Genomic DNA, 288,358 nt, shown 5'->3' on the forward strand with positions numbered 1-288,358 from the left:
TCATAAGGAAGCGCACAAAAGTTAGGCTTTCTAAGAAAACACTAATACTTTTAACAGAAAATGGCAATTGGGGTTTGAGGAGATCAAGCATCTCCTCTTTTGCCCGCCCAAAAAACAAGGCCTCCGTACACTGTCCACCTTCCGGCCTGTCTCAACTGAAATTGCATGTGGAGTTGAATTTTGAACTTGCACTTTATGAGCAAGATATCAGGTGGTTACATTCTGCTTTTGACCGTACTCCCTTGAGGTTATCTCACATCCATACATTTTGGAACATGAATCAGTTGTGCAGAGTGATCCAGTTAGCTGCGGAGATCCCAGCAGTGCCTTTTGAACTAGCCAGTTAGTAATTCCTGCTTGGGCAGGAAAAGCTGAATGTGGTCAGTGCAAGTTCACCGCCAGTGCTGCAGATACTATAATTACTATCTACTGGCATTGCCAGTATGGCATCTCAGTACTGCCATACAGTGGCACCACTGATTTTAATATTTAGTCTGTAGTTGGTGTCTGATTAGATCATGGTGCTGATGAAAGCTGCTGGTAGGCTTTTAAAAATATTTTTGGGGGAATGTGGGTATTCTTGGCAGGCCAGCATTTATTGTAAACCCTACTTGCTAATCCAGGGGCAACAGTGCTATGGGTTTGGCATCATGTGCAGGCTAGACAAAGTAAGGATAGCAAATTTCCTTCCATAAAAGACATTATTGAACCTGAGATAATGGGAACTGCAGATACTGGAGAATCCAAGATAATAGTGTGAAGCTGGATGAACACAGCAGGCCAAGCAGCATCTCAGGAGCACAAAAGCTGATGTTTCGGGCCGAGACCCTTCATCAGAGAGGGGGATGGGGTGAGGGTTCTGGAATAAATAGGGAGAGAGGGGGAGGCGGACTGAAGGTGGAGAGGAGCGTATAGGTGGGGAGGTAGGGAGGGGATAGGTCAGTCCAGGGAAGACGGACAGGTCAAGGAGGTGGGATGAGGTTAATAGGTAGGAAATGGAGGTGTGACTTGCGGTGGGAGGAAGGGATGGGTGAGAGGAAGAACAGGTTAGGGAGGCAGAGATAGGTAGGGCTCGTTTTGGGATGCAGTGGGCAGAGGGGATGAGCTGGGCTGGTTGTGTGATGCACTGGGGGGAGGGGACGAACTGGGCTGGTTTTGGGATGCAGTGGGGGAAGGGGAGATTTTGAAGCTGGTGAAGTCCACATTGATACCATTGGGCTGCAGGGTTCCCAAGCGGAATATGAGTTGCTGTTCCTGCAACTTTCGGGTGGCATCATTGTGGCACTGCAGGAGGCCCATGATGGACATGTCATCTAAAGAATGGGAGGGGGAGTTGAAATGGTTCGCGACTGGGAGGAGCAGTTGCTTATTGCAAACTGAGCGGAGGTGTTCTGCAAAGCGGTCCCCAAACCTCCGCTTGGTTTCCCCAATGTAGAGGAAGCCACACCGGGTACAATGGATACAGTATACCACATTGGCAGATGTGCAGGTGAACCTCCGCTTAATATGGAAAGTCATCTTGGGGCCTGGGATGTGGGTGAGGGGGGAGGTGTGGGGGCAAGTGTAGCACTTCCTGCGGTTGCAGGGGAAGGTGCTGGGTGTGGTGGGGTTGGAGGGCAGTGTAGAGTGAACAAGGGAGTCACGGAGAGAGTGGTCTCTCCGGAAAGCAGACAAGGGTGGGGATGGAAAAATGTCTTGGGTGGTGGGGTCGGATTGTAGATGGCGGAAGTTTCGGAGGATGATGTGTTGTATCCGGAGGTTGGTGGGGTGGTGTGTGAGAACAAGAGGGATCCTCTTTGGGCGGTTGTGGTGGGGGCAGGGTGCGAGGGATGTGTTGCGGGAAATGTGGGAGACGCGGTCAAGGGCGTTCTCGACCACTGTGGGGGGAAAGTTGCGGTCCTTGAAGAACTTGGACATCTGGGATGTGCGGGAGTGGAATGCCTCATCCTGGGAGCAGATGCGGCGGAGGCGGAGGAATTGGGAATAGGGGATGGAATTTTTGCGGGAGGGTTTTTATGATCATCGACAATAGTTAAATGGTCACCGTTAGCCTAGCTTTCAATTTCAATTTTTATTGAGTTTGAATTTCACCATTTGCTCTGAACATGGGTTCTGGAATACTAGTCCAGTGACATTACCACCAGACTACCGCCTCCCTCAGGTAATGATGCTTTTATCCTGTGTGCCAGTGTTCTATTACCATAACCTTCAAAACTGAATCCCTGTCATCCAACAGCTGTACTATCTGCTGTCCACCTAGTTAATGACTTCTCTCCATAAACCCAACCATTCATATTTGAGTCAGAAGTCACCTGAAACCAGGTAATAGTGTAACAGGTTTATTTGAGATCACAAGCTTTCAGAGCATTGATCCTTTGTCAGGTGAAGTCACCCAACCAAGGAGAGCCACTCAAAGTTTCTGACCTCAAATAAGCCTGTTGGACTATAACCTGGTATCAGGTGACTCCTGACTTTGTCCACCCCAGTCTAACACTGGCACGTCCACGTCATTCACATTTGAGAACAGTGTTGCCATATGGAGCATCATTAAATGGATGACTCTGGTGCTGAAGCAAAGATTCCACTGCCTTGATTGCTCTTGTGAAATTCTCCAACCTATGCCTGAGGTATTCTGCCTTGAGGTGTCATACTGCATTCTCTACAGCCTGGAAATCATGAGGGCACAGCCCTCATGGATTCAGCAATGACCTAAAGAAGAAGTAATTGATACATTCGTATTTCATATGGGCTGTCTGCAAGTGCTTAATTAGAGTCCAATTCGCCTTGAATACACATCACATTCACTGCCAACTTTTTTTACATGTCCTGAAATTCCAGAGTCATCAGATATTCTTTTCAGTCGTACTTTCCATTTTGTACCATAATTCTGCATTCCGGTGGTCTATTCATGGCTCAGATCAAAGCACTGTGCTTTGTGAAGAACACAGGAGACTATTGGAAATGCTCCATTTGCAGCTCCTACCAGGAATTTAGTCTCAAATTTCCCCTTAGTGGAACTGTGCTATTGACCAGAAGTGGATGCAGCATTCCTTCAAAGAGAAATACTTGACTTCATTCCTCCATTTCTTGATTTTTTTTGTTACAAGGAGTGGTGTGGAACATGCCTTAAGAGATTGGCTGTAATAACCAACTTGCAGTTATATAGCACCTCTTAATTGTAGCAACACCTAGCCAGTCATTTTTAGCTGTATGCTAATTTGGTTTTCCTCTTTCTAGAAGGTGTGCAGAATTGATCACGGTGGGGGTGGAGATAAACATGGTGCCCAAGTTGGGGCAATTAGTCTTTCCCTAAAAGAAGCAACACAAGGCTCCAATTAGCTCGACCCAGCTCTATTGACTTAACAATTATCAAAGGACCTTTTAAAGTAGGTAACAGACTGATGACCCTTCTCTAAACCTTTATCCACTGCCTTTGTTTTTTCCACTTATGTGAGAAATATAAAGATAATTCTAGCCCATATCTGACCAGGATCAATTAGGAGAAAAGATGGTAGGGCTTGCTATATAGCAATATGTTCCTGATTAACTTACTGTAACCTTGCTGCAATGGATTCATTGACATAGGCATGGCACACTTCAGCATACAGATCCTTGGAGTTGCCTTTCTATAGTAGAATATGGCATAGTTAGTGTCTTTAACAGATTGCTGCAAGATACAAGCCAAGTTAGTAATTCTGCTTACAATCCATTTTCAAGTTGTTGATGTTGTTCCAAGCTGGTGTATGAGTTGGATGTTTCAGCTGGAGCACATCCATTCTGTCCATTTCTTTTGCTCCTTTATTTTCCCCCTTTGTTTGCTCTTCTTAGCCTTAGAATTCCTGGCCTCTGCTCAGGCTGAATGAGGCATCCTCTCAGCCTGTTGGCACAGTGTGGGGCCCAGCGGGCAGACACAGTCTGCAGTCGAGGCCTGGTATGGATGGGAGGCGAGACGACGGCATGAACTGGGTTGGAAGATCATTGTGCTGAACTTATTTTTGTTTTTTTTTTGTAACTTTATAATTTATTCCTAAAATTTGCAATGGATAATTTGCATGTTTTTACTTCTCTATTTTTCTAAGATCTGTAACTGAAGAAGCTGTACCTAGGGACCTTGTACCTAAGATGGTGCAATAAACAGCAACTTATACACTTTTTTTCACTGTACTAACTTGAGTACATGTGACATTAAAGCTAACTCTAATTCTAATGCATTGTATCAGAGATAATGGGAACTGCAGATGCTGGAGAATCCAAGATAACAAAGTGTGGAGCTGGATGAACACAGCAGGCAAAGCAGCATCTTAGGAGCACAAAAGCTGACGTTTCAGGCCTAGACCCTTCATCAGAAAAGGGGGATGGGGAGAGGATTGTGAAATAAGTAGGGATAGAGGGGGAGACGGATCAAAGGTGGATAGAGGAGAAGATGGGTGGAGAGGAGACAGACAAGTTAAAGGGGCGGGGATGTAGCCTGTAGAGGAGAGTATCGGTCGGGAAGTAGGGAGGACATTGGTCAGTCCGGAGAGGACTGTCAGGTCAAGGGGGTGGGATGAGGTTAGGAGGTAGGGAATGGAGGTGCAGCTTGAGGTGGGAGGAGGGAATAGGTGAGAGGAAGAACAGGTTAGGGAGGTGGGGACGAGCTGCACTGGTTTTGGGATGCAGTGGCTGGGAGGGGAATTTTGAAGCTTGTGAAATCCACATATATACCATTGGGCTGCAGGATCCCTAAGCAGAATATGAGTTGCTGTTCCTGCAACCTTCGGGTGGTAGCTCCTTTCCACCTACGTACATCCTTTTGTCAACTGTGACCTGGCAAATAGTTTCCCTGACATTGTCATCCAATAAATGTGTCGCATACTTGAAAGAGTCATTAGACATTCTGTCTGCAAGAATGTAGTCACTCTCTTATCCAATCCAAAATCTGCCTTACAATCTCTCTCTGTAATCAACTTTATTTCTAGTTCTTTGGGTTGTTTGTTCAAATATATTTGCATATTCCTTTAGTGTTTTACATGCTACTGTATTTTCTTGTTGTCTGTACCACTTAATTCAAGATTACTGACATACTTGTATAATTTGAATTATATTATGCTACATGTATTTGACAAATAGTCTCTCCTAGTTTCTCTTTCTCCTTACCTGTAGGAATTACCAAGTATTTTGTGAAATTGATGCCCTTTTTCAGTAATGTTAACTTAATTTGTATTCCTGTATTTTGTTCTGACATCTGCACTGGGAAATACATCAGTGCTGTGCAGCAAATCCATTCACAAAGGTGTTGCTACTTTGCTTAAATCATTTTGGTTCTGCCTCCCTCAACGATGTTTTTATTACTGACTGAAGAGAAGCTACTGACTTTAGAAAAAATCTTAAAGAATTACTTGCCAGCTGCAATAAAGGTCAGGATGAAATTAACAGCCTTTTTGCTTCGGGAACAAAAACAGAAGTTGCTGGAAAAGCTCAGCAGGTTTGGCAGCATCTGTTGGGGAGCGGGGTGGAGGAGACAAAATCAGTTAATGTTTCCGGTCCGGTGACCCTTCCGCAGAACTTGCTCATCTTTTACTTTGTAATACGGCGTGGGACCATTTTCTGGGTTCAGTTGTCATGAAAGATACTCTGTTTTATTGTTCTAGACTTACGGGACTATTCTAAGCATTAATAGAGTCAAAATACCTGATCTGGAAGTTATTGTTGACTCTTGGCCTGATTTCAATGCTGTAATTTGTCGGCCATGTGAAAAGGTATGCTATTATACTTTAAGGAACAATGCAGTTTATAACAAGTAAATAATCAGATTAAGTAATCCCTAGTAAAACCAGCAGGGCTAATGCTAAGATTTAGATTTTTCTCCCAAGTTTCTATTTATGTCCATTACTAATGGCTGTTTCTTAGAATCGTTAGAGGTCTACAGCACCAAAAAAAGGCTATTTGGCCCCTTGGGTCTGTGCTGGTCAAAAGCAACCACCTAACTAATCCCATTTTCCAGCTCTTGGCCCATAGCCTCATATGCCTTGGTATCACAAGTACAAATTGCATGTTTCCATTGGGAATACAAATTCACCAAAAACCAAAACTTTGTAAATTCAGAAAAGGCTGCAAATAGGAGTTGTATGCCCTCGTGGTAATAGTAGACTCTTGTAATGTGGAATTAAACAAGTTTAATTTGCGTTGCGTGGGGTTTTAACACACAGCAGGTTATTCTGATGGGCAGGGAACTACCAATCTGTCAGCACTTGGGCTAATTTCTGCCAATTATTTATTGAATGCAATATAATCACTTAGAATGAAAAGAAACAGGACACGCTTTAGCACATGCTAATTATTCAAACTATTTTAGTTTCAAAATAACAAGTGTTTGATTTCATTGTATTCTTTTAAAAATTTTTCTAATGACCCTTTATATGGAACTGATGTAGTTTTTTGTTGTGATATGGAAAATAAACAGATAAAACTTAAGTGAACAAAATATTAACTGCCCAGATTCACCCCTCCTTTCTTATGATAAAAGCCAGCTTCATTTGAAGTGATACCCAAGTCCTTTCTCAACAGGTCCTGGAATGTGAACAATCTAGGAATATACCATTCAGTTCCTCAAATCTGCACTAGTCTCTTATCTTTCCAGAAGAATCTTATAGTCTTATCTCATTCTTCTGTTCAAGTTTCTGTAACTTTTAATATCACACTTTAAATAGCTAATTTGTTTTAAATTAGCAGAGGAGTAGCCCATTTAAGTGGTTGAGTGTTCTGCAGTTTGTGAATCACTGACACAAATCTTGATTCTATCTTCCTGCCTTGGAAGGTGTGAAGGTTGTGATTTGTATGTGGTGGACAGGCTTTAGGGAGTCAGAAGGTAAGTTACTCACAAAAAAAAATCCTATCCCCTGTCCTCTTCTTGTAGCTCCTGCATTTAAATAATTATTCAGTTAAGTTTCTTCTAAATGATAATCCCCAAAATGTCAAAGCTGGTGAATTCAGCAATGGTAACAAAGGGTGAAGCTGGGCCCGAAACGTCAGCTTTTGTGCTCCTGAGATGCTGCTTGGCCTGCTATGTTCATCCAGCTTCACACTTTGTTATCTTGAATTCTCCAGCATCTGCAGCTCACATTATCTCTGAATTCAGCAATGGTGATGCTTTTGAATGTTGACTGGAGATAGCTAAAATATTTCATCTCGGCTATCATTGTTGCCCATAACTTGTGCAGTACAGATTTTACTTACTATTTATTAACCTAAGCTTGAATGTTGTCCACACTATATGCATGTGGATGTAGAATGCTTCAGTATCTGTGGAGGTCCAAATAACACTAAATACTGTATATTCTTTGGTGATCATCCCTATTTCTGAAACTTTATTGGAAGGGGAATATGAAGTGGGCAGGTGATGGCTGCTTAACAGTCATGTGAGAGGGCTGTTAAGATTTAAAGGAAGCCCCTAACTGATTTTTATTTTTGAAAAGAAGGTCAGTGTTCATAATTGGAGACCCTGGCAGTAGCATTTGTGTTTACTGTGCCAGGAAAGTGTTGGGAGTTGATATAGTTATACTTTAAAGTATGTTTGTTTATTTCCAACTTGAAACTGTCGTCATTCCGTCAGTGTCACTGGGTCAAAATCCTGAAACCTCTTTTCTAACTGCACTGTAGGTGACCTCCGTGAGCTAAAGGCAGGTATATGGAGTTAGGTCATAGCTCAACCAGGGTCTCATTCAATGAGGGAACGGGCTTGAGGGATTGAATGGCCTACTCCTGTTCCTTTGACCCCATGTTCTAGAAGGCAGGTCACCACTTTTCTTCTGGGGAGTTTAGGGATGGGCAATAAGTGCTGGTCTTGGCGGCAATGTCCACGTCTAATGAATGAATTTTTTTAAAAAAAGTTGAGTAGAGCATTTCTACCTGGTCATAAAGCCCATATGGGCTTTGAGGAAAGAAGAATTTCTAAGATGCCTCTGTACTCTGAATCAGAGGCATTCTATCAGGATCCAGGATAGAGGGAATATCTAGAAAGTGAAAGTCTCTGATTACAAATCAACCCCAAGAAGTATCAAGGCAGAACACAGCAGCAGAGTGTCAGGTTAATAAGTAAAGAAAGAGGCAGTCATTTAAACCAATGGCCGTTACTAACATTGTTACTGTGGAATTAGATTCCTTTTAAAATTTTGATGCAAAATTAAAACTTTAGAAATATGAACCATTGCTGTTGTAAAAGAAGAATTATGTAAAATTCTTACTAACTAGGAAAAAGTGTTTAAAGCAATCATGGAATCCCTTTAGTGCAGAAACAGGCTGTTTGGCCCACCGGAATCTTCACCGACCCTCTGAAAAGCACGCCACCTAAACCCTTCCATGTCTCTGTAACCTTACATTTCCCTTGGCTAATCCATCTAGCCTGGACATCCCTGGACACGATGGGGCAATTTAGCATGGCCAGTCCACCTAACCTGCACATCTTTGGACTGTGGAGAAGAAACCGGAGCACCCAGTGGAAACCCACATAGTCGTGGGGAGAACCATGCAAACTCCGCATAGTCACCTGAGGCTTGATTTGAACTTGGCCCTTGGGACTGTATGCTAAACGCTGTGCCACCCTAGTAGTCAGCTTAAAAAAAAATTCTTTTTTTTGAAGGTTTATTAACATGATCTTAATGAGATTTTTTTTAAAGCTGCAAAGGAGAATCATTGATATCCTGAATTTAAGCGGGAGGAAGATCGCTCAGATGTTTAGTTAGCTCAGTCAATTTTTCCAATTAGAAGCAGTAAAGAACCTACATCTCTGAAAGAGAATGGAGATCAGAAGGTAATACCTGCACAGTCTTCCAAAACTGTAGTAAAAGGTCAACCTTTAATGATAGTGTAAAACCTTGAAGAGGATCCCAGTCTGCATAGTGAAATAGAGGATAACCAAAATCCATCTCCACAAGGACTGTGATTTGGTCCCTCCTGCTCATACCATGAACAGATACATCCAAGATGGCTAGATTACTGACAACTAGATCAAGATGTTGTTTCTCCTCTCACTGCCCACTCTAGCTGCTGTGCCCTTTAGGATTTGTCTATCTTGGTTACTAGTGGTTCCAAACCTCACTTTGTAATGGACATTGAAGTCCCCGAACCAGAGTACGTTCTGTGCCTCGGGCATCTCAGTACTTCTTCCACTCGGTGTTCAACATTACATACTGTTTAATCATTTAGAGCTAAGATAAGTGGTAAGCAGCAAGAGATTTCCTTGGTCATCTTTGACCTAACACCATTTGCGTTCTTTGATTGGGGACCACTTGATGTGTCTACACCTGAGTGCGTCACTGTACTGACACCGGAGAAGGTGATTGGGGCACAGGACAGGCAAGGATTTCCTCTATGCTTGTGGAAAATCCTTCTTCCTTATGAAATATGAAGCATATCAAAGCCATCTCGTTCCACTTCATTGTATTCATGCAACAACTACGTGGTTGTTGAATTCCTAAGTAACATTACTAGTTTATAAACCCACCATTGTGTGCTGTTTTCCTGACATAGTACCAACCAGTTATGCTAACAGTCTAATTATTTATTACTTTGTCTACTTTGTTACGTGTTCTATCTTGTTTTCTTTCTATACTTCAGGTACTTTCAATTTTGCTGTTGGCCTGTTGCAGACCTTTTCTCTGCTCCTCCACTGATTCTGCTTTTGCTATGCTTCCGCAGGCAATTATACCTTTTCATAAGTCTCTATTCTTCCAATGCAGCCTCAAAAACTAATGTTGATAGGCTATCTTGGAAGAAATTGCAGCCAGTCTGTCCTTAAAGGTTGCTAATGTGTTGCATAAACTTTCATACTTACCAAGAAAGCTCAATTAGTAAGGTATTGAACTGTATGTTTGAATTCAAATTTGACGTTGCCATTAATAGGTAAAACTGAGGAAGAATTGTTCCTTGTTAGTTTAATAGATGCATTAATCATAACTTTTTGTCATGCTTTTGTTCTCAACTCAAAAGGAAGAAACATCCAAGGAAACTGAATTTACTCTTACAGTATTTTCCAGAGATCAGAGCAGTTTGCATAAACTGCTTATGGATGACAATATTGTAAACTGGAAAACCCGTTTCATGTTTGGAGGTATGATGTTCTACATGGACAGCAAAATACTTGTAACTGAATTTATAGAACATTTCATACAAAAACCTTTGCCAGTGTAACTGCCATTTTATAAACTGCACTTTTTTTTTAACTTCCCTTTTTATAACTTGAAACAAATTCACATAAGCTATAAGTGCAATTATGTGACACCTTAAATATTGCAAAATCAGGGATTGTTATTTGAAGAATTACAGACATGAATATATACAAGTATCCTGTAAAATCTTTACACTGGGTACGAGCTGCTTCAGGACTCAGTAAACCTACCTTATATCATGACTTTTTGAAGACAGCAGTGGTTTGTGAGTAAGACCCAGTACAACCGCCTTCTCCAGGCAGATACATTTGGGCTTTAAATGTGATGTCACCAAGTGTGGAGAACAAATTGAAAAGTTAATCTATAATCAATAACTCTACACTTTCTTGTTACAAGATGAATTAGTAAGATATATTTGTAATATACTGTCACATACTTGTACAACAGCTATTTACATTTCCCATATGAATTATATCTGTTATTAAAACTTTATTTGTTTTTGTTTCCAACACACAAATACTTGTCTATGACTTTATATTTTTCCAGCTTCATCTTCAGAATTGCATACACCCAACTCATGTGATCAGAAACAGCATTGTAACTGATTTTGGCTTTTTTAAAATAAAAAATTGCTTCCCACTTTTAAGTGCTGCAAGAGAATCATTAAATTTAAAAAAAAACTCAAGATGGTTACACATAATTTCCCAAGCACAAAGCCATATTGACTATCCCTAATCCAGTCCTTGCCTTTCCAATTGCCTGTAAATCCTGTTCCCCAGAATCCCCTCCAAGTTATCCATGACTGATAACAGGTCACCTGTCTATAGTTCTGTAGCTTTTCCTTACAGCCTTTCTTAAATAGTAGCACCACATTAGCCAACCTCCAGTCTTCCAGCACCCACCCATGGCTAATGATGATACAAATATCTCTGCAAGCAACAGAGTAATCTCTTCCCTAGCTTCCCACAAGATCAGGTATATCCCTGAACAGGTCCTGGGGATTTATCTACCTTTGAACTTACCCACTGTCCTGTAAATGCATGTCCTTAGAATTAGACATTTCAACTCTAGGAGAAAGGTTCTGACCAACCCTATCTATGCGTCTCATAATTTTATCGACTTTTATCAAGTCTTCCCCTCAGCCTCTGCCACTCAAGAGAAAACACATCTTTTCCTACCCTTTCCTAATAGCTCATACCTTCTAATCCAGGCAACATCCTGGTAAACTACTTCTCTCCAAAGCCACCACATCCTTCCTTAAATATGGTGACCAGAATTGAATGCAATGCTGTAAGTGTAACCTAACCAAAGTCTTTTAAAGCTGCAACATAACATCCTGACTCTTGTACTTGAGTGCCCGACCCATACATGCCACATGTCTTTTTTTTAACCACCCTATCTACTTGCATGGCCACTTTCAACGATATGTGGAAAATGTGAAGCACGTGTTTGACAACCCTGTCGAACACGTTTTGAGTGGGGCCCTTGGGTGCAGGGCAAAGGAAGCTACATCAAAAATGCTGGTATTCAAGCTCAGAATGGATGCAGCAGAGAAACTGGGAGAATAGAATGAAACCTGGCAGGAATGAAGATTTGTGGAAGCATTGGTGATGTAGTTAAAGAGGTTAGTGAGCTTATGGTGATTATTTGATGACAGTCCATTCCCAGAAAAGAGGGAAGGGAAGGTTGAAGTTGGAGCATGTGAAATCAAGTGTAGAGTGAAAATTGGAGGAGGGAAATCTTGATGAAGCTTTCCGGTTTAGTTTGCTACCTGGAGACAGCACTGACATACTTACTGGACTGATGGTGGTGGCTGAAGTGGTACTGTGAATTGGCTAATAAAGTTAATGTTCTAATGTCATGGTGATGGTGAAATTAGAATTAAGCAAAATCTGGATTTAAAAACCTAGCCTAATAGCACCCATGTAACTATAGTCAATAGTCATAAAAACCTATCAGTTTCGTTAATGTCCTTTAGGGAAGGAAATCTGCTGTCTGAAATCACCAGATCAGTCTTATATGTGGCTGCAGAGGTATGGCAATATAGTTGACTCCTAGTTGCTGTCTGAAATGGCCAGGCACATCACTTAGTTATATCTAATCACTACAGTGAAATTGGCCGGGCCAACTGGTCTTGACCAAGGCGCAGAAACAACAGTTCTGTCTACCCTACAAAGTCCTCCTAAACGACATCTGGGAAAAGTGGGAGATTTGTCCCACAAACTAATCAAACAATGGCCTGACATTGTATATGTCCCCAGCACCACACTCACCATCCCTGGGTATCTCCTAACCTGCCAGCAGAACAGAGGCAACAAAGGTGTTGACATAATTGATTACAGGTGGAACAATGTTGCCAGGGAGACTGCAACAGTCATACTGGATCTCATGAAATTGCACGGGTATAAAGTCACATGTGGGCCATGAAACTGCCTGCTGTTGTCAGTACTCCTCGATGTTGAATATTACTTGGACAAAGGACATTTGAATTCTCCCACCCAGAGTACGTTCTATGTCCATCACCAAGAGTAGCTCAGTGGTACCACTCCTATTCAAGCCCTAAAGGACATTGGTGAGGAAACCAACATATTTAACCTTGCACTCACCAGTTTGCATGCCACAGCTGCAGCTGCACCAGAACAGAATCAGTAGGAATACCCTATGCCCAATCTTTATGAAGACAAAATTCTCTTATCAGGTTGTGAATAAGCCCCAATATGTTATATGACATTACTACCGTGCTAAATGGGACAGACTTTGAACAGATTCAACAACTCCAGACCCAGGCATCTATGAGGTGCTGTGGGCTATCAATAGCAGAATTGTACTCCAACACAATCCTCTAACCAATTGGCCTGGTCTATCATGCCCCCTAGCCCCTACTATCATTACCACCAAGCATAAGATCAACCCTGGTTCAATGAAGAGTGTAGGGGGCATGTAAAGAGCACCAGATATTCCAAAAATTAGATGCCAACCTGGTAAAGCTGCAACAGAGAACAACTTGCCAAACTCTGCAAAGCAACAGACAGGACTAAGCAATTCCATAAATAGCAGATCAGATGTAAAGTCTGCTGTCCTGCCCACATTTGGTTGTAAAAGATGGTGGACAATTAAACAACTCATTGGAGAAGGAGGCTCCGCATATATCCTTGCCTTTAATGAAGAAACAACCAAGTACATTGGTGCAAAGACAAGGGTAAAGAATTTAGATCCATTTCAGCCCCCTCTTATTGCCCCTAACATCACCAGTGCCAGTCTTGAACCAATTCAGTTTACTTCACGTGATGTCAGGAAATGGCAGAAAACACAAAAAAACTACATTATCTTTGGGCCCTGACAACTTCCAGCAATAGTACTGAAGACTTGTCCTCCAGAATTAGCCAAGTCCCTGGACAAGCTGCCTCAGTACAACTAAACACTGGCACCTACCATATATACTATTTGTGTCTTCTTAGTTACCAAAGTAGTCAGTGTCCAAATGCAGCATAGAGCTGGACAATATCCAAACTTGTAGTAACAAGTGTAAAGTAACATTCACATCACACAATTACCAGGCAATGAACACTTCCAATAAGAGACAATCTAACCATCATTGCTTGACTGTTCAATGGTGCTACTAACGCTGAATGCCCTGCTATCAACATCCCAGAGGTACTATTGACCAGAAACTGAATTGGACCAGCCATATAAATAATAGAGCAGGTCAGAAGCTAGAAATTCTGTGGCAAGTAAATTTCGTCCTGTCTCCCCAATGATCATTCAAAATCGGCAAGGCACAAGCCAGGAATGTGGTGAAATACAGTAAATTCTCTGCATCTGCAAAATCACATATCCCGAATTTGCCTATCTGTGCCAAAAAGTACGTAACAACAAAAATCAACATCTGCAGACAAAACTTGACATATCTGTGACATTTAACTTATTTTTAATGAGCTCCAGAGTCACAGATTTCATCATTGGTGAAGGTGGAGGTTCTTTCGAATCGAGCCCTCACAGATACAGAGAAATGACTATACCATTACACCCACCCCCTCTCTCTTCCCCCTCGCCCCCGTCCCTCCCACCGAATTTCCTCAATGGAACTGATCCAACAAAACTCAAGAAGCTGAACACCATCTAAATCTAAATAGTCTGTTTTACTGGAACCTCAACTTCCTTCACTACAAGTGCACAGTGGTGGCAGTGTGTACCATCGACAAGATCCAGTGCTGTAATTCACAGGTTCCTTTGACAGCACCTTTCAAATCTCTACCAACTTATGCATCTGCTTATGTATTGTGCTGTTGTAGAATCTGAAGAGCAAATACTCAAGTTTCCTTTTTCTGTTTCTCTTAAGGGATTGACAGGAAGTTCCTTGAACTAATGAAGGCTGTTGTAGCTTGCAAAAAGTCTACAATAAGCTTCACATCCAGGTCCTACACAATGGTACTACAAGATCCAAAGGACCTCCTTGATATCACCTCAGAACAGTAGGCTCAAATTTTCTATAGCACATAAAAATTACAGCAATGTTGTTCTCACAAATGCTGCAGTTTTCTGTACCAGCATAATGGGATGCTACTTCTTTCCAAGTACGGTCCAAAGCCATGACCTGTGGGATGAAAGGAGAAAGAAATTAATCAAAACGACTAACTATTGTTTGACATTCATCTACTCACTTACTGACAGCTAGGGAAAGAATATCATTGGGACACAACTAGTAGGTGATCACTAGCCCATTATTTTTGATGGAGTGATTGTGGTGTGGGGGAGTAAATAAAAGAGAAATGTTAGAGAGATATGTTTATCAACACTTTGTTTCTCTCTGCTTTTACTGTTTCCGACTGAGTACCTGCGTTTTATTTCTCGTGTAGGTTTTTATTCTCAAGCAGTGATTCGCGGCTGATCCATTTCCCTTCCAAATACAGCAAGGAGATCGTAATATAATGTAGTGGTATTGCAGTAACCATGTCACTTGCCAATAGGATCTTGTAAAACACTATCAGCTGTAATAAGTTTGCAGATGACACCAAAATTAGTTGTGTAGTGGACAGTGAAGATGTTATCTCAGAGTACATCGGTCCCTTGAGTAGATGAGCCAATGGGCCAAGGAGTGACAGGTGGAGTTTAATTTAGGTAAGTGTGAGATGTTACATTTTGGTTAGGAAAATTTAGGCTGGAGTTATACAGTTAATGGTAGGGCCCTGGGGAGTGTTGCTGAACAAAGACACCTAGGAGTGCAGGTTAATAGTTCCTTGAAAGTGGAGTCACAGGTAGACAGGGTGCCTTCTTTCGTCAGTGTGTTGAGTGTGGGAGTTGGGATGTCATGTTGCGGCTGTATAGGATATTGGTGAGGCCTCTTTTAGAATACTGTGTTCAATTCTGGTCTTCTTGCTATAGTAAAGGTCTTGTTAAACTTGAAAAGATTCAGTAAAGATTTACAAGGAAGTTGCTGAGATTGGAGATTTTGAGCTACATGGAGAGACTGAATAGGCTGGGGCTTCTTTTCCTGGAGAGTCAGAGGCTGAGGGGAGACCTTATCGATATTTATAAAATCATAATGAGCATGGATAGGGTAAATTGCCAAGTTCTTTTTTCCCAAGGTAAGGGAGTCCAAAACTAGAGGACGTAGGTTTAAGGTGAGAGGGGAAAGATTTAAAGGGACCTGAGGGGCAACTTTTTCACACAGGGGATGATGGGTGTATGACACAAGCTGCCAAGGCTGGTACAATTACAAGATTTAAAAGGCATCTGGATGGGTACATGAATAGAAAGGGTTTAGAGTGAAATGGGCCAAATGCTGACAACTGGAACTGTGTTAATTTGGGATATCTGGTTGGCATGAATGATTTGGACTGAAGGGTCTGTTTCCATACTGTGTAATTCTATGACAGTATAGTTTGAATAGATCTTCTGTGCTGACACTATTGCAATTATGAAGGCCGTGCTTTCTCTTTAATAGACAGTATTGCACTGAACACTTAACAACCAGATCATCATCTGCCGTCCTTTTTTTTACTTCCTATCTTCTTAGAGAATTGTCAAAATCAGATTAAAAATGGACTAGAAGCGTAATCATATCATTTGAATAATTTGATTTTTGACACTTAGGTAGTCTCTGCATGCTATTGGGCAACAGGATACAAATAACACATTGTCCACCAGAAATGCCCAATTGGAGACCTCTTTGGAAAATCGATACTAATTTGTAACATTAAAACAATAAAACTGATCCCAAACAAGACTTGATTTGTGACATTCCCTAGAAATAGTCTAATTGGAATACTGTGGCCAAACAGTTTAAGGCTGGATTAAAGTTCCAGTCAGTGTTGGTTGTGGATTTATATCCACAGCTGCTCAAATTTGCATTGCTTCACCACAAATCAAATATAATTGGGAGGGAATTAATTTGCATGACTATGAGCAAAGTGGGATGTGGAACTGAAATGGCTTGCTTTTACTGCACACCCTGAATGCTTCTGTCCTGAAATTAATTTCAGTTTCAGAACTAAAAGTTTCACTCTTCACAATTTTCTCAGTCCTGCAGCTGCATGAGAAATGCTCTGAACAAAATACATTACCTTCATCAATCTCACTAAAGCATTTCACCATGTACACAAAGGCAAACTATTTAAAATAAACTGTGGAAGAAAATTAGATAATTGCCAAAACTGCTCAATGTGATTTACAGTTTCCATGACAACTTGACAACAGGTTAGCAATGCCAAGGTAACACCAGAACCATTTGAGAACTGCAGCAAAGAGATACAGGGTCACATTCCGGCATTGACATTGATATTCTCTTCTTTGCTGCATTATGGCTTCGGTTCATCTACAGGTGATGTTCTGTTATGATTTAACTGGGGAAAATATGCCCATAATCATTCCCAACTTGTCCACAAGTAAAATTTATAAATGTTGAAAATCCCAACGAGGCCAAAAAATTGACCAGTTTACCTGAATAACTGCTACTCCAGACAAAAGCAACTCTCATCAGATTGCTTCAGTAATAGTAAAAATAACTATTTATTGTAATTCACTTACCAGAGAAAAGAAAACATTTCTAATTCATGCAACTTAAATTTTCAAATACCTCAAATACTCATGTACTTACAATTTCAGGCTTACAAAAATCAGTAAAACATATATATACACCTGTCCAAATGTCTTTTACATATTGTAATTGTACTTGCTTTTACAACTACTTCTGGCAGTTAATTCCTCACACACACCACTTTCTGTGTGAAAAAGTTGCCCCTCAGGGCCCTTTTAAATCTTTCACTTCTCACCTCAAACCTATGCTGTCTAGTTTTGGACTCCCTTACCCTGGGGAGAAGATCTTGGCTATTCACCTTATCTATGCCCCTCATAATTTTATAAACCTCTATACAGTCACCCTTCAGCCTCCTGTACTCCAGGGGAAAAATTCCCAGGCTATCCAACCCCTCTTTATAATTCAAACCTTGCAGTCTTGGTAACATTCCTGTAAATCCTTTTTTGCACCCTTTCCAGTTTAATAACATCTCTCCCGCAGAGTGGCAACCAGAAATATGTAAATCCTCCAAATGTGGCCTCACCAATGTCTTGTACAGCCATAACATAATCCTATACTCAATGCTCTGACCAATGAAGGCAAACTCAATTTCCCATTATATTGGACCTTTTAAAACACATCCTGAGTTGCTTTGAAAATTGAAATAAGAAAGGAAATAAATAGTTGATATGAGAAAGGGGAGCCTGAAAGTTAGGCTGAATAGGCCCTTGAGAAGGTTCCAAAAGAATGAAACTGGAGTAAAAATTTCAGAAAATAACACTGGCAGACACAATCTCTACCATCAATAATGTACCCGCTGTAAACCAATTTTCAGGTAATCCTCCCTTCCAGGAATGAAATTTTTGTTCATGAAATTGTATGTATTTTGTTTTAAACTGAGTAGTTCTGTCTTTCAGTCAAACATACCTTAAATCACTTGACAGAACAGATGTCTTTTACAGCTTGTCAGTTACACTGTTTGATTAGTGAAAACCAAGCAGTTGAGCAAATGCCTCTGAATATTCACTGGAATCTTAACAGTAGCAACATAGAACTGGTGTTTTGGACTTTGTGTTCAACAAGTTCACATTTGAGCCTTGTGAAATTGAACAGACAGAAAAAGAAGGCATAACCCCATTTTTGAGCCATGCAATTTTCCCAGCATTCTCTTTTCCCTCAAAGACATACACTTTAGTGAATTTAAGATTGAAAACCAATGTAGTCTCTAAATATGACCATAGCGGAGAACATCTCCACTGGCGTGACATACCTCAAAATAGAAACCAGAAAGCATTAATTTAAGACAAAAAATTTATTAAAGCTAAATATCAGGTTAAAAATGACAAGATTAACATATTTCATGCAATGCCAGGCTCAGAAACATCTGGTTCAGGTGCATTACTTCACATCCAACATCTGCTGACTCGTGCGACACGAACTGAAGGCTGTGCAAATTGATAAGATGCAGATCTCCTCTTTCTGCTGACTGTGAAGATCCTGATACTGGACTTGGGCAGAAAATCAACTATTATTTAATTCCAATTTAGTTCTAAATTAACCATCTCACTTAAGACACTAGAATGATTGACACAAGGTTATGCTTGGACAGCAATATATATCCTCAGGTTGCATTTTTGTGCCTTTATTCTTTACTTCTACCACATCTGACCTGAAGGTGCTTTCTGCTTACATTGGTTGCTAAAACTTGAGCATTTTCTTTTCTGAAGAAATTACATGTTAATCATGATAAGACCGAATTTATACCCACTTATTTTCTTTTGTTTTTATAGGGCTTATGTTGCTTCCAGAATAAGTCCTCTAGACATGTCACATGCAGAGATAGTAAACAGAAATTGGAAGTTTGGAACGGATGATAACGGTCTCAAATTTGTGAAAAATATTATAGCAAATTTCCCCAGCTACTGCATTCTAGATGAAACTGATAATCCTGTTTCCTGGCTGCTGACCTATCCGTATGGCGCAATGGGATTACTGTACACTCTACCAGAGCATCGCAGGAAGGGCTATGCCAAGTTACTAGTGACCAAAATGGTGAAATTTCTGCAAAACCTTGGATATCCTATATATTGTTTTGTAGAAGATGAAAATAGCAGGTCGTACCAATTATTTCAGAAGCTTGGTTTTAATGAAGCCCCTGAAATTCATGCTATAAGGGCATGGTGCCAGCCTTCATAAAGGTAACCTGTTCTGTTTAAAAACTAACATAAGTATTTTGTGATGTGGCCTCACCTTACTTTCTGAATATTGAGAGCTTATAATTTTCTGGTTGTACAGTTTTTTAAGCAAAATATAATGAACAGATGGACTCTGTACAATTTCTGATGTTAGTTTTGCACTGTGAATAAATAAATGCTTACCATATCAAATAGCTCAAACGACTGTACTGTGTTTTCTCAGAAGTACGAGAAGTCCAGTTTTAAGGCACATCACCAACATTCTGAAAGTACTATGCTTGTTAACTTGACTTCATCTAAACCAGCTCACTCCACAACCATTTAATGAGTATTTTAATTGGCTTGAGGTGAGACTTGCTTCCCCATTAGGAAGAAGGTCCTGCCTTGGAAAGCTGCCAGCCAATCAAATGGGCAGTGCAGAGGGGTAGCAATAGACAAGAAGAAATAGGAACAGGAGTAGGCTGGTCAGCCCTTTGAGTCTGCTCCGCCATTCAATAGGATCATGGCTGATCCAACCTACTTCAAGTTCATTTTCCTGCCTTTTCCTTGTAACCCTTGATTCCCCTATGGATTGAGAATCTATCTCAGCCTTAAATATACACAAGGACACTGCCCCCTCAGCTGTCTGTGGCAAGGAGTTTCAAGACTTTCAACTATCTGAGAGAAGAAATTTCTCCTTATCGCAGTCTTAAATTGGTACCCCTTTATTCTGAGACTATGCTGTCTGGTACTAGATTCTTCCATGAGGGGAAATATCTTCAATCAGTATTTATACTGTCAAGCCCCTTAAGAATCCATTTCAATAAGATCACCTCTCATTCTTCTAAACTCCACAGTGAGTAGAATCCCAATCTGTTTAACATTTGCTCATAAGACAAACCTGCCATACCAAGGATCATCCTCATGAGCCTTTCTGAGCTGCCTCCAGTGAAACTATATCATTCCTTAAATAAGGGGACTAAAAAGGCTCTCAGTATTCCAGTGTTACTTGTATAGTTGCAATAACACTTCCCAGCTCTTATACTCCAAACCCCCTTGAAATAAGGGCCAACATCCCATTTCCTGATTACCTGCGGCATGTTTGTAGTAACCCTGTGTTTGTTGTTAAATATCCCCAAGTCCCTTTGTGTGCAGCTTTCTACAACTTTTCTCCATTTAAATAATATTCTATTCTTTGGTTCTCTCTTCCAAAATGGATAACTTCACATTTTTGACATTGTATTCTATTTGCCAATCTTTTGCCCATTAACTTAACCTATCGATATCTCTCTAAACTGTCTGTATGTCCTGTACAGTTTGTCTTTCCACCTATTTTTGTGCCATCTGCAAATTTGGCTAGAGTACATTTGCTTTCTTTCACCAAGTCATTAATATTGTAAGCAGTTGCAGGCCCAGCACAGATCCCTGTGGAACCTCACTGGTTCCAGGTTGCCAATGTAAAGAAAGAACCCCTTATCCCCACTAGCTGTTTCCTGTCCATTAGCCAATACTCTATCCATACCACAATACCACATCTAACATCATGGGCTGTTATCTTACGACTTAACCTTTCGTGAGGTACCTTGTCGAATGTCTTCTGGATGTCCAAATACAACATGTTTACTGCCTCCATTAGGGTAGTGGGATATCTTGCAGGGGGTGCCAGCAATGACCATGAGGAAGCCCATAAAAGAGGCACCACTCCCTTGCTCAGCCACCTGCTCATCAGTGGAACATAGGTAGTATTTGTGCCCAATGTCATCCGTCACTAATACAATTGCAGCATGGGCTGTTGGGGGAAAGAACAAAGGGCAATATTACTATCATGGTGCCCAATTTAATGGTATCCATCAGGCTTGTGAGGGTAGCAGTAAGAATGAAGGGAACCCAATTCTGGGTCTATGAAAGATAAGAAAGTGAGGCACTAAAAATTCAGGGAATCGGCACTTATGTTAACAAGGGCTGTGTCAACCAGAATAGTGCAGTCCTGGAGGAAAATGAAAGCAATAGTGGAAGCACTGATTATAGAGTAGAACAGAGTTCATGGAGTAAGCACAGTGGGAGCAAGTGTAATCAATGCAGCAGAGAGAGTCACTAGATTTGAAGTGATGTTGATGGCCAGCCTATCCCCAAAAATAGGATAGAGAAATTCAGGAATGGAAAGGAAGCAAAATATTGGATATGAACTATGTAAAGGCAAGGAATGGATGATACAGGTATTTTTCAGCACCTTGCACATCAAGTTATTAACTGAGCTGTTTCTTTATTGGCAAGTTTGCCTCTGATCTAGACAAAAGCATGAGATCAATTTAGTGATGGCGCTGATTTGAATCTTAAAATGAGATGGATAATGGTAGCTGGATTCTAAAATTTAATAGGATTTTAATCTTTAAAATTTTCTGTTCAGTAAAATGAACAGCACAGCACAGTGGCTCAGTGGTAAGCACTGCTGCCTCACAATATAAGGGACCCCGGTTCAATTCCACCCTCTGTTGACTGTCTATGTGGAGTTTGCACATTCTCCCCATGTTTGCATGACTTTCCTCCAGGTGCTCCAGTTCCCTCCCAGGGCCCAAAGATGTCATGTTGTGCTACATGTAACTCCATGATGCTTTTCTGTGTTTGTAAAATCTACCTAACTGTCCTATTTTGATACCATTACCTTGATTACTTGTGATTATCTCTCTGCCTTTATTAGTTTTTACAGTTTTTGATTACTTGTTACTTTTGTTAGATGCTTATCATGCAACTCTGATATCTCCTCACTGGGATTGTAATCTCTAAAATTTTCTGTTCAATAAAATGAACAGGGCAGCACAGTGGCTTAGTTATAAGCACTGCTGCTTCAGAGTGCCAGTGACCCTGGTTTGATTCCAGCTTTGGGCGACTGTCTGTGTGGAGCTTGCATGACCTCCCCATGATGAGTGGGTTTCCTCCAGGTGCTCCAGTCCGAAGGAGTGCGGTTAGGTGGATTGGCCATGGTAATTTGCCCATAGTGTCCAGGGATGTTCAAGCTAGGTGGATTAGCCATCGAAATGCAGGAATACAGGGGTGGATCTGGGTGGGATGCTCTTTGGAGGGTCGATGTAAACTTGATTAGCCGAATGACCTACTTCCACACTGTAGGGATTCTATGACTCTATGATACTCATGGTATTCGAGTCAGTTGATTTGTCTCTAGCACCATTTTACTTTCGATTATTTGTAATTATCTCTCTGCCTTAAGATCAGTTCATAGGTCATCCCTTGTTATTCAGCTGTTGACAATTTACTCACACCATTTGTATTCATCTGTTGACAGTCTTGATTACCTGCAAAGGTTTGTTATTCAGCCTGTTGGCATTGTATTCTCACTGTCTGTACTTATCTGTTGACACTTTTAATGACCTGGAATTATTTTGCCATTATCTCTTCACATACGTATTCTGTGTCTATGCGCTTCTCTCGACTTCACCTGATCACAAAGCAGTGCTTCAAAAGCTTGTGATTTTAAAAATATGTTGAACTATAACCTGGTGTTGTGATTGCTTAGTCCAGAGATGGGTAGGTTAGATGGGTTGGCCATGCTAAACTGCCATAGTTTCCACATGATGTGCGGGCTATGTGGATTAGCCAAGGGAAATGCAGGGTTATAGAATAGGGTACGGGGAGTGAAATGCTGTCTGGAGGGTTGGTGTGGCCTTGAAGGGCCAAAAGGCCTGCTTCCACGCTGTAAGAATTCTGATTCTATGAATGACAACGAGACTCAGAGATTAAACCTTGAAATTCACGGAAACTACCCTTATTTGTTTTTCCCCCAAGTCGCCTTCCTCAAGGAAATTTACAGGTGACCACATGGACTGCATTCAACATATTCTCCTGTATATGTATAGTTTTTGGTGTGTGTGTGTGTGTGTGTGTGTGTATTTATATATATAGCTGTGGTATTGTGCGGTCAAATGGGAAGCCCAGGTGCCCAGGGTATCTGTGGTTTGATCCACTGAATGTGGCAGTATGTGAGGGTGGGATTCTGTGGGTTCACCTGGCAAAAACAGTCACTTTGGGGGTGGTAATAACTAACTCACTGTGCACAGGAAATCCAATGAGAGTTCCACCATTTGTTGTATGAGGATTGGTGGGCATTTTCTATGAATGGGTGCACAGAGACAGGCTGCTTAGCCCACATCCCACAGAAAAGATTGGAAACAGGCATCAATGCCCAAGGAAGCCAAATCAGGGAGAGCTCTTACAATTTGAGATTAAAAGCAAACTAAAACCAGCAGTGAGGGACCCCATCCTAACCCCCACCCCTACTGCCACCGCCTCCCCCACACTCGTCCTGACATCACCCAAGGTGGTCCACTGAATGGACCTGTATTAAAACCCACAGGTAAGATCCTGTTTGACAAAAGCCATCACAAATTGATGCCTGTGATAGTGGATATGAAAGAGTTCTAACTATTAAAAGTATTTCCGAAAAAGGGTCTAGACCCGAAACATCAGCTTTCCTGCTCCTCTGAAGCTGCTTGGCCTGTTGTATTCATCCAGCTCTACACCTTGTTATCTCTAACTATCAAAGTGATGCCTTTCCCCACTTATGCTGTACCTGCTCCTGACTTGGAGAGTCTTGGGACTGGGAACAAGGAAGTACAAAGGCAATCCTAGAGAAGCCCCAAGTATTCGCAGGAAAAGAGACTGATCAACAACCTAGCTACTGTTTATACGGCAAGACAGGATGGAATATGGACACCTGATCATCTACAGGTGAGAAGGGAGAAAGACTGGTGAGGATTACTCTGAGCAACTGTGAACAGATCAATCGGACCAATGTATGTCCATATTCAGTGTATTCGAATTAACATGCACTTTGTGGATTCAAGACAAGCATTTAACTAAACTGTACCCTCAAGGCTCAGAACCTGACACCGACATCACTAGAGTTGACTGCGGGGGGAGGATAAGTACTGTGTCACAATGTCACTCAAGGAATACTGTATGGAGCGTGATATTTAATCTCCCATACCACCTTCTGTATCAATTCACATATCCCCACAAAAGTATGCCCATAAACTGACAGACATTCATAGAAGGGAAGTGGCTGTCTAAACTGGGAATCTTAATAAGAACAGCTGGGATGGCACAGCTGTCTAAACTGGGCATCTCAGTATGAACAGCTGGGATGTTCCAGCTTTCTAAACTGAGATTCCCAGTGTGAACAGGTGATAGGCAGAAGATTTTCAGGCAGCATCTCTGTAGCTTTGCAGTGGGGCTGGAGAAGAATGACTACATTTGACTGTGGGGAGACCCTTTAGTGGAAGGAGTCGATGGAGAAGAGTGGGAGAGTTTATACAGGAGGAAGGGTGTGTTGGTGGAGGAAGGGGTCTTGGAGCTGTTCAGCATAGAAACAGAGCATTCAGTCAAACTCATCCATGCCAACCAGATAACCTAAATTAATCTAGTCCCATTTGCCAGCACTTGGCCAATATCCCTCTAACCCCTTCTTATTCATAAAGCCTTTTAACTATTGTAATTGTACAGCCTCCACTACCACATTTGGCAACTCATTTCATATATGCACCATCCTCTGAATAACAAAGGTTGCCCCTTAGGTCCTTTTTAAATCTTGCCCGTTCTCACCTTAAACCTATACCCTCTAGTTTTGGACTCCCCAAACCTTGGGAAATGACCTTGGCTATTCACACTATCCATGCCCCACATGATTTTATAAGGTCACCTCTCAGCCTTCGACACTCCAGGGAAAATAGCCCCAACCTATTCAAGCTTTCCCTATAGCTCAAACACTCCAACCCTGGCAACATCCTTATAAATTTTCTCGCAATCCTTTCAAATTTCATAACATCCTTGCAATAGCAAGTAGACCGGAATTGTTGGTGGAGAGAGGGAGGATGTCAGTGGTGGGAGAGGAGGAGGTTAGTGGAGAGGTTCACTGGTGGAGGGAGGGATGATGTTGGTTGTGGGAGGGTAGGATGTTGATACAAGAGGACGTTGGGGGAGGGAGAGGGAAAATGTTGGTTATGGGAGTTGTTGGCATTAGTGCAGGGAGGATGTCGATTGAGGGTGTCTGTAAGTCTATAAACTCTGCCCCTCCCCTTCTGGCTTAGTAATTACAGAGGTGCTCATCCACTTCCATCCGCACTACATGACAGCCACTCGGGGGTTCCTACTTGCATTCAAACACCTGGACATTGGCCAACAACTGCAGTGAAGTATGAGTGCGTGCATCTCAACAACAACTCTTGTGAGGCACTGTGGACCAAGCTCTGTCCAACACTGAGCTGCAGTTCTCACTACACAAGCAGCACGGATAATGTAGTCAAAACAGTGTGCATGGAGGAAGTCACTGAATCAAGAAACTTGTGTGGAGAGAGGAACAGTTCCTATCTACAATCTGGTCTAACTCTTGTTCAAAACTGAAGATGCTGGAAAATGCTGCTTTTTATGTTGTAAACAGAAGGGGAGTAAGAATGAAGGGAACAGGTGATGAGGATGCAAACCCAAAGGCAAAGGCCAAAGGAGCGATTGAAATGTCAAATGGGTGTTAATGAAGGCATGAAATGGAGAAAATGTCTGCATTGCTCTGAGCAAAGTCAACAAACACAGCCATATGGGCAAATTGAAGAGAACTGGAGAAAGCAAAACACGGCAGGATTTAGGTAGTTAATAGGGCCCTGGGGAATATTGTCAAAACAGAGGTTTAGGCACTCAGTTCCTTGAAAGTGGAGTTGCAGGTAGATGGGATAGTGAGGAAGACATTTGGCACACTTGCCTCCTGTGGTCAAAACATTCCCCGGGGTCCAATCATTAACATATATGTCTGCCCAGGTTTGCCTTACGAGCTTGTAGCAACTCATATTAGGAGAACTGTTATCATGGTATGCCACACTCATCCTAAGACCTGCTTATCCACATATAGACTAAAAAAGTCAGATGGGCAAAGGTAACTAAATAAAAATTTCAGAGAATGCTTTCAGGATAGTTTCTTAGAACAGCATATTCTGGAGCCAACTGGACAGCAGTCTGTGATTTGCAAATGTGCCCTCGCCATAAGTTACAGTGACTTCTGCAATTAAAAGGTATAAATATTAATTTTGCTATTAATTTGACAGCACAATTTGACCACTATCATCACGTGGACCTTAGATTCACAGAGAAAAGTGAAACTTCTATTGTTGTGCCCCAACATTGTCTTTATCCCTACAATACCAAAGTTGTACATCCATATTGATGTAAACTTTGGCTGTGCTGCAAAAAAATGGGGAGCATTTCCTGCACATATGCAGTTGCAGTCTCAGTTGTGTTGGAGGGGTAAAAGATGAAATATGAGAGAAGTTTTTTTTAAGATATCTATAAAGAAAGGGAGGCATGAGTGGACATTGAACCACTGGAAAATGAGGATTGAGAAGTTGTAAAGGGGAACAAAGAAGTGGTGGAGGACTTGAATAGGTACTTTGCATCAGTTTTCACAGAGGAAGACATCAACAACATACCAGAACTTCGACAGTTGGGAAGAGAGGTGACTGTAGTTCCCATCACTAGGGAGAAGGTACTTGGGAAGCTGAAAAGACTGAAGTTGGATAAATCACCCAGATCACATGAACTACATCTCAGGGTTCTGAAGGAGATTCTTTTGTTATGTGTTTTGAAAGAAATAAGTGAGGAGATTGTAGTGGCATTAGTGGTGATCTTTCAGGAATCGCTAGAGTTGGGAAGGGTTCCAGAACACTTTAATACAACACCTCTGTTTAAGAAGGGAGGAAAGCAGAATACAGGAAACTATGGGTCAGTTAACCAGATCTCGGTGATTGGTAAGATTTTACAATCCATCATTAAGGATGAGATTGCAGAGTACTTGGAAGTGTATGGTCAAATAGGGCAGAGTCAGCATGGCTTCATCAAGAGGAGGTCATGTCTAATAAATTTGTTAGAACTCTTGAGGCAGTAACATGCAAGTTAGGCAAAGGAGAGCCAGTAGACATGATCCAGTTGAATTTCCAGAAGGCCTAGGGCAAGGGACTGGCATGGATAGAGGACTGGCTGACTGGCAGAAGGCAGAGAGTAGAGATGAAGGGCTTTTTTCAGCATGGCAGCTGGTGACTAGTGAGGTTCTGCTGGTTCAGTATTGGGACCACAATTATTCACATTAAACATTCATGATCTAGACAAAGGAACCGAGGGTATCGTTGCTAAGTTTGCAGATGACACGAAGATAAGTGGAGGGACAAATAAGTGTTGAGGAAATGGAGTGGCCGCAGAAAGACTTAGACACGCTAGCCAAGTGGGAAAAGAACAATGTGGTAAAGTGTGAGGTTGTATATTTTCACAGGAAGAATAGAGGCGTAGACTATTTTCAAAGTGGGGAAAGGCTTTGGAAATGTAAAGCACAAAGGGACTTGGGAGTCCTCGTTCAGGATTCTCTTAAGGTTAACATGCAATTCATCTGGTTCACTAATGTCCTCTAGGGAAGGAAACTGCCATCCTTCCCTGGTCTGGCCTACATGTGACTCCAGACCCATAGCAGTGTGGTTAACTCTCAACTGCCCTCTGGGCGCTTAGGGATGGATGATAAATGCTGCCTAGTCAGCGACGCCCTCATCCCATTAATAAAACAAAGAAAATAAAAATCTGGTGGTTATGAAGGCAAATACGACATTGGCATTCATTTCAAGAGGACTAGAAAAGAAGAACACAGATGTACAGCTGAGGCTGTATCAGGTTCTGGTCAAATTGTATTTAGAATATTGAGAGTTTTGGGCCCCACATCTAAAGAAAGATGTGCTGGTATTGGAAGGAGTCTGAAGGAGGTTTACGAGAATGACTCTGGAGATAAACGGCTTATCATATGATACAAGGTAAAGGAATTGCAATGTGTACTCGATGGAGTTTAGATGGATGAGGGGAGAACCTGAGTAAATTTGGAGGAGTAGACCGGACATAGAGAAGACGTTCCATAAGCAGGGGAGACTATGACCCGAAAAGGTAGCCTCAGGGTGAAAGGACAGCCTTTTAGAACCAAGGTGAGTAGGAATTTCATCAGCCTGAAGGTGGCGACTCTGTGGAACACGTCGCCACAGTCAGCAGTGCAGGCCAAGTGACTGTGTGCCTTTAAGATATAGATAGTTTCTTGATTAGTAAGAGGATCAATTCAGGAGAAAGGGGTTGAGAAACAGATCAGCCATTATCAAATGGTAAAGCAGACTCAATGGGCTGAATAGCTGAGTTCTGCTCCAATATCTTATGGACAGAGTGTTGAATTAAATTGAATACTCTTTTTCAAGATGGTGGCAATAGCAGGAAGAGAAGTGTTTGGGCTCTGTGTCCATACACTCCCATTCCCATTCACCTGGCTGGCTGTATTCTTTTTTTGTTTCTTCATTTCTCTTTTTTTACTCAAAGTTCACTTGTTTACTGTGGATGTGGTGAAATACGGCGGTAGCAAGAGCCTGCTGCTGCAACTGCAGCATGGTGAATCCGGATGACCGTTCCTTGTGGCCATTGCTATATCAAAGGCATCATTGTTGATGGATCTGGTCCATTAATCCTGGTGGCAGTGGCTATCGTCGTGGTGGCATGGTGGTTCCAGTTAATTCCTCTTGATTATGGCGGCAATGTGGTCATTTTGGGTAATCACTGAAGTGGCGATGGCTTGAGCGACAGATCCAGTGTTGGCAACTTAGTGGGTCCAGTCTGTCCCTCCTTGCTATGGCAGTGATGCAGTGTCCTCAGTGCAGGGTTCGATAGTGGCAGCATGGGGGTCGGTCTGGAAATTCTTGTTTTGGCAACTTCAGAGGTGGCTTTGGCCATGGTGTCCTATTGCCACTTCAGAAACCCAGGAGCAAAAGATAAATTTTGTCTCAATTATTTATTTTTATAATTTTTGTGATTAAAATGGCACCAAATTGTGGTGACTAATAAACATCTCACTGTACTTGCACAATTGCAAGTGATGGTAAATTGTTCTTCTCTTCTATTAGCTTAACAGATTCACCATTCAAGTTCCCATTTCACGTCTGTTCAGCCCCTAACCAACAGCAAATTCTCATATCCAGTCTACCTCTTGTTTATCAACTCTTTCCTTAGGAAAAAACAGTGCTTCTGATGAATCAGTAGATGACATCTAATCAGGAAATTTCAACAAATGAAATTCCCAACAAACATTAATCTAAGAGATCAGATAGTAATATTTAAGGACATCTTTGTATGAATGTGATCAATTAAAGTGGGTGATCAGTAAAGAATGTAATTTTTAACTCAAACCTTTTAAAATTATTAAATTAAAATTTCTTAATAAAATGTCACATACCAGACTTGTTTGAATGTTTTATTAAATCAAGATTTCAGATCTGTAATGGTAAATTAAAATTTCTTCCTTTGTTCAATTTCGGCTCCATTTTCTTTCAACAGTGTCTGCAATGAAAATCTGTCAAATTTCTGATTTTAAAATACCGATTCATATTACAATACAGATAAGTCAAAATAATTAGGTTCAGATTTTTGCCTTAGCAGAGATCTGGTGAAAATAGCAGAACTGCTGGATGATCTCGAATTCTGTCCTAGTACAGGCTTCGTCGGAGGCTCACTGATGATGTTACCTAGAATGGTGACGAAACGTCTGAAAACGAACCTTCCAGCTCAGCGAGCAAACTCACATCCAGAACCTCAACCTGAGCTACAAATCTTCTCAAACTCGCTAGGGGTAAATTGGGTTAGTGGCCGTTTAAATCAGCAGTAACAGGTGGGATTTTCTGAAGAAGGCTCTAGGACCGAAACGTCAGCCTTTCCTGCTCCTCTGATGCTGCTTGGTTTGCTGTGTTCATCCAGCTGTACACGTTGTTATCTCGGATACAACACTGGCTGTTTCCAACAATGTTATGGAAGTGGAAATTACCTTGGCAGTGACGCAGATATCAGCTGCTTTCTAATTACAAATACACAACGGCGGTGTTGTTTTACCTTACAGGTCAAACTGCTTGAGGCGAGGTTAAGAAGGCAGGACCTTCTTGATAATCTCAGCCCATGGGGGGGATTGAACCACCCTGTTGGCGCCACCGTGCATTGCGCCGTCCAGCTAACTCAGCTGGTATCCGTGATACCAACATCCTAATTTCACTCCAAAGTCTGCTGTCATTTTTAAAAATATATCAATTAACACAAATATTGATAGGTTCGCCATCGTTACAATCAGTTTGTGCCTTTCTCGGTAGAGGAAGGTAAAAGAGAATTGGAATAATCGCGCTCCAAAAACGAACGATTTTGACCCTGCGGGCTCCCCGTAATGTTAATCCCCCTCCCGTGGATTGACCGTTGCTGTAAGGGTTGCGGCGAAGTCTCGACGAGATGCAGAATCCCCACCAGTTCTCGGTTCTCATTACCTCCTGCATCAAAACCCCCGTAAATCCGAAGACCAGGATACCCTCTACTCTGTACGAGAGAAGGAAAGCGCCGACTTTACGAAACAGCCAGAAACCATCTGTCGCCGAGGAGGTGAGGGCCTTGCGGTTGTTGTGTGTTTTGCGGGGGGAGGCGTTTACGTCACTGATTCATGGCGGCCACGTTGTCAATGGTAACGAGGTCGGCTGCTCGAGCTGAGCTTTGGGTCCAGGGTTTGCGGTAATGTTTTTCTGAAAAAAATACTCAAGAATGAACACTGTTCAAGTTAGTGTGAATATTCTAGCCGCTTGTGTCTTGGAGCAATTTTTTTTTCTTAATATTTGGATTGATTATGCCCCGGCAACAAAAGTATTCGCTTTCGTCCCCCTTTCTTTCAAAGGCAGCACTCATATTCTATCGCCGCAGTTTTATTTGTAGAATCTGGCAGTTGGTTTTTCTCCCACTAATTTTAGACGATCGGAATCAAGTGTAAACTATTCGAAATGGTCAGGGTTTGATCGAATATGTGATTAGGGATTTCCATGATGATTATTGTGTTTATTGAATATGGCATTTCTTGGTAATAAATATCGTGTATTTTATGTAATTTTGCTCAGTGGATCAGGAGCTGAAGTCATAGAGTTGTACAGCACGGAGACAGACCGTTCAGTCTAACTCGTCTATGCTGACCAGATATCCTAAATTTATCTACTCCCATTTGCCAGCATTGGGCCCATGCCTATCTAAACCCTTTCTATTCATGTACTCACCCAGATTCCTTTTAAATTTTGTAATTGTCATTACTGATGATATTGCACCATGTCAGAGAGGGTAAATTTACCAGGGTTTGGCTCCAGGAGTTGTCTCTCACTTATAGTTAGGTCGTTCAAATTTAGTCTGTGATCAGCAATACAAGAGTGTGATTTTAGGTGAGGCAGGTATGGGGAAACAAGAGATAATGGGAACTGCAGATGCTGGAGAATCCAAGATAACAAAGTGTGAAGCTAGATGAACACAGCAGACCAAGCCTTCATCAGAGGATCTAGGCCCGAAATGTCAGCTTTTGTGCTCCTGAGATGTTGCTTGGCCTGCTGTGTCCATCCAGCTTCACACTTTGTTATTATGGGGAAGCAAGATACAGCTTTTAAGGAGCTTCAGTTCATGCAATTCTCCAACAGTTATAAGGTCTTTGAAATCAGCTTGAACCAGAGTGGAAACTGCAGGAAGGATGAGCAAACTAATAACAACATTGTGGTGCAGGGAGCCATTAATGTGGGTGAAGGAAATTGAAATGGAAATACAGGAGCAGTGGGAAACAGTACAGTTATGGGATAGATGCTGTTCTTCTTAGCTTGAGTCCCAAAGGCTGTATTGCCTGCCTGGTGCCAGGGTTAAGGACTTCTTTAGGCTGGAGAGGAATTTGGAATGGGAGGGGAGGGATCCAGTTCTCACTGTGCAATGTTGGTAACAAAAATATTGAAAAAACTGGAAAGGAGTTCTGCTGAATTATCTTCTGATATTGAACAGTTAGGAGCTAAACTAGAAATAAGAAATTCAAGATTCTGAGCCATAGCAAACTGACATAGGGTTAATAAAGTCAGAGTTAAATGCATTTCTTAAAGATTGGTGTTGGAAGAGTGCGTTTCAGCTCATGGGGCACTAGCACCAGTTTTGGAACAGAAAGAAAACGCCTTGTTGGAGAAACGCAGCAGGTCCAGTACCATCGGTAGAAGGAGAAATAAAATTAATGTTTTAGGTGTGTTATTAATTTCTCCAGTATTGAAAGGAGCTAAGAATGTTTTTTTAATGCTGTGGACTGACAGGGAGGAGGAACAAGCAGAACAGATTGTGAAGGCACCCTGTGCAAAAGTTGAAGGCAGTGATAATGATAGTAAATGAATATAAGTAAGTAATATGGATTTAAATGACAGCTGGTACAGTGACAATACAGTATGGAGCTGGAGGAACCCAGCAAGCCAGGCAGAAGAGCAAGAAAGTTGACGTTTCGGGCCGGGAGCCGCCTTCAGAAATGGGGAGGGTGAAGGGAGCTCAGAAATAGAGAGAGGAGGTGTGGGGCTGGGGAAGATAGGTGGGATAGTGATAGGTGAGTGCAGGTAGGGGTAGTGGGGATTGGTCAGTGGGAGGGGAGGGGCAGATAGGTGGGAGAGAAGATGGGCAGGTTGTGTCAAGTCAAGGAGGCAGGGGAGGGTTGGACATGGGATGACGTTGGGGTGGGGAAATTTTAAAACTGGTGAATTCCATGTTTAGGCCTCCGGGCTGTAGGCTACCGAGGCAGAATATGAGGTGCTGCTCCTCCAGTTTGCGGGTGGTCTCATTGTGACGCTGCAGAAGGCCCAGGATGGACATGTCACCAAGGGAGTGGGAGGGGGAGTTAAAATTGTTGGCAGCCAGAAGGTTGTGTATAGAGCACAGATGCTGTACAAAATGGTCTCAGAGCTGACGCTTAGTCTCCCTGATGGGGAGCAGGCCACATCAGGAGCAGCAGCTGCAGCAGACCAAATTGACGGATGTGCAGGTGAACCCCTCTCTGATGTGGAAGGTTTGTTTTGTGCCTTGAATGGAGATGAGGGTGGAGGTGTAAGGGCAGGTGTAGCACTTCCTGTGGTTGCAGGGAAAGGTGCCAGGGGTGGGGCGGTTACTGGGGAGTGTGGAGCAGATGGGGGAGTCGCAGATAGGGGTAGGGAGGGAAATATCTCTTTGGTTGTGGAATCAGATTGTAGGTGGCAGAAGTGGTGGAGAATGATACGCTGGATGCAGAGATTGATGAGTTGATATGTGAGGATAAGGGGGATTCTTTATTTTTGTTGGTGGGAGGGAATGTGAGGGTAGAGGTGTGGGAAATGCAAGAGATGCAGTTGACAGTATTTTTGATCACCGGAGGGGAGTAGTTGCAGTCCTTGAAATAGGAGGACATCTGAGATGCAGTTGATGGTATTTTTGATCACCGGAGGGGAGTAGTTGTGGTCCTTGAAATAGGACGACATCTGAGATGCTGTTGATGGTATTTTTGATCACCGGAGGGGAGTAGTCGTGGTCCTTGAAATAGGAGGACATCTGAGATGTTCGGGAGTGGAATGTTCCATCTTGGGAGCAAACGCAGTGGAGCCGGAGGAATTGGGAGTAAGGGATCGCATTCTTGCCCGAGAGTGGCTAAGTGGAAATGTAATCCAAGTAGCTGTGGGATGGAGATGGAGAGGTCCAGGAAGGAAAGGACGGCATTGGAGATGGTCCAACTGAATTTGAGCTTGGGGTGAAAGGTGTTAGTAAAGTTGATAAACTGTTCATGCTCCTTGTGGGAGCACGAGGCATCGCCGATACAGTCATCAATGTAGTAGAGGAATAGGTGGGGGATAGTGTCAGTTAACAGCGGAAAAGGGACTGTTCCACATGTCCTACAGAGGCAGGCAGGCCCGTGGCCCTCCCCTTAGTCTATAGGAAGTGGGAGGAGTTAAAGGAGAAGTTGTTCAGGTTAAATTGTTCTGTTAAGCGGATGAGGGTGTTTGGTGGAGGGGGACTAGTTGGGCCTGTGGGAGAGGAAGAAGCAGAGGTCTACAAGCATACAGGGATTAGATGTCCATAGCGAAGATGAGGTGCTGGGGGCCAGGGATTTGGAAGTTTTGGAGGAGGTGGAGGGAATGTGTGGTGTCCCATACATAGGGAGTTCCTGGACTAGGGGGAAGAAACAGAGTCAAGGAAAACAGAGATAAATTCAGTGGGGCAGGAGCAGGCAGGTATATGGATTTTGGGAAAGAGATAGAAATGGGTGGCACGAGGTTGGGGAAAGATGTGGGTGGGAGGTCACCTGAGATGACGAAGTTATGAATGGTTTGAGAGATGATGGTTTGGTGGTCGGGGTGAAGTCATGATTGAGGGGCCAGTAGGAAGAGGTGTCAGAGAGTTGGTGCTGGGTGTCTGCTATGTAAAGATCAGTGCGGCATACCATCAGCTTGGTCTACTGCATCTGCTCCCAATGTGGCCTCCTGTACATCAGTGAGACCAAGCGTAGATCCGGAGACCTTTTTGTGGAGCATCGGCGCTCTGTACGTGACAAACGACAACACTTTCCAGTTGCTGGCCACTACTGGGTGACATGTCCATCCTGGGCCTCCTCCAGTGTTACAATGACACCACCTGCAAATTGGAGGAGCAGCACCTCATATTCCGCTTCGGGAGCCTACAGTCCAGAGATCCCTAAACATGGAATTCACCAGTTTTAAAATTTCCCCACCCCAGCCTCAGCCCATGTCCAACCTCCCTCTCGTCCTTGCCTCCTTGACCTGACACAACCTGCCCATCTTCTCTCCCACCTATCTGCCCCTCCCATTTCACTGACCAATCCTCACCTCTCCCTACCTGCACTCACCTATCACCATCTCACCTACCTTCCCCAGCCCCATCCCTTGTCTCTCTATCTCTGAGCTCCCTCCCCCCCTCTCCATTTCTGAAGAAGGGCCCCGACCGGAAACATCAACATTCCTGCTCCTCTGATTCTTCCTGGCCTGCCGTGTTCTTCCAGCTCCATACTGTGTTATCTCTGACTGGCATCTGCAGTTCTTGCTGTCTCATAGAAGAGCTTAATATTATTTTAGTAGCGATTGACTGAAGAAAGCTGCAACATAGAGAGATTTAGGGGTCCTAAAATTCACCAGATAATAGGGAAGGCAAATAGACTGTTGGCCTTTGTTTCAAAGACAGTAGAGTATAAAAATAAGAAGCTCATACTGAAACTGAAAAAACACCCTCGTCGTGTCACATCTGGAATACTGTGAACCATTTTGGTCCCCTGATCTGTGGAAAGATATTTGGCAATAGCTGTTTGCAGTCCAGAGAAGGTTTACTACACTAGTTGTGCGTATGGATGGATTTTCGTATGAGGGGGATTTGAATAGTTTGGGTTTGCACTTATTGGAGTTTAGGAAAATGCAGATCTTTATTGAAACATTTAGAGAGACTTGTTTCCGTTGCTGGAGAGTCTAGGACCGGACGGCATAATCTCAGCATCAGGGGCTGCTCACTTAAGGCAGAGATTTCATCTCTCACAGGGTAATGAGAGGTAGACTGTCATGCTCGTTAGAGAGTGAATGCCTCCACCAATGAATCTTTTCATAGAATTCTTTACATAAAAGGGCTGAGTTGTTAAGTGTATTGAAGATTGAGATAAACAGAATTCTAATCAATAAGGGGACTAAGGATTACAGGAATAAGGCAGGAAAGTGGATTTAGTGAATGGCACAGCAGATCCAATGGGCTGACCAGCATACTTTTGCTCCTGTGTCTTAAGCACTCTGCTTCCACCACCTTTTGGAGGAAGTAAAGCCAACGATTCATGAGTGTCTGTGGGAAAAATAGTTTTCATCTGTCATAAATGGGTGACCTGTTATTCTAAAAATAGTTTTAGATTCTTTCACAAACATCCTTTTCCCACCCACATAGTCAGTACTCCTCAGGATCTAGTAAGTTTTCAAATAACTGGCCTCTTTTCTAGACTCCAGCGGGTTAAAGCCTACCCAGTACAATCTTTCCTCAGAGTTATCAGCCCATTGAACGTCTTCATATAGTAAACCTTCTGAGCCGCAACCAAATTGTATCCTTTGTAAATAAGGAAATTAATACCGTATATGTTACTTCAGATATGGTTTCACTAATGTCCTGTATAACAGAAATATATCATCCTTACTTTGTATTAAATTCTCCACATAATAAACAATAGCATTCTATTGGCTTTCCTGATTACTTGCAGTTCCTGCATACTAAACCTTTTCTATTCATGCAGTAGGCCATCTGCGTGGTTCTGCATCTTGCAGCTTTGCAATCTCTCACCAGTTGGATAGTACTCTTTTCTATTCTTCCTGCTGAAATGGGCAATTTCACAATTTCCAACATTATGCTCCATTTTCTAGATCTTTGCCCAATCAGTAAACCTATATATCCATTTGCAACCTAATATGCTCGGGGGAGAAATCATCTGTTCTTCCAATTCATGTAAATAGGCTGCAGTTCTATTTCTGTTTTTAATAATTTTTTTTTAAACATGGATTAAGGTTGCTAATGTAGAAGATGAAGTAATGTCAATAGAAACATATCAATTATATCAACAATTCATACATAGTTGATATTCCTTAAGGATAGTACTCTGAATAAAAATGAACTAAAAAATTGAATGATGCAGAATAATGTTGGAAATAATCAAAATTATCTGCAATTGAATTTTAAAATATTTTCTAATGCTAAGATTCCTCCTTTTCTATATTATATGAAATATATAATACCTGAGCAGTCTTGATCAGTATAATATGAAAACATGTCTCCTCTTGTGGGCAAGCCCTGAACCAGGGGACACTATTTCAAATTAGGGTTCATCCTTTCAGGACAAAGATGAGAAGAAATTGTTTTGTCTCTGAGGGTTGTGTGACTTAGGAACTCTGTTATCAATAGACAATAGAAAATAGGCGCTGGAGGAGGCCATTCTGCCCTTCGAGCCAGCAACACCATTCATTATGATCATGGCTGATCATCCACAATCAGTATCCTGTTCCTGCCTTATCCCCATAACCCTTGATTCCACTATCTTTAAGAGCTCTGTCTATCTCTTTCTTGAAAGCATCCAGAGAGTTGGCCTCCACTTCCTTCTGGGGCAGAACATTCCATATATCCACCACTCTCTGGGTGAAGAAGTTTTTCCTCAACTCTGTTCTAAATGGCCTACCCCTTATTTTTAAACTGTGTCCTCAGGTCCTGGACTCACTCATCAGCGGAAACATGCTTCCTGCCTCCACAGTGTCCAATCCCTCAATAATCTTATACGTCTCAATCAGATCCCCTCTCATCCTTCTAAACTCAAGAGTATACAAGCCCAGTCGCTCCAATCTTTCAACATATGATAGTCCCGTCATTCCGGGAATTGACCTTGTGAACCTACGCTGCACTCCCTCAATAGCAAGAATGTCCTTCCTCAAATTGGGAGACCAAAACTGCACACAATACTCCAGGTGCGGTCTCACCAGGGCCCTGTACAGCTGCAGAAGGACCTCTTTGCCCCTATACTCAATTCCTCTTGTGATGAAGGCCAGCATGCTATTAGCTTTCTTCACTACCTGCTGTACCTGCATGCTTGCTTTCATTGACTGATGTACAAGAACACCTAGATCTCGTTGTGCTTCCCCTTTACCTAACTTGACTCCATTGAGATAGTAATCTGCCTTCCTGTTCTTGCCACCAAAGTGTATAACCACACATTTATCCACATTTAACAGCATCTGCCATGCATCCGTCCACTCACCTAGCCTGTCCAAGTCACCCTGTATTCTAATAACATCCTCCTCACATTTCACACTGCCACCCAACTTTGTGTCATCAGCAAATTTGCTAATATTACTTCTAATGCCTTCGTCTATATCATTAATATATATGGTAAACAGCTGCGGTCCCAGCACCGAACCTTGTGGTACCCCACTGGTCACTGCCTGCCGTTCCGAAAGGGACCCGTTTATCACTACTCTTTGCTTCCTGTCAGCCAGCCAATTTTCAATCCAACTCAGTATTTTGCCCCCAATACCATGTGCCCTAATTTTGTTCACCAATCTCCTATGCGGGACTTTATCAAAGGCTTTCTGAAAGTCCAGGTACACTGCATCCACTGGCTCTCCCTTATCCATCTTCATAGATACATCCTCAAAAAATTCCAGAAGATTCGTCAAGCACAATTTCTCCTTTGTAAATCCATGCTGACTCTGACCTATTCTGTTACTGCTATCTAAATGAGTCGTAATTTCATCTTTATAATTGACTCCAGCATCTTTCCCACCACTGACGTCAGGCTAACCGGTCTGTAATTTCCTGTTTTCTCTCTCCCTCCTTTCTTGAAAAGTGGGACAACATTTGCCACCCTCCAATCCGCAGGAACTGATCCTGAATCTATAGAACCTTGGAAAATAATTCCCAACGCGTCCACAATTTCTAGAGCCACCTCCTTAAATACCCTGGGATGCAGAGCATTAGGTCCCATGGACTTACCAGCCTTCAGACCTAACAGTCTATCCAACACCATTTCCTGCCTAATATAAATACCCTTCAGTTCGTCCATTACCCTCGGTCCTTCAGCCACTACTGCATCTGGGAGATTGGATCTGTCTTCACTAGGGAAGACACAAGCAAACTACCTATTCAACTCATCTGCCATTTCCTTGTTCCCCATAATAAATTCACGCGTTTCTGACTTCAAGGGCCCAATTTTAGTCGTAACCATTTTTTTTCTCTTTTCACATACCTAAAAAAGCTTTTACTATCCTCCTTTTATATTTTTGGCCAGTTTTCCTTCATAGCTCATTTTTTTCTCTGTGTATTGCCTTTAGTTATCCGCTGTTGCTCTTTAAAAGCTTCCCAGTCCTCCGGCTTCCCACTCATCTTTGCTATGTTATACTTCTCTTAACTTCCCTCTTTAGCCACAGCTGCCCCCGCCTCCCCTTAGGATCTTTCTTCCTCTTTGGTATGGACTGATCCTGCACCTTCTGCATTATATCCAGAAATACCTGCCATTGTTGCTCCACTGCCATCCCTGCTAGGGTATTGTACCACTGAACTTTGGCCAGCTCCTCCCTCATAGCTCCATAGTTCCCTTTTTTCAACTGCAATACTGACACATTAGATTCCCCCTTCTCCCTCTCAAACTGCAGATTAAAACTTATCATATTATGGTCACTACCTCCTAATGGCTCCTTTACTTTGAGGTCCCTGAACAAGTCCGGTTCATTGCACAACACCAGATCCAGAATTGCCTCCTCCCTGGTAGGCTCCAGTACAAGCTGTTCTAAGAATCCATCTCGGAGGCACTGTACAAACTCCCTTTCTTGGGGTCCAGTACCATCCTGATTCTCCCAGTCTACCCGCATGTTGAAATCTCCCATAACAACTGTAGTGATACCTTTGTGACAGGCCAATTTCAACTCTTGATTCAACCTGCACCCTACCTCCTGGAGTACTGTTTTGGGGGCCTGTAGATAACTCTCATTAGGGTCTTTCTACCCTTAGAATTTCTCAGCTCTATCCATACTGACTCTACATCTCCTGACTCTATGTCCCCCCCCTCACAAGGGACGGAATATCATTCCTCACCAACAGGGCTACCCCACCGCCTCTGCCCACCAGTCTGTCCTTTCGATAGCACATATAGCCTTGAATATTGATTTCCCAGGCCCTGTCCACTTGAAGCCACGTCTCAGTTATCCCCACAACATCATACTTGCCAACTTCCAACTGAGCCTCCAGCTCATCCACCTTATTTCTTATGCTTCGTGCATTCATATAGTTTTTTAATTTCTTTCTCCCCTCACCCTGCCTATCAATCCCTATTTCACTTGGCCATACTGTACGATCCCTTCTTGAGTTCTCTGCTCTGTTGATTCTGTTGTCCTTCTTAACGTCTCTTATTCTCACTTTCCCTTTAACTTCATTCTTAAATTTCCAGTTTGGCCCCTCCCCCCCATTACTTAGTTTAAACACACCTGTGTTGCAGTGGCAAACCTGCCTGCCAGAAAGCTGGTCCCCCAATTATTAAGATGCAAACCGTCCCTCCTGTACAATTTATTCTTACCCCAAAACATACCCCAGTGATCCAGGAATTTAAATCCTTGCTTCCGACACCAGTCCCTCAGCCACACGTTCAGGTCCATTATCTCTCTGTTCCTGCCCTCTCCAGCCCGAGGAACTGGAAGCAAACCAGAGATAACCACCCTGGAAGACCTGCTTTTCAGTCTTCTTCCGAGTTATCTGAAGTCCCGCTGTAGAATGCTCCTCCTTTTTTTCCCCGACGTCATTAGTGCTGACGTGCACCACTACCTCTGGGTCTTCACCTTCACCCTCGAGGATTCTCTGCACTCTGTCAGTGACGTCCTGGATCCTGGCACCAGGAAGGCAACACACCATCCTCAAATCTCGCCTGTTGCCGCAGAAACCCCTGTCAGTCCCTCTCACAATGGAGTCCCCTATTACCACAGCTCTCCGTGATGTCTGACTTCTCGGCTTTGCCTCTACAGCAATTTTTGACTCGCAGACCTGTCTACCTCTCGGACTGGCAGTGTTGTCTGTCTCGGCAGTTTCCAAGACAGTCAGCCTGTTTGCAATAGGTGCTTCCCCTGGGGTCTCTTGTACTTCATTCATGTCTTCCTTTGTCATCGACATCCCCCTTCTCTCTTCAGGTATCCTCGGTGTAGTGACCTTGCTGAAGGTCCTGTCCAGAAAATTCTCTTTCTCCCGGATGAGCCTGAGGTCTTCTAGTTCTTTCTTCAGTGCTGCAACAGCCTCCTTCAGAAGCTGAATGTGTACACACTTAGCACAGCTATAGGAGCCAGAAACATCATCAGTGTCCCTGACCTCCCACATCATGCATGCAGCACACTGAATCAGCTTGGCAATCATGTCTTCACCCTCTTCAACAGTGGTGTAATCTCCTCACTGAGCCTCTTCACCGAAAACTCGTAGTTTACTCACCAGGCACTTCCCTCAGCCCTTGTGTATTTGCTGTGAGTCTGTGGACTCTTAATTAGGTTAGAGGAGGAGGGTGGGAGGGAGGCCCTACCATGGAGGACCTGGGGCTGAGAACACACCTACTTAAATAGCACTCCGCTGCAAAAAGGACCTGCTGGCTTCGAGGTAAGTACTTAAATAGCACTCACTTACCATCCCAACTGCCTCTCTGCCCTGACCTCACGTCTGCCCAGCTCGCGCCGCTCTCCGCTGCAAAAAGGGTGCTGGGCCTGGGATCGTTGATTATTTTTAAGGCAGAGGTTGATAGATTCTTGTTAGACAAGGGAACCAAAAGTTAAACAGGGATGTGAGTTTGCTCGCTGAGCTGCAAGGTTATTTTTCAGACATTTCGTCACTTGTTTTTTATTTGAAAAAATATACTTTATTCATAAGATGTACAAAAAATAAAACATATTTGTACACCTACCCAGTCATGCATCCGCTCCGGGTTACCCAGGGGTTACGTACACCAACTAAAAGGAAAATAACAAACAAAAAAGAAAAAAAAAGAAAATACCCCGGCAGTTGTCACCCCGCACAGTCCCAGTTGTCTCCCTGACCAGTTGGAGAAGGCGCCAGCTGGGCCCGGTTACCAGATAGGGCCCTTTTTTCTATTCTGGACGAGGGGTTTCATACGGTGGTCTTTCCCCACCGCGCCTTGGTGGCGGCTGCCCCAAGCTTTAGCGCGTCCCTCAGCACGTAGTCCTGGACCTTGGAGTGCGCCAGTCTGCAACACTCGGTCGGGGTCGGTTCTTTCAGCTAGCAGACCAGCAAGTTGCGGGCAGACCAAAGAGCGTCTTTCACCGCATTGATGGTCCTCCAGGCGCAGTTGATGTTGGTCTCTGTGTGCGTCCCCGGAAACAGCCCGTAGAGGATGGAGTCCTGCGTCACGGAGCTGCTCGGGACGAACCTCGACAAATACCACTGCATCCCCTTCCAGACCTCCTGCACGTAGGCACACTTCAGAAGGAGGTGATCGACAGCCTTGTCCCCCCCGCAGCCACCTCGAGGGCAGCATGCAGTGGTGCAGAGATTCTGGGCATGCATAAAAGGATCTCACTGGCAGAGCCCCTCTCACCGCCAGCCAAGCAATGTCCTTGTGCTTGTTTGAAAGTTCTGGCGATGAGGCATTCTGCCAAACGACTTTGGCAGTCTGCGTGGGGAACCACACGACGGGATCCACCCTCTCCTTTTCCCGAAGGGTCCTGAGGATACTACGTGCTGACCACTGCCTGACGGCCTTGTGGTCAAAGGTGTTTCCTTTCAAAAATTTCTCCATGAAGGACAGGTGGTACGGAACGGTCCAACTACTCGGAGCATTCTGCGGCAACGAGGCCAGGCCCATCCTTCGTAACACCGGGGACAGGTAGAACCTCAGTAAGTAGTGACACTTGGTGTTTGCATACTGAGGATCTATGCACAGCTTGATGCAGCCACACACAAAGGTAGCCGTCAGGGCGAGGGTGGCGTTCGGTACGCCCTTTCCCCCATTTCCCAGGTCTTTGTACATGGTGTCTCTGCGGACCCGGTCCATCCTCGACCCCCAAATGAAGTGGAAGATGGCCCGGGTGACCGCAGCAGCACAGGTCCAGGTAATAGGCCAGGCCTGCGCCACATACAACAGTACCGAAAGCCCCTCGCACCCGACAACCAGGTTCTTACCCGCGATGGAGAGGGACCGGAGCATCCACCTGCCCAGCTTCTGCTTAAATTTGGCGATACGCTCCTCCCAAGTCTTAGTGCATGCCCCAGCTCCACCAAACCAAACACCCAGCACCTTCAGGTAGTCTGTCCTGACGGTGAAGGGGACGAAGGAGCGGTCGTCCCAGTTCCCGAAGAACATGACCTCGCTCTTACCCCTATTGACTTTGGCACCCGAGGCCAGTTCAACCTGGCTGCAGATGTCCAACAGCCTACTCACCGACCGACGATCGGTGCAGAAGACGGCGACATCGTCCATGTAGAGGGAGGTCTTGACCTGAAGGCCTCCGCTGCCTGGGATAGTCACGCCCTTCAGGCTCACGTCTTTCCTGATGGATGCGGCGAAGGGCTCCACACAGCACACAAACAAGGCAGGAGAGAGCGGGCAGCCCTGCCTGACTCCAGATCTAACAGGAAAACTGTCTGATTCCCACCCGTTGATCGAGACTGCGCTAACTATGTTAGCGTAGAGCAGCCGGATCCAATTGCGGATGCCCTCCCCGAACCCCAATTTGGAGAGGACGTCCCTCATGTAAGCATGAGAGACCCTGTCGAAGGCCTTCTCCTGGTCCAGGCTGACGAGGCAGGTGTCCACCCGCCTGTCCTGTACGTAGGCGATCATATCCCTGATGAGCGCGAGGCTCTCGGCGATCTTCCTGCCCAGCACAGGTTTGGTCAGGGTGAATCACTGACTCCAGGACAGACCTGACCCGGTTGGCAATGACCTTGGCCAGGATTTTGTAGTCCACGTTCAAAAGTGAAATGGGACGCCAATTCTTAATTTCTTCCCTCTCCCCCTTCCTCTTGTAAATGAGGGTGATGATGCCCTTCCTCATGGACTTGCACACTTTCCCTGCCCGAAGCGCACTATCGTACACCTCCAGCAGGTCCTGGCCGACCAGGCCCCACAGAGCGGAATACAGCTCGACCGGTAAGCCGTCGCTTCTGGGAGTCCTATTCCTCTGCAAGGACTTGAGGGCTCTGGCCAGCTCGTCCAGGGATATCGGCCGGTCCAGCCACTCCCTCGTGCCGTCGTCTAAGACCTCCGTGATAGACGACAGGAACGACTCGGAGGCCGTGCTGTCCGTGGGCTTCGTGTCGTACAGTCCGGCATAGAAGGATCTGCTGATCCTCAAAACGTCGGGCCGAGTCGACGTCACCGAGCCGTCGTCCTCCTTCAGCCGGCTAAGCACAGAGCTCTCTTTGTGCACCTTCTGAAAGAAGAAACGCGAGCACGTCTCGTCCTGCTCCACGGAGCGGACCCTGGACCGGAAGAATATCCTGGAGGCCTCCGCGGCGTAGAGCGAGGCTTGCTGGCCCCTCACCTTGCGGAGGTCCTCCGTGACATCGACCCCCATCAACTGCAGAAGGAGCAGGTTCTGCACCCTTTTCTGGAGTCGCGACAGCTTTCCCCGCCTCTCTCTTGCCTTCTGAACACCCTTGAGGACAAAGAACCTCTTGATGTTCTCCTTCACCGTCTCCCACCAGTCGCCTGGAGACTCAAAGAGGGGTTTCACGGTTCTCCAACCGGTGTACTCCCTCTTAAGCTCCTCGACGTTCTCTGGGGTCAACAGAGTCATGTTGAGCTTCTGCGTCCCCTTGCCGGCCGGCTGGTCGTCCTGTAAGTGACAGTCGGCCAACAGGAGGCAGTGGTCAGAGAAGAACACCGGCTCGACACCGGTGGACCTGACTGAGAACGTCCGTGACACAAACAGGAAGTCTATCCTTGAGCGGATAGACCCGTCTGGCTGCGACCAGGTGTACCTCTGCTGCGCTCCGTCTGCAGGGGTGCTGAAGACGTCGAGTAGCTTGGCGTCCTTCACCGTGCCCATCAGGAATCTGGACGTGACGTCCAGTTGAATCCCCCCACCCGCTGTCCCCACGCCGGATCTTCCATCTGCATCAATGATGCAGTTGAAGTCTCCGCCTAGGATGACCGGCCTGGACGTAGCCAGCAGGGGTGGAAGCCGCTGCAGGACGGCCAACCGCTCACTCCGTACCGCTGGGGCGTACACGTTGATCAGCCTCAGGGGAGCATTCCTTAGGTGATGTCAGCCACTAGGAGGCGCCCCCCCACCAGCTCCTGAACTTGAGAGATGGTGAAGTTGCGCCCCCGCAGCAGAATAGCCAGGCCCGAGGAGCGACAGTCGTTACCCCCCCGACCAGATCGAAGGCCCACAGGTCCAGGCGCCGGACCATTTCCCATACCTGCCGAGGTGCGGTATCCCACACTCCTGCAGAAACAGGAGGTCCGCCTTGATGGTGGTCAGGTAGGCCAACGTAGACACACATCTCGCGGTTGACTTGACGCTGCGCACAATAATGCTCGCAATTCGTACCCCCATTGTGGGCAGTGACCGCAGTACCCTCCCCAAGTCCAAGGTCCAGCCGCTCCATCTGTCCCTTCATGCCCATTTCCCGGGCTAACTGCTGGACGCTCTCTGGGCTCAGGAAACCGTCCATGCTGCCTTCCGGGTGGCATCCCCCCGTCAGGGGTGCGGAGGCAGGAGGGTCCGGCTCCGGGTCAGGCTGGGGACGCGCTGTTTCCTCCTTCCCGCCTGGAAGTTCCGGGGGGCCCTCCAGTGCTCCAGCGGCACTTGACTGGGTGTCGGAGTGAGCCTCAGGACGCCTCCCATCATCTGGAAGCGGGGTGCTGCTTTCCTTCCCCCTCGAGACCTTTAACTTCTGCTTCGGGTGGGCCCTCTCCGAATCCTCCTCGTCAGAGGAGCTCTTATAGCCCCCCTGTAGCTGCCTCTTCCCGCCTGATTGTTGCGGTTCCTGGGCCCGTCGACGCACCTTCCTCCTCGCTTTCCGGACTGTTGTCCACTCCCCTGGGTCACCTGTCGCCGCCTCCATTGGCTCCGGGTTGTCGGGGGGGAAAATCGGAGCCTGCAGGGGTGCTTTGCTGGCCTCGGGGCCCATCCTGCACGGCCTGGCCCTCCTGCACATTAGTGGGGTCCTGGCTGGGCCCTGGTGCCTTCCTCTCCTCCGGGGGGGCTGGCCCCGCATTTCCCCTGCCGGCGACCTGGGCGTAGGTGGCACCCCGCTGCGGGCATGCCCTATAGAAGTGGCCCGCTTCCCCGCAAAGGTTGCAGCTTCTCTCTCGTGGGCAATCCTTAGCAAGGTGTCCCTCCTCCCTGCAGATGGTGGCTTTGCAGTCGGCCGCCATGTGACCTGACCTACCACAGGCATGGCAGACTTTAGGTTGCCCTGCATAGGTCAGGTAGCCCCTGCTCCCACCGATCGCGAAGCTGGACGGTGGGTGTGCGACATTCCCGTCTGCGCCCATCCTCAGCGTCACCTTGACCTGCCTCTTACTCGTCCAGATGCCAAAGGGGTCCACGATGTCAGTTAGGTCCCCTTCCACCTTCACATACCTTCCGAGGAAGGTCAGGACATCAACTGCTGGCACATGCGGGTTGTACATGTGTACAGTCACCATACGGCTCCTCTGTGCTGGCATCACAAACAGTGGGATAGCGGTCAATACAGAGAGGGGGCCCTCACCTCCTTTCTCCTTGAAAACCTCCAGGAAGCGCTCGCAAACTTGGCACTCCGGAAGGTCACATCGTAAAAACCTCCTCCGGGGAAATCCTGCAGGCAGTAAATGTCCGCAGCAGCGAACCCACAACAGTCCAACAGGACCCTCTTCACGAAGAAGGTGCGGTCCACAGGTGCACCTTCATCCACCTTCTTTACAGAAACACGGATGGTGTTCCGGACCCCCTGACCTGGGGCACGAGCACTTGCCGCAGCCATCGTTGCAGGTTGGCTGCTCCCCTGAACCAGCGTTAGGCCGAAGCCAGCATTAAGATCCACTGGTCGCAAGGGTGCACAGCCAACCCGACGTCCTCCTTTCACCTCCAAGATAGCACTCTTGTCCTCTCGGTCCACCAGAGAGTGGGTCTTTATTGTGTTCGAGATGTAAGCTAGTTCACTGAGCTTGCCGGTTTGTTCCCAGATGTTTTGTCACCATTCTAGGTAACATCAACAGTGAGCCTCCGATGAAGTGCTGGTGTTATGTCCCACTTTCTATTTATCTGTTTAGTTTTCCTTGGGTTGGTGATGTCATTTCCTGCATTTGGTGATGTCATTTCCTGTTCTTTTTCTCAGTGGATGGTAGATTGGCTCCAAATCAATGTGTTTGTTGATGGAGTTTTGATTGGAATGCCATGCTTTTTGGAATTCTCATGCGTGTCTCTGTTTGACTTGTCCTAGGATGGATGTGTTGTCCCAATCAAAGTGGTGTCCTTCCTCATCTGTATGTAAGGATACTAGCGGTAGTAGTTCATGTCGTTTTGTGGCTAGTTGATGTTCATGTATCCTGGTGGCGAGCTTTCTGCCTGTTTGTCCAATGTAGTGTTTGTCACAGTTCTTGCAAGGCATTTTGTAGATGATGTTCGTTTTGCGTGTTGCCTGTATAGGGTCTTTTAAGTTCATTAGCTGCTGTTTTAGTGTGTTGGTGGGTTTGTGGGCTACCCTGATGCCAAGAGGTCCGAGTAGTCTGGCAGTCATTTTGGAAATGTCTTTGATGTAGGGGAGAGTGGTTATGGTTTCTTGGTCCGTTTTGTCTGTTTGTTTGGGTTTGTTGCTGAGAATTCGGCGGACTGTGTTCGTTGGGTACCCGTTCTTTTTGAATACGCTGTATAGGTGATTTTCTTCTGCTCTTCGTAGTTCCTCTGTGCTGCAGTGTGTGGTGGCTCGTTGGAATAATGTTTTAATGCAGCTTCGTTTGTGGGTGTTGGGTTGGCTGCTCCTGTCGTTCAGTATTTGGTCCGTATGTGTTGTTTTCCTGTAGATGCTGGTTTGAAGTTCCCCATTGGCTGTTCGTTCTACTATGACATCTAAGAATGGTAGTTTGTTGTTGTTTTCTTCCTCTTTTGTCAGTATTACGCCAGTAAGGGTAATTGATGGTCTTGAAGGTTTCCTCTAATTTGTTTTATTTAGTGATGACAAAGGTGTCATCCATGTAGCGGACCCAGAGTTTGGGTTGGATGATTGGCAGTGCTGTTTGTTGACTAATCTGTGGGTTGGTGTTCCAGGTAGCGAGACTATGGGTCTGAGGGGGGCTCCTGGTTTGTGAATTTTTGGTAGTCCGTAGAAGCATGGTGTGTTGCTTCCAGCTCAGCGAGCAAACTCACATCCAGAAACTCAACCTGAGCTACAAATCTTCTCAAAACTCGCTAGTTAAACAGGGGTAGATAGGAACATATAATGCAAAGCACAAACAGATCAGCCTGAAATTATTGAATGGCAAAGAAGCCTCAAAGGGCTACTTGCCTACTTTTCCTAATTCATATGTTTGTATGTTCATATTTTTCTACAATTCTATGAATTTACATTTCTGCAGCTGCTATATCATAGTAAAACATTTCCACACACTTCACAGGAATATGACCAAATTAACATTTGCACAAGTTGAGAGAGGTTTACAGAGTTTATTGGAGGAGAGAGAAGCAGATAGATTTAGGTCAAGAATTCCAGAAATTGGAGCTGAAATGGCTGAACGTGATTTCCAATGGTAGGACAGAAACAGTAATGGATGCACAAGGGAGCAGCATTGGAGTTTTCAGTGTCGTGGGCAGTGATCTGACAAAGGTGAACTGCCATGCAGCAAACTTTCAGATTCTGCACAGGCCTTGCATAGCTCCCTTCAGGCATCTTACATGTACAGTTACACAAATAAAGCTCTGCACCTAAAAGAATTGGCTATGCATTCCAAAAGGTAATTAGAGGGCACATTGGTTAATGGCTGTAAGATGCTGCAGGAATAAGGAGACCAAAGGAGAAGAAAGATGAGACCATAGTTGAAAAAATTTAAATTGAGGTTGAGAATTTAAAAATCAAATCAGTAGATCAGTAACCAATGTAGTTTTGCAGTACAGGGTGATAGGTGAGAGTTCATGTATTGGCAGCAAAATTTCATAGTGAGAAACACATTCTACAGATGCTTAGAATTGTTACTGCTGAGGCAGTATTTATAAATCTTCTTAATATAGCTTCAACTAAAAGTAGAAAATGTGTATCACGGAGATAGCTTTTGTTTATTCCAAATCATTTCATGGCATAATGTGGTGTAATTATCTACATTTAATTTTGGTTATGAATAATGTACATCTATTCTGATTGATGTACTTTTTTAACTATTGCATTATCCAATCATCAAACAGCAGTTCCTGTACTTTTAATGGGCAATGCTAGGATAAAAATTACCATCTAGGTGACTATCGACATTTTGAGGAATGAAACTGTGGCCCTCAGCCTTATCCATTCTATTGGAACTCAAGACCCACAGAATAAGTAAGGATTGTACCTAAGTATTCTGTACCTAAGATGGCACCATGTGTTGGTGACACTGTTACATAGTAACTAATTTTGTAATTGAAGAAGCTGTACCTAGGTACCTTTCTACCTAAGATGACGCTGTAAGTGGTAACTTATTAACTTTTCTCTTTACTAGTTTGAGTACATGTGACAATAAAGCTAATCCTAAATAGGATTGATCCCTAACTGCCCTCTGAAATGGTCTAGTAAGCTGCTCAGTAATATCAAACTACACCAAAAATATAAATAATAAAACTGTTTGTGTACTACCCAGCATATTTCTAAGTTTGATCATGACCAATTTACCTTGTAAAGTCATCCTCAGTAACATTTGGGCACTGATTCCAAAGTAGAGAGAGGCATCTCTCAGCCTAATGAAACAAAAGCCTGAAATAGTTATATTCACAGAATAATAGTATTTTTCAGCCAACATTCCAGACTCCTCTTTCACAAGCTTTGGTTCTGTTTGTTCTACGTGTAGGTCAGACCACAGTGGTGCAATAGGGTGGTATATATTAAGTAAGGAATGGACCTGGGTGTTCTCAACATTGGCTCCAAATCATAGGAAGTCACCTGCCAGCATGTTAAACTTGTCAATAAGAATGCCCTGCTGACTTCCACCTACTCTGCCCTCCTTAGCCAATGAATCAGTACTCTTTCATGTTGAACTTATTTGGAAGAAGCACTGATGATAGCAAATGCACAGAATGTACTATAGATAGGAGACACCAATGTCCATCTCTAAAGGTGTTCAGTAGTGCCACTATTGGCTGAGTCCTAAAGATGTATTTGCCAGATTGGGTTTGCAGGAAAATGGTGAGAAGGCCAACGTGAAGAAGAAACTTACCTGAGCATATCCTCGATCTGCCTGCCACAGATAGATCCGCAAAGGACACTGCATAGTCCTTTTGGAGACAAAATCTCAACTTTACACTGGTCAAGTATGGTATTATTAACAAGCTAAGTAGAATAGATACAGAACAGATCCAGCAGCTCACAACTGGACATCCATGAGGTATTGTTACCCAGGAGCATATCTGTAATCTCACAACCCTGCATTTTCCTTGCCCAACCATTATCCACGATCCAGAGGATCAACTTGATTAAAATGAGTATGAAGGAGGGCATTCCTGGAGAACCACAAGGTGTACCTAAAAATGTGATACAAACCTGATGTAGGTATATTACAGGATGCTAAATCCTATAATGCAATAGTGCACACTAAACAGAGGATACAAATTCTGCAGACAGGTCTAAGTGGTCCTTTAAACAATGGAGCAGATTAAAGTTCTCAGTTATATCACGTTCAGTCATGAATGGTGTTGGATGATTAAACAACTAATTTGAGGAGGCTGTATGAAAATTTCTATCTTCAAAAATGGTGTAGGCTGGCACGAGTACAAAAATGAAAGCCAAAGGATTTCTAACCAGGTTCAGTCAGAAATGCTGAGAGGAGCATCAATTTCAGCCTCAAGAAGTCTCTACCACCATAGTCTGAGGCCAATTCAATTCGGCCCATCGTAGAATCATAGAATTTTATAGTACAGAAGGAGGTCATTAAAGCCCTTGGGGTCAGTACTGGCTCCTAAAAGAACCAGTCCTATTCTCCAGCCCTATCTATGCAATGCTCTAAATTCATTACTAAATGAAGAAGTTCAACAGTGTAAATATAGAAAAAACATTGTTAGGGAAAGATGAAAAAATAACATGCCATATAGGAGTGATCTTTCTCATTTAAAAGGACAGTCAAAATCTTGAACTCATTTCTCCTTAGGGTTCTAGATAATGGGAGAATTGAAATTTTCAAGGATAGTTCCATTTATTTATGCTGGGCAAGAATAGGGATATGGACCAAATGTCTTAAACTAATTGTCTGAATAATGGCCTGTTCCAAATGCACCTCACAGTTAAATAATCAACAGCCACTCTCTTGCTACTGTGGGTGCTAACTCAGGAATTAAATCTGAGTGAAAGTTAACACCTTCAGGAAGTGGGGAACAAAATAATGAATACATTTTAATACTCTGAGTAAGACTGTCTGGATTTGAACTTAATAACTGGCCACCAGTTTGGAAGTTAACATTTTTCTCAATGGGAGATCAGGCGTAACTATAGAAATCCCTAATGGATTACACATGCCCACCTGTCCTTATTAAAAGTGACAGCAACAGGGAACAATTATACACCCTTGCAACTCGTTGCAGAATCTTTCTCACAGAAACAGAAACATTAACAATTGCTGAAGTAGTATAATTGTTTTGTGTTGCATGGTGTATCAAACACACATTTATTCAGATAGATTTGTTCAAACATTGTTGCATTCATTCTGTAATGAACGATGTCCCTACTGAAAACTTTTCTATGTGTTAACAAAGCATTCGTCAGACCGTCTTTGAATAAGCCTGTTAAATTCTTCTAGTTCGTAACTACCATTGCTTACATCCTATTGTTTCAATGGAAACGTTTCCTTCAAAATTTTCATATATCCCCTTCATACAAATCCTATCTTTAAATCTATAATTTCAATTTCTTACTGTTCACATATAGATTTCTCTATGATCCAAACACTTCCTATTCCTGCCCAGTGTCCAATGTCATTCCTGACGCCAGCTCCTGATTCTGCAAATGGAACATTTTGCTTTGCTAAAGGTGCTGTTCAAATACAATTCATTTTTAAGCAACCCTATGAAAGGTAAATGTAAAAATGTGAACAAATAAAGAATCTCCACTTAATCAGTCATGATTTTAAGGCAAAGTCACAGAACTGGACTTTGGTTTTATTGAGCGACTGGTTTTGCTTACACTTAGACAAGAACAGCTGTTTCTTGCTTATGGATACAGTGTAAATCCATTAAAGAAATTAATCCATGTGAGATCAAGAAATGGTTCAGTGTACCAGATATGGCAAAGGCCATGAAGGTAGCAGCAACTCACTGGCATTGCTAAAAACCTGTGCTTTTTGAACTAGCTGTACTGCTAGCCAAACCACTGCGGTACAGCAACACCGGGATAACCTCTAATCTTGTGCTGCTAAGTGGAAAGCAAGCGATAATTGTCTCCAAACAAAAATTCTAGCTATCTCGCCTTAATATTCAACAGTATTATCATCACTGAAACTATACCATTAATATGCTGGGAGTCATCATTATTGAGAACCTTAACTGGGTCAGCCACATATATTGTGAAGTGACAAGAATAGGTCAGAGACTGAGGTAATAGTCTCCATTTGTCTGATGAGCATGTTTCTAAAAACACTCAGGAAGCTGAACAGAATCCAAGGCAAAACAACCAGTTTTGACTGGCACCCTGTACTCTTATCTTAAAAATTGTACCATCTGCAAAATGCATTGCAGAAGACTGCTAAAACAGCTCCTAAACCCATGAACTCCACCATCCAGTAGGATAAGGGTAGTAGATCCATTAGAAAACCCAAGTTCCTCTCCAACTCATGTGCCACCTTGAGTTGAAAATATGTTACTCTTCCTTAGTCAACATTGGATTAATATTCTGGAACTCCCTCCTTATCTGCACACTGGGCAAACCTTTATCACACTGAATTCGGTAACACAAGATTTCACCACTCCCTTCTCAAAGACAATTTGAAGTGGACAGTAAGATCATGGAATAAGTCATTTGGCCCACCAAGACTAGTCTGCCATTCAATGAGACCATGGTTGATCTAATAATCCTTAATTCCACTTTTTCGCTTTATCCCCGTAACCATCAATTCCCTTAATGATTAGAAATCTGCCTATTTCAGCTTTGAATATTATTTAACAATCAAACCTCTGTAGCCCACTGGGGTAAAGAATTGCACAGATTCACCACTGTCTAAGAGAAATAAATCATTCTCATCTCTCTATTAAATGGGTGACTCCTTAATCTCAGATTATGCCTTCTAATACTAGATTCTCCCAAGGAGAAACACGTTCCCCTCATCTGCCCTGACAAAAGAATCTTATGTTTCAATAACGTCACTTCTCATTCTTCTAAACGCCAAAAACTTCAAGCCCAGCCTACTTAAACTCTCCTCATAGGAAAGTACTTCCATTCTCAGGATCAAACTAGTGAGCCTTCTCTGGACTATGTCTAATCCCATAATTTCTTTCCTTACAAAAGGGTACCAAAATTGTTTACAGTATTCCAGTTATGGTCTGACTGATGCCTTGCATAGTTTTAGTAAGACCTCCCTTTTTTTAATACTTCGTTCTCTTTGAAACAAAAGCCAACATTACGTTTATCTTCACTATTATGTGCTGAGTTTAGATTCTAGCTTTTTGTGAGTCATGCACTTGGACCCCTGAATCCCACAGTGCTACAGTTTACACAATGTAAATAATATTCAGATTTCTATTGTTCCTGCCAAAATGGATAACCTTCCATTTTCCCACACTATATTCCATCTGCCAATTTTTTGCATGATAACTTAGCCTTTCTATATCCTTCTGTAGGCTCCTTCCGTCATCCTCACTACTTGCTTTTCCATCTATTTTTGTTATCTGCAAACTTGGCAGTATGTTCGTTTTCACTGTTCAGATCATTAATACATTAATAATTGTGGCTCTAGGACTGAACCCTGTGGCACTCCATTAGTTGCCATCCTGAAAAAGCCTTCTTTATCTCAACTGTCCATTTTCTATTAGTTAGCCAGCCCTGTCTCCATGCTGATATACTGCTCCTAATACTATAGGCTGTATTTATTAAGTATCCTTATGTGCTGTTCCTTATTGAATGCTTTTGGGTAATCCAAATATATTATGTCTGTTGGTTCCCCTTTATTTTAGCTGCTTGCTACCTCCTCAAAGAACTGTTATAAATTTGTCAGACATGATTTCCTCTTCATGGTGTCTTATTGGCTCTGCTTGATTCTAAATGCTGTGTGATTACATTCTTTATAATAGACTTTTAACATTTTTCCAGAAGGTGCACATTAAGCTACCTCGTCTATAGTTACCTGTATTTTTTCTCCCTTTCTTTTTGCATGAGTATATTACATTGGCAGTTTTCCAATCCTCTTGGACATTTCCAGAATCTAATAATTCTTGGAAGATCACTAGCCGTCCATCCTCCACTTCTGCAGCTACTTTGTTTAAAATCCTAGGGTGTAACCTATCATGCCCAGGGATCTTATCGGCCTTTAGCCCGAGTTCATTTTGCCAAGTGATAGTTATATGTGTTTATATCATCCTCCACCATGGCCTTTGATCATCTTTGGAATGCAAATGGTGTCCTGTACTTTGATGACTGAGACTGGTCTTGCCACAGATGCCAACGTGCCACGAAGAAGTTATATAGAAATTCCAAACTAATTTAAGCCTGATCTTAGTCGATAATTTTGATATACTGTTTGCAGTACTAAGTTTATATTTGTCACATTTTAAACCATATATTTGAGATATTTCATATTTTGTTTTGTATTGTCGTTCTTGGTGTATTAACCTAGTGTTGTCTTTTGTTCCATGTTTTTGCTCTTCTTGACATGTCATTTATTTTCTGTCTACAAACTTTAATTGCCAATAATACAGTAATAATATTAATTCTGTGAAATCGTGAATGTACATTATGAATAACAGAAACAGGTAACTGGTTTTCTCTGTGTTTAGAATGAAAATGACTCTGATCCTGATACCAGTGAAGCAGTGCAACCCAGAACAACTCATTATATGGATGATAGCGATTCCATAATCCCCAGTAATTTATGTGGCATGTCCAACGAAGACTACTACAAGAAGGTCACAGAATTAAAAAATGCACATGCCCACACTATAGCAATACTAGCAAAACTGTGTGAGAACAAACTATGTGTCAGAAGCATGGCAGCTACTTTGGAGGATCCCTGTGAGTCTTCAGTGCATTACAGGTAGATAATGATGTTTACAATATGAATAACTCACACAAAACACATCACATGGACTTCTAGATCTCAGGGCAACTATGACGTAGATGGCAATCAAAATGTTACTTCAATATGAATTTTAACTGAATAGTTTAGGTCAGTGGCCTGCTCAGGCGGATTTTCTTCTGAATTTTACCTTCAAACTTAAGTATGTATAGTTCACCTTTCCAGTTTACTTTGACTGTACCCCCGCTAGTCCCATTGTCTGCTATTTATTCACTTTTCCAGCACCCTTTCAACCTTCTACTCCATCTATTATTACACCCCTGTTGAATTTCTATCCTACTAGTGTGTGCTATGCTCTTTCTTTCCTAAATAGGACTACCTCTGATCATTATTAAATCTATGATCTTTTACAGTTATTCTATTATTCTCCCGATGATATTTCTTTTTACAACTGGAAGAACTATCCAAGAACTCTCATTAGCTGCTTTTTAAACTTGTACCTCTCCGTCCTCAAACCCATAATCTGTACAGATAGCAAGATCATAATTGACCTGATTATACATATTGTTTCTAAGAATATTTCTCAATATTCTAAGTAAAAAAAACTTACTTTTGTAAATTTTCATAGTTTAGGTAAGAAAAACAATGTCTACCTATCTCACTCAACAACTCAGGTGGGCAGTACTGCACACTCAAGCATGTCAGAAATGTCAAAAGAAGATCAGGAAAAAGGTGGGGAAAATCGCATGTCCTACGGAAAGGATCGAATTCAGGGAATGTGGGATGGATTTTCTGTGCAGGACTATATTTCAGATGAAGAGCCCCAGAAGCCCAAAAGCTCAAATTTACCATTTACAAAAATGCAGATAATGAAGAAGGAGCAAAAGCAGTGGTCACCGAAGATTACAATACCACAACCTTTCCAGATGACTCTTAGAGAGGCTGAGAAAAAACTGAAGAAACTGAAGATAAAATCTAGGTCTGAAATTGAAGCAGAGAATCAGATGCTAAGAAAGCAATTAGAGGAAGAAGCAGAATGTCAGAAAAAGTTCCGTGCTAATCCTGTGCCAGCCCATACCTACATTCCTTTGCTGGCAGAAATAGTAGAACGGAATGAAGAAAGAAGGAGGTTTGTAAAGATGAGAAGCCAAGAAATTTTACAGGCTATGCAAAAACCATTTGTCTTTCTTGAAAGAGAGGAGAAAAAGAAAAAAGTCAGAAAAATGCAAATAGAGGAACTGAATATTTCAGTAAGTAAACCAAAGAAATTTAAAGCAAAACCAGTTCCTAGATACCTTTATGATCAAACAATTAGTGACAGAATTAAAGAGCAAGAACTCTACCGAGTAATTAAAATGAAAGTGAGAGCTCAAGAGACATTACGTGGTGCGTCTCTTCCAAAAAATATGCTTCATAATACCTTATTGGAAAAGAAGAAAGCAATATGTTGGAACCCAGATAGAGAACTGAAATTCAAACCCAAGATTAATACTAAAGTACCAAATTTTGAGATGTTGCACAGAAAGTCTCGTAGACAGTTTATGAGAAAGGAGGATTTGAAATTGACAACCGTGTGTGAACCCTTCCAATTGCTCACTCCTCAGCTTCCCTCAAAAAAAGAAAAGGTGTTGAATGATATAATGGCAGATGAAAATCATTTAAAAGAGACCCGCTGGCCTTATTTGCCGTGCAGAAACCAGTGGAAATCACATGACAGCACAAATTCAAATCAGTCAGGATCTTTGGACTTGAAAATTACAAAGGTCACTGAGTGTGAAAAGAAGAGAAAAGAAGCTGTTAGGTAAGAACAACTTTTCATCTTTTATGATTCATTATTAAAGTAAAAGTGATCTATGCTGTAGTATTTTAATGAAAGACGTCAATATTTGAGGAGCCTTCTTGCCCAATAGTTGAAGTGGGATCGGGTGCAGCTAAGGGGGAGGTTGGCTTAAAAATGCAGCAAATGGAATTGCATCTGCGATTTGAGTAAACAGGACAAACAATTGTATAACATTCTAACTGTACAGCCTTAGAGCACAGGCACAATATAGACAGAGACTAATCAGGTGGACTTAACAGTGGCCATTGAATTTAATCCTTAAAAGTGTGACATGATGCATTTTGGGAGGAAGGCATTTGCCTTTATTAGTCAGGGTATTAAATATGAGAGCGGGGAGGTTATATTGGAGCTGTATATAACATTACTTCAGCTGTGGCTTAACCAGTGTGCCAAACAATAGGAAGAATGTGATAGCACTAAGAGAGGGTGCAGACAAGATTCACTAGGATGTTGCTTGGGCTGCTGAGACATTAGGTAGGCTGGAGTTGTTTACCTTAGAGCAGAGAAGGCTGAAGGGGGATCTGATTGAAGTGTACAAAGTTCTAAGGCGCATACAAAGGATAGACAGGGAGAAGCCTTTTCCCTTAGCAGAAGGGTCATTAACAAGGGATGCAGTTTTAAGATAAAGAGGAGGAGGTTTAGGGGGGTTTTGGGGAAAGAAATTTTCACCCAAGAGTGGTGGGTACCTGGAACTCTTTGCTTGAAAGTGTAGTAGAGGCATGAATCCTCAAAACGTTTAAGAATTATATAGGTGAGCAAATGAAACTCCATAGCGTACAAGGCTATCAGCCAAGTGCTGGAAAATGAAACTAGAACAGTTGGATGATGATGACAGGCATAGTTAGGCTGAAGGACCTCTTGTTATAAAATTTCTGATTGTGTAGAAGGGCTGTGAAATTAGCAGCAGAAAGACTGAAAATTGAATTAAGATTTCAATGTGAAAGCATGTGCAGAAAGAAAATAAAAGGACATAAGTATTAAGATGGAGTGAGAGAAAAAGGACAGAAAGTATCTTTAAACTATTACGTTTTACGTTTTTAAATTGCCAGCAATGATTAAACCCAAAGGAACATTTTTAAAGCTGACTTTTGATATTTAGGTTGTTTTATGATTGATATGATTAATGCTTATGTCATTATTAAGCAGGCATTTAGGTAAAAACAAAGTAGGCTTAACTTTTATCATAAACACATCGAATTCTGAAAATATTTAGAGGGTGTAAATAATAATAAACTCAACTGGGGCATGGAAAACTACACCATAAGATCATAAAATGTAGGAACAGAAGTAGGGCAATCAGTCAAATGAATTTCCTCCTCCATTCAATGAGATCAAGGATGATCTGATAATCACTTGTACTTTGCCTTTTCTCCGTAACTCTTCATTCCCTTACTGATTAAAATTTAATATACTTATTGACCCTCTTCATAGCCTTCTGCAGTGAAGTATTTCACAGATTCAGTGCCCTCATAGAAGAAATTCCTCCCTCATTCCTGTCTTAAATGGGTACCCTCTTATTCTGACGTTATGCGTTCTAGTCCTAGTCTCTTCCACAAGGGAAACAACCTTTCTGCATCTATTCTATCCAGGTCTCCTAGGAATCTTCTATGTTCAATAATTTCACCTCTCATGCATCTAAACTCTGAAAAGTATGAGACCAACCTACTCAACTGCTCCTCCATACTGAGGATCAGGCTAGTGAATCTTCTGTTTGATAATATGAATATAAAATCAAATATTTGGAACACCACAAGATAACGAGTTGAGTGATGTGGATTTATACCTGTTGTGGAGTACACCTGAATTTATCAAATGCTGGTAATAGACACATTTTCCAATGTATCAGACTTAATCAAAATTTTAATTTTTAACCATTTTTAATTTATTAAACCTTTTGTTTTGGCGTTTGTATTAAACTTTTTATTTTATCGTTTTATAGGAAATTGCTGGAAGAGAAAAAGAAGAAAGAAGAAAAAGAGGAAAACTGGAAACGAGAGCAGAAACTGAGGGAAAGAAAATTGAAAAAAGTCATATCTACCCGTGCCTGGGCCAATGATCCACACAAGAGCCTGGCTGAAGTCTCGAGATCAAAACTGAAACAATATAGGTGTGTTTTTTTTTCATCAATAGCATGTATGATATCCTCATCTTTTGGATTACTTTTAGTATGTCCACAACGTATTCTGAATTATCTTGATGTGCTTTTTCTTTGTTTTCATTTGTAGCTGTGGCCTTTAATACAACTTTATCTATTAAGTCAGGGCAACAAGGCAGTGCCAAATTGCAAAGTAAGTTTCACAGTTTCTGCTGGAATCTGGTTCTGAAATCCAAGTTTTCAGTTACTTTTCAACATTGCACTAAATCTACTTTTGATCGGATAATCTACAAAAAGTAAATCCAAGCTGACCAATTTACTGCCCATTCAAGTGACTCTTGATCATCAGTAAAGTGATGAAAGCATTGAAAGTGCTACGAAGTGGCAGCTACATAGCAATAACCTGCTGACCAATGATAATTGAAACTGCAGATGCTGGAGAATCTGAGAAAACAAAGTGTGGAGCCGGATGAACACAGCAAGCCCAGCAGCATCCTAGGAGCACAAAAGCTGACGTTTCGGGCTAGACTTTTCTGATGAAGGGCCTAGGCCCGAAACGTCAGCTTTTGTCTCCGAGGATGCTGCTTGGCCTGCTGTGTTCATCATGCTCCACACTTTGTTACCTGCTGACCAATGTTTAGTTTGGGTTCTTGCTGGGTCACTAAGCTTCTAATCTTATTAATACTGTGGACAAACATATATAAAATTGCTGAGCTCAAGAAGTAATGTCAGAGTGAATGACCTTGACATCAAGGGAGCGTCAGATTGAGTGTGGCATCAAGAAGCCCAAATAAAACTTAAGTCGATGGGATTTCAGAACTGTCTACTGTTTACTGTCCTATGTAGCACAAAGGAAGATTGCTTTTGGTTTTTACTGCTCGACCATCTAAGTTCAAGGACCTCATTGCAGGGGTTCTTCAGGGTAGTTTCTTAGGTCCACCCTTCTTCAGATGCTTCTTCAATGAGCTTCCTTCTCATCATAAGTCTGACATTGTGCAATCATCGGCAATGTTCATTATCATTCATGATTCAAACATTGAAGCAGTCTACGTCCATATGCACCAAAATCTGGACAACATTTAGGCTTGAACTGCTACATTGCCAGACAATGGCCATCTCCAAGAAGAGACAATCTAACTATCTGTCATCTATTGACATTTAATGGTGCTGCCATCATTGACTACCTCAGTAGCAACATCCAAATGGTGGTCACCATTGACCAGAAACTGAACTGGATAAGCCGTGGCTGCAAGAGCAGGTCAGAGGTTGGAAATGCGGTGGCAAGTACCTCATATCCCCACTGTGTGGTTCACCAGCTAAAAGGCATAAGTCAGGAGTGGAATGGAGTACTCTCGCTTTGCCTGGATGAGTGTGCTGCAAAACCACTCAAAAATCTCCAGCCATCTGAGATGAAGCAGCCTACTTGACTGGCGCTTCATCCAGTACATTAATCATTTACTTCTTCTGCCACTGATGCATAATGACATCAGTGCATACCATGTACAAGATGTACTGCAGCCAGAGCTCTTTCATTAGCACCTTCCAAATCTGTGATTCATACCATCAAGCATGACCATGGCAGCAGCTGAATGAGAACACCACCCCTTTCAAGTTACTCTCAGCCAAGTACCATACCAAATTGGAACTGTATAAGTCATTCCTTCACTGTCATTAAGTCAAAATCCAGGAACTCCGCTTCTCACAGCATAATAGGTATATACACGTACCTACACCAGATGGACTACAGTGTTTCCACACTGCAGCTCGTCATCACTTTCTCAAATACACCTAGGGTTGTGCAACAAATAATGGTCTTACCAAAGACATTCACATCCCAAGGAAGAATAACGTAAGAATAGGAGCAGAAGCAGCCCATTTTGCTCCTCAAGCTGACTGCGCAATTCAGTAAGGTCATAATGGTTTGTTTGTCCAAAGCTGCACAATCTACCATGTGTTCTCAAAAGAATTTGTGTGGCAGCTACAGCACCATGACGGAAGCAGCATTCTGCAGCAGGGGAGACAGTTGATAAGTATGATGTTCAGACTATATTTCCCATGATGTTTCAGCAGGGTTTTGAACTAGGCTAACCTTTCTTTAAATTTTGACTAGTATTGATGAGTTGAAGTCCATGGGTAAGCATTGTCTCCCAGGTTATTCTCAGATATTTTGCAGAGATGTCACGAGTCACCACAGAAGAAATGTTGAGCAATTTTCCTGCAATTTAATTGTTCAAGTGAAACTCAACTCTGTCCTCTGGATTGGGACAGCGGCACCAGGTCCAGAAGTAGTATCCATAATGCTAAGGTTCTATGTAGCATCTGACTTGTTTCCCCAACATTGATGCCTGTGTCAGCCATGTTACATCATTGGCATAGCTAACATGTAGGATTTAGTGCAGAAATATCCACTACAGCTGTTGAAAAGGCCTCCCCATGGCAAACAGTTTTTGAAAATCCGTGTTCAGCTGGAGTTGTCACCAAAAAATCACAGAACTTAGTGATTCATTAGGATGTTGATAAGCCCAAAGGTTTTCAGCAGTGAATAATTGTTGAAGTCTTTTTGTGCTAGGTAGTGCTGTATGCTGATGACAAGTCTTTGAAGGCAACTCCAGCCTTCAGCTGCTTCTGGACTACCTCAATCTTGGTAGTTAGCACAAAGATTTCATCAGTGTTTTCCTTCATCAAAATCTACCTGCTTGTTTGCAAAGGTAACTTCTCAAACAGATTTTAATAGTTTAAGGGTAAACCTTGTAAACCGTAAGCTGAATAATGATAAGATGATAATTTTTTGAATCATGGACTGGTTTTCCTATCTTTAAGATAGCAATCACATTGGAATGCTGCCAAACATATGGGATTATCTGTGTTAGGAGTTTTGGAGGTGAGTCTGCAAGCCACATCAATTTTGATCTGGATTGTGATGATTTCTGGATGAATATCTCTGATCCTGGTGGTCTTTCCAAACTAAGTAGTGGTCAGCATTGCCCACAGTGTTGAAAGCAACTTAAAAATCGATGTGTAATGTAACTACTTGCAGAGAGAGCTAATGCAGCCAATAAACAAACTGGAGAATACTACTATCTTCACACCACTATATCTTGGCTAGTTACAAAAGAGTAAGAGATTGCTGGCATTGTTTCATGTCTTTCAGATTCATATACAGCAACAGCACTGATTTGATATTTCAAAATTATTTCAAAGAACATGGGCTTCACTGGCTAGGCCAGCATTTGTGGCCCGTCCAGTGTGCAGTTCTAGTCGCCCCATTACAGGAAGGATGTGGAAGCATTGGAAAAGGTGCAGAGGAGATTTACCAGGATGTTGCCTGGTTTGGAGCGCAGACCCTATGAAAAAAGGCTGAGGGACTTGGGTCTGTTCTCATTGGAGAGAAGGAGGCTAAGAGGGGATTTAATAGAGACCTACAAGATGATCAGAGGATTAGATAGGGTGGACAGTGAGAGTCTTTTTTCGAGGATGATGACTTCAGCTTGTACAAGGGGGCATAGCTACAAATTGAGGGGTGATAGATTTAAGACAGATGTCAGAGGCAAGTTCTTCACTCAGAGAGTGGTAAGAGCGTGGAACGCCCTGCCTGCCAATGTAATTAACTCAGCCACTTTAGGGGCATTTAAACAGTCCTTGGATAAGCATGTGGACGATGATGGGATAGTGTAGGGGGAGGGGCTTAGATTAGTTCACAGGTTGGCGCAACATTGAGGGCCGAAGGGCATGTTCTGCGCTGTATTGTTCTACGTTCTATGTTCTATCCCTAATTACCCTTGAGAATGTGATAGTAAGCTGCCTTCTTGAATCAGTGCAGTTGATATGATGTAATTACACCCACTCCTAATCTTGTGAGGGCAGGCATCTCTAAAACATGTCAGTTGTCCTCTAGATGTCTTCTGCCACAACAAAGTTCTGAGGAGAGCCAATGGCTCGTGATGTCTGGTATCAGGTTTTCAAATTACTTATCCAGCCCAGTAGAATTAGTTCTGAATGATTACTGCTTTGATGCTGGGTATATTAGCTTGGGAGGAGACACTAGTGTCAGACTGCCTTTCTCAATATTGGTCTTAGTGGATAGACACCATAGGTGGTACTTCTGAAGTATTTGAGGTGCCTGTTGTAAGTTGTTCAAGTCTCCCAAGCATATAGAAGTGCAGGCATCACTGTTGTTAGTGACCAAGAACCTAGCCTTGGGTTTGAGATCCAGATGCTCAAGCACTCTTTTCCTCAGTTGACTGAAGGCCGAGCCAGCACGTTGATGCTAATAATGGATTTCAGAGTCTATTTCTGCCTTCATTGAGAAGAGGCTGACAAGATGTAAAGAACAGTCCACATTTTCCAGATGTTGTTGTTCAAGTAAAGGGGTGGGGGGACGGTGTGGAGTTTCTTCGTGGGATCTGGTTGGAACAGGATGTTCATTTTCTGAGCCTTTAGTGAAAAACCCACACAGTACCAGCCATACCCCTGGTGTCCATGCATGAATCCCTTTTATTTTGGACCGTTTCCTCCTTTTGCCACCTTATTAAATACCTAGAGAGGACTTTTAAATTCCTTAATATGCAAGCTGCCAGAAACTTCTTGTCCTCTGTTTTTGTTTCTCTTATTTGCTTATTCAGTTCCTTTCTGAACTCTCTATATTCTTGGTGGTGCCACCCATCTTGAATGTATTATTAGCACACTTTCTCTCAGGACATACCTGGGAAATTTTCCACATTGTTGGGTAAATGTCAGTGTTGTAGCTGTACCAGAACAAGTTGGCTTTGGCTGTGGTTAGTTCTGGAGCACCTCTTAAGTACAATTACCTGAATGTTGTAGGGCCTATCGAGATCAGTAGTCCTTATCTTATATCACAATGACATCACATACAGTGGTTGAACTGCAAGAGAGAGTTTGAGGAAGTGGGAAAGAGTTGTCATCTGGAGGTTGTTACCAACAGAGCATTTTTGGGCAGCAGATCTGTGAAAGAGCAGGTTGAAGAAGTATTCTGATGTACTGGAAATCCCTTTGAATCCTAGTAATTTGAACCATGACAGTGATAAGCTGAGCTTATACCACCAAGCTTTTAATGCAGCATTCAGATATTGTGAGTTTGCTGCTTAGGCTGCAGTGGAAGCTGACACATCAGATGTTGGATGTTGCATCAAGATTGGCTCCATTGGTGTTTTGATAAAGGGTTTTTAATTAGCTATAAACTTTGTGCGCAGTTAGATTTGTCAGTGCATCAAACATTTAAGTGTGCATACTCACTAATGTCATCTGAAGCCTGGACCATCCAATTTCTCATTTGAGTCCTTTACAGGAGAACTAAGGTGTGACCTCATCCTGTGGAAAGCTAGTGTTTGCACAATCCTTTCTCCTACTAATATTCAACATCACACCATGTGCAATCTTCTATATCTGTGCTATCTTCTATATCAATGTTGATATCTGAACCATAGGCTTCCAGTGCGAAATTGAGTGATATTGTTCCTTCATTTTCCATTTTTTCTTGCTTTTCCTCCACTGCTAATTCTTAACTATATGAAATGGAAAAGGGTTAAGACTTGGGTTGCAGAGAGGAAAGAAAAAGAAAGACTTGCATCTTTTGTGACTTCACAATATCCCAGGTGCTGTACAGCCAATTAAGCACACTTATTTCAAAGTGTAGGCACTGATGAAATGGAGTAACCAATTTTTCGCCCAGCAACTTCCTACAACAGGAAAGTGATAATAATCAGATAGTCAATTTTAGTCATGTTGGGGGTTAGATCTTGACCAGGGCACAAGGGATAACTGCCGCTTCATTAAAAAAAGGGGGTGGCATGGTGGCTCAGTGGTTAGCACTGCTGCCTCACAGCCCCAGGGACCAGGTTGAATTCCACCCTCAGGTGACTGTTATGTGTGGAGTTTGCACATTTTCCTTGTGTCTGCATGGGTTTCCTTCCACAGTCCAAAAATGTGCAGATTAGGTAGTTTTGCCATGCCAAATTGACGGTAATGTCCAAGGGTGTATAAATTAAGTGGATTAGCCATGGGAAATGCAGGGTTAGGGTAAAGGGGTAGGGGGATGGGTGTGAGTGGGATGCTGTTATCGAGGGGCAGTGCAGACTTGTTAGGCCAATTAGCTTGTTTCCGCAGCGTAGGGGTTCTATGATTCTATGAACTTACCAGCTCACCTTCATGGGATCTTTTATGCCTGGTTGAGAAGGCAGATAGAATCTCAAATTAACATTTCATTCAGAAGATGATAGCTCTGATCGATACAGTTCTGAGGGAGCATCAGCCGAGGTTTTTGTGTTCAGATCTCTGGGATGGAACTGGAACTCAATTTTCTGATTTCAGTGATAAGCCAAGGCAGACACATGCTTATACCATCTGAATTTTCTAAAGCAATAGATTGAGGGATAAGGGGAAGTGGGGTTGAGCAGTGAGGGATATGGTTGCTTGTAGTTTCCAGGACTTCAGTCATACTTTCCACAATAGCAAACAATGCTTCTTCTATGAAGTTTAATACATTGAGATGTGCCTGTCTTCTTTCTGTTAATTCCTGCTTCCTCCTATTGTATGCCACCTTCTCCTTCAAGGAAGCAGTATGTGTATCAGTGAGTTTCATGCAGTACGGTTAGTTGATATAGCAATTATGGGTGTATAGGTGCCAGTGCGTTCATCGTTTGACATGTGGATACCAAGCTTGAAACAGCACTAAGTGATCAGATGAAGGATGTGAATGTTAATATGCGATCTGATTAATGGAAATTATATGTAGGTGAGTGATCGGGGTGCAGTAAATTGAACAGGCAATGAGGATGATGATGCACTTGGTATGTTCTGGCATTTGAAGATTCGCTCACTTACAATTTAAGGGAGATAATTACTCTTCTTTCTTCACTGTATCTAGATCTTTCCACCAATTATCCTGGCTTTTCCATAATATCTTACCACTACTTTCTGAGCATGTATCTGAAGGAACTATGACTTTTTTCCTCCTTAAGAGTAGAGGACATCTGTCCTTTGTTCCACCTCTTCGACCAAGACCCTCAGTGACCCCAGCTGATGTGTGCAATAAATAGTATTTGGGATATTTATTGCACTGAGGCAATCGAGTGGAAAGAGATAAGTTACCATCAAACATGCATTTAATTATTGCATCATGAAAGCAATTCTTTCACCCATTCTCACGGATTAGTTAATTTAACTGCTATTTTGTCTTAACAGGAATCATCAAAGAAAAAGAACAAAAGAATACCTGCTGGAGCTTGAGGAGATGCAGGATAGGGTAAACAGGAAGCCTCTGCTCTTAGAAGAGCTCACAATGGTATGTTCTTAAAGTGGCTTAAGCTGCATAAATGTTCCTCAGCACAAATGTTAACGTATTCCAAAAGAAGAGTAATTAGTCTTGTTTTTGTGAATTATATTGTTTCTTGGAGTTTGTCTTTTTGTTTGTTTTATACTACTTTGGGAGGACTGCTGCACAGAGTGCCAGCCTGGTTCATTTAGTCAAGTCTCTGGAGAGGAACAGAAATTCAATTTTCTGGTTCAGTGGTGAGACTGCTACCAAATTAAGCCAAGGCGTACACTATCCAAAATTTTCTAAATAGATTGATGGATGATGGGAAGGTGGGTTGTTACTTTGCCTACTGGTTTCTCAATTTTAAGAATGAATGAGAAATTGATGTTTGTGACTTCTTTATATTTTTTAATTAACTGCATACCACCCCTTTATTCAGGATGACACCTACATCCCTTGAACCAGTTTTTTTAAAAATGAAAATGAGCAGGGAAAACATGCATGTGAAAGATACAAACACTAGACATATAGGGCTAACGGATGTAAAAATGAACTAAAATAAAAGTATTACTGAGTAAAGGAAACTAAAATGTATATTATGTTTAAACTGCACACCACTTTTCAAAACTTTTTTGTTCTGTGAAAGCTACCACTAATTATAATTTTATTTAATCACGGTACTCTATGTAGGAATTTAGGCTTCCTGGCCAATGAGATTGAAGTGCAAAAGATCTCTCAAAATAGGCAGTAAACGCATTACCAGCAATTTATGTAGTATCACAGTTCAGAATGTCTTATTGAGATATTATCTAGGCTATGAATAGTCAAATGCCTACTGTAAAGTTGTAAAAGATAATTTAGTAAAATATTCAGGTGAAAACAGAACTAACCTGTCAAATTTTATTGTACTTAGAGGAATGCCAGAAGAGCAGCAGAAAGACAATATGCTGCAGCACTAAAATTACAGGGATTGAGTGAAGATTTTGTATCTAGAAAAGGTCACTGTGTCCCAGACTATGTTTCACATTCCAGTGATGAGGAGTCTGAGAAAAGTAAAGATAATAGTAAAGAAAGGTAACTCTTTTCTGTACTAACAATTGAATTTTCTGTGTAATGTTTGACATGTTTTCAGCAACCTGAAAAGGCTATTTATTTTGTTATAATTCAACAATTAACAGGCAATTATGAATTGTGGATTTAATTTCCTTAAGTACTGCATACTTAAAAATTAAGACTAATAGTGGAAAAGGTTGTTTTAGTGCATGATATTATCTGTTTAATATTGCCAAATACGTGCAACGAAAATGTTGAAAACCTTGGAAATGAAAAACAATGAAAACCTTTAAATCATTCATGGGTAGAAGGAGATGTTATTGGTTGCTCTTAATTTCAAATTTTATCTTGTCTTGATAAGCTTGTATAGCTTCAGGTTTACAAACACAAAACAGATATATCTGAAAAAGCTCAGCAGGTCTGGCAGCATCTGTGGAGAGAAATCTGAATTAACGTTTCAGGTTTGGTGACACTCATTCAGAACCCTATGTAACTGGACTCAAAACATTAATTCTGATTTCCATCTACAGATGCTGCTAGATCTACTGAGATTTTCCAGCAATTTTTGTTTGGTTTCTAAATTCCAGCAATTGCAGATCTTATAACTTTTTACTCAGCTTCCTGTTTAATTCAGTTTTTCTTTTATTCTGTCAGGAAAAGTGAGTACTAAACAGTGACTAAGGTTGTTGTGAAACCTACTAACCAATTTTGGTTTCATTAATCTTTTACAGAATTCCAACATACAGAGTGTCTTTTACTACTGAAAAATTAATTGCACAATAATTAATTGTGATCAGAGATAATGTGAACTGCAGATGCTAGCGAATCCAAGATAACAAAGTGTGAAGTTGGATGAACACAGCAGGCCAAGCAGCATCTCAGGAGCACAAAAGCTGATGTGTCAAGCCTAGACCCTTCATCAGAGAGCTGTTGTGCTCCTGAGGTGCTGCTTGGCCAGCTGTGTTCATCCAGCTTCACACTTTGTTATCTTGCACAATAATTAATGTTATTTCAATCACACATTGTTTTACACCAGCTGACTATACCGTATTATTTAACTAAAATAGACAAGACATATTGTTGCCTTTTGCTGGACTAATGTTAGGAATTAAATTTTAAAAATCTTCAGGATCATGCAGAAAGAAATCTATTTCAGTTTATCCTGGCCACTGTTCTGTTGAAGATTTGGTGATAGTAGCACTTTGTAAGTAAAGGTCAGATTTGCCCAACTGTAAACTTTTCTAAGCTACATCAATTTACCTGCAATTACTAAGATTAGATTGTTGAAAGCTATTTGTACAAATCTAAAACACTTTTTCTCCAGTTCTCAGGAAGAAACTGATGGATTTGAATCTGATGATGACTAAAATGATAGCGAGCTTATTGAGGAATCAAGAGACATGGAAGAAAAGGGATTTAAAGAAAATGAAGATGAGTAACTACAAAGAAAGCAGCGAACATGAAGAATTTTATATACGTGGTAAATGTATAAGATTTATTGAATATTAATTATGTTTCTTTTATTACTTCCTGGTGATACTGTTTAGAGTTTGAAAATATGATCAGGAACTAGTAAATTCTAATATTTATGGTAGATCACCTCATGATGAAACTGATTCACTTTCATGACTGAAGCTTTTTAGCAAGTGTCTGACCAGTTTGTCGTATGCATTCTTAAACATATACCAGAATACCAATCAATACTGATGTCAACTATTTTTACTGATTTGTGAAAATATTTCAAGCATTTCCTATGAGGGAATCTGCTGAATGACTTATGTGCTGTATATTAGCATGAATATATACTTACATTAATGTTTGAACTGTTTTCTAAAACTTCTGCCCAAATATTCAGCCGATTTAAAATTGTAAATTGCGATGACAGAATCCAAATCACATGCGCAAGCACATTTGTTTTCAGATGCAGGTTCATTTAAAATAACTAGCCTAAATTACAAAATCACGATGATGAACTACAAAGTTAAAATGTCGACGACACTTTAGTTAATTCCAAATTGGAACTCATCAGATTCAAACTGTTCGCATCTGATTCTGATTTAAAAATTAAGATTTCAAAGCCTTGAAGGAAAGCAAGCACTCTCTTCCTATAGTAACAGAAAATGTGCTGATAATGTTTTTGCTGACCCACTATGAACTACTAAGGGTAAATTGGTTCATTATGTGTCTAGAATTCTTCGTTTGTATTTTGTAATGCGAATGGATCCTGAAAAATACAAAATAAGTGATTCAGTTTTGCTTAATGGAAAAAGAACAACATTTGTACATAATGTTAAACAAAGGGAGTAAGCTAATTTTGTGAACGGAAAATACTATGCAAGAAAATATAGAGATCAATAAAAGATACTAGCCTAGCCAGCACAGTCGTACATTCCATGAATAAATATAAAAACAACTTCTGCCCTTCAGTTTTCTCATTGGTAGAATCCAACAGCAAATTTATTTATTAAAAAATACATCCTCAAACCAGGGATAATATTTGAAATCATCAATAGAAGCTATTTTTCTTAGGCTATATCGAATGATCTTATTTAAGTCTATACACGTTGGTGTATTTGAGCCATTTAAACCTACTTTTGAGTGGTAGTATGTCCAAATAATCTAAGACACTGGATTCAGATTCCAGTCTCTTTGGAAGCATGGGTTCCAATCTCACTGCTGACAAACTATTAGGATAATTGGCATTCAGATGCTTTAGTATCTTCTTTGGGGTGTATCATAGCTCCTGGTAATGATACTTTGATCTAATTTTGAAAACTTTCTATTTGTAAGTTTCAGTTGACCTCTTGACATTTTGTTACAATGTCCAACAGAGACCTGTCTAAACCATGACTGTTAAATTAAAAGTTTCACCTTCTAAGGTGAACCATCAGGGTTAATTTAGAAAAATTGAAACGGGGTGAGACAACCCACAGAGACTTCCAGACTTTTACTCCACCTGGTGTGGAAATCTTGAACAAAACCTCCAAATGGACTATCCTTGAGTAGAGAGGACCAGTTCCTCTGTCTCAGATATTTATCTTCACTTAAAAATGCTAACATCAATTATTTCCAGTAATTCTTCGAGCCATTCATCAAGTGTTGGGTCTGTCAGTTCGAAAAATCGTGGTCTGGCAATTAAATGGCCATACAAACTGACCTATGCTATCAAATGCAACTTACGTAAAAATTACTGGTGTTGAAGGAAGCATCTCAAATACTAATGATTTTTATGCAAGGAAAGATCATTTACAATTTCTATATATCACTGAATCAAATATACCAGAGTATCTTTTATTCTCAATATTTCCAGTTTAATCCATTATATTGAATTTCAAACTCTTCAATCAGAGTACTTGTTTTTCTTTACAGTTATATTGTGTGACTGGCGAACTATGATTTACAGTGCTTACTCATTTGGCCCCACACTTAACGTAGTCTATTGTAAACTGGAACTAATCTTAGACACTTAAAAACATTTTAAACACTTGATTTTTGCAAAATTGAAAGCTTAGTACAAAAACTTAATGTATTTTCTTACAAATCTATTTTCAGTTGAAGAGCAATGATTGGTCACTGACTGCAACTATTAAGAAAGCTAATCTTCTAATGCATATTAACTTGTTTGATTTCAAATTGGTAATTCTCTTTATACATTTTCATTCATTGATTTTTGGTGAACTAGAACTACCTGGAAAAGCTTTGGTAGATTTTTGAAGGCTTAGGTTGATGGTAAAGTCCACGTCTGAAAATGAACCTTCCAGCTCAGCGAGCAATCTCACATCCAGAACCTCCAACCTGAGCTACAAATCTTCTCAAAACTCGCTGGTAAAGTCCATCTCTGAGGTGGCATTGATATCACAGCTTAGTGTTTGACGATCATTGTTGACGGTTGAGCTAGAACAGCCTGTATGATCTTGATAGTCCAAAGATTTAGACCCTAAATCTACATTTCGTATCATTAGCAGGATGCATCTGTAATATTCAATATAAATTTTAAAACTGCGAGTTAGCATTAACCAGAAACAAAGGATAAGTTTTATTGCAATGTACCAATCAAAAGGCTCCTCAGTAAGCTTATATTATGTAGCAATAGGTATAGTCTGGGAATGGAAAGTCTAGATGACTTACCATTTTCAATTTTAAAAACAATTGAATTATTTAGAATTGCGAAAGACTGAAGCATACAGAAATAATGATTAATAGCAAGAAGAAAATGTTCTGGTATGTAAGGCAGTTATTAAAGAGTGCTGCTAATCATTGAAGTAAATTAATGAAGAATGAATTGACTGGAAGGCAGATTGAATGAATCAACATGATTGTGCAGAGCACAAAATTTCTCAATGAGTACAATGAGGCAAGTTTTTAAATTGGATAAATGAGAAATAACTTTATTCTGTAAATTGCTGTGTAGCCACAAAATTGCCTCAAGTGAATCAAGATTTGATGGCGCTTTTAACACCAGAAAATGTATTAGTGACAAGGTTATATTGCATTAACGCTAAAGTTCCATTAGTATGTATTCAAGAATGTTCTTACATCATTATCACTGTTGAATGAAGAGCTAATTATAATTGAATTTATAAGTCATATAAAGATGATATGTTCATTTTTGAACCAACATACCCGTTGGAGAGAGGCATCTGTGATTTTCTAAAATATTTCTTTCACAACATTGCAATTTATTCTTTAAAAGTAAATTTATCTCTTATTGAGCCTTTTTCACACAGGGAATGAAGAAGATAATAATTAATAGTGTTGAAGTTGCTTTGAAACTAATAAATCGCTACCAAATATCTTTTCAATTATAAAACTCCTGAACGATGGAAGCTTCATTGCTGAAAACTATGGCAACTATTGCAAAGAAGGATTAGTACTCAAGCTTCAGGTTGAACATCTTCTCAGCTTCTTGTTGCCAGAACAATCAGCAACTCCCATTAGGTTAAACAAAGTCGAGTCAATGGGATTCGCATTTTCCCCAAAAATCTGTCAGTTTTCTTTAGGCCATTACCCTGTCTGTGCGCCAGGTTTCTTTGAAATCCATTCATAGAGACTAACAATCGGGGGCAAAAGAAAATTACCTCTGCCTACATTCAGTAGCGAAAATCTTAAAGCATTTCAAGCATTTACTCTGGAAGAGCAATCAGGAAAGTTTTTTAGTTTCGATCATGGATTAAATCTCAGGTACATGATCCATATAAAATTTTGATGGTGTATTGTTTTATTCCATTTGAAATTATTAATATATTCATTGACATTGCAAACACTAATAAAAAGCCACCAAAAATAAGCTTTATAACCTAACTAAAGCAGTATATTTATAAATTTACTATTGCTGTATATTTTTCCATATTCATTTCAAATTTTTTCGCATTTTTTCTTCAACCTACATCTAATTAACTCACAGTAGACTTACCTACCAAATCTCTCAAATCCAAACAAATAGTTAAAAGATGTGAAATGTGGATTTATAGTGCATCTTCTAATGTTAGCTGTGATGTTTATGTAGTCTTTTGTTAAAATTTAGTTGGGTTTTGCAGAAAAATAAGGCCAACCCACACCAGATACTCAGATAAACAACCTGTGAATTCGTTTTATTTATTTTTTTGCTTTTGAATAGTATAAATGTACAAACACTGCAATAATGCAAAGCTTTGCTTTATTCACCAAAAAAAACACTACTTTGTACTTGGAACAGTTTTTAAGGGAAAACTGTGCACAACAGACTGCATTGTTTCTCCAGATGACTGCTTAATGGGACAATATAATGCTGTTTCAGTCTTTTGTCCTGAACAATTGGTACATTTCAGTGTATTTTGTATTTTGAAATTCTATGACAATTCCTTTTTATTAAAATCAGAACAAATTTATTTTGTTTTTTGTATCTTGTTTTGATCTATTAAAATATTTATTTTGTTCTCCTTTCCTTAAAATGTGTTCACAATGTCCTAATAGCCTTTAGTTACAAAATCTCTTGCACTATGATGATAATACATGAAGTCTCCTTGAAAACCATTTATAAGAACTACAGGTGTTTAAATCAGTAGACCAGCAGTGTGTACAATACAAAATTTAATTTACTTAAGTACTTAATACACAGAGATGTTTAAGGTTCTTGTGAAGATTTGTAGCTCGGATTGTGGATGAGGTTGTTGGCTTGCTTACCAATTTTGCTGGTTATCGTACAGACGTTTCATCACCACGCTAGGCAACATCATCAGTGCAGCCTCCAATGAAATGATGCTGTTCTACTCTGCCTGATATTTATATGATAAGGTCTGTTAAGTTGGGTTGTCTGGATGTGAGTTTGCTCGCTGAGCTGGAAGGTTAGTTTTCAGACGTTTCGTCACCTTTCTAGGTAACATCATCAGTGAGCCTCCGATGAAGCGCTGGTGTTATGTCCGGCTTTCTATTTATCTGTTTAGGTTTCCTTGGGTTGATGATGTCATTTCCTGTTCTGACATCACCAAACGCAGGAAATGACATTACCAACCCAAGGAAACCTAAACAGACAAATAGAAAACAGGACATAACACCAGCGCTTCATTGGAGGCTCACTGATGATGTTACCTGGAATGGTGACGGATTGTCTGGGAACAAACCTTCCAACTCACATCCGGAACAAAATAAAGACCCACTCTTTTGTGGACCAAGAAGAGGGGGGCGCGACTGTGTTGGAGGTGGGAGGATGACGTCGGGTTGGCTGTGCACCCTTGCAACCGGTGGATCTTAATGCTGGCTTCGGCCTAACGCTGGTTCAGGGGAGCAGCCAACCTGCAACAATGGCTGCGGCGAGTGCTCATGCCCCAGGTCAGAGGGTCCGGAACACCATCCGTGTTTCTGTAAAGGTGGTGGATGAAGGTGCACCTTCTTCGTGAAGAGGGTCCTGTTGGACTGTTGTGGGGTTCGCTGCTGCGGACATTTACTGCCTGCAGGATTTCCCTGGAGGAGGTTTCTACGATGTAACCTTCAGGAGCGCTAAGTTTTGCGAGCGCTTCCTGGAGGTTTTCAAGGAAAATGGAGGTGAGGGCCCCCTCTCTGTACTGACCGCCGTCCCGCTGTTCATGATGCCGGTGCAGAGGAGCCGTATGGTCACTGTACACATGTACAACCCGCATGTGCCAGCAGCTGATGTCCTGACCTTCCTTGGAAGGTACATGAAGGTGGAAGGGGACCTAACCAACATAATGGACCCCCTTTGGGATCTGGACAAGGAAGAGGCAGGTCCGGGTGACGCTGAGGACAGGCGCGGATGGGAACATCATACACCCACAGTCCAGCTTCGCGATCAGCAGGAGCAAGGGCTACCTGACCTTCGCAAGGCAACCCAAAGTCTGCCATGCCTGTGGTAGGTCAGGTCATGTAGCGGCCGACTGCAAAGTCACCATCTGCAGGAACTGCAGGGAGGAGGGACACCTTGCAAAGGATTGCCCAAAGGAAAAAAGCTGCAACCTTTGCGGGGAAGCGGGCCACATCTACAGGGCATGCCCGCGGCAGGGGACCACCTACGCCCAGGTCGCCGGCAGGGCCAATGCGGGGCAAGCCTCCCCGGAGGAGAGGAAGGCACCAGGCCCGTGCAAGGACCCCCCTAGTGTGCAGGAGGGCCAGGACATGCTGGAGGGACCAGCCCCGCCGGATGGACCCAAGGCCAGCAAAGCGCCCCTGCAGGCTCCACTCCCCCGCCCCCGACAACCCGGAGTCGATGGAGGAGGCGACAGGTGACCCAGGGGAGTGGACGACGGTCCGGAAGGCGAGGAGGAAGGTGCGCTGGAGGACCCCAGCTCCGCAACCATCAGGCGGGAAGAGGCAGCTACGGGGGGGGGGGGTCATAAGAGCTCTTCTGACGAGGGGGATTCAGAGGAGGCCCACCCAAAGCAGAAGCTGAAGACTTCCGCTGAGAAGGAAAGCAGCACCCCGCTTCCAGGGGGTGGGAGGTGTCCTGAGGTTCCCTCCGACACCCAGCCACGTGCCGCTGGGGCCCTGGAGGGCCCCCTGGAACCTGCAGGCGGGAAGCAGGAAACAACATGCCCCCAACCTGACCCAGAGCTGGACTCTCCTGCCTCCGTACCCCCGACGGGGGGCTGCCACCCGGAAGGCAGCATGGACGGTTTCCTGAGCCCAAAGAGCAGTTCGCTCAGGCAATGGGCATGAAGGGACAGATGGAGGGGCTGGACCTTGGACTTGGGGAGGGTACTGCGGTCACTGCCCACAATGGGGGTACGTGTTGCGAGCGTTAATGTGCGCAGCGTCAAGTCCACCGCAAGATGTGTGTCCATGTTGGCCTACCTGACCACCGTTAAGGCAGACCTCCTGTTTCTGCAGGAGTGCGGGATACCACACCTCAGCAGGTACGGGAAATGGTCGGGCACCTGGACCTGTGGGCCTTCGATCTGGTCAGGGGTTATTGAATGTCACTCCTCGGGCCTGGCTATTCTGCTGTGGGGGTGCAACTTCACCATCTCTCAAGTTCAGGAGGTGGTTGGGGGGGGGGGCGCCTCCTAGTGGTTGATGTCACCTACAGGAACGCTCCCCTGAGGCTGATCAACGTGTACGCCCCAGCGGTACAGAGCGAGCAGTTGGCCGTCCTGCAGTGGCTTCCACCCCTGCTGGCTACGTCCAGGCCGGTCATCCTAGGCGGAGACTTCAACTGCATCGATGCATTTGGAAGATCCGGCGTGGGGACAGCGGGTGGGGGTAGTCAACTGGACGTCACGTCCAGATTCCTGATGGGCACGGTGAAGGATGCCAAGCTACTCGACGTCTTCAGCACCCCTGCAGACGGAGAGCAGCGGAGATACACCTGGTCGCGGCCAGACGAGTCTATCCGCTCAAGGATAGACTTCCTGTTTGTGTCACGGGCGTTCTTGGTCAGGTCCTCCGGCGTTGAGCCAGTGTTCTTCTATGACCACTGCCTCCTGCTGGCCGATTGTCATTTACAGGACGACCAGCAGGCCGGCAAGGGGACGTGGAAGCTCAACACGATTCTGTTGACCCCAGAGAACGTCGAGGAGCTTAAGAGAGAATATGCCAGTTGGAGAACCATGAAACCCCTCTTTGAGTCTCTGGGCGACTGGTGGGAGACAGTGAAGGAGAACATCAAGAGGTTCTTTGTCCTCAAGGGTGTTCGGAAGGCGAAAGCTCTTGCGACTCCAGAAAAGGATGCAGAACCTGCTCCTTCTGCAGTCGATGGGGGTCAATGTCACAGAGGACCTCCACGAGGTGAGGGACCAGCAAGCCTCGCTCTTCGCCGTGGAGGCCTCCAGGATAATCGTCCGGTCCAGGGTTCGCTCTGTGGAGCAGGACAAGACATGCTCGCGTTTCTTCTTTCATAAGGTGCACAAAGAGAGCTCTGTGCTTAGCCAGCTGAAGGAGGACGATGGCTTGGTGATGTCGTCTTGGCCCGACATTTTGAGGATCAGCAGATCATTCTATGCCAGACTGTATGACGCGAAGGCCACGGACAGCACGGCCTCCGAGTCGTTCCTGTCGTCTATCACGGAGGTCTTAGACGACGGCACGAGGGAGTGGCTGGACCGGCCGATATCGCTGGACGAGCTGACCAGAGCCCTCAAGTCCTTGGAGAGGAATAAGACTCCCGGGAGCGACGGCTTACCGGTCAAGCTGTATTCCACTCTGTGGGACCTGGTCGGCCAGGACCTGCTGGAGGTGTACGGCAGTGTGCTTTGGGCAGGGGAAATGTGCAAGTCCATGAGGAAGGGCATCATCCTCATTTACAAGAGGAACGGGGAGAGGGAAGAAATTAAGAATTGGCATCCCATTTCACTATTGAACGTGGACTACAAAATTCTGGCCAAGGTCATAGCAGAGCGGGTCAGGTCTGTCCTGGAGTCGGTGATTCACCCTGACCAAACCTGTGCTGTGCCGGGCAGGAAGATCGCTGAGAGCCTCGTGCTCATCAGGGATACAATCACCTACGTGCAGGACAGGCGGGTGGACACCTCTTCAGCCTGGACCAGGAGAAGGCCTTCGACAGGGTCTCTCATGCTTACATGAGGGACGTCCTCTCCAAATTGGGGTTCGGGGAGGGCATCCGCAATTCGATCTGGCTGCTCTACACCAACATCGTTAGCGCAGTCTCGATCAACGGGTGGGAATCGAACAGTTTTCCCGTCAGATCTGGAGTCAGGCAGGGCTGCCCACGCTCTCCTGCCTTGTTCGTGTGCTGTGTGGAGCCCTTCGCCGCATCCATCAGGAAAGACGTGAGCCTGAAGGGCGTGACTATCCCAGGCAGTGGAGTCCTTCTGGTCAAGACCTCCCTGCACATGGATGATGTCGCTGTCTTCTGCACGGATCGTCGGTCGGTGAGTCGGCTGTTGGACATCTGCGGCCAGTTTGAACTGGCCTCGGGTGCCAAAGTCAATAGGGGTAAGAGCGAGGCCATGTTCTTCGGGAACTGGGACAACCGCTCCTTCATCCCCTTCACCGTCAGGACAGACTACCTGAAAGTGCTGGGTGTTTGGTTTGGTGGAGCTGGGGCGTGCACTAAGGCTTGGGAGGAGCATATCATCAAACTGAAGCAGAAGCTGGGCAGATGGACGCTCCGGTCCCTCTCCATCGCGGGTAAGAACCTGGTTGTCAGGAGCGAGGGGCTTTCAGTACTGTTGTATGTGGCTCGGGCCTGGCCTATTCCCTGGACCTGCGCCACTGCGGTCACCCGGGCCATCTTCCACTTCATTTGGGGGTCGAGGATGGACCGGGTCTGCAGAGACACAATGTACAAAGACCTGGGAAATGGGGGAAAAGGACTTACCGAACGCCACCCTCGCCCTGATGGCTACCTTTGTGTGTGGCTGCATCAAGCTGTGTGTAGATCCTCAGTACGCAAACACCAAGTGTCACTACTTACTGAGGTTCTACCTGTCCCCGGTGTTGCAAAGGAGGGCCTGGCTTCATTACCGCGGAACGCTCTGAGTAGTTGGACCGTCCTGTACCACCTGTACTTCGTGGAGAAGTTTTTGAAAGGAAACACCTTTGAACACAAGGCCGTCAGGCAGTGGTCAGCACGTAGTATTCTCGAGACCCTTCGGGAAAAGGAGAGGGTGGATCCCATCGTGTGGTTCCCCACGCAGACTGCCAAAGTCGTTTGGCAGAATGCCTCATCGTCAGAACTTTCAAACAAGCACAAGGACATTGCTTGGCTGGCAATGAGAGGGGCTCTGCGAGTGAGATCCTTTATGCACGCCCGGAATCTCTGCGCCACCGCACGCTGCCCTCGAGGCAGCTGCGGGGGGACGGGACTGTCTATCACCTCCTTCTGGAGTGTGCCTATGCGTAGGAGGGGGATGCAGTGGTATTTGTCGAGGTTTGTCCCGAGCAGCTCTGTGACACGGGACTCCGTGCTCTACGGGCTGTTTCCCGAGACGCGCACCGAGACCAACATCAATTGTGCCTGGAGGACCATCAATGCGGTGAAAGACGCTCTTTGGTCTGCCCGCAACTTGCTGGTCTGCCAGCTGAAAGAACTGACCTCGACCGAGTGTTGCAGACTGGCGCACTCCAAGGTCCAGGACTACGTGCTGAGGGACGCGCTAAAGCTTGCGGCAGCTGCCAAGGCACGGTGGGGAAAGACCACAGTATGAAACCCCTCGTCCAGAATAGAAACAAGGGCCCTATCTGGTAACTGGGACCAGCTGGCGCCTTTCCCAACTGGCCAGGGGGCCAACAGTGACTGTGCAGGGAGACGACTGCCGGGGTATTTTCTTTGCTTTGTTTTTTTTCTTTGTTTTGTTTTTTCCTTTAGTTGGTGTACGTACCCCCTGGGTAACCCAGAGCGGTTTGCATGATTGGGTAGGTGTATAAATGTTTATTTTTGTACATTCTATGAATAAAGTATATTTTTTCAAAAAAAAAGTGACAAAACGTCTGAAAGCTAACCTTCCAGAGCAAACACAGCCAGAGACTGAACCTGAGCTACAAATCTTGTCAAACTCGTTAAGTTGGGCTGTGTCATTTCCAGTTCTGTTCTGCATGGGTTTGTATATGGAGTCCAATGACAAACATGTCCACGTATCTTGATCAAATTTATGAGAAAAGAGGAAGATTACAATCAACTTCTGTTTCTAGATGTCAGGGTGGAATGAATGACTAACAGGGTGTACCAAACCAAAGGCAACCCACACTGACCGAATCCTCAATTTCCACAGCCATTACCCCAATATCCACAAACAAAGCTGTGTTAGGGATACTATTTAAACGGGCCATAATCCATTGCAATATGCCAGAGCTAAGCAGGAAGGAGGAAGAGCACCTACCCAAGGTCTTTGCTAACAACAGATATCCCAACAACTTCATCCACAGATGCCTACTAGAAAGGCAATGCCAAGAGGACACAATATGTCCCAATGCACTGGTCACACTACCCTATATCAAAAACAATCAGAACCAACAACGAGATAATAGGAACTGCAGATGCTGGAGAATCCGAGATAACAAAGTGTAGAGCTGGATGAACACAGCAGGCCAAGCAGCATCTTAGGAGCACAAAAGCTGACGTTCAGAAGAAGGGTCTCGGCCCGAAATGTCAACTTTTGTGCTCTTAAGATGCTGCTTGGCCTGCCGTGTTCATCCAGCTCTACACTTTGTTATCTCGGAACCAACAACGAGACTTCTGCGACCACTAGGAATCAAGGTAGCACACAAACCCACAGCCATACTACGACAAACACGTAGAAGGACTAAAGACCCCATACCCATGACATGCACGACCAATGTAGTTTCCAAAATACCTTGCAATGACTGCAACAAACATTACATCGGCTAGGCCAGAAGGAAATCAGCCATCAAGGATACACGAACGTCAGCTAGCAACAAAACGACACGACAAATTTCGCTCATCTAAGTGCATTCGGACACTGAAGGCCATCAATTTAACTGGAACAGTGTGACCATCTTAGCTCAAACCAACCGCAGATATGTACAGGAATTCCAAGAGGCCTGCTTTTCAACCCATAATGCAAGCAACAAACGTGGAATTAAACCCCATTTGCAAACCCATGCAGAACAGAACTGGAAATGACACAACCCAACTTAACAGACCAGATCTTTTAAATACCAAGCAGAGAAGAACTACATCGCTTCATCGGAGTCTGCACTGATGATGTTACCTCGCATGGTGATGAAATGTCTGTATGAAATGCTAACCAGCCAGCTCAACAAGCAAATCAACAACCTCATGTTGAAGAATGATATATAGTATCGGCTTATGTGAAAATACTGAATTATGTTCTTAAGCTCAGTTGATATCCTCTTGATTTTATGCCACGTTTTCCTAGTGTCCTTTTGATGTACAGAATGGCTTCTTCAGTAAACCACCTCAAGTGTACATAATCATCATGGCATTAAGAAGGAGATTACGCTCTCATTTCCTAAAACACAACAAGATATAATTTCTGTTTTGAGCAGGGTCAAAAATTTGCAATATGCACTTGAAATTGTTACTGCTGAAATCAATTTGTAAGCACTATCACATCTTTTAAATATTCCATGAAACAGCATCAAACAACTTAATAGCATGTCATTATTTTTATTCGTGTATTTTTGATATATTTGACATATTCAAGCATGTAGCCTAGTTTAACTTTAATATTGCTAAAAATGAATTTATCAGAAAAATTAAATAATTTCTAACTTTCCCATTTTGAGTTTAGTATTTTTGCGAATCAGATTTATAGCACCTGACCAATGTGGCTTGCAGTGTCATTTCTCTCACAATCTTCCACTAATCATCTAATTAATTATGCATCCAGGCTCTACAATGCCATTCCCATGGAATGACAAAGCAGGAGAACTGGGAAGTGTTCATTGCTACTCGGAACTTATGGTGTTCATGCAACTGGTACTATACTTAATGCCCAGTTGCACACCTTTTCAGATGCTGCAAGTTAGGAACTACCCTTCTTCCTATAGTTCTCTGTCAGTATCACAGAGCATATTGGCCAGAAAGGCAAGTAAGCTCCATGCTTCGCCACCAGCGACTTGGATGTGCTGGTAGATGAGATGATGAAGGATTTATCCTGAGGATTGGCCTGCCAAAACAGGTCATGGCACCGAACCTAGCCAGTCTGGACTAGAATAGTGAGCTAAGTCAGTGCTTTGTCCTGAGTAAAATGGAATGTAAAACAGTGCAGAAAGAAGATCAATTATTTTTTACATTCTGTAAGTTTTCTCTCTGCTACCCCATTCTAACAGAACACCAATTCACTTGAATACTACAACTGCACACACCTGTCACCAGTGCTCATGAACTTCACTCTCACTATTGCATGTGATGGCTCTCAAACTTCATCAAGCCCCATATGATCTTCATGCTTGAGTCTTACTGGACTTGAAATATTAACTCTGTTCCTCTCTCCAGAGATGCAGCCAAACCCGCTGAGTTTCTCCAGTATTTTCTGTATTTGTTTCAGATTTTCTGCATCTGTGTACTTTTTTTATTTGAACATTTCATTTACACTATTGGTACACTGCTGTAAAATTGTGTAATTTACAGATAAGTGTCTTATAGTTGTTTATACGTTTCTTTAACTTTACTGATTTCCTTTATTCTTTGGTAGTATCCATTGTCAAATTTGCTATTGCGGAATATCAGTTAGAGTCATTGTGCAAGCAGTGCCTCCAAAGAAACAGTGGAAATCTGGAAATAGAAAATAAGTTTTATAAGTGCAATTTCCCCTCTCTGCTTTTCATGTATTATAACTTAGCATTGCCATTTTTCAGTAAAGGGTCTTTCTAATGGTTTCAGAAAATTATGCAATTTTACAGTATTTTCAGTGTTTAATTCTTTATAATTTTCTTGTTCAGTTGTAGAATTATAGCCAGGTGTGGACATATAGTAAAAGTGTAATCATGGGATCATGAATCACAGTTGCTTAACTGGATATTCATAACATCTGAACTGCAACTTTACAATTTTTATTCATAATATTAACAATAGGCTAAATATTTTACCTCCTTATTTGCAACAATTATTTGTTTAAACATGAAATTGGCTGATATATAACTGAAATATTCATATTTAATTTGCTTTCTTACAGCCACTGTTTTCTAGCAAAGTCCACCCACTACATTAGCTGACTTCCTCTCAAATTTGTTATGTCAAAGATCTAAGAATTTTTTTTGTTGAACCAAAATTGACATTATTAGCTGATTTATTCTTTGGTCCAAAACTAGTAATTGAAAATGAGTTAGTGGTTTTTGCTTAAGGTGCTGTATGACTCTGTGACTCTAAGTATAAATAAATTTTATATTTTACTTTATCATAGTATTTCCATACAAAAGAGCACAAAACTGATTAAGAATTCAGGAAAGTATCATTGTACATTGGTTGTGTGTGTGTGTGTGTGTGTGTGTGTGTGTGCGTGCGTGTGACCAGTGCTACCACTAGGTGGAGCCTCGCACATGCATACACAAAATCACACGATCAAGAACTGATCTGGTGCTCATGACTCCACCTTAATTCACACCAGCATCCACATTAAGGCAAGTACAGCATCACAGGAGATAATTGCACATACACAAATGGCTGTTGGGAACAGATACTTTGCCTACTAATGAGAAATTGCCTATCTCACAGCTTAACAATATGGTTATTAATCATTTTCAATATCATTCAGTAGCATTTAATACTCTATCAAAACAATTTGGCCAAATTTCCAAAATTAAAAGTACTAGAACAAATAAAACTGAATTCCAATCCAGTGACCAAGGTGACTAAATAATTACTGGATGTTCAGAAATATTTGCTGTGCAATAATTTTATCAAATCCAAAAATAATTTATAGCTAATTACCTGAAAAAACTATATATAAAGAAACTGAGCATATTTTACTATTTGACAACATTTGAGATAGCACCATATTCATTTCTCCAATTCCAAAGTTCAAAAGGAGCCTACTGTATTGTGAGAACTGGTTAGCACTCATTAGTATTTCTGTACTTGTACATTGTAGACATGTAAAAAATGGAATGGGATTTAAGATCCTGCTCTTTTTGGAATCATTCAATTCTGTTCTGGAGTAAATAATTTTTTGCTTTCACTTGTCAAAATATGATGTAATGAAATTAATCACAAACTATGATAGGAATGTTTCCTTCTCAGCTTGTACAAGATCTCACTAATAATGGAAATTAAATATTGGTTAGTATGATTCATATATTAAAAAACTTTTGTTTAGAATATGTAAGTTTATTGTGCTATTTCTGCCAGTTACATTTCAGAAACTGTCCAATGCAATGCTTTGTTCTGTCTAATTTAGTAAAGGTGCTAATTGGGAATGAAAAGACCATTCGGACAATAACAGAAAATATCTGAGAATTAGGGAATGAAATTAGTCTGGAACGGTAACATGGAACACATGATATTAACCTGTCTCACACCCTGATTGATCTATTTTTCATGAATGAGTGGAAAGTAAAGTGTGTGGAATTTAAAACTGGCTGCTGATTCACAAACACAGCCCAAGACCAATTTTATCCCAATGATTTTTAATTATCTTTGCTGCAAGGAAAAGAAGCTCCTGTTTCCAGAATGGATAGCAATTGACCTTTTAAATGAACTCAATTCACAGTCTTTATTATATAGATAACCTCTTGTCACAGAGATTATTTCTACATTGATATGTGCATAAATAAACATACATATAGACTTTAGTCTGTGGCAGGCTAGGATCATTCCATGTGAAGTGTCTGGATGAGCAGTAAACTTACAAGTTGGAGCCCAGTGAATTTCAATGTCTGGCCTTTTTTTAAAATCCTAGGCCTTGAACCCTCACCTAAACCAAGAATAAATTGACAGAGAGGCAATGGGTAGAGTGAAAATCTTAAATAACAGCGGGCTGCCATGGGGCACCATGAGAAAAATCCCAAGCACTCACTAAAGTGGTGAGATTCCTCCAATAAAAACACAACTGGGGAAGGTTGAGTGCTGGAAGAAAGATAGCCTCATTTCCAGGGTTTCTTCAGGTTACTGGTTTTGTCTTTTGTAGTGGAAGTGAACACAGTGCACAAGGTAGAGCTGAGCCTGAAAGAGCGTAATGCAAGAATGCAGGGATTAGGGGAGCATTTGTAGATCGGCAGAACGGAAATACCTTCAGAACTGAATATATTGGGACAATTAAAATGTGAGAGAGAACACATGACTAAAAGAAAAAATATGAAAATACAGAAATTGGCACAGACCCTAGTGACTTAGGCACAAATACAGCAAAGGGTGACAAATCAGATAGTAAAAGCTACAAAAAAAGAATGAGAAGATACTGTCAAGCGATATCAAACTAAGACCAAAATGCTTTTACACTTACTGTAGAAGAAATGGGTTTACAAGCAATAAGGCCATTTGAAGATGATTGTTACTGTGGCATGAGGAAATGGCAAATATTTTATTGTCAGTAGAGGACCCAAATTACACACCAGACATAAAGAGTAACAACAACACTTGTAAGAATGAGGAACTTAAGGTAACGTTAGTACAGAAAAATTATTGCCAGAATGTAAGGAATAAAAGCTGTCAAATTCCCAGGATCTGATCACCTCCATCCAAGGGTTCAAAAAAGGTAACTGCAGATAGTAGTTGCACTGGTTATAGTTTTCCAAAATTATTTCCAATGATTCCAGAATGGTCCCAATACATTTGGTAGTTCAAGAAAGAAAGGAGAGAGAAAACAGCAAACGACAGGCCTGTTGGACTGACATCAGTCATCAGGAAAATTTGGAAATCTATCAGTAAGGGCCCTGAGAATTTTAGCACAATCAAACAACATTAAGGTGATTTAACAAAAGGCAAGATAACAAAGTGTCGAGCCGGATGAACACAGCAAGCCCGGCAGCATCCTAGGAGCACAAAAGCTGACGTTTCGGGCCTAGACCCTTCATCAGACATCAGCTTTTGTGCTCCTGAGATGCTGCTTGGCCTGCCGTGCTCATCCAGCTCCACACTTTGTTATCTTGGATTCTCCAGCATCTGCAGTTCACATTATCTCTGATAACAAAAGGCAAATTGTGATTCACAAGTTTATTAAGAGTTTTTTTTAAAAGAAGTTACTAGCAGGATAGACAAGCAGGAACCAGAAGGCATTCATCAAGGGACCATACAAAAATTTATGTGCAATGCCCATGGAGTTAATAGTGTTAACTGGTAAACAGACATGAATTAGAGTAGGGACAAAAGGGGCATTTTCAAGTTTGCAAGCTAACCAGTGACCAGTGCTGTGCTGCAAGCATCAATGTTGAGACATTGTAATTCATCAATGTAGATTGAAAATAGCCAAAGAGTCTAAGTACTGTATCTGTGTTTACTGGCAATACAAAATTAGGTGGAAAAGTAATCTCTGAGTTTGTCACAAAAGGCTGGTCTGTGTTTTCAGTGAGCCAGTGTCTACCTGATGGATATATTGGAGACTTTGCATACTTTGATAACATATTTAACTTCTATGACTCTCCAGGAATAGTGGGGCTTGCTTTCCAATACAGTACCGCAGTGAGGCTTGACAAGAATAGAAAAATAAGCATTAAACAAACAAACAATGAGTAAAGTATTGGTAAGGAAGAAACAAAAGACAGAGAATACAAGTGGTATAGTTAGAAATATAAACGTAGATGGTAAGAGTTTCTGTGGATCTTTAAAGAAGAAAACTTAAAGTGAGTATTATTCTACAGTAGGGAAGTTTAGGGAATTAATGTAAAACAAGGAGGTGACAGATGGATTGAAAAGATATTTTGCATCAAGTCTTCATTATAGAAGATACATGCAACAACTCAGAAATAGCTGTAAACGAGAAAATGGATGAAGCAGAGGAATTCCTAGAGATTACAAATACTGGGATTGTGATACTAAGCAAATTGTTGAAACTGCAGGCTTAAAGTCTAAGACATAGTAGGAACTGCAGATGCTGGAGAGTCTGAGATAACAAGGTGTCCCGTTGTATGAACACAGCAGGCCAAGCAGCATCAGAGGATCAGAAGGCTGATGTTTTGGGCTAGGCTAGTTTTGGGAAGATGTTAGTAGCTATTATTAAAGATTTGCAGCAGAGCAGTTGGAAAATTTCAATGCAATTGGGCAGGGTCAAGATAACAAAGTTTTGGAGCTGGATGAACACAGCAGGCCAAGCAGTACCTAAGGAGCACAAAAGCTGATGTTTCAGGCCTCGATCCTTCATCAGAAAAAGGGGATGGCGAGAGGGTTCTGAAATAAATAGGGAGAGAGGGGGAGGAGGATCGAAGGTGGCTAGAGGAGAAGATAGGTGGAGAGGAGGCAGACAAGTTAAAGGGGCGGGGATGGACCCTGTAGAAGTGGGGAGGTAGGGAGGGGATAAGTCAGTCTGGGGAGGACGGACAGGTCAAGGGGGTGGGATAAGGTTTGGAGGTAGGGAATGGAAGTGCGGCTTGAGGTGGGGGGAGGGGATAGGTGAGAGGAAGAACAGGTTAGGGAGGTGGGAATGAGCTGGGCTGGTTTTGGGATGCAGTGGGGAGAGGGGAGATTTTGAAGCTTGTGAAATCCACATTGATACTATTGGGCTGCAGGATTCATAAGCGGAATATGAATTGCTATTCCTGCAACCTTCGCGTGGCATCATTGTGGCACTGCAGGAGGCCCAGGATGGACATGTCATCTAAGGAATGCAAGGGGGAGGTGAAATGGTTCGCGACTGGGAGGTTCACTTGTTTATTGCGAACCGAGTGTTGATGTTCTGCAAAGCGGTCCACTAGTCTCCGTTTGGTTTACCCAGTGTAGAGGAAGCCACAACGGGTATAGTGGATACAGTATACCACATTGGCAGATGTGCAGTGAACATCTGCTTGATTTGGAAAGTCATCTTGAGGCCTGGGATGTGGGTGAGGGAGGAGGTGTGGGGGCAAGTGTAGCATTTCCTGCAGTTGCCCAGGGAAAAGTGCTGGGTGTGGTGGGGTTGGAGGGGAGTGTGGAGCGACAAGGGAGTCCCAGAGAGAGTGGTCTTTCCGGAAGGCAGACAAGGGTGGGGATGGAAAAATGTCTGGTGGTGGGGTTGGATTGTAGATGGCGGAAGTGCCGGAGGATGATGCATTGTATCCAGAGGTTGGTGGGGTGGTACGTGAGGACAAGGGGGATTCTGTTTTGGCGGTTATTGCGGGGACGGGGTGTGAGGGATGAGTTGCGGGAAATGCGGGAGACACGGTCGAGGGCATTCTCGACCACTGCGGGGGGTGGGGTGGGAGGTGCAGTCCTTGAAGAACGAGGACATCTGGGATGTACGGGAGTGGATTGCCTCATCCTGGGAGCAATCCTGTGACCGATCTCAGATTCTCCAGCATCTGCAGTCCCCATTATCTTTGGGCAGGGTCAATGTAGTTTTCTAAAAGAGAAATTATTTTAGACTAGCTTATTGGAGTTCTTTGAGGAAGCAGCATTTGTTGTGGATAATGGGGAACCAGCGGACATACTGGACTTTGATTTTCAACAAGTATTTTATAAGATGGAACTGGGAAAGATATTGAAGAAAATGAAAGCTCATGGTGCTGGTAACGAGGTAACATATAGATAGAATGTTGGTTAGCTAACAAAATGGAAAGTAGACATAAATGGGTCATTTTCTGGTTTGCAAGATGTTGAGACTGGTGTGCTGTGGGTATTAGAGCTAGGCCTCCATGTTTTACTGTTGCTACAAGTGACTTAATGAAGGAATTGAAGACACATTTGCTGATGGTATGATAGAAGAGTAAGTTGTGAAGAGGATTTAAGGATGCTGCAATGGAATAGGTTGTGTGAGTTGTCGAAGATCTAGAAAATTGAGTATAGTGTGGAGGAAATGTGAAATTATCCATTTTGGCAAAAGGAATAGAAAATAATCTTATTATCTATATAGTGAGACTTGCAGAGTGATCTGAGCATCCAAGTACATGAATTGCAATATGTTAGGATGCAAATACAATTAACTGGAAAGGTTAATGGAACGTTATTATTCATTGCAAGAGGAATTGAATCCAACAGTAGCGAAATAATGCTTCAATTATACTAGGCATTGGTGAGATAAAAATCTGGAGTATTGTGTACAATCTTGGCTCCTTATTTATAGAAGGATGTAAATGCATTGGAAGTAGTTCAGAGAAAGTTTACTAGATTAATATCTGGGATATGCAACTTGTCTTATGAAGAAAAATTGGACAGAATAGGCTTGTATCTGCTGAAGATTTAGACAAGTAAGAGACATCTTGATTGAAACTTAAAAGATCCTAAGGGGTCTTGAAAGGGTGGGTGAATAAAGGATATTTCCTCTTGTGGGGGAAACTAAACTAGGAGTCACTTTACAAATAAGGGATTGCTCATTTAAAACAAAATTGAGAACATTTTTCTCAGAGTAATGAATTGTTGGAACTCTATTTCTCAAAAGGCATTGGATCTCAGAGTCTTTGAATATTTCTAAGACAGAGGTTAGATGGATTCTTGATAAGCCAAGGGGTGAAAGGCTATCAGGAGTAGGCAGAATATGGAGGAACAGTCTGGTGTACTGTCATGAAAATGTACCTTGAACACAGAAAATACTTCCTTATCATTGATATTAGACTCTAAAGAAGAGATTAGTTATTTCAACCTAATTTGGAAAATATGTCTTCGATAAATTCCATTAAAACCACTTGAGCATCACTAAATATAGAACAAGGGCTCACCTGTCAGTGTAGTGATCCAGAATTTCAAAACGGTATTAAATAAATGATTTCTGATTGTCAAATATGTGAAATACATCAACTAGAACAGACAGAATCATTGATAGAAAACTCAAAATTCAATTGCCTATTCTATTTAAGAGTTTCCAAGATTACAACCCAAAGATTATCAGAGAGTTCCAGTTAAAGAGGATCATGCTAAGAATTTACCAAGATTGAAGAAAGGTCAAAATATGTGGATACATTATCAAAATACAGAAGGTGTAATCATCTAGAATAACAAAAATCAACAAGGATAACGTACAAAGTTTCTAGGAATGACATAGAAGAAATCTTTTTTCAATATAGCAGAGGCAGCTATTAGAATAGTATACAGATGATGAATCAGGCGTTGAACCTGAAAGCCAAGGAAAAGGAAACCTTAGACCTTAAAGAACATTATCCAAGTCAAGAACAACAGAGAATACCATTCTTCCAAGTCAGAAGGAAACACATTTAGGGAGAGTTGTGAAATCTCCAAATTGATTAAATTTACGAAGTCAGAGTTTGGGGCGAAGGGTTGAGGTGGTATGTAAATATGTAATACAGAAATACGAATGGATCTAATAATGATATAATAATTGTGATAAAGACTAGGAGAGGGCAAGTGGTGAAGTCATTGCATACTGATACCAAAGGTATAATGTCAGGGGCAGTGTGATTAGCATCACCCACAGTCAGTCTGAGGTAGCCAGTGGAAAGACTTGGAAGCTGTATGAATGGCAGCATTGATAGAAGTACTCATGTAACTATATATAGTTTGCAGCAATACAATTAGTTTCTTATTGTTTTCTTTACCCAGCTCTTGACACATCTGCATGTCAAACCATAGAGGTGGATTACCTCCATCCACAATACCAAAGAAAGCTCAAAGTTTAAGATAATGATGAAAATGACAACTGCAATTACCTTTACAAGTTTGTGAAGAAATTAAAGAAACAGTCAAACTAATTATTCCACAGATCTCACAGAGTTTTACAACAAAACCATACAAATCGAACTATAATATTTTACTCCACAACATTGTGTGTGGACAAACATTGACTACTTGTGCAAGTGAACACAATGCTAGATATCTCTATATCAGTGTTCATGTAACAACAAGAAATTAAGCTTCTAAAGTAGTCTTTTAATTTTGAGCTTGTGCATAAAAGTGAACATTTTCTGTCATTTAGGAAGATAAATTTCTAATGCCTTGTCATTCCAAAGTTTTCTTGCTGCCCCATGTGAAATTGAAATGGTCCCTGTTATAACCAAGCATGGAGGAAACACTGTCATTGTAGTCCCGCTAAGTCATGGGTATTATATAAAAATTTGTTTACCTGGTCACTAAGATGTTGATTTAAAAACCTTATCTATATCAGGATTTCAATAAAAATGATCCATCAACTCAGTTACTTTAATAAATCCAATTATTGGTTTCTTATTAAAATAAAGGTGTACAATGAAGATCGAATAACTAGTTAAGAGACACAATCATTGATATGGAAGTACAAACCAATCATCCCTCCAAATAATGCCAAATTTCTCTCTCACATACACACTTCAGAAAACGAGATAACAATTGAGTTTCTCTACAAGAGATTCACTTTTTAAAAAGAGGAAATAACACTTTCTGGACATTAGGGCTATGCTTGAAGGCAACAATATGGAAAATTAAAATGCTCAACTGTGTCCTGTTCAAAAAATAGGACAAATTCAGTTGAGCCAAATGTTTATCAAACACTTCTCATATCAACAGCAAAATTATTGAAGGTGCTTTTAACAAGTGATATCAAGTAGAACTTATTCTCAGCAACAGCAACCACTCCAACTCACACAAGAGTTGGTAGGCATCACAGAAACATGGTTGCAGGGAGTTCAGGACTGGCAGTTAAAACATCCAAGGATTCACAACATATCGAAAGACAGGGAGGTGGGCAGAGGGGGTGGGGTTGCCTTGTTAGTTAAGAATGAAATTAAATCTACGGCACTGAATGACATAGGGTCAGAAGATGTGGAGTCTGTGTGGGTGGAATTGAGGAACCACAAAGGCAAAAAAACTATAATGGGAGTTATGTACAGACCTCCTAACAGTGATCAGGACGAGGGGCGCAAGATGCACCGAGAAAAAGATAGGGCATGTCAGAAAGGCAAGGTCACGGTGATCATGGGGGACTTCAATATGCAGGTGGATCCAAAGAAAAGGAATTCATGGAATGTTTGCAGGATGGCTTTTTGGAACAGCTTGTGATGGAGCCCACAAGGGAGCAGGCTATTCTGGACTTAGTGCTATGTAATGAGCCAGACTTTATAAAACATCTTAAAGTAAGGGAACTTACTTTAAAAACTTTACTCACTAATGCGACAGACCATGAATGGACAGACACAGTACAACGAGTCATAGACATCAGACAACGGCAAATACAGAAAACAAAAAAACTAGACTGGCAGAGAAAACTAGACAAACTGACAAAAAATAACAACACAGAAGCATGGATAAAAAAAAACTTATCTGACCGACCATTAACAGACACTGAAAAAGCCATCTTACTAAGAGGATTAAATTACAACTTCTGGGATGCGGACAAGAAAGATTTCTTAGCAGCATTAGAAACAACACTGAAAGACAACAAACTCACAGAAGAAACCCAGCAAACCATCAGACAGACAGTCACACCAACATTAAGCAGGAAAAAGGAAGAAAACACACTCAATACACAAGAAAGGAAAGCCCTAAAAGGACTCAAAAAAGATAAAAACATCGTTATCCTACCTGCAAAGGACGCTTGACAGTCACTTTAAACCGAACAGACTACATTGAAAAAGCGAACGCACTGCTTGCCGATACTGACACTTACCAACAGGGGGCGATAGACCCAACCTCACAATGAGAGAACTGAATCACAGCCTTACTCAAGAAACTTCAAAAATCTGGAGAATTAAACAAGAGAGACTTCCAAAACATGAAACTAGATGGATTCAACACGCCACGCTTCCACGTACTACCAAAAATTCACAAACCAGGAGCCCCCCTCAGACCCATAGTCTCGCTACCTGGAACACCAACCTACAGATTGGCCAAGGAACTACACCAAAGACTAAAACACCTAGAAGAAGACTCACGCCACTCCGTTCGCTCCACCCAAGAATTCCTGAACACCAAAGACACCAAGATAGAAGAGGATGAAATAATGGTCTCCTTTGATGTAACAGCCCTGTTCACATCCATCAACATCAACCTGGCCAAAAAAACACTGATGACACTATTAGAAGAACCAAAGACACATACACCAGACACCACCAACATCATCAGCAAGGACAACATCATCGAGCTAGTGGACCTATGCCTTACCACCCACTTCTTGCAATAACAAAACCTACAGACAAACCAACGGAACACCCATGGGATCTCCGATATCAGGGTTCTTAGCAGGGGCAGTAATGCAGAGACTTGAACAAACAACACTGCCAATCATCCAACCCAAACTTTGGGTCTGCTATGTGGATGACACCTTTGTCATCACTAAACAAAACAAATTCGAGGAAACCTTCAAGACCATCAATAATACCCTTACTGGCATAACATTCACAAAAGAGGAGGAAAACAACAACAAACTGCCATTCCTAGATGTCACAGTAGAGCGAACAGTCAATGGGGAACTTCAAACCAGCATCTACAGGAAAACAACACATACGGACCAAATACCGAACTACAGGAGCAACCATCCCAACACCCACAAACGAAGTTGCATTAGAACATTATTCCAACGAGCCACCACACACTGCAGCACAGAGGAACTAAAAAGGGCAGAAGAAAATCACCTATACAGCGTATTCAAAAAGAATGGGTACCCTATGAACACAGTCCGCCGATTCCTCAGCAATAAACCCAAACAAACAGACAAAACGGGCTCAGAAACCATAACCACTCTCCCCTACTTCAAAAACATTTCCGAAATGACTGCCAGACTACTGGGACCTCTTGGCATCAGGGTAGCCCACAAACCCACCAACACACTAAAACAGCAGCTAATGAACTTAAAAGACCCTATACAGACAACAAGCAAAACGAACATCATCTACAAAATACCTTGCAAGAACTGTGACAAACACTACATTGGACAAACAGGCAGAAAGCTCGCCACCAGGATACATGAACATCAACTAGCCACAAAACGACATGACCCACTATCACTAGTATCCTTACATACAGATGAGGAAGGACACCACTTTGATTGGGACAACACATCCATCCTAGAACAAGCCAAACAGAGACATGCACGAGAATTCCTAGAAGCATGGCATTCCAACCGGAACGCCATCAACAAACACGTTGATTTGGAGCCAATCTACCATCCTCTGAGGGAAAAAAAAGCAGGAAATGACATCACCAATGCAGGAAATGATATCACCAACCCAAGGAAACCTAAACACATAAATAGAAAGCGGGACATAACACCAGCGCTTCATCGGAGGCTCACTGATGATGTTACCTAGAATGGTGACGAAATGTCTGAAAACGAACCTTCCAGCTCAGCGAGCAAACTCACATCCAGAACCTCAACCTGAGCTACAAATCTTCTCAAAACCCGCTAGTAAGGGAACTCATAGGAGGCAGCGATCACAACATGGTAGAGTCAGTTTGCAGTTTGAAAGAGAGAAGGGAAAATCGGATATAATGGTGTTACAGTTAAATAAAGGTAATTACAGGGGCATGAGAGAGGAATTGACGAAAATCGACTGGAAGCAGAGCCTAGCAGGGAAGACAGTAGACCAACAATGGCAGGAGTTTCTGGGTGTAATTGAGGACACAGTACAGAGGTTCATCCCAAAGAAAAGAAAGATTATCTGGGGTGGGATTAGACAGCCATGGCTGACAAAGGAAGTCAGGAAATATATCAAAGAAAAAGAAACAGAAAATAAAGTGGCCAAGAGCACTGGGAAATCAGAAGATTGGGAAGGCTACAAAAACAAACAGAGCATAACAAAGAGAGCAATAAGGAAGGAGAGGATCAAATATGAAGGTAGGCTAGCTAGTAATATTAGAAATGATAGTAAAAGCTTCTTTCAATACATAAGAAACAAACGAGAGGCAAAAGTAGACATTGGGCCGCTCCAAATTGATGCTGGAAGGTGAGTGATGGGAGATAAGGAAATAGCTGAAGAACTTAATAAGTACTTTGGGTCAGTCTTCACAGTGGAAGACATGAGTAGTATGCCAACAACTAGGGAGAGCCGGGGGCAGAGTTGAGTATGGTAGGCATTACAAAAGAGAAAGTGCTAGAAAAGCTAAAAGGTCTAAAAATTGATAAACCTCTTGGCCCCGATGGGCTACATCCTAGAGTTCTGAGGGAGGTGGCTGAGGAAATAGCGGAGGCTTTGGTCGTGATCTTTCAAAAGTCACTGGAGTCAGGGAAAGTCCCAGATGATTGGAAAATTGCTGTTGTAACCCCCCCCCCCCCCCCCCCCGTTTAAGAAAGGATCAAGGCAAAAGTTAGAAAATTACAGGCCGATTAGCCTAACCTCGGTAGTTGGTAAAATTCTAGAATCCATTGTCAAGGATGAGATTTCTAAATTCCTGGAAGTACAGGGGGTCAGATTAGAACAAGTCAGCATGGATTTAGTAAGGGGAGGTCATGCCTGACCAATCTGTTAAAATTCTTTGAAGAGGTAACAAGTATGTTTGACCAGGGAAACCCAGTAGATGTTATCTATCTAGACTTCCAAAAGGCCTTTGATATGGTGCCTCATGGAAGGCTGCTGAGCAAGGTGAGGACCCATGGTGTTCGAGGTGAGCTACTGGCTTGGATTGAGGATTGGCTGTCTGACAGAAGGCAGAGAGTTGGGATAAAAGGCTCTTTTTTGGAATGGCACCGGTGATGAGTGGTGTCCCACAGGGTTCAGTGTTGGGGCCGCAGCTGTTTACCTTATATATTAATGATTTTGATGAAGGGACTGGGGGCATTCTGGCAAAGTTTGCCGATGATACAAAGATAGGTGGACAGGCAGGTAGTACTGAGGGGGTGGGGAAGCTGCAGAAAGATTTAGACAGTTTAGGAGAGTGGTCCAGGAAATGGCTGATGAAATTCAGTGTGAGTAAATGTGAGGTTTTGCACTTTGGAAAAAAGAATACAGGCACAGACTATTTTCTAAATGGTGAGAAAATTCACAAAGCAAAAGGACAAAGGGATCTGGGAGTGTTGATCCAGGATTCTCTAAAGGTTAACTTACAGGTAGAGTCCGTAATTAAGAAAACGAATGTAGTGTTGTTTATCGCAAGAGGGTTGGAATATAAAAGCAGCGATGTGCTTCTGAGGCTTTATAAAGCTCTAGTTAGGCCCCATTTAGAATACTGTGTCCAATTTTGGGCCCCACACCTCAGGAAGGACATACTAGCCCTGGAGCGTGTCCAGCGGAGATTCACACGGATGATCCCTGGAATGGTAGGTTTAAGGTATGATAAACGGCTAAGGATCCTGGGATTGTACTTATTAGAGTTTAGAAGGTTGAGGGGAGATCTAATAGAAACTTACAAGATAACGTATGGCTTAGAAGGGGTGGACGCTAGGAAGTTGTTTCCGTTAGGCGGGGAGACTAAGACCCGTGGGCTCAGCCTTAAAATTAGAGGGGGTCAATTTAAAACTGAAATGAGATGACATTTCTTCAGCCAGAGAATTGTTGGCTTGTGGAATTCATTGCCACAGAGTGCAGTGGAGGCCGGGACGTTGGATGCCTTCAAGGCAGAGATCGACAAATTCATGATCTCAGAAGGACGGGGAGAGTGCAGGGAAGTGGAGTTGAAATGCCCATCAGCCATGATTTAAATGGCGGAGTGGACTTGATGGGCTGAATGACCTTACTTCTACTCCAATGTCTTATGGTCTTATGGTCTTAAGAGGAGCTGCATCAGGACCCTGTTCAAAAGGGCCACTACACACTGTAATGCACCCTATCTGCAGAAGGAAGAACATCTCTACAAGGTCTTTACTAGGAATGGATACCCCAGCAGCTTCATCCACAGATGCCTAGCCAACAGACAACACAACCAGGACACACCAAAACCCAAAACAACAACCACCGTACTATATATAAAAGACACGTCACAATTGACAGCCAGACTACTGATACTTCTAGGAATCATAACAGCACACAAACCGGCAGCCACACAAAGACTGCAACTGACCAGAGTTAAAGACCCAATAGATACCATTGACAGGACGAATGTGGTTTAGAAGATACCATGTGGAGACTGCGCAAAACACTACGTGACACAAACAGGCAGACAACTAGCAATCTGCATCCACAAACACCAGCTAGCAACTAAATGACACTACCAGATGTCCTTGGTTTCAAGACACACAGAGGAGAAAAGCCACACTTTCAACTGGGACAACACTATTCTCATTGGACAAGCCAAACAGATGACAGTCAGGGAATCTTTGGAGGCTCGGCTTTCATCTGTGTACTCCATCAACAAACACATTGAATTAGACCCGATATACCAACCGTTACAACGCGCAGCTGGAACTGGCACCTACTGGAAGCAAAAACCAGATCATATGAATTTGAACTGGCACAAGACAACAGCGTTTCACAGTAAGCTCCACAGCACTCAGTATGTCACCTAGTAAGGGGACAAAACATCCGCTATCAAACCTCCAAGCTTAGTGAACACACCAACATCTCGAACCTATTCTTCAACAACCTTCTCAGCGATGCTTATTTTGGGCTCTGCTAGGGCCATTCAGTGTGCGGGTAAGGACCTTCTCCAAAGACTGAAAAAGAAGGTATCATCTTCCCTGGACATTCAAAATCAAGATTCCATCTACAGTACCTTACAAACTCTTAACCTCTACTGCCAAGAACAAGGAAAACAGATTAATGGACTTAGGGCTCTCTATCAATTTTGGAGGGCTCCCAAGTCATCCTGACTCAGGCCAGTTTAAATATTGGCTGCTGTGAAAGTTAGAGGGGAAATTGCAGGTGGTGGTGTCCCAGTACATCTACTGCTGTGTTCTTCATATTTTAAGAATGTTGTCATGCATTTTATAGATGGTACACACTGCTGCCACAATGCACTGGTCGTGAAAAGAGTGAGTCTCAACATTAATTGATGTGCCAATCAAGTCGGATGCTCAATCTTAGATGGTGTCAAGCTTTTTGAGTGCTGTTGGATCTACATTAATCCAAGCAAGTGGAGGGTGTGCCATCACACTCCTGACTCGAACTTTGCAGATGATGAATGGGCTGTTGGGAGTCAACAGGTAATTACAGTGGAAGCTGTCTGATTAATTGCTCCTGGATTCCCAGGAAGTGCCATGTTATATTTCAACACAGCTCTAGCTCCCCTTCATTACTTTTATTAATAATCAAAACGTTAACATAAAACTTCCACCTTAATAATATAAAATTCTTCTGTTTTTCACTTGTTCCTGCAGCAACCTCTCTAGACTACTTTCCTCCTGCGGTTCCCAGCATCCTAACGTTTCTGCTCATCTGGTTGCTTGGAGACGTGAAAACGTCACAGTAATGATTCTTCATCCAACTTCCTGTCACCGCTGTGGATTGCAGCCAATTTGTGCCTCACCATATCAGCATAGCTAACATTAAGAATTCATTCAGCAAAGTGGGGAAGAGGAGTAAAATCCTTGCATTCTGTACACTATAGGTTATTGCTCATCTCACTGTCACACCATAGCACAGCTGTGCCCAAAATGACAATCTTGATAGGTTCTTAAATTTGGACATGTATCTGAATAACATTCACTCTTAAAGCTGTTTACAGAAACCTTATCTAAGGATTTTCTCAATTCTTCTATTCCAATCAAAAGTCCAACCTGTAAAAGATGCCACATTAGAGTTGCTATTTATAAAGAAGCAATGAGAACCATCACTGCTTTAAAACATTGAATGGATGTTTTCGACATACTTACTTTGGATGCTGTCAGCATTTCATTTACATTCATTTTATACTGAGCATGAAAAACCTGGTCTGAATTGACTACATAAGGTTAGAACTAAATGCTACTCTCAGTTATCCCCTTTCACAATATGTTCAATCTTAATTTATTTCAAACTATTAGACACCTGAATAATCATAGTGAAGTAGTAAAATATGTTTTGCTGGAAAATTACACTAACTAACTTCTGAAAATTGATTGCACCTTTGAAGATCATAATTACCTTTGGAGATCATAGGGTAGTGAAAACTTGGGAGCATATGCTTGAGGTCCTGCAGCAGTCCATAGTCATCAGTGGAATCAAGAAGAATACTGCTGTTGCACTTGAAAATAAAACTTGTTGGATCTAGTTAAGCTACAACATTCACTGGAAAGCTCTGTAGATGCTATGCTCAGTGCTGACCAATTCTGTTGATGGATCCGTAAACAGGAAGCATAAACATTTGCAAGGGATATACAATCCAGTAAGACCCCAAAACAGGATGTCTAAAACCTACTTTACCAATTTTGCAGTGCATATAATGCACATGTGGATAAAGAATGGGTTGTATTGCAAAAAAAGTTGAGCCTTCAAATTAGTCCTTTCTTGCTATCATTTTCTTTCTTGAAATCTCTCCTCCCTTTCCTACTTATTCCTTCATCAGGAATGGCAAGACCTTATTTTGGACAGGAAAACACAATTTTTTTTTGATGTAAGCTTCAGATTGTTTTAGTTGACCAGCTCTCATCCACTTAGAAGATAATGAGTTCAAAGCTTTTGCCTGCAGTTGAACGTTTGACTGAGATTCGCCTCTTTTCAGGCTAGATTGCATCAACTATGTACTGACCCCACTCCAGAAAGCTCATTGGATCACATATCAATCAGCTTGTTAAGAGCTGACCAGTGAGCTTTTCACTTACTGTAGGCCTGAACAATGGTGTGCCAGCTCACCAGGAGTTGCCAGCCAATCAGAGACCAGTGCTTCTGGCTGCCAAAGACCATCAGTTGAAACAGACCCTTTGGGGGATCCAGTGACAAAAAGGTAAGTCTTTTATTTTCATTTCCCATGGGGTGAGGGATAAAGGGAATGGGAGTGCACTCAGGAGTTTCAAAAATCAGGTTAGGGAAATGACCTTCAGAGGCCACATTCATGCTCCACATCTGTGACCTTGATGACCACAGATTGAGAAAAATGGAAACCCTTCTGACTCCAACCCAGCAGGTAGGTCACCCTAGTTATTCAGTCAGGAAGCTACCTTCTTTTGTGCCTGTTTAGAAAGCAGGTGATGGTGGTTAGCAAGTTGAGAAGCTTAAGTGGCCAGTAAATAACTTAATGGCCACTTAAGTTGCTGGTAACTCAAGAAAATTCCAAATGGACCTTCTCATCAGCTTTTAATTGGTGAGACGTAAAAAAGGACTCCAATACCTCTCTAGGGCTAAGTTGTCCAGTGATCATCCCTTTTTGAATCTATAATCCAGCTTACCGCTCAACTACATTAAATAGTAAAGTTGCCATTGTTTGGATGAGATATTAAACTAAAGAGTGGGGAGTTCACCTGATGTTCTGACCAACTTGCTTCTTAAAGGTAAACAGTTCAATTCATCATTTGGTTTATCTATTTTGCTTGACTAAACTTGAAGTTCAGGTTTCAAATGCATTGTCACAAAATGACTGAAATCACAAACATCTAGAGTTATCCTTGCTGGACATAGAACTGGAGGTAGGTAAGAGCAAAATTAGCCTTGCCAACTGGCATACTGGTTTTCCAGTTCCACCCTGAATCTGGGTGACTTTTACACTGGCATAGGCAGAGCTACATGACCGTACATGACAAGTAGTCAACAAAATTTGTTAAGACCCCTTTTGGCAGTTGAATAAAAGCCATCTGAAATTTTCCAATCACCTCCAGTTTCCAGTGCCAGTGGGGATTAGTTTAGATGCCTGGGGTTAGGCAGAGTGTGGCAGACCAGGGTTCTAGCACTCCAGGCAGAGCCACTGCAGGTTTATAAGGTAACATTGAAAACCCCATCCCCTGCCAGCTGTTGTTCCCCCCCCCCCAAACCTCATGGTGCTGACCTGCCTGCTGAATCAATTTCTTAATCTTGAAACAGTGAAGAAGTTGGAAAGAGAGGATTCTCTCTTGTACTAATCTTTTGAAGGTGTCTGGTTGACTATCCAATGTGTTTAGTTGGACAATAAACATCTTTCCATTTGTTTTGGCTAGGGGTGCAGGGACACATCCTAAACGAATGATGTTTAGTTTTTCAGGACAAGTCTGTTTCCTGCCCAGAGGGACATTCCAGCCCCTATTGCTTTAGTTCCTCAGTGGGACAATGCAATTTGGGCCAAAATATGGACGAGCTGTAGTTCTTGTTTTACTATACATGTCCAAATTCAAATTGGATGGGTGTGATAACGCCCCTTTCTCTCTTTCTCAGCTTCCATTATAGGTTTCCAAACTGCTGCAGATCTGTAATTGCCATTTTATTATTTGATCCAGCTGTGTGCAGACTGGGTTTTCGACTGGACCTTTACGAAGCTCCACTCAACACAGTTTGAGGAGCAATGGTATTTCAACCCAGAGGGGATGTATTATTTTGCAATGCTGTTTATGATCCCCCTGCAGAGCAACTTGATACCTTTTTATATTGAAGGGATGATCTGTTGTGTTCCCCGTCCTCTTCAAGTCAGAGAAGCAAAATGACACTGGACCTTCTTTGGGAAAGAAACATTAACTCTGTTTGCTCTGCCCAGATGGTGCCGGACCTGTTGAGTTTCTCCAGCACTTTCTGTCTTTATTTGTTTCAGATTTCCAGCATCTGCAATTCCTTGCTTTGTTTCATCTTTGTAGAGTCCTTCTGCAGCAGGCAGTTGATAGGCAATATTTCTAATTACTAGATTTAATAAGTGATGCTAGTTGTCCATCATGATCCATTCAGAAACTGTACTGAGCATTTGACAGGTTTCAATAACAATGGCAGAAAATTCACAAGAAAAAAACTAAAATATACCAGATTCTGAAATAGAGAATATGTATTGAAATTTGCCACAAATAGCCAAAACCCATACCATCTGCCTGTACTGCCACAGCATAGGAACAGGAAGCCAGTGCCGTTGATGTTATCCTTGAGCATGTCCCGTCTGCAGTTCCATTAACAGTAAAATGCAACCTGTATAGATAAGGATGACAATTTGGATTGAATTCAATGGGGTTAACACTAACGATAGGTATAATAGGTAAACAAAAAATGTGCAACAGTTTCTGAATTTAACGAGCATAGGAGACAGTTAAGTCAAATATTGGCCCAGGTCTTCTGTCTCTGGATAACTGGAGACCAGTCCTATCCCAAAGGATATACATAGGACCCCTTGGAAGTCCCAACACACTAACTATGATGGAACGACCTGAGACGTTTAAACTTCTAATGGGCAAATACCCAATGTCTGGAAACCTCTGTAAAACTTTCCAACTCTGGGTAAGAGGCAGAGATTTTGGAGGGTAGTGGCTTAGTTACTTTGATGGTTAGCCAGGAAAAGTAAAGAGGGAATTTAAGGAAGTTCTAACTGCTGAGCATATTTCCCCCATCCCAACACTCCAATACTGTCCTCCCCAACCCAACTGGTAAGATGACGATGGTGTAGGGCTTCTGAGCCCACGGTTCATCTGCTTCATCTTTGTTTCTTTTCTTTTATTCTCTCATCTCAGTTTTTTTTCTCTTTTTTGTTTTTTTTTTACTAACCTATTTACCTCTTTGTGAAAGGCTTGGTTGCAGCAGCAGCACTGACAGTGGCAACTGAGCCCAGCAGCGCAGACTTGAGTAGGCCCAGCAGTGTGGGCCCGTGGCAACAGTATCAGAGGCGAATTTGGGTTCCTAGTGGCTTCTGCATGAATGAGGCAATCCTAGCACCAATTCACGGTTGCTGCAGCCAAAGTGAGTTTAGGTTCGCAGTAGCATCTGCATCCACTGTAGATTCATGGAGGCAGCAGCAGAGACAAGTTTGGGCCCAATATGAAATCCGGCAGCATCAGCATGGGCTACATCAACGAAGTAGGACAGTGGAGTCTGACTTGGGTTGCTGTGGTACCCGGTAACAGAGGTGGTGTCTACATTAGTGAGGCCTACCAAGGATTCACAGTGGTGAGGTCGTCGGTAGAGGCAAGTTGGCACTGAAAAGTGGTGATTTTTGTTCCAGCGGTGGTAGGTCAGCGAAGGGGTCTGGTGCTTGGCCACAAGGCCCCTGGCAGAGCACTTAACAGGAAGGACTGTAAAGTTGGACATTTGTTCTTTATTTCTTCATTTTTCTGCCTTTATGGTCTATATTTTAGTTTATTTTTCTGTGCTCTAAGATGATGCTGGAGAGAGGTGGAAGTGTGCTAAACCTTTCACTGTATTTTGCAACAACATACATATGACAATAAACAAATCAAATCAAAACCCACTCGGTGCTCACCGACCTGTGACTCAACTAGATACCTCCCCAGAGATAGTAGAAACTGCAGATGCTGGAGAATCAGAGATAACAAGGTGTAGAGCTGGATGGACACAGCAGGCCAAGCAGCATCAGAGGAGCAGGAAGGCTGGCGTTTCGGGCCTAGACTTTTCTTCAGAAGAAGGATCTAGGCCCCAAACGTCAGCCTTCGTGCTCCTCTGATGCTGCTTTGGCCTGCTGTGTTTACCCAGCTGCATACCTTGTTATCTTAGATACCTCCCAGATCTCAACCCATGACACAACCCAATTACTCCTCAATCTGACCCACCCCCTCAGCCTCACCCTATCCTATACTCACTCGCCACTCCGCTGCCTCACCGACCCACCTGCTACCCTACATTTCACCCACTCACCTTACAAACATACCTTCTCACCATAGCTTTTCAAAGAGGGTTTGAGTCTCCTCATTACAAGGTGTAGAGATAGGCCTGAAATGTCAGTTCTCCTGCTCCTCTGCTGCTTGGCCTGCTGTGTTCGTTCAGCCGTACACCTTGTTATCTCACATTCTCCAGCATCTGCAGTTCCTACTATCTTTGGGTCTCCTCATCTGTCTTTACCTATTGGAATATGACAAATGATGCTGTAAAAATGGTGTGTGGTATCCATATAGATTTTTCACCCTTCTCTTCATAAGGATGGCGGAACTGTGTCCACTGTAACAGGAGGCAGGTTCAAAAATTGTCAGGGAGTTAGCAAGTAATGTTTTGTCTAATCTGGGTCAAAAAGTGATGCTTCGACCTACATCAGAAGATATTTCCCCAATCGACTCTTGAGGAAACAAAAGCAGATCCATTGATAGGGAGTCTGATAGGAGCGAAAGTGGCAATGTTGCAGAAATAGAAGTGTACAATCTTGGTGATACACAGCTTAAAATGCAGCTTGTTCAGTTCAAACAGGTAACTAAAATTGCAAATCTTTTTTTTTAAGTGGGAATGAAGTTTGCAGTGGGGCGACAAAGACATCAGGGCCAGTTCTAACAGGGGGCAGGAGAAATTTAAACACAAATCTGGCCCATGACTCACTCACTTTAAAACCAAAGAGAGAAAAGAAAGTTTGGAAAGGAGTTGAGGGTACGTTTTCTGAGGAGGTATGTGGTGTGTTCAAAGGGGTAAGAAACGTTTTCTAGAGGACTAGGAATGAATAATAAAGAAGGGAATGATGTGGGAAGCTTAAGGAAGTTTTGATGTTCAGAATAGACAGGAGAAACCTTCGATTTAAAAATAGGGAGAACTTAATCAACAATGATGGAAAAAGAATGTTTAGAAATGAACAAAAACATATATTCAAATGCTTCTCGCAAATGACTGAAGCACCAAACTAGTTAAAAGAACATTTGTATATCAAGTTTAACATAAAACAAACCATTTACTGAAGAACTGCTGCATCCAGAATCTTTATGTTGGAACTTACATCTGCTTTCAGTTTTGGGCTATATTTGAGTCTCCTCTGAAAGTATATGCTACTTCCTTCTGTAGGTGCTCCTATATGAAGAACATAAATAACATAGAATTGGCATCACAGTCCTTTCATTGACTTTACACATGTTCTAGTTGTAAGTCAAAGATTGACTCCTTCTGTCTCTTCACACTGCTCCTTTTTCATTTTTTTTTGTTTAAATTTGTCCAAACCCTTTCCTCCCCTTCTCTTTCTTTAGTGCAACACATCTTTCCTAAACACTCCAGGAAATTCAACACTGCTGTGACATTGGCATGTTGCCATCCTTTCTTTCCTTAATCCCATAATTGACAGCCATGTCTTTTTTTTAAACTATATAACCCACGCTCTGTAATTATATTCCTAAATCATTCTTCCCTGTGAACATTCCTCTAGTCCTTTTGAATTCTCTTTGAGAAATATTATTTTGAGCAGGTTATTTTCTTTGTTATCCTGTCTGATATCTTTTTCTGGGTTCAATGAATATCTTATCCCATCAGCTTGGAGGTGCTAAATGAATCAAGTTGTTGTACTGCTATAGGAAAGAAGCCTGAAAAGGTTTGGAATGGGGAAAAAGCTGAAGCGTTCCTTTCTCCAAACATTTACAACTTACACCACACCACACATGGCAAGCAGGCTTTCTGTATTGTGGCCCACAGATATGTTGTCAACATATTTTGTAAAATCCTGAGATAACAAAGGTATGTTGGCATCAATAACACTACATTCCGGGAACAGCCACTTCCTTCCGTTGAAACGGAGAGAAAGGAAGAAAACAAGGAGCTGACAAACATAGCAAGTGAACACTCAGCTGTGAAAAAGAATAAGAAACCGATTTTACCCCAACTACTACTTCTGCAGCAGGTGCCAGTTTTTACTTTCATCTTTTATATATCCTCAGTTTAATCTCTCATTCCAGAATTCTCCACTTTAACAAGTGTTTGTATCTTGTTGACTATAGCATGAACTTGTCAAAGCCATCCCTTATCTTTCTTTCCAGTTTTCAAGTTTGAACAGTCTGGACTTGTCTCCATAGGTGACTTTAGAGACAAAAATTCAACTTCATTCATCTTGTGCACTTTGTTTTTCTACATTACTTTCTCTTGAAGTACTGACCGATCCAACAAGGGCATTGGACCAAGATCAAAAGGTTTCTAAAGCATTTGCCAGCTACCTTACAAACTTGGCAAAATGTATCAGTTGTAGCAGTTGTCAGTGCTGTCTGCTATCTTCTTCAAGCGAGGTAAAATCACCTTCAATTATGGTAATGAATTCCTGAAACTTTTTTCTCTCTATGAAACAGGAGGAGACATTTTGTCCAACACATGCAGGACAAAAGCAATTCTATATTTATGAGCCCTGTTTAAATGAATACAGTAAAACTGTTATAAAACAATCTTAAATAACACATCACATGGAATCCAGGGACAGCTAGCCATCTGGATACAAAATTGGCTTGAAGGTAGGAAACAGAAGGTGTAGGTAGAGGATTGCTTTTCAGACTGGAGGTCTGTGTGACAGCGGTGTGCTTTTCGTCACTTATATAAATGATTTGGATGTGATACGATTTGGATATGAGGTTTGGTTAGAACAAAGGAGCAAAACAATACAGGAACAGCCCTCCTATCCCGTGCTGACATGTTTTGACCTTCCATATTAAAACTGTCTTCATTTTACAGGATTTGTATCCCTCTATTCCCTTACTATTCATGTATTGTCAGGTGCTTCTTGAATGCTGCTATTGTGTCCACTTCCTCCACCTTCTCTGACAGCATGTTCTAGGCACTCACCACCCTTTGTGTGGAAAAGCTTGCTTCACACATCTCCTTTTTAAATATTCCCCCCCCCCCCCCCCCCACCCTTGCACCTTGAGCCTGTGTCCCCTAGAATTGACCCCTCCACACTGGGTAAAAGCCTCATACTTTCCACTCTATCCAAGCTATTCACACAATCTTGTAAACTTCTATCAGGTAGCCCCCTCAACCTCTTGCATTCCAGTGAAAGAAACCCAGTCCATCTAACCTTCATAGCTAAAATTCCACATGCCAGGCAACTTCCTGGTAAACCTTTTCTGTATCCTACCCAGAGCATCCACATCTTTCTAGTAACGTGGTAACCAGAACTGTACGTAATATTTCAAGTGTGGCCTAACAAAGCTGCAGTATAACATGTCTACTTAATGCCCCTTCCAATGAAGACAAGCATGCTGTAGGTCTCATTTACTACCTTATCTACTTGCACAACTACCTTCGCTGATCTGTGCACCTGCATACCCAGATCTCTCTGCAAATCAATATGTTTAAGGGTTCTGTCATTCATTGTTTAATGTCCTTCCAAAATGCATCACCTCATATTTGTCCCGATTAAACTCCAGCTGTCACTTTTCTGCCCATCCTTCCAACTGATCTATATCCACCAATCTTAATATCATCCACAAACCTACTAATTAGACCAGCTATGTTTTCTTCCAAATCATTTATGTAGATTACGAACAAAGGTTCCAGCTCTGATCCCTGTGGAACAAAACTAATCACAACCCTCCATTCCAAAAAGTATCCTTTCACTGTTACTCTCTGTCTCCTGTGATTAAGTCAGTTCTGCATTGATGTTGCCAGCTCACCCTGATACCATGTGACTTAACCATTTGTACCACTCTGCCATGATGTTAGTAAGTTTTCTGATAACACCAAAATTGATCGTCTGTTGGATTGTGAAGAAGGCTATCTCGGAGTATAACAGGGCCTTGATCAGATGGGCCAATAGGCTGAGGAATGGCAGATGGAGTCTAATTTTTTTGATAAATGCAGGTTGGTACAGTGACTCAGTAGTTAGCACTGCTGTCTCATGGTGCCAGGGACCCGTCTTCAATTCCACCCTCGGGTGACTGTCTGTGTGGAGTCTGCACGTTCTCCCTGTTCTGGGTGGATTTGTGTCAGGTGCTCTGGTTTCCTCCCACAATCCAAAGATGTGCAGGTTAGATGAATTGTCTGTGCTAAATTGTGTGGGAGACGGAGACGGAGACGGAGACGTGCTTGGAGCAACCTCTACACTACGCAAAGGGATGTGGGAGAAGAGAATGAACAAGGGACAGGGTGTTCATATTCTAAAATTGTTAAACTCAGTGTTGAGTCCTGAAAACTAAGTGGAAAATGAGGTGTTGTTCCTTCAGCTTGCATTGAGCCTCACTGGAACAGTGCAGCAGCCCTGAGACAAATGTTGCCCAGGGATAATGGGAACTGCAGATGCTGGAGAATCAAAGATAATAAAATGTGAGGCTGGATGAACACAGCAGGCCCAGCAGCATCTCAGGAGCACAAAAGCTGACGTTTCGGGCCTAGACCCTTCATCAGAGAGGGGGATGGGGTGAGGGTTCTGGAATAAATAGGGAGAGAGGGGGAGGCGGACTGAAGATGGAGAGAAAAGAAGATAGGTGGAGAGGAGAGTATAGGTGGGGAGGTAGGGAGGGGATAGGTCAGTCCAGGGAAGATGGACAGGTCAAGGAGGTGGGATGAGGTTAGTAGGTAGGAGATGGAGGTGCGGCTTGGGGTGGGAGGAAGGGATGGGTGAGAGGAAGAACAGGTTAGGGAGGCAGAGACAGGTTGGACTGGTTTTGGGATGCAGTGGGTGGAGGGGAAGAGCTGGGCTGGTTGTGTGGTGCAGTGGGGGGAGGGAACCTGGTTGTGTGATAAAGTGGATGTAACTAGAAGGTCCAGTTCGCGTTCATGGGCAGGGCCTAGGTGTTTGGCAAAGTGGCCGTCCTGTCTGCCTTAAGTCTCCCCAGTGTACTGAAGATCACATTCTGAGAAACAGCCACAATTGACTAGATTGAATGAAGTGCAGTTCTTCACCTGGAAGGGGCATTTGTGTCCTTGGATGTGAGGAGGGAGGAAGTAAACAAATAAGTACTGCATCTTCTGCGATTCCATGGGAAGGTGCAGTAGGGGTATGTGGAGGTGTTGGGAGTGGAGGAGGAATGAACCAGGGTGATCTAGAGAGAATGGAACTGTGAAATGCTGACAAGAGGGGAAGAGAATGTGTGTCTGGTAGTGGCATCCCACTGGAGGTGATGAAAAGGTAGCTTCTGATCCTTTGGATACAGATGTTGGAGGCAAGTTAAATCCTTCTCCAGTAAAAGCATTTAGGTGACAGATTTTTTTTATATAGTTGTGGGCCTGGCTGCCTCATTTGAAGACAAAAATCCTTTGTATGTCTCTTCTACCCTATGTACTTCTTCTGCATTCATAGCAATGTTTATTTCCACTTGCTTACTTAAAGTTACAGCTACAGTCTAATCCATGGCATTTTTGTTTTGAGTTCCATTTTCAGATATACTCTTACAAACTCCAACTAGTCCCTTTGCAACTTCATATTTTAAATAAATGTGTCTCACTTTGTTACATTGGGAGCACAGCAGCTTTAATTTTCATCTGTACCCTCAGCACTTTCCTTTCTGATCTGAGCAGGAAATCCTGGCTTGTTCCCAGCTGCCTGTTCTTTACCCTGGCTTCTTGCCTTGCTTTCACCCTCCCACTTTCTATTGCTTTGAATTTATGAGGATGACAGAAAAGAGTTTAGTTTTATGTATCAGCTCATAATTGCCGTATTGCTGCCTGAATAACAGTTGGAACCCTGTAGTCCTCAACATGGATTCTTATTAGAAAAAGATAGTGAGTTTTCAATTTCTCTGAGAATAATTTCTCTACTTGGCAAAATTACTTTGCTTAACATTTACAGATTCATTGCAGGTTTGCTCAGACTGTTCCTTTTTAAATTCCAGATCCTCTGCTGATATGCCTCACTCATATGTGCCCAACACAGCTTCCTTTTTTTCACAGCATCATACTCCCTGGAAACCTCATCTGACAGTGCAGAATACATTTCCTGAGTTTTACTCACCAACTTACTTGGCATGGGCGATGTCCAGTTTTCTTTACTGCAATTCAGTTGTCTTTATACTTTCTCAAACAACGTGAGTGCCAGCACATCCTTTTCCTCAAATTTTGGTAGGGCCTGGGCAAACGTAAATATTTCCTTCCTGCACTTTAAAATTATGACTTGGATTCTGTTCATCATAATCTGCATCAGCATCTGCTGTCTTTTTTTTTTCCCACATGCATCCTTTGAAGCTGACATTTTATGTTCTGTCCTTTTATCTTTCTTTCTCTTTGCAGTTCTGATTCTGGCTTTCTCATTTCCATGGCCCATCTTTTTAATTCCAAAACACTTTTTTTCCTTATCTCTTTCTGCCATATTTAGTTTCTTTATTTTGTCCTCATGCTTAGGTTGCTTTAGCCAAAACTGAATACTGCCTGACTCGAAAGTGTCACTATCCAGAATGCCTGGTCTCTCTTGTAATTCTACAAACCCAAATACAATGTTTTATTCATTTGTGTGATGTGGGCTTTGCTGGCTGGGCCAGCCTTTATAGCCTGTCAGTACTTACCCTTCAGAAGGTGATGGCAAATTGCTTTTTTGAACTGCTGCAGTCCATCTGTTGTGGGTTGACCCACAATGCCATTGGGGATGGAATTCCAGGGTTTTGACCAAATGAGACTTAAGGAACGGCAACACATTTCCACATCAGGATGCTGACTGGCTTGGAGGGAACTTGCAGTGTTCACCTGCTGCCCTTGTCCTTGTAGCTGGAAGTAGTCAGAGGTTTGGAAGCGGTATATTGTATCCGCTATTCCCAATGTGGCCTCCTCTACATTGGGGAAACCAAGTGGAGGCTTGGAGACCACTTTGTGGAACACTTACGCTCGGTTCGTAACAAATGACTGCACCTCCCAGTCGCGAACCACTTCAACTCACCTTCCCACTCCTTGGACGATATGTCCGTCCTGGGCCGCCTCCAGTGCCACAACAATGCTGCCCAAAGATTGCAAGAACAGAACCTCCTATTTTGCTTGGGAACCCTGCAGCACAATGGTCTCAATGTGGACTTCACAAGCTTCAAAATCTCCCCACCCCCAAACTCATCCCAAAACCAGCCCACCTCATCCCCGTCTCCTGGACCTGTCCATCTTCCCTTGACTGACCAACCCCTGTCCTAACTCCTCACCTTTACTGGCTCCATTCCCACCTCCTTGACCTGTCTGACTCCTCTCCAACTATCTGCTCCTTTTATTCATCTTCCATCTGCCTCCCCCTCTCTCTCTTTAGTTCAGGATCCCCTTCCCCTCCCCCATTTCTGAAGAAGTGTCTAGACCCGAAACGTCAGTTTTCCTGCTCCTCTGATGCTGCCTGGTCTGCTATGTTCATCCAGCTCTCCACCTTGTTATCTCAGGTTCTCCAGCATCGGCAGTTCCTACTACTACTTTGGATTTGGAAGATGCTTTTTGAGGATCTTTGGTGAATTTGTGCAGTGCATCTTGTAGATAGCATACACTGCTGCTACTGAGCATTGGTGGTGGAGGGAGTGATTACTTGTGGATGCAGTGCCAATCAAGTGGGCTGCTTTGTCCTGGATGGTGTCAAGCTTCTTGAATATTGTTGGGCTTCACCCATCCAGGCGAGGGAGAAGTATTCTATCACATTCCCAACTTGTGGATGAAGGACAGGCTTTGAGGGGTCAGGAAGTGAGTTACCCACCACAGTATTCTTAGCCTCTGACCTGCTCTTGTAGCCACTGTGTCATTGAGGTGAGTACAGTTGAGTTTGGGGTGAATGGTAACCCTCAGGATACTGATGGTAGGGTATTCAGTTATGGTAATACCATTGAATGTCAAAGGGCAGAGGTTAGATTGTCTCATACTAGTGATGCTCATGGTCTGGCATTTCTGTGGCATGAATTTTACTTGCCACTTGTCAGCCCAGGCCTGGATATTGTCCAGGTCTTATTGCATTTGAACATGGACTGCTTCAACATCTGAGGAGTCACAAATGGTGCTGAACATTGTGCAGCCATCAGGGAACATTCCCACTTCTATGAGTGTGAGAGAGGTCACTGATGAAGCAGCTGAAAATGGTTGGGCTGAGAGCATTAACCTGAGGAAGTCCTGCAGAGATCTTCTAGAGCTGAGATGACTGACCTCCAACAACCATGACCATCTTCCTATGTGCCAGGTATGACTGCAACTAGCAGGTGTTTCCCCCACTACACCCATTGATTCCCATTTTGCTAGGGCTCTTTGATGTCATACTTGGTTGTGTGCAGCCTTGGTGTCAAAGGCTGTCACGCTCACTTCACCTCAGGAATTCAGCTCTTTTATCTGTGTTTGAACCAAGGCTGTAATGAGGTCAGGAGCTGAGTGGCCCTGGTGGAAACCAAATTGGGTGTCACTGAGCAGGTACTGCTAGATAGCACTGTTGATGATGCCTTCCAACACTTAGCTGATGATCGAGAGTAGACTGAGGAGTGGTAATTAGCAGGACTGGATTTGTCCTGCTTTTTGTGTACCGAACATCTCTGGGCAATTTTCCACATTATCATCAGGTAGATGACATTATGGTAGATGACGGGCTCGGGGAGCGGCAAGTTCTGGAGCACAAGTCTTCATTACTCTCGCCAAAATGTTGTCAGGGCCCATAGCCTTTGCAGTATTCATTCTTCCAACTGTTTCTTAATGTCACGTAGTGAATCAAGATGCCGTAAGAGTGGTACTTGTGATGCTGGGGAGCAGTGGAGGAAGCCAAGTTGGATCGTCCACTCTGCACACTAGCTGAAGATTACTGTGAAAGTTCAGCCTTATTTTTTACACTGATGTGTTGGGCTCTTCCTTCAGTTGAGGGTGGGGATATTTGTGGAACCTCCTCCTCTGGTGAGTTGTTTAATTGTCCACCACAAATCATTGCTGGATGTGACTGGACTGCAGAGCTTAGATCTGATTCTTTGGTGTGGGCTTGCTTAGTTCTGTCACTGGCTGATTATACTGTTTGGCATGCATATAGTCCCGTTTGGTAGCTTCACCAAAGTTGAAACCTCATTTTTAGTTATGTCTGGTGCTGCTCCCAGCATGCCCTCCTGCACACTCTATTAAGCCAAGGTTGATCTCCAAGCTTGATGGTAATGTTTGAGTGGGGGATATGCTGGGCCATGCAGTTACAAATTGTGCTGGAGTAAAATTCTGTTGCTGTTGATGGCTCACAGACTCTCAGATTTCCAGTTGAATTGCTAGATCTGTTCAAAATCTGTCCCATTTAACACTGAAAGTGCCACACAACATAATGGAAGATATTCGTGACATTGTTTCTTATGCCAGTGCTCAGTTTTGGTGCTTAGCTCTGTCTGTAATGTGAACTGCAGTTTGTGGCGTGAGATTTGAAAGTTTACTTATGACTATCAAGTACAACTCTGCCACCTGCAGGAAATCCTTTACAATTTTTAGCGTGCTTATTTGCAGGACAGGTCCTGTATTTCCTTCGTTCTTATGATTTACTAATACCAGACCCAAATCCTCATCGTCTGTATTTTAAAAGCAATCCCAACAAGAGCCTAGATAACAAAGTGTGAAGCTGGATGAACACAGCAGGCCAAACAGCATCTCAGGAGCTCCTGACTTTGCTATGCATCACTTGGGTAGCATACTGGAACTCAAGGCTTGCTATTCCCAGAATCACGACAAAAGTTCAAAAGTTTTATCAAAGTACTCAAAATCCCCAGCCTATCTGTCGAATAGCCTCATGTTAACAAAAAACATGGACCAAGTAAAATTACTATTCATCACATATAAATAGATTCTAATCAAGGGTAAACAACTATGAACTATCAACATATATTGTAACTAATTAAAACTCTGACTACCTTCTAAAATCCTCCTAAACCCACATACAGATGGACAAAAAGAATTGATGTCATTGTTGGAGGGGGAGAAATATTAGGAAACAGGTCATTGGCACCAGTACCGAGAATTTGATTAGAGGCTTCACTTTGTTTCCAAACTCCTTTCATTTTTATAAAAAATATTTCCTTCGGCACAAAGTGTCTGGTTCACAAACGATAGTCTCCGAGTTAATAGTTAAAAGCAACCGTTTAAAGCAACTGGTGGGAGCAAATAACTGGCTTCCCTTAGCTTCAGCTATTTAATTAGAGTGTGAGAGAGAGAGAGAGAGAGAGCGCAAGAAGAGACAGAGATGGGGGGAGTGTGGAAGAGAGAGAGAGCCACTCCTCCCATTCCAGAAACCCAAGGCCTTCTCACTGTATCGTTCAACTGCCCCAGAACTGGAGACCTGTCACCAGGTTAATAAAATGTGAGGCTGGATGAACACAGCAGGCCCAGCAGCATCTCAGGAGCATTAATTAGACCCCATACTGGTAGCCCTTCCAGTGCATGTACAGGCCTCTTCAAGCCTCAAGGACCTATTTCCTTTTTCTCTTTTAAAGATTTTGATCATGTCTTTTGCTGAACTAACTGCATTTCAGTTTAAAATTCTTCCTAAAAACCTGAAAAAGATCCTCTGCAGAGGTGACATAAGCTTTGAGTTCTTCAAAGACACAGTCATCATTTTCATGTATTCAAGTAAAATCCAAAATGTTAAATTCTGAAACTTTGTTCAATTATGTTTTGTTGAACGCTGTTCACTAATTCACACAAACACTCAATAGCTTTGATTGGTTGTCAAAAGATATAATGCAGTGTTTCAAGAAGGAAGTCCACCACGTGGCATGTGCAATAAATGCTGGCATCATCAGCAAGACCAACTTCCACAATGAATATTGAAATAGCTGTACAGAGGCTGGTATCTATCACCAAGTGACTCTTCACTTGTGCATGGTACATTGGCTGTGGCCAGCCAGCTCAGAGTCAGCCACCAGAACTGAGGAGATTCTAATCTCCTGGTTATATTGATGAGCCAGGGCATTCCTGATTGCTTTGGGCTGTTAACCTGGGCCAATGACTACAGTCAATGAGGTTCACCTGGTTCCAATCACTACATCCCGCTCCTGCGAAGGGATGTAGGCCTGGTCTTTGGCTTGTAGCTTTTCCTGTGACATTTTCGCCCCAAATCCTGTTCCTCTCATCTGAACTCTGACAGAGGTGGTGTAACCAGATTGTAGCCCACCTGTTGGCATCCGGAGCATCTCGGGAGAGTTTCATTGTCTTCCAGCAGTACCAGTATCAGGGCTGCATTCATCTTGGACTCTGATCTTTGCTCAACACTAGATGGAGAGGGAGCACCTACGGTTTCCGATAGGCCTTCTGGCTGTTTTGAGGGGCCAGGTATAATTTGCTTCCGCCCCATTTGTAAGCTAATAGCTTTCAAGTAATCCACGTATTTGTTCAGGACTTTATCACCTACCTGAACTTTGTAAGTGACAGGATCTGACCTCCCATCAACCTTGCCTCGTACCCACACAAGGCCATTTCCATGGTTCCGGCACCAAACTTCGTCTCCTGAAGTAAATTGTATCCCTCGCTTTGAAGTGGCACGTGGCCAGCATTTTTGCTGCTATTTTGCCAACAATGCTCCCCACTTCTGCGCCACCCCCCCCCCCCCCCGCCCTGCCACCTCAGAAACATCAGGTTTAACCTGGTATGAAGTTTTCTCCCCATCAGCAACCCTACTAAAGCAATGCCTGCTGTCGCAGGGGGTTGGTCCCATAATTGAACAGGAACCGGGTCAATTTGGTATCAAGTGACGCTGTAGCCTGCTTCTGTAAGCTACAGTCAACGTTTGGACCGCTTTTTCTGCTAGATCATTGGACAAAGTATGGTATGGACCTGTTCTTACGTATCAAATGCCATTTGACTTTAGGAAATAATTTGAGTTCCCAGCTGACGTTCCATTGTCCTTGACCAATACTTCTGGGAGTCCGTGTATCACGAGCGATGTTCGCAACTTCTCAATCGCTGTCCCTGAGCTTGCTGAATGAACTTAATGCAAATCCAGCCGCTTTGTGCAGGTGTCCATCATGAACCAGGAACATTAAGCCCATGGAAGGACCGGCATAGTCAACATGCAACCAAGTCCAGGGTTTTCCCTGCCCTTGCCGCCAATGTGGGCATGCTACTGGTGGTAGGTTTTGTCCTAGTTGGCACCCTGGGCACTGCCCCACCATCGCGGCTATGTCAGCATTCAACCCTGGCTATCAAACATAGTTTCTTACTAACATCTCCACCTTGGAAACCACCCCCCCACCCCCAGATGACCCTGGTGGAGTTCAGCCAGTATCTGGCAGTACATTTACTTAAGACAATCACCTTTGTTCCCCACAGTAATATGCCATCCTGTACAGTGATCTCGTCTCACCTGGGTCCAGAAAGGGTTCAATCCAGACTGAAATGGCCCTTCTGTCTTCCCTCTTACCACCAGCTGTTTCAGTTTCACTAAGATAGGATCCTTTTGTATCCACAGCCGGATATTGTCAGCGGTGACTGGAAAGTATCCAGGAAGTTCAAAACCAGAATGGACTTTTCTAGGTGAGGCACCACCAGTGTTGTATCTGCTAGTGGGAGGCAGCTGAAGGCATGTACATTAGCCACTTGGCTTCCTGGACAGTGTGACAGAAAATACAATATTGAAATACTAATACAAAATTTTACAGACAACAAACACAGAGCATCAATCAATGCTTCAAAAATCATCACATTAATAGAGAACATATTACAACAATCTCAGTTTGAACAGAAGATTCAAGTCGACGTAAGATAACAGTATCTCAATCAGACACAAAGCAAGGTCACTGTAATCAGGTAATTCACCCAAGTGTCGAGACGTTGATATGAAATATCATACCAAAACAGTTTGGTTCAAATGGTAGTACAAAACTGCACAGACAAACACATTCCCCAGAGCTATCGGTCAGCCTCCCACACATAATGGGGATACTTGAAGACACGGTACATACACAAGCATAGTTCAGACACAGTACGTGCACAAAGGCATGGTCCAACACACATGCTGAGGCAAGTCTGGAACCCCTCATTTAGTCACAATTGCAGGTAGTCTTCACAAAGGACAGCCCACCTGCCAGTTTTGCATACAAGTCCTCTATGTGAAGGATTAGATATTTATCCAGTTGCAAGAAGCGGTTTACCATTTGCTTAAAGTCCCCACAAAGGCCAACCGTGCTGTCAGGCTTCACAACTGGTTTGACTGGTGCTCCCCATTCCACAAACTGCCCTAGCTTCATATTCTTTCACTTTCTAGTCTCCTGATTTCTGCCTCTACTTTTGTCCATAAAGCAAATGGCACTGGGTGGGCCTTGCAGAATCACAGAATTGCTTCCTAGACAACATATAAGGCTCCTTTATGATGTCTAGACCTCCCTGAAAGGTGTCTGTGTACTTAATTAGAACTTCATTCAGGCAGCCATTTTCTAATGGAAAAATATTGAAGTAATCAAGCAGCATCTTTCTCAACCAATTTCCCATCAAGTTTGGGCCCAAGCCTTTTACTACAGTAACTGGTATTACTGGTAATTGCAGCTCATAAGATACCAGCACCAAAGCTCTAATTTTAATCTGCAACGGTTCCCTGGTGTACGTTCTCAAGTTTGGCCAAGGTCTCACGCAAACTTAAGGATCCGAGTGAATTTTGTTAAAGACTGGTTCTGCAACCACAGGTACAGCTGTACCAGTATAACTTTCATGAAAAACTGGGTAACCATTTAAGCAGAATTTAATTTAATAGGTTCTGATTGGATGCTGCTTAGCAATTTAACTGTTCAAGACCGCATGTCAGTGAACATTCCAGTGTGTGCTGATAAGCTCTCCTACTCAAGTCAGACTTTGCTGCCTCAAGTCTGCATATCAGCAGCAACTATGAGAACATTTAAGCTGTTTGGCCAAGGTTTGGCTTTAATTTGGGACTTTGCTGTGACTGACCTAGGGTCCCTCTGCTCAGGGTATGTCCTCTTTGAGGCTCTGCAATTGCTTACACCCAAGTAGCTTTTCCCCAAACTCAATCGGACAGGTGAGGGAGTCCACTTCCATTGGGATGCCCTATAGCTCCCAGGCTCTACTTAGTGCATTTTCTAGTGACAAAGCCAGTTGTAGTGCCCATTTGAAGTCTAGTTGGGCTTCAGCTAGTAGGCACTTTTGCATGATTTTATTATCCCACATGCCAAACTGTGTCTCCGCATCTCATTCAGAGTTAACTCAAAATCACATGTTTCTGCCACTCATCTTAACCTTGCCAAAATCCCCTGATTCAAATTCCCATGGTTCTCTGATTGCTGAATAAAGCCAGTAATGTCTCAGAATTAGAGGAGGCTTGGGGTCACAATATTCCCTAACTAAATCCATCAACTCTTGAAAGCATTTCTGGCGCCATGCCTTTATCTGGAAGCTTGACACGTTTGATCATTCTGTCAAAGATTGGGCCCAATATGTACTTAGAATGCATTATTTTTTCTGAGCAAATGATACCGTGCAGAGAAAAAGCAACAAGTAATTCTTCTGATCTAATAACATTTTAAAATCTGATGCCTCATGGAAAGCTGGGTTCCTAATAACTGAAAATGCTATGTGTTTGCAAGAAATCAGAAGAATTACACATTGCTATTTCTCTGGCCCAATGCCATTTGCCCAGCAAAAAGTAATTCATTCTGTCCACATACTAGGCCCAGTCTTTGGCGGCAGGATCAAACAAGTCAAGCTGCCCAAATTAATGTATAATGCCAAAAATGCTTACCCCAACTCAAAGACAACTGTTGCGAGTGAATGTTCTTCAGGAGCGAATTGTTTCCATCGTTGCCACTGAAATAATTGCATAAAGGCCAGTCTCCCATCAGTAAGTCACCATTTATTTACATGTTCTCAATACATGGGCTATGACCAGCCAGCTCAAAGGCAGTCATAGAATGAAGAGACTCTCTGAATCTCTTGTTTATATCCGTCAGCTAGGGCTCCCTTGTTGGCCCAGGTTAGCAATCCCAATCAAGAATCTCACAATCAATGAGATCATAGATCATAAAATCCCAGGCCCTCATGCCAATCATTACAATTTTGAAGTGTGACTGCATCAGATCCAACAAGTAAAAACTTGTATTTACTTACTACATTTGTCATATCCATGAAATATTAGATCAGCTTGGAGAAATTTAATCGACAAAACAAAATTATCGCATGGAGCAATAATTATGAAATTGTAAAATCATTATTAATCTTTCTGAATAATTCTGTTCAAAATTTAAATTCCGTTCTGCCACTTTGTTTATATAAGATTTTCAAATGACAGTGAACTTGCCAATAAATCATGTTTTCATTCAAAATTTGAATGTACAATCCTGTGGTCTTGTAGCTAGTCTTCTCAACAGCTACACGAGGAACTAAGAAAAATTACTCTTGGAAACAAATAATTCAATTTCAATGCAAGGGTAAACAAGAATAACACACAAACTGCTCTCTTTTTATTTTCCTCCATTTTTCCTCTCATTTTATCATATATGACATGCTATCAACATTTAAAGTTGCCACATCCATTACTTGTTGTAAAATGATTTGTTTTATGTGATGCATAAGCATTCTTTGTGCTGAAAGCCAGCATTCTGTGGAAGTGTCAATATTGTTACATTCAGGGCCACAGGCAGTTCCAGAATTTCTAAGTGGCAACATTCAATTCTGACCTCTGATAGATGTGGGGCTTATTGCAACAGTTTCAATAAGTCACTTAGGGAAGCTCAGGGGCCACTGAAAAGCTGTTTTTGGGGACACAGATTAGTTGGAGAAAGAGACAGGAGCAATCTCCAAGTTAGGTGTGTTGATTTTTATCTCTCCTCCAGAGGAGTCAAGAGCAGCTGAATGCTGTTAGAACAAATTCAGAGAGAAATTCTAGGAATTAATTGGCAGCTATATTTTGGAGTCAGGACTCAGAACAACTCCTAGTTAGCTAAGAAAATGGGAAGATTGCTAGCTTTATGTTGAAGGAACTTGTGAGGAGCTGAGCAGAAGTCTGCAGGCATTAATACTTCAACGTAGCTGAGATAGAGCATGTTGAAAATTTATTGACAGTATTTGACTTACACAATGGAGCAAGACTGGCGCTCAGAGACATATCTAGCTTGGTGAAGCTTGCTGCCGGCAAAAAGCTGGTGGTTAGTTAGTAAGTACTGGGGATAGTTTCAGAGTAAAGAAAGATGGAGACATAGGAAAGGAAGGTGATTGACCAGAATGGGAGCAGGATAGGAGGCCATCCATGACAGAATAGCTCTTAAGAGGGTATTTCAGGATCAGAATGATCACACACAGCAGTACTGATTCACAGTCTCATCAAGTAGAGCAACAAAATTAATTACTACTGACCGTCTCTAGGTCAAGAGCAACCTACATTTACAGAATGGTTTAAGTGTAGGAAAACACACCAAGGCACCTCAGCACAGTAAGACAGTTCAATAATTAGATACCAAATTGAAGGAGCAGAAGTTAACACAGGTGTTGGAATGTTTTGCGGGTTATGTTCTTTGGAAGCAAGCAAAACATTTTGTGGAGGGGATCAGGAAGAAAAAAAGGAAAGATGACATCTTGTGAATAAATACAGGTGGAACCTAGGAACACAAAACAATAAAGAATGCGATAGGTTGAAGCCAAACAGCAGAGAACAGACTATCGTGCTCAAAAGGCAAAAGATGGTATTGGAGGTGGGGCCATGAGATCAAGCTGTATAAAGGTCATATGGCCGCTATGATTTACAGCATCAGCTCTACTGATTTAGTCATAGCGGCCATATGACCTTTATACAGCTTGATCTCATGGCCCCACCTCCAATACCATCTTTTGCCTTTTGAGCACGATAGTCTGTTCTCTGCTGTTTGGCTTCAACCTATCGCATTCTTTATTGTTTTGTGTTCCTAGGTTCCACCTGTATTTATTCACAAGATGTCATCTTTCCTTTTTTTCTTCCTGATCCCCTCCACAAAATGTTTTGCTTGCTTCCAAAGAACATAACCCGCAAAACATTCCAACACCTGTGTTAACTTCTGCTCCTTCAATTTGGTATCTAATTATTGAACTGTCTTACTGTGCTGAGGTGCCTTGGTGTGTTTTCCTATACTTAAACCATTCTGTAAATGTAGGTTGCTCTTGACCTAGAGACGGTCAGTAGTAATTAATTTTGTTGCTCTACTTGATGAGACTGTGAATCAGTACTGCTGTGTGTTTTGGATAGTTTTGCTATAAATAGAAAGCTTTACCGAAAACATGAAAAAGACCAGTATTGGCATCTCCAATTTTTGATAACTCCACCACTGGCAGATTTGCCTTCATCTGGAAGGACAGGTGCTCTGAAATTCCATCCCTAAATCTTTCCATCTCTCTACCTCTCCCTTCCCTTACCACAGTCCTTAAAACTTACTCTTTTGATCAAACTTAGGTATTTTGCCATTATTAATCTGCTAATGTGGCTCAGTTACAAATGTTTGACATTCCTTAAGATAGGTAAAGCACTGTTGGTATGTTCGACTGTTGTAAAGAAGCTACATAAAAGCAGTGTGTTCTTCGCGCAGCCTAATGGCAAGCATTAAGACCAGGAATCGTGACATGGCTGCAGCACAACAACCTCTCCACATTAAAAACTCTGCACTTAAGTTCCTGCCATTGGCTGTAAATCATGGCCGCTCCCCGCTTTGGCGACAATGAAAGAAAGAATATTAATTGCAAGTTTTATTGCAGAAATTACATGTAGATTCAATGGCTCGGAATGCGTTCTTGTTTTTGACTGGAATTCCTGATACTTTCGAAAGGCGGTTGGAAAATCTATAAGCAAAGTATCCCACCATATTTGGACATGTATCAACTAATTCAGAACAGCTATTTTGTTGTTATGAAATAGAAGAATCCTAGGAGGAAATCTAGACGTGAAGAGAATAACTCCAAAACTGAGGCATTATGTGCGATATATGTTCTGTTATACACCTGAAGAATGTTAATAAATCTCCTGGAGTGAACTCTAGGTGTACGATGTTTAAAAAATTGGCTCGCGATGGCTTTGGGACTTTTGATTTTAATTTTCAAAATAATTCTTTGGATGTCTCAGGGTTTCATTTGAACTTTCAAAATTCTTAAAAATAGGCAATATTTTAGAAGAAATAAATACACAGTATTACATGGGGAAAAAGTATGCTGGCCACAGAATATTCATTTCTGCTAAGTCTGGTGTATAAATAGAGCTGGTAATAGCGGTGTTCCCTATATTATTTTTACTGTATTGTCACATAGCAACTCACCACGCAGGCAAATTGCAAGAATCAAGTACAGAGGCAGTAAAAAATTTTAGCTTATGGCACCTTAAATATAGAATTTTAGAAATAAGAAAAGAATGTATAAAGGATGCTTGTTGGAAAGATTGCATTCAATGAATATATACTGGATGAATATTTTCTTCAGTATATCCAGGGTTTGTCCTTTAGCTGAAAATACATTCAAAGTATAGCCTACTGTATACGTGAAGAACATCTTGATTCTGTGCCAAAATGTACATCTTAATAGTTTGAAGCTCTCTCTGTTTAGGAGACTGGCAGCATAAATATAAATGTGCAAGCATCAGTGTACTGCTTTCTGTCACCAGTTTCCTATTGATTTCAAGATTGAAATTTGATTGATCTGGTGTTTCAGTTTGTTCTTCAAAGCCCAGATGGAGCAGGGGTAATATAGTTAGCACCGTATCAATATAAGGAAGAAGGAAATTGGCCTTGTTACTGTTACGAATCATTACTTGGCTGAAAGTGTAATTTCTGGTGAAGATGCTATCAAACATAATCCTCCCCCTTTAATGAGTGACGATGACTGTTGAGGAACATACTTGGAGAACGGCTGTTTGTCTGAAGTACAGAATAGTAACAGGTGCTAATGGAACCTCAGTTCATTTAGTATCATGTGACTAACAATATATTTCAATGAATCATTCTGTATTGAGTATCATTTGGTTCCCCCCCCCTTCCCTCCCTCCCCCCACACCCGATCAAAATAAGCAAGCTTTCATTTTTTTTTCCATTCCTTGGAATTCAGTTTCCTTCTTGCTGTAAGTCACTTTGGTGCACCTTTCTGTACCTGAGTGTTACAAAATTTTTGTAGATCAGATGTTTGCGCATTTAGATCAGTATTCCACGTTAGTGACATGCATGAAAGGAAGCTATATGAAATAAAAGACAAAGCACAAAAAACATATATAAAGAGAGCATGAGCAAAAGACCGGAAAAAAATAAACAAAAACAAGACCATAACACTCTCTCCTTCTACATAGCTATGGAGAAGGAGAGGATTAGGCAGAATGGGAGGATATTTAATTGGGGAAGAGGAAACTATGATGCGATTAGACACGAGTTAGGAAGCATGGACTGGGAGCAGTTGTTCCATGGTAAGGGAACTATAGACATGTGGAGATGGTTTAAGGAACAGTTGTTGGGAGTGATGAGTAAATATGTCCCTCTGAGACAGGCAAGACGGGGTAAGATAAAGGAACCTTGGATGACGAGAGCGGTGGAGCTTCTAGTGAAAAGGAAGAAGGTAGCTTACATAAGGTGGAGGAAGCTAGGGTCAAGTTCAGCTAGAGAGGATTACATGCAGGCAAGGAAGGAGCTCAAAAATGGTCTGAGGAGAGCCAGGAGGGGGCACGAGAAAGGCTTGGCAGAAGGAATCCGGGAAAACACAAAGGCATTTTACACTTACGTGAGGAATAAGAGAATGGTCAAAGAAAGAGTAGGGCCGATCAGGGATAGCATAGGGAACTTGTGTGTGGAGCCTGAGGAGGTAGGGGAAGCCCTAAATGAGTTTTTTGCTTCTGTCTTTACGAAAGAAACGACCTGTGTAGTGAATGAAACCTTTGAAGAGCAGGTGTGCATGCTGGAATGGATAGAGATAGAGGAAGCTGATGTGCTGAAAATTTTGTCAAACATTAAGATTGACAAGTCGCCAGGCCCGGATCAGATTTGTCCTCGGCTGCTTTGGGAAGCGAGAAATGCAATTGCTTCGCCACTTGCGAAGATCTTTGCATCCTCGCTCTCCACTGAAGTCGTACCTGAGGACTGGAGAGAGGCAAATGTAATTCCTCTCTTCAAGAAAGGAAATAGGGAAATCCCCGGCAATTATAGACCGGTAAGTCTCACGTCTGTCGTCTGCAAGGTGTTAGAAAGGATTCTGAGGGATAAGATTTATGACCATCTGGAAGAGCATGGCTTGATCAAATACAGTCAACACGGCTTTGTGAGGGGTAGGTCATGCCTTACAAACCTTATCGAGTTTTTTGAGGATGTGACTAGTAAGGTTGATGAGGGTCAAGCTGTGGATGTGGTGTATATGGACTTCAGTAAGGCATTTGATAAGGTTCCCCATGGAAGGCTCATTCAGAAGGTCAGGAGGAATGGGATACAGGGGAACTTAGCTGCTTGGATACAGAATTGGCTGGCCAACAGAAGACAGCGAGTGGTAGTAGAAGGAAAATATTCTGCCTGGAAGTCAGTGGTGAGTGGGGTTCCACAGGGCTCTGTCCTTGGGCCTCTACTGTTTGTAATTTTTATTAATGACTTGGACGAGGGAATTGAAGGATGGGTCAGCAAGTTTGCAGATGACACAAAGGTCGGAGGTGTCGTTGACAGTGTAGAGGGCTGTTGTAGGCTGCAGCGGGACATTGACAGGATGCAGAGATGGGCTGAGAGGTGGCAGATGGAGTTCAACCTGGATAAATGCGAGGTGATGCATTTTGGAAGGTCGAATTTGAAAGCTGAGTACAGGATTAAGGATAGGATTCTTGGCAGCGTGGAGGAACAGAGGGATCTTGGTGTGCAGATACATAGATCCCTTAAAATGGCCACCCAAGTGGACAGGGTTGTTAAGAAAGCATATGGTGTTTTGGCTTTCATTAACAGGGGGATTGAGTTTAAGAGTCGTGAGATCTTGTTGCAGCTCTATAAAACTTTGGTTAGACCGCACTTGGAATACTGCGTCCAGTTCTGGGCGCCCTATTATAGGAAAGATGTGGATGCTTTGGAGAGGGTTCAGAGGAGGTTTACCAGGATGCTGCCTGGACTGGAGGGCTTATCTTATGAAGAGAGGTTGACTGAGCTCGGTCTCTTTTCATTGGAGAAAAGGAGGAGGAGAGGGGACCTAATTGAGGTATACAAGATAATGAGAGGCATAGATAGAGTCGATAGCCAGAGACTATTTCCCAGGGCAGAAATGGCTAGCACGAGGGGTCATAGTTTTAAGCTGGTTGGTGGAAAGTATAGAGGGGATGTCAGAGGCAGGTTCTTTACGCAGAGAGTTGTGAGAGCATGGAATGCGTTGCCAGCAGCAGTTGTGGAAGCAAGGTCATTGGGGTCATTTAAGAGACTGCTGGACATGCATATGGTCACAGAAATTTGAGGGTGCATCCATGAGGATCAATGGTCGGCACAACATTGTGGGCTGAAGGGCCTGTTCTGTGCTGTACTGTTCTATGTTCTATGTTCTATGTTCTAAAGTGAAAAATTAATCTTTATGAAGTTTAATCAGATTTGATGATCATTGTGTCATTATTGTCGAGAGAAAGTTACCAAGAAATCTATAGGATCTATCCTAAGCATGTTTGCCATTTGTTTTGCACTGTGGAGTGTTCGTTCACAGTACATTACCAATTTTTGCCACATGTTAATTCTGGGCATTTAAAAAAAAGTACATAAATTACAATTTGTATTATTGTTTGAACTTGTATAGCACTGTTGATGTTTGTTCAAAGCCATGAAATCTTGTGACTTAGTCAATCTTTTGGATCTCTCCTTCTGACTTCTTTGAAAATATTAGCCCCTAATTAAGCCTTGACATAATTTAATGATCTTACCCAGGAACATAACGTGTCTGTTATAACTCAGTTGGTACCAGTCCTGTCCCTGAATCAGAAGTCTGATCTCTGGACTTGAGCACAAAAAATTGAGACTGAGATATTGAGGAGTGCTTCACTGGTAGAGGTCACATTGTGTGGAGCTGGAGGAACACAGCAGGACGGGCAGCATTGGAGGAGCAAGCAAGTTTAACGTTTCGGGTCGGGACCCTTCTTCAGAAATGGGGAGGGGAAAGGAAGCCGCAAGAGATGTGGTTGAGTGCATTTTCGATCCCTGGACAGGGCAGATTACAGTCCTTGAAATAGGAGGATATCTGGGGTGTGCGGGAGTCCAATGCCCCATTTTGGGAGCAGATGTGGAGGACGCAGAGGAATTGGGAGTACACCTCTTCTCCTCTTGCAAGAATGTGATCCCTGACTCCCAATTCCTCTGCATCCGCCGTGTTTGCTGCCAAAATGGGGCACTCCACTCCCGAACATCCCAAATGTCCTCCTATTTCAAGGACCGTATCTTACCCCTCTGGTGATCGAAAATGCACTCGACCGCATCTCTTGCATTTCCTGTTTTTCTACCCTCACACCCCTACTCCCAATAAAAATTTTAAAAATACCCTTGTCCTCACATATCACCGCATCAACCTTCGCATCCAAAGTATCATTCTCCACCATTTCCAATCCAGCACCACGGCCAAAGAGATATTTCCCTCCCCACCCCTATTTGCCTTTCGTAGCAACTGCTGTCTCTGTGACTCCGTCCGCTCCACACTCTCCTCTAGCCCCCCTACCCCTACACCTCCCCCATCGCCTCCTTTCAAGGTGCAAAACAAACCTTCTATATCAGGCAGGGGTTCACCTGTACATCCTTCAACTTGATCTACTGTATCCGCTGTTCCCGATGTGGCCTCCTCTACATCGGTAAGACCAAGCTTAGACTTGGAGACTGTTTCGTAGAGCATCTGTACTCTGTTCGTGACAAATTAAAACACCTTCTGGTCGCCAACCATTTTAACTCCGCCTCCCACTCCCTGGGTGATGTGCCCATCCTGGGCTTCCTCCAGTGTTACAATTACACTGCCCAGAAACTGGAGGAGCAGGACCTCATATTTCACCTCAGGAGTCTACAGCCTGATGGCCTAAACATGGAATTCACCTGTTATAAAATCTCCCCATCTTTGGCCTCATCCCTTGTTCAACCCTCCCTCTCATCCCCACCAATTTGACCTGACACAACTTACTCATCTTCTCTCCCACCTATCTGCTCCACCCATCCCACTGAGCAATCCTCACATTCCCTACCTGCACTCACCTAAGACTAACCCATCTACATTCTCCAGCCCCACCCCTCCTCTCTCTATTTATTTTCTAGCTCCCTTCCCCCTCCCCATTTTCTGAAGAAGGGCCCTGACCTGAAATGTCAACATCCTGCTTCTCTGATGCTGCCTGGCCTGCTGTGTTCCTCCAGCTCCATACTGTTTTGCAACTGCAATCCTAGGGCTTGCCTAGGATTTACTTTTATTTAATTTTATTGTAATGTAATTTTATGTATTATTGCTTACTAATACAATTTAATGGAGCAAGATTGTATTTGTCAACAGGCAAAACATTTGTTTCATCTAAAATATAAGCATCTTTTCTGGGAAAAACGTCAAATTGTAGATTTAATTATCTTCTAATGTTTCATAGGGACAATATAATGTATACCTTGGTAAACAGACAGTTTGTTGTCTGTGATGTAATTATACCCAAAAAATATTGGTGAAAGCACAAGGAATGGAATTCTCCATGGTAAATTTCATAAAATCCTATGAAACCTATTGCCAGATTTTAAACAAAATAATTAAATGGATCATAATTTATCTCTATTTTCAAAGGCCTTCGATAAAGCGTCCATAATAAACTAATGAACAAATTCAGAGCATACGGAGTGAGAAGGTCAGACTGAGAACTGGCTTTAAGCAGTGAATGAGAATGAGAGGTCAGATCTGCCTCTTCATTGCGTTCACTAACCTGTCCATGGAGGTAGTGAGGCAGCATAATACAAATAGCATTGGTGGAGTTCTTGCAACCTTTTGAGTTGGTTTTCTCAGTGTCTCCAACAAACCTGCCTGCCCGTCCTGTGTCTGTGTGTGCATTTCAATGAAGTTCTCAGAGGCCAACCCCATTAGGTTCTTTTCTTGGTCAACTATTATTTGATAAATGATGTGGAATTTCACCCTTTCTTCAAATTATTTGAAACTGCTAGGGGGTCAGTAGCTTGCCAAGAATTTTATTCTTTATTGTGGCTTATATGTTGTTCATTTTCTGTTTTCTTTATGCATTTGCAGGGATTACTGCAGAAGTATTATTGAGCTAGCACCGGTTAAGACCATAAATATAAGAGCAGAATTAGCCCATTTGGCTCACTAAATCTGTTCCACCATTTGATCATAGGTCGTATGATTCTCAATCCAATTCTCCTGCCTTCTCCATGTAACTCTTGATCCCCATGCTAATCAATAATCTACCTAGCTCAGTCTTAAATACATGCAATGACTTGGCCTTTGTAGCCTTCTGTTGCATGAGTTCCGTAATTCACCACCCTCTGTCCGAAGAAGTTCCTCCTCAACTGAGTTGCCCTTCAATCTGAGGCGTTGAGCTTATGTCCTAGTCTCTCTTACCAGTAGAAACATTGAGGTCACATAGCCAGCAGGAGAAATGGTACAGGGCTACAATCAAGCATGCTAGGAATTTTGGTCAAGCTAGGTTAAACTCTAACCTGGGTTAAAGCAGCAGCCAGGACATGTTGTGACTTGTCCTGTAAGCTATGAACTGCAATTTCCTGTGTTGACCAAATTAGGTTTTAGGTTGTGTCTAGATAGACTGGCCCCATATTACCTTAAATGGTGTATGGAATGTGGCTGTTTATGACTTGGTGTAAACATTTGGAAGTTGTTTACCAGTAAACTCTACTGGCTGGGATCAAACAATTTAGTCAGTGTTAAGTCAATTCATTGGCTGAATGCCAGAGAGAATTTTCTGCAGAAGGAGCCAACTTCTGAGATAAAAGTTAGGGAACAAAGGATTTTTGTAGGAGAAGGCTTCAAGACCGCATTTGAGAAGAACATGCTCTGAAGTGATCTTCAGAGAAGACAAAGAACCATGAGGCAAGACTTAAACTGAGAGAAAGAGTTGGTCACTTCACTCAAATTAGAGTAGTATTTAATTCAAGCCAAACGTATATCAAAGTTAGGGTTACATATGAATTAAGCAAGGTAAATGAAGTCAAATGAAGTGAGTGAAAGCAACAAATGCTAGAGATCAAAATGGTCAGACTGTATCCATGAAGTGACAGCAAGCTAACATTTTCAAGTCTAGACATCTCCATCAGAGCTGAAGTGAAGTGTGATATGCTTCTCAACCCAACTCTCCTGCCCCTCCAATATAACCCTTGACCATCATACTAATCAATAATCTACCTAGATTATGCTGTAGTTGGGGGCTGGTGCAAGTGAGGGTGGTGGGGAAGGAAAGATGTTGATAGTTCAGATTACATGACGGGGGAATGTGAAAATGGCAGAACAATGGTGTGTCTAACTGCCAGACTTGAAAGAACAGACAGTCCCCCGGGTAAGGGGGATGGAGAGAAAGGACGTGGTAACAGAGAATGTAACAAGTAAAGCTGATTGAAAGGGAGGGTATTTTGCAGGGATCGTTCCCTCCAGGACACCCCAGTCCATTCATTGACTACCAACACCACCCCCTCTTCCCATGTAACTGTAGAAGGTGCAACACCTGCCCCTTCACCACCTCCCTGCTCGCTATCCAAAGGCCTAAACAGTCTTTCCAGGTGAAGCAGCATTTCACCTGTGCCTCTTTTTCAATCTTGTATATTGTATTCGCTGCACCCAATGTGGCCTAATCTACATTAGAGAATGTGAGGTGGAGGTGTCGGCGTTGGTCTAGGGCAGACGAGGTCGGAAGTCACAGGACACCAGGTTATAGTACAACAAATTCATTTGAAATCACAAGCTTTTGTATCACTGCTCCTTTGTTCCAACGACTTCGCCTGACAAAGAATTCCAAAATCTTGTGATTCCAAATAAACCTGTTGGACTATATCCTGGTGCCGTGTCATTTCTTACATTGGAGTCATCAAATACAGACTGTGTGACCGCTTTGCAGAACACCTCTGGTCTGTGTGCAGGATGACCCTGAACTACTGGTCATTTTAACACAGCATCCTGCTCACATGCCCACTTGTCTGTTCTTGGCATGCTGCAGTGCTCCAGTGAATCACTGCACAAACTGAAGGAACAACATCTCACATTGCAGCCTTCTGGACTTAAAATTGAGTTCAACACTTTCAAATTGTGAACTAATTCCCATTTCCTTCTAAGTAAAAACCAAAAAGAACTGCGGATGCTGTAAGTCAGGAACAAAAACAAAGTTGTTGGAAAAGCTCAGCAGGTCTGGCAGCATCTGTGAAGGAGAAAACAGAGTTAATGTTTTGGGTCCAGTAACCCTTCCTCAGTGATGAGGCTGCCAGATCTGCTGAGCTTTTCCAGCAACTTTGTTTTTGTTCCCCATTTCTTCCTTTTCTTTTAGCTTTACTTATAATTTTCTTTGTGGTCACGTCCTCTCTCCTCTCCCCCAACCCAGGGAGACTGTCTGTTCTTTCTAGTCCAGCAGTTAGACACACCATTGTTCTGACATTCTCACATTCCGATCACTTAACCTGAACTATCACCATCTTTTCTCCCTCAGCACTCCAACACACCACCACCCCTATCCCCCTACTATAGCATAAATGCTGCCATAAGACCATAAGACATAGGAGTGGAAGTAAGGCCATTCGGCTCATCAAGTCCACTCCGCAAGCCACTTCAACTCTGATGAAGAGTCAGCTAGATTTGAAATGTTAGCTCGCTCTCTCTCCATGGATGCTGCCTGACCCACTGTGATCTCCAGCATTTGTTGTTTTCAGTACACATTCCAGCATCTGCAGTAATTTACTCCTACCTCAAACAAAAAAGTTCTTAGATGAAATAAGAAGTAAATGTTGTGATGAATGTTTGTTTTATATTGACTGTTAGTACCTAAAGAGTTAAATAAGAAGGGTTTGTTTAATCCAAGTTTGAGTCCACTCCTCGCTTTTTGTCTGTCACACAAGGGAAAGTTTGTGTACTCTTTTGCAGGAGCAAGGTCTTCTCCACGTTCACTTTATCCAGACCTGTCAGCATTCTATAAATTTTAATCAGATATCCCCAATCCTTCTAAACTCCATTGAGTACAGACCCAGAGTTGTCAACTATTCCTCATATGACAAGCCCTTCATCCCTGGGATCACTCTTGTAAACCTCCTCTGGACCCCTCCAACGCCAATGCAGCTTTCCTCAGATATGAGGCCCAAAGCCGCTTATAATATTCCAAATCTGGTCTGACCTGAGCCTTTTGCAGCCACAGCAGTACATCTCTGCTCTTGTATTCTAGCCCTCTTGAAATTAAACACTAACTTGTATTTGAACCTGCATGAACTAGGTCTCCCGAGTCCCTTTTTGAGCTTCAAAATTCTGAAGTCTTTTCAAATTAGAAATAGTCTACACCTCTATTCTTTCTTACAAAGTGCATAATCTCACACTTTCCCATTTTGTATTCCATCTGTGAATTTTTGCCCACTCTCCTAGCCTGTTCAAGTCCTTGTGCAGCCCCCCGCCACCTTTTCAACACTTGCCTGTCCCTCCACCTAATCTTGTGTCATCGGCAAACTTAGCAACAATACCCTCAGTTCCTTTATTAAATCATTAATGTGTAAGGTGCATAGTTGTGATCCTAACATTGACACCTATGGAACGCCACTACTCACCGGTTGCCACTCTGAAAAAGATCCTTTTATCCACATTCTCTGCCTTCTGCCAGTCAGCCAATCCTCCAAGCATGCCATTCCTTACCCCAACACTATGGGCTCTTACCTGCCCAAGATGGCGGTGGCGGCAGAATAGGAATTGTTCAGGCTCTCTGTACGCTCACACTCCCGCTCACCTGTCTGGCTGCATTCTTCTTTAGTCTTTATTTTTGTTTGTTTTGTTTGTTCATTTCTCATTTGTATCAAAGTTTGCCTTTTCTTCTCTGTGGATGTGGTGAAAGAAGCAGGCAAGGTCCTGCTGCAACAGCGACAGTGTGGTGGATCTGAATGTCCATTCCTTGTGGCCATAGTGGGCTTGGTTTTATCAAAAGTCAGTGGGTCTGATCCATTCATCCTGGTGTTGGTACAGTGGTTTCAGTGGTGGCTGAAGTGGTGGTGGCATGGTGGCTTTAGTTGGTTCCTCATAACAAAAGCAGCAAGGAGGTGGTGACTGAAGTGATGGACGCTTCACTGTTGACAATTTTGTGGGTCCAGTCTCTCCTTCCTCGCTGTGATGGCAATGTAGTGTCAACCATGGTGGTGGCAGCATGGTGGGTCGAGTCTGGAAATCCTTACTGTGGCTTTGGCGATGACACCCTGTAGCCACTCCAGAAACCCAAGGGCCAGGGAGGGAACAAAGATAAACTTTGTCCTAACGTTGTCTCAGTTATTTGGGGTGGCATGTTGTTCAATGGTTAGCACTACTGCTTCCCAGTGTCAGGGATCTGGGTTCGATTCCACCCTCATGTGACTGTCTGTCTGCTTGGAGTTTGCACGTTCTCCCTGTGTTTGCATGGGCTTCCTATAGATCCTCTGGTTTCCCCCAGGTCCTCCGGCTTCCTCCCACATTCCAAAGATGTGCAGGTTAGGTGGATTGGCCGTGCTACAGTGCCCATGGTGTTCAGGGATGTGTGGATTACGTGTGATATAGGGGGATGGATCTAGGTGGGATGCTCCAAGGGTCAGTGTAGACTTTTTGGGCTGAAGGGCCTGTTTCCACAGTGTAGGGTTCTATGATCTATGATTTCTTTTTATAATTTGTAAATTAAAATTGTAGCAACTTATACATATTTCTCTGTATTTTCATAAATATATGTGACAATGAATTGCTATTCTATTCTATCTTATTTAGCAACCTCTTGTGCGGCATTTTATCAAAGACCTTGTCGAAATCCAAATAGATCACGTCCATTGGTTCTCTTTTGTCTAACTTGCTCTCTACCTCCTCAAACAATTTTAACAACCGGTTTGTCAGGCATAACTCCTTTGACAAAGCCATGCTTATTCAGCCCTGTTTTACCATGCACTTCCAAGTACACTGCAATCTCATCCATAATAACTGAGATCAGGTTAATTGGCTTCTTATTTCTTATCTTTTGCTTCCTTTCCTTGTTAAACAGGGGTGTTACATTAGCCATTTTCCAGTCCTCTGGGACCCTCCCTGACTTTAGCGATTCCTGAAAGATCACTTGCAATGCCTCCACATTCTCCTCAGCTATCTCCATCAGAATCTTGGGGTGTAGTCCATCTGGTCTGGGTGATTTATCCACCTTCAGAACTTTGTTTTCCAGCTCCTCAGTGATGGTCAATACACTCACCTCTACTCCCTGACTCTCTTCAGTTTCTGTTATGCTGCTGATGTCTTCCACCATGAAGACTGATGCAAAGTACCTATTCTGAACCTTTGCTACTTCTTTCTTCCCCATTACTACTTCTCCAGCCTCATTTTCCAGCTGTCCAATGTCCACTGTTACCTCTGTCTTAACTTTCATATACATGAAAACAATTTGTGTTCCTTTATATTACTAGTTAGTTTACTTCCTATTCCATTTTCTCCTCCTTACTGCTTTTTTAGTTGTCCTCTGCTGGTTTTTAAAGGTTTCCCAATCTTCACCACACTGTATGCTTTTTCTTTTGCTTTTATGCTATCCTTGACTACTTTTGTCAGCCACGTTTGCCTCATTCTCCTTCAGTACGTTTCTTCTTCCTTGGAATGAATTTCTACTCTGCCTCTTGAATTATCCCCAGAAACTCCTGCTATTGCTGCTCACTGTCTTCCCTGCTAGCCTCTCCTCCCAATTAACTCTGGCCAGCTTCTCTCTCATGTCTTGGTACTTACCTTCGCTCAATTGTAAAACCGTTACATCTGATTCAAGTTCCTTCCTGTCAAACTGCAGGGTGAAATCTATCTTATTACAGTCACTGGCACCCTGAGGGTTTCTTCATCCTAAGCTCCCTAATCAAGTTTACCTCAATACACATCACCAAATCCAGAATTTCCTGTTCCTCGGTGAACACAAGTTGCTCCAAAAAAATGATCTCATGGACATTCCATGAATTCCTTCGTTTGGGAACCACTACCAACCTGATTTTTTTTTTCCAGTCCAGTCTTATTTTATTTGCAACCTAGGTTACTGTTTCTTCTCATCTCACTGAGCTTGGACAGGAGCTGCTGTTGCAACTAGGTGTAATGTAAAACTGGTCTGCTACATATTTTCATATTCTGCAAATCAGTCACTGCAAGTGGCTGTAGATTGCAACCTAATTGATTTCAAAGGGAGTGATGAAACTATGGCTTTAAGGAGATTTATGTCATCCCTTTTTTAGGAAGATTGAGACAGAGGAATAGAGCAGTCTGCTCCAAAGCCAAGTAAACAGCTTATGAGACCTTAGGGATTTTTTTTTTATAAGTTGGAACAGTAGAGACAACCTTAATGGGTGGAATCAAGCTCCCACAGAATCAGAGATAACAAGGTGTAGAGCTGGATGTACACAGCAGGCCAAGCAGCATGTTCATTCAGCTCTACACCTTGTTATCTCCGATTCACCAGCATCTGCAGTTCCTGCTGTCTCCCACAGAATCAGTTTGTTTTTAGCTTTAGCCTTCAGTAGCAGTTGCAGGGGTCTTGAAGCTGGATGTGGAAGCACTTCTTCCTCTCTGTTGTAGCTAAAAACTGCAGCTCTCTTCCTGCTGTTAGAATTGCATGTGCGAACATCTGCTTTACTGAATTTGCTTCATCTAAAGTTGTGTTTATGGGATGTTATTATATTGGAAGAGTTAATTTGTAGTAGTTAATATCTATTGTTTTTGTTGAGCATTTCAATAGTTACAGTTAAGCCAATCCTTTTTCTTTTGTATTTATTTTGTCTATATTTTAACTATACGTTTAATAAAGTATGTTTTGGTTAACATCGAATAGTTTGATCAATCAAATTGCATCTGGAATACTAAGTCTTACAGTTATCTTTAAAATTTTAAAAAAAGTTAGGGTTCTGTTTGTGCTCCAGCTGTGAACCTCTACCACAACAGAGTCAGGTTGCACTGTTACTAAAGTACTGTTGAATTTCTCCTATTGGGTCTCCGATCACAGACCTACTCATGAACCTGAGGATTGAAGCAATGGATTTAACATTTACAACCTCAATACTGTACTATGCTTGTATTCACTTATTTTAATTTGTTAAACTAGTGAGTTTATTGCATTGAAGCTTTTTAACTAAGGTATGGATGGATTGCACCCCTTTGCAATACAGTACACTCGCAGACTTTCTTTCTCCTGTGGAGGTTACTGAGCTGCAAAATATGTTCAAGTGGTTCAATTCTGATTGTGTTGCATGCTTGTAGACTTCAATCCTTGAATGAGTGAGGTAACTGCCTCAATGATGAGTTGTCTGTTCAGACTTAACGGGCACAGTGATGCTCTTTTAGAGTAGACCAGAGAGTATTTGAAGCATTAGCTACTGAACAGTCTTATAAAGTATTCTTCCAATACTGCAAATTGTGTGTTTTCTGTTATGTTACATCTTGTAGCATGAATACTGAGACAGGGTTCTTATTTAGGACAAGTATCAGAACATTTATTTACAAAGCAACTATAAACATTACAATTCTGATATGTGCATCAACATGATCTTATGTCTATCACTTTACATACCGATTGACTACAGATTACAAAGTTGTCTAGCAGGTATTCAGCATGGTGCTAGTACCTTTTTATACAAGAATGTCGCATGACGTGCTGTCTCAAAAAATCATCACTCGTTAAATATACATGCTTGCCTGATCATAGATACATACAACACCAAAAAAAACAATAGATGCATCACTGGTGCAGCATGCTCAACAATAAATGTCAAATCCACAAGATGGAGGACAACATGCTACCACCTGAGTGATACCATTAATTATCTTTCACTCAGAAAACAAACTATAAATAGTGCTTGGTTTATTTATTCAAAAAAGTTGATTGCCAATTTTCTGTAGTAAGTTAATGTTTGGAACTGTAATATTGATAGAGGCAGTATATAGCTAAAGAAAGAGGAATGTTATATTATTTGTAATTAGGAGCCAGTTGAATTGTGAATAGAGATGCCATGGTACTACATTCAATGTTGCACTGCAGTCAAGTGCCAAGTAACACTTCTTCAGTCTACCATCCTCATGGAGAAAGCAAGGAATCATTTAATTAAAGCTTCAGTACTTTTAAGTGAAAAATGTACTTACGGTAACCAGAAGACAAAACAGGGACTGAAGGATGTCAAATTGCCTGGACCTGATCGCCCATCTCCTGAAAGATGTGGCAGCAAAAAATTGGAGATGCACTGACTTTTTGCTGTGAAGTTGAGTGAATTTTCTCATCATATTTATCAAACTTTGGCACAGTGAGAAACAACTCTCCTATCTTTGTCAGTCTCTGTCCACTCCAAATGTGGTCACAACCATTTTCTTCTCTGTTGTGTACTTTCAATTTCCAGTGCAATGGAAGGTGACAGTGAGTGCTCCTCGGCCTGAATTATTGAATCCCTACACGTGTGGAAGCAGGCCATTTACCTCATCAGGTCCACACTGATCTTCCAAAGAGTTCCCACCCAGACCCATCCCATTCCTGTAACCCCACGTTTCCCATGGTTAACCCACCAAGCCTGCACATCTCTGGACTCTATGGTGAAATTTAGTAGCCAATCCATCTAATCTGCACATCTTTGAACTGTAGGAGAAAACCCATGCAGACTTGGGGAGACTGTGCAAACTCTACACAGGCAATCATCTGAAGATGGAATTGAACCTGGGTCCCTGACGCCATGAGGCAGCAACACTAACCACTGAGCCACCGTGCCATGTAGAAATAAACCAGGGTGCCCCCCAAAACATCCACATTTTCTTCCCTTTAAAGGCATAGGTTTCACACTTACCTAAATCCTCAACCAAATTGTCTACATGTACCTACACCTGCCTAATCTTCCCATCCACATACTGGTGTATGAGGTGGCAATGTCAAGTGTGGTCACTTACTCCCTCACCCCAAAACCAGGGTGCTCCTGATTGTGGATGCTCATGCCCCCAATATTAACCCCCTTTAACCATGCTTTACTATATTTTCCCCCTTGCTGCCCCTTTTCTGTGCTGTGCCCCAGCTCAAAGCCTGCAGCCTCTGGTCCTGAAGTCCAATCTGCTGGGGCTCAGTCCTGCAGCAATGGCTGCACCAGGGCCCAGCCTCTTGCATGACATGAGCAGGCAGCCTTGGGCACACTGCCCACAACCTTGATTGGTGCCTGACAGCTGGAAGCTGTAGCCCTTCCCAAGACTGCCACTCCACAGACAATGACAGTCCTCCCTGGACTGCAGATTTTGTGGACCCCCCTGACTGAGAAAAATAGAACTGGACACCTGATTGTGGCCAATCCCTGAACTGGCGTAAGCAGCTGCCCTTGACTTTTACTGGGTCGAGACCTCCCAACCGACGATAGTTCCATGGACTTCAGGGTGGATTACTCCCCGAAGTCTTTGTGCCATGGCTGCCATCTTGCTGCACATGCACTGTGCACTAGCATGTGGAGCAGAAGCAGAATGTGCTCCTCACCTTGTCTGATGACTGCTTAGCAGCAAGGAAACTGCCTGTTTCTGTGACTGCACTAATTAGTATGGTAGGACAAAGCAGGCATGTTGTGATCCAGCTGGTGGGTGGTAATTGAGCCAGTGCTAAGAATTAATCAGATGTAGCCTGGTCTATCTCTGAGCTGGCTGTCTGTCCCTGTGCACAAAGGGTACTCACTACAGCTTTTCGATGCACATTGCACCTGCAAGAGCAATGTAAGTCTGTGTTTCTAACATACATTGCCAGTGAACAGTAGGAGTGCCAGGATGCTTGTGATGGATTGGCAGATATGGATACCAAAGTCTATGGAGAAGGGGTGCAGGTGCCTGGTACCTGTTGATCGTGCCCTGGGATATGATTTGATTGGAGGAAATGTGGATGTCATTAGGAGCAAATGGTGAGCTGAATTCAGCAGGTACCCACTCTGGTTTCTTTGTCCATGTTTCCCAATGTCGAGCTTGTTTGGAGAGTTTAAGATGGTAGGCTCAGTGTTTATATGGTGAGTTATGGCATTTAACAAGCAGTAATCCCTGCATACTGGCATCTTGCTACTGCCTAGCAAGAACCTTGCCATGCAAGCAAGATGATGTTAACATTGGGATAGGCATTGCTGGACTTTACATCTGATTCTAAGTTACGTCTTGCCATAGCCTACATTGCTCAGATCCATATAAGATTCTGCCCAAAATAATCATTTAGCTCCTCTGCCATTTATCTGGTCTCCATTATAATTTCTCCTGTTTCAGCTTTTAATGGATTGCCAATTGTCTTAGCCAAATGTTTCCTTTTAATGTACTTGTCAAAGCTATTACAGTCCATTTCTATATTTTTGTGAGATTGTGTATTTTTATTCTTTTCTTCCTTTCCTTTGTCAGTTTCTTGGTCCATCTTTAGTGTGTCCTGAAAACTTCCATCCTCAGATTTATTAATATTTCTGGCTATTTTATAAGCCTTTCCTTTTAATATTGCACAATTTAACTTCCATAGTCAGCCATGATAGAATGATCTGTTTTGATTTTCTGCACCTTGAAGGAATGTAAGCCTGTAATAGTTCTTTAAAGACTGTCCATTGCCGATACAGTCATGCCTTTAATGTACTTTTCCAACCTAGTATAACCAATTTGTGACTCAATGTTTTCAGAATTTTCTTTATTCAAATTTCATACCCTTGCTTCAGATTAAAATACCTCCCATTCAAACATAACGTGCAAATCTATCAAGTCATTCATCTTTAAATGTTCTGTTACAAGATATTGCAAAATTATTAATTGGAAGAAAAATACTGTGGATGTTGAAAACCTGAAATAACAACATGAAATGCTAGAGAAACTCAACAGACCTGGCTGCGTCTATGGAGAGAGAAACAGAGTTAATGTTTCAAGTCTGAAAAAACCCTCTTCAGAACTCCAGACTTCTCAGATTATTAATTAGCCCTTTTTTTGAAATCAGATAATACTAGATACAAAATATTATAGCTGTCCTATAGTCAGCTTTACAACATGCTGCTCTAGAAAACCATCCCTAATACAGTCCAGGAACCCACAGTCCACAGCTTTACTGTTAATTGGCTTACTCAATGTATATCCATATTGGAGACATCCATAATAATTGTGTCGCTCATGCTACTTGATTCCCTCATCTCATGATTTTTATACCACGATACTATTTGGTGGCCTATAAATAAATCTAATCAATGTCTCCTGCCTCTTTGTTGTTCCTTAGCTCCACCCAAACAGATCCTAGACATTGCTCTTCCAATGTCATATCCTTTGTTACTGAGGTACTGATTTCATCCCTTATTATCTGTGCAAATTCACCTCTGTTTCCTTCTGGTCTGTCTATATCCTTGAATATTCAGTTCTTCATCCTGGTCACCATGGAGCCGTCTTTTTGTAACACCAGTTGTATCTTAATCATTTACCTCTTTTTGTGCCGTTAGATCACTTACCTTGTTGCAAATGCTACATGCATTCAGGCAGAATGCCTTTAACTGTGAGATAGTAGGAACTGCCTCCTTCAGAAAGGTCCAGACTCAAAATGTCAGCTTTCCTGCTCCTCTGATGCTGCCTGGCCTGCTGTGTTAATCCAGCTCTACACCTTGTTATCTAAGTGCCTTTAACTTGTCTGTTTAATCTGCATTCATGGAATACTCAATGCTCACCTTTGTTTCTCCTATATTCCAGTCTCCACAGAAGCTTTTCTTCTACTTTTTACCATCTTAATGCCCTTCCAATTTGGGTTAACAGTCAAGTTCCCATCCACCTGTCAAAATAGTTAAAGCAACTTCAACAGCACTCGAAATTGACCTGAGAAGATATCAGTCCCGAATCTGTTAATTTGTAACCTGTCCAGCTTGTATAGGTCCAACGTGCCACAGAAGTTGTCCTAATACCTCAGAAATTTGATGCCCTTACCCCACACTAGTTCTCCAGCCACATGCTCAATTGATGAATTCTCCTGTTGTTTTACTCACCAGCATGTGGCACTGCGAACACTCCTCAGATCACTGCTCTTGAGGTCCGACATTTTAATTTCCTTCCTATGTGGGGTGTTGCATTTTGGTAAGGCAAATCCGGACAAGACTTGCATACTTTAATGGCAAGGTCTTGGGAAGTATTCCTGAACAGAGACCTAGTGGTGTAGGTTCATAGTTCCTTGAAAGTGGATTTGCAGATATTCAGGGTAGTGAAGAAGGCACTTGAGTACACTTGCCTCTATTGGTCACTGCATTGAGTATACGAGTTGGACTATATAACTGTACAGGCTGTTGGTTAGGCTATTTTTGGAATACTACATTCAATTTTAGCCTGCTATAGGAAAGATGTTGTGAAACTAGAAAGATTTACAAGGATGTTGCCAGGATTGAAGGATTTAAGCTTTAGGGAATACGGCTGAATAGGTTGGATAAATTTTGTTGGACAGTCAGAGGCTGAGGGGGAACCTTTATAGAGATATATAAAATCATGAGGCATGGATACACTGAATAGCCAGTGTCTTTTTCCCAGGGCACAGGAGTCCAAAATTAGAGGGCAAAGGATTGAGGTGAGAAGAGAAAGATTTAAAAGGGACTTAAGGGGTAACTTTTTCTTGCAGATTGTGTATATGGAATGAGCAGCTGGAGGTGATGAAGGCTGGTACAATTACAACATTTAAAAGTCTTCTGGATGGGTACATGAATAGGAGGGGTTTAGAGGAATATGGGCCAAATGCCAGCAAAAGGGACTAGATTAATTTAGGATATCGGGTTGGCACAGATGAGTTGGACCGAAGAGTTTATTTATGTGCTGTACATGTCGGTGACTCTAACTCGCTCAATTCTGCTTTTAGGATCTCATTCCTCTTTCTATCTATGTTGTTGGTGCTGTTGTGAACCACAACTTCTGATCTTCCTTGAGAATAATCGCAGAATATTACTTATTTGGAAACAGCAGGCAGAATTCTGCCTGCTGGAGGTATCTGGGGTCACTGTACAAGAATGACAAGCAGCTGGCATGCAAATACAGAAAATAATTATAAAGGCAAATTGATTGACCTTTATGGCAGAGAGTGGAGTATATAGACATGGAAGTTTTGCCGAAACTGAGCAGGGCACTGGTGAAGCCACACAAAGTACGTAGAACATAGAACAGTACAGACCCTTTGGCCCATGATATTGTGCCAAACTTTTACCCTAAACCTAAGGTCTATCTAACCTCCACACCAACTTTATACTATCATCCATATGCCTATCTAATAGCCGCTTAAATGCCCCTAATGAGGCCGACTCCACTACCCTCTCCGGCAATGCATTCCACGCCCCTACCACTCTGAGTAAAGAACCTACCTCTGACGTCTCCCCTATATCGACCTCCACTGACTTTTTAAAACTATATCCCCTCATAATAGCTACCTCCACCATAGGAAAAGGTCTCCGGCTGTCCACTCTAACTATACCTCTGATTATTTTGTATACCTCTATCAAGTTACCTCTCATCCTTTGTCATTTTAAAGAGAAAAGCCCTAGCTTTTTCAGCTTTTCCTTTTAAGATCTTCCCCCCCCCCCCCCACCTCAACCATCCCACTGCCGCAACCCCCCCCCCCTGCCAAGCCCCATTCAAGGCAACATCCTGGTAAATCTCCTCTCCACCTTTTCCAATGCTTGCACATCTTTCCTGTAATGAGGTGACCAGAACTGGACACAATACTCCAGATGTGGTCGAATCAGGCTTTTGTATAGCTAGAGCACAACTTCATGGCTCTTGAACTCAATCCCTCTATTATTGAAAGCTAACACACCATACGCCGCCTTAATAACTCTATCCACCCAGGTGGCAACTTTCAGGGAACTGTGAACATGAGCCAAGATCCCTCTGTTCCTCCAGACTGCCAAGAATCTTCCCGTTAGCCCTGCATTCTGCTTTCAAGTTTGTCCTTCCAAAATGAATCACCTCACACTTTTCAGGGTTAAACTCCATCTGCCATTTCTCAGTCCAGCTCTGCAACCTATCAATGTCCCTTTTGTAACCTAGAACAGCTCTCTGCACTATCCACAATTCAACCCACCTTCATATTGTCCGCGAATTTACTAATCCATCCTTCCACTCCTAGATCCAAATCATTTACAAAAAGTACTCTGAAGTTTTGGTCGTCTTACTTGCATTCAAGATATTTGAAAGGAAGTTCAATGGAATGAAAGGGTTGCTTTATGTGGAAAGGTTGAGTGGGCAATGTCCATATTCATGCGAGTTTTCAAGAATCTGTGGTGATCTTATTCAAACATGTAAGATCTGAGGCGATTTGACAATGTAGAAGCTAAGAGGATATTTCCCTATGTAGGGAATCTAGAACTGGGAGGCACTTTTTCTTTTAAAAAAAACATAAGAGGCCTCCATTTAAGACTGAAATGAGAAAAAATTTCTTCTCTCAGTGGATCATATAGCATTGCAATTCTCTTCCACAGACAGCAATAAAGGCAGGGTCATTCAATTTTTTCAGGGTTAAGTTAGATGTCATAAGTACATATAGAACCCTTTGAAACTGCCATATTTTGAGGTGTTCTGGCAATTTCTGAAGTCATGCACTCTAATTAAACTACCCTTTTAATCTTACCTAGAATAATAATTACCTCTAAAACATTCATTTAAACAATGAATAGATGATTATGCTATACTCAATTCAACAAGATGAAAGTTTAGCAAGGGGCTTACTTTTACAGTAAGATAAAATTCACAATTGGGCAAGTTCTCAGCTATTCAGTGATTTCTGATTGATTGCAGCCTGGGAGCTTTGAACTATTCACCCTTTGAAGCATAACATCACTGACAGTAACTTGGATTTTCTCACATTTGCAATTCAGTAGGATCATGGCTGATCCAATGTTCTTCACATCCTTTTTCCTGCATTTTTCCCCATAATCCTTGGTTCCCCTACTGATCAAGAATCTCTCCCAGCCTTAAATATACATGAGGAATTTGCCCCACAGCTGTCTGTGGCAAGGAGTTCCAAAGACTCAACCCTCTGAGAGAAGAAATCCTTTCCTATCTCAGTCTTAACTTTGTGCCCTTTTATTCTGAGACTATGTCCTCTGGTTCCAGACTCTCCTATGAGGAGAAACATCTCAGCGTTTACCCTGCCAAGCCCCTTAAGAATCCACAATGTTTCAATGAGGAGATAAGCAGTCAATCTTCTAAACTTCAGTGAGTAGAGTCCCAATCTCTTTAGCCTTTATTCATAAGACAATCCCTCCATACCGGGGATCATCCTAGTCAACGTTCTCTGAATCGCCCCCAATGAAATAATATCTTGCCTCAAATAAGGAGACCAAAACTGCGCTCAATACTCCAGTTAGGGAGTCTCCCTAGCACAGTATCTTGTATAACACTTCCCAATATTTACACCCTAATCCGCTTGAGATAGGGGCCAACACATCATTACCCTTCCTGACACCTGTACTGCACCCGTGTGCTAGTTTTCTGTGTCTCGTGCACACAAGTATCCCCAAGTCCCTTTGTGTTACAAATTTCTGCAGATTTTCTTCATTTAAATAATATTCTGTTCTTTTGTTCTCCCTTCCAAATTGAACAATTTCATATTTTCCCAAGTTATATTCCATCTGCCAACATTTTGCCCTTATTTAGCCTATCAATATCTCTCTGTAGACTGTGTTGCCTCTTGCAATTTGTTTTTCTTCCTACGTTTCTGTTGACTACAAATTTGGTCGTAGTACAATTGCTTCCTTCCTCCAAGTCATTATTATATATATTGTAAACTGTTGTGGTTACAGGTCACCAACCTGAAAAAGAGCCCCTTATCCCTATTCACTGTTTCCAATGCATTAGCCAATTCTCTATCCACACCAACATACTACCTCAAATATTGTGAGCTCTTATGTTTTCATCTTTTTGTGAGGTGCCATACTGAATACCTTCTGGAAGTCCAAATACAACTATTGGTTCCCTCTATCTGCTCTGGTTGAGACTTCCTCAAAAAACTCTAGTAAATTACTCAGATATGATTTCCCTTTCATGAAGCCATGCTGGCTCTGCTTGATTAGGTTATGATTTTCCAAATGTGCTGCTACTACTTCCTTAATATACATTCCAATGTTTTCCCAACAATAAATAATTGGTCTATAGTTACCTACTTTTTCCTTCCCTCCCTTTTTTGAATAAGACTGTCTCATTGGCAGTTTTCCAATCCTCCAATAGTTTGCCAGAATCTAAGGATCTTTGGAAAACTACAACCACTGTATCCACTATCCTTGTAGCTACCTCTTTTAGAATCTTAGGATGCAAGTTATCGGGACCAGGGAGCTTACTTGCCTTTGCCCTCTTTAGTCTGTCTAATACTCCTTCTCTAGTGATGGTAATGATACTTAATTCCTCCCCTGTATTCTTTAGTATTAATAGGATGTTTTAGTATCTTCTAGAAAGACTGATTTTTAAAAAACCTGTATAACTCCTCTGCTATTTCCTTGTTTTCCATAACTATCTTCCCAGATTCTTCATCTATGTAGCTTACATGCACTTTGACCTCTCTTCCCTATTGAAGCAGCACTTATTGTCAGTTTTTATATTTCTTAGTTTATCTTTGTAGTTTATTTTGTCTCTCTCTATTCTGTTTTCTGTTTCCTTTTTCTGGATTCTGAATTTATCCCAGTCTTCTGGGCTTTCACTGACATTTGTCTCCTTTGTATGCTTTTTCTTTCAACATACTACTCTCCCTAACCTTCTTGGTTTGCCATGGTTTGTTTATCCCTCTCTTAGTGGGATGTATTTGTTGCTGAGAGTCATGGATTATCTGCTTTAAAAGCTTGTCACTGCTTGCTTCTTGTCCTTCCTGCTAACTCATTTGCCCAGACCACCTTATTTTAATTCTATCAGAGATAGTCAGAACTGCAGATGCTGGATAACCTGAGATAACAAGGTGTACAGCTGGATGAACACAGCAGGCCAAGCAGCATCAGAGGAGCAGGAAAGCTGACGTTTCCGGCCTAGACCCTTCTTCAGAAATGGGGGGGGGGAGGGGATTTTGAAATAAATAGGGAGAGGGGGATCGGACTTCACAAGTTTCAAAATCTCTCCTCCCCCAACTGCATTCCAAAACCAGCCCAGCTTGTCCTTGCCTCCCTAACCTGTAATTCCTCCCACCTATCACCTCCTCCCACCTCAAGCCCCACCTCCATCTCCTACCTACTAGCCTCATCCCGCTCCCTTGACCTGTCCATCTTCCCTGGGCTGGTCTATCCCCTCCCTAATGCCCCACCTACATTCACCTTCACTGGCTCTAACCCCGCCTCTTTGACCTGTCTGTCTGCTCTCCACCTATCTTCTCCTTTATCCATCTTCAATCCGCCTCCCCCTCTCTCCCTATTTATTTCAGAATCCCCTTCCCATCCCCCATTTCTGAAGAAGGGTCTAAGCCCAAAACGATAGCTTTCCTGCTCCTCTGATGCTGCTTGGCCTGCTGTGTTCATCCAGCTCTACACCCTGTTATCTTAGTTTAATTCTTTCCTCATTTCATTGTCATTCCCTTTACTTAAGTTAAATACAGTTGTTTCTGACCTAAGTTTCTCACTCTCAAACTGAGTAGCAAATTATGTTGTATTATGATCATTAACTCCTAGGGAATCTTGCACTTAGACGTTATTTATTAACCCTACCTCATTACATACCACCAGATCTGCATTCCTCTTTTGGCTCTTGACTCCATGACATTTTGCTGCAGGCAACTGCCTCCAATGCACTCTGTGAATTTGCTGTTATAGCTACCCTTTCCAACTTGATTGACCGATCAATATGATGATTAAAGTCATCCTAATTATTGTTCTTTTCTTTTTACATGCTCCTATTATTTGTTGATTTCCTACAGATGTGGCTGTTATTTGGGAGTCTGTACACAACTCTTACTAACGTCTTCTTTATGCTGTAGCCTCCACCCAAATGACCTCCACATCATCCAATCTCTCTCAACTATCCTCATCTCATCTCTTATTAACACTGCTACCCCCAACCTTTTCCATTCCCCCTCCCTTTCTGAAAAGTCAAGTATCTCTGAATGTTCCTGTATTGGCAATAAGATCATATCCATTTACCTCAATTTGTGCCCTCAGTTTCTCTATCTTATTTTGAGTGCTTCATGCATTAAGATGCAAAGCTTTTAGGCTTGCCTTTTGCCATTTTTAATCATCCTAACTTTCTTTGCACTGTGGCCTTGATTACCCTATCTACTGTTCTTGCATTTCACTGTTCTTTCTATTATAACTGTCTTTATTTCTCTTTCCCTTGTCATCCTGCTTAGGTTCCTACCCCACTGCCATTCTAGTTTAAAACCAGCCCAAGCATACTGGCAAATACTTGCCCTAGGACATCAGTTTCGATTTTGCCCAGGTATAGCCTGTCCAGTGTGTACTGGTCCCACCTCCCCCAAGGCCTGGAGCCTACATCCCAGGAAGCTGAAACTCTCCCCTGAAATCATCTTTCCAGCGATTGTATTCAACTGATATATCTTGCTATTTCTACTCTAACTGGCACATGGCACTGGCAGTAATCCTGAGATCACTACCTTCAAAGTGATAGTTTTAAACTTACTTCTTAACTCTCTGCATTTCGCTTTCATGGCTGCCTTTTCTTGCATATGTCATTGATACCAATTTGTACCACAACTACTGGCTGTTCATCCTCCCCCTCCACTATGTCCTGTAGCTACTCTGAAACATCCTTGACCCTAGCACCAGTGAGGCAACATATCATCCTGGAGTCATTTTCAGGTTTCATTTCTAACATTATAAATTACAAAGTTTGTAATTTCATTTGTTCACACTGGATCCTAAGGGATGACTTGACATCAACCTCAAAAATTTCTTTAGAGAGATAAAGCTAAGAATAAAAGGGTAGATGCAATCCTCATCCATTCATGATGTATTCATTACAGATATATCGTTGCTTACATTTTTAACATGTGATTTGTTGCTGATGAAACAATTAAACAATTCAAAATCATGAAGCTGAAACTCCTTTTATAGCTTGTATGATAAATACGCTGCTTGGTATGGAACTGAATCGAATAGACCAAGAAAACCCTCGATCTGGTACTTACTGTGCGCTGGGTTAGCTTACTTTAGCTGTGGCAGTGAAAGGCATGTAACAATGGAAGTATCACTTGTAGAATAGAAAGTTGAGAAATCATCCCAGTTTGCCAATTCAGACCACTATCCAATGAGCAGTGTTGCCAATCACAAAATGTATGTGCTTGGATAGCATGGGTTGTGGCTGAGTCTGCCCACTTGGTTAAATAGCTTAATGAAATTCACTGTCTATGCTTATACTTGACAACTGGGAAGGAGATACTGGGTTGGGAATAGTGTCGACTGGGCATCCGTCAACCTTACCTGCTGTAGCTTAGCTTCTCAAGGAGAGCAGAAAATAGTTACATGATGTGATCTAGTCAGCTGTGTAAGGTACTCAGTAGTAGCTGTTGCAGTAAATGATAATTGCTGACATGTACAGTGTTCATTGACCTGATATGATATTTGGACAATCATACAGTCATAGAGTCAAAGAATCATACTGAATGGAACAGACCCTTCAGTCCAACCAGCTCATCCCTACACTAATCCCAAACTAAAATAGTCCCACCTACCTGCACTAGGTCCATATCCATCCAAACCTTTCTTATTTATGTACATATTCAAATATCTTAAATGTTAACTGTACCTGCACCTACCACTTCCTCTGAAAGTTCATTCCACGCACGAACCACTTTCAATGTAAAAACATTATCCCCGTGTCCTTTTTGAACCTTTCTCATGTCTCCTTAAAAATATGCCCCCTAGTGTTGAAATCCCCCACCCTAAGGAAAATGCACCTGCCATTCATCTTATTTTTACCCCTCATAATTTTAAAAACTTCTATAAGGTCACACGTCAACCTCCTACACTCCAGTGAAAAAAGTCCCAGCCTATCCACGCTGTCCTTATACTACTGAAGGCCCTACATTTAAAGGTAGATTTTAAGTCGTGCCCTTGTTTGTTTAACCAAAATGTAATTTCTCATATTTATCCAACTTAAACTCTATCTGCCACTGGTTTGAGAATGGGTTCTATTCTGAGTCTGTTTGCATATTGATTTGAATGAAGTACAGGAAGAAAGTAGCTGTTCTTAAGTAATGAAATGTTCGTATGTCAGGCATTCAAAATTACATCCCTATATGGGACTGTGTTCATAAGAATGAGCATTCATAAGTCAAACATTCATAAATGAGGGAACGCCCCCAAACCCCCCCTATACTGAGAAAAGAATCATCGTATTACTTGTCATTTTAGTTGAAAATTTGATTTTCAAAATCCGGGAACATATGGCCAGTTTATTTGATTGAAAAAAATACATATAGGTCATAAGTTAAATAAAATAAACAGCAGAGACACAGTTACACTACTACCTTTTCCTCATGAAGGGTCTAGGCCCAAAATGTCAGCTTTTGTGCTCCTAAGATGCTGCTTGGCATGTGTTCATCCAGCCACACACTTTGTTATCTTGGATTCTCCAGCATCTGCAGTTTCCATTATCTCCTACACCACTAACTCTGTCCACTGTGCTCTTCCTATGGCATGAGATTGTCTCTTCCCCTTGGTACAAAAATGTTATGCCCACCTGCCTTCTGCTTCCAATAGTACCTCATTATTGAACCTGGAAACTTTTTCTTTTCTTGTATGTTTTTGAGTTTCAATCAAGTCTCATCTCTTGTCCAAGCACTTACTGCCACTTGCACTTCAAATTCTGTACCACTGCACCAGACACCACATCAAGCAAATGAAGGTATCCCATGGAGTATATAAGTATACATTAAAAAACATTTATGATGCGCAAAACAAAAGCTTCAGTAAGTTTTTAAAAAAATTCAAAAAATGCATTGGTAGTAGCTAGGTAATAGGATGGAACTATTTCTCACTCTGTGGTTTGATTTGAAGCAAATAAAAGCAGAAGCAACTAAATATTATAAATATAAAGCAAGGCATTTTTTCACCTCAGTTACATACATGCCTTTATTTCTTTCCATGGTGAAAAAATTGCTCCTACTAATAATTAAAATGTAAACTACTGGTTCAATAGGGAAACAATGAAGAACAAAATGTTTACTCTCATTTAAATACTCCCTTGCTTTAAAAAAGCGTTTAAACCACATTTATATTCTGAAGATATTTCAGAGGCTCAGAATGAAGGTTAGACTTCTCTTGCATCAGATGATTCATTTTAATAAATTGGGTTTTGCGCCATATATTTAAGTCAGTAGTCAGCAGGTCAGTTACCAGCGATACACCAACAGAATGATCTATGTTTTAAAATTTTGTTACCTTGTCCTAATTAAAACAAAACCGGATGCCAAGCAGAAATTTTAACATGAAATGTAACTGTACATAGAAGAATATTAACGAGAATGCTATTTAGCCCCCTTGGGCATATTCAGTCATTCAATGACATCCTAATTCATCTATGCCCTAACGGCATAAACTTGCCTAGGGTTGTCCTCCTTCAAGAGGTTGAGTGGAGGTTTTATACAGTTTTTAAAACTATGAATGGTCTGGACAGCATTAATTTATGGAAAATTAGTTCCCATTGACAGAAGGGATGAGAGTTATTATGCCAATTTAAGGTGGGTGGCAAAAGAAACATTGAAATAAAAAAATCTTACATGGTGTGTGGTTACATTCTGGAATGCACTGCCTGGGGGCATCCTGGAGATAGGTTCAATTGTACCTTTCAAAAGGAAATTTAATAGTCTGAAAATTTGTAGGGCAGTGGATAAAGGGCAGAGCTATTCTTGTAAACAGCTGTCCTAAGACAGATAAAAAGGAGCAAACAGCCTTCCTTTGAAGTATAAACACTCTATCAGTCTAAGAAAAAGCTTCTCTCTATTTTCCATACAACTTCCTCTTAATATCTTGAAAAATTTGTGTTATGACTTCTGGTTATCTTTTGGCTCCTTGGTGTAGAAATGATCACACTATAGGCCTGGGAAGGAGTCAGAAAGGTTTTTTTTAAAATCCAATTTATTATACTGCCTAGTTAGCAGACTACCTTAGACTATCTCCTTGTGCGTATAACCTGACTCTCCCATGAGCTGTAAATGTGGTCCGGGTATACTAACACTTAGAATTCGTTTCTGACTAATTAGTTCCCAAATCTTTACAGATAGTATAACAATATATAACATTAGATTAAAAATTATCCTTTTGACCTTCTAAATTTCAGTGGAAAACCCTGATATATGTAATCTCCTCTTGTCATTCAATTCTTGCAGTCAATGTATAATTCTGGTAAATCTGTGCTGCCTTCTATCTTAGGCCAGTATATCCTTCATTACATGGGAAGCCCAAAGTGGCTCATAATATTCCAGATGAAATGCACTCAGGGCTTTGTACAGCTGAAGGACAAACCCTCAGATATAAAGACCAATATGCCATTAGATGTTTATATTATATTTTGCACCTGTCCATGACATTTTAATAATCTATACATATGGTCCCCATGCTGTTTTGGACCTTTTTATTGTTTGTAGCACTTAACCATATAGAAAACATTCTTTTCTATCTCTTATTACTTCCAAAGTGGATGACTTCAAATTTGCTCACACTGAAATCCATTTGTCATAGCTTTGTCCAGTCACTTGAGTTATTAACATCCCTTTGTAATTTTATTATTTCAATTACATTTCTACAATGCCACTTATTAGTGTCACACTGCTGTTCCTGAAACAAATGACTTCGATATGGGTACATGGGACATGACAAGAACATTTGCAAATGATACCAAACTCAAAAATGTAGTAAACAATAAGATCATAGAGCAGAATCCCTACAGTGCAGAAAGAGGCCATTTTAGCCCATTGAGTCTGCACTGACTTTCCGAAGAGCATCCTACCTCCCTTCATTTCCTATGGTTAATCCACCCAGCTTGCATGTCACTGGGCACTGTGGTCAATTTAGCATGGCCAGTCCACCTAACCTACATGTCTTTGGACTATGGGACGAAACCACAGCACCCAGCAGAAAGCCACGCAGACAAGGGAAGAACAAGCAAAATCCATTTAGACAGTTCACCCAAGGCTGTAATCGAAGCCAGGATCCTAGTGCTGTGAAACAGTGCTAACTACTGAGTCGCCATGCCACTCCTGCAACTTGGGGGTCTAAGTGCAAAGATCATTAAAATGTCATGGAAAGACTGTGGAAGGACACCGCTAGATTGGTGAAAGATCAGGCCTTGCTGTTGATCAGGTTTTATATAGAGAAGTATGAAATGATGCATTTTGATAGAGGGAATATTTACAGACAATATGAACTAAATAGTACAATTTTAATGGGGATGCAGGATCAAAAGAATGTAAATCTTTGAAAAGGGTGGCAGCCAGGTTGTACTGTAACAGAGTCTGCAATTCATGGCCCAGCATGTTCCACACTCTACCAAAAGGCCAAGAATGAATCCTGGTTCAAAGAAAAGTGCAGAATGGCATGACAGGAGTAGCAATAGGCATATCTAAAAGTGAGGTGCCAACATGGTGAATCTACAAAATGGAACTCCTAAACAGCAAAAGCAGCTTTTGAGAAGATTTGTAGCTCAGGTTGAGTTTCTGGATGTGAGTTTGCTTGCTGAGCTGGAAGGTTAGTTTTTAGACGTTTCGTCACCATTCTAGGTAACATCATCAGTGAGCCTCCGACGAAGTGCTGGTGTTATGTCCCGCTTTCTATTTATCTGTTTAGGTTTCCTTGGGTGGGTGATGCCATTTCCTGCATTGGTGATGTCATTTCCTGTTCTTTTTTTCCTCAGAGGATGGTAGACTTCACTTTCAATAACCAAACCTACAGACAAACCAACGGTACACCCATGGGATCTCCGATATCAGGGTTCTTAGCAGAGGCAGTAATGCAGACACTCGAACAAACAGCTCTGCCAATCATCCAACCCAAACTTTGGGTCTGCTATGTGGATGACACCTTTGTCATCACTAAACAAAACAAATTCGAGGAAACCTTCAAGACCATCAATAATACCCTTACTGGCATAACATTCACAAAAGAGGAGGAAAACAACAACAAACTGCCATTCCTAGATGTCACAGTAGAGCAAACAGCCAATGGGGAACTTCAAACCAGCGTCTACAGGAAAACAACACATACGGACCAAATACTGAACTACAGGAGCAACCATCCCAACACCCACAAATGAAGCTGCAATCAAACATTATTCCAACAAGCCACCACACACTGCAGCACAGAGGAACTATGAAGAGCAGAGGAAAATCACCTATACAGCGTATTCAAAAAGAATGGGTACCCAATGAACACAGTCCGCCGATTTCTCAGCAATGAACCCAAACAAACAGACAAAACAGGCTCAGAAACCATAACCACTCTCCCCTACATCAAAGACATTTCCAAAATGACTGCCAGACTACTCGGACCTCTTGGCATCAGGGTAGCCCACAAACCCACCAACACACTAAAACAGCAGCTAATGAACTTAAAAGACCCTATACAGACAACAAGCAAAACGAACATCATCCACAAAATACCTTGCAAGAACTGTGACAAACACCACACTGGATAAACAGGCAGAAAGCTAGCCACTAGGATACGTGAACATCAACTAGCCACAAAACGACATGACCCACTATCGCTAGTATCCTTACATACAGATGAGGAAGGACACCACTTTGATTGGGACAACACATCCATCCTAGGACAAGCCTAACAGAGACACGCACGAGAATTCCTAGAAGCATGGCATTCCAACCGGAACTCCATCAACAAACACATTGATTTGGACTCAATCTACCATCCACTGAGGGGGGAAAAAAACAGGAAATGACATCACCAATGCAGGAAATGACATAACCAACCCAAGGAAACCTAAACAGATAAATAAAGTGGGACATAACACCAGCACTTCTTTGGAGGCTCACTGATGTTACCTAGAATGGTGACGAAACATCTGAAAACTAACCTTCCAGCTCAGTGAGCAAACTCTCACATCCAGAAGCATAAGAAGCAAATGACAGACTATCTCTGAAACAATTTTAACCCCACTGCGAAGCCTCTGAGGATGTCTTCCCTGAAGACGTTACCCTCCTCCCTCTAGGGAAAAACCTCAGTGGGTCTCTCTCCCACTGCACTTCTCCTCCATCCATCTTCTATCTACCTCCCCTCCCTATTTATTTCAGAACCTCCTCCCTGTCCCCCATTTCTGAAGAAGGGTCTAGGCCCGAAACGTCAGCCTTCCTGCTCCTACAATGTTGCTTGGCCTGCTGTGTTCATCCAGCTCTACACCTTGTCATCATAGACTGACCTTTTACTCATTTCTTTGTTTAGATGTTGCTCTCTGTTTTTCTCTCTCTTTCTGGGCTTCAACTCCTCCTGGCGTTTATCCCATTCCCAACCCCCACCCCAGCTTCAGCAAATACACCAACTCTTTCCTCGTAACTCAGTCTTCAAGAAAGGTCGCTGGACCCCAAGCATTAACTCTGCTTTCTCTCCATGGATGCTGCCAGACCTGCTGAGATGATTTTTTTTTTCAGCAATTTCTGTATTTCTTCTTGTTGGGTACTAATTCTGTATCACATTAAATTCTTGTTAATTTAACATTTTTATGGAGTTCGTGGTGAAATTTGTGGACAGTCATTGTCGGACTGTTATAGTTTATACTGGCCACCTTAAAAAGAGAAGTGAGAATCTCTTGAATGCAATGTTTCAGTGCCCAGCCGTTGTATGCAAGGCTTTACAGAGGCAAATAGAATCAACACAGGCTGGTGCTATAAACAGGTATATGATTCTGGGAGATTAATAAATCGGGCAAAAAACAATTTGTTTTTGTTACGATATTTCTGAGATTCCAAGCTCTGAAGGACATCATATCCTTTTATACTTTGGTTATATGGTTGTTTTGTTTGTGTTATTTTTGTTTGTCTTGACCTAATAACAAGGTGCTTGAATTCAATGTTGATCTTTTAAAGTGAATACTGAGATTGGACTGACGCTCGTCGTCATGTATTCATGATTGCTGGGCAGAGACCAGACGGAAGATAAGTGTGAAGCTGGATGAACACAGCAGGCCAAGCAGCATCTCAGGAGCATAAAAGCTGACGTTTCGTGCCTAGACCCTTCATCAGAGAGGGGGATGGGGAGAGGGTTCTGAAATAAATAGAGGGAGAGAGGGGGAATCCCTCTCTCTGAAGGGTCTAGACCCGAAATGTCAGCTTTTGTGCCTCTATCCATCTTCAGCCCGCCTCCCTATTTATTTCAGAACCCTCTCCCCATCCCCCTCTCTGATGAAGGGTCTAGGCCCGAAACGTCAGCTTTTGTGCTCCTGAGATGCTGCTTGGCCTGCTGTGTTCATCCAGCTTCACACTTTGTTATCTTGGATTCTCCAGCATCTGCAATTCCCATTATCTCCAGAGACCAGACGGAACTTTACTTTGTTTGCCGGAATTATATCCATTTTTCTTTCAAACTAAAATAACTTATTGGCAGTGGAATCTAAGGTCTGCTCGTAATGAAACATGTGAGTTGTAGTTTGTTTTCGGCTGCATTCATTGGTTCATTTGAAGTTTAGCTAAATTATTGTTTTAGCGCTATTTAGCACCATGTTTTGACTCAAAATGAAATAAGCAGTTGTTAATGTATCTCCAGGTGTTTGCATGAAATACTGTTTCACACACGGATACAACAAAGTTCTAGTATCACATTGAGGCTGTGTCTTTCACTTTCCTCCTACCTGTTATTTTCAGACAAATCCCAACCACATGGAACGGTTAAGTGCCCTGACGACATCCTTCAATAAGTCATTGCCTTGGCTTTTTTCGCATGTCCTGGGAGTAGGAAAGCCACGTCGGTTCGCCTTGCGGCTGGGAATGCCTGAATGCGGTGCCAACAGTTGTTATGCAGAGCCAGAGATGAGCTGTACCAAAGACACATGCTGTGGAAGACGGAGAATGTGCACCGCTCAGAGACATCTCGCACAACAGGTTCAACCCCAAGTGCAACGTACAGGCAACACTGCAAAACACTTCACAACCAAGGTGCTACTTTTCACATCAGTGTAGACATTGTCAACGTAGAGGTGTATGGTAGAGATCCCATCAAGTGCAAGACAAATGCTGTTAAACATCCATGACCTGATGTTGAGTACTCCGTGCAATACTATCTTGGGATTTTTAACATCCTATTATAGAATCCCTGCAGTGCGGCAGCAGGCCACTTGAGTCCACACCAATGCTCAGAAAAGCATCCCACTCAGACCCTGGCCCTACCCTATCCTTGTAGCCCTGCATTCCCTAATCCACCTAGCCAGCAAATCCCTGGACACAATGGGCAATTTAGTATGGCCAATCCATCTAACCTGCACATCTTTTGACTCTGTGAGGAAACTGGAGCACCTAGATGAAACTGACACAAACACAAGGAGTACGTGCAAACTCCACATAGAAAATCACCTGAGGGTGGTATCAAACCAGGGTGTCTGGCATGTGAGGCAGCAGCACTAACCACTGAACCATGGTGCTGCCCTAGAACTTAGAGGATGGACCCCCAAGATAACATCTCATTTTACCAGCATCTCCCTCAGGACTGCATTAGGCTGTCAACTGAAAACTGTGTCCTCAAATCCTGAAGTGGGGTTTCAGTTACAATCTGCTGACAATCTGGTGAGTGTGTTACTGCTGATCCTTTACTGGCCATCCTAGATTGAAGCAGTGTCATGTTAGATCATAGAATTATAGAATCCCTACAGTGTGGAAACAAGCCCTTCAGCCCAAGAAGTCCACCCCAACTCTCAGACCATCCCACCCAGTCCCATCCCCATATAACTCACCTAATCTACACATTCCTGAACACTACGGGCAATTTAGCATGGCCAATCCACCTAGCCTGCGCATCTTTGGACTGTGGGAAGAAACCAGAGCACCCGGAGGAAACTCAACTGCGAAGAGCAAGCTGGTACTAGGTAGGCTTATACAATGTTAGATTTTTAGGATGACACATCATCACAACAGCCATTGGATTTTTACAGTGACAGCTAACTGGATTGGCAGTGTTTTCAGAAGTATGTACAAATAAAATTTCATGAAATTAATGTGGACAGAATGTTCCTAGCTCAGTTGTGCTGGGTTCTGATGCATATGGGGTGGGAAGCAACCTGAAGTTGATGTCAAGCTGGGCTCCCACCACAATTCCGTCCTCTTTTGGCTGGATGGAGGGAGAGTGGGGAACAGCCTCCAATATGTTGGGCAAGTAGTTAAGGTTGTTTAGAAATCAACAGGAATTTGTTAAATCCTGGATTTCCCAATGTGGGAGCCTGCTTCCTGACTTGTCAGCATCTTGCAAGTAGAGGATTAGATTTCTTAATATACCAGGTACAGGTGCCTCAGGAAACTCAAATTTTTCACCTCAGGTCACTGTTTATGTTTGCACCATCCTGAAACGAGACCTCCTTCCAAATGGAGAAGATAGGCATACGTTGTCTATGGCCAATAAAGTCATGGGATGTCAGCATCCCCTCTAATGGCTTTCCACTTCTCACCAAGTTATGCACTTTTATTCTTCAGAGGAAATGCAGAAGGGTGTGAATATTCATATTAGATAACAAAGTGTGAAGCTGGATGAACACAGCAGGCCAAGCAGCATCTCGGGAGCACAAAAGCTGATGTTTCAGGCCTAGACTCTTCATCCGAGAGCGCCTCTGATGAAGGGTCTAGGCCTGAAACATTAGCTTTTGTGCTCCTGAGATGCTGCTTGGCCTGCTGTGTTCATCCAGCTTCACACTTTGTTATCTTGGATTCTCCAGCATCTGCAGTTCCCTCTTCCACAGGAGTGCTGTGCAGGAAAATGGTAGACAATTCAGAATTTGGGATTTGATACCTGGAGTATGATTCCATTCACTTGTCATAAGCAGGAGCCTTTAAGTGCACTGTCTCCAAATGGAAGGGAGCACACTCCTATTGCTGAACTCTTCAATCACTTCCAGCCACAGCTGCTTGACTGGAGAGTTTATCCTTTTCCCCTTCTGGTTGAAAGAACTTGGAAGAGATGTCCACAGCCAGCACTTTGTTCTGATGGAATCTTTTTATGTAAATTTATTGCCATTAACCCTTCTAATAATATTGGTCTATGGTGTTTATAAGTAGTACGGGATGAAGGGTTATAACCATAGTTAAGTCTTCAACAGAAGAGGTACATGCTTGAGTAACAAAATGTAGCTTGTTATGTAATAGTAAGGAAAAAATTATAAGCTACATTGCAGTAGACTGTAGAACTAACTAACATGGTGTGGCGCAGTCATTAACACTGCTGCTTCACAGCACCAGGGTCCCCAGTTCAATTCCAGCCTTGGGTGACTGTCTATGTGGAATCTATGCATTCTCCCTGTGTCTGTGCCTGTTTCTGCTGGGTGTTCCAGTTTCTACCCAACTGTCCAAAGATGTGCAAATTAGGTGCTAAATTGTCCATACGGATGTGTAGGTTTGGTGCATTAGCCATGAGAAATGCAGGGATATGGTAGGGGGATGGGTATGGGTGGGATACTCTTCAGAAGGTCTGTGTGGACTTGTCGGGCTGAATGGCCTGGGTTTTCTGTGAAACAAGTTGACTAGTTCCTGCAAGGAAAAAATATATCAGAGGACAGAACTATTCTAAACCTCAGGTCCACTGTCTTATACAAGTGCACCACACTGCTGCGACTCAAAGCTTTAACAGCAGGATTTCTGAGTAAGAGTGAGAGACACCAGGAGCAGCCTCCAAGTCTCCCTTACTTTCCTGTGATTGCTGCAGCTTTAAAAATCCAAGAGCTGGTGATCCCTTATAATCCAAACATTAGCTCTTTAGTTAGAAATCGTTCCTTGGACAGAAAAGACCCATCCTCCCCCTCTTAGTCAAGGTGTATGAAAAATGTTTGACAGTTGGTTTGCTCTGTAAAGATCAAAAGTCAGGCATGATGTTAAGAGTCAGATTCCAATCATGAAAATGATTGCACCATTCTCCCAAGGACTAAGGTGAAAAGATTTTGATCTATATCTGCCAACCTTGTAATAAGGCAGCAAAAGTGAGTGAAGCTAGGAAAGAGTGAGGTGACTGCTGTGGAACTATGCAATGTACAGTGAGATGCTCTTCTTAAATTCATATGATATTTATCATAGCTAGATGCTGGAATGTGTAAATAAAGGTATTATAGCAGGACATTTGGAAAATATCAATGCTATCCGGCAGAGCCAACATGATTTTGTGAAAGGGAAATGGTGTTTGAATAATTTCTTAGGGTTCTTTGAAAAAGTAAGAAGAATTAGGAAGAATGGGGTCTGAATGCAGTATACTTAGATTTCCAGAAGGCATGTGACACAGTGCTGCATCAAAATTTACTACACAAAGTAAAAACTTGAGGTTTTGGTGTGGATAGAGGATTGTTTAACAGGAAAAACAGAGCAGGCATGAGTGTGTAATTTTCAAGTTGGTAGGATATGATGAATGAAGTTTGACATAACTACATAAGTTATTTCCAGAAAATGCTTTATAAGCTAAATGTTTGTGTGTATGGCCCCTTTTAATTTGTGAATGATTCAATTTAAGAATAACCAGCAGCAAAGCTTTAGTCTTAACCAAGATAAAGGTTATTACGAAACAGTGCTGTAAAAGTTCTATAAGAAATAGCAATAAAGCTACTAACTAAAGACACACATGGTTTAAAAGGAGATAAAGATAAAAGATATTTATAAAGATAAAATTCAGTCCTTTATGATATCCTTGCACACCCATAGCTTGCAGTTAAAATATTCATTATCTAAAGTGAAGGTTAGGAATTGAAGAATTGTGTTCATACTAACTATTCACAACTCATGTGCTAGAACACTCAGATGCCCTACACCTTGGAATTCTGTAGTTGTTCTCGATTTATGTATTTTTTTACCTATTTTCTTCCATAAAAGTAAACAACTTCATTTTTGCTGCATCTGTCAGATGTTTTGGCTGTCAACCTATTAATATCTTCATCCTCCTTCCATCCTCTTCATAATATACTTTCCCACCTATCTTTGGGTCATCTGCAAACTTAGCTGTCATAACTTTGCTCCCCCACAAAAGTCATTCATACAAGCTTCAACATAATGTTTCTTTTATATCAGTGATAATGGGAACTGCAGATGCTGGAGAATCCAAGATAACAAAGTGTGGAGCTGGATGAACACAGCAGGCCAAGCAGCATCTCAGGAGGACAAAAGCTGACATTTCGGGCCTAGACTCTTCTTCAGAGAGGGTCTAGGCCCGAAACGTTAGCTTTTGTGCTCCTGTGATGCTGCTTGGCCTGCTGTGTTCATCCAGCTCCACACTTTATGTTGAAGCTTTTCATCTTGTCATCAGAGCAAGTTGTCTGAATTCCCAAAGAAAAGGGAAAACAATTTTATACTTTAAAAAAGAGAATGCTGATTGGTTTGTGAATGAACTCTGGACATATTGCCATAGAGAATGCACCTGTTGATGAGAATGAGAATGTAGGGGAGAAATAAAGTGCCATTATCATCACTAGAAAAGTAGTTTTGATAAACTAATGGCACTAAAGGCAGATAGATCCTCCATCCTTGGCTTGCTTCCGGGGAACCTAAAGGACATAACTACTGATTTAGTGGATGCATTGGTGTAATTTTCCAAAAATTCTTGAATTCTGGAGAAGTACCAGAGGATTGGAAAACTGCTCATTTGCCACCTGTATTCAAAAAAAGGAGGCAAAAAGTGGGCAACTGTAGGCCAATTAACCTGACATGTATTATTGGGAAAATGTTGGAATCAGTTATTAAGGAAGTAGTAGCAGCACATTTTGAAAATCATAATCTAATGAAGCAGAGTCAGTTTGGCTTCATGAAAGGGAAACCGTGTCTGACTAATTTATTAAAGATTTTCAAGGAAGTTTTCACCAAAATGGATATATGAGGACCAGTTGACGTGTTGTGTTTAGATTTCCAGAAGGTGTTCGACAAGATATCTCACGAAAGATTAATTCATGAGGTAAAAGCCCGTAGTGTTGGAGGTAGTTTATTAGTGTGGGTAGAGAATTGGCTAATAGGCAGGTAAGAGCAAGTGGAACAAGGGTTCTTTTTTAGGTTGGTGACCTGAGAACAAAGGGGTTTCACAGTGATTAGTGCTGGGACCACAGCTATTTACGATATATATTAATGACTTGGAGGAAGGAAGTAAAGGTACTATAGACCAATTTACAGATAACACAAAATAGATGGAAATGCAAGTTGCAAGAGGGATTCAGATAGTTTACAGAGAGGTATTAACAGGTTAAGTGAGTGTACAAGAAATTAGTAAACTGAGTATAATGAGGGAAAATGTGAAGGGGAGCAAAAGAACAGTATTATTTAAATGAAGAAAAACTATGGAAAGCTGCAACACAAAGGAACTTGGGGTACTTGTGCATGAAGCACAGAAAGCTAGCACGTAGGTATGGCATGTATTCCATAAGGTTAATGGAATGTTGGCTCTTATTTCAAAGTAGAAGTTTTACTGCAACTGAACAAGTTGCTGGGGAGGATCACATCTTGAATACCTTAAGCAGCGTTTGCCCTCTCATTTAAAGGAAAAACATTATTTTGTTCGAGGCAGTTCACAGAAAGTTCACTAGGATGATCCCCAGTATGGAGGGATGGTTTTACAAGCAAAGGCTAAACAAGTTGGGGGCTCTACTCACTGGAGTTTAGAAGAATGAGAGGAGAACACATTGAAATATATTGGATTCTTAAGGGGCTTGACGTAGTAAATAAGAGGACTTTTCCTTTCAGGGGAAAGTCTAGGACCAAAGGCTAAAGTCTCACAATAAAGTAACCCCAATTTATGACTGAGATGAGAAGAAATTTCTTTTCTCAATGTCTTTGGAACTCCCTGGCACAGAGAGCTGTGGGGAGTGAGTTGTGGTGTATATTTAAGACAGGGATAGTTAAAAACTTGAACCATAGGCGAGACAAGGGCAAAGGGGAAAAGGCAGGAAATTGGACCCAAGAAATGTTCAATCAGCCATAATTCTATTGAATGGTCAGGCTTTAGTGAAACTTTAAAGCATATGGTTTGACAGATTGATCAAGGCTTTAGTCTGAGGCTGTTGTGGTGTATTGGTAGAATTCCTATCTCTGAGCCAGAAGGATCAGGCTCAAGTTCCAACCGCTCCAGAGATGTGTAATAACATCTTTGAACAGGTTAAGTAGAAAATACCTTGCCCAGAGAAATGAAACCAAGAATGGCTGTCATCTGTTTTGTTGAGGTGAAACGGGCACCTTCTTTTTGTCTGCAATTAAGGGCAATGAGTTCTAATCAAGGGGTTTAATTAAGTCTGCTAAAGGTCACCTGATACCATTACTCTTTAAAGTTTCTTTAATCTCTATTTTCCAGTCTCTGTTTTTGAGGGCATGCTTTTAAATTTATCTTTGTTTCTTACAGCATTTTATTAGTACGAACAAGTCACTTAATTCCTTTTTATTTTCATTTCATTTGCGTCACACTTTTCATGGATACACAATTACGCTTCAGTGAAATACTTTTACTGCATATGCAGTGCCACAACAGTCCCCTGTTCACAATACTTATGTTAGGACGTAACTGTGAATGTTTAAAAACTGAAAGAACTGCAGATGCTGTAAATCAGGAACAAAAACAAAAGTTGCTGGAAAAGCTCATCAGGTCTGTAACTGTGAAGAAAAAAATCAGAGCTAACATTTCAGGTCCAGTGACTATGGAAGGGTCACCGGACCCAAAATGTTAACGGTAATGTTTTCTTCACAGATGCTGCCTGATCTGCTGAGCTTTTCCAGCAACTTCGGTGAATGTTGTTTGTCTGGCTTAGAGGTTACTTTTAATGTTGGCATGGGAACTGAGTTGTTTGGTTGAAAGCTTTTCATTCTCATTGGCCATTGGATTTAGTGGAAAAAATAAACCTCAGAACTTCACAATCAGTTCCCTCAGAGTTTCAGTGGAATGTTCTGCCCTCGTACATGTCTGAATGTTTACCTTAGTTTTGTAGTTCTACTGGAGCTGTTTATTGTGTACTTTATTAGGTGCTTGTAAAAATACTTGCTATGCCAAGTCAGCAATTTTATCATCGCTTTACCAACCGGTTGTAAAAGTGAGAGAGAAAAAGACATTTTATGATCTTTGTCAGTTATAAAGCAGGATTTCTAGATCACAGTCTCTCAAAGGTAATATATGACCTACATTTTTAAAGTTCACTGCAGGATCATCCTCATATAACTAGGTCTTTTATTGACTTTTGAATGGCAAACATGCCTATTTGGGTTGCGAAGGTCATCTATCAAACAGCAGACTAACGGACTTCTGGCTTTTATCTGCTGTTACCAACAGCTTATAGATCACAGTAAATATTAGCTCTGTGCAAAAGCCAAGAGCAAATGGTCTAATACACATTCAAGACTTCTTCTCAATTCAAAGTCCAGTAACCTTTTTTATTTTATTCCAATGCTACATTACCATTAGTGATAACAGAAATAATTTTGAAGAACTGTCTGAAATATTACTGGTGGGAATAAAACTGAGCATTGATATGGATGTCAAACCATTTTCTTGATATTTTCTTTCCAAAATGCCATGCTATTTAGAACATTAGATCCAGACTAATTGGAAATAGTTTGATTTATGCATAGCATATAGTAGTAGTAGTTGGGGAAACTGACATTCATACAAAAGAATTCATACAATACTATTTACAGCCATTGAATTCTCAAAGCACTTGTCAGCCAATGAAGTTATTTTTAAATTACTGCCATTGTTTAATATAACTAAGATACAGTCTTTGCCTCTTTACTAACTCCTTTAGTACTTTTTGTCTTTTTCATCATTAAATATCTTGTTAGTTAATCTTTCAACCTGACTTACCCTAAACATTGATAACAAATTGTGTAGCTGGACGAACACAGCAGGCCAAGCATTATCTCAGGAGCACAGAAGCTGACGTTTCGGGCCTAGACCCTTCATCAGAAGGGTCTAGGCCCGAAAAGTCAGCTTTTGTGCTCCTGAGATGCTGCTTGGCCTGCTGTGTTCATCCAGTACACAGTTTTTGTCATCTTGGATTCTCCAGCATCGGCAGTTCCCATTATCTCTTGCCCTAAACATTGCCTCACTTACTGAACGCCATTGCCACCTTGCATCCTATGCAGTTAACACCCTACCCCTTTCCCATTTGGCATTTATCAGAACTCTGCCTTCCTGGCATCCTACACATCAGACACCCTGGTTCTGGTACTCTACCCAACTCGAATTCTTATAACCTGGTACATGGCATGCTACCCACTTGGCATCCTACTTACATAGCACCCAACCTGCTTACCCATCTGACACACTACCTTCCCAGCTCACCTAATATTTAACTTACCTTACATACTTAGTGTGATGGTAGCTGGCTGGACATTTTAAATTTCAGAATATGGGAACAGACTATTGTGAAAAGTTGGTTTGCCTCCCTGGAGAGTTGTGCGCAACAAGAGAATTGCCAGAACGGAAGTACAGCTCCCCAATTTGAAGGACCCCCGATTGGAAACTCCTGACAGGAATGCAAAGCTCCCTCTTTTCATAAAAAAGAAAGGTGAAGAGCCACTTCCCATAAAATCCAGCACACTTGACATTCTCTACAGATGTTGCCTGGCCTGCTGAATATTTTCAGCAATATTTATTTTTATGGATGTGAGTTTGCTCGCTGAGCTAGAAGGTTCGTTTTCAGACGTTTCATCACCATACTAGGTAACATCATTAGGGAGCCTCTGATGAAGCACTGGTGTTATGTCCCGCTTTCTATTTATCTGGTTAGGTTTCCTTGGGTTGGTGATGTCATTTCCTGTGACATCACCAATACAGGAAATGACATCACCAACCCAAGGAAACCTAACCAGATAAATAGAAAGCGGGACAGAACACCAGCGCTTTGTTGGAGGCTCACTGATGTTACCTAGTATGGTGACAAAACATCTGGGAACAAACCGGCAAGCTCAATGTACCAGCTTACATCTGGAACACAATAAAGACCCACTCTCTTGTGGACTGAGAGGAGGAGAGTGCTGTCTTGGAGGTGAAAGGAGGACGTCAGGTTGGCTGTGCACCCTTGTGACCGGTGGATCTTAATGCTGGCTTTGGCCTAACGCTGATTCAGGGGAGCAGCCAACCTGCAACGATGGCTGCGGCAAGTGCTCGTGCCCCAGGTCAGGGGGTCCGGAACACCATCCGTGTTACTGTAAAGAAGGTGGATGAAGGTGCACCTGTAGACTGCACCCTCTTCGTGAAGATGGTCCTGTTGGACTGTTGTGGGTTTGCTGCTGCGGACATTTACTGGCTGCAGGATTTCCCCGGAGGAGGTTTTTATGACGTGACTTTCAGGAGTGCCAAGCTTTGCGAGCGCTTCCTGGAGGTTTTCAAGGAGAAAGGAGGTGAGGGCCCCCTCTCTGTATTGACTGCTGTCCTGCTGTTTGTGATGCCAGCGCAGAGGAGCCGTATGGTGACTGTACACACGTACAACCCGCATGTGCCAGCAGTTGATGTCCTGACCTTCCTTGGAAGGTATGTGAAGGTGGAAGGGGACCTAACTGACATCATGGACCCCTTTGGCATCTGGACGAGTAAGAGGCAGGTCAAGGTGACGCTGAGGAGGGCGTGGACGGGAGCGTCGTACACCCACCGTCCAGCTTCGCGATCGGTGGGAGCAAGGGCTACCTGACCTATGCAGGGCAACCGAAAGTCTGCCACACCTGTGGTAGGTCAGGTCACGTGGCGGCCGACTGCAAAGCCACCATCTGCAGGGAGGAGGGACACCTTGCAAAGGATTGCCCACAAGAGAAAAGCTGCAACCTTTGCGGGGAAGCGGACCACCTCCTATAGGGCATGCCCGCAGCGGGGCACCACCTACGCCCAGGTTGCCGGCAGGGGCAATGCGGGACCAGCCCCTGCGGAGGAGAGGAAGGCACCAAGGCCCAGCAAGGACCCCACTGATTTGCAGGAGAGCCAGGTCGTGCAGGAGGGCCCAGCCCCGCAGGATGGGCCCGAGGCCAGCAAAGCGCCCCTGCAGGCTCCGCTTCCTCCCCCCCCCCCCCCCCCCCCACCCCGACAACCCGGAGTCGATGGAGGCGGCGACAGGCGACCCAGGGGAGTGGACGACGGTCCGGAATGCGAGGAGGAAGGTGCGTCGACAGGCCCAGGAACCGCAACCATCAGGTGGGAAGAGGCAGCTACAGGGGGGCTATAAGAGCTTCTCTGACGAGGGGGATTCGGAGAGGGCCCGCCCGAAGCAGAAGTTAAAGATCTCAAGGGAGAAGGAAAGCAGCACCCCGCTTCCAGGTGACGGGAGGCTTCCTCCGACACCCAGTCAAGTGCTGCTGGGGCACTGGAGGGCTCCCCGGAACTTCCATGCGGGAAGGAGGAAACAGCGCGTCCCCAGCCTGACCCCGAGCCGGACCCTCCTGCCTCCGCGACCCTGATGGGGGGGATGCCACCGGGAAGGCAGCACGGACGGTTTCCTGAGCCCGGAGAGCGTCCAGTGGTTAGCCCGGGCAATGGGCATGAAGGGACAGATGGAGGGGCTGGACCTTGGACTTGGGGAGGGTACTGCAGTCACTGCCCACAATGGGGGTACGAGTTGCGAGCATTAATGTGCGCAGTGTCAAGTCCACCGCAAGATGTGTATCCACGTTGGCCTACCTGACCACGATCGAGGCGGACCTCCTGTTTCCGCAGGAGTGCGGGATACCGCACCTCCGTAGGTACGGGAAATGGTCCGGCGCCTGGACCTGTGGGCCTTCGATCTGGTCGGGGGGTAACGACTGTCGCTCCTCGGGCCTGGCTATTATGCTGCGGGGACGCGACTTCACCATCTTTCAAGTTCAGGAGGTGGTGGTGGGGGCGCCTCCTAGTGGCTGACGTCACCTACAGGAATGCTCCACTGAGGCTGATCAACGTGTACGCCCCAGCGTTACGGAGTGAGTGGTTGGCTGTCCTGCAGCGGCTTCCACCCCTGCTGGCTACGTCCAGGCCGGTCATCCTAGGCAGAGACTTCAACTGCATCATCGATGCAGACGGAAGATCCGGCGTGGGGACAGCGGGTGGGGGGAGTCAACTGGATGTCACATCCAGATTCCTAATGGGCACGGTGAAGGACGCCAAGCTGCTCGACATCTTCAGCACCCTTGCAGACGGAGCGCAGCGGAGGTACACCTGGTCGCGGCCAGACGGGTCTATCCGCTCAAGGATAGACTTCCTGTTTGTGTTACGGGCGTTCTCGGTCAGGTCCACTGGCGTCGAGCCGGTGTTCTTCTCTGACCACTGCCTCCTGCTGGCCGACTGTCACTTTACAGGATGACCAGCCGGCCGGCAAGGGGACGTGGAAGCTCAACACGACTCTGTTGACCCCAGAGAACGTCGAGGAGCTTAAGAGGGAGTACACCAGTTAGAGAACTGTGAAACCCCTCTTTGAGTCTCCGGGCGACTGGTGCGAGACGGTGAAGGAGAACATCAAGAGGTTCTGTCCTCAAGGGTGTTCGGAAGGCAAGAGAGAGGCAGGGAAAGCTGTCGCGACTCCAGAAAAGGGTGCAGAACCTGCTCCTTCTGCAGTTGATGGGGGTCAATGTCACGGAGGACCTCCGCGAGGTGAGCGGCCAGCAAGCCTCGCTCTTCGCCGCGGAGGCCTCCCGGATAATCTTCCGGTCCAGGGTCCGCTCCGTGGAGCAGGACGAGACGTGCTCGCGTTTCTTCTTTCAGAAGGTGCACAAACAGACCTCTGTGCTTAGCCGGCTGAAGGAGGACGACGGCTCGGTGACGTCGTCTCGGCCCAACATTTTGAGGATCAGCAGATCCTTCTATGCCGGACTGTACGACACGAAGCCCACGGACAGCACGGCCTCCGAGTCGTTCCTGATTGTTAGCACAGTCTCGATCAACGGGTGGGAATCAGACAGTTTTCCTGTTAGATCTGGAGTCAGGCAGGGCTGCCCGCTCTCTCCTGCCTTGTTCGTGTGCTGTGTGGAGCCCTTCGCCGCATCCATCAGGAAAGACATGAGCCTGAAGGGCGTGACTATCCCAGGCAGCTGAGGCCTTCAGGTCAAGACCTCCCTGTACATGGACGATGTCGCCGTCTTCTGCACCGATCGTTGGTCGGTGAGTAGACTATTGGACATCTGCGGCCAGTTTGAACTGGCCTCGCGTGCCAAAGTAAATAGGGGTAAGAGCGAGGTCATGTTCTTCGGGAACTGGGACGACCGCTCCTTCACCCCCTTCACCGTCAGGACAGACTACCTGAAGGTGCTGGGTGTTTGGTTTGGTGGAGCTGGGGCGTGCACTAACACTTGGGAGGAGCATATCACCCAATTGAAGCAGAAGCTGGGCAGGTGGACGCTCTGGTCCCCCTCCATCGCGGGTAAGAACCTGGTTGTCAGGTGCGAGGGGCTTTCGGTACTGTTGTATGTGGCGCAGGCCTGGCCTATTCCCTGGGCCTGCGCCGCTGCGGTCACCCGGGCCATCTTCCACTTCATTTGAGGGTCGAGGATGGACCGGGTCCGCAGGGACACCATGTACAAAGACCTGGAAAATGGGGGAAAGGGCGTACCGAATGCCACCCTCGCCCTGACGGCCACCTTTGTGTGCGGCTGCATCAAGCTGTGTGTAGATCCTCAGTACGCAAACACCAAGTGTCACTACTTACTGAGGTTCTACCTGTCCCCGGTGTTGCGAAGAATGGGCCTGGCCTCGTTGCCGCGGAATGCTCCGAGTAGTTGGACCGTTCTGTACCACCTGTCCTTCGTGGAGAAATTTTTGAAAGGAAACACCTTTGACCACAAGGCCGTCAGGCAGTGGTCAGCACGTAGTATCCTCGGGACCCTTCGGGAAAAGGAGAGGGTGGATCCCGCCGTGTGGTTCCCCACGCAGATTGCCGAAGTAGTTTGGCAGAATGCCTCGTTGCCCGAACTTTCAAACAAGCACAAGGACATTGCTTGGCTGGCGGTGAGAGGGGCTCTGCCAGTGAGGTCCTTTATGCATGCCCGGAATCTCTGCACCACCGCACGCTGCCCTCGAGGTGGCTGCGGGGGGGACGAGACTGTTGATCACCTCCTTCTGGAGTGTGCCTATGCGCAGGAGGTCTGGAGGGGGATGCAGTGGTATTTGTCGAGCAGCTCCGTGACGCGGGACTCCGTGCTCTCCGGGCTGTTTCCGGGGACGCACACCGAGACCAACATCAACTGCGCCTGGAGGACCATCAATGCGGTGAAAGACGCTCTTTGGTCTGCCCGCAACTTGCTGGTCTGCCAGCTGAAAGAACTGACCCCGACCGAGTGTTGCAGACTGGCGCACTCCAAGGTCCAGGACTTCGTGCTGAGGGACGCGCTAAAGCTTGGGGCAGCCACCGCCAAGGCGCGGTGGGGTAAGACCACAGTATGAAACCCCTCGTCCAGAATAGAAAAAAGAACCCTATCTGGTAACTGGGCCCAGCTGGCGCCTTCCCCAACCGGTCAGGGGGCCAACTGGGACTGTGTGGGGTGACGACTGCCGGGGTGTTTTTCTTTGCTTTGTTTTTTTTTCCTTTAGTTGGTGTATGTACCCCCTGGGTAACCCGGAGCGGCTTACATGACTGGGTAGGTGTGTAAATATGTTTTTATTTTTTGTACATCTTACGAATAAAGTATATTTTTTCAAATAAAAAAAAGTGACGAAACGTCTGAAAACGAACCTTCCAGCTCAGCGAGCAAACTCACATCCAGAACCTCAACCTGAGCTACAAATCTTCTCAAAACTTGCTAGCATTTATTTTTATCTAAGATTTCCAGAATCTGTAATATTTTGGTTCAATACTAATGAACTATCCATGAATGCTTTCTATCATTTTTAATTCTTATGTAATTCATGCCTACCTTTTTATTAGAATTATTTAAACAAAGGAAAATAGAAGCCTGTGTTTAATAGTATTGGTAATGGTAAAGGAATGGGTGTTGTGTAGAGTTGTAGCATCATGCTTGTTTACCATAAGAACATTCCACGTCTTTTTCTTATGCTAATTCATGCGCTGAGAGTGTTGTTAGTTAGGGCAGTATTGCCCATCTGTGATTGTCCAGGGGGGCAGTTAAGAGTCAATCACATTGCTGGGGTCTGGAGTCACATGTAGGCTATAACAGGTAAGGAAGTAGTTTCCTTCTGTAAAGGACAGTAGTGAACTAGATGGGTATTTCCCTAGCAATTAACTCATGGTCATCATTAAACACTTAATTCCAGACTTTTTAAAAATTGAAATCAAATTCCATTATGGCAATGTTCAAACCCGGCTACCCAGAGCATTACTTGGGTTTCTGGATTAACAGTCTGGCAATAATACCATTAAGCCATCACTTTGCTTCTCCAATCTAAGGGAAAGAGCAAGTTTGGTCCAGTGATATCAACATACAGCTGAAGGCAGTAGATAATGCAAAGTCTGTGGCCACTGATAATATTGCAGTAAGACTTGTGTTCCAGAATCTGTTGCACTCCTAATTACATTGTCCAACTACAACTACAACATAGGCATCTAACCAACAATGTAGAAAATTACTCAGAAATATCTTTGTATGCTGAAAGTCAGTTATCACCCTTTTTAGTCAAATGTTAATCATCAGTAAAAAGATGGATTGGACATCATCAATAGTGCTTTCAGGGAGCACATGCTCAGCAATAGCCTGCTCCCTGACACTCAGTTTGGGTTCTACCTAGACATCTGAGTTCCTGACCACATTACAGTCTTGGTTCAAAAATGGACAAAAAAGATGAATTCCAGAGGTGGGATGGAAGGGACTGCCCATGACATCAAGGAAGCATATGAAAGATGTGGCAGCATGGACCCCTAGTAGAATGAGTCAGTGAGAATCGGAGAGAAAACTCTGCTGGTTGGAGTAATATCAAACACGAAGGAAGAAAGTTGTGGTTGTTGGTGTTTGGTCATCTCAGCTGTAGGATGTCTGCGAGTGTTCCTCAGTATGTGCAGACATCTTCAACTGCTTCATCAACAACTTTCCCTCAATCATAAGGTCAGAAGTGGGAATGTTCAACGATGATTACACAATGGTCAGCATCGTTCACGATACCTCAGTTACCAAAACAGTCCATGGCCAAATGCAGAAAGACCTGGACAATATCTAGGCTTGAGTTGACAACAACATACTCACCACACAGGTGTCAGACAATGACCATCTCCAACAAAGAATCTAACGATTGACTCTGGACATTCAAAGGCATTCCCACCTGAATCACCTACTAACAACATGTTGTAGGTTATCTTTGACCAAAAACTGAACTGAGCTAGCCATATAAATAATGTGGTTACAAAAACAGGTCAAATGCTTGGAATCCTGCAGCCAATAATGTACCTTCTGACTTCCAAGACCAGTGTATCATTAACAAGGCACAAGTCAGGCGTGTGATGGAATACTCCAAACTGGGATGAATGGGTGCAGCTTGCCAGGATTCAGGACATTAGTCCATTTGATTGCCACCACATCCACAAACATCTATTCCCTCCACCACTGAGGTCCATCAACTGCAGTATGTACTACCTACAACATGGACTGCAGAAACTGATCAAGACTCCTTAACAGTGCCAAATCACAACCATTACCATCTAGAACAATGAGGGCATTAGGTACGTGGGAGCAGCACCACCCACAAGTTCTTGTCCAAGTCTCTCACCACCCTATTGGAAAATATGAGGTCACAAGGTATAGAGCTGGATGAGCACAGCAAGCCAAGCAGCATTAGAGGAACAGGAAGGCTGACGTTTCGGGCCTGACCTTTCTTCACGTCAGCCTTCCTGCTGCTTGGCATGCTGTGTTCATCCAGCTCTACACCTTGTTATCTCAGATTGTCCAGCATCTGCAGTTCCTACTACCTCTGAAACGATTGGGAAATATATTGGTTTTCCTTCATTGTCACGGGTTCAAACTCCTGAAACAGCATGTGGGTTTTTATACACTAAATCAATTATCATTTTCATCCTCCGAGATGTCCTCCTCTCAGACATCTTTGACCCTAGCATCAGGTAGGTAATATACAATCCTACAGTTTTGTTTGCAGCCACAGGAAAACCTAACTGTTCCCCATAAAATTGAATCCACTATGACATCGCATTTCTACACTTTTTTTTTCTCCTCATCTGTGTTGCAGAGCCAACCATAATGCCACAAATTTGGATGTTGCTTCTTGCCTTGAGAGGCCATTCCCCTCAGTTTCTAAAGTCGTATATCTGTTTTTCAGGGGAATGGTCACAGGAGATACCTGCACCTGAAAACTATGTGATGTCATTGTCAGTTGAGTTCCTGTTGAATCACACTACACATTCCCTATTTCATTTACTAGAAGCAGATTCTACGTTGGTTTCGTACCAAAATATAGAAAATGTTAGCAATACTTAGCAGGTTAGGCAGCATTTGGGAACACATGAGCAAAGTGAAAGAACCAGGCTTTCCCTCCTGAGCTGTGGTACAAGTCAGGAAATTTCCAAGCGTGGCACAGATAAAGTACTCCTGATGGTGTAGTTTTCAGGTCGGGGGTAAGTGCAGGATGTCCACCTCTGTTCCCTAAGATTTTGTCCCAATAGTTGTTTAGTACTAGGATTTGCAATCCTGACTCTTGCATTTCATTCCTTCTCCATCCACAAGCTCATGCCCAAAATGCTTCAGAAGTCTGAAATCCTTGTTTCTGAATTATTTCTCAACAAACAATTAATTAAAAAAAACACAATTATCTGCAGCACATTTGTTTCTATATTCACAAGCAATTTGCTAGATAAGTTTGAGACAACTACTTTTGAGGTTCTGTTTATTAATCTTTTCCATAGCTCCTCAAACTCTGCCCGAATTGCCCCAATGCTATTTTGTGAAGTTAATTAATGGAATAAAAAGAGAAATATATTTGAATCTTTGACTTATTCAGAGTTGTTACAACAGACCAATGAAGCATCGAGGACTTGAACCTGGCCTCCTAGCTCAGAGGTAGGGACACTATTACAGTGTTACAAAACCCTTTCTGTGGTATACTGCAGTGTGGGTGTACATCCTTTTTCCCTTTCCTGTTTTGATTTTGTTGGAGATTCCCTTTGGGCCATATATCCCTTTCAACACCCTTCTGGAAGGATGGCAACAGCATTTTTTGGCCATTGCTAATTCTGCATTTCGATTTCTACCAAAAGATGTGTGTCATTATGATCTATTGGAGACTGAACTGCTAATTTCCATTTATTAATGTGAAAAGGTAACTTTGTCTGCCGTCTTCCCACAGCTGGACTAAAATTAGAAATTCACTGGAATGGGCAGTCAGAAGATCACTCCTTTTCATAGTAGAATTGATAGTTCATTGGTACTCAAATCCTAGCAGTTTGTCCAGCTCACAAAATGAGTTCTGGACTGCTTGCGTTATTGGCTGAGGTCCTTGGGTAAATCCTGGAGGGACAGAATTGATTGGATTTGGCAATAGACATCATGAATGCCATGAATATTTCTCTCAACATTTCAGGAACATTAGGCAGTTTAAACTTATGCCTTTTCTAGTGACCATTGAAAAGATATGTCAAGAAAGCCTGAGTAGAGCAGGCCTCCAGCCTGCTGTTCTTTGGACAGTTGTGCTCATCTGGGTCACACAAAGAAACTCTGCTTTAGTTTCCAATCCTCTTCCAGAGCCACCCCAATGAACTAAATCTCTTCTGAGGATCATCCTGCAGAGCTCATAAGTAGCTTCCGGTTGTCCTAATACCAGACCACCAACCTTCAGCAATTCTGAAGAAAATTCAGTCATGCAAATGTAATTGAGGCCTGAGAGTTAGAATCTTTCCAGTTCTCATCATGGTTGACCCGATGCTCTCCAAGAAACTGTTCCCCAAAAGTTACAGTAACAGACCAGATGCTGCATAAATTAATCAAGCTTTGAAAAATGGACTATTTGCCTTTTCTTCACTTTACAGACTTATGGAGATGTGAAACCAAACAACACTGTGCAAATAGTACTATGTTAAATATGTGTATTGTCCAAATTCTCAATCGTTTTTCAATGATAGAATTTGTTTCAAAGTTCAAGTGGTGTAAAACAACATGTTTGGCAAATATAAAGACTTGGATTTTAAACCTTGACAAACTCATTCTGGGATTTTAAAATATTTTTCTTCACATGATTGTTAAAGCTGAATTAAATAGAGAATAAAAATCCATGATCACAATTTTGTTAATTTCAATCCATCCCTCAACAGGCCACACTATCAAAGACAGGCAATCCTTCTGCAATTGGTGATTCTGATGTTTCATCTTAAATTACTTTGAATTGATTCAAGCCAGTTTTAACAGGGTTAACATTTGACAGAAAGCCTCATTACCTAAACTTTCAAACCAAAAACTAATTCATAACTTGGTTGATGGTGTGTCAGATCCGTTGTTTACACTGGAGTCTCAGCATCCTTGAGAGCGTTGTGATGGGAAGGAAACTAGGTCCTCATCTTCTCCTGGAACATGTTTTTGTCAAGAAAGGGATGCAATGATTTTTGTCAGGCTGATCAATGCACTTTTTCCAAACCTGGACTACGCAGGCCAACTGAACGTAAGGGAGAGATTTATTCACCTGTATTAGGGACATGCTCTCCCTGAAAATCACCTATACACATTATTTAATGTGCCTGCCATTCAACGTGTATGTGAGAAGCTTTATCATGTTTCTGCTGTGATAGAATTTGTGGAAGTACAGTTGATTGTTTCAAAGTTTGTGAACGAGCTGGTAACTAATCAGGATAGGCAGAGAATTTGGCCAACCAGTTCTACAAGAGTTATGGGAGCTGCAGTTGCAATGTTTTTTTTTTAAATGTACAACACAACTGAGAAATAGTAGAATCATAGAATCCCTACAGTGTGGAAACAGGCCATTTGGCCCAACGAGTCCCAACTGACTCTTCAACCTCCCAGACTCAACCCCCTACCATATCCTTGTAACCCTGCATTTCCCATGGCTAGTCCACCTAACCTACACATCCTTCGACACTATGGGCAATTTAGCATGGCTACTCAACCTAACCTGCACATGTTTGGACTGTGAGAGGAAACTGGTACACTCTGAGGAAACCCATGCAAACTTGGGGAGAATGTGCAAACTCCACATGGACAGTTGCCTGAGCCTGGAATAAAACAAAGGTTAAAAACATGAGAAGTGCTGCATAACAGGAGGAAAATGAGAACTGTTCTTCACAGCAGGGCCTACCTACCACAGATTATTCAGAGACTGCTTCTTATATTTACAACTTCTGAAGGATCAAAACCTGCAATTCAGATTCACCAAAGGCCACTGAGCCATACCATTTCCATCAACAGCAACAAGCAAAGAGGGGCTGCCAGAGATCTTGAATATCACAATTAAATGTCTACACAGACGGATAATTTTAGGTGAAATCAGGTGACATAACCAACATCTACCAGTCCACCATCCCTCATTGTTTCCAAAAGACATTCCTTTATATAATACTTTTTCATGGTTAAGAATGCAAGTGGAATATTATCCTTTTGAGTGCAAGAGCAGGGATGTGTTCTTGCAGTTATATAGGGCCTTGGTAAGGCCACACTTAGAAGGTTGTGTGCAGTTTTGGTCTCCTTTTCTGAGGAAAGATGCTCTTGTTCTCGAGGGCTTGCAACAAAGGTTTACCAGGCTGATTCCAGGGATGGCAGGTCTAATGTATAAGGAGAGATTGACTAGGTTGGGATTGTTTTCGCTAAGAGTTCAGATGAATATGGAGGGATCTCCTACAGACTTTTAAAATTCTAACAGGACTGGACAGGGTAGATGCAGGAAGGATGTTCCTGATGGTGAGTCTGTCCAAAACCAGGAGTCACAGTCTAAGGATTTGGGGTAGATGATTTAGAATGGAGATGAGAAGAAATTTCTTCACCCAAAGAATGGTGAGCTTGTGGAATTCATTACCACGGGAAGTTGTTGCTGCCAAAACATTGAATGTATTCTGCAGGAGTCTAGATATAGCATTTGGGGCTTATGAGATCAAAGGTTATGGGAAGAAGGTGGGATTAGGCTATTGAGTTGGACAATCAGCCATGATCGTGAAGAGTGGCAGAGCAGGCTCGAAGGGCCAAATGGCCTTGTCCTGCTCCTATCTTCTATGTTTCTATGTTTCATTCCTGGAGGTATGGAGTTTAAAAAACAGGGATGTTATGCTGCAGCTGTATAGGTGGCTGGTGAGGCCACACCATGAGTACTGTGTTCTGTTTTGGTCTTCTTACTTGAGAAAGGATGTACTGGCACTGGGGGGAGGGTGGGTTGCAGAGGAAGTTCACAGGTTGATTCTGGATTTTAAAGGTTGGCTTATGCGGAGGAGTTTGGAAGAATGAGGGGGGATCTTATAGAAACAGATAAACTTATGAAGGGAATAAATAGATCAGATAGAAGCAAGGAGGCTGTTCCACTGGTGAAATTCGAACTGGGGGCATAGCCTCAAAATAAGGGGAACAAATTTAGGACTGAGTTGAGGAGGACCTTCTTCACCCAAAGGGTAAAATTGCCTGCCCAGTGAAGCAGTTGAGGCCGCTTTGTTGCATGTTCTTAAGGCAAAGGTAATAGATTTTTGAATAGTTAACGAATGAAAGGTTATGGTGAGTGGGTGGGCAAGTGGAGCTGAGTCCAAGACAAAGATTAACCATGATTTTTGAATGGCAGAGCAGGTTTGAGGGGGCCAGATGGCCTACCCCTGCTCTTATTTTTTATGTTCTTATCCAGATGTCCCAGAATAGTTCAAAGACAACTAAATACTTAAGCAATTAAAATTTATAAGTAATGTAGGATTTATGACAACTAATTTGTGAATAGCAAGCTCCCACAAACAACACTGTGATAGTAACTGAATAACTCTGCTGTTCTTCTTCAAAACAGTACCTTGAGGTATTTTATGTCCACCTGAAAGAGTAGGCAGGGCCTTAGTGTAATATCATATCTGAAAGGCCACACCTCCGACAATGCAGGGCCAGACTATACTGAAAGGTCAATCTATTTTTTGTACTGGAATCCTGGAGTGAGACTTGAACCCATAACTTTCTGATTTAAAAGTGAGAGTGTAATGATCAGAGAATTTACAGAGAAATAATATCATTTTCTTTTGCAAAATCATAATCTCCTCATCATTTTCATGTGATTTTTTTTTAAACAATAGGATTCTCAAAATGGTTGCTATAATCACTTTACTGGAATTAGCTAGAACCCTCCAGAACTTTGTACAAGTCAAATGTACAGCTAATCCACTGACACCCCTATTAACTCCTGAAGACTTGGCCTGCTTTTTATGTGACTATAAACTGCCTAGAGATATTCCAAATCTCATAAAATAAACCATGATACACAGGAAATACAACTGTCCTAAACCAAGATGGTAGCAGCATTCCTATTAGTCACCTGAGATGGACCATCATCACCTCTCCACCTCAGAATGGCCATTTTGGTGACTGATCAAAATACCTTGATTCTCTGAATGACTTAGTAGAGACAATCCTATTGTATGACTAGAACCTGAACTTGTTGAATTGCTAAAGCATACAGTTTTGACTTCTAACCTTGTTCCCATAACGTCACAAGATGAGTAGCTCCAGACCTTAGCAGCTAGAAAGCCTGTTCGTCTCTGTCCAGCTGTATGTCTTTCTCCCTTTCCCCAGCTACACTTCTCTATTTATACCTGTCTGTCTCTCTCAGGGGTCTCAAAGGTCCAGAAAGAATCTTGAAGGTGGCTTGATATGCTGGACTAATTCTCCAAGAACAAAAAAGTACCACTGCACCTATACCTATAATCCCAGCTTCCAGGAAAAGAATTGCCACAAAATCAGCCAACTGAGACCCCCCCCAATTGGACATTAACTCATTAGATTCCAAATCATGCAAAACTTATTACAATATAGTTGATTTTTTTTTTAGAAACTCATAAGTCATAAATTGCTTCTTTCCTTTTCTCTTTCTACCTTGGATGCTTGAGTGTGTGTGTGTGCGCGCGCGCGCGCGCATGTGTAAATGAAATTGCAAAGTAATTCTTTTGCATGTTGAATGCTTTGTGAAATAAACCTGACCTTTTTGATTTCATCTTGAGAGATCTTGCTTTGGTTTATATGTTAAAATTGAAACTGGAAAAAGAAGGGTTTGGTCTGTCAGAGAATGGGAACAGGAGTAAACAGGGAAAGGAGTACACCAACTGATAGCTCGTTATCTTTATCTTGTGCTTAAGAGGGAAGAAACAATCAAGTTTAAATTCAAAACCACCCCCACCCCTCATTGACCACGACACTACCACCTGAACTGCAAATGACAAAGGAGTTAAGTTCATATATGTGAAAATAAATTATTACATTGTATTTTATCTAAACAGGAATAGGCAAGATGAGGTGTTGCATGGGTTGAGCATGACAACAATATTCTCAATCCATTGGTGAGCATGGTGACTCAGTGGTTAGCAGTGCTGCCTTGCAGGGCCAGCAACTCAGGTTCGATTCTAGCCTCAGATGGCTATCTGCATGGAGTTTCCACATTCTCTCCGTGTCTGCATGGTTTCTGTTGTGTCTTCCCATGGTCCAAAATGTGCTTAAGTGGATTGGCCATACTAAGTTGTCAATAGTGTCTATGGATGGGTGGATTAGTCCAGGGAAATGCAAGCTTACAGGCACAGGTTGTGGGGGGGGGGGGCGGGCGGTGAGGTTGAGTTTGGTTGGGATGCTGTTCGGAGAGTCAGTGTAGATTTGTCTGGCTGAATGGCCTGTTTCCATACTGCAGGGATTCTGTGGAATTTAATGCAGCAGGTTTGCAAACATGCACTTACTATAGAGTTATGCCTGCTAGTAGCTGTGCATATTTTATTTACATGGAGAAAAGGTGCAGAGCTTGGTGGTGCAGAAGAATCTGGGTATGCTTCCGCATGAATCACAAAATTTTAGTAAGCAGATACACTGAGCAATTAGGAAGGTGAATAGATATTGGTGTTTATTGCAAGAGTAATACAATATAAAAGTAGGGAGATTTTACTATTGGGCCTTCATGAAACCATGTATGAGACACAATATACAACTTTATTTGGAAACAATATAAATGCTTTAGAAGCAGTTCAGAGAAGATCCATTCAATTTATTCCTTGGTTGTGTATATGTGGAGAAAAGTTGAACAGATTTGGCCTATACACATCGAATAAAAGGTGATCTTGTTGAAACAAAAACAGATGTTACCGGAAAAGTTAAGCAGGTTTGGCAGCGTCTGTGAAGAGAAATCAGAGTTAATGTTTCAGGTCCAGTGAGCCCTTCCTCAGAACTGATGGTAGCTAGGAAAATGTCAGTTTATATGCAGAAGATAGAGTGGGGGAAAGTGTGTAAGGAGTAAGCAATAGGTAGCGATAGAGCCCAAAGACAGAGAAGATTAGTTGGATAGATAAGAGTGGATAATGATCTGGATAGGAGAGTGAACAGCTGTTAATGGTGACCATTAGTGTCTAACAATAGGTAGCATGTAATGGCAGTTTGTGAGATAACAAGACCTGGTGTGTGGGCTAGGGAGCTAGGACACAGGCGAGTTCAGGCCCTAAAATTGTTGGCTGCAGGGTCCACATGAGGAAAATGAGGTGTTGTTACCCATTTCTTCGGACAAGCATTCTTTGCTCATCCAACAGACCCCTTTGCCCGGCTCCAACACTCTGCCTCCAACATGGCCCCCTCCGTCTGGCCTTTTATCTGCACTCGATCTGTTAATTAAGAACTGTCAACATGACATTGGTAGCCTCAATTTCTCTGCTCTCCTCATCCAAACAAACCTATCTCCTTCCGAACAGACTGCACTCTGTACACTTAAATCCAACTCTGACTTAGTTCTAAGCCTGCCGTAGGGATAGTGTTGTTGTAAGTATGGTGTACTGACCTCTTCATTGCAGAGGTTGAGCTCCAGCTTTCAGATACCTCCTCCTATCATCCCCTCAGCCATGACCCCCACCATGAACATCAGGCCATTGTACCAACTACGGTCACGGATATCATTCCATTAGGTGATCCCCCTGCCACTGCTTCCAAGCTGATAGTCCTGAAGGTCCACAAAGCTCCCATCTACATCCTTCTGAAAATCCAGAAACAGGACTGCCTGAGCAGACCCAATTATTCTGCCTGCTCCTGCCCCACAGAACCCATCTCTTCCTACCTTGACTCAGTCTTTTCTGCCCTGCCCACTTACATCCGCAATTCTTCTGGTGCTTCATGCCAGTTTCAGGATTTCCAATTTGCAGGATCCAGCTGCCTCCTCTTTACCATGCTCATGCTATCCTTTTACACATCCATCCCCAGCCAGGATGGTCTCAGGTGTTATAAAGCAGAAGTTGACCACCCCTCTGAGAACCAAAACCTAAACACCCAAAGAGAAGCACCTCACCCTATAATCTGTTAAAAGGAGTATGAAAAAGGGTGTAACCTGTCTTTCAACAGCTTCTGGTGGCTAAGTCAAATAAATCCCTGACGCTCGCTTTACAATCAACAAGTAACAATTTACTTGTCTAACTCTCTAACAGTGAACAAATTAACTAAGCTATTAACAAACTGAATAAATCCCTCCCAACTACTCACTATAGCTGAATAACGCAAGATTTTAATGGCATACTGTTCTAATAAATACAAATCCCACTTATACAACAAAACAATAGAATTTAGTCTCTTGACATTGCAGCCAGGTTACATTTTCCAGAATGCTCTTTGTCTTCTCCATAAACTCATTTGAAGGCATGCTTTCTCTGTCAATTCTTCTGTCAGGAAAGTTTTCTCTATGAATTCTTCTGTTGGGAATCTTAGCTAGGAGTGCCATGGTTCCGTTGTGAATAGATGGTGCTTTTGCTTGAAGCTGAGAGCTGTTATAGATCATAGAATCCCTACAGCATGGAAATAGGCCCTTTAGCCCAACAAATCCACACCTTGGAGCATCCCACCCAGAACCGTCCCCTACAACCCACACACCCCTGAACACTGGGCAATTTAGCATGGCCAATCCATCTAGCCTGCACATCTTTTGGACTGTGGGAGGAAACCAGATTACCCAGAGGAAACCCATGCAGACAAGGGGAGAATGTGCAAACTCCACACAGACAGTCACCCGAGGCTGGAATCGAATCTGCGTCCCTGGTGTTGTGAGGCTGCAGTGCTAACCATTGGGACACATGCTGCCCCCGTCTCTATCCCCATCGCCCCTATCTCAAGCAGATGGCAGTTAGCTGTTTCAATTTTCCATCTGCTCCTCTTTTTTTTAACCTGGATGACATATCAATTTCTTACAATTGAATTTCTTACAATTCAAATTTGATAGGTTTTTGATATCTAAGTGCCTGGTTCAAATTGATTGGCTAAATTCAAAAACCTATTGTCTTGGTAAAAATGCTGCTTGGCCCACAAGCAGTATGGTCTTTCAATTTAAATGTTTTAATTCGGGTGCTCTGTGTACATGCAAACTTTCAAGCTACACACAGGCATCTCCAAGCATAGACAAAATACAAGCTTTTAAAGGGAGCATAAAATGCTTTTCCTCCTAGCATTTTACAAGCACTAAATTCTAATGTCCTGCCTCCCAATCCACAAGTGCTGCACCGATTTCACAACACAGGGCTCTTCACTTCTTCCCACAGCAAAGGCTGAACTGTTCCCACGACCATCCTCCACATGGCCTAGCTAGTTGTTGCCCTCAACAATTTCACTTTTAACTGCTCTTATTTTCTTTAGGTCAGAGGGGTGGCTATGAGTACGCACCTGGGCCCCAGTTAAGCCTGTCTCTTCATGAGGTATGTGGAACATACCTTGTTCCAGTCCTATTCTGGACACCACCCACAACTCTTTCTTCGATATATCATTGGTGCTGCTTCCCTCTCACATCGGAATTGGAAGAGTTCATCAATTTCACTTCCAATTTCCACCCTGCTATCTCTTTCACGTGGTCTATCTCTGACTCCTTCCTTCCCTTCCTCAACATCTCTGTTTCCATTTCTAGGGAATGGACTGGCCACTGATATCTACAATAAATCCATCAACCCCCACAGCTGTCTAGACTATACATGCTCGCACTTGGCTTCCTGTAAAAATTCCATTCCGTTCTCCCAGTTCCTCCATCAATGTTGCATGTGCTCTGATGAAGCCAACTTTGTCAAGGGAGCCTCTAAAATGAGCACTTTCCTCCTCAACCGAGGATTCCCCTGCACTGTTGTCAACAGGGCTCTCAATGTGGTCCGACCCATCTCCTGCACTTACGCCCTCACCGGGAACGTGATGTATTGACCAGTGTAAGACTTTTATGGAATGGTAGAAAAAATGTCCTTTGAAGATGCAATCAATATTGTCACGAAGATGCATTATATCTAATATTGCTAGAAAGACTTAAGATTTGGAACATTGTGGAAAAGGAATTTTATTGTAAGTTTTGTGAACGTACCTGGAATGATTTCTTTAAAAGAGATCATTGCAAGTTCAGTGTCGACATTGAGATTTCATTTTTGAACAGGGCTTCCTAGAAATCACATGATTGGTGATGAATACTTGCTTTGCTGTATACCCTGCTGAGGCTGTCACTGATCAACAACAAACTAAGTTGGAGGAAATCTTGCTATGAACAAGCTGCACAGCTTACCCATTTCTGAAAGAAAAATCTACATCAGTTCAGGAAGCTATTTGTCCCTTTGAAAGATTGACTGAAAGAACATTTCATGATTATATTTCTTGAGCAAACTGCGTCTGCAAGACATCAGAGACAACGATGGCTGATCAGTGACTTGCACTCTTATGCCAGAACATCAGAGCAACAAACTCCAGAACATCCTAAACTTGATCTTTTTCCCTTCAAGAATAACCCATTGGCCAAAGTATTTTCTTTTAGAAGGTCAGTCTCTACAGAGAATATTTTTTCCTTTTTCCTTGGAAGTGTGTATATATGTATGTATGTTTGTAACTGCGTATGTGTTTTCTGGATATGTATAGGGATAAACATTTCTACTTCTATGATTATTGACTTTGTATGTTACTCAATTATTACTTTTTTATTGAATGTGTTTTGATAATAGACCCATTGTTGTGTTTATTACAAGACCTGATTTACAGCTCATTTTGTTTAAAAGCAGATATAAATAATGTACATAATTGGTCATCTTAGTCACTGGAAAATTTATTTTTGCTTTATGATTTTACCCTTGGAGTCATGGGATTAGAGTTACAGAGCACTCTTCTAGCCTTTGGTGTCACAACATTGTTTATTTTTGTATTCATTAATGGGATGCTGGTCTCACTGGCTGCTTAGCATTTATTGTCCGTCCCTAGTTGCTCTTGAGAAGATAGTGGTGAGCTGCCTTCTAGAACTGCTGCAGTCCACAGGGTAGATCCACAGTGACAAGTAGGACCATTGAACCCTTTCCAGAATGGTGGCAGGAACTTGTTCCCAGAATTCTTTCACTGTCATTGCTACCTGCCTTTCTTCTCCCCAGATGCCTTCTTTTATGGCCTCTTGCTCTCTGCCACCCTCATAAAATGTGGCCTCTCCCCATCTTGCTGAACTCCACGACAAAGGCTTCCAGTATCACATCTATGAACTTAGGTATCCTGTCTCTGCCATGTGCTCCATTTTCTGTGCTTCCAGTTGTAAGTAATTGCAGTTCTTTCTTTCTCTTAGTGCAGCTTCCCTTTAAGAAGTTCAGATTGCTTTTTAAGAGCTGGGGCTAGCCTTATATTATTAGAGCCTGTTTGAGTGTGCAGCCAGCAGTATAGTTCCCACTCAGGGGCCTGTTACATTCTGGTAAATTAAGAGATAGCATGGTTTGTCTGGATTCCTAAATTATGAGGAGATGGTACGCCATGTGGATTTTATTCCTTGCAAATTAAGTGGTTACGGGATGATTTGTTAAAGTTTTCAAGAGATTAAGGGGAACAAATGAGGAGGAGAGACAGTGTTTCTGCTGTGAGGGATCTAGGAAAAACAAGAACCAGACTTTTCAGGAGGATAACTAAGAAAGATCTCAATATGCAAAGGCTAATAGAAGTTTGGATCACTCTGGCAAAGAGCACTTGATGATAGATCAATGAATCCTCACCTCCTAGATCCATGAGGTTTCTCTTCCTGTCCACTTTAATGGCTCTAGCACTGCGTTAAACTTTCTGGAACTCTCTCTCCCTCTGCATGGATATTTAGTTTCCATTTTATTTAATTCCAGCAATATTACTCCAAACAGTTTGTCCCTAAGAGGAGCAGCCTACTTTTAAGACGAACTGACAAGCAGAACCAGCAGAAGAGTTTTGCACATTGGTAGACAGACCAGGGCAGGACTTACACAGTTAATGGTGGAACCTTGGGGTGTGTTGTTGAATAGACAGACCTATGGGAACAAGGTACATAATTCCTTGAAAGTGGTGTCACAGGTAGATAGTGTGTGAAGAAGGTGTTTGGCATGCTTGTCTTCCTCCGTCAGAGCATTCAATGCAAGAGTTAGGACTGTTACAGCAGTCCACAGGGTGGACCCACAGTGACAAGTAGGACCATTGAACCCTTTCCAGATGTGACCTGGAGAAGACAATAGTAGAAGATAATAGTAAGGCCACATTTGGAATACTATGTACAATTCTGGGCACTTTGCTTTAGGAAGGATGTTATTAAACTGGAAAGGGTGCAAAAAAGATTAACAAGGATGTTACCAAGACTGGAAGATTTTAATTATAGAAGAGGCTGGATAGGCTGGGACGTTTTCCCTGGAGCATAAGAAGCTGAGGGATGAACTTACAGAAGTTTCTAAAATCGTGATGGCCAAAGATAAGGTAAATAGCCAAAGTCTTTGTCCCAGGGTAAGGGAGGGAGGCCAAAACTAGAGGGCAAAGGTTTAAGTTGAGAGGGGAAAGATTTAAACAGGACCTGAGGGGCAACGTTTTCACACAGAGGATGATGCATATATGAAGCGAGCTGTCAGAGGAATTGGTAGAGGCAGGTACAGTTATAACACTTAAAAGACATTTGGACAGGTAAATGGATAAGAAAGGTTAGGGATATGGGCCAAATGCAGGCAAATGAGATTAGATTAGTTTAGGATATCTGGTTGGCATGAACAAGTTGGGCTGAAGGATTTGTTTCTGTGCTGTATGATTCTATGACTCTATAACCCCATGAGTTCAAAAAAGACTGTTTGGTGCCCTGCTGATTATGGGCAGTGAGGAGTGCAAAGAAAATGCCAGTAACTAAGAACCCATTTGAAACTATACTACTGTCAAGTAAATGAGACAGGAGTACTAAATCCTTGTGCTGTCCACCTCTAATGGAATTGGCATAAGCAAGTTGCAAATCAGAGCAACATGGGGAACTGAAGTTTTAGCCCATGCAATATAAACACTAACAATGAAACAGGTTGTAAGGCCAGATTTTTGTGTTAGAGATATTATGCAATTCCATGAATTTAGTCTTGACTGTGAAAGAAGTCTGTGTCGTGCAAAAACTTGTTCAAATAGTTTCTGGGAAAGGAGAATGATGGAAGTATTTTAAGTCTCAATACAAAGTTTTGACCTTAGCCCCTCAACCATGCTGAGTTAAAGTCTTCAAATTCTCTTCAAATTGCCAAGGCAAAACTAGGCAAGTTAAAAATGTGCATGATTATTTTAGCAGGTTATACACCTGCCAGAATGGAAAAGATCCAAATTAGATGCAAACTGATATTTCTATAAATTTCCCATTTGAATAAATTCAGATATTGGATGACACATGCTGGTCTCTTTAGGTAAATGCATTTTCAATTTTGAATTTGGATTGCATCGTTTCCTACATGTGGTTCACAGTAAGTCATGAAAACAGATGGCAGTTATTAACAAACAAATGCATATACTTATTGTACACTTGTTAGTAAATTTTGTTGTCAGTCTTGGTTCATTGGCAAAGCTCTTCCTGAATTAGAAATTCATTGGTTCAAGGCTCACTCCAAAACTTCGAACATAATTCAGGTCAGCATTTCAGGGTAATATTTAAGACAGCAGATAGTCAGTTAACTCAGTTGGTTGGACAGCTGGCATGTGATTCAGAATAATGCTTTCCAGCTGAGGTAAACTTGAGGGTCTACTTCCTCATACTATCTCACAGTAACATCAAAATCACAGCACAAGCTGTGATTTGGGAACATTCAAATCAGAAAAGATGCGACCTGGAGAAGACAACGATTGAAAGATAACTGTATTGCCAGAGCCCCAACCAGATTTTTAATGGAATGTATCTTTTCCGATGTAACTAGCGAACTATTCTAAGAGGGTGGTGATGGAGTGTTGCTTTTCAAATTAATTGAGTACCATCAGGTTTGGGAACCAACGTGATTGGCAAACTCCACCCACTCCAACTCAGCTTGATGTCTTTTTGGAGCATCACTTCCACTTCCACTTCCCTCTGTACCTGTGCAGTTTTAAAAAGATTAAACCTGTGGGAGTGTTGTATAATCAGTAATCCCTATTTCAACCTCATACGCAATAGTATTAGTCGTCTCTATTCTATTCCTACACATATCCTCTTATTGCTGCAACAAGCCTTTCAATTTAGTTAAAAACTGAAAGAACTGAGGATGCTGTAAATCAGGAACAAAAGCGACATTGCTGGAGATACTCAATGGGTTTGGCAACATCTGTGAAGGAAAAAACAGAGTTAACATTTCAGGTCTGGTGACCCCTTCTCAGAACACCTGTTCTGAGGAGGGGTCACTGGACCTGAAATGTTAACTCTTTTTCTTCCTTCACAGATGCTGCCAGACCTGCTGAGCGTCTCCAGCGATGTTGCTTTTGTTTTTTTTTTCAATTTAGTTCTCTGTTCCTGAGACAGAGAGCTCCCTATCCTATCCCATTCCCTAAGGACTTTCTCATTATTTAACTTATTTTGAGGCACATCACAGTCGAAATCATCTGGATTTGGTACCTTACTCTGAGGGGCAATGACTAACATCTGTTTCTCTAGTTCCCTGTCCCTGTCATAGTAAGGTTTCAGCTTATTCACATAGCATATCCAAAAAAGTTTTTCCCTATTTGGCATCTTAAAGTCACCTGACTCAACTTCCTCTCAATCTGATAAGGACCACTAAACTTTGCTTTGAAGGGATCGCTACCACTGTTAACAGCATCAATGCGTTAACCCCATGGGCAAACATACAAATTTTAGATTTGTTATCTTTTTCTTGCTTCATTAGATGCTGTGCCACCTTCAGACGTTGCCTAACTACTTCACCTACTCTGTTTAGTCTTTCTCTCACCTCAGATACGTAATCTCTGACTTTGGCCCTATCAACCTTTCTGAATTAATTTTATTTCATTTTTAATTTAATTTTAAAGGTCCTCTTACTTCATGTCCAAATATAAATTCAAATGGTGTAAACTGATTTGATAAGTAATAACAAAATAAATTAAAACTTAGTATCTCAATGTCTACAAACCATTCTTCTGTTGTTCTCAAATCGTAAACACCTTTTTTCCCACTGATCTGGCGGTCAGGGATATTTTCTCTGTAAAGTCTTCTGTGAGGACCCTTAGCTAGAAGTGCTGTGGTATCTTTTATGAATATATGGTGCTTTCTTAGAGGGTTAGCAATTTCCTGTGAAAGCTAGATGCTTTTTTCTCAGTTGGTGGTTTGCTCTCACACCGATTTTCAAAAACCCTCTCCTTTATATGCCTTGATATGACATATCCATTTTCTTCCAATAGAATTGGTCCAAGTTTGTCAAAACAATCAGATATAAATTCAATTGGCATTCAATTGCTAAGTGCTTGGTTTAACTTAATTGACTGATTCTAGCTAGTTGCCTAAACATCAAAACAAGGCTAAGGTTTCCGATCACACAGCCAAGTGATACATATTTCCATTTCAGAACTGGCTGAAACCTTTAGCCACTTATAGGCACATTTTCTGTGTAAATCTCCCAGCTTCCTCTTAAAGGAATCATACAGTCTTTTCCATTATCACTTTTTTCACAAATTCTAGCTTTCTGCCTTCCATTCATGATTATTCTACACAACTTTGTAAAACATAGATAGGGTAAATAGATAAGGTCTTTATCCTGGGGTGGTGGAAACAAAAACTAGAAGGTTTTTGGTGAGAGGAGAAAGCTTTAAAAGGGACCCGAGGGGCAATTTTTTCATGCAGAGGGTGGTGCATGTATGAAATTATCTGTCTGAGAAGTAGTAGAGCCTGGCACAGTTACAACATTTAAAAGGCATCTGGGGGTTTTATGAATAGGAAGGATTTACAGACAATTTAGATTAGTTTAGATTATGGGCCAAATGCTGGCAAATGGGACTAGATTTATTTAGGATATCTGCTCAGCGTGGACAAATTGGATCGAGGGTTCTATTTCCATGATGTACATCTCTCTGACTGTACAAGCAGAGGAGTTTGCCAGATCATTATTTAACACTTGAAAGATTACACAAAAATAGTATCTATATAGTTACTCCATTGGTGTTTATGACATGCCTGCAGCATATAAAGTCACTGCTGTGTTTTAACAGTGGCTATATTGTGAAAGGCTTTTGAATGTCCTAATGTGGCACAAATGTAAGTTATTTTGATCTTCTAAATTGGTGTGAAAATGAGAAAACACTTTTAACCATCAGCACACCACAAACTTTGCAAAGGCAATTAAGGATGGGCAATAAATATTGGCTCAGTCAGGGATATCCTGATCCTGTGAATAAATTAGATAAAAATTTGTATCAGTTATTATTTTGAAACCCAAAGCAATTTTAAACTGAAACTGCACAAATTGCTTCCAAGGAATACATCATCTGGGGCTATATTGTCACTGATCTGTTGTTTCCTAACACCATTACACAAGCACCATCACCACAACAGCAAAGGTGGTCCATGGAGAACGCTCACTGTCACCTTGCTTAGAATAACTAGGAAGTGGTGAAAAAACAACTCTGGCTTTGCCAGCACCACTCGCATCCCAAGAAAATGTTGCTACGTAATGAAGCTCTACCTGTCCCCAGTGTTACAAAGGATGGGCCTGGCCTTGTTGCCGCTGAACGCTGCAAGTAGTTGGACCATTCCATATCATCTGCCCTTCATGGAACGATTTGTGAAAGAAATGCCTTTGGCCAAAGTCCATCAGGCAGTGGTCAGCACATAGCATCCTTGAAAACCTGTGGGAAAAGGAGAGGGTGGATCCTGTCAGGTTGTTTCCTGTCCAGACTGTCAAAGTCATTTGGAAGAATATGCCATTGCCAGAACTTTGCAACAAACACCAAGACATTGCTTGGTGGCAAGAAGGGAGATCCTTTTATATAGATCTGTGAGATCCTTTTATATATGCCCAGGCTCTCTCCGCCACCATATGCGGCCAATAAAAAGAAAGTCTGGAGAGAGTTGCAGTCATTTTTGTTGAGGTTCATCTCAAGCAGTTCCGAGACACAGAACTCTGTGCTATACGTTCTGTTCCCCAGGACGCACACTGAGTCAAACATAAACTGCGCTAGGAGGACCATCAACTCAGTGAAAGACACTCTTTGATCTGTCCAAAACTTGCTGCTCTTTTCAGTGCAAAGAGTTGACTTTGACCGAGTGTTGCAGACTAGCACATTCCAAGTTCGAGGACTATATGTTGAGGAGTGAACTAAAGACCGGAGCAGCTGCTGCCAAAGCATAGTGGGGAAAGACCACCATCTAAGGGCTTTCTAAAAAATTAGAATTGAGGTCTAATCAGGTATCCCTCCTGGTGCCTTGAATACAAGCAAATAGTACCTTGCATAAGTAAGAAATGCCTCTGGGTTTGTTGCAAGTCTAAAAGTCAAATTCAAATGTTAGTTTGTTCTCCATATGCTCAGTTTGAACAAAACCGAACTGCATATGTACTGTAAGATAACAAAGTGTGGAGCTGGATGAACACAGCAGACCAAGCAGCATCTTAGGAGCACAAAAGCTGACGATTCAGGCCTAGACCCTTCATCAGAAGAGGGGGATGGGAAGAGGATTCTGAAATAAATAGGGAGAGAGGGGGAGGTGGACCGAAGATGGATACAGAAGATAGGGGAAAGGAGAGTATAGGCGGGGAGGTAGGAAGGGGATAGATCAGCCCTGGGAGGATGGACAGGTCAGGGGGTGGGATGAGGTTAGTAGGTAGGGAATGGAGGTGCGGCTTGAGGTGGGAGAAGGGGATAGGGGAGAAGAAGAACAGGTTAGGCAGGCAGGGACGAGATGGGCTGGTTTTGGGATGCAGTGGTGGGAGGGGAGATTTTGAAGCTGGTGAAATCCACATTGATACCATTGGGCTGCAGGGTTCCCAAGCGGAATACGAGTTGCTGTTCCTGCAACCTACGGGTGGCATCATTATGGCACTGCAGGACGCCCAGGATGGACATGTCATCCAAGGAATGGGAGGGGGAGTTAAAGTGGTTTGCAGCTGGGAGGCGCAGTTGTTTATTGTGAACAGAGCGTAGGTGTTCAGCAAAGCGGTCTCCAAGCCTCTGCTTGGTTTCCCCAATGTAGAGGAAGCCACAACGGGTACAGCGCATGCAGTATACCACATTGGCAGATGTGCAGGTGAACATCTGCTTGATGTGGAAAGTCATCTTCGGGCCTGGGATGGGGTTGAGGGAGGAGGTATGGGGGCAAGTGTCGCACTTCCTGCGGCGGCAGGGGAAAGTGCCAGGTGTGGTGGGGTTGGAGGGGAGTATGGAGCAGACAAGGGAGTCGTGGAGAGAGTGGCCTCTCTGGAAGGCAGACAAGGGTGGGGATGGAAAAATGTCTTTGATGGTGGGGTCGGATTGTAGATGGCGGAAGTGTCGGAGGATGATGAGTTGGATCCGGAGGTTGGTGGGGTGGTATGTGAGAACCAGGGGGATTCTCTTTTGGTAGTTATTGCGGGGGGCAGAGTGTGAGGGATTAGTTGCAGGAAATGTGGGAGACACGGTCGAGGGAGTTGTCAACCACCGCGGTGGGGGGGCAGGGGATGATGTTGTGGTCCTTGAAGAATGAGGACATCTGGGATGTACGGGAGTGGAATGCCTCATCCTGGGAGCAGATACGGCAGAGGCGAAGGAATTTGGAATAGGGGATGGAATTTTTGCAGGAAGATGAGTGGGAGGAGGTGTATTCCAGGTAGCTGTGGGAGTTGGTGGGCTTGAAATGGACATCGGTTTGTAGGTCGTTGCTTGGGGTGGAGACAGAGGTCCAGGAAGGTGAGGGATGTGTTGGAGATGGCACAGGTGAACTTAAGGTTGGGGTGAAAGGTGTTGATGAAGCGGATGAACTGTTTGAGCGCCTCTTGGTTGCATGAAGCGGCGCCGATACAGTCATCAATGTATCGGAGGGTAACGGAGGTATCTCTGCATATGTACTTTAAGTTTCTACATGAATAAAGCAATTTTTTGCAATAAAAAAATTCACATCCCAAGAACAAGAAACTGTAGGTTTGTTTGCTTGATGTCTGTAGTAGAGTTGTTAGAATTGCACGTTCAGGAGGTTAAAGCTAGGCACTTAGAAAAATTCAACACAATCAAGAACAGTCAGCATAGATTTGTGAAGAAAAATAATCATATTTAACCAATTTATTGGGGTCTTTGAAGGAGTACATGCTGTGGATAAGGTGGTGCCTGTTGATGTGCTGTACTTAGATTTCTACAATGTATTTGACAAGTTGCCACACAACATGTTATTTCATAAAGTAGAAGCTAATGGTGTAGAGGTTAACATATTAGGATGGATAGATGATTGACTGGCTGAAAACAGAGTATTTATAAATGAGATAACAAGGTGTAGAGCTGGATGAACACAGCAGACCAGGCAGCATTAGAGGAGCAGAAAAGCTACAGTTTCAGGTCTGGACCCTTTTTCAGAAAGGGTAGAGGGGAAGGGCACTCTGAAATAAATAGAGGGGGAGGTGATGATGGAAGGTGGATAAAGGAGCAGATAGGTGGAGAAAAGACGGACAGGTCAAGGAGGTGGGGATGGAGCCAGTAAATGTGAGTGGAGGTAGGGAGTTGGGATCGGGGTTGGTCAGTTGGGAGGGAGGGGCGGGTGTGTGGGAGGGAAGATGGACAGGTCATAGGAAGATGGACAGGGATAAGGCTAGTAGGTAGGAATTGGGGGTGGGAATTGGGTGAGGTGGGAGGAGCGGATAAGTGGGAGAAAAGACGGACAGGTCAAGAAGGCAGGGACAAACTGGGCTGGTTTTGGGATGAGGTCAGGGTTGGGGATATTTTGCAGCTTGTGAAGTCTGCAGCCCAACGGTCTCAATGTAGGGTTCCCAAGCGAAATAGGTGCTGTTCCTGCCGCCTTCGGGTGGCATCATTGTGGCACTGGAGGAGGCCTAGGATGGACATGTCATCCAAGGAGTGGGAGGAGGAGTTGAAGGGGTTCGCGACTGGGAGGTGCAATCGTTTGTCATGAACCGAGCGTACACGTTCCACAAAGCGGTGTCCAAGCCTCCGCATGGTTTCCCCGATGTAGAGGAGGCCACATTGGGAACAGCGGATACAGTATATCACATTAGCAGATGTGCAGGTGAACATCTGTTTAATGTGGAAGTTTTTCTTGGGGCCTGGGAATGGGGTGAGGTGCAGGGGCAGGTGTAGCACTTCCTGCGGTCACAGGGAAAAGTGCCAGGGTCGTGGGGCTGGTGGATAGTGTGGAGCAGACAAGGGAGTCACAGAGAGAATGGTCCCTCCAGAAGGCAGATAAGGGTGGGGAGCAAAAAATGTCTTTGGTGGTGGGGTCAGATTGCAGGTGGCGGAGGATGATGTGGAGGCTGGTGGGGTGATACATGAGGATGAGGGGGATTCTGTCTTGGTTGTTGTTGCGGTGAGGAGGTGTCAAGGATGAGTTGCAGGAAATGCGAGAGATATGGTCGACAGCATTTTTTGACCACTGTGGACGGAAATGACAGTCCTTGGAAAAACGAGGACATCTGGGATGTCCAGGAGTGGAATATCTCATCTTGGGAGTAGATGCAGCGGAGGTGAAGGAATTGGGAAGAGGGGATGGCATTCTTGCAGGAGGGTGGATAAGAGGAAATGTATTCTCGGTAGCTGTGGGAGTCGGTAGGCTTGAAATTGATATCAGTTTCCAGGTAGTTGCCAGAGATAGAAACAGAGGTGTTCAGGAAGGGGAGAGAGAGGTATCAGAGATGGTCCAGTTGAACTTAAGGTTGGGGTGAAAGGTGTTAGTAAAGTGGATGAACTGTTTGAGCTCCTCGTGGGAGCACGAGGAGGTGCTGATACAGTCATCAATATAATGGAGGAAGGGGTGGGAGATGGGGCCAGTGTAACTGCAGAAGAGGGACTGTTCCATGTATCCTACAAAGAGGCAGGCAAAGCTTGGGCCCAGGCGGGTACCTACGGCCACCCGCTTTGTCTGTAGGAAGTGGGAGGAATTTAAGAAGTTGTTAAGGGTAAGGACAAGTTTGACTAAACGGATAAAGGTGTTGGTGGAGGGGGACTGGTCGGGCCTGCAGGAGAGGAAGAAGCTTTTAGGCCATCTGCATGGGGAATGCAAATATATAGGGACTGGACGTCCATGGTGAAGGTGAGATAATGAGAACCAGGGAATTGGAAGTGTTGGACAAGGTGAAGGGCTTGGGTGGTGTCACGGATGTAGGTGGGGAGTTCCTGGACCGGGGAGAGAAAATGGAGTCGAGATAAGTGGAGATAAGTTGGGTGGGGCAGGAGTAGGCAGAGACAATGGGTCGACCAGAGCAATCAGCCGAAAAGCCCTCTGCTTCTTCCTCTCCACATCTCAAATACTGTATGCAGTTTTGATCTCCTTATTTAAGGAAGGATGTAAATATTTTGGAGGTGGTTCAGAGGAGGTTTACTAGATTGATACCTGAAATGCACAGGTTGTCTTAAGGGATAATTTTGGATCTTCACTGGAATTTAGAAGAGTGAGATGTGACTGATTGCAATATAATAAAATCCTGAATGATCTTTACATTGTCGATGTAAAAATGATGTTTCCTCTTGTAGGCAAGTCCAGAACTTGGGGATTCTATTTAAAAATTATGGGTGACCCTTTTAGGGGGGAGCAGAGTTAGGTGATTTTCTTTTCCTCTAGGTTTGGCAACTTTGGAACTCTCTGCCTCAGAAGGCAGTGGAAGCAGCACCATTGAATTTCCAAGGTGGAGGTAGATGTATTTTTGTCAAACATTACCAGAATAAATGGAAATGTGGAATTCAAAACACAAATGGATTATTCGTGATCCTAGTGACTGGTGAGGCAGACATGAGGGACTGAATAACTACTTCTACTCCAAATTCATATGTTCATAACACATGACAAAATAAATGTTCAGGAATTACGTGTACAATATCACCATAGAAGTCTACAACACAGGCAAATGATATTTGGTTCATCAGATTATTTGCTTTAGCAACCTTATAGCTCACTTCTCATTTTGTAACCCATCTCAATCTTTAATTCATATAATGACTCAGTATTCTCTTAATAGATTTGGTAGCCTCTACTTATACTGAAAGCTAGTTCTCTTGGAGCTTCATAGGGCTTAGTTCTAGCCTCTTAATTTTTGTGGTATATAGCACCTATTCAGACAATAAAACATGAGGCATAATCCAGAATTTGGTACAAAAAATGGCCCTGCAGTTGATTGTGGGGAAATAAAGCTGCAGATTGTAGGCCATGGATTGAATCTTATATTCTTTTGGCTAAGTGTGAATTGCAACTGGTTTTTTGGAGAGATTCTCATGTGAGGCCCAGCAAGTTTATCATTGTATCTTCTCAAATGCACCAGAAACACAAGAGTGCTCTAGGGTGTAGGAATCATTACAGGATGGGTGGGGACACATCTCAAAGAGGTGGTAAGGATGATTACAAATCACCTGGATATTATTGGGTGGAACCTCTCCATATTGATAAATTCCTCTCAGTGGCATGTGTGTGGAGTCAAATCAGCTATATTTTGAATTGTAATGCCTGAGCTGCAGAATTGACCTCATTATGGGGAAACAAAATGAACAAGATATGTGTTCTTGCATAGATAGCATTTGTCACTGTCCTGATGCATTTACAGGTGCATGACTGAGAGATCTCACAAGATCTCCCATCACTCCTAGAAGGAGCCAGTCACACAGAATTTCAAAGCAGCTGTCACCTTTACAGACATCAACAGATGATGGCCTCCCACTCCTGCAGCCCACAGGTCCTGTTCCAGAATCCAGCATGTTTTTATCATAGTTTCCCTGGGCATATGCAGCCTGTACTGATATTGCATCTCATTCATCTCCAGGAAATGGAGTCAGATCAAAAAAGCTCTGCACCTCCTGTGGAACCCTGAATGGTGTAACATCTCTCTGAACTTGGTGCTCCTCACCCTCTACAGTGGACTGCAACTGCTTTTGGGCTTGCTGTTTGCCCTGGTTCTTCTGCATCCATCTTTGCCTTCTTAGGAAGGCAGCCACAGTGACCAGCGTCCCACCAGTGGATAGGCACAGGACTCTTGCTGGAGCGCAAGGAGTGAAAGAGGTTCTTAGGTCTCAAAAGAGACAGTGGCATGTCTTGCAGATGATAGTTGCATACTCTCCTCCATACGATGAGACAAGCACCACCCTGATAATAAGGGTCATATCTCCAGCATTCATTCAGCTTTTGCCTCAGCATATGCACCAACTTGGTGAAGTTGCAATACTGGCTGTGTACACGACACATTATATTAAAATGGAGTGCCTGCTGTGCTCTGACAATCTTACCATCCCAGACTATTACTCATTCAACTTTTCATTGTATTCAGTACAGACAATTGTTAAACTTACATAATAGATGACAGAAAGATCATCTCCACCTCCCACAAATACTTCCAAGCTACAAAGTAACGATTCCCGTTTGGCCAGCATAAGCCTGCTTCTAAGTAATTTTGCTAACTTCAGCATTATTGAGATGCAAATATTCAATCTGTAAATACCAATGGCAGGGTGCAAATTGCCTTTGACTAGTATTTTATCACTATGCACCTTCACTCTGCATTCAAAGTGCATGAACAATGAAATGATTCTAAAATAAAAGTAGGTGGAGATTGCAAATGGCTGCTTCATAGATGTGTCCTTTCAGCATCTTACTATCCAGCAGATGTGGAACCTATTTTTTTGCCAATCAAACTGATACTCATTCCACCCATCTTTGCCACAGTCCCAGCTATTTTCTAGTCACACATCATGTCCACAGATCATAAAGTAAAGGTAAGAAGCGTAGCTCATGGTGGACACCATCGGCATTGAGATCCACCATGAGCTACCAGATGCCCTCCAGAGCCTCCATGTCCCCATCTATCTCACACTACCCCAACTGCCCCTTTCCACCTATCACCCCATGTGAAGCACTTTGCCTCCAGCTGTCCTCCATTACACTGAAATGATGCCCACTCTGCTCCTCTATACTGACTGTGTGTTGACCATGGTGAAGGTCATTGTCAAAAATTCCTTCTTGTAGTCTACCAACAAGCAACCTGCCTGTGTGTCTGTACAAAACAGCACAAGAATACAGCAGTATTGATAGCTTTTCACTCTGACTGAAGAGCAAGATAGGCAAGACAAGGCATGCCACTAAGCAAGCAAGCTGTAAGAAACCATGAAAGTGGCCGGGTCCAATTTGAGAACTGGATGCCTGTCCCTATGTGCAAAACATCCTAGCAGCAGCCTCTGAAAGCTAGTTGCCTGCCTGTTAGTCTGTGTTTCCTAATTTGCTTGGTGGTGGATTGGACAGTTGCCGAGATGATCGTGAGGGATTGGAAAGTGTCTGATGCCAATGTTTATGGATGAGTGTGTACAGCTGGTGCCCTCGGATCATGCCCTGATTTACTGCTTGGTGCTGAGCAATATGGAGGCTCCTTATAGACAATGGTGAGCTGAAGTCCCTAGGCACCCACTTTGATTTCCATTTCTGGACGTCTAGTTTGTTTGGTAACATAGGAAACTGAATATTAATGAGGCAAGTTGTGACATTGATAAGCTTTTAACAAACTATAATCTCCTTAATTGGCAACTTGCCATTGCATTGCAAGAAACTCATTTCTCCACTTCACAAAAACATAAAAAGTGGAGTGAGATGCTCCCGTGTTGAGCCTTGCCGGATTTCTTGTCTGAATCTGCTATAAACACATCACAACCCATATCCCTCAGACTCCTATTAGATTCCACCCCACAAGACATAGGAGCAGAAATCAGCCAATCATTTAGTCTGTTCTAATATTCAATGCGATCATTGCTGATCTAATTATCCTCATATCTAATTTCCTGCCTTTTCCTCATTTCTCTTGATTACTTTACTGTAAAGATATTTCTTAAATATTTCTAATGAGCCAGCCTCAAAAATCTCTGCGATAAGGAACTCCTTAGAAGATGATTCACTATCATCTGAGAGAAGAAATTCCTCCTCGTCTCTGTCTTAATTGGGTGACCCCTTACTCTGGGATTATGCCCTCTAGTCATAGACTCTCCCACAAGGACAAAAATCCTCTTCACAATGGCCCTGTCAAGCCTCTCAGATAATTGTGTGTTTTAATAAAGCCATCTCTCATTCTTCTAAACTCCATTGAGTACAGGCCCAAAATACTCAGTGTTCCAAGATGGTGGCGCAGTAGGGTTGCAGAGACAGAGCACATCCACTCAGACCACATTTTTTTCTGCTTTTTTTTTGCATTTTTCCTTTATTTAGTTTTTCTTTTCTCTACTTATCTTCTGAAGAGAGCTCAGCCATGGAGATTGAGACAGTGATGGCAGCACCCGGGGGCCTGAAGTAGATCCTTTGGCAGTTGGCCATGAGGCAGCTGGTGTGCCCGAAAAGATCTCTGACAGTCAGCAACATCACGGTTTCTTTAGGTCCAGATTGTGGAAGCAGCTGGGGGCACGGAGCAGTACCAGAGCAGGATTCTAGTGGTCTGCAGCAAGGTGGCTGGTGATCCCGGATGGCAGTCAGTAGTGAGACGGCAGTGCAGAGGTGGGGGGAATGAGAGATCAAGCCAATTACAAGTGTGAGATTGAGGCCAACTTGGGAGAAAGATTTGAGGCAAATGTGGGAGAGAGATTGAGGTCGGCATGGGGGAAGAGTTTGAACTCAGCGCAGGGGAGAAATCAATCCCTCATGGTGAGTGTGAGATAGAGCTCAGGACAGGGGAGAGATCAATTCCTAATGGTGAGTGTGAGATTGAGTTCACTGTGAGGGAGCGATCGATCTCTCATTGGGACTGCAACTCTTCATGTGGAAAGCCCAGCATTTATGTGTGTGGCTCTCCACTAGGCACAAACTAAGATCCTGAAAATGATTGTTATCCTAACTGTGTGTACAATCCTCTCCAAATGTTAATCTGCTATTAAGTAGCCTTAAGTGTGCTACTTTATCAAACATTTATTGGAAATCCAAAATATTAAGATTTTATTTCTTCTTTTCTTTTTTTTTCTTTATTTTTAGTTTGTGCTTTTTAAATTACCTTCTGGACAGAGCTGAGTCATGGAGGCAGCTGCGGCAAGGCATGATAGTCTGGAATATGGCAATGGCTGGTGTCACAGGACTTTGACAGTTGGTGGAAGAGCAGCTGGTGAACCTAGTGTTGTTTGCCGGCAAAGTGGCTGGCAATTCTGGATGGTGGTTGGCAGTGACGGACTCAGCTCTGCATGAGGTAGAATGTGCCCTCGTGGGGAAAGCCCAGCGTGGAGTGACTGCAGGACCATGGCTATAAAAGGAGTGTAATGTTGAACTTTTAACTGTATTCCTTTATTTTTCAATTTTGTACCCAAGATTTTGTGCCTCAGTATTTTTGTACCTAATATGACGCTGGGAATCTGTACACTTTTCACTGTAATCCTATACTTCTGTACTTGAATACATGTGATAATAAACCTAATTCTAATATATTACAATAAATTGGTTCCCCCTTATCTGTCCTGCTTGTCTTGTGACCCGAGGAACCCGGGAATACATATCTACAGAATGTACCAGGTCAAAGCAAATGGAATAAATCCTTTGTTAGCTCAGGAATAAAAAGTGTAAAATACTAGTCAAGCAGTAACTAAGGTACATTACAAGAAGGGTGCAATAGAAAGTGAATATAGCAGCTTTACAATGCCATTGCCATGAACTTTATGTATGAAAGGAGATTGTATAGGGCGGGATTGTTTTCTTTGCAACAAGGTTATAGGAGTAGGGAGATCATGTTGGAACTGTACAGAACTTTGGTTCGTCCACAGCTGGAGTACTGTGTGCAGCTCCACTTACTACATTATAGGAAGGATGACTGCACTGGATAAGTGTAAAGAGACTCAGCAGGATGTTGCCTGGGATGGAGCATTTCAGCTATGAAGAGAATCTGGATAAGTTCTGGTTGTTTTCTTTGGGACAGAGAAAGTTGAAGTGGGACCTGATAGAGGTGTACACGCTGATGAGGGACACAGGCAAAGTGAATAGAAAGCAGCCATTCCCATTAGTAAAAGAGTCAATAACAATGGGGCATAATTTTAAACTGACAGGCAGTAAGTTTCAAGGGGATTTAAGGAAAACCTTTTCTCACCCAGAGGGTGGTGGGGATCTGGAATTCACTGCCTGGGAGGGCAGTTAAGATGGGAAAACTCACAATGTTTAAAAAGAACATGGATGAGCACTTGAAGTCTCATCATAATCAAGGTTATGGGCCTGGTGCGGTAAAATGGGACTAGTGTAAGCGGACATTTGTATATTTTTGATGATGCAGACTCGATGGACCAAAGTACATCTTCTGTGCTGGATGATTCTATCATTCTAAAGGATGAGGGGATAATTAATTAAGGTTCATAAAATTGTAAGGAGCCTATATAGAACGGATCGGAAGGTCCTATTGCTTTTAGCAGAGGTCAATTACCTGGGGACATAGATTTAAAGCAATTGGTCAAGAGATTGGACGAGTATTGAGACAAAATGTTTTCACCCAGTGGACAGTTGTGTCTGTATCTTAATGCCTGAAAGCAAACCTCTTGGCATTAAGAATTACTTAGATGCTTTTGAAGTGCTGTAACACATAAAGCTGTGTATTACCAATGAGAAAGTAGAATTAGGCTAGATAACTCCTTTTCGGTTGTCTCAGGCATGATGAACTGATTAATCCCCTTTTGTGCAGTAAATTTTCTGATTCCATTTTTCAATAACTTCCTACACCAAAGAAATCAAGAAACTTCTTTGTAAGCTCTTCCCATATTCTTTGTGAGCATTTAATTTTTGTGATGACTTGTCGATAATTCCCAAAACAAGAAAAATACCATTTCCCTCTTCAATCTCTGAAATGTTTCAGTGTAAAAATTACTTTGTAAGTGATGTCTATATCAATTAATCCAAAATTCTGTTAGCCCTTCTATGGTTTTACCTACTTGTACTTTTATGGATTATGCATTTGAATTTCTAAGTCTTCACCTCATCCATTTTTAAGGTCATTTCATTGTTACTCTGATTCTTTGTTTTATTTTCCACAATAGCTACTTTTTAAAATCTAAACGAATTGTACTTTGCACATTTCTATCCATTCTCCAAATCTACATCGTCTGTAAATATTTTAGAAAAAGTATACCGAAATTAAAATTGCATTGTGCCTTTCAAAGGGTGACAACACAACTGTGAATCTTGTCTTTTCATAGGCTATTGTCTTCATTAATATTGTTTTCTCACCAACTTTGCTCACCACTTGACTGGTTGGCATGTCAAATGGGGGTCTCATCTATGTTCCCAATACAGGCCGATTTCTATCCCTTCCTTTGTTGATGTTTGTTATAAATCATTAAAATGCAGAAAAGCTGTTGTCAAGTTCTCCTGGGAGAATGCTATGAAGTACTAGTCTTCTATTGCAACATTTTTAATCTTCATAGGCTTGTTACTCCACTCAGGGCTGGCTTTGAACTCGCAATGCCTAATTTCCTTGCTTGGTTCAGAGCAAAGATTCAATAGATCTTCAAAAAACTAACAGTCCGTTCTGAGAATTTCAAAGCATTATTTTTGCTAGTTTATTTTGCAACTGCGACCACTTGTTAGGCTTTTTATTATTTGCACATATATTTCTGGGCACCTGACCAAGTTGTGTAGAGAAGTTTCTCTAAACTCTAATGTTCTTCTCTGATACCTTGAATTCTCTGGCTGCTGCATGACTATTTGTCTAGTGTGCAATGTCATTGACTTTAATTTTGAATTGAATTGTGTAATATCTATCATGCTTGATACCATGCTGTCATTTTAAAGGTCAAAATGGGTAGGAACATAATGTGCATATCATGTGTTGATGTGCACAGGTATGATGAACTGACCAGCCACCTCCAATATTGTGCTATTCCATGATACAATCAGATAGGCTTGCACCAGGAAAAATTTGAATTCAGTGGTGAGCAGACCTTAAGAATGAACAGCCTTGAATTTTTGATTGAAAATTAACAATCAATGTACAAAGATGGCATATGAATAATTACTTATGTTTTGGCAAAGTCAACATTTACATGAGACTGACCATTACTGACTGTCTACACGGTAATAAAAGACCCAAGGCGAGTCACAGGAGCACTATAAAACGAAGTATGACACTAAGCCACATAAGGAGATGTTAGGTCAAATGCCATTGACATGCAATGTTTAGATGAGAAATAGGATAGATGTAGATAGATACTTGGAGGACACCATCAATAATGGTATGGAAACAAGAATTGAATACATTGCAAATGATTCTTTGTCTATGATTGAATAGATAAGAATGGAACCGGGTGAGAGTATTCTCACCCAGTTGGATAACAGTGGAGAAGTTTTGGAGGAAGATGTTGGGCAAATTCTGTCAAAGACTGCAGACATGTCGAGTGATAAGGAGGAAAAGGTTATTTTTGTCAGTCACACAGGATGCTAATTGAGACTTTGATAAGAACCATTTTGAAACAATGGCAGAGATGAAAACTAACTATAGGGATTCAAATACAGAAAGTTGGACAAACATTTGAGATGTAACAAGAATAGGAAAGGGTGGCTGGATGTGGAATGGTAGTTTGAAGGATGGTGGAGCCAACCTGAGATGGGGGAGGTAATGGCAGATTTAAAGGAGAGATGATAACATCTGAAGAAATAGAAGTTACAATATTGGCTAACATAGGGACTAGCAGCAAAAGGTGGATAATCAGCAGCAAGAGGCAGTAGGATCAAGGGAATAAAAGGTTCCCTGGACAAGATGATCTCAGAGAAGATGTACTAAAGTCAAGAAAGATGTGCAATGAACACTCATCCTGTTGCTGGTATTAAAGAAAAGCCCCTGGCCTACCAAATTCTGCCCATACATCATGTTATTCTTCAAGGGATGAATGTGAAAAAATAATATAATCGCGCTAACAATTCAAGGTCTAATGTACAAGATGGTACCAAAACCCTACAGGGAACTCTATTTCAATATCATTATTCACCATACATATGTACACACAGATAGAAAGAAAATCAGTCAAACTTCGTATTAGTTAATTTTTGCGCATAGATGTATAAAGTACTTTTGAGGCTTTTACAAAGTAAAACAGGGTGGTGACTGATTTCTGAATAAGGGTCGAGACCCGAAGCGTCAGTTTTCCTGCTCCTATGATGCTGCTTGGCCTGCTCTACACCTTGTTATCTCAGGTTCTCTAGCATCGGCAGTTCCTACTACTCCTGTATTCATCTTTATAAACAGACAAGCACAACTGATTATGTCAACAAAACCAGAAATAAAGAACTGCAGATGCAGTCTGAAACAAAAGAAAGTGCTGGACAAACTGAGCAGGTCAGGCAGCCACAAAAACAAAGGTTGCTGGAAAAGCTCAGCATGTCTGGCAGCATCTGTGAAGGAAAAATCCGAGTTAACGTTTAAGGTCCAGTGACCCTTCCTCAGGTTAAGCAGCATGGGTGAAGAGAAAAAAACGGTCTGACTTTCTCACAGACGCTGCCGGACCTGCTCAGTTTCTCCAGCACTTTCTGTTTCTGTTTATGACGATACAAACTTATGCTTCTCCCAGTAGTCCAAACATTAATTTGCCACGTCCACATCTGTGCTCAGTCAAATAATGTGCAGTCATAACTCCAACTCCAGAGATCGACTCCCATCGAAAACGCACCAGACAATTGAACTGTTTCCCCCTCCAAAAGAGCGACGTGAGGACAACGTTTCTGAGAAGGTTCGCGTACAGAAGGACGAGCCTGATGCTCGTAAGCGTCTGTTTGACAGCGCTTTGCGTCGTTCCGTAGGACGCGGTGCGACTGGTCTGTTTGTGATACTGACGCCCTATCGGCAGAAAACTAAACCGAGATGGAATCTCCCAGTCTGAACCGGTTACAACCGGTTACTAGTTTTGCCAGAGAAGCTCTCGAGGTTGTTAGTAGAACACGGTCTGCTACAAAAACGCTCTCGAAACATGAATCGGAAGAGATAAAAAATCTTTCTGAAAAAAAGTAAATTAAGCATCAGGCATGGCGGTTGTTTTCATTTTTGTTAAATTGTTATGATTATTAAGTCGCACAGTTTAACAAATTTGCAGAAGTGAGTGTTCCAAATTGTGGCTGATTAGCTCAAGTACTTTTCCTTTTTTTTGCTTTTTGTGTATGGACCAAAAGAAGCAAAAAAGGGAAGAACCAACCTTGAATGTGTGCTTGTATTTTTTTTAAATTCCCGCCATTTGAATTTTTTTTCGTCTTGTCCCCTTCCCTCCCCCGTTCAACCGAACTACTGTGTGTCGGGTAAGATCTTTTTTTAAAAAAAAGGTTGCTGACTCGGTGTGAGGTGGAAGCTCGTTCATTTAGACTGAAGGAGGCTAGCAGTTTAACCAAAACAAAACCATTTTGGGTGAGTGCTAATAAGTTTTAAGATTGTTTCCGCGCTGGTGCTGCCGCCGAGGCCTGGCTGCAAACTCTAACTGTGCCGAGGGATAGGCCTGCACGACCCGAGTTTACCACACGGAGCCGCTGTGTGGGGGTTGTGCGACCACCGAAAAAGTAGCGTGGGGTTAGGGAGTCGGGCATTGGTGGGAGTGGGGTAGTAAACAGTGGCATGGGGAGTTGATTACTTTGTGTCGCTCTTTCTATAAATATTTAAATTCTACTGAGTGCGTTTAGCTATTGGGTTTTTGAGAGCTGGAGTGGAACGTTCCAGAAATAACGGCCGAGGTTCGGCTGCGGAATCACTGCACCTATCAGTCACGTGACGGTCTCGCCATGCTCCCAGCTTGAGGGAGGGGCCTCCTACGAAGTGTCTCTAATTTCGGAAGAGTTATTGCTTCGGTATGTAAATGTACCGTATTTTGGTAAACAGTATTTGGTACGGAGGTCTTAACATTGCGAATTTTCTTTAAAATACACTTGACTAATTGACAGAAGTCAAGGTGCTGGATGCTTTTTGAGACTTGATAAGTTATAAAGCAAGCTCAATCATGCTAGTGCAATCACGTTTCAGGTAAGATGGGTAGATTTTGGGGTATTTTGAAAGCAGATTAGTATAGAAATTTCTTTAGAAAAATGTTAATACAATTGTCTTATTGAACATTATTGGAACAAATGTAAGTGAAGCAAGAAACTGGACAATGACACGTCGTGTATATGAGAATATTTGTCTTTAAACTGATATTTTGCTCTATACGTTAAATTTTTATGACGTTCAATTTGTATGGAAAGCCTTCATTTGACTTAAGGGGGATTTTTTTTATTTGAGCTGATCCATGGTCAGGCTAAAATGAGATGCGAAGTAATGGCCAATTCAAACATTGGAGCAATTTGAAAGTTAGATTTGAGTTCATTATTTCATTTAAGATAAACATTTGCTGCAGTTTCAATGACCAAGAATTGATGGCTTGGTGTCTAGCAGGATGTTAAATTTTCATTGTAATAGTTAGCTTGGTTTTTAGACTTTCAGAATCCACCCCCCCATTCCCATTCAGGGGATCATTTTGCAGTTTGTTGTTATCTGTAAGTTATTTGTATTAACTCAACTTGTGCATAACTTAATTTAAAATGTGTACATTTGCCAACATTTTTTTCCAGTTTACACCTTTTCCTGAAGATGTTGACTCGTACTGGGGGTACTGTTCCACAGCGCTGGGCATCCTCTGGTATCTTGCCCAAGTGGCTACTGTTCAGTGCCAGCCTAGACAGTGAGTGTTGGCAGGCTATTTCACTGTGGGGTATCACATCTGAACCCAGTCCTGTCCTTGCCTGACATCCACAGTATACATTCCAGTCGGAGTCACTGCACAGTGACAGGAGTGGGAATCCTTTTGTTTTGTTTCACTCTGTTCTCTTTTTTTTCCCTGTTATTGTCCTGGGATAGTTGTAAAACAGGGAAGTCATGTTTAGCTTGTTTTAAACATTGTTAATACCTCTTCTGAAGTCAAGTAACTCAGCAAACTGCAGATGGGAACTCTTCAAAAGAATATTTTGTTCATGAGTTGACCCACTTGTGCATGCCAATTTATTTTTTAAACCTTTTAAGAAGCCATTTATAAAAATATAGAAGAAAACGTTAGTTGGTTCCTTGTAGGGCATCTTCCCATCCTTAACGAACTGTATCTGGTGGCCAGAAGTGACCGAATGATATTGTAGTTCAGATGGAAGAATTCTTGACTGGTGATCATCCAGTCAGTAGTCAAAGGTTCCAAGGCAGCTTGTGACTTGGAGCTTGGTTCTATGTTGTGTTTAATGTCTGTATGTAAAAGTATTGCAAGATAAACTTTTGTTTATCTCGACTCTATCTCTTCTGCCTCCGGTTTGATTTTAGGTTTGTATTCTATACAAATATGGTACATTTAAACAAGACAGTGAGTCTTGTGATACAGCTTAAAAGGATGATTGACTGTGTTTTTATTTTAAGTTTAGTATTGTGGCCATTTTGGCTACTTTGTTTCTGTAATGAAATTGTTTTTTTTTCCTTTAATTGCTTTCTGATCGAAGACTATCACCTGTCTATTTGTCAATATATGATTAACTTTTCTTTTTAATTTATTTAGGAATTGCAGCAAGTTATTTCTTGCAGTAATCTATGCCAGCCATAATGACAATTCTGGCAGACCATGCAGCTCGCCAGCTGCTGGACTTCACTCAGAAGCTTGATATAAACCTTCTGGATAATGTGGTGAATTGCTTATATCATGGAGAAGGTGCACAGGTAACTACTAAAGATGGTCAATTTAAATCAAGTTTTAACAGTTAATACCAGTTTATTTTAGTAACAAATAGACATTTAGTAGAACATTTTGTTCTGCTATAATGCATGTTTCTTCAACGTGACTTGGCTTTAATATAATTGAAGAATTTGGACGACTATTTATAGAACATGAACTTTCCTCGCCTGTATTAGCTATAACAGGATTCCAGTCCCATTAGTTTCAGTGGTGCAGCTATTGTATGATTTTCTTAGTTCCATTCCCATGCGATCTTGTACTATCACGTTATATCAGAGCTTGAATTTTGTTGAAGAAATTACTAAAACTTTATTTTGCATTCATCAGGACAATTCACAAGAATATATGTAATTCACGTGACTGTGTGGAGTTTGCATGTTTTCCCCCTGATTTTTCATGGCTTTCTGCCAGGTGGTTCAGTTTTCTCCTACGAACAAAGACATGCGAGTTAGGTGAATTGGAAATGCTAAATTGTCCATGGCATTTAGGGATTTGTGGTCGAGGCGGATTAGCCATGATAAATGCGAGGTTATGGGATGCAGGATCTAGGTTTGGGTGGGGTGCTGTTTGGAGGGTTGGTGCAGACTTGATGAATCGAACAACCTCTTTTTCAGCACTATAGGAATTCTATGAATACCAGTTCATGGGAGAAATCAACACTTCTGCATGAGAAGATGAAAATGTGGAAAATACGGGTAGGAGTAGCTGTTCAGCCCTTCAAGTCTGCACCGCTGTTCACTATGGTTGTGGCAGATTATCCAAATCCATACCTGTTCCTGGTTTCTCCAGATAGCCTTGAATCCCTTTAGTCGTATGGACTAAATCAAGCTCTTCCCTCAAAACTGTATCAGAGATAGTGGGAACTGCAGATGCTGGAGAATCCAAGATAATAAAATGTGAGGCTGGATGAACACAGCAAGCCAAGCAGCATCTCAGGAGCACAAAAGCTGACGTTTCGAGCCTAGACCCTTCATCAGAGAGGGGGATGGGGAGAGGGTTCTGGAATAAATAGGGAGAGAGGGGGAGGCGGACCGAAGATGGAGAGAAAAGAAGATAGGTGGAGAGAGTATAGGTGGGGAGGTAGGGAGGGGATAGGTCAGTGCAGGGAAGACGGACAGGTCAAGGAGATGGGATGAGGTTAGTAGGTAGATGGGGGTGCGGCTTGGGGTGGGAGGAAGGGATGGGTGAGAGGAAGAACAGGTTAGGGAGGCAGAGACAGGTTGGACTGGTTTTGGGATGCAGTGGGTGGAGGGGAAGAGCTGGGTTGGTTGTGTGGTGCAGTGGGGGGAGGGGACGAACTGGGCTGGTTTAGGGATGCGGTGGGGGAAGGGGAGATTTTGAAACTGGTGAAGTCCACATTGATACCATATGGCTGCAGGGTTCCCAGGCGGAATAGGAGTTGCTGTTCCTGCAACCTTCGGGTGGCATCATTGTGGCAGTGCAGGAGGCCCATGATGGACATGTCATCTAAAGAATGGGAGGGGGAGTGGAAATGGTTTGCGACTGGGAGGTGCAGTTGTTTATTGTGAACTGAGCGGAGGTGTTCTGCAAAGCGGTCCCCAAACCTCCGCTTGGTTTCCCCATGTAGAGGAAGCCACACCGGGTACAATGGATACAGCATACCACATTGGCAGATGTGCAGTTCTACTCTCCCTTCTATAGGAAGTATGTTCTGAAACTTGAAAAGGTTCAGGAATGATTTACAAGAATGTTGCCACCGTTGGAGGGTTTGAGCACTAGGGAGAGGCGGAATAGGCTGGGACTGTTTTTCCTGTAGTGTTGGAGGTTGAGGGGTGACCTTTGTAGAGATCTATAAAATCAGGAGGGGCATGGCTAAGGTAAATAGACAGGTCTTTTCCCTGGGGTGTGGGAGTCCAAAACTAGAGGGCATAGGTTTAGGGTGAGAGGGGGTAGATTAATAGGGACCTGAGGGGCAACTTTTTCGCGCAGAGGGTGGAGTGTGTTTGGAATGAACTACCAGAGGAAGTGGTGGAAGCTGAGCAATTACAAAATTTAAGACATGTGGATGGGTGTATGAATAGGAAGGGTTTAGAGGGATATGGGACAAATGCTGGAAAAACGGGACCAGATTAATTTAGAATATCTGGTCAGCATGGATGAGTTGAACTGAAGGGCCTGTTTCTGTGCTGTACATCTCTGTGGCTCCATGACTTGAAATAGCCATGGAACACCGCTATAAAGCTGTGATAACATTTCAAAAGTTCTAATTTGCTATGCGGTGTATAGAGGTGTCCTGAAGTTATGATGATTGTGAAGCTACAAAATAATTGTTCGAGATTTATTACCATATCTAGCTTGCTGTTTAGAAATGACCTTTATGCAAACGTAACCCAATTGTTTAAGATAGAAGAGAGAGAAAACTGGGAACTGCTAGACTGACAACAGTAGGTTAAATACTAGAATCATTATAGGGGATGTGATTACAAGATCTATAAAAGTACCTGAGATAATGGGAACTACAGACGCTGGCAAACAGTCCTCATTAACATCTGGGGGCTGACCTCAAAATTGAGATAGCTGTCTCAAACTGGACAAGCTACTGCCTAACATTGTCATGCTCTCAGAACTGTACTTGGCAAGCGATGTCCCAGAAGACATTATTGCCGCTTTGGTATATGTTCTGTCCCACTGAAAGGCAGACTTAGCTTCACACTTTATCTATTAAAGTACCTGTCCATCATGGCACCATGATTCAGTGGTAGCACTGCTGTCTCACAACGCCAGGGACACCGGTTTGATTTCATCTTGGGTGACTGTCTGTGTGCAGTTTGCATGTTCTCCCAGTGTCTGCATGGCTTTCCTCCAGGTGTTCTGGTTTCCTCCCACAGTCCATAGATGAGCAGGTTAGGTGGATTGGCTATGCTAAATTGCCCATAGTGTTCAGGGATGCGCAGGCTAGGTGGATTAGCCACGGGAGGTACAAAGTTACAAGCGATTAGGTTGTGAGGGGGTTGAGTCTTGGTGGGATGCCGTTTTGATGGTTGCTTTGGATTTGAAGGGCCAAATGTCTGCTTCCATGCCATAAGGATTCTGTGAATCTAAGACAGCATCACACCTATAGTCAGGAGGTAGTTGTCTTGGGAGTCCTTAACATTGATTTTGGATTCCATGAAGTCTCATGACATCATGTCTTGCCTAACCAATCAGTACTCCGCTTTTTAACAGCTTTTGGAGGTAAGAGTGGCAAGGCTGAAAATTGTGGTGTGAACCTGATGAAATGACAAAACAAGAATGTTTAGATTGTTTGGCATGCAGGCAGCTAGGTGATTCCTTCATCAATGGATTAGATCTAAACTGTACAATCCTGCCACATCCTATCCTGAATGGTGGTAGAGAATTCAACAATTCACTGGAGGAGGAGGCTTCATAAATATCCCCATCTTCAATAATGGGGAAGCCTAACTCTCTCGACTGCAAAAGATGAGGCTGAAACATGTGCAGCAGTCTTCAACTACAAGTCTACTTTGTGAGATTCATCTTGGCCTCTGGAAGTCCCAGTCAATTCAATTCACGCTGTGTGAAATTAAGGAATGGTTAGAGGCAACAGACACTGTAAACGCCATGGGCCTTGACAATATTCGGCAATAGCACTGGACTTGTACTTCAAAATTACAATGAGATCCCTCCTTATCCTTCTAAAGTGCTGTAATTATAGTCCTAACTGACCCAGTCTGTCTTTATAACTTAGTCTTGCCATCCCAGGAATCAGTCTAGTAAAAGTTGCACTCCTTCCTTAGTCAGAACATTTATCCACAGATAAGGAGACCAAAACTGCACATAGTCCTCCAAATGTTGTCTCACTGAGGCCCTGCGCTATTGGGCCAAAATATCTCTGCTCTTGTATGGCAGTGTTCTTGCTATGCAGGCTGAAGTGCCATTTGCTACCTTAAACACCTGCTGGCACTGCAGATATTTTCTAATCACCCTGTTCAAATATGTTGTTACATGTCTGAAACAGGTAAGACTCGAGCCTAGACCTTCTGGCTCAGAAATAGGGATACTGCTACTGTACCATGAGAACCCCAGGTGCTGCAGCTGCATGCTTACTTGTAGAGACTGGTGTACAAGAACATCCAGGTCTCATTGCACTTCCCTCTTTCCCAATTTAGCACTATTCAAATAATATCTTCCTGTTATTGCAACCAAATTGATCAGTGACGATCACTGAACCCCAGCTATCAGTAGCATTAACTAGAAGCTGTGATCAGACAAAATGAGAACTGCAGATGCTGGAGAATCCGAGATAACAAAGTGTGGGGCTGGATGAACACAGCAGGCCAAGCAGCATCTTAGAAACATAAAAGCTGACGTTAAGATGCTGCTTGGCCTGCTGTGTTCATCCAGCTCTACACATTACCAGTTGCCCAGTTGGCTGGACAGTTGGCTTGCAATAGAGTGTGGCTCCAACAGCGTGGTTCAGTTCTCAAACTGACTGAGGTTACTGTGAAGTTTCCCTGTTTCCTGAGTAGTTGTGACACTTAGGTTAAATCAGCATTGGTCATTTCTCTTGAATGAGAGAGCAGCTGTCTGGTCTGGTAGGACTATGGTGGAAAAATAAAATTGCTATTCCTTCAATGCTGCTAGGTCAGAATCCTGGAACTTCCTCCCCCCACCCCCCAAGGCATTGAGGGTGTACCAGTGCCAAATAAATTGCAACAGCTCACCAACACCTTTTGGGAAGGCAGCTAGGGATGGGCAATAAATATTGGCTCAGCCATTGTCACTGACATCCCAGGCCTTGATAAAATAAATCAAAGCCATACAGCAACCAGTAGCCACAATGCCCATTGATACTATAAAAAAGTACAGCAAGCAATCGATCACTATTGTTAACAGACCTGTAAACATTTTGGTTAGAATTTTTGCATGTAGATGGAGACTGGAACAAATGACCAGGTTCAGTAAAATTTGTTACTTGATGTTACTAAACCTCTGATTTGACAGCAAAATTTGTGTCATCAGTGTGTTAGTTATGCTAAGAGAATGTCGTGGCAGTGCCGCTGGTCTCATCGTCCAAATGCCCCTTATGCTGTCTGAGCATAGGTTCACATTTCACTGTGGCAGTTGTTTGAATTTAAATTCATTCAGTAAATCTGAAAATATAAAACTAGTCTCAGTAATGGTGACTATGATGACTTATTACTTGATGTTGAAACCATTTGGTTTCCTTGTATCCTTTTAAGGAAGGGAATCTGTCACCATTACCTTGCCTTTGTTCAGGTGTGATTCTAGATCCATAAGAACGTGGTTGACTGTCAAGTATCCTCTGAATTAGCTGAGCAGGCCATGCCATTCAAGGGCAATTAGGGATGTCACATGCCCATCTTACTGAAAGAGTAAAGAGAGTTATTTCTGAGATAGTAGGAGCTGGAGATGTTCAATCAGCTCTACACAGTTATTTCTGAACAGCTTTTAAAAAGTCCTCATCAACAAGCTACTCAAACAGTTGTCTGGTGAAACCTGGGGGAAAATTGCATTGGTGGTTCTTGTGGCATTTTGTAGATGATGGATCTGTTTTCATAGGAAGATGTTTTACATATTATGAGAGCAAAGCTGCAAGATCAGTAAATGAATTACACACTCCTCTCAAACTTTCTTAATCTTGGAAACACCACTTTGCAACAAACCTGCTGTGTTTTTGGTAAGTTTGTTCTTCTCCCGTGAGAAAACAGCCAAACATCCAAGTGAAATTGATAAAGGAGAAATTAAGGGTCTGCTAAACTTGAGTGCCCTTTGGCTGAGAGGAAAGTTTTTAGACTTTTGATGCTTTCCTCCCAAATTTACATTTTACCCACACATTTGGAAGTCTGTTTCAGCAGGTAGTCGTAACATTTGAAAGCCTGAATAAGTGAGGTAGGATTTTTTTGACAATACATTAGAATTCTGTCAAAGACTTTAAGTAATTCAAGGCAATTGGCAGTATCATGCTCTTTTAGCCCAAGCTCTTGTTTCTGAGTCACAGAGACCCCAGCAAATGGAATTATAATTGCCTGAAAATTTATTGTTGCTTTTAAAGAAAAGTTGTTTTCAGTGTTGTGAACCTTTGCAGTAGCCAGTAATTCTTCCATGATAATTACTGCTGCCCTGACCACCTCCAACACACAAAGGTATATGTTATCTGGCCTGGAGGATTTACCGATCCCATATTTTGCTAATTCGACATGGTTATACTGACTTTGCAACTGTGTGGAGTAACTGATAATGACTTCCTGTTACTGTTTGTTTTGTAACCTCATTCAAAGTAATTGTAGGAATTCTGTCTTCTGATAGCAAAGAATGGCACAGGAGGTCTTAACTCATTTAAAGGAGCATCCTGATGCATGGACAAGAGTTGACACTATTCTGGAATTTTCACAAAATATGAACACCAAAGTAAGTGATATGTTGAAGAAATCTTCTAAATCTGAATCCTGAAATTGGTAAACATTGGGCCATATAATCAAATTTTAAACTTTTTGTATTGAATTTGAAGGAGTTTAGATGTTTGCATAGGGGTATAGCATTTGTATGAGCTAATTTTTTTTAAGTACCATGGAGCTAAGGTACACTTTGTTTCAGTTTCCGAACATGGAAAACTGGCTATACAGAAATGAAGTGTACTTGAAGTATAATTAGCTGTTGTATTGATAATATTCTGAACTAAAGCAATAATTTGGATGGGTTGTTCTGAAAAATCTTCACCCTTCCTTGCCAAACAATCGAGTGGAATGTTAGCCTGTTTTGGATCATGGGTTCTAATAGTTTTAATGTTTGGAAGCACAGCACCACCAATTGTTGATTTTCAGGTTAATCCTTGGTGAACTAAATTACTTTTTTTTTAAAAAAATGCATTAAACATTTTGAGTTATTTCTTGAGAATAGTGCCGTGCTGGAAATTAGAGCTAAAAAGTGATACTGCCAGACCTGTTGAGTATTTCCAGCATTTTCTTTTTATTTTACTCTTCTGTGACTTGCTCATGAGGATTTAGCACAAAATAGTACTTGAGATCACTTAATTTTAGACCTGTCCAATGGATTTACAAAAATTTAAAGGAATCTGCTTTATGTAACATTGTTGCAGAAGTTAAATTTGAGGTTGAATAAATACATATACGACTTGCTCAAAGTTCAACCTAAATGAAATGCAGGTGTTTGCCTTGTTTTCTTGCCTGTTACTTTGCTTTGTTACTGACAGCAATTACTAATTTTTAAGCCGATTTGTCAACAGTATTTGTAAAACTCTCAAAATTGTATCTTTGTGACAAATGAGATGATTAGAGGAACAGACAAACCTGAAGGTAAAGAATTTCTTGAATACCTAAATTTAAAATCATTGCTAAATTTTATGCGCTGATATTTGGCTTTACTCAGTTTTATGCGTCACTTTATTTTTAGATTTTTATTCAAACTGTACTATTATTTGACATTAATCATAATATTCCATTATATTGCTTGTAACAGGAAGAAAAGGGGTGTCTTCCTGTGCAACTGACACAGCTAGGCTTTGGCGGCAGGCCTCCACAAGGTCTCCCCTTTTGATTGCCTTTTACTGCATTCTGTTCATCAATTACTTTCTTTTAAGGGAAAGAGTTAGTAGATGGAATAAATGTGCATTATTTCTCCTGTAGGGATCAGTAGTTTTATTTATTTATTATTTATTTATTTCTGTTATTCTTTTATTTACTCACCAGTAGATTTATTCTTGATGTTAAGCACTTTGACGGCATAAAAATGTTGTAACTGATGCCAGGTTACTAACAGATTTGATTGCTGATACATGATTTTGGCAGGATGACAAATTTAAAGATTCAGGTTGAGGATACAACCTGTACAATTGAATTTAAACTAATATTATTCAAACTTCAGTGCAGTTCAAAAACAATTGTATCATCCTTTTTTTTTCTAATTAAAATGGATATTTAAGTTTAAATCTTCATACGCTGTTCCTTCACTGAACTTGGTCATATGACTTTTCTGGATCCGTGGCTATGTTGCAGTAAATGATGCATGATGGCCCACTTCCCACTGGGTTGCATGACTCAAATTGGTGGTGGTGTGGGGGTGGACTATTACCTGCTATCCGATCATTTAGTATGTTGCTGTGTTTGCACTATACTAATCTCATGAGACCTGAAACTTAATGTTGCAGTCTTAATTTCTGCCTTCTCTTTTCTTAGAGAAACATCCAGAAAATTTTAAGTTTTGAGACTTAATAAGCATTATCTTAACTTTTAACATAACTTGATTGTGAGCTAATTTTTTAATTCAAAAACATGCTTGATGCATGGTCCAGATTTTTGTTTAAAAGCTTAAGTTTAAAGAATCAAACCTATTGCTGTACTTGCATTGCAATATATAACACTTGATAATTTGTTCTTGTTTCATTGTTTCACTAAACATTTGATCCCTATGGTTGAAATATGGTGTTACTTAAATTAGCTGACAACTAAGATTTAAGTGTTTGTGGATCCTAACTTAGTAAGGTTATCTGGGGAAATTGAGATCTCCATTGTAAATAACTCTGTGGGTTGTCTTGCTGCTCATGAAGAGCAACACCAGGTAGATAAGGGCACGTATTTTTTTACAAACTGTTGGAAACTTGAGGCTGTGGGATTTCTTTACTGTTGAGCTAAACTTGATGCATTTCTCTCTGGTGTCCGCTCTGACCAACAGCAGGACTGCTTGACAATTTAACATTTATAGCTTTATGAAATAGCTGTAGCAATTGCATGAAATCTTAATTCTCAAGTGTAAGGTGCTGTAGTACATCAGATTTTGCTTTAGATTACATTTTTACAATAAAAGAATGGACTTTCTTTAGAAATTAGAAATGGGAAGTGAACATTTTGAGAATGTGGTTGGTAATGTTTTTAAATGAGTGAAAATTGATTTTTTTTCATTCTGCCTTATCATCTAATTACAGTACTATGCCTTGCAAATCTTGGAAAATGTAATAAAAACCAGATGGAAGATTCTGCCTAGAAATCAATGTGAAGGTAAATTACTGAAATTAGTATCTCCATTAAGATGAAAGTCACTTCCTCTCCTAAATCTTAGGGACAGGAGTACACAATTTAACTCTACAATCCTATATGTTTACTGTTCTAATAAATCAGTTTTTGTGTGGCTCACGCTACCTGCTGTAGCCCCATTTTAATTGATATCAACACCTAATAATAAAAATCAGTTGCTTTCAGTTTTGAAAGCTCCCAATTATCCCAGAATCTGGGTGTTTTGGATAGAGTTGCAGATTTCAAATTTTATCCCCTCTGCATTTCTTCCATTGGCGAATATTTTCTCTTAATGTGTTGAATCCTTTAACATTTTTTGCTCCCTCAATCACATCGCTCTTTAATCATATACATCCAAGGGAATCTAGCCAAATCTATGCAACTATACACATCAAACCCTCTATGGTGTTATTCTAATAGTGTTGTATTTTCCTTGCAAGCTCAGTATGTCTTCCTTGAGGCTTATGTGGGGGCTGAATGAAGCCCTGCTAGATTTTGCAATCTGTACTGCCTTTTCCTCCCTTTTTGTAATGCATCCCTTTGAAGTAAAAGTAGTCTTTTGGTTTAGCTTATTGTACCAACTTTGAATGACACTTGGAGCCCTAAGTCTCTCCTGTCTTCAGTAGCCTATTTTTCCAGACACAACATACTCATTGATGGATAGATTCTAGTTTCATGCACAGAATGGATGAATTGACTAGCCAACAGTTGCCTGGATTTGCTCTTTCTCGCCCTTCTAAACATCGGAATAATTTTGCTGACTGGTGGCACAAATCCCAAACATAGAATGTTTAAAAAGAATATGGTCTAGCTGATACTTCTATATATCTTTACACTGGATGCAAACTGTGGAGTTCAAGAGATTTATCAATCCCAAGTCGCATTATTTTGCCTTAATTAACAACATTTATATTTAGTAGAAGTTCCTTTGTAGTTAGTCTTTTTCAATTCAGTTGTAACTCTTTAATGGAATGAAAACTGAGAAAGATTCCTCTTCATAACAGCTATCCATTTAGTCCCAAGGCTGTGCAAAGTTTTTCAGGGCCAGATAATACTGTATTGCATGAAAATTGTAACCGAAATCACTTTGCTCAGCAGTGAGCTCAGCCTCTCGGCCATGCATAATGGTGCTTTTTGCTTTGAGCAACTTTGGTAATGTCAACTGAGCAGTCGCTCTGACAACAGAGGAAACTGAAGAATGTAGTTGTACTTGTCAAAATGGAATCAAATTAATTTTGTTTCAATTATTCTTGATACATGGGTGAAAGTGTCAGGACTGCACCTTGTTGGCAGTTCAGTACTGCCCTTCAAGGTGATGGTGAGCCTGAGCTGCTATTTGCTTGCTGAGATGCTTTCATGATGTTAGGTTGGAAATCTCCTGATTTTTAATCCACAGGTAAAGGATCAGTGTTATGCAATTAATTTGTTCTGTGGGTTTTTTAAATTTTAGCAGTGCCAATCTTGTGTCCGTTTCCATTTCTGTTTTCATATACACATACACATTGGGGATGTGAACTGCATTACCTGTACTGGAAATATGTTTATTGTAATAGGTTTTAAATATGTGCAAGGATGGAGTGCACTGCTTGAACTTATGTATGCTTCATGTAAGTAAGTATCATTTTTAGATATGACCCAGCTGTTGTGTTGATAATTTTGTCTTAACTATGAAGATCCATTGATCAAATATTCAGAATATTATAAAATGCTGTGAATATGGAATACTGTCTATTCCTTTCACCATTGAAGGTGAGCAGAAGTAATAGTTTTGCCCTTGTTTATTAATCTGTTTGTATATAATATATGACTATGACTATAATATCTCAATATATACTTTTATGGATCAATTTCAACAAAACTGGGTACACTTGGTATGGCTCAAGACAGAATGGATTTGTTTTTGGTAAAGCTGTGGTTTAGGAACTTGGTAGTTTTTAAAGGATCCATGAACACCAAGACTGGTAACTGACTTTTTTGTGGATGCCATGGGTTGACTCAGGGCCTGTGGCGTAGTTTTTAAACAGCTTTAAAATGTGAGAAAGTTGTTGGATTTGGATTGGCCTGAAGCTGCCCCTGCGAGCAGGAAGTTCCTACCAAAACAGGTTCTTTTTCACCTTTTTATAGTTTCAAAACATCAACCAGGCAGGGGGCTAAATACTGAAGGAAGAGTTGTACAAGTGTAATAACAATGAGCTAAAACAATGCAGTGGAGGTGCACACTCTATTTAATCCTGTCTGTTACATACCTGTAAAAGTTGTTGTATGTGTTGAGTTAATACCTAGGAAGGGGGGGGTAAAGGAGAATAAAATGATCAGTTTACTCTTCTAAATAGTGTATATTTAGAATTTTATCAAGTATATTTCTTCCCTGTTCTAAGGAAGTCATAGTAGACTTGCAATGTTAATTCTGTTTCTCTCCCCACAACTGCTGCCCGACCTCCTGAGTTTTTCCAGCATTGTTTCTCTTCCCAGCTCTAATTGGTGCAAAGCATGAAAATAGATCAATATTGTGTTGCAAATTAGAGCTATAATATAAAGCACTTGCATGCAGCTTTTAAGAAATGGTGTGTTGGTTAGGTGTTAACATTTTTGTCTGAAAGTCAAATGTAATTGCTGCTAATGAATGAACCTGTATCGCTTATCGACTTTTTGTTCCTTTTCCATTGCATGTAGGCATTAAAAAATATGTTGTCGGGTTGATTATAAAAACTTCATCTGATCCTGTTAACATTGAGGTAAGTTTTCACTAAGTTGTATTATGTAGAGTTTCTGTATTCTGTCTATAATTGCTCACTGAGTTATTCCTTCTTTTTATTTTAGAAGGAGAAGGTTTACATTGGAAAACTAAATATGATTTTGGTTCAGGTGAGATCCAAGATGGTTTGTGAGTAGGTTCTTTTACAGTTCTTTGAGACGTGTTTATATTTCTAAACTTTAATGCAGCAAAATAATGAAGTGTTCATTTGAAAAGAAACGTAGTAGCTTCTTAGGTAACATGGTATAGAGCTGGATGAGCACAGCAGGCCGAGCAGGAAAGTTTCGGGTTGAGACCCTTCTTCAGAATTGGGGGGGTGGGGGGGGAGCGGAGAGAATGCAGATGTGGTCGGTAGAAGGGGATTCTGAAATAAATAGGGAGAGAGGGGGAGGCAGGTAGAAGATGGATGAAGGAGAAGATAGGTTAAAAAGGCGGGGTTGGAGTCAGTGTAGGTGGGGAGTTAGGGAGGGATAGGTCAGCCCAGGGAGGACGGACAGGTCAAGGAGGCGAGATGAGGTTAGTGGGTCGGAGATAGGGGTGGGGCTTGAGGTGGGAGGAATTGTTAGGAGGCAGGGAGTAGCTAGGTTGGTCTTGGGATTCGGTTGGGGAGGGGAGGTTTTGAAGCTTGTGAGGTCAACATTGATACCCTTAGGCTGCAGGGTTCCCTTAATACTACTTAGGTTTGGATATTGAGCAGTTTTTCCGCCGCCTCCACCTCCGCGCTTACTACTTCAACCGTGAGTCTAACCCTTCCTCTACTGATCCCTTCTCCCACCTCCAACGCACTCCCTCCTACCCTCCCTCGACCTCTTCATTTCTAATTGCTATCGAGACACCGATCGCCTCAAACTCTCCGCCCCTATCACCCACTCCAACTTCTCCCACGCAGAACGTGCAGCCCTCTGCTCCGATCCCACCCTCCCCATAAAACCCGCGGACAAAGCGAGGCGCAGTTCAAGTATGGCGCATTGACCTCTACATTGTCGAGCCAGGCGCCAACTCTCCAACACCACCACCTACCGCCCCCTTGATCATGACCCCACCCCCAAGCACCAAACCATCATCTCTCAAGCCATCTACCACCTCATCACCTCAGGTGACCTCCCACCCACAGCCTCTAACCTCATCACTCCCCAACCCCACACCGCCCCTTCTATCTCCTTGCCAAAATCCACAAACCTGACAGCCCTGGTCGACCCATTGTTGCTGCCTGCTCCTGCCTCACCAAACCTACCTACACCTACCTCTATTCCGTTTTCTCTCTCTTGGTCCAGGAACTCCCTACCTACATCTGTGATGCCACCCACGCTTTGCCTCTCCTCCAGAACTTACTATTCCCTGGTCCCCCACACCTCATCTTTACTATGGATGCCCAGTCCGTTTACATCTGCATTCCCCATGCAGATGGCCGAAAGGTCCTCTGCTTCTTCCTGTCCCGCAGGAACAGTCACCTCCACTGTTACCCTTATCTGCTTAGCCAAACCCATCCTCACCCTCAACAACTGCTCCTTCAATTCCTCCCACTTCCTACAGGCAAAGGGGGTGGCCATGGTTACCCGCATGGGCTCAAGCTACGCCTGCCTCTTTGTAGGACGTGTGAAACAATCCTTCTTCCAAAGCTACACTGGCCCTATCCCCCACTTCTTCCTCCATTATATTGGTGACAGCATCGGTGCCGCCTCGCACTCCCACGAGGAGCTCGAACAGTTCATCCATTTTGCCAACACCTTCCACCCCAACCTTAAGTTCACCTGGACCATCTCCGATACCCCTCTCTCCTTCCTGGACCTCTGCCTCCATCTGGAAACTGATATCCATTTCAAACCTAGTGACTCCCACAACTACCTAGTACACACCACCTCTCGCCCACCTCTCGCCCACCTCCCTCCAAAAAGGCCATTCCCTCTTCCCAATTCCTTCGCCTCCGCTGCATCTGCTCCTGAGATGAGGCATTCCACTCCCAGGCATTGCAGATGTCCTTTTTTCCTCCCCAAGAACTGCAACTTCCCCTCCCACAGTGGTCGAAAATGCTCTCTACCGTGTCTCCAGCATTTCCTGCAACTCATCCCTCATACCCCGTGCCTGCAATAATAACCAAAACAGAATCCCCCTCGTTCTAACCTACCACCCCACCAACCTCCAGATCCAACGCATCGTCCTCCTACATTTCTGCCATCTGCAATCTGACCCCACTACCAAAGACATTTTTCCCTGCCCACCCTTATCTCCTTTCTGGAGGGACCACTCTCTCCGAGACTCCCTTGTCCGCTCCACAGTCCCCTCCAGCCCCACCACCCCCGGCACTTTTCCCTGTAACCAAAGCAAGTGCTACACCTGCCCCTACACCACACCCGTCCCAGTCCCTAAGAAGACCTTTCACATCAAACAGATGTTCACCTGCACATCTGCTAATGTGGTATACTGTATCCGCTATTCCCATTGTGGCCTCCTCTACATTGGGGAGAGCACGCGGAGGCTTGGGGACCACCTTTCAGAACACCTATGCTCAGTTCGCAACAAACAACTACACCTCCCAGTTGCGAACCATTTCAACTTCCCCTTCCCCTCCCACTCCTGGGATGACATGTTCATCGTGGCCCTCCTGCATTGCCACAATAACACCACCCGAAAGCTGCAGGAACAGTATCTCATATTTCACTGGCGAACGTTGCAGCCTAAGGGTATCAACGTGGACTTCACAAGCTTCAAAATCTCCCCTCGCCCTACCGCATCCCAAAACCAACCTACCTACCTCCTCCCTGCCTCCCTAACCATTCCTCCCACTTCAAACCCCACCCCCATCTCCTACCCACTAACCTCATCCCGCCTCCTTGACCTGTCTGTCCTCCCTGGACCGACCTATCTCTCCCCCCAACCCCCAAAAAAAAAACTCCCTACCTACATTCACCTTCCCTGGCTCCAACCCTGCCACTCTGACCTGTCTGACTCTTCTCCACCTGTCTTCTCTATCCCTATTTATTTCAGAATCCCCTTCCCTTCCCCGATTTCTGAAGAAGGGTCTCGACCGAAAACATCAGCTTTCCTGCTCCTCTGATGCCGCTTGGCCTGCTGTGTTCATCTAGCTCTATGCCGTGTTATCTCAGATTCTCCAGCGTCGGCAGTTCCTACTATCTTCAGAGTGACTTCCTTATTTTGTTTCTTTTGATTTCTAATTTGTACTTCAGTATAAGATTCTGGAGTTATACTAGGTCAAGGGATATTGTTTCTTCAACCCCCCCACCCCCCCCCACCTTCACATTCACACAGTTGTAAACCTAGGTTACAAATTGAACACACCTCTTATCTTGATCATCTTACCCTTTTTATGCTGTGTACCAAGAGATATCTTGAGAATTCTTTTATTCTCTGGTACTGCTGTCTCTTGAGTCTTGTGTGTTTTAACCAGGGGCTCTCTACTCTGAACATTTGAAGTTTAAGGTTTATTCTGACTGTAAATTGATGCTCTTTATCATCCTATTTAAAATTTTCAGATTGGTTCAAAACAAAGACACCTCTTCCCACATAGATTTGAACTTTTTTTGCCAAAATGGGAGGAAGTGGGTGGAATGTACAATTGAATAATAAGTATCCACACATTGCTGGTTGGAAGCTTGCTAACTCTGACTTTACTTTACAATCTGAAAAGAAGCGTGAGCAGCAGACTGTTCTTTAATTCTGCAACATGATTTATTTGGAGTGTTGTTCGCTATAGTCAGAATGGGTGTTTCCTGCAAGGTGAACTTCATGTTGATACACTGTGTTGACCTTCAGTGAATACACTGTCTCCTAAATATCTGAAATGCAATTTTGTGATGTGCCAAAATCGTCAATAAATACTTGTTTTACTTATGGAATGCATTATATTATAAGATAGTGAGTAGGGATATTAATACAAGAACTTCCAAAAAAATCCCCACTAAATTGGTTGCAGTGTTTAAATGACATTAAAGCTGACTTCTGCTGAGATTTGAGTGGAGGGCATTCATTGCATGGAATGGCTAAGCTATGAAGTTTTTTTAAAACTACCTGCTAATGGGGATTCTGCACTTGTAGACAGACAACAATTTGATCAGATTCATAACCTAAAGAAGGTTGATCCTTTTGTTGTCTCAAAGTGCTTCAAGTTGACTGGCTATGGTAACTGATGAAGGAAATCGTTAATCGTCTGTCTTTTCAGTACTTAATTTTGAACTTAATGTATGATTTGTGTATCATTATTTACACAGATACTCAAACAGGAGTGGCCAAAACATTGGCCCACCTTCATCAGTGACATTGTTGGTGCAAGTAGAACCAGTGAGAGCTTATGCCAGAACAACATGATTATTCTTAAATTACTGAGTGAGGAAGTGTTTGATTTTTCCAGTGGACAGATGACCCAGGTTAAAGCAAAGCATTTGAAGGACAGGTATTATTAGAACTTGTACTTTTATTTAAGTCAACCTTGGTTGAATGGTATTTTAACTTATTCCCTGTATTATTATAACAATTATAACTTATTCTTTCTTCGCAGCATGTGCAATGAATTCTCTCAGATATTCCAGCTGTGCCAGTTTGTCATGGTAAATAAGTCATTTCATTTTTAAATCTGGCAGTTTTACTAATTTAGGTAGATTTCAACAAACACTTTTGCATTGTAGGAAAATTCTCAAAATGCACCACTTGTTCAAGCTACCTTGGAAACGTTGTTGAGATTCTTGAACTGGATTCCACTTGGATATATCTTTGAAACAAAGTTGATCAGTACATTGATCTATAAGGTAAATGCATTCTTTACTTTTGGGATATGCAGAAACCTCTTCTAAGCTAGTCTAGGCAAAAACAAATAACAGACTGCTTTTGTTTTTTTTAGTTTCTGAATGTGCCCATGTTCAGAAATGTGACTCTGAAGTGCCTGACAGAAATTGCTGGTGTGAGCGTCAGCCAGTATGAAGAACAATTTGTTACTCTGTTTACACTAACAATGATACAACTGAAACAGGTATTTTAGTGTCCTCTTCTCTTTCCTCTACCCAACTTTGTGAAAGCAGTAATTTAAGTGCTGTATCCTCAGTCTGCAGATACTGAATGTAGATTGCAAGCACCAGCGTTTGGTGCGAAAAGATTACAGATGTTTGTCTTCATGGGTTACATTGCCCCACGTATCAATGTAAAGTTTAAAGGAATGTTTCTATTAATTTTTTAACATATCTAAAGGTTAAGATGTGCCTTTGTTTCGTTACTAATGAGCGAATCCAAAAAAAAATTCTTCCTTAACTAAAAACAACTGATTTAAAAATGGTCATTTATTCCACGGTTGTAACAAACATTATTTTGACAAAATAAATGTTATGAAAAATAGTTGATCTTCGTTGCAAAACAAAGCAACTTCAATTTTTGTCTTGGAAGTAATGGACTAACAGTCCTGACTGTCAGGAATACATTGGGTAACAACTGGAGTAATGTATACATGTTTAAATGTTGAAATGTAGGATTGCTGTCTGACTTGACTGCAAAATTTGTCCTTTTTGCTTTTCTTAATCTGCACAAGCTAAGCAGAGACTAAGTTGCCTTTCTTGCTAAAGCAAACAGCAGTTTAAATTGGCAAAGGAGTATTTGCTTCTGGAATGCTATCAAGGCAACTTCTGGAAATATTATATTGTGGAAGCAACTGGGACAAAAGTATTTTAGATCTAATGTTGTAGGGTTCATAATTAATCTGATGTAAATTTCCTGTGGGAGAAATTCAATTATATTTCATTTTAAGTTAGAGTGTGCAGTATGTGTGTTCTAAAAATCCCTGATGCCAGTTACATAGATATGAGGAAGAGGTGGTTATGGCTGATTGGGTACATAGACAAAAAGATATGACTGTAAAGAAAGATTAGCAAATGTTGAATTGTTTCTTTTTAAATATGTTCACCACAATGGTTATCTAAAAAGTGGAGAAAGGCTTGGCCATGGCTTACTTGTAAAGTTAAGGATAATAATATATTAAAAGTGGTTTATGTTTTTTAAATTTAAACTGATAGAAGAGAAACATATAGTAATTAGCATCGTAAAATGTATTGGAGAAACTTGAGCATTACAATCTGACAAATCTCATGAACTCAATGTCCCATGTCCTAAGATTATAAAAGAGGGAGTTGCTGAGATTAGTGGTTCCACTAATCTGTTTCTCCAAAATTGGCAAAGTTGCTGAAAGGCCCAGTTGTTTTAAAGTAATTATATACAACATTGCTAATCAAGAAAGGAAGAAGAGAGAACTCTGGGAAATATCAGCCAGTTAGCCTGAAATCAAACATCAGAAATTGCTGAATCTAACTATAAGAAAGTTTGTAATCAACTTAAAGTCATAGTATGATCAGAAGCAAAGGTAATTTTGCAAAATCAAATAAATGTATTGACTAGGGTGGATAAAGGGGAGCTAGTGGATGTTGACTGTGTGGGCTTTCTTAAAAGATAGTTGGCTAACTATAGCAACTTGTGTACCTTTTAAAAAGTGCTGGAAGTGACCTATTGGCTTCACAGGAACATTTGTGAAGCAAAGAGATTCAGTGACATGGTGGAAATATAATTGGGCTAGTAATCCAGGTTAATGTTCTGGGATATGAGTTGGAAATCCCACCTTAGCATATGGTGAGACTTGAATTCAGCAAAAATCTGGAATAAACAGCTAGCTGATAGTGACCATGGTGATCGTTGTAGGAACCCACCTAGTTCACTAACGTCCTTCAGGGAAGGAAATTATCTGTCCTGACCTCCTCTTGACCAATGTGTAATTCCAAATCCACAACAAGTGGTTGACTCTTTAAATCCACTTTGGGCAATTAGGGATGGGCAACAAATGCTGGCATAACCAGCAATACCCACATACTGAACAAATAAGGACTATATTTTAAAGAAAAAGGAGGGTATTCTAGATCTCAGGACTGTACAGTTGAAGATGTGAAGGTGATGGAGGAACAGTAATTGGAGGTGCATATCATGACTTGGAGGGATGAAGTGTGTATACTGTAGCCATATTTGCAGACAGCACAAAAATAGGTGGAAAGGCAGGTTGCGAGATAGATCCAAATAGTTTATAAGAGACATTGACAAGCTAAGTAGGCAAAAAGTTGGACAAATGGATATAATGTTGGAAAATGCAAAGCATTTCATTATGGAGGGAGAACAAAAACAGTTTTAATGGAGAGAAACTGCGGAAAGCTACAACACAAAGGGAATTGGGTGCACTTGTACATGAAACACCAAGCTTGTACACAGGGTGTAACAGTAATCAGGTAGACAAATGAAATTGTGGCCTTAATGTGAAAAAGGTTGCAATAAAAAGTAGGCAGGCCTACTGTAACTGTACAAGGTGTAGGTGAAACTACCTCTGCAGTACTGTTAGCATTTTTGCTGCCTTATTTAAGAAAATTAGTATTTCATTGCAGTAATTTCAGAAGGTTCACCAGGATGATCTGGGTATGGAGGGATTGCCTTACAAGTAAAGGCCAAAAACCTTGGGACGTTACTGTATAGAAGAATGAGAGCTGATCTCAATGAAATAGTGTTTTTAAGGACTTTAGTATGGTAAATGTTGAGAGGATGTTTCCCCTTGTAAGAGACCCGAGAATGAGAGGGCAGAGCCTCAGAATAAAGGGGTGCTGATTTAAAGCTGAGAGACGGAGGAATTTTGAGGGTTGAGTGTTTTTAGAACTCATTGCCCCAAATACCTGTGGAGGCAAATTCCTTGAGTATACTTAAGGCTGAGATAGAATCTTGATCAGTAGGGGAATTAAGGAAAATGAGGTAAGTGGATGTGAGGAATGTTGAATTGGCACAGTCCTGTTGAATGCTGGAGCAGGCTCAGGGCCAAAGGGCCTACGCCTGTCCATATTTCTTACGGACTTGAGAGACAGAATTGGGCAAAAACAGATCCTACTGTGTTGTGATTTGGAGGATATTGCAAAGATATGGAAGGATTTGAAACAGAAAAGTGAGTATAAAAATGGATTTAAGCAGAAAAGAAGCTCTAATTGTGTTAAATGGCAGATCAGGATAGAGAGATCGAACATTCTTAATAAGTTTGAAAATATAAAATAGTTGTAACATTCCCTGTACGTAGCTCCTAGACTTGCCTAAGCGAAAATATATCTGCCTTAACAAGGAAGTAGTTCAGAAATGCCATTCGTAAATATAAGAAATTGTATGGGAATACTTCTAATGTTTCAGGCTTGTGTAATTAATTGTATTTTGTTGAAGTATATGATGGGAGCTCAGCCACTATTGATTTTGAAATGGAAAGGACTTTTCAGTTATGTACTTAAGCAAGGTAACATTAATGTTCCGGTTACAATGACGTGGCTGAGTGTGGATCTTTGGTACATCGGGGAAAGGTTTACTTTGGCTTCTGAAGCTAAGTGCGAGGTGCAGTAAAATTTGATGACATGAACTGAAAAAATAAAAATCTTATTGCAGTAAATCCAAAACACAGTGCAACTTTGTCCTCGCAACCCTGTGTTGTTAATATACAGACTTTGAATAATTGCAATTTGTCAGAAGACATTTGAGAATTGTATCACAGGAGTAGTCAGTAATTCTCATCCTGGTGTTAATAGTCAAGTAAGTGAATTTGAAAAACAAACTTAAATGTCATTTTAACAGCTTTTTATTTTGTTTTCTTTGTATTCATTTCCCACACCCTTGCCATCTTAATTGAGATCTAAATATATTTAATATAAAGCATTAAATATAAAGTAAAAACATATATTTTATTCCAGAATGACAATTTAAAAAGATCTAACTTAAAGTGCTTCATCTGCCTCAAGTGTGCCTAGCAGCACGACGGTTGTTAGTTTTGGTGCCAAAGTATCTGTTATTGGACCTTTATGGGCAGCACAGTGGCCCAGTGGTTAGCACTACTGCCCCACAGTGCCAGGGACCTGGGTTTGATTCCACCATTGGGCAACTGTGTGGAGTTTTGCACATTCTCCCTGTGCCTGCATGGGTTTCCTCCCACAGTCCAAAAATGTGCAGGGTAGGCAGATTGGCAATTTAGCATGGCCTGTAATGTTCAGGGATGTTTAGTTAGGTGGGTTTGATGTGGGGAAAGGGTTGGGCTGGGATGCTGTTTGGAGGGGCGGTGTGGATTTGTTGGGCCAAATGGCCTTTTTTGTTGATCTGTAGGGATTATACTCTATGAATCTGCAGTTTTATGTACATTGTATCCTAGCCATAGAAGAATAATAGCCATTAGATTTGATCAGAAAGGAGCTTGTTCGTAACAGTTGAATTGTGGCTGTAGGCAATTTAATGTGGGAGTCGTACTTAAGTTTTTTTTTTCTTAATTTACTATTAGATGCTTCCTTTGAATACCAATATTAGAGTGGCTTATGCTAATGGAAAAGATGATGAACAGAATTTCATCCAGAATTTGAGCCTATTTCTTTGTACATTTCTGAAAGAACACGGACAACTTATTGAAAAACGATTGAATCTAAGAGAAACACTTATGGAGGTAGGAGTTTTAGCATGCCGTTCTGTATAATGCTGTCTTGAATCATTGTGCACAACTGAGGAAAGGAAATAATTTAGTTTATATCTCTTGTATTTTCTGCAGGCTCTTCACTATATGCTGCTTGTGTCAGAAGTGGAGGAAACCGAGATATTCAAAATTTGCCTGGAGTACTGGAACCACTTGGCTTCTGAACTTTATAGGGAAAGCCCATTTTCAACACCTGCATCACCTGTGCTTTCTGGAAGTCAACATTTTGATGTTCCTCCAAGAAGACAACTTTATTTGCCAGTGTTATCGAAGGTAAGCATTCAGCAACTGTTGATAGAAATCTGTCCTGTTCCTTCAGTACAGTTTAATTAATGGATATGAGCATTGAATTGTGTTCTTTGAGATGTTCTACTGTGGAAGGAATCACACCCCTTGGATTCGTTTTTTTTGTAAATAAAATCTCCAGCATTTGTTTGCTTTAATGTTCAGATTAAAACTATTTTCAATTTCATTTGTAAGTGAGTGCTATTGGAGCAACATTCTTAGTTCACTTTCATTAGAAACAGTCTTTAAAGTTGCCTGAAAATAACTGACAGCTTATTGAATTTGCTGTTTGCATAATTAAATGTTGCAGTTTAATGTGAGTCATTCACTGTGACTTGATGTTCATGATGGTTGCTTGATTTGCTGCATGTATGACTGAAAATATATATATCTGCACAATATTCCTCAAAGGTTCGTCTTCTAATGGTCAGTCGCATGGCTAAACCAGAAGAAGTACTTGTGGTGGAAAATGATCAAGGCGAAGTTGTACGAGAGTTCATGAAGGATACAGACTCTATCAACTTGTATAAAAACATGAGAGAAACTCTTGGTAAGGTTTTCCATTCCTCCAACTGGGATATTTATAAAGATGTCTAAAACTAAGCAAGTTGGTGGTAACAAATAGCACTCCAGCATATTTCCTTGCTTTGTGGACATTTTATCAACTGAAAGATCATAAGTAGGAGTAAATTCAATGAGATCATGGCTATTCTGATTGTGGCCTTGCCATTGCTTCCTATATAGCCCTATAATCTCTGATTTATCAAAAATCTGCCTAACTGAGCCTTAAATATATTTGCCCAAATGCCACTGCTTTCCGAAGTATTAGAGCCAAGCTCTTGTGAAAATTCAGTCTCCTTGTGACTTTCCTGACACTTGCCTATACCAGCATTCTAACTTTTTGAAACTCATGTATTAGGGCACCCAAAACCTGTGCACCACAGATTTCTGCAGTCTCCCTTAAATAATATTTAGCCTTTCCATTGTCAAAGTGGGCAAGTTTGCATTTTGTCATATTATACTTCGTCTGCCAAATTTTTGACAACAACTTATCTATAACCCTTGCAGACTGTTCACACCTTGCTTTCCTACTGATCTTTTGTCATCAGCAAATTTAGCTGCCATAAGCTTATTCCCTTTATCCAAGTTATCAATATCCTTGTTTTTTGGTCATAGTATATTGCGAACCTAATCAATGACACCAATTATTGCTTTTCCTGGATTTCCCTAGAAAAGATGGTGGTGAGCTGCCTCCCTGAAGAGATGTAGCTTTTGGGATGTAAGACACCGGCAGGTTTGTTGGGAAGGGAGTTCAGGATTTTGGCCCAGCAACAGTGAAGGAATGGCAGTATATTTCCAAGTTAGGATGGTGAATGGCTTGAAAGGGAGCTTGTGGGCCATGGTGTTCCCGTGCATCTGCTGCCCTTTACTTCTAGATAGAGTTCGGGAGGTGTTGTTGGAAAAAAACCTTGTTGAATTGTTGCAGTGTGTCTTGTAGATAACATATGCTGTCACCGTGTATTGGTGGTGAAGGGAATAAAATTTGAAGGTGGTACAGGTCCAGATCAAGTGAGCTATTCTATCAGGAATAGTGTCAAACTTCTTTAGTGTTAGACTTAATTAGACCGGTGGAGACTATTCCATCACAATCCTAACTTGTGCCTTGTAGATGGTAGACAGGATGGGAGTCTGAGGTGAGTTACATACTACGCAATTTCTAGGTTCTGACTAGCTTTTGGAGCCACAGGATTTATATGGCTGGTTCAGTTCAGTTTCTAGTCAATGGTAACTATAAGACTATAAGGCAAAAGAGCAGGATTAGACTATTCGGCCCTTCAAATGGCTTTGCCATGGCGGATACCTTTTTAAACCCCCATTCTGCTGTCTTCTCCCTGTATCAATTGATCCCCTTGCCAGTCGAGTGTCTGTCTGTCTAGTACACTCGGTGTTGAGTTCCACAGATTAACCCTCCTCTGAAGAAATTCCTCCTCATCTCAGTTTGAAAAGGGTCATCCCTCAACTCTGAGGCTTTGCCGTTTGGGTCCTAGTCTCTCCTACAAGTGGAAACATCTTCTCCATGTCCTCTTTATCCAGCCCTCTCTATTCTGTAAGCTTCAGTTGGATAACCCCTCATTGTTCTAAACTCCATCGTGTACAGACAGTCATCAATTGCTCCTTGTGTGATGAGCTCTTCATCCCCTAGATCATTCTTTTAAACTTCCTCTGGACCCCTCCAGCGCCAGCACATCTTTCCTCCTTTCACTGGGCCCAAACTGCCCTCAGTATTCTGAATGCAGTATGAACAGAGCCTTGTACCGTCTCAGCAGTGTGCCTCTGCTGTTGTATTGTAGCTCTCTTGAAACAAATGCTAACATTGCATTTGCCTTTCTAGCTGCCAACTGAACCTGCATGCTTAACATTTTAAGAGCATCCTGAACTAGGATAATCAAGTCCCTTTTACACTTCAGATTTCCAAAGCCTTTCCCCAGTTAGGAAATAGTCCCTGCTGCTTCTTCCTATCAGAGTGCATAACCTCACACTTTACCATTGTGTTTGCAACTGTTTTGCCTGCTCTCCAGCCTAAGCAAATCCTTCTTCAGCCTTACTTCTTCCTGAACACTGCCCATCCTTCCACATATCTTTGTGTCATCTGCAAACTTGGCAACACTGCCCTCATTTCCTTTGTCCAGATTGTTATATCATGAATGGCTATGGTTGCACCACGGACCCCTGTAGAATTAGTCAGTGGCTACTATCCTGAAAAAGACCCCTTTTTTCCTGTCTGCCATCTGCCAGTCAGCCAATCCCCTATCCATGCCAGTACCATGCCCCTAACACCATGAGCTCTTATTTAGCAGACACATGCGGCTCCTTGCCAGAGGCCTTCTGGAAATCTAAATAATTGTGTCCACTTGCTCTCTGACTAACCTGCTTGTAACCTCCTCCAAGGAATTCTAACAGATTTGTCAGGCTTGACTTCCACTTGACCAAACCATGCAGACTCAGCCCTGTTTTAGCATGCACTTCCAAGTACTCTGCAATCTCATCTTTAATAATGGACTCTTAAAATCTCACCAGTGACTGAGGTTAGACTAATTGGCCTGTAATTTCCTGTGTTCTGCCTCCTTCCCTTAAACTGGCTTGTTACATTAGCCATTTTGAGCCCTCCCTGATTCCAGTGATACCTGAAAGATGACCATCAATGCCTGCACAATCTCGTTAGCTGTCTCCTTCAGAACTCCAGGTATAGTCCATCTGGCATGGGTGATGTATCCATGTTGAGACATTTCAGCTTCCCAGCACCACCATCTTAGTGACAACTGCTACAGTCACCTTTACCCCGACACGCTTGGAGTGCTGGTCAGCTGCTGGTGTTCTCTGCTCTGAAAACTGATGCAAAGTACCTATTCTGCTGTTCTGCCATTTCGTTGTTTCCCATTACTACTTTTCTGGCTTAATTTTCCAGTCATCGTTTTCTGCTCTTGCCCCCCCTTACTTTCTGGATATCCAAGAAAATGCATGCAATCTGTTTGTATTACAAACTAGCCTAATCTCTCATTTTGTCCTCCAACAACCCCCCCCCCCCCCCCCCAAAAAAAAAACCAAACCTCCACACCATTGCCTTTTGAGTTATCCTCTGCTGGTTTTTAAAGCTTTCTAAGTTTTTTTCCTCTAATGTTCAGCATGTTGTATATCTTTTCTTCTAGTTTATGCTGTCCCTGACTTTGCTTGTCAGCCACTATTACCATGTCCTGTCCTTAGTAGGTTTCTTCTTCCTTGGATGAATTTCTGCTGTGCTTCCTGAATTGTCCCCAGAAACCTCTTCATTGTTACTCCACCGTCTTCTTCTAGGCTTTCATTCCAATTACCTGGCCAGGTCTTTTGTATTGTCTTTGTAGTTAACATGTAGTAACCTCCTAGGATGTTGATGGTAAGGAATTCAGCAATGATGATGCCATTGAATACCCAGGAGCTATGGTTAGATTGTCTTTTTCTGGAAATAGTCATTGCATGAACTTGTGTGACAAGTATGTAACCTAACACTAATCAGCCAAGCCTGGATGTTGTCCGGGTCTAGTTAAAAATCGATGTGGTCTTTTTCAACATCAGAGGTGTGGCAAATACTGCTGAACGTTGTGCAACTATCCAGTCTTATGTTGGAGGAGCAATCATTGATAAAGTAGCTGATGTATGGTTCTAGGACACCTCTTGGAGGAATTCCTGTAATGAATTCTAGGCGCTGAGGCCATTCACTTCCAGCAAGCACAGTTGTCTTTATTTGTGCTTGGTTATGGTGCCACCTGGCAGAGTTGTCCCTTAGTCCAACTAATTCAGTTTTGATAGGGCTCCTCGACATTTTTTCAATCACATGCTGTCTTGAGATGAGGGGCAGTCACACTCACCTGACCTCTGGAGTTCACATTTCCTTTTTTTTTGTCTATGCTTGCAATTAAGTCAGAAGCCAAGTGGCACTGGTGGAACCCAAACATTGAGCATCAGATGAGCAGGTTGTTCCTTTGCTGATTTTGGTAATTTGATTGTAGATAGTTGAGTCGTCCTCATAAATCCAGATTGAAAATAACTTTGTGGTGGATGTAATGTGTGTGGACTTCAGTAAGGCATTCAACAAGGTTCCTCCTAGTGGACTTGTTAGCAAGGTTAGATCTTGTGGAATATAGGGAGAACCAGCTATTTGAATACAGAACTGGCTCACGGGTAGGATTCAGAGGGTGGTTGTGAGGGTTGTTTTTCAGACTGGAGGCCTGTGACCAGTGGTGTGCCCCAAGGATTGTTGCTGGGTCCACTGCTTTTCGTTATTTATATAACTGATTTGGACATGAACACAGGCGGTATGGTTAGTAAGTTTGCCGATGACACCACCAATTTTTGTGTCAGTGGACATCCACTAAGATTACCTCAGAGTACAATGGGATCTTGATGAGATTGGCCAGTGGGCTGAGGATTTGCAGGTGGAGTTTAATTTTGATAAATGTGAGGTGCTGTATTTTGGAAAGGCAAATCAGGGCAGGATTAATGCACTTAATGGTAAGGTCCTGGGGAGTGTCGCTAAACCAAGAGAGCTTGGACTGCAGTTTCATAGTTCCTTGAAAGTGGAATTGCAGATAGACAGGATAATGAAGAAAGCATTTGGTATGTTTGCCTTTATCGGTCAGTGTGTGGCATTTAGGAGTTGGGTGGCCATGTTGTGGCTGTTCAGGACATTGGTTTGGCTACTTTTGGAATGCTGTAATTTGGAATTTTGGAGGAAGCAGTGGTGGCTGGTACAACTTAGAACATTTTAAAAGGCATCTGGATGGGTGTATGACTAGGAAGGGTTTAGAGGGATATGGGCCAAAAGCTGGCAAATGGGACTAGATTAATTTAGGATATCTGGTCAGCATGGGTGCATTGGACCAAAAGGTCTGTTTCTGTGCTGTCCACCTCTAAAACTCTGGCTCATTTATCCTGACTCACTGCTTCCTCTTGGTAACAAATCACTATCCCCAAAGTCTTGTGTTGAATAGTAAGTTTTTTTTTTGTGGTGCCTTTGCCACCCTTTCAGAAAGGAGGGGGGAGAGAGAGAGAGAGAAAACTGAACTAATATCTAACATCAGTCGTAGAGTAAACATTTGAATCTATAATTAGGATGTGATAACAGGACATAATGGTAGGATTGAACAATTAATATGGATCCAAGAAATTGAAATTCTATTTAACCAACCTGGTGGAGTTTACTTAGGATGCAGCTTGAAGATTTGATGAGAGAGCTAGTGAATATGATAGATTTTTAGAAAGCTTTTGATAAGGTCCCATATGAGATTAATAAGGAAAATTAGCACATTTAGAACTTGAGGAATATATTGACATGGGTTGAAAACTGGTCATCACATAGAAAACCCAGTTGGAACGAATGGATCATTTTCTGGTTGACTTGTTAGTTGGGTATTAAAGAATTGGTGCTTAGTCCACAATTATTTACAATCTATATCAAAGATTTGGGAGTAGAATTAAATTTAACACTTTGAGTTTGTGGATGACACCAAAATTAGATGGAAGTGTGAGTTAAACAAAAGTTGTAAGGACACTTAAAGTAGATTTTGAGAGGCTAGGTGAATGGGCCCAAACTGGACAAATACTGCACCGTGGGAAAATGTGAGGCTTTGACTTTGATAGCAAAAGTAGAAGTTTTTTTTTTAAATGGTGCAAAACTGAAAAAGCTTGATCCTCTGAATTGTGTCCTTGTTCATGAGTTACTGAATATTAACGTGCGAGCATTGACAAGCATTTCAGACAAATGATATGTCGACTTAGAAGACCAATTGAGTATATATGTAGAGATCTTACTGCAATTTTATAGAGCCTTGGTTAGATGTTACCTATGTGTTATGTACAGTTTTGGCCTCCTTGCCTCTTCTGATTCTGCCAATTCATTGTACCCATTATCAATTTCACAGTATCACCCTCTAACAGACTGGCACTCACTCTAGCTGAACTTTTTCTTAATATGGCTGTGAATAATTCAAATACCATGTCTAGGTGGACTAAAGACTACACATGCACAAAGAGGAAGCTGACAGCATTTGGAAACAAGGGACATTTTTTATATAAGAATGGAAAAACTTCAAAATGAACTGGGAACCTGGCTATTGCTATTGTCCCTCTGATTTTTTTTTCACATTTTTCAGATGGTATCCTAAAAATTACTTGTGGAAAGAATACAGGTTTAATAACTGCAAAGCTTAGCAGAAATGAATCAGCAGAGGCTCTTTACTAAGGCTGTTTTGGAGTTCGATAACTAATTTAAATATTAATCTGGGAGGAGAACAAAGAGGCTTTTGGGACCAACCAGCACTGCCCCTGATGTGAGGGAATACAAGTGGAAGCAGAGGCAGCATGGGATTGGCCATCACTTTTAAAAGCCAATGTGAAATAAAGGTGGTGCAGTATGTGTGTGTACTTAGACTAACATAACTGTATCCTACATGTGACATTGGAGTGCATTTGTGAATGCATCTTGAATCTTGTATTGACAGCTGTCAGTGGCCCTGTCCATGCATCTCGTGTCCATTTTTTTATCAGCTATTTTGACATTTGGAGTAATTCCTCTTTTTTTTAATATATTTGTTGGGGTTCTTACTATAACAAGGTTTAAACTCCTAAAAAGATTTTAAATGGACAGAAACTGTTTTTGCTCTGTGAGGAGTCTGGGATCTGAGCATATTACATGCAGACCAGTTGAGTAAAGTTATTTCTAATGTCCTACAGGCAAAGTCTGATAGAAATTTGGAATTCTTCTGCAAATGGAAATCCATGCCAAGTCAGTTACTTTTGAGATTGGGGTTGATAGTTGTTGACCATTAAATGTGCAGAGAGATATGGGAAAATATTGGGCAGATTATCTTACGTTGCACATTAGCTACAATCTCATCGAATGTTAGATTAGCACCAACAGTCTGTGTGGTGTATTTCTATCCCTATATTGCTGTAGATCATTTTTGACAAAGTCTAAAATATAGACATGTGTAACCACCTTCAATTGTGGGTCTGTAAGGAGAATAAACTGTTCTGGAAATTTTTTTTGCAGTATACCTTACTCATTTGGATTATGCAGATACAGAACGTATTATGACTGACAAACTTCACAACCAGGTAAATGGTACTGAATGGTCATGGAAAAATTTGAACACCCTCTGTTGGGCTATTGGCTCAATTAGTGGCGCTATGCATGAGGAAGATGAGAAGAGATTTCTGGTGACTGTAATAAAAGTAAGTGTAACATTTCTCATAACTTTACGTGGAAAATTGGAAATTTTTTTTGAGTAACACAGTTGCATACACGTAAATAGTGAGGACTGCAAAATCTATTTTGAATAAATTTGCCAGATCTAATGTATGGAGAACTAATCAGAATGCCCTGTGTATCTGAATTTATATTATTGAATGAACAGAATACTGATTCATGCATTGGTACTTCAGATGGTGAATGTTGGCATCAAGACCTGGACTTGTAATATCCACAGTATGGATAATATTGAATATCTTGAAAAATAATTAGGTGGGATGTATGCTCCTGAAGTATCAGCACCATGTTGCTTGAAAAAAGAAACAGAACTTGAGAGCAGTGCCTTGTAGTAGACTTTGCTGATGGCATTTACTGCACAAAATGATGTAGAAAAAAAAAAGATGGTTTGTCATGGATGCACAAAGGAAGCAGTATGGAGGTTAGAGTCATCTAATTGGTATTTAAAAGTCTTGACATTTACTCCCTATTGAGAACAGGGATTTAGGCCCAAGGAAGACTAAATAAGAACACTATAACCAGCTTTTTTGAAACAACGGGTTATCCATCAGGTTTAGAATTACATATCAGTAGATAGAGGTTTTGTCCCTGGGGGCTAAATTTGTACCTGTAACCAGTGGTCCTGAATGCTATAGACCCATAATGAAGATAATATTACATGTGGAAAGGCTACAAAATCATGAACGTTTATTTTTTAAACAAACATTGGGCAGTGTACTTAAAAGCCCGAATGTAGCTCGTGCAGTGGAACTTTGAGGTCTGATTCTGGATTGAACTGACTAGAGAATGTGATAATACTACTAAATTACGGTGCAGTAATTGAATGTCTACATTACAGTGAAATTCAGAATGGAAAAAGGAGCTTTCTGTTTGTTTACACCAAAAAGTAGCCACAAGAACCTTGCTGCCCTAATTGGTTTTACATGCATGTTAGTGGAAGCAAAAACACTGGAATCAATGTGGGAGGCTGCTAGATGGGCCATAGGTTTTTACAGAAGATTGGTTTTATATGGGCTTTATAAATTTTCTCCTATGCTTAGCTTTATGAATAATGTTAACTCATTTTGCTGTAGAGTCAACTTTTTTGCTCCTGGAAGCTTTAGAAGTGTAAATGTTATAGAATACTGGTAATGTGCACTTTGTTTGTACATACTACTTATCACTGAAGAATGCATGTTATTCCCACCCCAAGGATCAGTGACACTTAGTCCCCAAGTACTAGATTTCCCTCATAGCCCCAAGGTGAAACCATTTATCACACCCTGAAAAAGTCCTCAGAAACTTTGTTTCAGTCAGATTACCTCTGAGTCTTCTAAACTTGAAGAAGCACAGGCTCAGCCTTTCCTCTTAAGGCAAAACCCTTCATCCCAGGAGGAAGCCGTGAACCACCTAAGTGTTTTCAATGAACATGTATCCTACCTTGAGCAAGGAGACCAAAACCACTCTGTACTCATAGATAATGGGAACTGCAGATGCTGGAGATTCCAAGATAATAAAATGTGAGGCTGGATGAACACAGCAGGCCAAGCAGCATCTCAGGAGCACAAAAGCTGACGTTTCGGGCCTAGACCCTTCATCAGAGAGGGGGATGGGGGGAGGGAACTGGAATAAATAGGGAGAGAGGGGGAGGCGGACCGAAGATGGAGAGTAAAGAAGATAGGTGGAGAGGGTGTAGGTGGGGAGGTAGGGAGGGGATAGGTCAGTCCAGGGAAGACGGACAGGTCAAGGAGGTGGGATGAGGTTAGTAGGTAGCTGGGGGTGCGGCTTGGGGTGGGAGGAAGGGATGGGTGAGAGGAAGAACCGGTTAGGGAGGCAGAGACAGGTTGGACTGGTTTTGGGATGCAGTGGGTGGGGGGGAAGAGCTGGGCTGGTTGTGTGGTGCAGTGGGGGGAGGGGATGAACTGGGCTGGTTTAGGGATGCAGTGGGGGAAGGGGAGATTTTGAAACTGGTGAAGTCCACATTGATACCATATGGCTGCAGGGTTCCCAGGCGGAATATGAGTTGCTGTTCCTGCAACCTTCGGGTGGCATCATTGTGGCAGTGCAGGAGGCCCATGATGGACATGTCATCAAGAGAATGGGAGGGGGAGTGGAAATGGTTTGCGACTGGGAGGTGCAGTTGTTTGTTGCGAACTGAGCGGAGGTGTTCTGCAAAGCGGTCCCCAAGCCTCCGCTTGGTTTCCCCAATGTAGAGAAAGCCGCACCGGGTACAGTGGATGCAGTATACCACATTGGCAGATGTGCAGGTGAACCTCTGCTTAATGTGGAATGTCGTCTTGGGGCCTGGAACTCCCCACCTATGTCCGTGACACCACCCACGCCCTCCACCTCCTCCAGGACTTCCAATTCCCTGGCCCCCAACACCTCATATTCACCATGGACGTCCAGTCCCTGTACACCTGCATTCCGCATGGAGATGGCCTCAAGGCCCTCCGCTTCTTCCTGTCCCGCAGGCCCGACCAGGCCCCCTCCACCGACACTCTCATCCGCCTAGCGGAACTCGTCCTCACCCTCAACAACTTCTCTTTTGACTCCTCCCACTTCCTACAGACTAAGGGGGTGGCCATGGGCACCCGCATGGGCCCCAGCTATGCCTGCCTCTTTGTAGGTTACGTGGAACAGTCCATCTTCCGCACCTACACAGGCCCCAAACCCCACCTCTTCCTCCGGTACATTGATGACTGTATCGGCGCCGCCTCTTGCTCCCCAGAGGAGCTCGAACAGTTCATCCACTTCACCAACACCTTCCACCCCAACCTTCAGTTCACCTGGGCCATCTCCAGCACATCCCTCACCTTCCTGGACCTCTCAGTCTCCATCTCAGGCAACCAGCTTGTAACTGATGTCCATTTCAAGCCCACCGACTCCCACAGCTACCTAGAATACACCTCCTCCCACCCATCCTCCTGCAAAAATTCCATCCCCTATTCCCAATTCCTCCGCCTCCGCCGCATCTGCTCCCACGATAAGACATTCCACTCCCGCACATCCCAGATGTCCAAGTTCTTTAAGGACCGCAACTTCCCCCCCACGGTGATTGAGAACGCCCTTGACCGCGTCTCCCGCATTTCCCGCGACACATCCCTCACACCCCGCCCCCGCCACAACCGCCCCAAGAGGATCCCCCTCGTTCTCACACACCACCCTACCAACCTCCGGATACAACGCATTATCCTCCGACACTTCCGCCATTTACAATCCGACCCCACCACCCAAGACATTTTTCCATCCCCACCCCTGTCTGCTTTCCAGAGAGACCACTCTCTCCGTGACTCCCTTGTTCGCTCCACACTGCCCTCCAACCCCACCACACCCGGCACCTTCCCCTGCAACCGCAGGAAATGCTACACTTGTCCCCACACCTCCTCCCTCACCCCCATCCCAGGCCCCAAGACGACATTCCACATTAAGCAGAGGTTCACCTGCACATCTGCCAATGTGGTATACTGCATCCACTGTACCCGGTGCGGCTTTCTCTACATTGGGGAAACCAAGCGGAGGCTTGGGGACCGCTTTGCAGAACACCTCCGCTCAGTTCGCAACAAACAACTGCACCTCCCAGTCGCAAACCATTTCCACTCCCCCTCCCATTCTCTTGATGACATGTCCATCATGGGCCTCCTGCACTGCCACAATGATGCCACCCGAAGGTTGCAGGAACAGCAACTCATATTCCGCCTGGGAACCCTGCAGCCATATGGTATCAATGTGGACTTCACCAGTTTCAAAATCTCCCCTTCCCCCACTGCATCCCTAAACCAGCCCAGTTCATCCCCTCCCCCCACTGCACCACACAACCAGCCCAGCTCTTCCCCCCCACCCACTGCATCCCAAAACCAGTCCAACCTGTCTCTGCCTCCCTAACCGGTTCTTCCTCTCACCCATCCCTTCCTCCCACCCCAAGCCGCACCCCCAGCTACCTACTAACCTCATCCCACCTCCTTGACCTGTCCGTCTTCCCTGGACTGACCTATCCCCTCCCTACCTCCCCACCTACACCCTCTCCACCTATCTTCTTTACTCTCCATCTTCGGTCCGCCTCCCCCTCTCTCCCTATTTATTCCAGTTCCCTCCCCCCATCCCCCTCTCTGATGAAGGGTCTAGGCCCGAAACGTCAGCTTTTGTGCTCCTGAGATGCTGCTTGGCCTGCTGTGTTCATCCAGCCTCACATTTTATTATCCACTCTGTACTCATGGTGCTTTCTTATCAAAGCCCTGAACTGTTGTAAAAACACTTGAAAATTATATACCATTTATAACACAGAAAGAGACTGCACATTCTGTCTTACCGACACCAGCTGAGAAAAATGCATCACCCAGTCTAATCTCACTTTTTCCGGTTTTTAGTCCATTGCGCTGCAGTTTATAACTCCTGAGATGCATATACAGGCATTTTTCTTTAAAGGCTCAAGTTCTCCCTCTTTGACTTTTCAAGCAATATGTTCCAGACTTCCTTCACCCTTTCAGATAAAATATTTTTCTTAATCTATCCTATGATCTTTCTGTCAATCACGTTAAATCTGCACTTGCTAGCCACTGTCCTCTGCTAAGATAAGTATGTCCTTCCCATCTACACTGTTCAGGCCTCTTATGGTTTTGTACTTCTCAATCAGATCTCCCCTCAGCCTCCTTTTGTAAAAGGAGAAACAATCTCAGTCAACCAATTTCTCCTCCATAATTGCGTTTTTCTAGTCTTCACAGCACCATTTATGTAAATCTCTAGTCTGCTTTCTCGAGTGGAATTAAGTGTAGTGCGGTGACCAGAACTGCACGCAGTCCTCAAGTGTGGCCTAATTAATGATTTATACAGTTCCAGCGTTACCTCCTTTCTCAAATATTCTGTACCTCAGCTCATGTAAGAAGGGATTGCTGATGGCACCTTAACCACCCTATTAACCTATTCTGCTATCTTCAGGTGCATGTGGACACTTACTCTGAAATTCCTCATTTCCTCTCCAGTTTTTAATAGTTATCCATTATCTTGCTTTGTTTGACTACTCCAAATGGATCACCTTTACATTTCTGGGTTGAATTTCACCTGCGACTTTTCTGTCCACCTAAGCAGTCCACTAAGATCTTCTTGCAATCTACAGCTAGCCATCTCACTATCAGCCACACTGCCAATTTCATATTGTCTGCAAAATTGATCTTTTCTGTTATCCTTTGTTCCTCCCACTGAGACAAATTTGTATTCAGCTTGCTGCATTCCCCAGCACTTTTTCAACTTGTCTGCCATGTTGGACCTTGTCAAAAGCCTTGGTAAAACCTTTATAGACCCCAGAGATGGCACTAACCTCATCAATTCTGCTTGTAACTATTCCAAAAAAGTCGTCAGTCAGTCAGTCATGGGCTTTCCCATGTCAAGTTCAGCTGACTCTCCTTGATCCTTTCTAAATCACAGTGTATGCACCCCCTCGATTGATTCCAATAATTTTCTCAGTCCTGTACTAAGTTTAGACTGACAGACTTGTACTTTTGGGTCTGTCCCTTGCTTCCTTTTCAAACAAAGGTGCAATGTTAGTTCTCCAAGCCTCTGACACCGCATCAAATCCATTGAGAATTGGAAAATGGTTAGACCTTTCACTATTTCCTCCCTAACCTCTTAACAGTCTGGAGTACATTGCATGTGAACATCATGGTTTACTGCTCTTAATGTGTGCTCGTCCCACTCATTCTTCTTAATGTCCAATTTTTATTGCACCGAATACTTCACACTCTTCCAGAACTGAGAACTAATGCATCGTCCCACTCTTTGTGAAGACAGAAATAAAACTTTTCACTGAGAGCTGTACTACAACATTTGCCTCTTTACAAAGGCTACTGCTTTGGACTTTTATGTGCCCTGCTGTTCCCTTGTTCTCCTGTGTTCTGATTTTACCTTTAGATTTGCTTGTCAATATCTTCCTGTGCTTTTTTGTTTGCTACCTTAATTTGCTGTTTGATTTTACCTGTCCATACTCTATACTTGCAACATTTTTTTATTATCAAGTTCTCTGTGGCAAACATTTTTCCTTCTGTCTTTAAATTTCTTCACATCTGGTGGTCTGTAGATTTGGCCATCTCACCACTTTTTCTGAGAGATGTTCACAATTAACACTTTGTGTGTCATCCCTTGTGTGCCTATCACTGCTGTAACACTGATTTACCTTCAGATAGCTGTTACCACTCAACTTTTGCTAAATCATTCAGCTTAGTAAAATTAGTATTGCCCTAATTTTGAACTCCTGCTCTATCTTTGCCCTTTTCTGTGGTTATGTTAAAGCTGTCTGGATTGTGAGGACAACAACCAAAGTGCTCTGCCACTGGCACACTTTTTTTGACCTGCTCAATGTCATTTCATGAAACTAAGTCCCAAGCTACAGCTTCTCTTAAGTAAAATAAAGAAGTGCGGGTGCTGAAGATCTCAAATAAAAGACAGAAGTTACTGGAGAAACACTGCACGCCTGGATGGAAAGCAAAGTTAACATTCTTGAGAATAGTGACCCTTCAGAACTTTCTGCATCTCCTTTTGCTGGTATTACCACATGCTAAATAAAGTCTCCTGAATGCACACCTAGAAATGTGCTCTGTCAATTCATCTCAAACTAAAATAATCTCAGTCAGTATCGGGGTACTTAAAATCGTACTGTTCTTGCACTTCTCCAAGATTCACGTAGGTATTTTCTCTTCTATCTGCCTCTGACTGTGGAGGTTTATAGTACGTTCTCAAAAGTGTGACTGCCCCTATTTTTTCCCCTTAGTGAAATGTAAAGTTACCATAGCCCCAGAGAGTCCTAGGGCTGCTCTGTCCTCAGATGATTGTGAGTGAGATTAACCTGACAGTCACCATGCCAAGGTGAGGGGCAAAGTTGAGAAAGCAGAATCTTTATGGTAACCATAGCTAGTGTAGGAATTGAACCCACAATGTTTTGTCATTGCGTCTCTGCAACCAGCCATACAGCCAACTGAGCTTATTGATCTCCATTGTTTCAGTTAGTTCCTTTTAATTCAATCCTTATCGACTAATTTATTCCATCTTGCATACTACTCCTTCTGATAATTGTTCCATTGATCAAAACCCATTACTTTCTTATCCCGTCTCGCTTATCTGAAAATTCTTTAGTCAGGAGCTGTCATTCCCGTCCCCCCTCAAGTCAAGTTTCTGTAATACTTGTGGTAACATAATGCAGCGTTTCTATCTGCCCTCAACTTGGCTATTGTATTTACTGTACTCCTTGCATTGAAGTATATACCTTTTTAAATAGTACCAAACGCTTTCAAAAAGAAATTTCTAACCTACCTTCCATCTACCTTCAGACTCCTACTCTTTCTTTTTTTCTGTCTTCCATTTTCACTTGACTTTATCCCAGTTGAATTTGACTTACAGATGCCTTTTCTCCTGCCAAATGTCCCTATTTTAACACTTCATCCATCTCTCAATAAAGATTAATATTCTATTTCACTTTATAATTGCTTCCAAATTGTTTTGGACAAAAAAATTGGAATTGCTGGAAAAGCTGAGCACCTGTGGAGAGAAACAAGCGTTAAATGTTTCGTATTGAGTGAAGGTCAGGGTTCTGAGGAAAGGTCACTTAATCCGAAATGTTAACTCTCATTTCTCTCCACAGATGCTGCCAAACCTGCTGAGCTATTCCAGCAAGTCCTTTTTTTGTCTAAAACAGTTTGGAAGCGATTTATGAATGAAATAGAATATTGATCTTTAAAAAGAAAAACCAAAAGAACTGCAGATGCTGTATATCAGAGACAAAAGTAGAAATTGCTGGGAAAAACTCAGCAGGTCTGGTAGTATCTGTGGAGAGAAATGAAAGTTAACATTTCAGATTAAGTGACCTTTCCTCACAACCCTGACCTTCACTCAGTCTGAAACGTTAGCACTTGTTTCTCTCCACAGGTGCTGCCAGACCTCCTGAGCTTTTCCGGCAATTTCTATTTTTGTCTCTGATAAACAGCATCTGCAGTTCTTTTGGTTTTTGTTTTGGTCCAAATTGTTCTCTGTGTCCTAACTTGTTGATTTCATGTACGTGGACAATTATAACAATTAAAAGCAATTCTAAGGAGAAAATAATTAAATTCACTGTTTCTCCTTCAGCCTTCATTCCAATGATCGGCTCAACACTTTTAAAATCATCTTAGTTAACAGTAAGGGTATATTAGACAGCACCTACAAACCTATAATCACTATCATCTAGAGGGACAAGGGCAACAAGTACATGTGAGCACCTGCAAGTCACTCACTGTTCGGACTTGACTTGAAAATACATTGCTGTACCTTTTTGTGGCTGGGTCAAAATCCTCAAACTCCCACCCTGTCAGCATTGTAGGGGTCTTCAGCAAATGAACTGCAGTGTTTTCAAGAAGGCAACCTCACTACCATCTTCTCAAGGGGATCTAGGGATGGACACACATGCTGGTTCAGTCAGTGATGTCCCGATCCCATGAATAAATGACACAAATTGGAAGACTGTGGTTTCTAACATCCTATCTGGTGATAAAGGAATGTTGTTAATTGCTGCTTATATACCGTTTATTTTTCTGTCGCAAACAAATTTTTGAATTTAGTGCCTAAATCCCCTCATTTTCTGTTTGGAATGAAGTTGTAATATTTATTCTCTTAACTTTGCAGGATCTTTTAGGACTGTGTGAGCAGAAAAGGGGTAAAGACAACAAAGCTATTATTGCTTCCAATATCATGTATATTGTGGGTCAGTACCCACGTTTCTTGAGAGCTCACTGGAAGTTTTTAAAGACTGTTGTAAACAAACTCTTTGAATTTATGCATGGTAAGTTTATTACATTGGAAAAGGAAGAAACACCAGTTTTTTAAAAGTGCATATATAAAAGATTCGCTGCAGCTATATGATAAATTCACTAATTCCATCTGAATCATTAATTTTACAATTGGATTCACAGTATTCTTTGAAGATGTAGATTAAGGGAACAATCTGTTTGTCGTGAAATATGTAGTTTCTATTTATGCACTATTTGAAAGTAAGAATTTCTTTTACCCTTTTGAAAGAGGAGTGGATTATTTACCTTGACTGGTGTCGTCCTTTCACAAGTAAACCAATCTGTCTGGCATTGTCATTTTTTAAAAACTAAAGCAGATCTACAAGCGTAGTAAATTTCAACAGGTATAGGCTAATCCCCCCACTATTCATTATCACGGCTGATTATCCAACTCTATACCCTGTTCCTGCTTTCTCCATGAATGTTTTGATCCCTTTAGCCATAAGAACTATTATCTAACTCTCTTCCCCCCCCGCCCCATAAACATTCACTGTTTTGACCTCAGCTACTTTCTATGACAGAACTTCACAGGTTTTCTACTCTCTGGGTGAAGAAATTTCTCTGCTTTGCAATCTAAAAGGCCTGTCCTATATTTTTAAACTGTGCCCCTGGTTCTGGGCTCAGTGGTTGTTTGGAACATCTTTCCTGCATTTACACTGTCTAGTTCTGTTAAAATGTTGTTGCTATATGATCTTACCTCCTCCTCTACCCCAACCCCCACATTCTTCTACACTCTAGTCATCATGTAGTCTTCACTGAACTAATCTCTCTTCGTACCTCAGTCTTGCTATTTCAGGAAACTGAGGAAAGACCACTGGACCTATAAATGTTAACCCTGTTTTCTTTCCACAGATGCTGCCAGACCTGCTGAGCTTTTCCGGCAATTACTATTCTTGCTTCAGTAAACTACTAAATAGACAGATGGGTTCTTGATTTAACAGCTCCTGCGATGATGTGGTACTCTTTCATTAGTCTTAAGCTAAAAGTTAACTTCTGTAACATCGTCCTGCTGAAGAGTAGGACTTGAAACAAAACTTTTTTCAGTTTTGAGATGACACTGATCTTGGCAAGGTGACATTGCATGAACTTCATCTGCTCCTGATGTAGTATTGTAGCCTTTTTACTAAGGCATAGTAAGAATGATCTATTGTTCCTGAATAAATTGCATTTGATTTTTGAGACTTGAGCATTTTATGCCAAAAAAAACTTGGGTCAGACAGTGAGTTTTTTAAGTGTTTTTGATTTACCAACTTAGAAACCCATGATGGCGTTCAAGACATGGCTTGTGATACTTTCATTAAAATTGCACAAAAATGTCGTCGCCACTTTGTTCAGGTCCAAGTTGGTGAAGTAATGCCATTCATTGATGAGATCCTGAATAATATAAATACGATAATCTGTGATCTTCAGCCACAGCAGGTAAGGTTACTTATTGGTTTGGAAAAAAAATTTAGAAAATTTGACAGTTTATAAAAATGCCGATCGAAAGGCAAATGTGCAAATGATTTCGATTTCCTTTTTAGAATACTTTGGTTTAACAATATTTTTAAAGTTTATACTTTCATGGTCAATAGGTTCACACATTTTATGAAGCAGTTGGCTATATGATAGGTGCTCAGACTGACCAGGCTGTTCAAGAACATTTAATAGAAAAATATATGATGCTTCCAAATCAGGTCTGGGACAGTATAATTCAGCAGGCAACTAAAGTAAGTAATGGTTTTTGATTTAAATATTGGAAAGTTTAATCGTTCATTTAGTTTCTTAAATTATAAGTGTACTTTTATTCTTGACAGGAAAGTGTGAATCTTGAAATTCAGTAGTATTTTTAAACCAGAGTAATTGGAATGGCATACTTGATGTTGCACCTTTCAAGGGAATATTCATATGTACCTGTATGTGTCTTTGCTTGGCAACACTCCCCAGGGCCCTAACATTATACTTTATATAAATGTTTCCTCTTCACCCATGTCCTTGCTGATTTTTTCCTTTTTTTACTTGCATTTATTGAGCTTTCCTTGTGATTCACTGAATAACAATTTTTATTTTAAGGCATGAATTTTGCAGAAAAGAAAAGCTTACTGTCGGAGACAGTCGATTGAATTTTGTAGTGATCCTGATACAGAATTTTTTTAAAAAATTGTCCCCTACCTAATTTTATGGAGACTGGAAAGAAGACAGCAAAGAAGAAATGTGCAATTAGAATCACTAAAATAAGAAAGACTGGGATTTTTTTATATCCTCCTGTACTGAATTATCTTGTGCAGAAATCATGAATTTCTAGACTTTCAAGCATCAACCATAGTTTACCAAAATAAATCCAATTCTCATTAGTGTGGTCTATGTGCCATTACCGATTGTCTTCATGGAAGTGATGTACACTGGGTGGCGTGGTAGCTCACTGGTCAGCACTGCTGCCTCATAATGCCAGGGACCCAATTCTATCCTTGGGTCACTGTCTCTGTGGAGTTTGCACGTTCTCCCAGTGTCTGCATGGGTTTCTGCTAGGTGCTTCACTTTCCTCCCACAGTCCAAAGACTGCTTTGTGAATAAAGAAGGAATTGTCAGTAAGTTTGCAGATGATACCAAAATTGGTGGTGTAGTGGATAGTGAAGAAGGCTATCTCAAGAATACGAGACCAAGGATTGGCAAATGGAGTTTAGTTTAGATAAATGTGAGGTGTTGCATTTTGGTAAGGCAAACCAGGGCAGGATTTGTAATATTAATGGAGGGCCCTGGGGAGTGTTGCCAAACAAAGACATCTCGGGGTACAGGTGAATATTCCCTTGAAAGTAGCATTGCAGATAGATAGGGTGGTGAAGAGGGCTTTTACAATGCTTGCCTTTGTTGGTCAGTGCATTGAGTGTTGGAGTTGGGAACCATGTTGCGGCTGTACAGAACATTGGTGAGGCCATTTAGCATTTATTCCTTTCAGTCGTGGGATGAGTGTTTCTCTGGCATTTGTTGCCTATCACTAATTACCCTTGAATTGGAATGGCTCACCATACCTTTTCAGAGGGTAGTTTAGTCATCCATGTTGCTTTGGTCTTCATTTGCATGCAGCACATTTCTTTCCCTGAAGAACACTAATGAACCAAATGAGTTTTTACAATATGTGGTAGTTTTACAGTCATCATTATGGAAACTAGCTTCATATTCCAGATTTATTCATTGAACAGTATGCTCTAAGGGGAAAAAAAACTTCTAAAGAATATATTAACCTTCAAACTAATTCTGTTTTGAAGTTGTTTTATGAGCATTGTGTTTATTATGTAGTAACTTTTATGTATACTCAGCCTTATTTAAATCCTCTAATTTTGTTCTGTGTGCATTGCAATGATGATCCAGCACTTGTTGCCTTTGACAAAATAAAGTATCTTCTTTCTGACCTCCTCCAGTGAACAATATATTTTGAGATAATTCTTAATCTAGGATGAGCTATATATTCTGTATGAAAGCATTGACAGGCTGTATTTAGAGTGCTTTTTATTTAAACTGAACAAATGTTTTCAGGCCTAGTCCCAACTATCAATTTCACAGTTGCCAATATTTCAGAACGCATTAACTTTCCCAGTGGAACATTGAAACATGTTGAAATTGTCTGTCTAGTTTTTGACAGTTTTTTCACTTGTTCTTAAGTTAAGTCAGGAACCCCAGGTAGTATATCATCCAAACCAGTTGTCTGATTTATTTTTTTTTCCTCTTCTCCCCCCAATTCTGTTGTAGAATGTTGACATTCTCAAGGATCCTGAAACTGTAAAACAGCTTGGCAGTATTCTGAAAACTAATGTTCGAGCCTGCAAAGCAGTTGGTCACCCATTTGTCATTCAGCTTGGTCGAATATATCTGGATATGTTAAACGTATACAAGTGCCTCAGTGAAAATATTTCAGCAGCAATCCAAACAAATGGTTGGTTGAATTTTTTTCCTTTTCTTTAAGAAAGGCTTGTTTAATATGAATGATGTATTCGTCGTAGGATAAATTGCTTTACAAGTTATATAAATACAAAAGTTGCATGATTTCTTAATTGTTTTGCTGCTTTCTTTTAAAATGCTTATCAGAATATTGGAATTTATTACTCTAAAAGGAAAGTTGCGGTTTAAATTTCTATAAACTAATGTTAATACTAATTAAGATCCAATGCCTAGAATACAATGCTTTCCAAATTTAAAGGGTTTGAGAGGACGGTCAGGCACTTAATGTTTGTAGAAGTATGTTGTCTCTGACTCTTGTAATCTGATAATCTCTGATGTGAGTTAAATATATCTTGGTAAATTTCAGCTGAATGACCAGAGTTTGTATATTATTAGATTTGTAGGGGAGCTTATTTTTTGGCTGCAATTTCTCTGTGTAGAAATGTCACTGTGAAAATATCTGTACAAAGTAGTTGTGTTGTTTAACAGAACAATGTCTCTCTGCAAGGCATTATTTTTATTGATGTCTGTTATATTTATAGGTGATATGGTTACAAAACAGCCCCTGATTAGAAGTATGCGAACAGTAAAAAGAGAAACCCTGAAACTTATTTCTGGTTGGGTGAGCAGATCCAATGATCCACAGATGGTAAGTGAGGGATAAATAGATACTTGTCACAAATACAGGAATGTGGAGGAATAAAGTGTTAATTTCTTTTGTGAGAAGTTGCCATGTTTAAGTGTTGGGCATCTTGAACTAATCAAGTTTGCCAGAGTAAACCTCTCCTCTCTTCCACCTTATATGCATGCGGGCGCACGCATGCGCACACACCATCCTTGTTTTGTTTTTGTCCCATGGCCAAGACAGACAAGTTTTAAGACTACTCAGTGGTATTGTGTAGCTTAACAGCAAAGTACTGCAGGAGATCTGACGTAAAACGCAAGTGCAGTCCTGACAACCTCTGTGATGGCAGAAGTGGAGTAAATTTTTCCAGCCCAACATAACACCTGTTCAGAACTGTATAGTAGTGTGCAGTTAAATATTTTAGCGCTTGGTCTTATCTGGATGCCAGTCCTAACTTTTAAACCTAAAGGAGTGATCCCTTTCTGAGGAAGTGGCACTTGACTCGAAACATTAACTTTGTCTCTCCATAGATGCTGCCAGACTTGCTGAGCTTTTCCAGCAATTTCTATTTTTATTCTCTTCAAATATTGCACTTCTAGTCTAGCTGCAGTTTAATTTTTTTTTGTCTATTAGAAGTTATCAAATTTCTGTATGATTCCTGTTGTGATCAGGTTTGAGTTACTGACAGTCTGGAACTGATCTGTGTATTACTGAGCCTTGTCTCCATTTATCCACGTTATTGTAGCATTCTTGTGCAATAGATCCTACTTTTTTGATCTTTTCAAACCACCATCTTAGTTTTAAGTTGATTGCCAATTAAACCTACTCTGCAGTATTTGTTGGCCATACCAACTCCTATATCTTGGCCCTTGTCCTTTTTTGTTTTTTTTAAACTACGTGTACTTTTAAAAGTTGTTTTTATAAAGACTGCTGTTGATAGTGCTGCTATGTTTCTGGACTATCTTATTCTAGTCTTGAAGAAATTTGTCTTTTACGTTAAAGTTCCGTTCCTAGAAATGGTGACTTCCATCTACGTTGTCTCACTTGAGCATTGTTTTCTAGATGTTCCTTCAATTCTCCTGTCTTTGAAGGGAATATTCTCCAAGGTCATCCATTTTCTTGTCGTTAGTTTCATTTATCCTGAATAGCTGGTAATTCATTTCTGATTAGACCCCTGCCATCCTGTTGGTCTTGTAAAAGTGCTCAAAACCAATTGTCAGTTTTCTAGCTACTATCAGTTAGTCAGTTATAGTGTACAACACTATAGTATCAGTTTAGCATCTGTAGAGAGAAACAGCTGATTTTGCAGATTGTAACACTCTTGGAGGATCGATAATGTAATCCCATTATTTATTTTGAAAGTGGGGGGTAGAGAGAAAGTAGAATTTTAAACTGATTGGCCAGACATCATTGGTAGTGGGGCAAGAAGGCTTGAGTGCATTATTAAAGATTTGATAGCAGAGTGCTTGGAAAACAGTGACAGGATTGAATAGAGTCAGCATGGATTTATCAAACGGAAATTCCACTTGACAAATTTACTGAAATTTTTTGAGGCTGTAAGTAGGAAAGTTGATAAGGAGGAACCAGTGGAGGTAATTTACTTGTGACTTTCAAAAGGCTTTTGATCAAGTCCCATGTAAGAGATTATTTTGGGAATAGTGTACTAAACATGAATGGAGAACTGGTTGGCAGGCAGGAAATGAGTAGGAATACAAAGATCATTTTCCAAGTGGTAGCCAGTGACGAGAGGGCTACCATAGAGATCAGTGCTTGGACCCCAGCTATTCACAATATATATTAATGATTTAGATGAGGGAACTAAATGTAATATCTCCCAAGTTTGCAGGTGACAAAAGCAGGGTGGAAAGGTGAGCTGTGAGGAGGATGCAGAGATGCTGCAGTATGACTAGCAAGTTGAATGAGTGGGCAAACATATTGATAATGTGGATAAATGTGAGATTATCCACTTTGGTAGCAAAACCAGGAAAGCAAGTTGTTTTCTGAATGGCAGTAGATTAAGAAAGGAAGAGTTGTAATGAGACCTGGATGTCCTGCAGCAGTCATTGAGAAAGACAAATGATATTTTGACCTTCATACGAAGAGGATTTGAGTAAAGGAGCAAGAATGTCTCAATGCAGTTGTATGGGGCCTTGTTGAGATCTCACTCTGTTGTGTGCAGCTTTGTTCTCCTTACCTGAAGAATGTTATGGCTTTGGAGGCAGTGCAACAAAGATTACAAGACTGATTCTTGGGGTGGCAGGACTGGGGTATGAAGAGGGACTCAGTAGGTTGGGACAATAATTCACTGGCGTTTAGATGAATGGGAATGGGTACTGTCATTGAAAACTGCATAGGCTTCTAAGAGCTGGATGGAATAAATGCTGGAAATGTATTCCTGATGACTGGGGAGTCTAGAACCAGGATTCACAGTTTGAGGTTATGGAATAGGCTGTTTTGGACAGCTGAGAAATTTCTTCACCCAGTGCGTGGTGAGCCTGTGGAATTCATTCTCACAGAAAGCTGTTGGGCCAAAACATTGATTTCCAGAAGGAGTTGGATAGCCTTTTTTTTTAGGGCTAACGGGATCAGGAGTACAGGGAGTATGCAGGGGCAGAGTACTGAATTAAATGATTGGTCATGATTTTGAATAGTAGCTTGAAGGGCTGAATGGCCTATTCCTCCCTCTGTGTTTCATCAAGACTGTTTTTATCAGAACTATTCCACTGACTAGTCATGTGTATATATTTAGCAATGGAAAAATCTACAGCTTTCAAAAATAGGGAATTCTAAAGAGTTCCAAACTTTTGGACTTCTCCACTCCTCGGATATTATGGATATGCCATCACTGAATATTTTTAAGGCTGTGTTAAAAAGATCTTTGGTCTTGGAAAATTGCAGGCTGTGGGTAGTAGATGGGGAAGTGGAGTGGAAACCATAAAGAACGAGCAGCTTCTGGTAGGCAATTTGGTGTTCTTTTATTTCTTGTATAACTGTGGTCCCTTTTTTTGTCTTTGAACCCACACCCCAAGTACATTATCAGCTTGTCTTCCTGCTTTGTACAGCTAAAATCAGTGCGTTCTCGTTTATGGTTTTCATATTTCACTTATACATTGCTGAAATTGTTGCCTCTTAGGGCCGGATGGTTCTCATCCCAGACAAATCTTGCCTGCTGGATCATATTTTGTTCTATAATTTAATAAGAAAACAAGTTAATAAATCTAGCCGTTTACATACAACACAGTTTGAAAGATTTCAAAACCGAATTAAAAGTACAGTTTCTATTTAGCCCAACAGCATCCCTTTACAGTTTTAAAAACATGAGGAAAAACAGCCCTATCATATCTGTAGTTTTGACTTGAACTGTTGCATTAACTTCTCAGTCTTGAAAGATTGATAGTCTCTATCTTGAGTTTCACACAACTAAGCTGAGGTTTTTCAGCTTCTAATAACCCTTCTAACCAAACATTTTCTTCTGATCTGGAACTTAACAAATTCAAACCCTTTCACTGGGATAACCCATTTCTTAACTTCTGTGAATCACCTCCTCTTGGAAAAACTGTTCCTTGCATCTGACGTCAACCAGTATTTTTCCAAACTGAAATTATTTCCCAAGCTATGGGTTTTTTTCTTTCAGTAAAAAAGAAACCTTGATAGTTCTAATTGAAAGCAAGATAACCATGTCCAGTGTTTATTCTATCAGCTCATAGAAACCTCTGCATTGCAGATAAATTCTCTTCTTGCCCCTCCCCCTCTCTTTCTTGCCTCCTTCCACCATCTACCCACTGTTCCCTCTTTCTTACACCCCTCCCCGCCAGCCCCACAAACCTTTCCTTCATTTCCTTTTTATACCCACAGATTAAAATCTAGTTAAATTCAAACTCTAAAATGTGATATTGTAAAGTATGTAGACATCCACTGGCTGTACATCTCTCACACTTCATTCTTTCATATTCAATTTCATCTGCCATCTATTTCTCAGTCTGCTGTCAATAAATTTCTGAAAAGGTCTGTAGACAGAATCAGTTAATCACATTCACAATTTTTGTCATGAAAGCGTTTTGACTGTAGCAGTCTTAATCTTAGGGGCACATGGACTAAAATTGGGTTAGAGGGAGATAGTGTAAATACATTGGGGTGACAGAGTAAATTCTTTTCCTGAAAACCCTGGGATGGGGCAGGAGGGGAGAATATGAATCATGAGGATGATCAGTAGGTTCCTGTGCATGGGCAGAATCTGAAAGGAGCTGTCCCCCATTTTGCCACCTATTGAGACAAAATCATTAAGTGTTCAACTGGAGGAGCACAGCAGGCCAGGCAGCATCAGAGGAGCAAGAAAGCTGACATTTCGGGTCGGCACTCTTCTTCAAAAATGGGGGCGGGGGGCAATGATAGGTAGATAGTGGAGCAGACAGGGTAGGAGAGAAGATGGACAGGTCAGGGAGGTGGGGATGAAGCTCATAATGGTGAGTGTAGGTAGGTAGTGGTGGGGATTGGGCTGTGAGGTGGGAGGAGCAGACAGATGAGAGGGAAGATGGACAGATCAGTGAGGCGGGGATGGGGGTTGCTGGTCTTGGGAATGGGGAGATTTTGAAGGCCCCCCCCCTCCCAATTTCTGAAGAAGGGTCCCGACCCAAAATATCATTTTTCCTGCTCTGATGCTACCTGGCCTGTTGTGTTCCTCCAGCTCCACGCTGTGTTAACTCGGACTCCAGCATCAGCAGTCCTTACTATCTTTGAGACAAAAATCAATGATTGGAGAAGCAAGAATGGGGCAGAGAAAACCTGTATTTGAGGAGTTATTTCGGCCAGTCCCTCGGCACGAAGGAGACTTTGATGTTGAAGCAGGCTCTGAGAAGCTATTACTTTGCTCACTTGTGTGAGGAAAGTCTTCTTTGGACTGGGCCCAAGGTTCAGCCAATTTGAGGAAAGAATTGTTTGGGCCGCTACCTCTGTCTGTGTACCAGTTTGTTGAGAGCGGTGAGGATTGCTGGGTTTAAGCTTCAATCAGTTGTTTGGTGTGGGGATGAAATTTTGGGCTGCAAATTTCACTTGGTCAGGTTGGTGAGAGTGTCTGTGCTTGGAGCTTATAGGATGATTGGTCAGCCTGGTGTTGTTCTATTCTCCTTAATTCTATTTTTTAAATTTTTGCCATGAAGATCTTGATCTTGAGTGAACCCTTTGATTTGGTTCCTGTTCGTGTAACCCATGTTGGTGAACTTGATGACTTTTGCATTGTATATATATGACTTGGCTATTACGCTACCTTTGCCTTGTTCAATTGCAGCTAGCTTCATGTCAGCAACAAATCTCTCCTCATCTCTTTGGGACAGTAACAAAATCTGCTTATCTCAATCCTGAAATTTATTTGTAATTTTTCCTTTTAAAATCGTGCCTTCTGCTCATTTTTAATTTACTCATGATCAATTATTAACATACAATTCAGATACAAAGGAAAGCTGATCACTTGACATACGGCAGAAGAGTGGTTGTGAAAGTTGTGCTTCAATTACGTTCTCAGTAACGTTATTACAATTAGCCAAGTTTTAATTGAAGATTGCCTGCAATGAGGAACTGTACGAACGTCAAAGAAACAGCCAGGAGGGAAGTTCCGTCAGCTAGGAAAGTTGGAGTGAGAGTTATAAATTGCTGCCAAAAGAACCCAGCCACTAGGTGGCGAGAGGAACAGGCAGACAAATTCTACCTGGCGATGCTATATAATTACCAGTGCTATGCATTCCAAGAGAAGGATAGACTATGCGACCAGTCTTCTGGCATTCAGTGAAATAGTGATTGCTGAATGCCAGTAGGTAGAAAGTCTTCAGTGCTGTCAGCACTCCTTTGTCCTTCCCACTTCTCCAGTCCAGAAGCCTGTACTGTCTGTCCCCAGCCATAGTGGAGCTGCCCAGCTAAAGAGTCAGTGCACTCAGCATTTGAACCTCATTGGCTGCATATGTACAAATGGGCCTAAAGTGAGGTTATTACACAGAATGTAATGACATCAGCCACATGTGCGCAAATTCATTTTGGCTCAGGGATATTATCGCCGATGACTGGTATCGCCATTCATGTGTAGCTGGCTGTCTTAATATCCATACTAATCACTCCATTTATTAAAAAAAAGGTTGACAGGCTTACAATGCCCACAGTATCAGAACACCTCTACAGCAGCACTTGGTAGCTAAAATCTATAATTCTATGCACGCTTAGTTTGCCCAGACTTCTCAGCCGTCCTAATGTACAGACTGATATCAATACCCAAGGTATTGTAGAACAAGCAAGCTGCAGTACATCTAACATTAGAAGTTATCACAATGAAAACTACTGGTGTAATGGTTAAATGTGGACACCTAAACAGTGGAATCTTCCGTAGGAGGAAGCTGATGTAGAAGTTTTCAATGACACAATGCATACTGAGATTTTTTTTTGTGCAATTATGGTTACTTGAGAGAAAAACAAAAAAATTGTACATTTGACAAGCTGGGGTGGAGATAAGACTTGACAGCAAATTCATTCTTTTCAAGAATTATTACTGTTTAAACTATCCTATTGTTGTGAAAAAGTTAATTTTACAATGTTAATTTTAGGTTGGTGAAAATTTTGTTCCTCCATTGCTGGATGCAGTGCTTATTGATTACCAGAGGAATGTGCCAGCTGCTAGAGAACCAGAAGTACTTAGCACGATGGCAACCATTGTGAATAAACTGGGTGGACATATCACTTCTGAAATTCCTCAGATATTTGATGCTGTCTTCGAATGCACTTTAAATATGATTAACAAGGTAAGAGAAAAGGATCGTTGGACACAAGGATCTTTTATTTACAGATCTGAAAAATAGGTAGAAGAAAATAAACTCAGACATGCATTGAGTTGTTGAGAATTGTAAAGGTCACGCAAAGGATATGAACTTTGCAATAAGTTTTTAAATTAAAATTTGGTACTGTTGAGGTTTTGACTGTGTGTCACTTTTTATACTTGGCTCCCAGAATTTGAGGTTCATGTCCACATTTATTGTTCGTCCACTGTTGCTCTCAAGTAATCGCAAACGTCTTCTGATATTTGTGATGATGCCGTCTAGGTGCTTTTAGGTTTTGTACCAGTGATCAAATAACTTCTAGATGATATTCCCTCTGCTTCTTGATTATTGATGTTCTGGGGTTTGGTGCTGACAAAGCAAATTTGGTGAATTTTTTATTGTATGTCTTGCAACAACAATGCTGTTGGAATGATTAAGTGCTGAAAGGGTTTGATGTTTTACTCCACTGGCAAGAATGTCAGTTAGGTAAACTTCTTCCTCATGCTGTTGAGTTTCTTGAATGTGGATGAGTATTTCATCATCTTTGAGCCATACGAATGAGGCTCTAAATGTTCTGAAGATGAAACCATCTATGTCTTGCCTGTTGAAAGTGAGTTCAGACTGAAATTCGAAGAATAAGCTACTCTGAACTGTTCATTAAGCAGCTGGCAAAGATTGGGCTAAGAATTCTTAAAATTATATAATGGGCTGTGACTGATTTCTCACCACTTGTTGCCTTTGCTACACATCTGTTCAACAGTATAAGGAATACCCTCTTTATTTCAATTGGCTTCAATTTTTGCAAGGTTCTTGGTCATAGTCGAGTACTACCTTTGCATTGAGGCAACCTACTTTATCTCACCTCTCAGTTTGTGTACAGTTCCAGGCTGTAATAAACTGTAAAGCAATGTTAACCTGATACTTAAACTGAGCGTTGGTGAGAAGGTTATTACTGAGTTGCGATTTAATGACAAAATTGATAAATTCCACATTTGTCTTAATTTACTGAGAGATGGCTAAAAGTGATTGGCAGTTTAGATTTGTGTGTGAAGTATGGATGGGGTAATTTTCCACCAGTAATTAAGGCAAATAAAATTATAAAGACAGTACCTTTTACTGTATTTTTGATTGCAGACTGAAAGCGAAAATTACTGATTTTAAAGGCCAAGGATTTTTGAAGGATTGCTGTGCTTTATAAAAGCAAGTTGCCTGACACTCGTGATGTTTACATGGCTGTTTTGTGCAAGCAGTGGTGTGGGGGGGATATTGGTCGCAGATGTGGTTCAGAGATATTTGGCTGGCAACAAGTAGCTGATTGGTTGGTGAAATGTGACAAGTTATAATGACCTGTCAGCAACTATGTGAATAGCTCTCGGATAGCTGAACAGCTTGCGATGCGAATATTCAGGGCAGAAGTCATATCTTGGAAGAGAAGGAGCTCACTTTGCTCTGTGGTTCAAAGCATTTCAGGCCTGAAAGCCAGTTTCTTTCCCATCATCTGTTGAATTTGTAGATCACATTTTAGCTAACAAGTTAAGAGCTTTATAAAAAGTGAACCTGTGCCTCATACAAGACAGAAGAGGCCCTTTAAGTCAGTGCAGATTCGATGGGCCAATTACACTAATCTCACTTTCCAGCACTTGGCAAGCAGCCTTTAAAAGTCGAGGTTTCTTGCCTCTACTTCCCTCCAAGCAGTGCATTCCAGATTCCTTCCACCATCTGGATGAAATGGTTTTCCTCAAAACTCCTCTAAATCTCCTGCTGTTCACCTTAAAAGTATGCCCTTTGTTATTGACCTTTCACTTAAAGGCAACAGCTGATTCCTCATCACCCTGTCCATCCCCCTTGTATTCTTAAGTACTTCTATCAGGTCCCCTGTCAGCCTTCTCTGCTTTAAAGAAAACAACCTGAGCGTACCCAACCTGTGTTCCTGACTAAAGGTTTACATCGCAGACAAACCCTGGTAAATCTCTTCTGTGTATCCTCCAGTGTAATCGCATCCATTCTATAGTGTGGTGACCAGAACTGCGTGCACAACTTCACCACCTATGGCTTAACCAAGGTTTTGTTCAACAAATCTCCCTGCTCTTATCATCCAAGCACCATAGACAGCAGCTTCCACTCATACAAACAGCCATTCCCCATCATCCTTGGCTTTTACCGTGAAATTCATGTAAGCAAGTAAAAGTATCTGACAGGAAGATCACGAAGCAGCATTTTGACAGGCAAAAGGATTATCTCTGTGAAAATCTGGACAAGATCTTCCTAGTTTTTGCTTCTATCCATAACGCCCATTTTTTTTGTGTGTGTGTTTGTGTGTCTCTTGAGGTTTCTAAGTGGGTTCTGGTTATGAGGATACTTCATAATTATTTATCTGTAGTAAGAACTTGTTTATTTGTAATAGTTTTTGAGTGTGGTAACCTGGTCCCTGCTTTCTGTCAACCTGAGTCTAAAAAGACTGGCAAAATAAGGAATTTTGCATGTTTTATAAAATCACTTTGGTAATTCTTCTGGAACAGCAAGTTTGAATTTCCAGCGTGTTACCCCGGTGAGGCATAACAAAATGTTGACCTTGAATGTATAAAGATGGAGTATAAATGTAAGGAGCTCTTGCTAAAACTGAACAGCATTGGTGAGACTACATCAAGAGTACTATGTTCACTTTTTTGATTGTTTTATTTGAGGAAAGGATATGCTTGCTTTTTGAAAGCTGTTCAGAGAAGGTTCTGTAGGCTTATATCTGGGATGAAGGTGTTTATCTTTGTGAGGAAATGTTCAATCCTGAGGAAGATTGACATGCAGAGTACATGTTTCTTATTTGTGAGGTGAGTCTAAATGTAGGGAGCATGGTCTAAAAGTAAGAGTCTTCCATTTATGACTAATATGAAAGAGTCATTCTTGGAATTCTCCTCTACAGAGAGCAATGGAGTCCAGCTCATTTAAATATATTTAAGGCTGAGTTGGACTTTCTTTTTGCTTGATGAGGGAATCGAGGACCTTTAGGCAGGAGGGTGCTGTGCACAAGAACATGGCATTAAGGTTGTAGTGAGAACAGCCATGATCTGATGAGGTGGTGGAATAGATATGATGGACGGTTTGGCATCTACTCAATAATACAAATCATAAGTAGGAGGATTAAACCAATATCATTGTTGCACTGAAAAGACTCGCCTTTGGGTTTGTTAGTTTTAGTGTGGAGTTAATTAACATAATCAGGACATTCATAAGTTTGGACCTTTGTTTTATTTGGTGAACGCAGCTGCTTGTTGGTTGGCTGGATATGTAGTGCAGACTTCAGGAGAAAGCAGTTATATTCTCTGTTTGACTATTTTTCTGAAGGCACTTGAAGATATTTCAGCCTTCTATTTTGATAGTCATTTAAAAATGCAAATGAAAGGACAGTTTTACAATTTATCCTAAATGTTCCAGACAGTTCTCATTGGGATGAAATGGGCATTTAACATTTAACAGAGCTTGCACATCGTATTTTTTTTAAAGAAGCGATCGTTTTAATTCTCTCATTTAACAGATTTTTCTTTCCAAAATTGACCTTTAGATTATCTTGGAGTATGCAGACTCTAAGAATTTATTTGAGACTACTCTTGACTTGTTCCTTTCTCCTCTTCTCTCCCTCCACCCCCCGCCCACCCCTGCAAGACCTATGCCGCCAGTCTAGATGGAGATGATCTGTTTTCTAACTGTATATGAAGCATAGGTCCTGAGGTTAGAGTAATGCGTTAATCTACTAATTGATAAAAAGATCAAAAGCCTGGGCACAGAATTAAAGTGATTATTTGAGGCATGAGACACTTTTTCATGCAGTAGGTAGTTGAGAGCTGGAATGTGTTGACTGAGCATGGTAGAGGCATTCACAAGGGAACTGGATTGTTATCTGCAAAGGAGCAACATGCAGAGTTCAGAGATAAGGCAGAAAAATGACACTTTGGGGAGCTGATGCATTGATGGAATGAATGGATTCCTTTTGTGCTGTAGAAGTTCTGTGATTATATTGTTACTATTACTTTTACCTTGAGTGTTGTATTGAAAGCAACATTTGTTGATTCTCGATGCTCAAAGCAATGCAAACAGATCATTGAAGTATTGGTGAGTAACTGGTACATTCAGCCAATAGGAATTAAAATATATGGTTAAGATGAAAGAAGGAAGCAAATGGAGACTGGAGTGCATGGTAATTGACAGGAGCTTCAGAGAGGTGAACAGGTGCTGTGAATAATTATTGGTGATGGGCTGCAGTTTTTAAAACAAAAAAGCAACAAACTGTGCTGAAATGTATTTCTGTATAAAGTGTTTAGCTAGATTCTAAAATTTCATCCAGCCATCTAATCATAGGAAGGTACAGAGTCAAATAAAAATGATTCTGATCATTGGGAATCACTGAGAACAATTTCTTCATGAGTTAAAGATGCAGTTGTCAAGTAACATAGTTTCAGCAGAGGAAAATAATGAAGAACATAAGTGAATATTGTACCTTAGATGTTCTCATATAAATCAATGATTTGAAATTGCAGAATCCCTTACAAGTTCTCTCAAATTTGATATTGAAAAGTGAATGCCTGCTGTGGATGATCTCCATCTTTGTTATTCACCATGAGACCATATGCCTTTTTTTAAAAACAAAACTGGAATATCATTGCAATATGGCTTTCTTGATCTCCTGCTGTCTGAGGTGCTGGGAAGTAAAGCAGCTGTTTTAAAGCATTTGAGGCTGACTACTAATGAGTGCAACATATGGCTGAAAAATGCTTGACTTACGCTGAATGTATTCAGAAATATTGTTGTGCTTTAAAAAAAGGTAATCTTGTATTTCGTGGCCTGGGGTAGACTGATTCATTTTAAGAAATATTCATGGGCCAGTAGCCCAAACTCTAGTATAGTAAGAACTTGAAACTATTGGCTTTCACCATTGTTGCTCTTTGAAACAAGCACATGCGCAGGTTTCAAGCATTGCTACAAGGTTGGAGAGGTAATGCAGGAATCTGCTATGGCTGTCCCATCTCAAACAAGTAATCTGTTTTGGAAAATTTAGGGGGTGAGGGATTGTCAGTGGAAAGTGGCACGAGTTGGCAAGTTTCTGGTTCTGGGACTGGCTCTACTGTAACTAGGGGTACATCAGATTCTAAGCAGTTGATTGTGATTGGGAACTCTTGAGTCAGAGGCACAGACAGATGTTTCTGCAGCTGACAACAAGACATCAGAATGGTATGTTGCCTCCCTGGTACCAGGATCTAGGATATCTCAGGATGCAGAACATTCTCAAAGGGGAGAGGGAACAGCAGAATGCATTGGAACTAATGACATAGGAAGAGAAAAGGATGAGATTCTGAGGAGAGAATATAGGAAATTAGGCAGGAATTTAAAATGTAGGTCCTCATGGATAGGAATAGCTGGGTTACACCCAGTGCCACAAGCTAGTGAGGGTGGGAATAGGAGAGCGCAGATGAATGTGTGGCTGAGGAGCTGGTGCAGGGGAGAATGATTCACATTTTTGGATCATTGGAATTTCTTCTGGGGTAGAAGTGACCTGTATAAGAAGGACAGATTGTACCTGAATTGGAAGTGGACTAATATACTGACGGGGAGATTTGACAAAACTTCTTGGGAGGATTTAAATTCAAGGGGGGAGTGGAGACCCAGGTAGACAATGAAAAAAAGAGACCAGTTTGCAGGAAGTGGAATGAGTCAAACAGCAAGAGGCCTAACAGGTAAGGCAGATGAACTCTGCATGGTTGGGAACAATGTGTAATTGCTATGATATCCCAGTCCACACATGACTTGGGGGTGGAAGGACTGGCAGCTTAATGTTCCAGTGTATAGATACTATAGGAAGGATAGAAAGGGAGCAAGAGAGGAGGTGGAATGGCTTTTGATTATGGATAACATTACGGCTGTATATTCCTGGGAATACGTCCAGGGAAGTTATTTGGGTGACACTGAGAATTAAGAAAGAGATGATCACCTTTATTGTGATCGTACTATAGACCATCTCAATAGTCAGCAGAAAATTGAACAAATTTGTAAGGAGATCTCTGGTGGGGGAATTTTAACTTTCCAGACACAGACTGGGGCTGCCATAATGTTAAGGGATGGAGAGGAATTTAAGTGTTTACAGGAAAATTTTCTGCTTCAATGTGTGCATGAACCTCCTGAGAAGGTGCAAACTTGACATGTTGAGAAATAAGGTAGGGCAGTTGACTTGGGTGTCAGTGGGCAACACTTTGGGGCCAGTGACCATAATTCTATTAATTTTAAAATAGTTATGATAAAACATAGACCGGATCTAAAAGTTTAAAGTTCTAAACTGGAGGAAGGCCAATTTTGATGGTATTAGGCAAGCACTTTCAAAATTTGATCGGAGGTCGATGTTTGTGGGTAAAGGGACGGCTGGAATGTGGGAATCCTTCAAAAATGAGAGAATGAGAGTCCAGAGACAGTATGTACCTGTTTGGATGAAGGGCAAGACTGTGGTAGGTGTAGGGAATGCTGGATGACTAGGTAAGTTGAGACTTACCACGTATAGACAGCAGGCATTGAGTGAATCCCTGGAAGAGTGTAAAGGCAGTAAGAGTATACTTAAGAGGGAAATCCGGACAAAAAGGGACATGAGAGAAATAATAGGAACTGCAGATGCTGGAGAATCAGATAACAAGCTGTAGAGCTGGATGAACACAGCAGGCCAGGCAGCATCTTAGGAGCAGAAAAGCTGACATTTCGGGCCTAGACCCTCCTTCAGAAATGGGGGAGGGGGAGAAGGTTCTGAAATAAATAGGGAGGGGTGGATCGAAGATGGATAGAGGTGAAGATAGGTGGCAAGGAGACAGACAGATTAGAGGTGGGGATGGAGCCAGTGTAGGTGGGGAGGATGGATGGGTCAAGGGGGCGGGATGAAAGTAGGTAGGAAATGGGGGTGCGGCTTGAGGTGGGAGGAGGGGATAGGTGAGAGGAAGAACAAGTTAGGGAGGTGGGGACGAGCTTGGCTGGTTTTGGGATGCATGAGGGGGAGGGGGATGTTGAAGCTTGCGATATCAGATTTAGCAAATAAGTTTCAGGAGAATCCAAAGGGATTCTACAAATACATTGAGGACAAACTGGGACAGTACCTAGGGAGAAAATAGTACTCCCTAAAGGTCAGCAGATACACCTATGTGTGGAACCGCAGGAAATGGGGGAGATATGTCTCAAGTAATTTGCATCAGTTTTGACTGTGGAGACGGATATGGAAGCTACAGAACATGAGGAAATAAATAGTGGCATCTTAAAATGTCGATAATACAAAGGAGGTGGTGCTGGGTGTCTTAAAATGCATAAAGGTAGATAAATCCCTAGCTTAGGTGTACCCTAGAACTCTGTGGGAAGCTAGGCAAGTGATTGCTGGGCCCCTTGCTGAGTTATTTTATCAACGATAGCTACAGGTGAGGTGCCAGAAGACTGGAGGTTGGCTAATGTGGTGCCACTATTTAAGAAAGGTAGTAAGGAAAAGCCAGGGAACTGTAGACCGGTTAGCCTGACATCAGTGGTGGACAAGTTGGAGGGAATCCTGAGGGACAGGATTTACATGTTTTTGAAAAAGCAAAGACTGATTTAGGGATTGTCAGCGTGGCTTTGGACATGGGAAGTTGTGTCTCACTAACTTGAGTTTCTTGAAGAAGTAACAGAGGATTGATGAAGGCAGAGCAGTGCATGTGATCTATAGTAAAATGTTTGACATGGCTTCTCGAGGTAGACTGGTTAGCATGGTTAGATCATGTGGAATACAGCGAGAACTCTCCATTTGGATACAGAATTGGGTTGAAGGTAAAAGACAGGGTGGTGGTGGAAGGTTGCTTTTCAGACTGGAGGCCTGTGACCAGCTGTATGTCACAAGGACTGGTGCTGGGTCCACTTTTTTTTGTCATGTATATAAATGATTTGGGTGTAGATTTAGGAGGTATGGTTAATAAGTTTATAACATCAAAATTGGAGGTGTAGTGGATAACCAAGAAAGTTACCTCCAGAATACAACAGGACCTTGATCAGATGAGCCAGTGGTCTGAGGAGTGGCAGATGGAGTTTAATATAGATAAATGTGAGGTGCTGCATTTTGGAAAGGTAAGTCGGAGCAGAAATTATACAGTTAATGGTAAGGTCCAGGGCAGTGTTGAAGAAAGAGACCTTGGAGTACAAGTTCATAGTTGCTTGAAAGTGGAGTTCCAGGTGAACAGGATAGAGTAGAATGTATTTGGAATGTTTGCCTTTTATTAGTCAGTGCATCAAGTATAGGAGTTGGAAGGTCATGTTATGGCTGTACCAGACATTGGGTAGGCCACTATTGGAAAGCTGCATACAATTCTTGTCTCCCAGCTATAGGAAGGATGTTGTGAAACTTGAAAGGGTTCAGAAAAGATTCAAAGAATACTGCCAGGGTTGAAGTGTTTGAGCTGTAGGGAGAGGTTGAATAGGCTAGGTAGGGCTATTTTCCCTGGAGTGTTGGAGACTGAGCGGTGACCTTACACAGGTTTATAAAATCATGAGGTGCATGAATAGGGTGAATAGCCAAGGTCTTTTCCCCAAGGTGGGGCAAGTCCAAAACCAGAGGGTATAAATTTAAGGTGAGAGGAGAGATTTAAAAGGGATGTAAGGGATAACTTTTTTTCAGAGGGTGTATGAAATGAGTTGCCAGAGGAAGTGGAGGAGGCTGGTACAATTACAATATTTAAAAGACATCGGGATGGGTTTGTGAATAGGAAGGGTTTAAGAGGGATATTACCAGATGCTAGTCTAGTCCCATTTGCTAACTTAGGATAGAAGGTTGGCATGGATGAGTTGGACTTAGGGGCCTTGTTTCCATGCTGTGTAGCTCAATGATGCTATGACTCTGTTTAGCTAAGCACAGAATTCCATAAGTTGCTACCGGTGATTCCATTCCCAAAGGGTATGCATTTGATGTTTCCACAGTCTGCAATCAATTAGAAACCACTGAATTGAGTGGATTTCCATGTTGTGCTATTTGTGTTGCTGTGTATTCTTTGAAAAGTTGCACATTTTTCAGCAAGGTGTAGCTGGATTTTTAAGTAGTATAGATTTCATAATTTCTCCATTTATGATTTGCACATTTTTAGCTTGAAGTTTTGATTTAGCTATGTGCCAGTCATTTATTTTGTTCTCCGTGAATTGAGAAGAAAGAATAATCATTGTCTTCAATTCCCGATTTGCTGTTGAGAATTTTGGTTGTTACCCTATTTATCCGTCAGCTGAGCATCTGGATACCAGTTTAGTTTAAGTCAAATCAATGTTAGGAAAGAGGAAACTAATGCCACACGCATCAGTGTGTCTGAAGAGATGAAGCTTCTCACAGTTGTGCGATTGAATATGAGCAATAGAGAATATGTCACACAGGAAAATTAGGCTGTTTGCAAGCAGTGTACCTTTTCAATTTCATGGCTGTGCAGCAATTTGAAACAGAACAGCATGGTAGAACCAGCTAACAGCCCACTTTGAAGGAAAGTTAAAGAGAATTTGGTGGGTGGCTTTCCTGTTTTGGTGGGCAATGTCATTTTGCCATTGGCTACTAAATCTGAGCTAGTATCATGAGTTAATGAATATTTTTAGCTAAGTAAAGCCACCTTCAAACTCCTTTCTTTATGTTCTAAACTGACATGGGTAAGCTGTAAGCACATGGCTCTACTGCCACCAGGATGACCTCCACCTCAGTAAAGGAATGAGAATAACTGTCCAATAAGGGTTTCTTGTTTGAATCCAGTAAGGACTTAAAGGAGCAATTACTGAACTTATACTGATTCAGTTTATAGTGTAGCTTTATGTAAAGGCTTGTGTATTTACAGTTGGGATATTAAGAGCAACCACTTCATGAGCTTTTTCCATTCTAAATGAATGGTCCTAAAGGAAGCGTGCTAAACCGGGGGAAGGCCAACTGTAGCAAAATTCAGCAGGAGCTGGGGAATGTGGTTTGGGAGCAGCTGTTTGAGGGTGAATCCACATTTGATATGTGGGACGCTTTTGAAGAGTTTGATTAGAATGCAGGACAGACATGTCCCTGTGAAAATGAGGGCTAGGAAGCGCAAGATTAGGGAACTGTGGATGACAGGTGAAATTGTGAGATTAGCAAAGAGGAAAAAGGAAGCATACATAAGGTATAGGCAACTGAAAACAGACAAAGCTTTGGAAGAATTTCAGGGGAAGTAGGACCAATCTGAAATGAGGCATTAAGAGGGCTAAAAGGGGTCATGAAATATCTTTAACAAACAGGGCTAGGGAAAATAGCTGGGGCCTTAACAGATCTTTGCAGCATCCTTGAGCATGGGTGAGGTCCCAGAGGACTGGAGAATTGCTAATGTCCCCTTGCTACCCTTCTTAAACAAGGATAATCCAGCTAATTATGGACCGGTGAGCCTGATGTCAGTGGTGGGGAAGCTGATGGAGAAGATATTGAGGGATAGGATCTATCTACATTTGGAAGAAAATGGGCTTATTAGTGATAGGCAGCATGGGTTTTGTGCAGGGAAGGTCATGTCTTACCAACTTGATCGAATTCTTTGAGGAATTGACAATGTTAATAGATGAGGGAAGGGCTGTAGATGTCATATACACAGACTTCAGTAAGGTGCTTAATAAGGTTCACCATGGTAGGCTGATGGAGAAAGTGAAATTGTCTCTGGTCCGGGGTGTACTAGCTGGATGGACAGAGAACTGGATGAGCATTAGGAGACAGTTGTAGTAGAAGGGAGTTTCTCAAAATGGAGAACTGTGACCAGTGATGTTCCAAAGGGATCTGTGTTGGGACCACTGTTGTTTGTGATATACTTAAATGATCTGGAAAAGGGTGTAGATGGTCTGATTAACAAGTTTACAGATGACAGTAAGATTGGTGGAGTAGCAGATAGTGAAGGGGACTGTCGGAGAATGCAGCAGAATATAGATAGATTGGAGAGTTGGGTAGAGAAATAGCAAATGGAGTTCAATCCAGGCAAATGCGAGGTGATGTATTTTGGAAGATCCAATTCAAGAGTGAACTATACAGTAAATGGAAAAGCCCCGGAGAAAATTGATGCACAGAGAGATCTGGGTGTTCAGGTCCATTGCACCCTGAAGGTGGCAATGCAGGTTGATAGTGGTCAAGAAGGCATACGGCGTGCTTTCATTCATCGGACAGGGTACTGAGTACAAGAGTTATCAGGTCATGGTACAGTTGTATAGGACTTTGGTTCAACCACATTTGGAATACTGCATACAGTTATGGTCGCCACATTACCAAAAGGATGTGCATGCTTTGAAGAGGGTGCAGAGGAGGTTCACTGGGATGTTGCCTGGTATGGAAGATGCTAGCTATGAAGAGAGGTTGAGTAGATTAGGATTATTTACATAAGAAAGACAGAGGTTGAGGGGGGACCTGATTGAGATCGACAAAATCTTGCTATCCACCCTGTCTATATCTCTCATGAAGGTTTTTCCCGGAGTTGGGGACTCAATGACTAGGGGTCATGATTTCAAGGTGAGAGGGGAAAAGTTGAAGGGAGATATGCATGGAAAGTTCTTTACGCAGAGGATGGTGAGTGCCTGGAACACATTGCCAGTGGAAGTGGTAGAGGTGGGCATGAAAGTATCATTTAAGATGTATCTAGACAGATACGTGAATAGGCAGGGAGTAGAGGGATACAGATCCTTGGAAAATAGGCAACAGATTTAGATAGAGGATCTGGATCGGCACAGGCTTGGAGGGCTAAAGGGCCTGTTCCAGCCCTGTAATTTTTTTGTTCTTTGTAAATGCATACTAGGATACTGTATTGGAGTTCTTTTGCACTATACTAAGTAGTAGTGGACAACAGGTTAATTATCATGACTCTGCACACACTGACCTTCCTCACTGTCATGAGTGGATTCATAGGACAAAATGTGACAGCTGGTTTCAGTATTCTGGGCATCGTCATGGTCCTAAAGGCAAAAAAAAACTTGTTCGAGGCCAGGGATGGTGCAGACATGAGGGTGTTATGGGGTAAGTGGGTGAGGTATGGAGTAAGTCTTATCAACTAGTTTAATGTATTTGTAAGCTTTTATGTTATGCATCAGGAAACGATATTTTTCCTTAATTTTGTGTTTAATATCTAAATTTAATGTGCTGCCTTCTCTTCTGTTCCACTTATTTCTCTTGCTCCTGGCTGTGCAGAACCTGTGTCCAACATTTGCCTATTTCCAGGTGTTCACTTTGAAAGACCTGGAATATGATTGTGTCCAAGGGCTAACACTTTAAAAATCATTAATGTTTTTAATTGAAGGGAATTCACCCGTAATCTGGAATTTTTGTGCATATAGTGGCATTTTACTACTTAGTGCTGCAGAGATTAGAATGTTTGTGTTCTCATTTCAGCTGAATGCTTCTAAAAATCCAGTAATATCTAACTATTTCTTTTCTTTTTATTTCAGGACTTTGAGGAATATCCTGAACATAGAACAAATTTCTTCTTACTTTTACAAGCTGTAAATTCACATTGTTTTCCAGCATTCCTAGCCATTCCTCCAGCACAATTTAAGCTAGTTTTAGATTCCATAATATGGGCTTTTAAGCACACCATGAGAAATGTTGCTGATACAGGTTTGTTTGATATTATTTTTTAATCACACTTACTATGTATAATTTTGTTTCTAACCATTTGACTCTTTCCAACCAAAATGTTTTCTTTGATAGGTCTGCAGATCCTTTATACTCTGCTACAAAACGTTGCTCAAGAAGAAGCAGCTGCGCAAAGTTTCTATCAGACGTACTTTTGTGATATTCTTCAGCATATATTTTCTGTTGTCACAGATACATCTCATACTGCTGGTAAGCACTTTGTACTAGTAGCAATTTTTTTTTTCTTTTCACTGTTTTAGAATTTTGTTGCAATCAGCTGAATATTCGTCACAAATTGAATGTATAAGTTTGTATAGAAGCTTGATTTGCAAAGTAATCTACATTGGGATTTGGGGAACTTTCTGACTGGTGATGTAATTAAAGTCTGTTTTGAGTACTCTATTCTTTGTGTCTTTCCTAATTACTACTTTGGTTTATTACAGCTTCCCAATAATTAAGACTATTAAAATCCATCTGAAATAATCCAGGAATCCAAGGCAGGGAGTTCTCATGTTTATGGCTTAGTACAGCATCTTTCTTTATAAGAGTATCTGCAAAATGCTTATTACAATTGTAATTATGCAAGTAGCAATTTGGTAGTCAATTTGCCATTTTAATCCATAGACCACTTCTGGATTAAGTTCATCTTTCATGGGAGTTTTTTTTTCATGTTTAGTTTCAGCAAATTAAGAACTTGCGAAATAAACAAATTTCTGAAAGCATTTGTTCATTCGAACTTAACATTATACAGCAAATATGGTTTACGACTGTTAATGGCATTGATACCTCCTAGAAAACTGGCATTTTGGGCAAATTTATTGGGGCAATGAAAAAGAAATAGATAGCATTGAGGATGTAGTAAGTTTAAAATTTGGGGCAGTAAGGGTTAAGGATAGATACGAAAGAAGTGCTCAACAGTATAAAATGTCAAGGCTCCAGCAGACCTAAAATTAATGTTAATACCAGAAACATGGAGGTTGTTTGATTTTCTCTTGTGCAATTTGACTCTCAACTCTCCTACTTTACAATAGTGATTACAACAGAGAATGTCCTTTTTTTTGAAGTGTGAAACACTTTGGTCTACCCAACAGGTTGATTTGGTGTCATGTAATCACCAGTCTTTTTTTTGAGGGACGAAGGATTTTTTAAAACAAAGGGTTGCTGGAATCAGTATGAATGTGCAGACATGTCTCTTGGGTAGAAGTGGCCTCCTGTGTTTCAGTTTCTGTGATCTATGATTAAAAATATATTCAACATCATAAACTTGTAGGTTAACAAATATTTGCAAAAGACTAGCTATACTGGGAATGTCAAATTTTATTTGTAAATTTTACAAGTTGCTTGTGAAGTTGATTGTTTAGTGCACTGGCATTATTATGTTTGAAAAGTAAGTGAGGATGTAAAAATTAAACTGCTAGTTGCTATACAGTAAAGTTGTCACTTTTAAGATGCATTTTGCAGTATTTCCAATGTTGCAAAACAAGACACTTCAGTCATTTAAAAGAAAGTTTCACAAGATGTGGGTATTGCTGGTAATCCTTTTCGTCCAAAAAGTGACTGTCCTCTGAAATGGCATGAAAATTGAGTTATGTATACGTTAGACCAGTCAAGGGTGTCAAATGTCCTTTGCTAAACAATCAAAGTTAGAATTATGGTCACTATTACTGAGACTGGATTTCAAGTTCCCTTTGTCCTGTGTTGGATTTGAACCTACATTCTTTTGAACATTAGCCAATAGCAGAGTTTCTAGTTCTGTGATGACAACGCTATACCACCAGGTCCCATCAATACCTCCTTGATGTTCCAACTGTTGTTCTATTTTCTAGTTTGGTTAGTTGCCACACGCTTAGTAGCTGAAAAGAAATCACCAATTTTTACATTAATAATGTAAACAAAAAATTACTAATATTTAATGGAAATGCTACTTTTTAATAAGAGGCAAACCTTATAGCTGTAAGGAATACCAACACAACTAGAGCTGGAGAAGATTACAGAAATGAGGAGGGTTAAGGCCATGGAAGAATTTTAGAACTTTAGTTCTTTGGGGGATGATAGCCAATCTGAGTCAGTGAGGACATAATGGTGGGTGGTTAGAAATTAGTGCTGGATAGAATAGTAAAATCTGAATGCTGCAGTCAATAATTCTGCCATTAGAGAGTATTAGAATCTACAATTTTTAGATTTAAATTGCTTGTAACTGATTTTAAAGTTTTTTTTTAAACTAGTCCTCACCAAATCTATTTGTGAAATTCAAGATTATAGATAAATGTTTGCATAAATGCATCTAAAAGTTTGTGACCATATGGAAGTTACATTTTAACATTCTGTATTTCCTTTTTTATTTCGTAGGTTTGACAATGCATGCATCAATACTTGCATACATGTTTAACCTGGTAGAGGAAGGAAAAATATCAGTGCCTCTTAACCCGACAAATCCTGTCACTAATCATGTATTCATTCAGGATTATGTGGCCAATCTACTGAAATCTGCTTTTCCACATCTACAAGAGTATGTTGATTTTCACTTAAATAGCTTGTTTTAATCAATTATTATTTGACGACCTCGTCTGAATTTTCTCTTTTGTTTCAAACAGAGCACAAGTGAAATTATTTGTAACGGGGCTTTTCAGTTTAAATCAGGATATTGCAGCTTTTAAAGAGCATCTGAGAGATTTTCTTGTGCAAATCAAGGTAAAGAAGATTGAGACTATTCAAAAAAATTTGAGTTCTGTGAAATTGTGTACCAAGATAGTTATGAAAATGTCCAGGTTTCATTGAATGTATTAAAGAATAAAAATGGAAAGGTGAGATGTATTAACTGTTTGCGCTTGAGCTGATCTTACTAACAGGAAATTGAGTGGATGGGGGAAGCATAAAACAGTCAGGGCAGGCAGGAACAAAGTAGATGAGGCAGGACTGATAAAAGCATTTATATCAACGCGAGAAGCATGGCATGTAAAGCAGATGAACTCTGGGCATGTTTGGAAACATGAGACTGGGATATCATAGCAATTACAGAATTGTGGCTCGGGCATGGACAGGACTGGCAGCTTTAAAGTTCCAGGGTATAGATGCTGTAGGAAGGATAGAAAGAAGGGGCAAGAGAGAAGGGGGAGTGGTGTTGATTAGGGCTAACAGTATGGCTGTGGTTACGGAGGATATTTGTGGGAATATGTCTACGGCAGTTATTTGGATGGAATTGAGAAGAAAGGGATGATCATATTGGGATTATACTATTGAACCCACAGCCCCACCCCCATCAGGAAATTGAGAAGCAAATTTATAAGGAGATCTCCATTATCTGTAAGAATAATAAAGTGACTGTGGAAGGAGATTTTAGCTTTCCAAACGTAGACTGGGAATGTCATTGTGTTAAGGGCTTGGATGGAGAAGAATTTGTGTGTACAAGAAGATTTTGATTCAGTATGTGGTTGAACCTACTAGAGATGGTGCAAAACTTGACATGCCGTTGGGAAATAAGGCAGGGCAGCTGAGCTATTCAGCAAGGCTGGAAGGTATAGGAAATGCTGGATGACAAGAGAAGTTGAGATTTTTGTCAAGAGAAAGAAGGAAGCATACATTGGGTATAGACAGCACGGATCAAGTGAATCCCTAGAGGAGTGTAATGGCAGTAAGAATATTCTCAAGAGGGAAATCAGCAGGGCAAAAAGGAACATGAGCTCTCCTTAACACTATTTGGCAAGGCTAATCCAAAGGATTCTACAAATACGTTAAAGTCAAAAGGGTAACTAGGGAGAGTATTCCCTAGTACCCAATAGTACTCCCTAAAAGTCAGCAAGGTTAACCATGTGGAACTGCAGGAGGTGGGGGAGATACCAATCACGTATTTTGTCAGTGTTTACTGTGGAGAAGGATATGGAAGCTAGAGAATATTGGGGAATAAATAGCAATGTCTTAAAAAATGTCGATATTACGCAGCAAGAGGTACTGGACATCTTAAAATGCATAAAAGTGGGTAAATCCCCAGGACCTGATCAGGTGTATCCTAGGACTTTGTCGGAAGCCAGGGAAGTGATTGCTGGGCCCCTTGCTGAGATATTTGTATTATTGATGAGCAGTGAGGTGCTGGAAGACTGGAGATTGGCTAACGTGGTGCTGCTATTTAAGGAAGGTAGTCAGGAAAAGCCAGGGAACTATAGACCACTGAGCCTGACATCCATGTTGGGCAGGTTGTCGGGAGGGAATCCTGAGGGACAGGATCTACGTGTATTTTGAAAGGCAAAGACTGGTTAGGGATGGTCAACATGGCTTTGGGCATCAGAAATTGTTTCACTAACTTGAGGTTTCTTTTTGAAGAAGTAGTGAAGAGGATTGAAGGCAGAGTGGTGGATGTGATCAGTATGGACTTTAGTAAAACATTTGACATGCTTGCTCATGGTAGATTGTTTAGCAAAGTTAAATCACATGGAATACGGGGAGAACTCGCTATTTGGATACAGAGATAATGAGCTGTAGAGCTGGATGAACACAGCAGGTCAGGCAGCATCAGAAGAGCAGGAATGCTGATGTTTCGGGCCTAGACCCTCCTTTGGATACAGAATTTGGGTTGAAGGTAGAAGACAAGATGACGGTGGTGGAAGTTTGCTTTGCAGACTGGAGGCCTGTGACCAGCTGTGTCACATGGACTGGTGCTGGGTCCACTGCTTTTTGTCATGTATATAATGATATGAATGTGGATTTAAGAGGTATGGTTAATAAGTTTTGCAGATGACACCAAAGTTGGAGGTGTCCAATATATCCAATCAAGTACAACGGGACCATTGTGCTGAGGATGAGGCGCTGCACTTTGGAAAGGCAAATCATGGCAAGAATTATACACTTAATGGTGAAGTCCTGGGGAGTGTTGATGACCTTGGAGTGCAAGTTAATAGTTCCCTGAAAGTGGGGTTGCAGGTAGATAGCTTAGTGAAGAAGGCCTTTGGTATGTTTGACTTCATTGGTCTGTGCATTAAGTATAGGAGGTCATGTTGTGGCTGTACAGGACATTGGTTCGGCCACTATTGCAACACTGTTCAATTTTGGTCTCCCTGCAATAGAAAGTAGAATTTCATGATGTGAGCTAGAGTTGAAAGGGCAGACATTTTCCTTTCACTAAGTTGTACGGAGATTAAGTTGTGTGGTAGGTGTAGTTATCCTTTTAAATGGATACCTTCATTTAAAGCTTGCCTGCCTAACATTCACTAAACACTGTACAAAAGTTTCTCACATTTGACTTAGAGCTACACTATGGAATATGTTTTTACTGCATTCCCAGTAGTTAGTTTCAAAATGTTTTAGATTTGAATCCTAGAGTTGTTAGTTTTGTTCTAACAGCAAACTGGAGCCTGGTTTTGGGGTGGGTTAGGATTCTTGCTCATTTCTGGTTCTGATTTGCGTTTAAACAAAATGACAACATATAACGTGATAACATTTCAGCTTTGATATCTTACATGTTAAACTACTCCTCCAATACTTATAGGCGAGCACGTGAATGTGCATTTAAAGAAAGTATTCAGTTTGTAGCTTGTCCCGTCTAACCAAATATTGGAAATAGTAAGTGTGGAAACATAAATGGGCAACATCATTCGTATTGTTAATGTATCCATTTTATTTTGAGAGTTTCAATATAATGTTGCTTCCCACTTCCCTCTGCTGTGGCCTGAAATGCAGACGGCACACTTTCTCAATAGATATAGTAGGAATTGTGATGCTGGAGAATCTTAAGATAGCAAGGTGTAGAGCTGGATGAACACAGCAGGTCAAGCAGCATCAGGAAAGCTGATGTTTCGGGTCTGGCTCTAGACCTGAAACATCAGCTTTCCTGCTCCTTTGATGCTGCTTGGCCTGCTGTGTTCATCTAGCTCTACACCTTGTTATCACACTTTCTCAGTATTTCCTCTTCTGCTCTTGTCCTCTGATCTGAAGCCCATAATTCTTCCCCGCTAACCCGATTCTTGTTCCCAGTTTTTTATTCATCTTTTCCACCACTAAGGACTTGATCATTTTCTGGTTCTTGGCTTCTGTTCCAAACTTGTGCTGTGGTCCTTGGTGCCAACTAGTGGTATAAGTAGGTTAGTACAGCAAGATCTGCAATTTCAGCTGCTCCCTGATCCGCCTAGTCAGCATAAAACAATGGTACTTTGCAATTTTTTAAACAGTTACAGCATTTAATTTTTTATTTTCCTAAATATCCTTGAAATATTAATGTATGTACAGCATTTAATTTGAATTTTGAGAAATCTAATGTACAGAGTTACAGTATTTATTTTGTACGGTATTTCAGTGAAGAATGCATAGGGGGTACAATAATTCAACCAGTACATGGGTTTTTGAAATGTATCTTGTGCGGTAATAACCTCTTGCTTTAATATTGATTCCTGTGTGAACTTGTGATTCGTGTGAAATCTCAATTTTCAGGATGTAACTTCTTGAAATTTACTATATTGTTCTGAAAGAACATCACTTTGCTGTGTAACATAGGCAGAGTTGGTGTTTAGGAGTACTTCTATTTTAGTACAGGCCATTATGGCATAAGGGGCACTGGGATTGCTGTTCTGCAGCAGAAAAGTGGAATTATTCTAACTTCGTAAAAATCATTTATTAATTTTTTATTTTATTTTCTCCCTGTTAACAATGTTTTTGTCTGCAGGAATTTGCTGGGGAAGATAGTGCTGACTTATTCTTGGAAGAGAGAGAGGCTGCTTTACGACAAGCCCAAGAAGAAAAGCATAAACTTCAGATGTCTGTTCCTGGTATTCTTAACCCACATGAAATTCCAGAGGAAATGGTTGATTGAAATAAATGGAGTAAATCAAGTTGTGCTATTTCTTCTGTTCAGCCACCATTAATGTAGCTTTGCAGAAGGTAATTGCACATCTATGTGTGTTGACCAAAAACAATGCCAATATATGTATATTAAATCCTTTGTCACCTGGTAGCTCTTTTTACTTAGTATGCAATTTCTATAAGCAGTTTTCTTGTGTAATACCTTTTTTCCATTGTTATAAATTAAAAGTTTTGTCATCTTTGTTTAGATTTGCATGCAGTTGTATGAATTAAATCACTTCTTAAACATCACTTGCGCCCCATTTTATGGTTTCGGGAGGGGATAACAGAGGACAGCTGAAAAGTGGACTTTGCTTGTGCCTCTGCTTGCAAAGTGTACAACAGATATAGGAATTATTTTCTGTAAATGATCACCAATTTCTTAAATTGGGTATGTGTTACTTTGTTGTAGCATAGCCTTTTTTTTTGTTGGCAGCCTAGGAATTAAAGTGATCTCTGGGGAGGGGCAGGGGGGGTGAAGTGTTCAAAAGGGTTGTCTGTCAGGCATGTCCCAGTGCTGCTTATCAATTGTATCCTTGGGTAGATGGAAGAAATGGTAATGCTTGACTTGAATTAATGCAATTCTAGCCAGATGGGTTTGCGGCAAGATCATGTGCATATCATCCCAGTGTAAAGCATCTTGAATGACTTGGGAACATAGTACACTTGGTTATTTTTTATGAATTTTTTTTGTCTATGTATGTGCTGTCGCTTTGTCGACAACAGCTTTTTGTTTTCCTCAATGAGGAGTGTTGCTCATTTGTGAGCCTTCATTAATTCTAAGTGAAAGTGGTTAAATATTTATCGAGTTAGCATAGGCTGCATCTTTATAAACAGCTCATGGAAATACTGATGGCTTTTGAGATGACTTGTACTAATTTACATTGTTTACCATGCTGTGTAGTGCTTCAAGAACACTACTTAAGAGCAAAATAAATTTGGTTTACATTTAAAATCTGTCTTCTAATTTTGATATTGCTTGTTTTTCTCTAAAATAATAAATTTGACCCGAATTTCAATTGTTTCACAGTGGCACAATCAAATTTTGACAGGTGTTTTAACGTAACTGCCGATGGATAAATGTCAGTAATGAACTACATTTGCTAGTGTTTGGTGCACATTGAATTAGATCTTTTGCTTTGGATGACACTACAACTTCCTTTTCTTTGCTATAATGTACTATTCTGCAGAATGCATTACTAAGATCTGTGTTACATAAACAGACCATTTAGCCCACCTTATCGACAAGTTATGTTGACACCAGCCACCACCTACCCCTGCTTCCATTCAGCTGATCCTTATATTTCTTCCTTACTCACCTTATCTGTCTTCTACCACTGTCGTTCACCTCAATTGTTCAGTAGTAGTAAGTTGGCATTCTGACCTCTGCCTTTGCTTATCTACTTCAGTCACTGCAATATATTTATCTAGCATTAAAATAATTTGAGTCATCTGAAAATTTCTTGAGTTACTTGAATTTCTTGAATTCACTGAACTATCATAGCTGTAACCTCCTGAGGTCAACTTTTGGAAAATGAAATTTTGGGCAGAAGCCATTTTTATCTGCCCCATTAGAAGAAACATGCATGCACACAAGTCAAATTTTTATACATAATACAGAAATGTAATTCAACAACTTGGAAATAGATATAGAAGGAAAAAAGATGTCAAGCTTGAAAGAAACAATGAAGACTACAATCTTGGAAAAGATCTTAAGTCTGACAATTTTAACAATGGTGCAATGATGGAGAAATTGAGAGGTGCTGTGGTTTTGGTTAATGTCATCAAGGGGCAGCATGCTAATAAGAACTAGGATGAAGAACTTGAGGGTGGAAGTGAGAATAGCCATAATGATGCAGGAACAGGAGGCAAATTGAAGTGATATTGTGGTCATGTTTGGATAGATTAGTGTGGTGTCCATCTGGGTGGGACAATTATGTTACAGTGCTTGCATGGAGGGAGCGATTTAAGGGAGGAAAAAGGACAGTAAACCTTAATGAACTGCTGCAGTGCATTTGGTATGGAAACATTTTTGTTGTAAAAGTTTTGAATCTGCATTTTTTAAAAAATATGTTTTCACTTGGTCACAAAGTTCCTGATCAGGAAACTTGGAGATAGTTGTGTTCTTAAATGTCTGTTGTTTTTAGATGGAATGTATGGGTTTGAAAGGTACTGTCGAGGTTTGGTAAGTTGCAGGCGTGTATCTTGCAGACAGGACTCAATATTGCCACTGCAATAGTGGAGATTGAATGTTCACTTGGTGGTGGATGGGAAGGCACTTAAACAAGTATTTTCTCACTAATGACATCTAGCCTCTTGAATGTTGTTGGATCTGTACAAGATTAGTATTTCATCACACTTCTGACTTGTCCATGATGTTAGGCTTTGGGCAGTCAGGAGGTAGGTTACTTGCCTCAGAATTTCCAGGCTGTAATCTCGACTTAGCCACAATTACTCCTTATTTAGTTTCAAAATCTCACACCATTTCAAAATTGCAAAACTCATCAGCACCACCACTCTAAGTCTCTTCACAACTGACATCCTAGAGCCCGATACATTGTTTTATAAAATTTCTTCACCACCTTGAAGGTCTTAATGTTCTCCATATGGTGCCAGATTTTTTTACACCTTAAGTATACCTTAATTGCTTTTGTACTCCAGTCTATTATTAAAGCAAAGAATCACCCAAGCTGCCTACCAGCTCCAAAGGTTTTCGTACATACGCCACCGAATCTCTCTTCTGAACCATCTTGAAAATTGAATCATTTTAGAATGAGACGAAATATAAACTATCTGTCGAATGACTATTTTATACCTCTGCATGAAACTGTCCACCTGAAAGTCCAAATCACTTGAGATCTGGAAAAAGGAAAGAAAGAACAGTGAACCAACGCCCGGAGCTGGACTGGCCTGTCACTGTTCCAAAGTGGGTCAAGTATTACGTGTGGTAGCATGCCTTATGTGGAATTACTCTCAACGTAGAATTCTCAAGTTAGTGCCCGAGGCCCAACATACGTGCATAGGACATTGAATAGTACAGTCAGGAACAAGTCTTTGGCCCACTATGTCTGTGCTGATCCTGATGCCTTTCTAAGCAAATCACAAGTGCCTGCACATGGTCTATACCCCTCTCCTTTTGCTTGTGTCTGTTCAAATGCCCCTCAAATGTTGCTACTGTATCGACAACCACCACCCTAGCAACATGTTCCAGGCACCTACCACCCCCTGCGTTAAAATACTTGCTTTGCACATCTTTTAAACCCCCCCCCCCCCCACCCTAGTTTTTGACATTTCCACCCTGGGGAAAAAGAGTTTCCAATTGATCCATATCCTGCTGTATCCTTTGACAAAATTCTTCACTTTCTACAACTTCACCAACTTTGTCATCTGCGAACTTGCTAATCAGATCACCTATATTTTCTACATGTATATAAGCAACAAAGGTCCCAGCACTAATTTTTGTGGAACACCACTGGTCACAGGTCTCCAATCAGAAAACCCCACTCTACCACTACCTTCTGTATTCTATGAGCAAGCCAATTCTGTACCCAACTTGGCAACTCACCATATGACTTAAACCTTTGGACCATTTGTCAGAGGGACCCTGTCAAATTAATCAGTAAAATCCACGTAGAAACAGCATTTACTGCCCTACCCTCAGCAATTATCTTTGAGTTTTTTGAGGAAGTGACAATCAAAAGTGATATATGACCACCTCATGCTGTCCAGTAAGTCCATTCTTTTCCAAATGCAAGGAAATCCTGACTCTAAGTATCTTCAATAATTTCCCTATCACTGATGCAAGTGTCACTGCCCTATAACTTCCTGGGTTACTGCTATTGCCCATTTTAGAAAAGGAACAATATTGGCTAGTCTCCAGTCTTATGGGATCTTGCCTGTGGCTAAAGAGGAGACAAAGATGTCAAGGTCCCAGCAATCTCCTCCCTTGCCTTCCTCAATGTCCTAAGATAGGTCCCCACAGTCTGATGGGATCTATCTACCTTAATGTTTTTCAAGACACCCGGTACCACCACCTCAATATCAAACTACCCTGAAATATCAACATATCCCTTCCTAATCTTACCATCATCCATATCCCTTTCCATGGTGAATACTAATGCAAAGTACTTGTTACAGACCTCCATCAAAGTTTTGGCAAAGATCTACAGGTCAGGGTGGGGGGGAGGTTATTTACCTGCTTGCCGAGCTGGCTTTCGTTCTCCAATGAAGTGGTGCTATTATACTCTGCTTGGTATTTATACTGTTTGGTCCGTTATGGTGAGTTGTGTCATTTCTGGTTTTGATCTGTATACGTACATAAAAACCCATACGGATCATAGAACATAGATAGAACATTACAGCACAGTATAGGCCCTTCGGCCCTCTATGTTGTGCCGACCTGCCATACCAATCTGAAGCCCATCTAACCTACACTATTCCATGTACGTCCGTATGCTTGTCCAATGACGACTTAAATGTTGGCGAATCTACTACCGTTGCAGGCAAAGTGTTCCATACCCTTACTACTCTGAGTAAAGAAACTACCTCTGACATCTTTCCTATATCTTTCACCCCTTAATTTAAAGCTATGCCCCCTTGTGCTCGCCGTCACCATCCTAGGAAAAAGGGTCTCCCTATCCACCCTATCTAACCCTCTGATTATTTTATATGTCTCCATTAAGTCACCTCTCAACCTTCTTCTCTCTAACAAAAACAGCCTCATGACCCTCAGCTTTTCCTCATAAGACCTTCCCGCCATACCAGGCAACATCCTAGTAAATTTCCTCTGCACCCTTTCCACAGCTTCCACATCCTTCTTACAATGTGGTGACCAAAACTGTATGTAATACTCCAAGTGCGGCCGCACCAGAGTTTTGTACAGCTGCAGCATAACCTCTTGGTTCCGGAACTCGATCCCTCTATTAATAAAAGCTAAAACACTGTATCAGAGATAATGGGAACAGCAGATGCTGGAGAATCCAAGATAACAAAATGTGAGGCTGGATGAACACAGCAGGCCAAGCAGCATCTCAGGAGCACAAAAGCTGACGTTTCGGGCCTAGACCCTTCATCAGAGAGAGGGATCGGGTGAGGGTTCTGGAATAAATAGGGAGAGAGGGGGAGGCGGACCGAAGATGGAGAGAAAAGAAGATGGGTGGAGAGAGTATAGGTGGGGAGGTAGGGAGGGGATAGGTCAGTCCAGGGAAGACGAACAGGTCAAGGAGGTGGGATGAAGTTAGTAGGTAGATGGAGGTGCGGCTTGGGGTGGGAGGAAGGGATGGGTGAGAGGAAGAACAGGTTAGGGAGGCAGAGACAGGTTGGACTGGTTTTGGGATGCAGTGGGTGGAGGGGAAGAGCTGGGCTGTTTGTGTGGTGCAGTGGGGGGAGGGGACAAGCTGGGCTGGTTTAGGGATGCATTGGGGGAAGGGGAGATTTTGAAGCTGGTGAAGTCCACATTGATACCATTAGGCTGCAGGGTTCCCAAGCGGAATATGAGTTGCTGTTCCTGCAACCTTCGGGTGGCATCATTGTGGCAGTGCAGGAGGCCCATGATGGACATGTCATCTAAAGAATGGGAGGGGGAGTGGAAATGGTTGGCGACTGGGAGGTGCAGTTGTTTATTGCGAACTGAGTGGAGGTGTTCTGCAAAGCGGTCCCCAAGCCTCCGCTTGGTTTCCCCAATGTAGAGGGAGCCACACCGGGTACAGTGGATGCAGTATACCACATTGGCAGATGTGCAGGTGAACCTCTGCTTAATGTGGAATGTCATCTTGGGACCTGGGATAGGGGTGAGGGAGGAGGTGTGGGGGCAAGTGTAGCATTTCCTGCGGTTGCAGGGGAAGGTGCCGGGTGTGGTGGGGTTGGAGGGCAGTGTGGAGCGAACAAGGGAGTCACGGAGAGAGTGGTCTCTCCGGAAAGCAAACAGGGGTGGGGATGGAAAAATGTCTTGGGTGGTGGGGTCGGATTGTAGATGGCAGAAGTGTTGGAGGATGATGCGTTGTATCCGGAGGTTGGGGTGGTGTGTGAGAACGAGGGGGATCCTTTTTGGGCGGTTGTGGCGGGGGCGGGGTGTGAGGGATGTGTTGTGGGAAATACGGGAGACGCGGACAAGGGCGTTCTCGATCACTGTGGGGGGACGGTTGCGGTCCTTAAAGAACTTGGACATCTGGGATGTGCGGGAGTGGAATGTCTTATCGTGGGAGCAGATGCGGTGGAGGCGGAGGAATTGGGAATAGGGGTGGAATTTTTGCAGGAGGGTGGGTGGGAGGAGGTGTATTCTAGGTAGCTGTGGAAGTTGGTGGGCTTGAAATGGACATCAGTTACAAGCTGGTTGCCTGAGATGGAGACTGAGAGGTCCAGGAAGGTGAGGGATGTGCTGGAGATGGCCCAGGTGAACTGAAGGTTGGGGTGGAAGGTGTTGGTGAAGTGGATGAACTGTTTGAGCTCCTCTGGGGAGCAAGAGGTGGCGCCGATACAGTCATCAATGTACCGGAGGAAGAGGTGGGGTTTGGGGCCTGTGTAGGTGCAGAAGAGGGACTGTTCCACGTAACCTACAAAGAGGCAGGCATAGCTGGGGCCCATGCGGGTGCCCATGGCCACACCCGTAGTCTGTAGGAAGTGGGAGGAGTCAAAAGAGAAGTTGTTGAGGGTGAGGACGAGTTCGGCTAGGCGGATGAAGGTGTCGGTGGAGGGGGACTGGTCGGGCCTGCGGGACAGGAAGAAGCAGAGGGCCTTGAGGCCATCTGCATGCGGAATGCAGGTGTATAGGGACTGGACGTCCATGGTGAAGATGAGGTGTTGGGGGCCAGGGAATTGGAAGTCCTGGAGGAGGTGGAGGGCGTGGGTGGTGTCACGGGCGTAGGTAGGGAGTTCCTGGACCAAAGGGGAGAAAATGGAGTCCAGATAGGTGGAGATGAGTTCGGTGGGGAAGGAGCAGGCTGAGACCATGGGTCGACCAGGGCAGGCAGGTTTGTGGATTTTGGGAAGGAGATAGAAACGGGCCGTGCGGGGTTGGGGAACAATGAGGTTGGAGGCTCTGGGTGGGAGGTCCCCTGAGGATGAGGTCATGAAAGGTGTTGGAGATGATGGTTTGGTGCTCGGGTGTGGGGTCATGATCGAGGGGGCGGTAGGAGGTGGTGTCGGAGAGTTGGCGTCTGGCCTCGGCGATGTAGAGGTCAGTGCGCCATACTACCACTGCGCCACCCTTGTCTGCGGGTTTGATGGTGAGGTTGGGGTTGGAGCGGAGGGCTGCCCATTCTGCGGGGGAGAGGTTGGCTGGGTGAGTGGGGTGGAAAGGTTGAGGCAGTTAATCTCGACGGCAGTTGGAGATGAAGAGGTCGAGGGAGGGTAGGAGGCCTGGGGGTGGTGTCCAGGAGGAGGACTGGTGTTGGAAGCGGGTGAAGGGGTCAGTGGAGGGAGGGCTAGGCTCCCGGTTGAAGAAGTAGGCATGGAGGCGAAGGCGGCGGAAAAACTGCTCTATGTCCAATCGTGACTGGTATTCGTTGATGTGTGGTTGTAGGGGAACAAAGGTGAGCCTCTTACTAAGGACTGACCGTTCGTCCTCAGTCAGTGGGAGGTCTGGGGGGATGGTGAAGATGCGGCAGGGTTCAGTGTGCCTGTCTTCTCTGGGGTTGCTGGCTGTGGAGGTTGTGGGCGGAGCGATGAGGTCATGGGCCGTGGGCGGGGTTCCGTCGGCCGTGGGTCCTCCTCCTGGACACCATCCCCAGGCCTCCTACCCTCCCTCGACCTCTTCATCTCCAACTGCCGTCGAGACATTAACCGCCTCAACCTTTCCACCCCTCTCACCCACTCCAACCTCTCGCCTGCAGAACGGGCAGCCCTCCGTTCCAACCCCAACCTCACCATCAAACCCGCAGACAAGGGTGGCGCAGTGGCAGTATGGCGCACTGACCTCTACATCGCCGAGGCCAGACGCCAACTCTCCGACACCACCTCCTACCGCCCCCTCGATCATGACCCCACACCCGAGCACCAAACCATCATCTCCAACACCATTCATGACCTCATCACCTCAGGGGACCTCCCACCCACAGCCTCCAACCTCATTGTTCCCCAACCCCGCACGGCCCGTTTCTATCTCCTTCCCAAAATCCACAAACCTGCCTGCCCTGGTCGACCCATGGTCTCAGCCTGCTCCTGCCCCACCGAACTCATCTCCACCTATCTGGACTCCATTTTCTCCCCTTTGGTCCAGGAACTCCCTATCTACGTCCGTGACACCACCCACGCCCTCCACCTCCTCCAGGACTTCCAATTCCCTGGCCCCCAACACCTCATCTTCACCACAGACGTCCAGTCCCTATCCACCTGCATTCCGCATGCAGATGGCCTCAAGGCCCTCCGCTTCTTCCTGTCCCGCAGGCCCGACCAGTCCCCCTCATCCGCCTTGCCGAACTCGGCCTCACCCTCAACAACTTCTCTTTTGACTCCTCCCACTTACTACAGACTAAGGGGATAGCCATGGGCACCCGCATGGGCCCCAGCTATGCCTGCCTCTTTGTAGGTTACGTGGAACAGTCCCTCTTCTGCACCCACACAGGCCCCAAACCCCACCTCTTCCTCCGGTACATTGATGACTGTATCGGCGCCACCTCTTGCTCCCCAGAGGAGCTCGAACAGTTCATCCACTTCACCAACACCTTCCACCCCAACCTTCAGTTCACCTGGGCCATCTCCAGCACATCCCTCACCTTCCTGGACCTCTCAGTCTCCATCTCAGGCATACAGCTTGTAACTGATGTCCATTTCGAGCCCACCGACTCCCACAGCTACCGAGAATACACCTCCTCCCACCCACCCTCCTGCAAAAATTCCATCCCCTATTCCCAATTCCTCCGCCTCCGCCGCATCTGCTCCCACAATAAGACATTCCACTCCTGCACATCCCAAATGTCCAAGTTCTTCAAGGACCGCAACTTGCCCCCCACAGTGATCGAGAACGCCCTTGACCGCGTCTCCCGTATTTCCCGCAACACATCCCTCACACCCCGCCCCCGCCACAACCGCCCAAAGAGGATCCCCCTCGTTCTCACACACCACCCTACCAACCTCCGGATACAACGCATCATCCTCCGACACTTCCGCCATCTACAATCTGACCCCACCACCCAAGACATTTTTCCATCCCCACCCCTGTCTGCTTTCCGGAGAGACCACTCTCTCCGTGACTCCCTTGTTCGCTCCACACTGCCCTCCAACCCCACCACACCCGGCACCTTCCCCTGCAACCGCAGGAAATGCTACACTTGCCCCCACACCTCCTCCCTCACCCCTATCCCAGGTCCCAAGATGACATTCCACATTAAGCAGAGGTTCACCTGCACATCTGCCAATGTGGTATACTGCATCCACTGTACCCGGTGTGGCTCCCTCTACATTGGGGAAACCAAGCGGAGGCTCGGGGACCACTTTGCAGAACACCTCCGCTCAGTTCGCAACAAACAACTGCACCTCCCAGTCGCCAACCATTTCCACTCCCCCTCCCATTCTTTAGATGACATGTCCATCATGGGCCTCCTGCAGTGCCACAATGATGCCACCCGAAGGTTGCAGGAACAGCAACTCATATTCCGCTTGGGAACCCTGCAGCCTAATGGTATCAATGTGGACTTCACCAGCTTCAAAATCTCCCCTTCCCCCACCGCATCCCTAAACCAGCCCAGCTCTTCCCCTCCACCCACTGCATCCCAAAACCAGTCCAACCTGTCTCTGCCTCCCTAACCTGTTCTTCCTCTCACCCATCCCTTCCTCCCACCCCAAGCCGCACCCCCATCTACCTACTAACCTCATCCCACCTCCTTGACCTGTCCGTCTTCCCTGGACTGACCTATCCCCTCCCTACCATCCCACCTAAACTCTCTCCACCTTCGGTCCGCCTCCCCCTCTCTCCCTATTTATTCCAGAACCCTCACCCCATCCCCCTCTCTGATGAAGGGTCTAGGCCTGAAACGTCAGCTTTTGTGCTCCTGAGATGCTGCTTGGCCTGCTGTGTTCATCCAGCCTCACATTTTATTATCTAAAACACTGTATGCCTTCTTAACAGCTCTGTCAACCTGGGTGGCAACTTTCAAGGATCTGTGTACATGGACACCGAGATCTCTCTGCTCATCTACACTACTAAGAATCTTACCATTAGCTCAGTACTTTGCATTCCGGTTACTTCTACCAAAGTGCATCACCTCACACTTGTCTGCATTAAATTGCATTTGCCACCTCTCAGCCCAGCTCTGCAGCTTATCTATGTCTCTCTGCATCCTACAGCATCCTTCGTCACTATCCGAAACTCCACCGACCTTAGTGTCGTCTGCAAATTTACTAACCCGTCCTTCTACGCCCTCTTCCAGGTCGTTTATAAAAATGACAAACAGCAGTGAACCCAACACCAACCCTTGCGGTACACCACAAGTAACTGGACTCCAGGATGAACATTTCCCATCAACCACCACCCTCTGTCTTCTTTCAGCAAGCCAATTTCCAATCCAAACTGCTATATCTCCCACAATCCCATTCCTCCGCATTTTGTACAATAGCCTACTGTGGGGAACGTTATCGAAAGCCTTGCTCAAATCCATATACACCACATCAACCGGTTTACTCTCATCTACCTGTTTGGTCACGTTCTCAAAGAACTCAATAAGGTTTGTGAGGCATGACGTACCCTTCACAAAACCGTGCTGACTATCCCTAATCAAAGTATTCTTTTCTAGATGATTATAAATCCTATCTCTTATAACCTTTTCCAACACTTCACCAACAACTGAAGTAAGGCTCACTGGTCTATAATTACCAGGGTTGTCTCTACTCCCCTTCTTGAACAGGGAAACCACATTTGCTATCCTCCAGTCATCTGGCACTATTCCTGTAGACAATGACGAGTCAAAGATCAATGCCAAAAGCTTGACATTCTCCTCCCAGGCTTCCCAGAGGATCCTAGGATAAATCCCATCCGGCCCAGGGGACTTATCTATTTTCACACTCTGTCGGATTTCTAATACCTCTTCCTTGTGAACCTCAATCCCACCTAGTCTAGTAGCCTGTATCTCAGTATTCTCCTCGACAACTGTCGTTTTGTAGAGTGAATACTGTCGAAAAATATTCATTTAGTGCTTCCCCTATCTCCTCTGACTCCACACACAACTTCCCACTACTGTCCTTGATTGGCCCTAATCTTACTCTCAGAGGCTCAACTGATGATGTCACCTAGCATGGAGACAAAATGTCTGAACGAAAACAAGGCAGCTTGGCGAGCAAGTCAACAACCAGGCCTCCATCACTTTCTCTGGTTCCAAATATAAACTCTGCATTGTCCTCAAGTGAACCTACGTTTCCCTAGCTGCCATCTTGCTCCTACTGTATGTATAGAATGCCTTGGGATTGTCCTTAATCCTACTTGCCAAGAATATTTCATGTCCCCTTTTAGTCCTCCTAATCCCTCTCTTAAGCTCTTTTTCTGTTATATTCCTCACGGTCCTTGTCTGATTTCAGTTTTTAAAATTTTACACATACCTCTTTTTCTTTTTGACTGAATATTCAATATCTCTTGTCATTTGGGATTCCTGAATTCTGGCATCCTTGTCTTTCATCCTCCCAGGAACATGTTGGTCCTGAATTCTAATCAACTGGCTTTTAAAAGATTCCCATGTCAGATGTGGATTTATCCTCACAGCTGCCCACAATCCAATTTCTCCAGTTCCTGCTTAATTGTTGTAATTTAACATTTTCACTGAGGACCAGTGTTATCTTTATCCATAACCATCTTATAACCTATAGAATTATGATCACTGTCCCCAAAATGCTCTTCCATTGCAACTTTGATCACCTGGCCAGGCTTATTCCCCAATACAAGGACTGGTACAGCCTCTTCTCTAGTTTGACTATCTACATATTGTTTCAAGAAACCCTCCTGTATGCTCCTAACAAATTCTGCACCATATAAGCCACAAGGGCTTATTGTGCAGGGATTCCAAGTGAAATATGTGGTGCTGTTCTGGCAACCTTCACTCGGTTCGCTCTAAACAACTGCACCTCCCAGTTGCGAACCATTTCGACTTCCCCTCCCACTCCTCAGACGACACATCCATCCTGGCCTCCAGCAATGCCACAATGATGCCACCTGAAGGTTGCAGGAACAGCATCTTATATTTTGCTTGGAACCCTGCAGCCCAATGATATCAATGTGGCCTTTACAAGCTTCAAAATTTCCCTGTCCCAGACCGCATCCCAAAACCAGCCCAGCTCGTCCCTGCCTCCTTAACCTGTCCGTCCTTCCTCCCACTTATCCACTGCTCCCACCCTCACCTCCTACCTACCAGCCTTATCCCGCCTCCTTGACCTGTCCGTTCTGCCTGGGCTGACCTATCCCCACCCTAACTACCCACCTACACTATCCTTTACTGGCTCCATCCCCACCTCTTTGACCTGTTTATGTCCTCTTCACCTATCTGCTCCTTTATCCATCTTCCATCCGCCTTCACCTCCCTCTCTATTTATTTCAGAATCCCCTTCCCCTTCCCCATTTCTGAAGAAGGGTCCAGAACCGAAACGTCAGCTTTCCCACGCCTCTGATGCTGCTTGGCCGACTGTGTTCATCCAGCTCGACACCTTGTTATCTCATGGTCAAAGAACACCCTTGTATGTGTCCAGTTCTGGCCACCAAGAAACTCGGAAGACATTCAGCCACCAGAGGTAGTGAAGTGAAAAGCCAATTTGTACAAGTAAAAGCAAAATACTGGGAATCTGAAACAAAACAAAGTGCTGAAATACTCAAGTGAAATCTGCATAGAGTGAAAGAGTTATGACTGTATCTGTAGTGCCAACCATCTGAGTTATAAGAATAAACTGGAGATACTCAGGCTTTTCAGCCTTAATTGAAATATCAAGAATGATCTTATATAGAGGTATATAATAGTGACCAAAAGTGAAAAAATTCACACCACTGCTACAACTTGAATTCAGAGCAGGATAAAGGATTAAATTTGCATTATTCTAAACCAGTAATCAACATTTGGAATGGACTTCTATTGGTGGTAAGAAACAACTACTTGTAACATTGATAGAGGAGGTGAGGAGAAATGTTGATACGTAGGGTGCTCTTAGTTGGATGAATTAATTTTAAAAATAGTTTTTTTTTGGCAAGTATGTTGAACCCTTGTTTCAATAAAACATTGCTTGTGGGGTTGTCACTTTCTCCAAATGAAGCACTCGTTCTGTCTGTCAAAAACAAACTGATTGGGAAGCAGAAGCAAATTTAGGCGTGGGGATTTATTTTGTTGACCTTAAAACATAAAATCTGCCAAATCTTTAGAGTGGCAAATTGAAAATATTAGCATTCCAAAACCTGACTGTCTCTCGAAAAAGACGGAGTATGAAATATGTTAAAATACCACATTTCTTATTGTTATTATTTGTTACATTATGCCCAACTATCTGCAGACAATATCATTGTTGCATGACTTCAAGATCTTTATGCAAATAGGATGTAATGTTTAAGTATGGACACTATTATGATCCTAGCAATGCGAAATACCAGGCTTCGTCAAATTTGTTTTCTTTTTGCCCCCGGCTTCATCTTCTTCTGGGACTCTCCTGAACTCTAAGTTCCCAGAGGCTCTAAACAACATTTCACATGCTGTGTTTCTGCAACATTACAGCTCCAAACTGTATTTAGTCCTAACTTAGCAAACACACATAAAACGAGAGAATCTGCTTAAGCTCTACTCATCTCAGCTCCATACCCACATAGCCTGTTCTGTGATATTCGTAACATGATTTAATTATAATTAATTCTTTGATTTGATGAAGTAAATGGTTTCATAACTACTAAGTTCACTAAATGTTTTTCGTGAATTTAAACTTAACTCCCAAAACAAAAAATCTCTATGGAATGTCATTATTGTAAGGAGAGTAGACACATGCTTTATGTGATATATTTTAATGACCTAAACTTGGGTGTAGGGGGGAAAATTTCAAAATTTGCAGATGGCAATTTTTACAAGTATGGTGAATTGAGAGGAGGATCATGTTAATTTTCATGAGGTCATAGGTGGGCTGGTGGAAAAGCAAGGAAGTAACATTTTAAATTCAATTCAGAGTAATGTGATTTAATTTGCTCAGAGAGATGAGCAAGGGTAATATAAAGTGTACAATTTCAAAAATGGATACATGAGCAAAGGGAGTTCAAGGTAACTGCTCAAATTGTTGAAAGTGGCACGAAAGGTCAGGAAAGCGGTCAAATTTTATAAACATAGGCATAGAGTGTGAAAGTAATGGAAGTTACAATAAAACTGGATTTAAAAAATGCTGGTTCAGCCTCAAGTGGAATTTGGTGTCCACTTCTGTAGCTCGGCAATTAACAGCTCCTTCTGATAATCTCTTAAGGTTAAGCCTGAACTCTGGGTGCAAGTTGATGAAAGCTTGCAACTCTTCTACTTTAATCGTCCTGTAATGCTGATAAATACACATATTTGAGAAACTTTCTCGCCTTTAGTCAGTATGCACTTACAAATGTCAGTACCCTGCTCCTTCCCTTTAATTGGTATAATTCACAGGTCCCTCAGAACTCTATTGGGTGCAATGTTGTGACATCAGCTGCTGATTACCACTTGTCTGCTTCGACTGCTGTAACCTACTGCACTGAAAATCACATTTCTTAAAAACAAAGATCACACCTATGACATAGGTTGTTGCCAAAAAGACTGCCCAAATCTAAGTTCTTACATCTTATAACAATTTCATGAATGCTTCATTAACATATAAAGGCAGTTTTCATGGGTGAAGGTCCTGGCTATATCAGGTCAATTTGGCCTTAATCAAATGGGGATTGGGATAAACATTTGCAAGGAATATGGGCCGCATTGACGGTATAGCTCCAAACCTGTAGATGTATTTACTTTTCTAAAATTTATAGATGCATATTTATTTCAATGGTCTGCTGTCTGTGTAATAAAAAAATCAGTGTGTGTGTCAAGTTTCTCATGTACCATGGAACGTTGCAAAGGAGAACTTGGCCAGGATCTGAAAAGCTTTTGCTCTTAAATACTGGCTTCTTTGAATTGAATGTATTGTTGCTAAAAGACCAGCTACAGTTCTGGGCATCAGATTTTCACTCATTGGCGGTCCTTTGCAATGAGGATAACACTCTTCCACCCTCAGGGTGAGTTTGTAGGTGACCATCTTAAGGGTGGAGAAGGTGCCTGTGAGAGAATTCTTTTAACGTGGTGAAACTATTGCACACAGAAAGACGTGAAAACATCGTGACATTGCAGGAAAGATTCAAATGTCAGGACGAATTTCAGAAACATTGTTTGGATTGGATAACCTGGGACTGTTTTTTCCTTGAAGTTGAGGTTGAGAAGAAATTTGATAGAGGTGTTCAAAAAAGTCATGAAGAGTCGGGCCGAGTATGCTGGGAGAATCTGTTTTCATT

At 42.2% G+C, this 288,358-nt stretch overlaps 3 protein-coding genes across 10 annotated transcripts; all 3 read left to right on the top strand.

Moving 5' to 3' along the window:
- The first annotated feature begins 5,318 nt into the window (after positions 1–5,318).
- On the top strand, positions 5,319–19,356 carry LOC125454853 (glycine N-acyltransferase-like protein 3). Its single transcript, XM_048536091.1, has 5 exons — positions 5,319–5,396; positions 5,631–5,738; positions 9,967–10,087; positions 14,485–14,617; positions 18,951–19,356. The coding sequence occupies exons 1-5, from the start codon at positions 5,319–5,321 to the stop codon at positions 19,354–19,356; spliced, it is 846 nt and encodes a 281-aa protein (XP_048392048.1).
- A 10,802-nt stretch (positions 19,357–30,158) lies between these two features.
- On the top strand, positions 30,159–153,898 carry fam161a (FAM161 centrosomal protein A). Of its 4 annotated transcripts, XR_007248135.2 has the most exons (8): positions 30,159–30,815; positions 54,872–55,128; positions 55,739–56,911; positions 58,890–59,057; positions 66,246–66,345; positions 67,232–67,392; positions 68,696–68,851; positions 153,614–153,898. XR_007248135.2 is itself a non-coding variant. In XM_048536649.2 (7 exons), exons 1-7 carry the CDS (start codon positions 30,669–30,671, stop codon positions 68,736–68,738), a joined length of 2,049 nt encoding a protein of 682 aa, XP_048392606.1. In that variant the 5' UTR covers positions 30,159–30,668; the 3' UTR covers positions 68,739–73,651. The 4 variants fall into 4 exon arrangements, 3 of the variants coding, with proteins under 3 accessions (XP_048392606.1, XP_048392609.1, XP_048392608.1); XM_048536649.2 differs by lacking the exon at positions 153,614–153,898 and having other exon boundaries at positions 68,696–73,651; XM_048536652.1 differs by lacking the exons at positions 30,159–30,815; positions 153,614–153,898 and adding an exon at positions 30,864–30,941 and having other exon boundaries at positions 68,696–73,651.
- Positions 153,899–201,068: 47,170 nt separating this feature from the next.
- On the top strand, positions 201,069–273,868 carry LOC125455092 (exportin-1). Of its 5 annotated transcripts, none has more exons than XM_048536644.1 (26): positions 201,069–202,094; positions 202,851–202,960; positions 203,813–203,970; positions 210,278–210,379; positions 212,910–212,982; positions 215,671–215,732; positions 215,818–215,862; positions 219,979–220,160; positions 220,266–220,314; positions 220,393–220,512; positions 220,605–220,733; positions 225,075–225,233; positions 225,336–225,533; positions 225,957–226,095; positions 233,131–233,312; positions 241,969–242,125; positions 243,388–243,551; positions 243,707–243,841; positions 245,859–246,042; positions 246,590–246,696; positions 253,257–253,451; positions 265,902–266,070; positions 266,164–266,298; positions 268,438–268,597; positions 268,683–268,779; positions 272,738–273,868. In XM_048536644.1, the coding sequence occupies exons 3-26, from the start codon at positions 203,845–203,847 to the stop codon at positions 272,882–272,884; spliced, it is 3,216 nt and encodes a 1,071-aa protein (XP_048392601.1). In that variant the 5' UTR covers positions 201,069–202,094; positions 202,851–202,960; positions 203,813–203,844; the 3' UTR covers positions 272,885–273,868. The 5 variants fall into 5 exon arrangements, with proteins under 5 accessions (XP_048392601.1, XP_048392600.1, XP_048392603.1 ...); XM_048536643.1 differs by having other exon boundaries at positions 201,069–201,660; XM_048536646.2 differs by lacking the exon at positions 202,851–202,960.
- Positions 273,869–288,358: the final 14,490 nt, after the last annotated feature.

Source organism: Stegostoma tigrinum, chromosome 9, assembly GCF_030684315.1.
Source record: "Stegostoma tigrinum isolate sSteTig4 chromosome 9, sSteTig4.hap1, whole genome shotgun sequence".
NCBI classification, from domain to species: Eukaryota; Metazoa; Chordata; class Chondrichthyes; order Orectolobiformes; family Stegostomatidae; genus Stegostoma; species Stegostoma tigrinum.

What these genes read in the sequence shown, in the direction of transcription:
- LOC125454853 (XM_048536091.1), top strand. Translation starts at nt 5,319, where the DNA reads ATGTTTTTATTACTGACTGAAGAGAAGCTACTGACTTTAGAAAAAATC. An exon ending in AACCCGTTTCATGTTTGGAG is followed by an intron (nt 10,088 to 14,484) that starts GTATGATGTTCT and finishes GTTTCTCTTAAG; the next exon opens with GGATTGACAGGAAGTTCCTT. An exon ending in CTTGATATCACCTCAGAACA is followed by an intron (nt 14,618 to 18,950) that starts GTAGGCTCAAAT and finishes TTGTTTTTATAG; the next exon opens with GGCTTATGTTGCTTCCAGAA.
- fam161a (XM_048536649.2), top strand. Translation starts at nt 30,669, where the DNA reads ATGCAGAATCCCCACCAGTTCTCGGTTCTCATTACCTCCTGCATCAAA. An exon ending in GAGTCTTCAGTGCATTACAG is followed by an intron (nt 55,129 to 55,738) that starts GTAGATAATGAT and finishes AAATTTTCATAG; the next exon opens with TTTAGGTAAGAAAAACAATG. An exon ending in TCAAAACTGAAACAATATAG is followed by an intron (nt 59,058 to 66,245) that starts GTGTGTTTTTTT and finishes TTGTCTTAACAG; the next exon opens with GAATCATCAAAGAAAAAGAA.
- LOC125455092 (XM_048536644.1), top strand. Translation starts at nt 203,845, where the DNA reads ATGCCAGCCATAATGACAATTCTGGCAGACCATGCAGCTCGCCAGCTG. An exon ending in ATCATGGAGAAGGTGCACAG is followed by an intron (nt 203,971 to 210,277) that starts GTAACTACTAAA and finishes GTCTTCTGATAG; the next exon opens with CAAAGAATGGCACAGGAGGT. An exon ending in TAATTCAGCAGGCAACTAAA is followed by an intron (nt 243,842 to 245,858) that starts GTAAGTAATGGT and finishes ATTCTGTTGTAG; the next exon opens with AATGTTGACATTCTCAAGGA.